This window comes from Schistocerca gregaria, chromosome X (genome assembly GCF_023897955.1).
Source record: "Schistocerca gregaria isolate iqSchGreg1 chromosome X, iqSchGreg1.2, whole genome shotgun sequence".
Lineage (NCBI taxonomy): Eukaryota > Metazoa > Arthropoda > Insecta > Orthoptera > Acrididae > Schistocerca > Schistocerca gregaria.
In genome coordinates, this window is record NC_064931.1 from 806,199,337 (window position 1) to 806,444,604 (window position 245,268).

General features: G+C 40.0%; 1 protein-coding gene across 4 annotated transcripts; it reads left to right on the top strand.

The window, feature by feature from the left end:
- Positions 1–74,301: 74,301 nt before the first annotated feature.
- Positions 74,302–230,487, top strand: LOC126298014 (carnitine O-palmitoyltransferase 2, mitochondrial). 4 transcript variants are annotated; one of them, XM_049989336.1, is made up of 13 exons: positions 74,302–74,411; positions 75,616–75,673; positions 75,913–75,959; positions 78,677–79,087; positions 129,932–130,073; positions 130,160–130,316; positions 148,515–148,785; positions 151,830–152,026; positions 166,002–166,171; positions 186,372–186,485; positions 205,906–206,017; positions 218,954–219,143; positions 230,084–230,487. In XM_049989336.1, exons 2-13 carry the CDS (start codon positions 75,641–75,643, stop codon positions 230,217–230,219), a joined length of 1,980 nt encoding a protein of 659 aa, XP_049845293.1. In that variant the 5' UTR covers positions 74,302–74,411; positions 75,616–75,640; the 3' UTR covers positions 230,220–230,487. The 4 variants fall into 4 exon arrangements, with proteins under 4 accessions (XP_049845293.1, XP_049845291.1, XP_049845294.1 ...); XM_049989334.1 differs by lacking the exon at positions 74,302–74,411 and adding an exon at positions 74,550–74,915; XM_049989337.1 differs by lacking the exon at positions 74,302–74,411 and adding an exon at positions 74,561–75,191.
- Positions 230,488–245,268: the final 14,781 nt, after the last annotated feature.

Here is a 245,268-nt window from a genome sequence, read left to right on the forward strand (position 1 = left end):
TTTACCTCTTCTACATATTAACAAACGAAACTTATCAAAAAACTGACACACACACACACACACACACACACACACACACACACACACACACACACACTGTGTAGTAGGATAAATGGAAAAACCTCGAATGCCTGTTTACAAATAACCCAAATCAGACTTATTAAACCTCTGCGATACAGTGAGTGTTCATTATACAATAGTTACGAATTTTCTGAACACACTAAAATGGTAAAAAGCTGAACTACTCTACCTGGATGGGTAAGGAAAGTTAACAGCTTCAGTGAACGTTACCTCTGTTCTGGAGAGTTTTATTTTAATACTTTACATTTAAGTAAAATAAAATTTGTCTCAGACATAGATTATACCCACTACAGACATGGATTTGTAAATACTGCAAAATAGTTTTTCAGGGGACTAACCAATAAGTAGAATGTATACAAAATTCTTTTTAACACCACAATATCTTAAGTAATTTGAAAGAGCTTCCATCAGCATTTACATACTGCATACACATTCAATACCAACACTCTAGTCACACTTAACAATATATTCTTTCTATGTAAGTAAATTTAAGCCATTCTTTGCTTTTTCTAGTTCATGAAGAAATGCATAAAACTTCGGTAATGTCATTTCCACATATAGATTCCTTGTTTTCCCATTTCCACAGTCCGTTACAATCTTCAGCTGCAAGTAAGTTGTTCCTGCAGCAGTTTCGTCCCCACTAGCAGCTGCAGTAACTGCACAAACAAGAAAAAAAATAAAACACACTCCAATATAATCACTTACTTAACATTAACAATATAATAGTAAATTTAAAGCTGATAGCAAATTTAAAAAAGTTTAAAAAAATCACGACTTATTAGTTGAGGAACAGAAACCCTTCTCTCTCCTTTTCCCCAGCCATCAAACTGTGATCTGCAATTGACAAGTTGTTCTTGTTGCATGCCTTGAGGAGGAACAAAAGACAGAAGTTGTCATCAAACAAAGAACATTGAACAGCACAGTTAACTGTCAATGTTATACTATTAATAGCTATGACAATCACAAGTCACACTCAAACCACTACACTGAGACACCATTCTATTCATCAAAGCATTCAGAGAGGACATCAACTATCTAAAATAGCATGGCAAGAGGGAAGAACATATAAGGGCATTAAGGTATCCCCAAAACCTCTGTTCATGGAGCTGCTTCAGGATATTCCAATTAGTATCACATGCATTCCTTACTCTCAAAAAACACACCCATTACGTGATCCCAGCACAGGAAAACCTGTTGCATAACAGCTTCTAGTACGATAAGGTTACCAAAGGTGGTGCGATATATCCTGAACCCACAAGGAAGTGATTAAGGTGCTGTCTAGATTAAGATCCAGACAAGGCAGTAATTGACCATCCAAGGTCTTTCCTACACAGCTAGTGAGGGCAACATCGCAATAACTACTTAGGCACATCACAATAACTACTTAGGCGCATGCAGTCCTTTCCATGCTTTAAAAACGGAATTAAAATTGTCTCTCGCCACAGGTCTGGAAAGTGTCCTGATGCCCAAATGAGTTTAAGAAAGGCAAGGATGACTTCTTTTCTTCACCCTGTGAGGTGCCATACCACACTTTAATGGACCCTATCATGACTAGGTGATGTGTCAGGAGCTGCAGATATACACAATTCAGCTTCCATATTGAGAAGTGGCAGTTGTATTCTTCACCAGTAGTGGAACTGAAGTCCCAACTGCCCTTAGCAATAACTCTGTAGCTGAAACCCAAATGGCAGCTGCAGTAACTGTGCCAAATAGACCATCAGGATAGGCAATGCCTCGTGGGTTGGTCTGGAGATTTCCATTCTCCATTACAGGGCAACTGGGCATGTTCCTTCTCTCCCAGAGATACTCTTTATGGAACCCCATACAAGTGGGCTTTTAGTGGAACCGTTTACAGTGGTCAGGAACTGTTGCCGAGATCTCTTTTTGCTATTTGTAATACTGCAGAGAAATTTCACCCTAACTATGGAAAAAGGTGTGAGGTTCTCTGCAGTTGGCCATCACTTCAACTTATGCAGAGCTAGTCTGCCTGGTTCTGATTGCACAGCAGCATTCGTTGCTCCACCAAGGGAAAGACTGCCTTTCCAGCTGGCCCAAGAACTGTGAAACGATAATATTATCCACCCATTCCTGGATGCTGTCATGATGGTCAAACACAGCAAGTTGCCTGTAGTGTCTCCTGTCTGCCCCAATGAGCATCTTTCATCAGGCAGCACTGTCTGGTAGGTGAATCCTGATTTGAAAGTGATAACCTGAGTTCATGTCATCTATCACTTTCCATCATAGAATGTGTGTGTGTGTGTGTGTGTGTGTGTGTGTGTGTGTGTGTGTGTGTGTGTGTGTGTGTGTGTTTTAAAGTCACCACCGAGTGAGTTCACTGAGAGCCTCTTCATCTAGAATCTCATGTGGGGGCAGGTAGAGAACCTACTGTCAACCTATGACACACATGGGCTGACAGTGAATGCTTGTAGTCTGGTTGTGAGGAAGAGAAGTGAGGAGTGGCAAGCATTTACGAAAATAGCCACACCTCTTCTAGTGTCTCTCCACTAAGCTTGACATTTTTATGTAGAGTGTAACCAAGTAACTCAGGGGAGTCAGTACATTTAAAATTTGTCTTCTGCAGACAGATGCACATTGGTCTACCCTGAGCTAATCAAATCAAATGTGTGTGAAATCTTATGGGACTTAACTGCTAAGGTCATCACACTACTTAACCTCCCTGCCGCTGTTGGATAAGCAGCTGCCAGCAGCAAGTCTTATACTCCTAGCTTACTTATTTGTTACATAATTTAATACTTAATTTCTTTGCGGGTTGCACCACCATGAAACCATGGTCACAGCAGAGAGTGATACAACTGGGTCTCATCAGCAGCAGTTACCACAGGTTCGAGAACGGGGTGCATCTGTCACCACTAGCACCATAATGCCAGAGCACCGTTTACCTGCCAAGTGCTGCCACCAGCACCAAGTTCCCTCCCAGGGACTTGGTGCCATAGCCTTCGTGCCTTTCCAGCACTATGTTCTGCAGCCACCATTACTCCCCAGTGGTAGGGATGCTTGGTTGTTGAACTAGCAGTGCAGACTTGCAGCTGCATTAACAGGTACAGTTTAATGTTATCTGCTCAACTGTGAAAGTCCAGGTGCCAAAACCATTCTTCTGTACATACTGGTTCAACCTTGAGGCAAATGACTTCACAAAAGTGGGTGGCTGCCTGGCCTTAAAACACCTTTGTTGGGCAAGTTCAATGCCATTTTCTTATTTTCTGCAAAGACAGGAAATTAGTTGCTCCAAACTGGATGGGCTTTGGAGCAACTAACACACATGGATGGTACATTTAGCAGACCATCTTCCATATGTAGCCCAATCATTGCAAACCATGGTGCTGCAGCCAAAAGGTTGAAACTTGCAGCAGAGCATACGGTTACATACAAGTGGGGCTTCTTTTGGGCAGAGAAAGCCAGACAATATTCATCTGACTCTGGTAAACTGAATATCACGATAAATGATGACTTCCAGAGCTCACCATCAATCATTTTTCATGAAATTCTGAATTTCAGTGACATATTTGCTTTCTCCATTCCCACTGGAGTTCTTTGGTATCTACACTATGTGATCAGAAGTATCCGGACACCCTATAAAACATACATTTTTCATATTAGGTGCATTCTGCTGCTACCTACTGCCAGGTACTCCATATCAGCGACCTCAGTAGTCAGACATCACGGGAGAGCAGAATGAGGCACTGCGTGGAACTCGTGGACTTCAAACATGGTTAAGTGATTGGGTGTCACTTGTGTCACCCCTTAGGGAAATAGCGGAAAGGTCGGGGAAGAAGGTCAGTGTTCACTCTGTCTGCTTGCCGGGGGGTCTCATCCGAGATATGGAGGAGGCCCTACCGGCGGCGCACCCGACTGCAAATTGTTGCTCATGTCGGCACCAATGACTCCTGCCGTCTGGGTTCAGAGGTCACCCTCAGTTCGTACAGGTGGTTGGTGGAGTTGGTGAAGGCGGAAAGCCTCGCTCGCGGGGTGGACTCAGAGCTAACTATTTGCAGTATCGTTCCCAGAACCGATCGCGGTCCTCTGGTTTGGAAGCGAGTGGAAGGCTTAAACCAAAGGCTCAGACTATTCTGCGGAGAGCTGGGGTGCAAATTCCTCGACCTCCACTATCGGGTGGAGAAACGTAGGGTCCCCCTGAATAGGCCAGGCGTGCACTACACGCCGGAAGCGGCTACGAGGGTAGCGGAGTACGTGTGGAGTGCACATGGGGTTTTTTTAGGTTAGAGGATTCCCTCCCTAGGCCTGACAAGACACCTCCTGAGATGCGGCAAGGCAGGAGTAGGCAAAATGCAACAGGGAATAACAATATTAATAGTAAACTGCAGGAGCATCTATAGAAAGGTCCCAGAACTGCTCTCATTAATAAACGGTCACAACGCCCATATAGTACTAGGGACAGAAAGTTGGCTGAAACCACATGTAAACAGTAATGAAATCCTAAACTCGAGTTGGAATGTATACCGCAGAGACAGGCTGGACAGTGAAGGGGGAGGCGTGTTTATAGCGATAAGAAGTGCAATAGTATCGAAGGAAATTGACGGAGATTCGAATTGTGAAATGATTTGGGTGAAGGTCACACTTAAAGCAGGCTCAGACATGGTAACTGGATGTCTCTATAGGCCCCCGGGCTCAGCAGCTGTTGTGGCTCAGCACCTGAAGAATAATTTGGAAAATATTTCGAGTAGATTTCCCCACCATGTTATAGTTCTGGGTGGAGATTTTAATTTGCCAAATATAGACTGGGAGACTCAAACGTTCATAACGGGTGGCAGGGACAAAGAATCCAGTGAAATATTTTTAAGTGCTTTATCTGAAAACTACCTTGAGCAGTTAAACAGAGAACCGACTCGTGGCGATAACATATTAGACCTTCTGGTGACAAACAGACCCGAACTATTTGAATCAGTTAATGCAGAACAGGGAATCAGTGATCATAAAGCGGTTACAGCATTGGTGATTTCAGCCATAAATGGAAATACTAAGAAAGGTAGGAAAATTTTTCTGTTTAGCAAAAGTGACAAAAAGCAGATTACAGAGTACCTGACGGCTCAACACAAAAGTTTTGTCTGAAGTACAGATAGTGTTGAGGATCATTGGACAAAGTTCAAAACCATCGTACAATATGCGCTAGATGAGTATGTGCCAAGTAAGATCGTAAGAGATGGGAAAGAGCCACCATGGTACAACAACCGAGTTAGAAAACTGCTGCAGAAGCAAAGGGAACTTCACAGCAAACATAAACATAGCCAAAGCCTTGCAGACAAACAAAAATTACGCGAAGCGAAATTTAGTGTGAGGAGGGCTATGCGAGAGGCTTTCAATGAATTCGAAAGTAAAGTTCTATGTACTGACTTGGCAGAAAATCCTAAGAAATTTTGGTCCTATGTCAAAGCGGTAGGTGGATCAAAACAAAATGTCCTGACACTCTGTGACCAAAATGGTACTGAAACAGAGGATGACAGACTAAAGGCTGAAATTCTAAATGTCTTCTTCCAAAGCTGTTTCACAGAGGAAGACTGCACTGGGCTTCCTTCTCTAGATTGTCGCACAGTTGACAAAATGGTAGATATCAAAATAGACAACAGAGGGATAGAGAAACAATTAAAATCACTCAAAAGAGGAAAGGCGGCTGGTCCTGATGGGATACCAGTTCGATTTTACACAGAGTACGCGAAGGAACTTGCCCCCCTTCTTGCAGCGGTGTACCATAGGTCTCTAGAAGAGCGAAGCGTTCCAAAGGATTGGAAAAGGGCACAGGTCATCCCCGTTTTCAAGAAGGGACGTCGAACAGATGTGCAGAACTATAGACCTATATCTCTAACGTCTATCAGTTGTAGAATTTTGGAACACGTATTATGTTCGGGTATAATGTCTTTTCTGGAGACTAGAAATCTACTCTGTAGGAATCAGCATAGGTTTCGAAAAAGACGGTCGTGTGAAACCCAGCTCGCGCTATTCTTCCACGAGACTCAGAGGGCCATGGACACGGGTTCACAGGTACATGCCGTGTTTCTTGACTTCCGCAAGGCGTTTGACAGTTCCCCACAGTCGTTTAATGAACAAAGTAAGAGCATATGGACTATCAGATCAATTGTGTGATTGGATTGAGGAGTTCCTAGATAACAGAACACAGCATGTCATTCTCAATGGAGAGAAGTCTTCCGAAGTAAGAGTGATTTCAGGTGTGCCGCAGGGGAGTGTCATGGGACCATTGCTGTTCACAATATACATAAATGACCTGGTGGATGACATCGGAAGTTCACTGGGGCTTTTTGCGGATGATGCTGTAGTGTATCGAGAGGTTGCAACAATGGAAAATTGCACTGAAATGCAGGAGGATCTGCAGCGAATTGACGATGGTGCACGGAATGGCAATTGAATCTCAATGTAGACAAGTGTAATGTGATGCGAATACATAGAAAGATAGGTCCCTTATCATTTAGCTACAAAATAGCAGGTCAGCAACTGGAAGCAGTTAATTCCATAAATTATCTGGGAGTACGCATTAGGAGTGATTTAATATGGAATGATCATATACAGTTGATCGTCGGTAAAGCAGATGCCAGACTGAGATTCATTGGAAGAATCCTAAGGAAATCCAATCCGACAACAAAGGAAGTAGGTTACAGTACGCTTGTTCGCCCACTGCTTGAATACTGCTCAGCAGTGTGGGATCCGCACCAGATAGGGTTGATAGAAGAGATAGAGAAGATTCAACGGAGAGCAGCGCGCTTCGTTACAGGATCATTTAGTAATCGCGAAAGCGTTACGGAGATGATATATAAACTCCAGTAGAAGACTCTGCAGGAGAGACGCTCAGTAGCTCGGTACGGGCTTTTGTTGAAGTTTCGAGAACATACCTTCACCGATGAGTCAAGCAGTATATTGCTCCCTCCTATGTATATCTCGCGAAGAGACCACGAGGATAAAATGAGAGAGATTAGAACCCACACAGAAGCATACCGACAATCCTCCTTTCCACGTACAATACGAGACTGGAATAGAAGGGAGAACCGATAGAGGTACTCAGGGTACCCTCCGCCACACACCGTCAGGTGGCTTGCGGAGTATGGATGTAGATGTAGATGTAGATGTCATATGTCTGTACGTGAGATTTCAACACTGTCAAACATCCCTAGGTCCACTGTTTCCGATGTGATGGTGGAGTTGAAAAGTGAAGGGACACATACAGCACAAAAGCGTACAGACCGACCTCATCTGTTGAATGACAGACTGCCAACAGTTGAAGAGCGTCGTAATAGGCAGACATCTATCCAGACCATCACACAGGAATTCCAAAATGCATCAGGATCCACTGCAAGTACTATTACAGTTAGGTGGGAAATGAGAAAACTTGGATTTCATGGTCGAGCGGCTGCTCATAAGCCACACATCACACTGGTAAATGCCAAACGACACCTCGCTTGGTGTAAGTAGCATAATCATTGAGCAATTGAACAGTCGACAAATGTTGTGAAGTGACAAATCACTGTATACAATGTGGCAATCCAATGGCAGGGTGTGGATATGACGAAGGCCCTGTGAACGTCATCTGCCAGAGTGTTTAGTGTAGTGACAACAGTAAAATTTGGAGGTGGTGGTTTTCTGGTGTGGTCATTTTTCATGGAGGGGAATTGCCTCCCTTGTTGTTTTGCAAAGCACTATCACAGCACAGGCCTACATTTATGTTTTACGCACCTTCTTGCTTCCCACTGTTGAACAGCAATTCGGAGATGGCATTGCATCTTTCAACAAGATCGAGCACCTGTTCATAATGCATGGCCTGTGGTGGAGTGGTTACATGACAGTAACATCCCTGTAATGGACTGGCCTGCACAGAATCCTGACCTGAATCCTACAGAGCACCTTTGACACGTTTTGGAACGTCCATTCTGTGCCGGGCCTCACAAATTGAAATCTATACCTCTCCTCAGTTCAGCACTCTAAGAAGAATGGGCTGCCATTCCCAAGAAACCTTCCAGCACCTGACTGAATGTATGCCTGTGAGAGTGGAAGCTGTCATCAATGCTAAGGGTGGGCTAACACCAAATTTAATTCCAGCATTACCGATTGAGGGCGGCACAAACTTTTAAGTCATTTTCAGCCAAGTGTCCAGATATTTTTGGTCATATAGTATATATCCATGATTTCTTGACATGTTACAACTCCTTTACAAGAAATGAGCCCAGTGTGAAGTTCACTGTTAATGGCATACTCTCCATGTAGCTTGGAATTTAAAAACCTGTTTACTTGGGTAGTTTTCTGTGTATCAGGAGTGTACCACTGGCCAACCTCTTGATAGATTTACGTTGTATGCACATTTAGAGTTTAATGGATGTAGAAGTGTAATTTTTTTTTCACACGAACCTCCTACACATTTCACAACAAAGACATTTACCACAGGATGTCTTCTGTTACAATTACTGCTTTCACCCACATTCACAGGCATCTCAGGTGAACTAGCCACATAAGGGGTTTTTATGGTTCGGATGCTCAACATTCTACCCGAACCTCTAGCAGTGTATTAGAGGTTTAGGCTTTATAGAATTCCCACGAATTGCTAGCGAAGTAAGTATCCACACAGACAGAGCCCTGCTTGCCTGTTTAAGCCTAATATAACTGAACTGGAGTTTAACTACAGATTAAATGTGTGCATAATGTATGAAACAAAATAGACAATTATCAGAATGACAATTACGCTCGTTTGTCTAGAGAAAGGGACCTGATAAAAATTAGAAAGCAACTTCACAATGTCACTCTGACAAGGATACATGAGTAAAATGAGAAAAACACCTTAAAGTATTGAAAAACAATAAATGAAATTATCTTGCCATACACAACTTGATTTCAATTTGTATATACACTGAAAAGCCAAAGAAACTGGTACACCTGCCCAACAGTGTGTAGGGCCCTCACAAGCACATTGAAGTGCCACAACATGACATGGATTTGACTTAACTAATGTCTGTAGTAGTGCTGAAGGAAACTGACCCTATGAATCCTGCAAGGTTGTCCATAAATCTAAGATTATGAGGGGGTGGAGATCTCTTCTGAACAGCACGTTGCAAGGCATCCCAGATATGCTCAACAATATTCCTGTCTGGGGATTTTGGTGGCCAGAGCCAGTGTTTGAATTCAGAGGAGTGCTCCTGGAGCCACTCTGCAGCAATTCTGAACATGAGGGGTGTCACATTGTCCTGCTGGGCTTCCCTAATCACTCTGACACAATGAACACTAATGGATGCAGATTATGAGACAGGATGCTTACGTATGTGTCACCTGTCAGAGTCATATATAGATGTATCAGAGGTCCCATATCACTCCAACTGGGCACACCCCACATCATTACAGAGCCTCCACCAGCTTTAATAGCCCACTGCTGACATGCAGGGTCCATGGATTCATGAGATTGTCTCCATACCCATACACGACCATCCGTTCGATACAATTGAAACAATACTCGGTTCGACCAGGTAACATGTTTCCAGTCATCAACAGTTCAATGTGTGTTGACAGGCCCAGGCGAGATGTGAAGCTCTGTCGAGCAGTCATCAAGAGTACATGAGTGGGCCTTCGGTTCGCAAAGCCCATACCAATGATATTTCACTGAATGGATTGCACACTAACAATAGTTGATGGCCCAGTACTGAAATCTGCAGCAATTTAAGGAAGTGTTGCACTTCTGTCATACTGAACGACTCTCTGCACTCGTCATTGGTCACGTTCCTGCAGGATTTTTTCCAGCCATGGCAATGTCAGAGACTTGATGTTCTACAAGATTCCCAATATTCACAGTACATTCGTGAAATGGTCATACAGAAAAATCTCCACTTCATTGGTACATCTGAGATTCTGTGTCCCATCGCTCACGCACCGACTGTAAGACCATGTTCAAACTCCCTCAATTCTTTATAACCTGCCACTGTAGCAGCAGTCACCAATCTAACAACTGCGCAAGACACTTGTTGTCTTATATAGCTCTGTATTTGAATACGCATGCCTGTACCAGTTTAGCACTTCAGTCTATATTCATTCTTGAAAAAAAAAATATGGTGGTAACTAGTAACAAAACATGTTCCAAACACAAAAAGTCAATGAAACTACAATTTCAGTTATGTGAAATGCTGGAAAAGTAAAAAGCTACAACAGAATGTTAATCAGATCAATGTCAAAAGAACTTTGTTCCCGCATCAACAAGTATAAAATAAATTTTACGTTGAATGCTACATTTTCTTCTTGGTACTGGTGTAAACATAGAGAAAAGGCAGTAGTATCAGGTAAGTAAAACAACAATACCCACAAATTTAAAGCATTCACCCTCACTAAAAAAGGCTGCAAGCCACAAAATATCATGCAGAAAACAAAGCCACTAATATTAAAGTGCAAGTACTGCCTAAACACCACAAACTCATTTCTGATTCCACTACATAAATGACTCAATACAAAAAGCAAGAACACACAAATTTGTGTGGAAAATTCTTATTTAAAAGCGAATCTAAACAGTTTAAAATCATACAACTGAAGTAGAACAGCCACAAACTTTGACACAGTCTTCCAAATGTGAAATTCACATATCACAGCTTAAGTTTTAAGAGAAAACAAGAGTGCAATAGACTTTGTTGGTTAATAAGAGCATAGGTATCAAATGTATGCCTATAGATATTGAAAAACCTATCCCATCAGATGAATGCTTAATAGAAAGACTAACAGTAGAGAAAGTAGTTAAACAATAGCAACATCACCTAGACTTCAATGTATGCAACCAAGTGTATTATGATTAGAAAATCTTTGCAGAAAAATGACATTACTCTCTAATTCAGTGAGCCAAAAGGCCAGAAAGTCTGGAAACAAGGAGTCAATGACTGGAAACACTGACGTGGATTAGTATGTAAGCTAAAGAAATGTGTTTCCATGATTCAATGAAACCCACCTTCCCTCACAACTTTGGCTGACTGCTACTACAGAGTTAATTTCATGTTCAATGGATCATTTTGCATGATAGATCATAATGATGTGGAATGAGTCTTTTGCATGCACATTGTAAATTAATTTGTAGATATAGCTACATGCTGAACATTTGTAAGTTTATCAAAATATTCAAATGCTAGTTCATAATTCCTACCCAACACTTTTAAAATAGAAATTTTTCTACAGAATAGGAGTCGTCTAGGAGAAACTATCAATTTGTTATCAAAATTTTGTTTGCTATCCGTCAGACATTTTACATTCCCAGATAAATGAACAAAAATTTTTGCTGCAGCACTGTGCACCCATTTTTAGGCTCAGTAGAACCTTCACGTGGAGTAACTAATATCAGTTTTGCTTCTAGTAGCGTAATTCTGTACATCATTGTTCCTTTTGAGCTGCAGTGGATTATTAATACTAATTCATGAGGGAACAAATATATCCTCTTAAGCAGAAGTCAGACTGCACACAAAGTTTTGCATCACCCCGGTTCCCAGAACTTGGGAAGATAGATGTTGACTGTGGGTCTTGTATCACAGACACAGTCAGTCTGACTGTTCTGAGGTGTCACTAAACCCGCCCAAAGATGTAAACAACCACGCATGAGCTGTGCCTATTAGATCGAGGGGGTCCGACAGCCGATCAGTTCTAGTCATTCCACCAGGAAGGAGGTACACGGCTCGTGTTGTCTGCAGTTAAACCTGTAGTGCCTAGACAGTCAGTACCACAGTTCAGTTGCATCCACACTGTTACTTTGTGCCAGGAAGGACTCTCAACAAGGAAGTGTCCAGGCATCTCCGAGTGAACCAAAACGATGTTGTTCGAACATGGAGGAGATGCAGAGAGACAGGAACTGTCTATGACATGCCTCGCTCAGGCCGCCAAAGGCCTACTACTGCAGTGGATGACCGCTACATACAGATTATGGCTCTGAGGATGGGAGGAACCCTGACAGCAACGGCACCATTTTGAATAATGCTTTTCGTGCAGACTCAGGACATTATGTTATGATTCAAACTATGTGCAATAGGCTGCATAATGCGCAACTTCACTTCCAATGTCCATGGCGAGGTCCATTTTTGCAACCACAACACCATGTAGCGTGGTACAGATGGGCCCAACAACATGGACCACTCAAGATTGGCATCACATTCTTTTCACCGATGAGTGTCTCGTATGCCTTCAACCAGACAATCTTAGACACACTGTCTACGCCGCAGACACACTGTCCAGCAAGGACAGCAAGGTGCAGTTCCCTGCTGTTTCGGGATGGCATTACAGTGCTCATAATTACTTTTTATGCTTACCTCCAATTAAGGCAGAATTTATAGTTTCCACTATTTTTTTGGAGTTATACACAAATAATATACTTTTACTGATTTGTAACAAGATAATCAGGAAATAAACAGTATATCCACTAATGTCCTCAAGAAAATTCTATATGAAATTGCTGAACCATTAACTATAGTAATTAATAAGTGTTTCACTGCTGGTGGATCTCACCACTTCCTGAAATTTGCACACAGAGTGCCAGTTTATAAGAAGGGTGACCCAGCATGGTAGCAGGCTTCAGACCAATCTCATTATTCCCAATCTTCACTTAAGTTATTGAGACTGCAATGAAATTACTTTGAAATTAATGAGCTCTTCAGACACACACACATCATGGTTTCCAGAAAGACGAAACAACAACAGCATCAGCACTAGGTCTGGTTACAAGGGTAAAGCACAGTTTTGAGAAAAAAATCTGTAACACTGACACTTTGTGATCTTAGTGAGGCACTTGACTGCATTCCTCATAAGTGACTGCTAAACAAGCTCAGTATATATGGAGTTGGAAGCACTTTTCTGGCAACCCTCAAATCTCATTTTAAAAATATAAGGCAGATTGTATCAGTCCAAGAAGCACTATCACATGAACAGAAGTTGGAATACGGCACACCACAGGGATCAGTAATGTGAACCCTCTAATTCCTAATTTTTGTAGATTACTTAGCTCTCGTGGACACCACTTGCAATTTGCAGATGACAACTCTGTACTCAGAAAGCATTGATGTTGGCAAGGCTCAAGAAGTAGATGCTTTGTTCAATACTACAAAGGAATGGCTTGTAATAAACAAAATGAAAATATATGTAGAAAAAAATGCAAAAATTGGTAAGTAGTCGTTGTGACAAAGGACACAGCAGGGCAGGAAATGAAGCTTCTGAGCTTCATGGTGGATAGTTAACTCATTTGGCAAGAATACACTGCACATGTGTGTGACAAACTGTCATACTACTACTACTACTACTACCACCACCACCACCACCACCACCAAAAAGCAGTAAGGATCATAACCTCGGGTAGAACACTGGACCCTGCAAACCCATCTTCAATATGACTAGGAGCGAATTTTCAGTCAATATTTCTTCACCTGTCTCATGTATGTGGAAGAAAATCATGAAACTTTCAGCAACAAGAGTTATGACCACAATTATAACACACGCAACAAGGAAAACAGACATCTCAAGTTATTTACTCTCCATGACATGGAACTGTTTTCCCCAACAGCAGCTATTAAAATTTTCAACCACCTAAATACCAAAATGCAGTCCTTGGAATTGTTGAAATTTCAATGAAAGACGTCAAAATCTATGCCAAAAGGCACTGTGCAGTGTAAATAAGTTCTTTGACAATGAAACAGCAAACTGGACTGTAAATGGTGCAATACCATATGAAGTGAACATGTACTTGTTAAAAAGTTCTCACTCTATACTTCATTAAGCATTATGCTATACTTCTGCAAATTCATTCTTGTATTATTATGCATACTTATGTTAATTTGTTCTTGTATTATAATGACTGTAGTCTTAACTTTTTATCACTGATGCAGTCTGCTCATTCTTGACTGGCAAACGATGTAACTATGGTAATAAATGGTAAAGATCTACGATCTTACCATGTATCTCCTATATTTCAGTATTTGAAAACACACCCTGAGTCTTGTCACTCTCGTTATTGTAGCCACCATTATTCCACACAATGTGTGTGCTGAATCTTCATGTATATTTTAATCTATTTAGCTGCTTGAGATGTGTGTTAGGTTATTGATGTCATTACTAAACATCTGCTGTGTAAAGAAATATAACATCTGAACAAGTATTTAACATCAGCCGCTCATCTTTGTGGTTACACAGTATAAAATGTCTGGGATTGAAATAAATTCTTACGGGGTGTGAAAGGTTTCTTAAGAAGAGATTTAATGAAAAAACATTCACAAATTGAATGCACATGCTATTAATGAGAAAATAAAGTCCAGGGAGGAAATGTGTGAACAGAATGAAGAGATGAACGGTTGCCTAAGAAAAACATGAACTAGGACTGTGTGTGTGTGTGTGTGTGTGTGTGTGTGTGAGAGAGAGAGAGTGAGAGAGTGAGAGAGAGAGAGAGAGAGAGAGAGAGAGAGAGAGAGAGAGAGAGAGAGAGAGATATACAACAGGAACACTCCCACCAAATTAACCCTTACCCCACGAGGTGTCTCTCAGACCAAGCAAAAACTTTTGAACTCTCCTCCCCCCCCCCCCCCACCCAGATTAAATTAGTACTTGTTCCATAGATCATGAATACAGCACTTTGTAATGATGTAGAAAGTGTCAGGTTAATAAATGGTGTCTATACATGGTATTACATTACACTAAATATTATATTTTTAATTTTTTTGTGGGCGTTGGAGAAATTACCCACTTACTATATCCAAAAATTCATCTAACGAGTAGAAGGAGTTGCCATTAAGAAATTCTTGTAATTTCTTTTTAAATGCTATATGGCTATCTGTCAGACTTCTGATGCTGTTAGGTAAGTGACCGAAGACTTTTGTGGCAGCATCTTTCTGAGCCAAAGTTAGATTTAACCTTGAGTAGCAAAGATCATACTTTCTCGTTGTGTTGTAGCCATGTACACTGCTATTACTTTTGAATTCATTCAGATTGTTAATAACAAATTTCATAAGTGTGTGTATATATATATATATATATTGTGAGGCTACAGTGAAGACCTCTAGCTCTTTAAATAAGTGTCTGCAGGATGATCTTTGACGAGCTCTACCAATTATTCTGATTACACACTTTTCTGCAGTGAAAACTTTTACTCAATGAGTTGCCCAAGAATATGATGCCATACAAAAGCAGAGAATGAAAATAGGCATGGTAAGCAAATTTACTCAGATGCGCATCGCCAAAATTTGCAATGACCTTAATAGCATAAGTAGCTGAACTCAATCGTTTCAGCACATCCTCCATGTGTGTGTCCCCCCCCCCCCTCCCCCCCCCAGTTCAACCCTTCATCAATGCACACACCTAGAAAATTTGAATATTCTACATTAGCTACCAATATCTGATCAAAGTCTATATTTATTAATGGTGTCATTCCATTTACTGTGTGGAACTGTATATACTGTGTTTTATCAAAGTTTAATGAGAGCCCATTTGCAGAGAACCACTTAATGATTTTCTAAAAAAAACATCATTTACAATTTCACCAGTTAATTCTTGTCTTTTGGGTGTGATAGCTATACTTTTATCATCAGCGAAAAGTACCAGCTCTGCATCTTCGTGAATATAAAGTGGCAAGTCATTAATATATATAAAGAACAGCACAGAGGACTCAAGACCCAACCTTGCGGCACCCCATTCTTGATTGTTCCCCAGTTTGAGAAATCACCAGTTTTTCACATATTATGTGAACTGCTCATTTCAACTTTCTGCAGGTAAGATTTAAACCATTTGAGCACTGTCCCATTCATGCCACAGTACTTGAGCTTCTCTAGAAGTATTCCATGATTTACACAATCGAAAGCCTTTGAGAGATCACAAAAAATCCCAATAGGTGACTTCCGGTTACTCAGAGCATTTAATATTTCATTAGTGAAAGTATATATAGCATTTACCATTGAAAACCCCTTCTGGAAACCAAACTGACATTTCGTCAAAAATTTTTTTCTACAAAGGTGTGAAGCTACTCTACAATACATTACTTTTTCAAGAATTTTGGATAAGGCAGTCAGAAGAGAGATTGGGTGGTAGTTGTTGACATCAGAGGTATTCCCTTTTTTACGCAGTGGTTTAACAATGGCATACTTCAGTCTATCTGGGAAAATACCATGCTTCAGAGAGTTATTACTTATGTGGCTAAGAATCCCACTTATTTCTTGGGAACAAGCTTTTATTATCCTGCTGGAAATGCCATCAATTCCATGTGAGCTTTTATTCTTGAGAGAGTTTATTATCTTCCTAATTTCAGAAGGAGAGGTGGGTGGAATTTCAATCATATCAAATTGTGTGGGTAAGGCCTCTTCCATTAACTGCCTTGCTTCTTCTAATGAACATTTAGATGCTATTTTCTCTACAACATTTAAAAAATGATTATTCAAAATGTTTTCGACTTCTGGCTTGTTGTTTGTCAAGTTTCCATTCACTTTTATGGTAATGCCGTCATCCTGTTCTTGGTTGCCCTGTCTCCCTTGTAATAATATTCCAAATTGATTTGATTTTGTTATCAGGGGTATTAGCCTCAGACATGATGCACATGGTTCTGGACTTTTTAATAACCTTTCTTAATGTAGCACAGTAGTTTTTTATAATATTTGGCTGTTTCTGGGTCATTACTCTTCTTTCTTATAAGATACAGTTCCCTTATGTGGTTACAAGATATTTTTATTCCTTTAGTAAGCCAAGGTTTTTTTGCATGGTTTCTTATAATTAGATTTAACTACATCCTTGGGGAAACAGTTTTCAAATTCTCTTATAAACGTATCATGAAATAAGTTCTATTTCAAATTGGCATTGGGTTCTTTGTACACCTCATCCCAGTCTAACTGCTGAAGATTTTCTCTGAAATTTCTAATGATTAAGTCATTAATTGAACACACAACTTTGGAGGGTAGTTTTGAATTACTGAATGGAGCTATGTCATATACTATAACTAGCTGAGCACCATGATCAAAAAGGCCTTTCTCAACAGGACAAGAACTTACGTTTTTAAACCTATCTTGGTCTAGAAAAGTGTTATCTATTAATGTGCTGCTGTCCTTTACTACCCGAGTAGGAAAATTAATAACAGATGTCAAATTTAAAGAACCAAGCAAGACTTCCAGGTCATTCTTCCTATTACACTCTTTCAGTGAATCAACACTGAAGTCCTCACAAATAATAAATTGCTTTCCCCTATGTGACAGATAGCACAACAAGACATCCAAGTTTTCCAGGAATAAATGAAAGTTTCCCCCAATATACTGTGAGAATTATAAAAGAGCCCTCCATCAGTGTAAGTTGACAGCCACACGCTTCTATACGTTGCTCTACACAAAACTTTTTTGTATCTAAGCTTTTTACACAATGGTAACTGACATATATGGCAACTCCTCCTCTCACCTTATTCTCTCTACTCATATGTGCAGCTTGTTTATAACCACTGTTATTTACCTTTTCCATATCAAACACAATGTGATGCTCAGACAGGCATAGTATATCTATTACATTATCACATTCAATGTCATCTAAACAAACCAGGAGCTCATCTACTTTATTCTTCGATCCCAGAACATTTTGGTGAAAAATGGTAACATTATTTTTTTTTACTTTACATTTGTTAGAATTACTTTTTTCTTTAGTCCACCAATATTTTGGTTAAATATGGTAACAGTATTATTTACTTTTCTGTTGTGAGTTTTTGGACCTCTTTAGTACTGCCTGCCTGAACTTCTCACTGGTCACTGATATTAGTCTAAAAAAGAGGTACATCCATGAGTACTAGTGTCCCCCCTTACGGGTTTCGCTAACAACCCTGCCAGTTTACCCTTCCCTTTCCTTTCGTTTCCTATTGACGTATAGACAATGCCTTGTGAAATCTCCCCTATCAATAGCCTCAACAGGAACCAACCCAATGTCTCACAAAGTGACCACCCTACGCAACTGATCCAACTCCATATTTACCCTCCTGACAGAGCGGTTCAACTGGGGCTGCTCACACCACATGAAAGTGGGCACTAGCCCAACATTGGTATGGGTCGTTGCCGAGGCTGTTTTCACCAGGTCACACTCAATACTGTAGCCCTGATCCCTATCAATACTGTTTCCACTCCACCCACTATCATCACATGATCCTGCTTTGTGAAACCCTTGCACAAGGATCCTCTACAACCTGGCTAAGACATGCACTTTGCTTGAAAAAGTTTGTGACCTGGTACCCGTCACCTAATTTTTCCTGCAAAATCTGGCCCACACCTCTTCCATGGCTGCTACCCCCAACAGAACTTTCCTCTTACTTTTTTTGAAACAGTTGGTTTCCTAGTGAGATTGTGTTGCATCTTTACTACATCTACTTCTACTGAAGCCTCTTCCTTACTTAACTAGGCAAATCTACTGGTTGTGCCAATTGGGAAACTGTCAGACACTGTCCTCTTTCTATGGCCCCTGTTCCCAGCTACCACTTCCCACCGCTGTTTATCCTCCTCCCCCCTTAACCTCTTCAGTTCCTCCCTCGCTCTGTCAAAATCAGCCCAAAGGGCTCTAATTTTCTCCTCCCGTTCAGCTATAATCCTATCTCTTGAGCAAACCCTGCAAAAGAGTGGAAGAGTCTCGTTTGCTTCCCCAATTCCCATGCCGCTACAATTTCCCCAATGAAACCACCTGCCACAACAGTTACACAAAACCCCTGAACCAACTTTCCTACTGCAGCTCACATACTTAGTATCCATGGTAGTTTGGAAATTAGTTAAGAGATTTACTAAGTGATAATGATAATATATTAAATACAGATGCAAAATTCCACCAGATGTGGTGAAATGCTTCTACACTCCCCGTACCCTCATTAAATTGCCAAGACTACGATGTTTTGTTGTTGCTCGCATTATCACCTTCTGTGTTTGTTGTTAACATGTGTTATTCATACAGTTTGAAGTCTGCTGGACCACCTCATGAACTAGGTACCTGTTTTCTTCAGTAGGGTACCCGATGGTCTGTGGAGGAAGGTGTCAGTGACATGGATGAAGAAATAAACAAAAAGACGACAATTTTACATTAGCCAGTGATCACAGTTCTGCTATGAAACAAGAGTATCATTCAGAGGAAGAACTTCAGGAAAGTTGTATTGGGGATCTGTCTCCTTCTGCCATGAAATACTTAAAGTGTCTGTTAAACTCCAATGTGTTCCGAGTGGTAATAAGAAAATTGCAGTTCCCAGCAATGAATGTCAACTTTACAGACTTACTTTTTGTACCTATCAAGTGGAATTTTTATGCACAAATTTAAACCCCGGACTTTAAATTTATTTGCTACAGAGATTATATAATTCTTCAGAATGTAAAATTCGGTACTCTAACAGTCAATTTACATGTCCTATTTGAAAGAACCACACAAAATTATGAGCTTTTGTGTGATAAATAGTAAAATACTGCAGGCTTTGTTGACTGCAATAAAATAAACTAGAAACATTTAAACAACACTTACATAACTGTACACACAAATGTTACATAGCATAAATTAAAAATTTCATATGATTTTTACCTTAAACCTCAGTTTAAACATAGGGATCCCAAAGACCCCACTTCGTATACGTTACAGAAAAGTCACCTCGCAAGTTATGGGCTAAGTACTCTCAGGATGCAAAAAGAGTGCTATCAGAATCACTACTGCCCAGGAAGAGCATTAGAAATTCACGTTAGCCTTTATTTTAGATAATTAAACATTTCAATATAGCCATATTCAGAATTAGCCCCATTCGTCAAGAAATGTGAAATCAGTGAAAGATATAGGAAAATTTTTCACAATTGTTATATAAGAAAGCTAATTAAGATGCATGTTATGTTTACAGACACCATCAGATGTCAAAAGAAACATATCACATGGGGATAAAACTGATTATGATTATGTTTGTTTAACATTGCTCAAAGGCATGGCTATCAGCACCTGCACTGAATATGAATGTATGGATTTCAGACCCTATCTCCTTGGAGGGAAAAAAAAAAAAAAAAATTCTGCACACGCCTACTAAATAGACAGTATTGTCAGCACATTGAGCTTCAGGGAGAGAACTACAAGTGACTAGCAGTTGGCCTCTGTGACTACTTGCTAAAACATCATTTGCAGTTATTTTAATTGGAATAAAACAATTAAAGTCTGTCTGGCCATGACAGAGAAGAAGGGAAGCCGTCTCATTTGGGGACAGACCTTCAGGGATACAACTAGGTATCAAACTCCCAGGTACTACAAGATCTATCACAGATATATGGTAAATAATTTTGCGAGACAAGTAATATATCTAAAACACCACTCCTATTCAATAAGATATTTTGATGACATGTAATAATACACACCTACAAGTATATTTTACTTCCCAATTGATTAATTAATCATTCAACTTGTAAAAGTTTTGTAGTTTTATACCTAAATCTCTAAACTCAAACTGAAAAAAATATGCAAATGTAAATAATTACAGGGTAACATAATGTTCAAGATTTGTAATGTGAAAGTACACTGCCGAACCTAATTTATATAATCCAATGAGCATATAATATATTAACTGAGAGATACCTCCAAACTTCCATTCAATGTGCTTCACTGGAGCTGCCATTGTGCTTCACTTCAGCATTGTATTCTTCATTCACAGGTATTATGACTGCAATCACTTGACTGACACTACACCATCTCTACAGAAAAAAATACATGGAATATATTACATCTCAACAATGTAGAAGGTGATGGAGCATAATGAAACTGCTCCAGAACATAAGAGTCCACCCCCCTCAAATATCTCACTGACCTATGCTGACAACAGTTAAAGAGGTTCTGCAAATACTAATCAGCATGCAACAGCAGTGTTACACAGGAAGATGAATGAACTTTAAAGTAAGAAGTTTGACTAAGAATCTTACAGAACAATCTAGATTTGTTTTGATCTGTACAGACCTAGTGCTTCCGTTTATTATAGATGGGGAGCGGAGGGACGTCTTACCGAATAATTCCGTCTTTTTGTACAAATCACGATGACAACAGGAGTTTCGTTTCGATATGCCCATGGCATATTCACGTGTTGGGATGGGTCCGTAGATTGTGGGTTTTGGGAAATATTTATTACACGTCAAGAGCACGACATTATAGGCTTTTATTTTAATATAACGAAGCACAAGTTAATAGTCAGCTAATATTCACGCAATCTATTTTCTACTCTAGCGCTTTACCTACTCTCCAATTCCGTATGTCATATTGTACAAACTAAAATGATACTAAATATTAACTGGCCAACAGTACCTAAGCGAGAGAATGAATCTCGGAACGAAAGCAAAATAAATTTTCAGTTCCCTAGAAGTAGTTTCGATAACCACGAAGCTCACATTCGACACTAACAAAACAATACCCCAAACTTGTACACTTCGCCAAACTTTCGCGGCACTTCTCCGCTCAAAACATTCCTCTCTCTCAGAAAGTCAGAAAAGTTTCCTCGACTGACAAAAGCAACAATACGTGTCTCTGTAGTCACAGTATCTTTAACTGCGATAGCCAGCCTAGCAGACGAACGACAGCGATACCTCATTAGTTACTTAGCAACTTATTTTCGTGTTCTATGGCTCTGAGCACTATGGGACTTAACTGCTTTGGTCATCAGTCCCCATGTTCTATGGATCATAAATTTTCATGATGTGGAACGAGTCATTTTACATTCAAATTGCAAATTAATTTGTACATCTATCTGTACTCTAAACATCACCATATAATTACTTTTTCAGAAATGAAAACAAGATATACAGACTGAGTTAGCAATTCCTACCCACCACATTTTAAGGCCCATCCACAAGCAACGACCTGTCTGCGCACATCACATCTGCGCAGACAAATCGTTGCCTGTAGACAGAAGATTTGCACCAACCTGAGGTGTGTGCAAACCTGTAAGTTGGAGTTGGAGGTTTGAGCGAAACCTCTCAAATAGTAATGGGCTAAACTGCGATTTTCCGATATCAGTTATTTCTGTGAATGCTACTTTTCAGTATCTGCTATTCTTAACTGTGATTTGTCGCAGTTAAGAGTCGCAGTTTAGGAACGTAGGTCGCGTATCCCTCCGCCACTGCTACTTCCGCGATTTCTGTGACTTCTGCGATTTTTGTGACTTCTGCGATTTCTCCTACTTCTGCGATTTCTGTGAATTCTGCTACTTCTGCGATTTCTGTGACTTCGGCGATTTCTGCGACTTACCACCGTATGAAAAAGTTACATCTGCCTACACAGAAAATTGCATCTCAACAAATCAGTCATTGGTAAGTAAGTTTTACGTTTGTTCTTCCGTTGGCTTTAATTATGTATTAAAGGAACAACTGTGAAAATATTAATAGTGTAATTAATATGTAAGTAGCCATAAAGTAGCGTAATAGTTCGTGTTTAGAAAATGAATTCTAACATGTTATGTTCACAGGTGCCTGAAATACATTTCAGTCACTCAGTAAATTGATAACTCAAAATATCATTGTCAAGGTTAGTTTCTAAGTGTTTCGATGGACTTAATTACTTCAGTGAGGTCGTTCTAGCAAATGTGAAATATACCCCATTGAGTGGCTTTCATTACAGCAAATATTAGCAATCTACTCTGTCAATTATATTTCTTGTAATTAGTGACAGCAAAAATTGTTTAATAATCCTTGTGATTTTGCAGACACAGTTCTGACTCTTGATTACTGGTTGCTGTATGTATCTATCCACATCAAGGCTATTGAGAGAGACTCGTGAAGATTCAAGTCAGCTCTTAGAGGATTTGCAGTTTAAAAGTGACATAATTGTGAAATAAGTGTGCAGATGAGTGATTAAACTGTGTTTTATTGAAGTTGTTATGCGATTTTAAAGGAATAATAAATGTTAAATACAGTGATTGAATAATGAAAATCTCATTTTCCACATGTTTAAGCCGTCCTATACCCGTAATTTTACGCCACATATTTACTGGTAAACACTAGTTGAAGAGTGACATGCCGCCGCCCCCCCCCCCCCCTCCACAATCTTGGTGTGACACTGACCTGTAACATAGCCCAAGGTATAGAATATGTAACACAGGAAACTCTTATTTATGTAGGTGGTTGTAGTGTCGGCAAAAAGTTCGTGTGTGTGAAGTTGCCATGTAGAACACCAGGGGCAAAACTTTTATCCCGAGTCTTGAACTGTGCCGGAATAAAAGTGAGGCATTCATATGACTCAATAATGCTGTTTTCATTTCATTACACTTACACAGATGTCTGAGTTCTGCTGTGTTAACATTGCAAAGTCCTGTAGACATGTGGAGTATTAACCAAAATTGTCATATTGGAAGCAGAATCACATTTGTTACATTACTTGATATTTTCAGGAGAAAAAGGCAATGTTGCTTCTTATTAATATAATACATTCAGAGTCACAGCTGTGTTTGACCAATCATAACTGATGCTGAATGTGCATGTCGTCATATAATGTGAAGGGCTTATTTCAATAGTGGTACAAGTCCATTACCTCCACTTTTCTGTCTATAATGCTTCTGAAATTAATGATCCAAACAAACATTAATAAAGGTTCATTTCTAGCAAGAAGCCATATGCTTGAATATTTCTGGTATCTCAACTGTAGATTTTTCAGCGCTCATTTAACTTTATGATTCCGCATCTCAAAATGAACAAAATTGGACTTGTACCACTAATGAAATAAGTTCTTCATACGCACACACAGCACACCGATCTCGTGAGGCACAAGGCTCTTATAACGAAGTACGTAAGTCGTTCAACAGATGGCACTAGGAAGAGAATGTTAACTGCGCTTTTTAGTTGCTACTTGTGACTCTTAGTTGCGATTTGTCACGGAATTTGCAGTTTGTCTCGGTAGCGAATAGCATAGTATGAGCTTTCCTCAACAGATGGCACTGCTAACTGCGCTTTTTAGTTGCTACTTGCGACTCTTAGTTGCGATTTGTCACTGAAATCGCAGAGAGCAGTATGGAATTCAGCCAACAGATGGCTCACGGCGTTTATTGTGAAATGCTACTTGCGACTGCTAACTGTGACTGAAATCGCAGTTAGATTTTGTGAAGTTGTTACTGTGATATCTGTGACTTCTCAGTCACTGTGATTTCTAACAGATACGCAATTTCCTGCCCACCAGTACTCTCAAAGGATGAGTCGGTGTTGGTTCAAACCACATCTGCGCAGACAAGTTGGAGCGTGTGGACAGGAGATTGCCGGAAATCTGGAACGAAACAACTGTTGACCCTGTCTAGTGTTTGTATTTGTGCACGCAGGGCATCAAAATGGCTGATCCTTGTCAGTGTTCTCGAGAGTTTATTAGTGAATTCATTGAATTATATAGAAACCACCCATGTTTGTGGAAGATAAAAAGTAAAGAATGTAGTGACAGAGACAAAAAGGCAGCAAGATACAATTCTCTAATTGTAAAATTGCGGGCAGTTGACGCCTTGGCAAACCGAGAAACAATAATTTAAAAAAAATTCGTTGCGAACTGTTCACCAGAAAGAGTTGTCGAAAGTGCAGAAATCTAGAAGATCTGGTGTAGGAGTAAATTAAGTATACCAGCCAACGCTGTGGTATTTTGATCTGCTTGGCTTTCTTAGTGATCAAGAAACGCCAAGACCAAGCAGGAGTACAATTTAAGATGAAATTGGAGTGTCAATGAGCGAGGAAATGGAACATGAGGTAATGTAAAACAATATATTTCACATACGTTTATCAAAAGTTTATTCAAAAGAATATATTTGTGTGCAAACATAATAGAAAATTAACAGCTGTTATAAACAGAAACATGAATATACTTGACTACTTGTCCATGTTTTGTAAAACAAAGTTTATTACGATACAAATCCATCCTGCTATGGAACAGCTCCAGTAGTACTGGAATAATGTTTATATTTATTTCTAACAGTTTTTGCGCTTTCAAAAATTTGTCCACTTCTTCCACGTTGCAGGATGTGCATAATTTCTTCGTTACATCTTTCGCCCACTTCAAGAGAACATTTGTTGATATTTTCGCGATCCAGTGACTCATATGGTGTGTAAAATTGCGGGTTTCTTCTGCGCAAAAAGTTGTGTAAAACACGGCAAGTTAATACCACAGTGTCAATATTCTCCAGGTTCAAGTTTATGGTTGTATGGAAAATACGGAACCTTATTGCCAATATTCCAAATGTATTTTCAACAACTCTGCGTGCCCCAGAGAGGCAATAATTAAAGATTCTTCCTTCCTTTGATAATTTTTCTTGACGATATGGCTTCATTAAATCTTTGCGAATTGCGAAGGCATCATCACCAACAAAAACATACTCCATTAGGCCTATTTCCTGCGAATTTGCAATTCGTTGAGGTTGTGAAATTTTTAAACTATTATTAACAAGAAGTTCGTAAAATTTAGTGTTCTGCAGAACCCTCTCCATCGGATACTCTCCCATTTGTTCCCACATCACAGTACACAAATTCATAATTTGCATTAGCTACAATCATTAAGACAACACTATTTGTTTTCTTACAATTGAAGAAAAACGATCCACTTTCTTTAGGAGCTACAATTCTGATGTGTTTCCCATCAATAGCTCCTAAACAGTGAGGGAACTGCCTTTTGTTTTCAGAATTACTTGCAATACTCAGCCAGTTTTCTTCACATTTTGGGAACTGCAATGAAAAAAGAATTAAAATAAATTTGTGTAAAGTGTCTGTTAACAGTAACATTCAGCTAATTATTAATGTACATGATCACAACAATAACAGAAAAATGAAACTCTATGGAGTTGTTCTTTGTCTGAAAGTGTTTTAGTTCAGTATTCATTCTACTCCTGTCTCAGAATTTTACGTGGATAAAGATTTAGTTGCTCAGTGCAGTGTGTGTTTCATAAGCATTCCTGTTTTCGTTTTAAGATATGAGATTATGGAACTCTATAAGGCCTTTTATTAACAATTTCTCGGTTTTTATTAGCTAGACATATTTGTTAAGTTTTTCATTACACCATGTCAAATCATATACCACCACAATACTTACAGCTTGGCTCGTATCACAATGTATCAGTTTTGTACATTCCAATATGCATACTTTTTAGAAAAAATATTCATAAGCTCTATAAATATATAAGAAACATAATCCAAAGCAATAATCACTAACACACAGTCTTTCTTATTTCTTCAGTGTGAAGGAGAGAATGACATAGAAAATGTAGCCTTTGAAGATACTGACTCGAATCCAGTGACACCAGTAACTGGAGAGTCAACTCCAATGACACCAGTTACTCCGAGATCATCAAACTCCAATAACAGCTTGAGTAACTCTTCTCATGGGAAGCGGAAACGTCCAATGTAGGATAAAACAGATGAAATACTGTCACTGGTGGGCAAAAAATTGAACACAATGCAGCCACCAGATCCATTCGACACATTCGGCCAGCATATGGCGAACAAGCTACGTGCACTCACCCCCCAACAGAATATCACTGCTCAAAAATTAATCAATGATGTGCTATTTGAAGGTGACATGGAATCTTTAAACAGATACTTTAAGGTTGTTGAGGTTCAGACACTTTCAAACATGGAAAGCCAAAACCTGACAGTTTTTTAAAGGTTTTCAATAATGCAAAATGTTTCCATATGTTGTTTTTAATGTCACATTATAAGTGCAAGTGATGCATACTGTGAACAGTTAATAGCCAATAAAGTTATATTTCAAAACATGTTTTGTTGCCTCAAATCTTTTGTGCCTTGCCTGTTATTATTGTACCACATATTTTCTAGAATACTCAATTATGGTAGGGTCTTGTGTAAACTTAGGTGTACAGCTGTTGCCTTATATATGAAGTATCTGGGGAGAGAATAATTTCATTTCTTTTATTGTATCATTGAAACCTGACTGTGTCCCTTATAGGGCTATAAATTTTAATAATTGTTCCTTAGAGTATTTGAGAATTTAACAGAAAGATATTCTATAATGGAGGTCATATAATAATTAGTTAATCAGGAAATGATCTGAAGAAATCGTCAGATCTTTCAAGTTCTGGCAACAAATAATTCATTCAGCATAGGCAGTGATTCCACTGAAGATGGATCATAGGAAACAGTTTAAGATTTCTCTTGTAGATAACACTGTTACTTGACTTTTGCTACTATTCTCTTCTCTACAAGATAGAAGACATACAAGTCTTAACTGGGTGAGTTTGCTGCAGATATTAACTGGTACACCTAGGTCGTATTGACCTGAGCGAAACTCTTTTATTAATTTTTATTTTTGTAATGCCACAATCTCCACCCCCCCCCCCCCGGAACTTCCTCAGCAGTCAGTTGGCTACCAGCTCAACCTTGTTGCAGGTGTGCCTTTGCTAGTCTGACTTTTGTTAAGTTCATAGGGTCCCAACGAGCCTGGTGTCCCGTAAGTGAGAGGTTTTTTCCCAGTATCCTATTAAATATTTTGGATTAATGCTAACATACTTATGAAAAATGAAAGAGGAAGATATTATGGGTACTCTAAACAACCCAAGAGACTGTTATTGATGACATAAACTTCTATGACTAAGTCAAAGAGGAGAAAGACTAGATGTTGAGCACTGTTGTGTTTGGAATGTTCCATTGTTTTGTGTTCTAAAAGTGTATGTAGTATGTGTGAATTAAAAGTACTAGAATGAACTGAATGAGCAAAAACTGAGATTTTACAGCAATTTATACTGCTGTGTACTGTTTTCATAAATTATGTAGTCATTCAGCTGAAAACGTTGCAATAAAATCACCCCATAAGTTATCCCTGAAGAAATGTATACACTGAATTTGCACTCTCCTTTTGGTATACTGCTTTGAAGATTATTCTATTTTGTGTTTAAATGTGTTCAGTGTAGCTTATTGTTTGTAGCTGATGAGTTGGACTTTGGAAAAGTAGGCCATATTTTTCACATTATATATTTTATGTACTTCACTGCCTTTTTTAAATATCATCTATAAGATATGACCAGAAATAATTAATGTAGTTTTAAAAGGATAGCAATAATCCTTATTAAATGATTAAATTTCATCCAATTGTTTTCTTTTTTACCAAGGCATACTCAAAACTAAAAGTAGGCACTGAGGATCCAGGTGTACCTTATGCATCAAAATTTTTAGGTGGGACCACAATTTGGGTAACTTAAACAAAATTGTAAGATTTGCTTGCTTTGCCCTTTGAAATATTTTTCATAATGTTTACCTGCAACAGGGATTGTTAGCACACTTCCACTCAGTACTGTCCTATGCCGTAATCTTATGTGACATTGTAGCAATATGAAAAAGCATGCCCTATCTGTTATGAAGAAAGTGCAGTCAGAAGATTGTGTTAAGCTAATATTGGAAGGTCTTGCAACTGTGTGTTCTGGGCAGAAGGATTATTACACTTGTTTTACTAACTAGCATGTGGTTTATAACAATAGTAACTTAGAGATTAACTATAGTATTCACCATCACAGTACTACAAATAAAACTCTGTCTAGAATTCAGAGTGGAGTTTTGTATCCTGGAACAAAAGTTTGTAACAGGTTACTTCTACGCTGAAAATGCCTACTCAGAAACAAAGTAAACCGTAGCTCATTGGCCATGTAGGTCTATAATCTCCAATATTATAGGCCTACTGTGTTTCAAACACGCCTACAACACAAAAAGTATTATCTGTAACTTGACAGACTTAATTTACTTGACTAGCCTTCATGAACTCATCCTTCAGGACAGCGTAAATAGCTTCACGTGTTTGGTATTATTTCACTCAATGCTTGTTTCAAATCTGCAGTTGAAAATTCCAAATCCTTGTAGCTCCTCCCTGTTGCTAGGAATCTTAATGTTACCGCCAGCCGTTCATGAGGAGAAATTGCACTTCTCATACAAGCATTTTTTCTCAGAATATGAGGGGTTACAAGCTTTAAGAGATAATTGTATGTGTCGACAACCATCGGCAAATAATTTCGCCTGTCGTTAGGTTCGCCCTGCAACTCTTCCAGCAAATTTACGTGAGAAAACTGCTTTCGCTTTAGCAGCCACTGTCTACACCATTTTGACCGCTTTCTCTGTTTCCTGCGGTTGGTCTGAATGTTTTTTGCAACACAAGTTGCGAACACAGACCACAACAGAACTTCCTCCATTTCTATATTCCAGAAAAACTGAATTAAATTTTTTGACGCTTACGGGGAGCGTAGTCGCTTGCCACTGATATTTCTTTTCTACACCGACAGATGGTGGGCGAATAGTAGATTGGGGTTTGTGTCGTGTGAACACACCACATTTGCAGCAATCTTTTGCATGTACAGACATCTGCGCCGATGTCTGCGCAGACAGATCATTGCGTGTGGACCGGGCTTTACACATTACAAACATAGAAATTGTTCTACGGAATAGAAGGAGTTGTCAAGGAGAAACTTTTTCAATTTATTTTCTATTTTTACCTTGCTGTATGTTATACATATTATATAACTGGGTAAGTGGTCAGGAATTTTTGTTGCAGCGTTGTGCACTCCTTTCTGTACGAAAGACAACCTTAATGTTAAGAAATTAATGTCATTTTTTCTTCTAGTATTGTAATTATGTAAAACATACTTCTTTATGAACTTTAGTGGATTATTTACAACAAACTTCGTAGGGGAGTAAATATACTGTGAAGCAGAAGCCAGAAGCCGACTCCTTATACAGATGTCTACAAGATGATCAAGGGTGATCACCACATATTATTCTTACAGCACGTTTATGGACAATGAAAACCTTCTATCTTAAAGATGAGCTAACCAGAACATTATTCCATATGACATTACTGAATTAAAATAAACAAAATATGTCAACTTACTGATTTCTCTCTCCCCAAAATTTGTTATGACTCTAAGTGAAAATGTGGCTGAACTATGTTGTTTTATGAGTCCCAACATTTGTCTTTCCAATTTAAATTCTCATCAATATGGACACTTAAGAATTTTGCAGTTTCCACCCTGTGTATTACTTCATCACCATGTGTGACACGTATCACTGGTGCAGTACCCCTAGAGGTGCAGAACTCAATATCATATGTCTTTGTGAAAATCAGGGTGACAACATTCGCAAAAAATCAGTCGATGATTCTTTTGAGAACTTTGTTTACCATTTCTTCCATTCCTGTATGTGTACTGTTAGTGATTACAATATTGGCGTCGTCCACACAAAGAACTAATTCTACTTGTTGTACATTATTAGATGGTAGATCATTTACATATATGAGAAATAGTAGTGGACCAAAGATTGAGACTTGGGGAAGCCAGTTATACTAATTGGTACATTCACTGCATTTTGGAAGGTATACTTTGAAAGTAACAATCCACCAACTTTATACTCATCACTTACAGATGTGTTAGGAAAAGTTACATTAAGCTCAGCCAGTGTTATTATTTCGTTAATGTAACAGTAATGTATAAACTAGTTGTAATGTGGATCTCCCAGTTAAATGTATCTCCTCTGAATGATAAGCTCCCATGCCCAAACCTCCTCTAACATTCGTTTTCTTCTTTATGTAAAAAATGCAAAGCTGCATCATGATCCATGTTAAACTCAGTATTATTCAAGTGAGTGATATATTTCGAACGATCGACATTTTTCAGTGTTCGACATTTTTAGAGATATCGATTTATCCTTGCCTAGGGAATATTCCAACATTGCATCTCCGGGTGGGGAATACACAAGAGGACGTCATTATCAGGAGAAAGAAAACTGGCATTCTGCGGATCGGAGGGTGGAATGTCAGATCCCTTAATCGGGCAGGTAGGTTAGAAAATTTAAAAAGGGAAATGGATAGGTTAAAGTTAGATATAGTGGGAATTAGTGACGGTCAGTGGCAGGAGGAACAAGACTTTTGGTCAGGTGAATTCAGGGTTATAAATACAAAATCAAATAGGGGTAATGCAGGAGTAGGTTTAATAATGAATAAAAAATAGGAATGCGGGAAAGCTACTACAAACAGCATAGTGAACACATTATTGTGGCCTAGATATACATGAAGCCCACACCTACTACAGTAGTACAAGTTTATATACCAACTAGCTCTGCAGATGATGAAGAAATTGAAGAAATGTATGATGAGATAAAAGAACTTATTCAGGTAGTGAAGGGAGACGAAAATTTAATAGTCATGGGTGACTGGAATTCGAGAGTAGGAAAAGGGAGAGAAGGAAATGTAGTAGGTGAATATGGATTGGGGGGAAGAAATGAAAGAGGAAGCTGCCTGGTAGAATTTTGCACAGAGCATAACTTAAACATAGCTAACACTTGGTTCAAGAATCATAAAAGAAAGCTGTACACATGGAAGAATCCTGGAGATACTAGAAGGTATCAGATAGATTATATAATGGTAAGACAGAGATTTAGGAACCAGCTATTAAGTTGTAAGACATTTCCAGGGGCAGATGTGGATTCTGACCACAATGTATTGGTTATGAGCTGTAGATTAAAACTGAAGAAACTGCAAATATGTAGGAATTTAAGGAGGTGAGACCTGGATAAACTGACTAAGCAAGAGACTGTACAGAGTTCCAGGGAAAACATAAGGGAACAATTGTCACAAGTGGGGGAAAGAAATACAGTAGAAGAAGAATGTGTAGGTCTGAGGATGAAGTAGTGAAGGCAGCAGAGGATCAAATAGGTAAAAATACGAGGGCTAGTAGAAATCCTTGGGTAACAGAAGAAATATTGAATTTAATTGATCAAAGGAAAAAATATAAAAATGCAGTAAATGAAGCAGGCAAAAAGGAATACAAACGTCTCAAAAATGAGATCGATAGGAAGTGCGAAATGGCTAAGCAGGGATGGCTAGAGGACAAATGTAAGGATGTAGATGCTTATCTCACTAGGTGTAAGATAAATACTGCCTGTAGGAAAATTAAAGAGAAATTTGGGGAGATTAGAACCACTTGTATGAATATCAAGAGCTCAGATGGAAACCCAGTTCTAAGCAAAGAAGGGAAAGCAGAAAGTTGGAAGGAGTATATAGAAGGTCTATACAAGGGCGATGTACTTGAGGACAATATTCTGGAAATGGAAGATAATATAGATGAAGACGAGATGGGAGATACTTGAGTCGAAACAAGGCCCCGGGAGTAGACAACATTCCATTAGAAATACTGACGACCGTGGGAGAGCCAGTCCTGTCAAAACTCTACCATCTGGTGAGCAAGATGTATGAGACAGGCGAAATACCCTCAGACTTCAAGAAGAATATAATAATTCCAATCCCAAAGAAAGCAGGTGTTTACAGATGTGAAAATTACCGAACTATCAGTTTAATAAGTCACAGCTGCAAAATACTAACGCGAATTCTTTACAGACGAATGGAAAAACTGGTAGACGGCGACCTTGGGGAAGATCAGTTTGGATTCCGTAGAATCGTTGGAACACATGAGGCAATACTGACCTTGCGACTCATCTTAGAAGAAAGATTAAGGAAAGGCAAACCTACGTTTCTAGCATTTGTAGACTTAGAGAAAGCTTTTGACAGTGTTGACTGGAATACTTCTTTTAAATTGTAAAGGTGGCAGGGGTAAAATACAGGGAGTGAAAGGCTATTTACAATTTGTACAGAAACCAGATGGCAGTTATAAGAGTCGAAGGACATGATAGGGAAGCAGTGGTTGGGAAGGGAGTGAGACAGGGTTGTAGTCTCTCCCCAATGTTATTCAATCTGTATATTGAGCAAGCGTAGATTAAAACTGAAGAAACTGAAGAAACTGAAGAAACTGCAAAAAATGTGAGAAATTAAGGAGATGGGACCTGGATAAACTGAAAGAACCAGAGGTTGTACAGAGTTTCAGAGAGAGCATAAGGGAACAATTGACAGGAATAGGGGAAAGAAATACAGTAGAAGAAGAATGGGTAGCTCTGAGGGATGTAGTAGTGAAGGCAGCAGAGGATAAAGTAGGTAAAAAGACGAGGGCTGCTAGAAATCCTTGGGTAACAGAAGAAATATTGAATTTAATTGATGAAAGGAGAAAATATAAAAATGCAGTAAATGAAGCAGGCAAAAAGGAATACAAACGTCTCAAAAATGAGATCGACAGGAAGTGCAAAATGGCTAAACAGGGATGGCTAGAGGACAAATGTAAGGATGTAGAAGCTTATCTCACTAGGGGTAAGATAGATACTGCCTACAGGAAAATTAAAGAGACCTTTGGAGAGAAGAGAACCACGTGTATGAATATCAAGAGCTCAGATGGCAGCCCAGTTCTAAGCAAAGAAGGGAAGGCAGAAAGGTGGAAGGAGTATATAGAAGGCTTATACAAGGGCGATGTACTTGAGGACAATATTATGGAAATAGAAGAGGATGTAGATGAAGACGAAATGGGAGATACGATACTGCGTGAAGAGTTTGACAGAGCACTGAAAGACCTGAGTCGAAACAAGGCCCCCGGAGTAGACAACATTCCATTAGAACTACTGACGGCCTTGGGAGAGCCAGTCATGACAAAACTCTACCAGCTGGTGAGCAAGATGTATGAGACAGGCGAAATACCCTCAGACTTCAAGAAGAATATAATAATTCCAATCCCAAAGAAAGCAGGTGCTGACAGATGTGAAAATTACCGAACTATCAGTCTAATAAGTCACAGCTGCAAAATACTAACGCGAATTCTTTACAGACGAATGGAAAAACTGGTAGATGCAGACCTCGGGGAGGATCAGTTTGGATTCCGTCGAAATGTTGGAACACGTGAGGCAATACTGACCTTACGACTTATCTTAGAAGAAAGATTAAGAAAAGGCAAACCTACGTTTCTAGCATTTGTAGACTTAGAGAAAGCTTTTGACAATGTTGACTGGAATACTCTTTTTCATATTCTAAAGGTGGCAGGGGTAAAATACAGGGAGCGAAAGGCTATTTATAAGTTGTACAGAAACCAGATGGCAGTAATAAGAGTCGAGGGGCATGAAAGGGAAGCAGTGGTTGGGAAAGGAGTGAGACAGGGTTGTAGCCTCTCCCCGATGTTATTCAATCTGTATATTGAGCAAGCAGTAAAGGAAACAAAAGAAAAATTTGGAGTAGGTATTAAAATTCATGGAGACGAAGTAAAAACTTTGAGGTTCGCCGATGACATTGTAATTCTGTCAGAGACGGCAAAGGACTTGGAAGAGCAGTTGAACGGAATGGACAGTGTCTTGAAAGGAGGATATAAGATGAACATTAACAAAAGCAAAACGAGGATAATGGAATGTAGTCAAATTAAATCGGGTGATGCTGAGGGAATTAGATTAGGAAATGAGACACTTAAAGTAGTAAAGGAGTTTTGCTATTTAGGAAGTAAAATAACTGATGATGGTCGAAGTAGAGAGGATATAAAATGTAGACTGGCAATGGCAAGGAAAGCGTTTCTGAAGAAGAGAAATTTGTTAACATCGAATATAGATTTATGTATCAGGAAGTCGTTTCTGAAAGTATTTGTTTGGAGTGTAGCCATGTATGGAAGTGAAACATGGACGATAACTAGTTTGGACAAGAAGAGAATAGAAGCTTTCAAAATGTGGTGCTACAGAAGAATACTGAAGATAAGGTGGATAGATCACGTAACTAATGAGGAGGTATTGAATAGGATTGGGGAGAAGAGAAGTTTGTGGCACAACTTGACTAGAAGAAGGGATCGGTTGGTAGGACATGTTTTGAGGCATCAAGGGATCACAAATTTAGCATTGGAGGGCAGCGTGGAGGGTAAAAATCGTAGAGGGAGACCGAGAGATGAGTACACTAAGCAAATTCAGAAGGATGTAGGTTGCAGTAGGTACTGGGAGATGAAGCAGCTTGCACAGGATAGAGTAGCATGGAGAGCTGCATCAAACCAGTCTCAGGACTGAAGACAACAACAACAACATTGAGCAAGCAGGAAAGGAAACAAAAGAAAAGTTAGGAGTAGGTATTAAAATCCAAGGAGAAGAAATAAAAACTTTGAGGTTCGCCGATGACATTGTAATTCTGTCAGAGAGAGCAAAGGACTTGCAAGAGCAGTTGAACGGATGGACAGTGTCTTAAAAGGAGGATATAAGATGAACATCAACAAAAGCAAAACGAGGATAATGGAATGTAGTCGAATTAAGTCGGGTGATGCTTCAGGAATTAGATTAGGAGATGAGACACTTAAAGCAGTAAAGGAGTTTTGCTATTTGGGGAGCAAAATAACTGATGATGGTAGAAGTAGAGAAAATGTAAAATGTAGACTGGCAATGGAAGGAAAGCGTTTCTAAAGAAGAGAAATTTTTTAACATCGAGTATAGATATAAGTGTCAGGAAGTCGTTTCTGAATGTATTTGTATGGAGTGTAACTCTGTATGGAAGTGAAACATGGACGATAAACACTTTGGACAAGGAGAGAATAGAAACTTTCGAAATGTGGTGCTACAAAAGAATGCTGAAGATTAAATGGGTAGATCACATAACTAATGAGGAGGCATTGAACAGAATTTGGGAGAAGAGGAGTTTGTGTCACAACTTGACAAGAAGTAGGTACCGTTGGTCGGACATATTCTGAGGCATCAAGGGATCACAAATTTAGCATTGGAGGTCAGCGTGGAGGGTAAAAATCGTAGAGGGACACCAAGAGATGAATACACTAAGCAGATTCAGAATGATGTAGACTGCAGTAAGTACTGCGAGATGAAGACGCTTGCACAGAATAGAGTAGCATAGAGAGCTGCATCAAACCAGTCTCAGGACTGAAGACCACAACAACAACAACAACAACGATAGATTCGACATATCAATTATTTTTGAAAAATTTAAATTTTTAGGCAGACGAAATCTTTGAGAGATCGATATTAGCCGATGAAGTGATATCTTCCGAAATACCTATATCGTTTGATAGACCGAAAGTACTCGAGTGATCGCAACATTCTGGTAGACCATTGCTTTTAGAGGAATCGATATACATGTGAAGATGGTTGAGCCAGAGACATCGATATTAATCGAGAAAGTTTTGTATTTCTAGACATGGATATATTCGATGGGTCGGGACAACGGGGCGATTTGAGTTATTCGACCGAACTATAGTACTCATGGACTGAATAATTTCGAAATATCGGTATTAATCAGACTACATATAGGTTTAGAGATATGGATCTTTACCGAGGGGTACACATTTTGCGAGATGTCGAATACTCGATTTGTCGACGCATTTCATAATATCCACTATTCTTGATATATCGATATTCTTCGACAGATAGGTACTTGGAATAGATCAATATTTTGCGATACATATATGATTCACAAGATTTTAGTATCTTCTGATATCCATATTCCGATATCGATATCGAGGACACATCGGTGTTTTTCGAGATTATTGTCTTTAGGAAGATCGTTTTTTTCACTTCTCTGACGTTTCTCCCTATATCGACATTTTTCGAAATATATTTATTTACGATAATCAACATATTCCTATATAACGTGATTTCCAACCGATCGATATATTTTCATTTTGTAGATATCTGTCAGCAGAATGACGTCATACAGTGATATCGAAATTTTTCGAGAACGGACGTTCTACGAAATACCGATATTATTCGAGAGACAGATATTCTTTGGCAGATTCCTCAAGAGATAGATATTCTTCGAGAGATGGATTGTCTGTGAGACATAGATTTTTTTTCGTAATATCGATATTTTGTGAGATATATTTTCTTCAACTGATAGATATTTCTGAAGAGGCATAGGTTCATCGAAGTATCGAAAATCTTCGAGATATCGGCAGTCCTTCAAGAGACAGATTTTCTTCAGGAGATTGAAATTATTCGAGAGATAGAAATTCTTCGAGAGATAGATATACGTCGTTAAGCGGCTTTAGCTCGATATATGGATAATTTACGAGGGGAACACATTTTATAGATATCGACATTTGTCGAGTTATCTGTTTTCTTTCCATAGTACAAACTTTTTCATTTGTTTCGATAGATAGATAATAACGATAAATTAATACTATTCCAAATATCGTTATTTAACTTAATATCTATATTTTTTGAGATAGCAATTTTATTTGGGACTTAGATTTTTCAGATACCGCTATGCATCGAGAGAGCCATATTTGTTCGACATACCAATATTAATCGTAATACCGATATTCCTTGAGATACCAATATGCTACTAGATTCCGATTATCTTCGAGATACCGATATTCTTCGATTAAGTCAGCATTCGATAGATACTTTTCGAGTGATGGATACCCCATGTTTTCAATTTTCTTCGATGTGTACCGATCTTTCGGTAAAACTATATTACTGATATATCGCTATTTAGAAACGTATCGATGCATTTATAGGTACACATATTTTTCGATGGATCGATTTTTTACTAGTCCTCTTACGTTTCCGGAATACTGATTCTTTCTAAACATAGATATTTTACCAAACAATCGATACCGTCAGTGATATAGATATTTCTCCATTTATCGATGCTCATCGTTACGACATTGCTGTTCAATACATTAATATATTCTGTTGTTACGTAATTTTTCTCGGTTAACGATTTTTCGTTCAAATTTATATATCGATTGACCGATATCTTTCCATGTACTGTTACTTTTGTTGAAATAGACATTCTTCGAGATTTCTACCGCTATCGCTATCGACATCTTTAGCTATGTCGATTTTTGCTGTGGTGTCGAAACCCTTAGGAGAAAGCGAGAGTTTTCGAGATGCTAATATTTAACTAGATATCGGTTTGAAGCGTGTTATTTATTCCCTTGGGGTATCGATAATTTTCATGATGTACACATATTTCTTAATATCGATATCTTCCGACCGAGATCTGCCGAGGTAACAATACTTTTTAATCAATTTTTATCGATGGATGGATATTTATCGATACAGCATAATAGGTGTATGTTTATTTATAGATCGGCATTATTCAGAACATTGATTTTATTCGAGATATCGATTTTTATCGATGTTATTACTTCATTCTAGGCATCTAAATTTTCGGGATGTCAGTGTTTCTCGGTTGATTAACGTATTTCGAGTTGTCTATGTTTTTGAATGGATCAATATTTTTCGTGCCATCAATATTTTTCTAGATACCAACATTTTTTGAGTTGTTGATATTCTTTCAAGTGATAAAAATATTGTCTAGTGTTCGAATTTTCGGAGCTATCGATGTGCTCCGATAGTGCAATGTTTTTCAATAAACTGATATTTTTCGATAGACCAACATGTTACAATACCTATATTTTTCGACTGTTTGATGTTATCTGTGGGAGCAATAGTATTGCGATATCGTAACTATCGATAAATCAGTATTTTAGACTCGCTACATTGTTAATTATAGATCGATCTTTTCCAACGGATTCATCTAAAATTTTTGTTTCGTTTCTCATATCGACCTTTAACCAAATATTACTGTATTTCGAGGAATCGATATTTTGTTGTATGCCTATATACTTGAGCGAGTGATATTTGCAGAAATTCAACTTAGATTATGTAAATTTTTGGAAACGAATCAATGTTTCTCTTCTTTTGATAATAGAAATAAAAAGAATCTAATAAAATTTTGTGATTCTTGAGTTTCTCCCGGCGTATTTGATAATCAAAATATCCACGGGTGTACTGCCGGTCTATAGTGTCCAACGGGCACAATATTTCAGCGATCAAACATGTCGCCATCATCAGGTGAACTGACGGACTGAGCTCCTGTGAACGTGCCGGCACGGAGATCCGTACGCTATGTCTGCTCAGGGGGAACTGGGTTCGGTCGCGGCGGCGGCCGATTTAAATACCCTCCGATCGCGGCGCGCTCCCTCCGCCGTCCCCGCCCCGCGCCACGGTAGCGCGGTGGAACAGATTGCGATGGCGTCTGAGATGACGTCGGTGTGATGGCTCTGTCCACCGTGGTCTTAACGAGAGCTGATTATACAATTCACAGATCTATTCAACAATGAACTTAGATTTAATAATAAGCAAGTGTATATGATTATTGTTGAAAAGGTCAGTCATTGGTTTTGCACTAATCAAGTTGCTGATCTTTTGGCATTTGAATGGCCTGGGGAAGCTATATTAAATCTAGTGTTACACTAAAATGTTGGAAAATATATAAAAATTTCAGGCAGAATGAAAGAGTCTCACATACATATATCCAAAATTTAAAAAAATTAATCAATAAACCTTGTAAATAATCTTCAGTTATTATATCCAAATTATCTATTGCTGAAACATAAATAACATTTAAAAAGAAATAAAAGAGATACGTAAAAGTCAAATAATTCAATCAGTAAATTTAATTCCAATAAAAAGATCACATTCAAAATTTAAATGGACTACTTTTTAGAGTAACAGAAAGTTTACATGAAAGAAGGGAAGAAACGAATACATTATTAATACATGTTGTTGTTCAAAGAGTCAATTAAAATTTACAACCAACTTCTGTTCTTTTAAAATTGTTTGATAATGATTGTGAATCTACTTCTTACGCAACGAAAATGTTTCTATGACAATTGTTCATAATTGAAGGTAGACATCCAAATTGTGAAGATATGTTAAGGCTTAATTACAATCTAAATTCAGTAAATTTATGCCTAATCATATAGGTGGAGGAAATTAGGATTATATTTCGTTGGTAACGTTTCTACATAATGTACAAATAACTTTTCTTTTAAACCATTCATTAACGCATTCTGTATGAAAAATATGATTGCAGTTTGTTTTTTCAAGTTTATTTTCATTACTTTAACATGTAGAATGATCATTATTTTCAGATTGTTCTATTCTTTCATATGTTATATATATATTTGTATAATTGATTCAGATAGATTTTGATATTCTACGATATGCTCCCAATTTAATTTATGTAGAAATTCACTAATAAAATCTGTGGAGAATTTTTGACTATCTCAAATATCTTCCCAAAGTAATCTGTCTTGACATTCTCTCATAAAATATCCAGGTAATTGTTTGACATGCTGACATATATTCCCAATTTACTTTATCTTTAAATTCTCTAATAAAATCTTCAGACAATTTTTGGTGACTTGGTATTTCATTTAGATCCTAAATTAATTTACCTTAAAATTCTCGTATTAAATTTTCATAGAAATTTGACTACATTGATACTGCAATCCGGTTTACATTATCTTGGAATTCTCTTATGAAATTTTCATATAAATTTTGAAATAACGATATATATAATCGAAATTTACATTATCTTGATACTCTCGAATAAAAGCTTGAGGTAATACTTGTTCACCTGATGTTTTACCCTAGTATAATCGGTCTTAAATATTCTAATAAATTTTGCAGATAATTTCTGCCAGTTTGACATTGTGTCCCAATTTACATTACTCTCATATTCTCTTATAGTATTTTCAGATATGTGTATTTGGTATACGAGTCCAATGTAATTTCTCTTATGATTGTCTCATGAAATTGGTATTTACTTTATGATGTGATATTACATTCCAATTCAATTTATCCTGGAACTCTCTTTTAAAATTTTCAGATAACGTTTTATACCTTGGCAAAAGACTCCAATCCAAATTATCTTGCATTTCTTTAATAAAATTCTCAGTAAAATTTCGTTCTAGTGTTAATATAGTTTTCCAAACTAATTTATCTTGACTTTCTTCAATAAAGTCAAGACTCGAGTAGGCTGGTTGGCCTAGGATAGTGTAACAAACACTGGTAGTAGTTACTCCTGTAAAATATCTGGGAGTATGTGTGTGGAACGATTTGAAGTGGAATGATCGTATAAAATTAACTGTTGGTAAGGGGAGTGCAAGGTTGAGATTCATTGGGCGAGCCCTTAGAAAATGTAGTCCATCAACAAAGGAGGTGGCTTACAAAACACTTCTTCTACCTGTACTTGAGTATTGCTCATCAGTGTGGGATCTGTACCAGGTCGGGTTGACAGAGGAGATAGAGAAGATCCAAAGAAGGGTGGCGCGTTTCGTCACAGGATTATTTGGTAAGTGTGATAGCGTTACCGAGATGTTTAGCAAAACTCAAATGGCAGACTCTGCAAGAGAGGCGCTCTGCATCGTGGTGTAGCTTGCTGTCCAAGTTTCGAGAGGGTGCGTTTTTGGATGAGGTACTGAATATATTGCTTCCCCGTACTTATACCCCGTGATGAGATCACAAATGTAAAATTGGAGAGATTCAAGCGCGCACGGAAGCTTTCCAGCAGCTGTTCTTCCTGTGAACCATATGCGACTGGAACAAGAAAGAGAGGTAATGTCAAGTGCCCTCCGTAACACACTGTTGTGTGGCTTGGGGAGTATATATGTAGATGTAGATGTACACTCCTGGAAATGGAAAAAAGAACACATTGACACCGGTGTTTCAGACCCACCATACTTGCTCCGGACACTGCGAGAGGGCTGTACAAGCAATGATCACACGCACGGCACAGCGGACATACCAGGAACCGTGGTGTTGGCCGTCGAATGGCGCTAGCTGCGCAGCATTTGTGCACCGCCGCCGTCAGTGTCAGCCAGTTTGCCGTGGCATACGGAGCTCCATCGCAGTCTTTAACACTGGTAGCATGCCGCGACAGCGTGGACGTGAACTGTATGTGGAGTTGACGGACTTTGAGCGAGGGCGTATAGTGGGCATGCGGGAGGCCGGGTGGACATACCGCCGAATTGCTCAACACGTGGGGCGTGAGGTCTCCACAGTACATCGATGTCGCCAGTGGTCGGCGGAAGGTGCACGTGCCCGTCGACCTGGGACCGGACCGCAGTGACGCACGGATGCACGCCAAGACCATAGGATCCTAAGCAGTGCCGTAGGGGACCGCACCGCCACTTCCCAGCAAATTAGGGCACTGTTGCTCCTGGGGTATCGGCGAGGACCATTCGCAACCGTCTCCATGAAGCTGGGCTACGGTCCCGCACACCGTTAGGCCGTCTTCCGCTCACGCCCCAACATCGTGCAGCCCGCCTCCAGTGGTGTCGCGACAGGCGTGAATGGAGGGACGAATGGAGACGTGTCGTCTTCAGCGATGAGAGTCGCTTCTGCCTTGATGCCAATGATGGTCGTATGCATGTTTGGCGCCGTGCAGGTGAGCGCCACAATCAGGACTGCATACGACCGAGGCACACAGGGCCAACACCCGGCATCATGGTGTGGGGAGCGATCTCCTACACTGGCCGTACACCTCTGGTGATCGTCGAGGGGACACTGAATAGTGCACGGTACATCCAAACCGTCATCGAACCCATCGTTCTACCATTCCTAGACCGGAAAGGGAACTTGCTATTCCAACAGGACAATGCACGTCCGCATGTATCCCGTGCCACCCAACGTGCTCTAGAAGGTGTAAGTCAACTACCCTGGCCAGCAAGATCTCCAGATCTGTCCCCCATTGAGCATGTTTGGGACTGGATGAAGCGTCGTCTCACGCGGTCTGCACGTCCAGCACGAACGCTGGTCCAACTGAGGCGCCAGGTGGAAATGGCTTGGCAAGCCGTTCCACAGGACTACATCCAGCATCTCTACGATCGTCTCCATGGGAGAATAGCAGCGTGCATTGCTGCGAAAGGTGGATATACACTGTACTAGTGCCGACATTGTGCATGCTCTGTTGCCTGTGTCTATGTGCCTGTGGTTCTGTCAGTGTGATCATGTGATGTATCTGACCCCAGGAATGTGTCAATAAAGTTTCCCCTTCCTGGGACAATGAATTCACGGTGTTCTTATTTCAATTTCCAGGAGTGTATAGTTCCATCCTCGAAATGGATAATTATTTTTAATATACTCAACGATTTTAATTTCATATATTTTAATGCTTCTCAAATACAATTCATACTATTTATAAATATATATATTTTGAAGATTATAATTAATCTACGTAATAAGTTTCTGTTCTTCCATTATAAAATGTTCTTTAAACCCTGTTGTTTTTGCTTTAATTTCTAGGTTTCTAGAGTACCACTTTTCACTTCGTTGTTGTTATTCACCTCATTGTTAAGATTGTGGTTATTAATAAGGTCAATAAGCTGCTGTTTTCTAAGTCCAATTCCTTTGCCATATCTTTTAATTCACTGACTTTTAGACTACTTATACCTGCCATTTATTAAGAAATTATTTTTATTAAATATGGTAATTCATTATGACCTATGGGGGACACTAATTTTATAAAATTAAATAAAATCAAGGTTTATTTTATAAGATCTTTTAAGAGAGGCTTTGAAAGACAATGTTAAAATTTAATATATAAAAACATAAAAAGAACTAGGGTGAAGCCAACAGTTACAAATTTCGAACATTTATTAATAATACAACGACACAACGGTATTGAATTTAATATATTAAAAATTAGAAAAAATCTAAAAATTGTTTTCTATTAAATGGAGCCTGTTCCAAGTATATCCACTTCAGCTATAACACTATTTATAACTATATTTCATAATAACAATAGGTTTGTATATAACAATATGGAAGTTTTTTTACAATTTATAAAGGGAATAATGTGTGGTTTGAAGCAAACAATATGTATCATAATTTGGAATATGTTAATGTGGGAGGTTACATGAATGATAATGTGAAAAATAAATATATAAAAAAATGTAATGAATTGAAGTGTAGCCAGCAGTTACACTTCCATTTACATACTAATTTTATAAATGAACCTGGCTTATTTTCGCTAATCATCGAGTCAAAACTGAAAGAAACAAGACAATCCCAAGATTGAGATTGTGACGAAGTTTTACCATCAATCAGGAAACATGGTGTGTACAAATTACAATCAAGAATGGAAAATTTACAAGAACGAATTGAAGATTTACAGACTGATAAAAAAATGGCTATGTGAGTTTTCAAGGAAACGAGAGAAGAAATTAAAAACTATAGAGTACACATTAATGAGAAAGCTGAAATAATTAGAATAGCACACCAACATGTTGTCATACCAACTAATACTACTGATTTGAGATGTATGTTTGCTCTTCTAAAACTAATTGATGAATATTGTGAATATGATTATTGCGTCATTAGAATACTAAGAAAAAATTACAATGATATTTACATGGATATCCAAACTGTGAAGAATTGTTAAGACATCAGTGCAATCCTAACTCGATAAATTTATACCAAAGAATGAAAGAAAATTTGGGGACTGTGGCCATCTGAAGTACTTTAATATTATGAATTACTATAAAGAAGAAGATCTGATTACTGGTGTAATAAATCTTCATCTGACTGAGCTGCTATAAAATTACATTACTTTTATTTACCTAACTGTCGTGTGCCTTATTAAGTCCTAACCATTTAAAATATACTTTATCTCCTTTCATTCTCAAAATTTATTGAACAAGTTATATGTTAGGTTATGTTGTTTCTTGTAATACATACCCACAAAAATTTCCTTTTACTTCTTCATCTTTAAAATCTCCCAACTTGTAAGTTATTGGATTAGAAGGAACAACTAACTTAATTTCAAAAACTTCTGTTGACCAATTGGCAGTACGTCCTGTTTTAAAAAGTCCTTTAAGTTTACTAATTTTATCTCCTTTTTTACAGGTCGCTGTTTGATTAGACATAGTAGTAGTTGGTTTGTAATTCTTTTCATTAACTTCTATTTCATTTATTTTTATAGTTGTATGTTTTGTGTTATTATATTCATGAACTAATTGTGCGAGTAGGTCAGTCCATTTATAATTTCCTTCTAAGGAAAATTTTTTCCACACTTTTTCTTTAAGTGTTCTATTAAACCCTTTAACAACAGTACCATTCATTCAGTAAAAGTTGATTAATGATTAATGTTGTATTTTTCGACAATTTTTCAAAATATGTATTATAAAATACTTAACCATTATCTTGTGTAAATTTTTCGAATTACTTCAGATTAAATTGTTTTCAACATCATCACTTACAGTCTTACCTGTTTTATCTTTAACTGGAATAGCTCAAGGAAATTTTGAAAAAACGTCAATAACAATTAATAAGTATTTAAATCCTTTATTTATTTTTTAAATTCCTTTCAAATAACCTGAATTCATTTCAAACTAAATCTGCTCGCCATAGATCATCAGTACCTAGAGGAATTAGAATTCGCCTTTTAAAATTTTTTTCATTGGTTTATGTAATTCATTTATAATTTCTTTGCAACTATTTGAAGGGGGCGTTTCAGAAAACACCACTCCACCTATAAATTTTCTTCAGCAAACTTACCATTTTTTGTGTTACATACTGTACAATAATCTTAGATATTTTGTCTTACATTTTTAGCTGTTGCTCTGTGAGTATTGTGTGTTTCAGAATTGTTTTACATCTAAAATGGTAAATGTGCTTGTCCAATTACACAGATGAAAAATTTGATAAGATTTCAATTATTTCTCCATATACAATTATCTTTAAATCTACTAGAACCGTTTCCACTTCTTTCTTTAATCTTTCTCTTATACAGTTTTATATATATATATATATATATATATATATATATATATATATATATATATATATATATATATTATTCTTATTGAATGGTTAGCATTAGTTCTTTTGTACTGATCATAAAACGAAATATCGAAAATGATAAACCATTTTCTATGTGTTTGCGTATGACAATAACTTTTTAAAGGGATATATGTACTCAAAATGATGTATCCATCATTCACTCCCTGTTATAAACGTAAAATCAAATATTTGTTACCTTATAAACAAATGTTGAGATTACGTAACTCGTTTAATTATGGTGTTACATCTGTTTTGGAGAAATAATCTGCAAAACCTTCTTGAATTTCGTTTTTTTGCAAAGTAATTAGTAGATTTGTTTTATTAAGTTCATTAATCTTTCCACTTAAATCATCTCTATTGATAAGATTTTTTAATTATTCTTTATTCAAATAATTATTCAATTGTGTGAAAATAGTTATATGCTTAGCTTTCATAACAATAGTTTTTAATTCTTATACTAGGTATTGTTTATTTACTACATCATTTTTATCGACTGAATTCCTCACACTTACTATTCATTTACCATTGAAACTAACGTAACTCTTATTAACTCCAAACATTCTTACAGTTAACTACAAACTTGCTTGAATATACCATTTACTTTTGGAACTACCGACAATTTCAGTTCTAGAATTGTTATGTAACTCAAGCCTTCAGAAATTTAAGTTTTTTCCAAAAAAAAGGGATTAATAATTTTCTAAATATTACTAAATTTATAGTTATTTGAACATGGTTTAAAACAAACAGACATAAATGACCACAAATTACTTCATCCTAGTTTTATATTCTCTCACTATTGCAGATAGATCTTTTTTCAGATTGTGAACTAATTGTTTTGGTATAATACCACCAAATAAATCATAAACCACTTCTAGACCTTTATTGCTATTTAACAAATCCAGTGAGTATCAGGATTATCTGAAGTATCTAAATTTATTACTCCTAATTAAAAATTTTTTGGTTCATTTGGTAACCAAGCAAACCTATATATTCCACGAAATAGTTTAATTTTTAATTGTTTAGCAAGTTTTTTCTATATCAAAATTATTTAATGAATTACGATACGTCTGGATTACCCTTTGCAATTCTTTTTTACTTCACTTCCTCTATTTTACATTGCTAAATTATGTCTCATTTATTGTTGTAATTCTTTACCAGCTTTTTTCTTGTTTATTACTGCATTTGCGATTGCTGTAGATCCACCAGCAAGTGAACCAATAGTTGCTAGATATGGTAATGATAACCCATTTTCATGTTTTGTAATTCCAGCACCTACTTTTTTGTTAGATATTAAGTACTTTCTTTCACAACAGGAATACCTAGTGTAAGGAGTAAATTACTGCCACTTTCTGCTCTCCCTTTCATTTCTGTGGGTCAGTTAAAAATCGAACAATACTAGGTAACTGATTTTATTTAGCTTTATTTCATTTGATTTCGGTTTAGTCATGCCACTAGGCAGGAAAGTATAATCAATACTAAAGTTACTCATTGAAATAGATAAAAATTTATATAGAGCTTAATATTTTTTTGAGTTATAGTCCTCATTGATTATCATCTAACTCAAACCCCAAAAGTAATTTATTTCTGCAAACGTTATTCCTCTAACTGAAGCTGTATCTATTTTTTCTCCTAATGAAGTATTGGAAGCATACATTATCCTTTTGTAGCCAACTGAAGTTCTTTTCAGCTAGATGTCTGGATTCTGAATCTGTATGATCACAATTACGTGATGTCATGTTGTTTGCATGCTTCGACTAATTTATTTATTCCAGAATCACCACATGATGGTCTTTCTTCTAGCTCAGTAAACGGTTTCTGGTGAATAATTTAAAGCTCGATTTATTAAACTTTTTCCATATTTTTCACTTTTAAAAAAGGTATGTGGTAAATTATTTATAAATCTCATTAAATAGAGTATACCTTTTGGATTGTTAATGTGAAGTCAAAAAATTTATTTGTTAACAATTTTGTTATATCAACTGTTTCATTATGATAATTTTTATATCCAACTATTCATTCTCCACAAAATGCAGCTAACCTATCGATTCATCAGCTATCATTCATCCAACTCGTTTTTCTGTATATTTCTTTGTTAAACGTTTACCCTTTTTCTCAGGTGCATTATTTCTAAATAACCTATAGTTGATCTTCTTAAGTTTGGGAAATAGTCAGCAACAATTTTTTCATCAAATAGCTATATTTATTACCTCTAATCTATTTCATTTTATTTGGGTTACTATCAGAATATAATTTTTATGAATGATATAATATATCTGTATAATTTGATAAATCCACTCAAGTTTATCAGCCATATCATCCATAGTAATCTGTTACCCAGTTAAAACATTGATTAATCCATCTGTTCCTTCATATTTCTTTTCGCCAATAACTAATTTATCTCCATTGAATTCAACTAGTAAATTACCTATATATTGAAATATATCAACAGGTCTTAATCCAAAAACTTTATCTTCACTATGATTGATATACTTTAACATTCTGACACTAACATTTATTTTTGTAGCATCACTAACCATTATTTTTTTAACAGTGCGTGTCTTGTTTTTACTTCTAGTCTCATCTGCATATTTCCTCAAAACATTCTCTATTTATCATTCGCTTGATCTAAAGTCACATTATGGACGTCCAGAAAATTTAATTTCTGGTACATCTCCAAAATCTTCTGTATGATGACGATAGGGACTACTTTGCTTTTCAGATCTCTATTTTTTTCAATAGCTTTCAGAATATTCTTACCTAATCCTTTGACTCCTGGTTTAACTTGTTCTACAGCATCGATAACTGGTTGATCTTCTGTTTTATATTTTTCGTATTCTGTTCTTGGTTGTTTTTTCCAAAGCTTAAATTGTTCTTTTATTTCTTCAGCTTTCTTTAAATTTCGTATAGGTTTTTTAACAACTTCTGGAACATATTTTACAAACATTTATTAGAGATGAAAAAACCATTATTAAACAATTTCAACATTTAAGGTTCACATTTAACATTCTTGTTTAACGTTTATGTTATGTTTAATGTTTATGTTTGATGCTTACGTTATTATGAAATTCTGTATTTTATTTCTTAATTTATCATCATTTGATTTTCTTGTCACATCTATCATAAGAAATCCAAATTGATCATTCCAAATTTGCTACACATTTCTTTCAAATCATCAAATTGCAAATCACTTCCAACAAACACTTGACAAGTATGATTTAATATGTGCCATCTTGTCTGAAAATATTTTAAAAAGTGCTGAATTATCTTGAGATTGATCTAATGCAATAATTTCAACATTATTTTTAAGAAATGTAGAAATTTTTCGTTATGATTATCTTCAATTATTTTACACCTTTTTACAAATTCCTAGTATTTTGGTTGATTCAAACTTTTTGGATAAACATACAAATACTGAATTTTATTCGAATTCAACCATCCTGGAGCTAGAATATAATTATCAAAATGGCTCTAAATACTATGGGACTTAACGTCTGAGGTCATCAGTCCCCTAGAACGTAGAACTACTTAAACCTAAGTAAGCTAAGGACATCACACACATCCATGCCCTAGGTGGATTTGAACCTGCGACCTTATTGGTCATTTGGTTCCAGACTGTAACCCCTAGAACCGTTCGGCCAATCCAGCAGGCATATAATTATTAATCATTAATGGTGTTCTTTCTATGACCACTTCGTTCTATCATTGCACATTGAATAGAGCATAGTAAAAGTTTACGATGTTCAATTTTGATTTCTTTTATGGAATTCGTATTTTTGGTAACCAATCTGTTATTTATTTAAATAAATTATTAGTATTTTAAGTGGTTCCCCTATTTCAGTTAAGTGATAAATCATCTGTTCTTAAAAAAGATAAACTGTTCCAGTAAGAGAAACTTTTAAAAATGATACATTAGTTGGTTTTTATACAACTTCTTAACTCCAAATATGTCAGAGAATAATAAACTATATTGCTATGGAGAAACGATAGAGATTCCTGTAGGTCAGTATATTTAACAACTTTAAAGAAATACTATTAGTTGAAAAAAAACATTCACGTTAAAGCTGATGAAATTTTAAATAGATTTAGTACTGAGAATAATGTTAAGTTGTATATCGATATAAAAGATGATAATATTGAAAGTATGCTAGGATTTGATAATCAAATTATTATCTTTTTATTTTTATTATTAGAATTAATGTACACAAGTATGTATAGGTTACATAAATTCTGCTTTTTGTTACCGCACCTCATTCATCACATTTCAGTGTTCACATTGTTTATTACTTACATAGCTCTACCAGTGATTTCACTCATTTTTCATAGCTGGTCTCATAGCTGGGCACAGGATTGGTCACACAATTCACACACAGTTGCTGCTGCGCTCGTGGAAACTCTTGCTCTTGCTTATTTTATGGTTGTATCCATGTAGTGTTATTGAGTTCACCAGGTGCCAGGATTCCTGATTTATGTTGGTCTAGGATCTGTTTGTCATGACTTCCATTGTATAAAAGTCTAGAAAAATTTCCCTTCTCTTCTTCTCTCTTTCATGTGAGAGTTTATTCGAGTTTTTAATAGATGGGAGCCTCATATGCAATTCCTTAATGAAAAAGGGTTCCCTGGCGAGTTCATACACTAATGTGTTTTGAAGGACCTTGGGTGGCTTTCAAAAAGCTTGATTTAGCTGCTTCAAGAGTCATTAGGTCCTTTAGACTCACCTTTTCCCAAATGAGATCTATTCCACAGGTTGCAATGGGAACTATTTTCGCATCGAACATGGCCATGGCTGTTTTCAGTGACAGTCTGGATATTGCCTTGGTGTCAAACATGGCTTTTGTGGCAGCTTCTGCTCGAGATTTTAAATCTATTTGGAATGATCTGGCAGTGGTTTGCAGAGTCAGTCTCAGATATATGAACATATTGCCTGTCATAATAGTCCATCCGTCATCTTTACAGTTTTTCTCATGTTAATTTCCATTTTGTTCTCCTGCACCCACTTCTCGAGTTGGTTAGTTGCTCTTTGTGAGCTGATTCTGGAGTTCGATCTGATGACAGTGTCGTCTTCTTATCACTTGTACAACATCGAATGTGGCAAATCGTTTTCGACGTGCTTACATCATCTGAATGAAGTTGGCCATCAGCATGTTATCGATCAACACCATAAGTTTATCTTTCCCTGTTATTGATTCTATTTTTGAGATTAGTATGCGTCTGTTTAGTTTATCGAAGGTCTTGGTATAATCTACGAAGACTGCATAGAATTTTTCTTTGGCGTGTCTTAATGCGTCCTCTATATCATGTGTTAGGTTGCTAATGGTGTATAGTGTGCTCCTGCCTTTTCATAATCTGAATTGTTCTTCTCGGATCTTTTGGTCTTTTTATTCAGAAATTCACTTTATGATAACACTTTCTCATGTCTTCAATGAGCATTTTTCCAGGGCAATTCCTCTGTAGGAGTTCAGATCCATTTGATTGCCTTTCCCCTTAAGTAGTTCTTAATTGTCGATGTCCTCCTTATTTCTGGTATGTTGCCCTCTTGTACATATAAGTTTAATTTATATGTTATTTTTTGGAGAAGTAGGATAGTTGAACCTTTGATATGTTCATCACATATTCTGTCAGGGCCTGGAGCCTTGTTGTGTTTCCTTAGAGATGTTATTATCTCGTGTTCCTCTTCTGTCATGAGAAGTCTGTCTCCACAGTGATCGGTTCATATGCAGTGTTGGTTTTATCTATGTTGAGAATGTTGCTAAAATCTTCTTCCAAAACCGTTATATCTATTTGTCGACTGCTCTGAGCTTTTCGTGCCCTCTATGCTAAGTATGGGTCCTTTCTGGCTTCCTCCACCGTATTGATTGCTTCCTGTTCTGTGTATTTCTTTCATTTAGTCTTCAGAAGACTTTTTAATTCTTTTCTGATTTGGCTTTAGGATCTTACATATTCTGGGCTCTGGCTGGACTATGCCACATGTAGTGCCTGGAGGGTGAACTTTCTTTTTCCATAACATTCTTCGTCAAACCATTTCTGCACTCTCCCTTCTTCTGACATCTCCTGCCTTCTGTCTTAGTACATGGCTATTCAGCTGCTGTGAAGCTTTAGTTGCTGTAGCTTTCACTCTGCTCTCCTCGTTTGGGAAGCTTAAATTGGCCACAACTGGGCAGTGCTTCTTTAGGGGTGTTTCACCTGCTGAGTACCATACTTTATAATTATTTAGTGTAATGTTGGATCCTTTGAAGAATATTAAGTGTATGGTGCTACATCCTGAGTGTGCAGAGTATATTCATTCAGTTGCCTTGCTGGGCGGCCTTGCTCTTTCATCATGTCTAGCAGCCCATTTGTTCTATGACTAATGACATCTAATATGCGGTTGAGATCTCTGGCTACCATGATGTTTCGTCCTGGCGTCACGGGTCTTAAGGCAGTCATAACGGCTGGTATTATGTCTTCTATTGGCGATAGTGGTTCTACGTGCATGGCTATTACTGAGAGGTTTTCGAAATTCATCACCAGTGTGTCATAATCCTGGTGTGTGCTTAGTAATTTTCTCATATTTGGCTGGAAGAAGTAGGATATTCCTCGTTTCGGCCGTTCTCTTGGTCCTATTCTTGCTGGTAGCTGTTGTGAGTAGAATCCGTTTATTTCTAAGGCTTTAATTTTCAGAGTTTCTACTAGGATTATTATGTCATGTGAGTGCAGAAAATTGTTGTTTCTTAGTGCTAGGGCGCTCTTTAGCCCTTTCACATTCCATAGAAGCAGGGGGGCGTGAGTTGTGCTTAGGTAGCTCAGTTAGTAGAGCACTTGCCTGCAAAAGGCAAAGGATCCGAGTTTGAGTCTTGGTCCAGCACACAGTTTTAATCTGCCAGGAAGTTTCATATCAGCGCACACTCCGCTGCAGAGTGAAAATATCTTTCTGGAGGTTTCGTCAGTGCTTGCGTCAAATAAAATAAGATAACTCTGCCTACTGGCTGTACACTGCATTTTTCTGTTTTCTCCATCTCGCTTACAAGTTCTATCTGCACCATTCACTAAGTAGTTCATAATTTCATTCAGAGATGGCGCTGAAGCAGTCGGCATTTACAACAGTACGGGAATATACGGCATTTTTAACATACAATATTCTTTTTAAATTTTGTTTTGAGTGTTCAAAAGGGATTTTAAATGTTATTTACGTTTCATCTCTTCAAACAAAATACGAAATAAGAAGAAAATAATTTATTTAGATCTGAAATAAACTGATGAAAGTAGCAGTTTTAGAATGTACTTTGTCATTCAGGTTCCAACTGTATACCCACAAACTGTGATCGAAAGCGTTTGCTCCCAGAGCTCCCCAGGCTGCAAATGGGTTGGGGATCTTATATCATTAAGTCACTGCTGTCCATGCTCTGTCATCCTCAATTAAAAACAATGGGACAAGACGCAAGAAGGTCAGCTTCGAGATAGACTTCGAAAAAGCCCAGAGAGGGAAATGAAATAAAGAAAGTAACATCAAGAAGAAGCCTTCCAAGTAGGTTTCCTTCAGATGGCACCAAAGATATCTAGACTTTTTGAGAAAGAATATTTTTATTTTAATTAATTCCAGTTGCCCAGTTAAATAATAAAATACATTGAACTGGAGAGCTAGTAAAATTTTAATATGAATTATTCTTTGTGAGAAGGAATTAAATTTTTTTCTTATATCCACCTTCTCATCATCATCATCATCATCATCATCACTTATTGTATTAACACGCCTATAGAAACAGAACAATAGGAAAAAAACATTACAAACACAAAAACCCCAATAAAAGAAATGTCTGTCAATCACAAGACAGGAGGTATTTGCTGCAGATGGCACTCCACCCTTCCAGTCTCTAGCATCATCCTCCACAGCCGCTGGTTCCACTTCTTGAAGCGCCTTGTACAGATGGACTTTGTCCTTTTGAGATACCAGACAAGATTTTCTATGGAAAAAATATATTTTGTAATAAGTTAATGTGATAAGAAAAATATTCATTTTTATTAATTTTCTAATTAATTTTTAGTTAAATATACGTTTTAATTAAATTAAGTGCGTTAGATCTGGAACACTGGACCATAGTAGGATGTTTGTGTAGGTTCCAGGTAACTTGGCGAAGTGGGATAGAACCTACCGAACAAATCTACTAATAATCTTCCGAGAAACGAAAAGCAAGGTTTAGTGGTCACGTTTAAAAGAAGACTATGTCATCAAAGAAGAACTAACGCCATCATCACATTTTCAGAGCTACATCGTTACAACCTGGGGGAAAGGTCTTGCGTAAACAAAGAAGTAAAAAGTGCAAACAGTGAGATAAAAATATATGCAGGCGAATTGAGAATGTGACTTGTGTAGATGTAAATAAATGGCTACCATCTAAACAGATTAGGATAAAACTTTGTAATAACAAATATTTTAGAAATTGCAAATACGAAAACAAAAGTAAGTTGTGGCGTTTCAAATATCATTCCCTCTTGGACGAGAATGATGCATTATTTGGAAAATCTTGTGTCCAGTCTGCTGACAATGATGCATTACCGCTACAGGACAAATTATGAAATGGTCTGTCAAAACAATACGACACACCAAATGTTAGCAGTTCGCAAGGGAGCACAACAGTAGTGGCAGAACCAACAGATGAAGTATCTGTAACAGCAGCACCATCTATATGAACAACGACAACAACAACAACAACACAAATAGTGGCATTAAAAACATTAGCAGTAGCACCAACAGCAATAAGAACAAACCTACCATAGCCCAGTGAACAACTCCTCAGGCAAAGAAAACTTGTCCTTCTCATGGATTTTTGGTAACTTTTGGGCCATGGGAAGCAATATGAGATCACAAAACGTAAATACGACCATAAACAGTTCTCATCCTAGTCACCTTCAGATTTTGAACTTAAACACTGAATGCCTCAAATATAAATCGTTAGAACTTGAGGTAGAAATGAATGGTGCAAACATTTCCTGCATGTACATTATGGAGCATTGGTGCAGAAGTATTGAACCAAGCAGTATTAAAATTAACCTATAGAAGTTGGTAACTCAATATTTTAGAAAAAATGTAAAAAATGGAGGTGTGAATATCTTTAGCAAATCAAGTATCTGGTATAAAAGAAGGTGTGAAACCACTTCACTGAGTGTGGAAAATCATTTTGAAGAAGCATCTGTACAATTGCATGAAATACTGGGAAAAATGTTGTTACAGCAATATACAGACCATGAAAGAGCTACAGTAAATAACATCAACAAAAACTTTTTTAATGCAAGTAGGCTAAAAGATCAATTCTTACATTTATTATATAGTTTCAAAATATTTTCACACATACATAAACACACAACAATCACATATAATAAAAATAGTTTTATAGATAATGAGATTTCAGATGCAGGATCTACTAAAGTAGAAGTGACAAATCTGGTTTGGGATCAGAAAACAATGCTCTTGTCCTAATAATTCCTTCAATGTCATTGAAAGAAAGAAGCCATACTTAGTGTATACTAGAAACTTTTTTACACAAAACTGCGTAGAATTTATAGAGCTCTGTCCAGAAGTACCATCTCTAATGGATACGAATGATGCATATAACTCATTTTCTTCAGTTTTCATGGGATATTTTGAAATGCACTTTCCAAAGAAGATATCAAGAATCAGATCACATGACAATGCAAAGGCAGGTTCTTGGATACTACTGGCATCAAGCTCCTTCTGGAACTCTAAAGAGACTTATTCTATAAATGAAAATGTCCATAGACCTACAGTTCATATAATATGTTAGGAATTACTAGACACTGTACTGAAAACAATTGCTGAGACAAAATTCATGACTAATGTTAGCTTAATATGACAGTCTGAAAACAAATGAAAAACTGTATGGTGTTCTATGAAGATTCACTCTCAAAACCATAGAAATTTCCAATATTAAAAACAAGATCTGCAAAATTATAAACAATTATTTCGTAATTGGGGCAACTTCGTCAAGCTCTAAATTTACAAACCAAGAAAAACCAGAATTTTCAAAAGTTACTTTTAGCATGATGGTAGAGCCAACAAAAGATCACAAAATATTAAAAGTGATAAATAGCTTGAAACCTAAAAGCCAACACGAGCAGATGAGATGCCAGTGTCTATTACAACAATGACAGCTCCACAAATTGCAAGGCCTTTGGCATACATAGTCAACTTGTCATTAGTGAAGGAGTGTTTCCAGAAAGGCTGAAAATCTCAAAAGTGAAGCCAGTATTTAAAAACAGCGACAAGTATAAGGTAGTAAACCATCTGCCAATATTAGTCCTTCCAGCATCTTCCAAAATATTAGAAAAACTTATGAAGCACAGAATCTAAATGGCCATAAGTCGCTAAACAGAAATCAGCATATGTCTCAGGCAGATCAAAATACAAAAACAACACTAACATGCTGCACCAAACAAATAACTACAAATCTACAAAAAGGCAATAGCATAGTAGGAGTAAATTTATATGTCACCAAAGCATTTGATACTGTGAATTATGATATTCATTTAGAAAAATTGGATGTACTGGGTATTCATGGGACAGGAAAAATGTGATTCGAATTACACCTACAAAATACTGATGTCAATCACAAACTAAATTTAGTATCAGTTGCAAAGATGATGAAAATAGGAGTATCACAAGACAGTACTCCAGACTACATATTGATTCTTGTATATATATATATATATATATATATATATATATATATATATATATATATATATATATATATATGGCATCCACACATCAGATGGTGCAGCCAATACCACACTATTCACAGACGACACTAGTGTGACGTGAAGTGCACCTAAGCAATTGCTGCGAAGAGCTACTAATAATAACACGTTTCTTGGAGCCAAATAGCCACACAGATTCGAAGTGCAATTATAATAACAAGTGAAATTATGAATTTTACATATGGTGGTTTTTGTAGATACTTATTGACCATGTTCTTTTGGTACAGAATCCTATAAACTAATGTCTACATATTTGATGACCCAGTTTACACTCACACATTGCGTGTGTCATGTGATACGACATGTTGTTGCAAATAAGGTGGTGGAAACCATGGACTGCGATTCTAATGATCATGTGTCTGATATGGAAGTTTTCCTGTGTCCATGTTTAGTCAATCATGGCAAGTGTGTTCTAAGATTCTAGAGGTATATCTTCCCTTTTTTCCTTCAATATTTTTAGTACACTGGTGTTGATTAGCATCAGGCTTGTCTGTAGATCTTCAGTGAGGGAGGATTCCCTCACCAGCAGGTACCTGAGTCTGTATCGTGTTGTTTTGGACACTCCAATCGCTTTCTTTATATAGCTCGCCTTTACTCTTTCTAGTGTCGTTAGATTTTTCACTGTGAGATGTCGCACGATGATTTCTATGCCATATGTCAGTACTGGCGGGGTTTTGGCTATGAATAGTGCCATTGCTGTCCCTAACCTGAGGATCCAATGTATTTTATTTCAAGGATAGCCGTTATTGCTTGGATTGCTTTCTCTCTTACATGTTTTGTGAAACATTTTGCGCTTGTTTGTGTCGTGACCCTAAGTGCTTGGAGTGTGGTATGACTTTACGTTTTCTATCCCATATGTACATCTCAGCCAATTCTGGTGCTCTTTCTCCATTACCGATCATCATCATGTCGGTTTTTGCAACATTTATTTCGGAGTAGTGTTCGATGCACTGATCTTCCATATTCTTTATTGTTTCTTGTAGCTTTTCAGTGTCATATGAGGCTATTACAATACCGTCTCCATGTGCATATGACATTTCACCCTCATTTTTAACTGAAAACTTGCAAATATCCGGAATTTGGTGCACTCATCTACAAATAAAACAAGGAAACAGAGGAAGACCCATGAGGGCAGTAATTGTCCTCATAAAACTGGAACTAACACAATAACCACAACTCTCAAATAGAAACAGACATTCCTGACAGAAACGAAACACATTACAATAATATCATCATACTTCTAACTGAACAAAACAGCCAATGATACAACAGATGAAGCTGATCAGCTAATCACTCAGAGCAAATACACTCCTGGTAATGGAAAAAAGAACACATTGACACCGGTGTGTCAGACCCACCATACTTGCTCCGGACACTGCGAGAGGGCTGTACAAGCAATGATCACGCGCACGGCACAGCGGACACACCAGGAACCGCGGTGTTGGCCGTCGAATGGCGCTAGCTGCGCAGCATTTGTGCACCGCCGCCGTCAGTGTCAGCCAGTTTGCCGTGTCATACGGAGCTCCATCGCAATCTTTGACACTGGTAGCATGCGCGACAGCGTGGACGTGAACCGTATGTGCAGTTGACGGACTTTGAGCGAGGGCGTATAGTGGGCATGCGGGAGGCCGGGTGGACGTACCGCCGAATTGCTCAACACGTGGGGCGTGAGGTCGCCACAGTACATCGATGTTGTCGCCAGTGGTCGGCGGAAGGTGCACGTGCCCGTCGACCTGGGACCGGACCGCAGCGACGCACGGATGCACGCCAAGACCGTAGGATCCTACGCAGTGCCATAGGGGACCGCACCGCCACTTCCCAGCAAATTAGGGACACTGTTGCTCCTGGGGTATCGGCGAGGACCATTAGCAACCGTTTCCATGAAGCTGGGCTACGGTCCCCCACACCGTTAGGCCGTCTTCCGCTCACGCCCCAACATCGTGCAGCCCGCCTCCCGTGGTGTCGCGACAGGCGTGAATGGAGGGACGAATGGAGACGTGTCGTCTTCAGCGATGAGAGTCGCTTCTGCCTTGATGCCAATGATGGTCGTATGCGTGTTTGGCGCCGTGCAGGTGAGCGCCACAATCAGGTCTGCATACGACCGAGGCACACAGGGCCAACACCCGGCATCATGGTGTGGGGAGCGATCTCCTACACTGGCCGTACACCTCTGGTGATCGTCGAGGGGACACTGAATAGTGCACGGTACATCCAATCCGTCATCGAACCCATCGTTGTACCATTCCTAGACCGGCAAGGGAACTTGCTGTTCCAACAGGACAATGCACGTCCGCATGTATCCCGTGCCACCCAACGTGCTCTAGAAGGTGTAAGTCAACTACCCTGGCCAGCAAGATCTCCGGATCTGTCCCCCATTGAGCATGTTTGGGACTGGATGAAGCGTCGTCTCACGCGGTCTGCACGTCCAGCACGAACGCTGGTCCAACTGAGGCGCCAGGTGGAAATGGCATGGCAAGCCGTTCCACAGGACTACATCCAGCATCTCTACGATCGTCTCTATGGGAGAATAGCAGCCTGCATTGCTGCGAAAGGTGGATATACACTGTACTAGTGCCGACATTGTGCATGCTCTGTTGCCTGTGTCTATGTGCCTGTGGTTCTGTCAGTGTGATCATGTGATGTATCTGACCCCAGGAATGTGTCAATAAAGTTTCCCCTTCCTGGGACAATGAATTCACGGTGTTCTTATTTCAATTTCCAGGAGTGTATGTTAAACCACTAATTACTGCCAGAGACTGCAGAATATATATACAAAAGTACAAATCAATGTAATAGTGAAAAAGTTGCAGAAAGAAGGAGTTATCCTATTAAACAATTCCATCGTACCTACATATATTTCCCACAGAGGGAAAAACACGAAAGGCATTTTCATTGGATTCATAAGAGGATCAACTAGGGGAAATACAAAACCTCTCAGGACTGCAAAGCACACACCATTTCGGAAACGCACCCCTCTGGAAATTCGTATCCAAGGAGAATAGTAAAAAGTGCAAGACAAAGGAAAACAGACGCTTTTGGAAACAATAGACACTGGGAAAGTGGAAGTTAAATTAGATGTTACAAAAGAAACTGAAATGCTAATAGACAGTGCGCGACAAGTAGCAGCAACAGAAGCGTTATGAGAAATCCTAAGACAAGCCGCCAACCCCAGGAACAAAAGAACAAAGATAAATGTTTCGACACAGAGGGTTACAGGCTAAGAAAAGACGTATTAGAAAGCCTACACCACCTAAAACGCTGCACAGGGAAGGCCACACTCCTCAGGATTTACGCCTAAAAACGATATATCTATAAGTAAATAAGACAACGCCCTGGGGAAGATAAGGAAAGAAACTAGTTGAGGAGGCCACAGTAGACCCACATACTGCACTATGCCCCGTAAAACGAGCCAAAACACATTACATCAATATCAAATAATGACAGGTGCCGTTTGATAACATTCTGAACAAGAAGGGACTAAAAGGCAGACCAGAGAGCAAACAGGGGAAATTGTCACAAACAACTATAGAATGTGTCCCATTGACCACAGACAAGGTCAAAGGTGACATTAACAGCACCAAGAACAAAAAAGCTGCTGGCCCTGAGAGACTGTATAGCGAATATTTAAAAGGCACAACACAAATACTGACGGAAATATGGACAAGACTCTACAATAAGTGTACAGACACTGCCTCCATTCTAGAACAGTGGAGACAATCAATAATAAAAATGCTATAACTCCACTATTACCAGTTCCAAGCATAGAGCCCCAGCAAGCAAATGACAGTGAAGGAGGAGGGGGAGGTGTAACAATCTACTTAAAAACCTGGGTCCATCTGGCTTTGGATGGTAGCTACCTGTGAGGGCTCCTGCCTACGATTACAGGTGGAACGTGGCCAACAGTCTTAAAGGCAAAGGAGGAAGTCTACTTTAATTCCCACTGGTGGAGAGAATGGAAGAAGAGCCTAGTGGAGTGAACCATGAACAGAAAATCGAATTTCGAACTAACAATCTGATCTTATCTTGTTATCTAATTCCTTACTTTGTATGTAATACAATTTCAATTGAAGTATGAAAAGTCCACAAAATGAATGCACTAACTAGAGATAGAAATCCACCACTTAGTTATGCAGTGCATTGGGACCAGGGATTCTAGGGAGTGCCAACAACTGGAATCAAAAGATTGAATTGGAGCAACCTTGGAAGCCTACTAAAATAAATTTCAAAAAGAAAATCTTTCTAGACACTACAAATGTAAATTCTCTATTCAAGACTGGTAAACAAAAAGAACTAGAAATATTTTTAGAAGAAAACAAAATTCAAATTTTTCCAGTTCAAGACACAAGTTCCTAAATGAAAATGTAGTAAATACTCGCAACTGCAGCATCTTCAAAGACAAATCAGCAATAAAAATTATGAATCAGATGCCATTGTTGGGTACAGCTTTCTATGTTCATAAACGTATAATACGAAATATGACTAATTTAAATCCAGATCAGAGAGAATACCTTTCCTATCAGTTAACTGTGAAAACAAAATATACAAACTTGTTGATTGAATTGCACCCATAAATGAAGGCAACAGGAAAAATCCACAAAAACAGAGGAATTCTGGAATCTTTTAGAAACTGAAATACTCATAATTCCAAAGTTGAACAACATGTTACTATTGGGCAATGTCAATGCATGAAAAGGCAGAAAAAATAAATTGGAAATGTAGTACATCAATACCCAGCTTATAGAATAACCACTGCAAATGGTATGAGGCTAATTAATTTGTGTCAAGGCTCTCACCTGAAACTAATGTCAACCTTCTTTAGGAAACTTCCAAGAAAGCTAAAATCTGGATATCCCCCAACCCAATGTTAGGAGGATTTTAGTTAGATAATGTGGCTAAATCGCAAAATAGTAAAATGAAAATCATGAACATGAAAGTAGAAATAAATGGTGAATTTGGCTCTAATCATTAATTCTCGAAAATTAAAGTCAAGCTCCTACCTAATAAAGAACAAGGAAACTCACAAAGGCTAATAAAGCATAATTCAGACAGATTTACTATATCAAAAGAATCATTTAAAAACCATCAAGACGAAATTAAAGTGAATAAACGTCACAAGTGAGAAAAAATATAAAAAAACAATTAATAATGCTGCACAGAAAAATTTTGTGTCAGTAAAAATATGGTGGGACGATATATGTAAACAAAAACCATAGCAGAGAGGAGTAAAAAATCCTAAATGGAAACGCTCAAAGAAAGTGGAAGATTATGATCAACTTAAGCGACAAAAAAAAGGAAGCAGCCAGGTTAGTCAGAAATACCGAACGAGCCTTTGAAAAGGAGAAACTTTTGCAAATAAACAAAAACTTTATAAAAATAATACACATCACTTTTATCAGAACATATACATCTACATCTACATCCATACTCCGTGAGCCACCTGACGGTGCATGGCGGAGGGCACACGGATTACCTCTATCGATTCTCCCCTCTATTCCAGTCTTGTATTGTTCGTGGAAAGAAGGATTCTTGGTATGCTTCTGTGTGGGCTGTAAACTCTCTGATTTTATCCTCATGGTCTCTTTGCGAGATATACGTAGGAGGGAGCAGTATACTTCTTGACTCTTTGGTGAAGGTATGTTCTCAAAACTTCAACAAAAGCCCGTACTGAGCTACTGAGCGTCTCTCTTGCAGTCTTCCACTGGAGTTTATCTGTCATCTCCATAACGCTTTCACGATTACTAAACGATCCTGCAAAAAAACATGTTGCTCACTGTTGGATCTTCTCTATCTCTTCTATCAACCCTATCTGGTATGGATCCCACACTGCTGAGCACTATTCAAGCAGTGGGCGGATTGCATTTCCTTAGGACTCTTCCAATGAATCTCAGTCTGGCATCTGCTTTACCTATGATCAACTTTATATGATCATTCCATTTTAAATCAATCGTAATGCGTACTCCCAGATACTTTATGGAATTAACTGCTTCCAGTTGCTGACCTGCTATACTGTAGCTAAATGATATGAGATCTATCTTTCTATGTATTAGCAGCAAATTACACTTGTCTACATTGAGATTCAATTGCCATTCCCTGCACTATGCGTCAATTCACTGCAGATCCTCTGGCATTTCAGTACAATTTTCCATTGTTACAACCTCTCGATACACCACAGCATTATCTGCAAAAAGCCTCAGTGAACTTCCGATGTCACCCACAAGGTCATTTATGTATATTGTGAATAGCAATGGTCCTATGACACTCCCCTGCGGCACACCTGAATTCACTCTTACTTCGGAAGACTTCTCTCCATTGAGAATGACATGCTACCTTCTGCTATCTAGGAATTCTTCAATCCAATCACAAAATTGGTCTGATAGTCCATATTATCTTACGTTGTTCATTAAACGACTGTGGGGAACTGTATCAAACGGCTTGCGGAAGTCAAGGAACACGGCATCTACCTGTGAACCCGTGTCTAAGGCCGTCTGAGTCTCGTGGACGAATAGCGCGAGCTGGGTTTCACACGACCGTCTTTTTCGAAACCCATACTGATTCCTACAGACTAGATTCCTAGTCTCCAGAAAAGTCATTATACTCGAACATAATACGTGTTCCAAAATTCTACAACTGATCGATGTTAGAGATATAGGTCTATAGTTCTGCACATCTGTTCGACATCCCTTCTTGAAAACAGGGATGACCTGTGCCCTTTTCCAATCCTTTGGAACGCTACGCCCTTCTAGAGACCTACGGTACACCGCTGCAAGAAGGGGGGCCAGTGCCATCGCGTACTCTGTGTAAAATCGAACTGGTATCCCATCAGGTCCAGCAGCCTTTCCTCTTTTGAGCGATTTTAATTGTTTCTCTATCCCTCTGTCATCTATTTCGATATCTACCATTTTGTCATCTGTACGACAATCTAGAGAAGGAACTACAGTGGAGTCTTCCTCTGTGAAACAGCTTTGGAAGAGGACAATTAGTATTTCGGCCTTTAGTCTGTCATCCTCTGTTTCGGTACCATTTTGGTCACAGAGTGTCTGGACATTTTTTTTTGATCCACCTACCGCTTTGACATAAGACCAAAATTACTTATGATTTCCTGCCAAGTCAGTACATAGAATTTTACTTTCGAATTCATTGAAAGCCTCTCGCATAGCCCTCCTCACACTACATTTCGCTTCGCGTAATTTTTGTTTGTCTGCAAGGCTTTGGCTAAGTTTATGTTTGCTGTGAAGTTCCCTTTGCTTCCGCAGCTGTTTTCTATTTCGGTTGTTGTATCACAGTGGCTCTTTTCCATCTCTTACGATCTTGCTTGGTACATACTCATCTAACGCCTATTGTACGATTAAAGGGGTACCAAACTCCAAATGTCTATTTGAAAAATAAAAGCGGTAGAATTGGGTTAAGTAATTCTGGAAATTGTGAAATACTAGTAAGAATTTTCATCAGCTTGTCAGCTGTCCTGAACCAACTAATAAATTGGAATTCTCAGAATTTAATGAAAATTTGGAAGAACATTTATCAACAACTATAGAGAAAATGAAGAAATAATTAAAATCCTCAAAAACAGCAATGGTAGTGGAGAAGATTCTATTACAGTTCGACTTTTGAAGCGGTCCTTGCCAAATATAGCAAATGAGCTAAATTTTCTCTATGAAGGAATGTGGAAAACAGAAAAAATCCCGGAGGAATGGACAGTTGCCTTGATACATCAACTCTACAAAAAAGGTATTAAATAGGATGCAAACAACTATAGAGTAATCTCTTTGCTGCCTCTAGTGTATAAACTATCTACCATGATTTTATTAATGATAATAGGAACAACGCTAGACAGTCATTTAGATGAATATGATGGTGGTTTTCAGAAGGGAAGGCCATGCTTAGAACACATATGTAGTGCCAAGTCAGCAATTCGCCACATATTACTCACTTCAGAGCACAGTATAATGATCTTTTGTGTATTTCAAAATGTCTTTTGATTCTATTGACAGGGAAACTAAAGATAAAATAATTCGAGAATTTGGCGTAAAGTCTAAACTGGATAAACTAATCCATGAAACAGTCTGTAAAGTAAATTTTATGAGAGAATTTTCACAGCTCTTCAAAATAAAAACATGTGTACAACAAGGTGACAACCTATCCCCAATTCTGTTTAATAGTGTGTTACAGAAAACAGTGAGAATTTGGAATGAAAAACGTATTAATAAAGGTAATAAATAGCTTTACAGGTGCTTGACAATGATGCTTACTCGAAATTAGCTAACTGCAAAATTAAATAAACATCATATTACATCCTACTATGGACCATGTTTACATTTATTAAGCATCTGGAGGCTGTGGGCTGTGGAACCGCATAAATACAAATATTTTTTTAAAAAAACTTACTGCAATCAACATTTTACTGATAAGGTCAAGGAGAAGAAGTAAAAACATCAAAATCAACTGGCTTGCATTTATAGAGATTTTGCTATACTTTCAGAAATGTGGCATCTATTATAACATAAATAAATATTCTGTAAGAAATAGACAGCAGAACTGGCTTAAGAATTTCTGCAGAAGAACAAAACTTTTAACAATTGTTAAGGGGGCTTCAAAATCCCTGAAAACAGATATTGACCAAATAGAGAAGATAAAAAAATTCAAATACCTAGGGAAAATAGTCCAAGAAAATGTTCTGGAAAAATCTGCAACAGAGGAAAGTTTGTGTGAAATGGGGAGAGCACATTGTATCGCAAAAACCTCTCCCATAGAAAGTGTCCATCCAAAAATGCAAAGATAAGGCATTACAGCACAATAGTGAAGCTAGAATGCCTACATGTAGGCGAATGCCTGACATGAAACTATAATTTAGATAAATTAGAACTGCTAGAAAGGAGAAGTATAACTAAAATATTAGGACCACAAAATACATCTGATGGTTGGAACTTAATAAGTAATACTGAAACATTCCAAAATTTATAAAATATGTCATATGTAATGAGAGAAAGAAGACCCACGTTTTTTGGATATTTATTTCGAATACTAGACAGTACATTGACTAATACGATTTTCAAATATTTGTGAGGTAAGAAGGCCACAACCAGCTAGGTCAACAAAGTAAAAAATGGTTTAGAAAGAAACAGTATAAAAACAGAAGATATAAACAACAGAGAAGCCTTCTTGGAGAAACTGAAATTGGAAGGATTCCAAGGCAACTTGTGTGTCAGTGACAATCAGATAATGATGAGGACAACACAACATCCAGTCCAAGAGCGGAGAAAATCTCCAATCCAGCCAGGAATTGAACCCGGGCCTGGTGCTATAGTACCATGCAGCTAAGCAGGTGGACAAGGACCATAGTACATACAGACACAGCGCTATAAAAATGACCTTACAAAATAGTTACAAAAATTGAAACGGAAAAAATAAAGGCAACAATTGATTAACACCTCCCCGAAAGCCAAATGAGATTCAGGAAAGGAAGATCAAATGTGACCGCAATAGTGCTCCTGCTGAAGACCATATGGTGAGCCTTTTAAGAGAAAACTTGAGAGGCGCCCACATGCCTTGCTCATACTTTGACATCAAGCAGTCAGGCCTGGAAGATGGGTGGTCTGCCAAGTGAGTGGATTTATTCTTATTTCTCGAGTAACATCAATGACTGATTATGAGGCCTAGTACCCACAATTAAGCTACAAATTATTCTCCTGTTTGAATATTACACAACGGAAACGGATAACGCATTATTAGGAATTTACACAACTCTGATTGTTCACTACACTCTGGCAATAGCACATTTTCTTTCTTACTCAACGGCTTTGATAAACAAGTGGTAATCACACTGAATATGAATGGCGCACGCATTATAAATTCTGGATATCATGACTACACACTAATCAAAGAAAAAGGCAACCAATCTTTTTCTTTTCACTATTTTTTTATTCTGATAAATTCTGTTATGATTCAAAGATAGCCTAATCACACCATTACATTTTATACAACAATTACACATGAGAAACTACGCCCAGTGGGCATGGCTTTACATTTGTGATAATCTTATGGTCTCGTCATTATCTAACGCTACAGTGCACTTTCTGTATAGGATGGTGGATCTTTTGCTGTATCTCACACTTCGTCTCTCACACCTATCGTCACGAAAATTTACTCCAGACGGAGCGGTACAAAAAGGAACATGCATAACCCACTGCCTCTGAACCTATCTTGCTATTCCCCACGCAAAACACACATACTTAAATTACATGAAATACATCAGACTGGCAACACAGAATACATCACATAGAATATTCACAACGTTAGAATCACTTCACTTTCAGCTTTCCCACTTCAATTAGTATTCATCCCAGTTTCACACGACACTGCCCCACTTCGTAACTTTTCTTTCCTACTACGAACTCTGCAATGCAAGCCAAGTGGCGTTGCTGGATAGACGGCTGACTCACCTTGCTTATCTCTCAGAGTATTAGAGTTTGAATCTAGCGTCACACGGAAACATAACACCCAAAATAATATTAAGATCATACTTGTCACACATGCGAGTCCTCAACTGATACCTTGGACGAGTACTTCTCTTTATCCTTTGTCTCATACACAGATTGAGACTCACGCAGTAATCACCACGTGGAAGTGCTCGTCTCTAATATCAACTCCTGCACACGACATTTCTTAAATATTTCCAATTTATAGTACACACACCAGTAATTCAGCTTAACTTTAGCACTCGGAAGTATTTCAGCTTAGTACTAGCACTCACAAGTATTTGAACTTAGTACTAGCACTTGCAAGTAATTCAGCTTATTGCTACATGTGGTTTCATTGTGACCGTTGGTCACTTCCGAAGATTACTACAATCCCCTTAATATTACCTGTCTGTCATTTGATCCCCCCCCCCCCAAAAAGTTCCTGAAATAGAGAAATAATTATTCCAAACTACTCTTAAGTATTTCACATGCATTCCACGCTCTCCCCTCTTTTGTCTTTATGGAGCACACCTAAGACAGGTCTTACCAACACAAGATCCAACTCCAGAGTGCTGAAACATGGCCATTCTTCAGGTAATGTCGCACCTCCACCAAGGTGGGGGAGCACCATGTTACTGTATTGGTCAGCCACATTTCAGGTGCTCAAAGCTCAGGTAAATTTCATCTCTTTGGTTCCACCAAGGTGACCAAAAGACTGTCTCAAAGATGATCATATATTGCACATTCACTATCTATGGTTTGCAGACGACCATACATTCATTCATTTCACAGATCTCACCAAATTGGATGTAGGGATTTATTTTGTGGGAGTGCACATGTGATCAGTTAAATAAATAAATTGTCCGTCTTGGCTACACTCGTATCCAGCTTAGGTGTATTAAGTGAAATTGAGTTGTTATTACAAAAAATGTTGTTCTGACAAGAATAACGAAGAATGTTGTTCCTATTTTCAATGTCAGGCGGTACTGTACCCTTTCAAAGTATTGTGTGATATTTATAGACTTCACAAGAGCCTTTGACTTTACAAACAGTAAGACTGGAACACAAAACTAGACGAAGTCCTAAGCGACAAAACGTATAGACACAAATCATAAGTTCTATATTCTAATTGGACCAAATAAGGATATCAGAAAAACCAAATAAGGATCTTAGCCACTTCTCCAAACAACTACTGATCATGTCCTAAAGAATGTCCACTCTCCGTTCAATGCAAACAGATTGACATTAAATGCAGGTGAAACAAATTATATGGAGTTTGGGAAAATAAGGCAAAATGTGAATCTTTATTTCATGTTTGGCGAAAAATGCATAGGCAGAGTGACATCTACAATGTTTCTGGGAATTCATTATGACGAAAACTTAAATTTTAAGGATCATGTAACGAAACTTTTATCGAAATTTAATTCAGCCTGTTTTGCTCTTAGAATTATTACAAATGTTTGAGCTCAGAGGGTGCCAGGATGGCATAGTATTGATATTTACAGTTTCTTGTAATATACAGAATAATATTTTGAGGTTCCACCACTTGCCACCTAAAACAAATTTTACTGTGGCAGAAGAGAACACTACGGAGAGTAACACACAGTTATCCACAGAGACACTGCAAACATATATTCATCAAATTTAAAATGCGAGCACACAGAAGTGTCACAACACGATGTGGCAGGGATTCGACTAATGTCTGAAGTAGTGCTGGAGGGACCTGATGCCATGAATCCTGCAGGGCTGTCCATAAATCCGTAAAAGTAGGAAGGGGTGGATATCTCCTCTGAACAACATGTTGCAAGACATCGCAGATATGTTAAATAATGTTCGTGTCTGGGGAGTTTGGTGGCCAGAGCAAGTGTTTAAACTCAGAAGAGTGTACCTAGAGCTACTCTATAGCATTTGCGGACATGTGGCGTCACATTGTCCTGCTGGAATTGTACAAATCCACCAGAATGCGCAATGGACATGATTGGCTGCAGGTGATTAGACAGGATGCTTGCATATGTGTCACCTGTCAGAGTCGTATCTAGACATATCAGGGGTCCCATATCACTCAAACTGCACATACCCCACACCATTACAGAGCCTCCACGAGATTGAACAGTCCCTGCTGACATGCAAGGTTCATGGATTCATGAGGTTTTCTCCATACCTGTAATCCCTCATCAATTCGATGCAATTTGCAATGAGAATCATCCGATCAGGCAGCATGTTTCCAGTCATCAATAGTCCAATGTTGGTGTTGATGGACCTAGGCGAGTCGTAGAGCTTTGTGTTTTGCAGTCATCAAGTGGGCCTTTGGCTCTGGAAGCCCATATCGATGATGTTTCATTGAATGATTCACACACATACTTGTTGATAGCCCAGCATTGAAATCTGCAGCAATTTGCAGAAGGGTTGCACTTTTGTCACATTGAACGATTCTCTTCAGTCGAATTGGTCTCGTTCTTGCAAGATCTTTTTCTGACTGCAGTGATGTCGGAGATATGATATTTTACCATATTCCTGATATTCACAGCATACTCTAAAGTGGTCGTATGTGGAAACCCCTACTTCATCGCTACCTCGGAGACACTGTGTCCCATCATTCATGCGCCGACTATAGCACCACATACAAACCCAATTTAATATTGATAAACTGTTATTTTAGCAGCAGTAACCTATCTAACAACTGTGCCAGATGCTTGTTGTTTTATACAGGCGTTGCTGAGTGCAGCGCCATATTCTGTCTGTCTATATACCTATGTATCTCTGTATTTGAATACACTTGCATTACTTGTTTCTTTGATGATTATATATATATATATATATATATATATATATATATATATATATATATATATATATATATATATATATAACCCTATATATAATAACCCTATATATATAACCCTATATATATATATATATGTGTGTGTGTGTGTGTCTGTGTGTGTATTTATAGATATATACACAAATGTGTTTCATATGTCAGTACCCACATTGCAGATTTTCGAACAAATGCTGACTTCCATAGCTACAGTACCCGAAATAGCACAGCACTCTATATCAGCTACAAAAAGAACAAACACTCAAAGAAATGTGATCCATGTTGGTATAAATCTTTATTACAGACTGCCAGTCAACGTCAGAATGCTAGAAGATAAAAACAAATGTAATGCATAATTTAAAAAAATGTACTAGAACGATGCTTTTACACAGTAAATGACTATGTAGGTCAATAAACATTTTCTGGTAATACTTAGATTAAGGCAAAACTGGAAATACTGTATTTCACCCCTTAACTTATTGTTATATTTTCATATCTAATGGACAGCTGTAGTGTGACGCAAAATCTCTACTTAATTACTCTAGTATAAGGACTTGCTGTCCAGAAAGGACAAAAGTAAAGCCCTGTGAAAAACAGACTTTGCAGTAGTAATACCACAAGCATAAATGTACTAGTAAATAACGTTATACTTCTATGTATTTGAGGATAATCTACATCTACATCTACATCTACATTTATACTCCGCAGGTCACCCAACTGTGTGTGGCGGAGGGCACTTTACATGCCACTGTCATTACCTCCCTTTTCTGTTCCAGTTGCGTATGGTTTGCGGAAAGAACGACTGTCTGAAAGCCTCCGTGCGCGCTCGAATCTCTCTAATTTTACATTCGTGATCTCCTCAGGAGGTATAAGTAGGGAGAAGTAATATATTCGATACCTCATCCAGAAACGCACCCTCTCGAAACCTGGCGAGCAAGCTACATCGTGATGCAGAGCGGCTCTCTTGCAGAGTCTGCCAATTGAGTTTGCTAAACATCTCCGTAACGCTATCATGGTTACCAAATAACCCTGTGACGAAACGCGCCGCTCTTCTTTGGATCTTCTTCTATCTCCACCATCAACCTGATCTGGTACGGATCCCACACTGATGAGCAATACTCAAGTATAGGTAGAACAAGTGTTTTGTAAGCCACCTCCTTTGTTGGTGGACTACATTTTCTAAGGACTCTCCCAATGATTCTCAACTTGGTACCTGACTTACCAACAATTAATTTTATATGATCATTCCACTTCAAATCGTTCTGCACGCATACTCCCAGATGTTTTACAGAAGTAACTGCTACCAGTGTTTGTTCCACAATCTATAATCATACAATAAAGGGTCCTTCTTTCTATGTATTCGCAATACATTACATTTGTCTATGTTAAGGGTCAGTTGCCACTCCCTGCACCAAGTGCCTATCCGCTGCAGATCTTCCTGCATTTCGCTACAATTTTCTAATGCTGCAACTTCTCTGTATACTACAGCATCGTCCGCAAAAAGTCGCATGGAACTTCCGACACTATGTACTAAGTCATTTATATATATAGTGAAAAGCAATGGTCCCATAACACTCCCCTGTGGTACGCCAGAGGTTACTTAACGTCTGTAGACGTCTCTCCATTGATAGCAACATGCTGTGTTCTGTTTGCTAGAAACTCTTCAATCCAGCCACACAGCTGGTCTGATATTCCGTAGGCTCTTACTTTATCAGGCGACAGTGCGGAACTGTACCGAACGCCTTCCGGAAGTCAAGGAAAATAGCATCTACCTGGGAGCCTGTATCTAATATTTTCTGGGTCTCATGAACAAATAAAGCGAGTTGGGTCTCACACGATCGCTGTTTCCGGAATCCATGTTGATTCCTACAGAGTAGATTCTGGGTTTCCAAAAACGACATGATAGTCGCGCAAAAAACATGTTCTAAAATTCTACAACAGAACGACGTCAGAGATATAGGTCTATAGTTTTGCGCATCTGCTCGACGACCCTGTGCTCTTTTCCAATCATTTGGAACCTTTCGTTCCTCTAGAGACTTGCGGCACACGGCTGTTAGAAGGGGGGCAAGGTCTTTCGCGTACTGTGTGTAGAAACGAATTAGAATCCCGTCAGGTCCAGTGGACTTTCCTCTGTTGAGTGATTTCAGTTGCGTTGCCATTTTTCGTTTGTGTGAGGATTTAGAGAAGGAACTGCAGTGCGGTCTTCCTCTGTGAAACAGCTTTGGAAAAAGATGTTTAGTATTTCAGCTTTATGTGTGTCATCCTCTGTTTCAATCCCATCATCATCCCGGAGTATCTGGATTTGCTGTTTCGAGCCACTTACTGATTTAACGCAAAACCAGAACTTCCTAGGATTTTCTGTCAAGTCGGTAAATAGAATTTTACTTTCTAATTCACTGAACGTTTCACGCATAGCCCTCCTTACGCCAACTTTGACATCGTTTAGGTTTTGTTTGTCTGAGAGGTTTTGACTGCGTTTAAACTTGGAGTGAAGCTCTCTTTGCTTTCACATTAGTTTCCTAACTTTGTTGTTGAACCACGGTGGGTTTTTCCCGTCCCTCACAGTTTTACTCGGCACGTACCTGTCTGAAACGCATTTTACAGTTGCCTTAAACTGTTTCCATAAACACTCAGCATTGTCAGTGTCGGAACGGAAATTTTCGTTTTGATCTGTTAGATAGTCTGAAATCTGCCTTCTGTTACTCTCGCTAAACAGATAAACCTTCCTCCCTTTTTTTATATTCCTATTAAGTTCCATATTCAGGGATGCTGCATCAGCCTTATGATCACTGATTCCCTGTTTTGCACTTACAGAGTCGAAAAGTTGGGGTCTGTTTGTTATCAGTAGGTCCAAGATGTTATCTCCACGAGTCGGTTCTCTGTTTAATTGCTCGAGGTAATTTTCGGATGTACACTTAATATAATGTCACTTGATGCTCTGTCCCTACCACCCGTCCTAAACATCTGAGTGTCCCAGTCTATATCTGGTAAATTGAAATCTCCACCTAAGACTATAATGTGCTGATAAAATTTATGTGAAATGTATTCCAAATTTTCTCTCAGTTGTTCTGCCACTAATGCTGCTGAGTCGGAAGGTCGGTAAAAGGAGTCAATTATTAACCTAGCTCGGTTGTTGAGTGTAACCTCCACCCATAATATTTCACAGGAACTATCCACTTCTACTTCACTACAGGATAAACTACTACTAACAGCGACAAACACGCCACCACCGGTTGCATGCAATCTATCCTTTCTAAACACCGTCTGTGCCTTTGTAAAAATTTCGGCTGAATTTATCTCTGGCTTCAGCCAGCTTTCTGTACCTATAACGATTTCAGCTTCGGTGCTTTCTATCAGCGCTTGAAGTTCCAGTACTTTACCAATGCAGCTTCGATAGTTTACAATTACAATACCGATTGCTGCTTGGTCCCCGCATGTCCTGACTTTGCCCCGCACCCTTTGAGGCTGTTGCCCTTTCTGTACTTCCCCGAGGCCATGTAACCTAAAAAAAAACGCCCAGTCCACGCCACACAACCCCTGCTACCCGTGTAGCCGCTTGCTGCGTGTAGTGGACTGCTGACCTATCCATCGGAACCCGAAACCCCCTTGCCCGCATCTCGTGGTCGTGCGGTAGCGTTCTCGCTTCCCACGCCCGGGTTCCCGGGTTCGATTCCCGGCGGGGTCAGGGATTTTCTCTGCCTCGTGATGGCTGGGTGTTGTGTGTTGTCCTTAGGTTAGTTAGGTTTAAGTAGTTCTAAGTTCTAGGGGACTGATGACCATAGATGTTACGTCCCATAGTGCTCAGAGCCATTTTTGAACCCGAAACCCCACCACCCTATGGCGCAAGTCGAGGAATCTGCAGCCCACACGGTCGCAGAACCGTCTCAGCCTCTGATTCAGACCCTCCACTCGGCTCTGTACCAAATGTCCGCAGTCAGTCCTGTCGACGATGCTGCAGATGGTGAGCTCTGCTTTCATCGCGCTAGCGAGACTGGCAGTCTTGATCAAATCAGATAGCCGCCGGAAGCCAGAGAGGATTTCCTCCGATCCATAGCGACACACATCATTGGTGCCGACATGAGCGACCACCTGCAGATGGGTGCACCCTGTACCCCTCATGGCATCCGGAAGGACCCTTTCCACATCTGGAATGACTCCCCCCGGTACGCACAGGGGGTGCGCATTGGTTTTCTTCCCCTCTCTTGCTGTGTTGTTCTATGCGACTATTGTTGTGTGACCTTTTCTTATTTTGTATGTATTTTTTAAATTTACATATTTGAATTCCCTCAAATTTTACATTTACATTTGGACAACATGCATACAATATTTATTGTTTATGGAGGGATAAATGAAACAAGCATATAATCTGACTGTCCTTCAAACAAATTATAACAAGAGTTATGAGAATTAGTAGTGCTGATGTTGGCAACATCTCTATAGACGTATCGAGATTGTAAATAAGTTGTGTAGCTGCTTTCAGTTATGCTATTAGACTACAGAATAGAAAAAGTAATTGAGGACTATTTAAGCTATTAGACTATAAAGTAAAAAAAGGAATTGAGGACTAATAAAAGGAAAACGAATTGTATTAGCATAATGAAAATATGTATACAACCGACTTGACGTCAGTGAAGAATGTAATATATTTTGTAAAGTAATTTAAAGTTCCTAAGAAAAGCGTTTCAAAACAAGTTTAATAAATTAAAATTTTCATTTATTTTAAATTCATTTTTACACGTATTCGAAGGAACACGGATATTAACTGCAACTGTTGCCAAATATAGTTTCTATGGCAAAACCACTCGACACAGTGTCGTTCGTCATTGGTGAACAAATCGCTCGTGTTTGTGGGTGTCCAGGCGAGTGGCGGATTGCAGTGATCCGTCGCCCGCGTATCGGTGTATGGATACTGCAACGGTAATATTCCGTCTTCAAAGCATTGCTACTTCTGTTTACTTGGCCTGTGCGAAATTGGCTACAGTTGTATGGTGGAGAGACCGAAAACCAATAAAGAACCAATATAAAAAATAAAACAGATGATATTCATGTACACACAATTGTCTCTGGTTAGCGTCTCGAGATGTCGATTCGCTTTTAGTCATTAAAGGGCGCGTAATTTTTGTTGTTTAATTTATAGCTTCAAACATATTTGTATTAGTTTGGAGTTGATAATACATTAGCGCAAACATTTGCGTCGTAGTCCAAAGGTTACGTTGAGGAGCATTTTATTCATGGATTCTTTCTATGTACAGATTCATATGTGTTTAGCGAACAAAGTCTGAAGTTCAGATTCAGTTTCTCCCAGGCGCATTCCGACGGTAGTGTACTATTACTGTCTGCGGTTGACGTAGCGTGTCGTCTGCTACCTAATCGCTACGGTAACTTCGGAAAAATCAACGTAATTGGTCTATAGTATGAAAGGTATTGTCATTATACTGATATCCAATTCTGACCTGTGAACACTATTAATCAACGTAAGATACTTCAATCTCCGGCGCTATTATCAGAGCGTAAGCTGAATTTTTAAGTTAAAGTTATCGTTAGAGAGGTTCCTTGTATAAATTATTGGAAAAATAAGAGTGTTTGTATCTTCTGGAAATAATAATTTTGCCGCCCACTGCCGACTCGCCGAAAGGTTTCCTTCCAGTGTTTAACGTGTTTAGTATCCGTTGTTTCCACAGTGAGCGACGTGCAATGGTAATTTGGGACCGCATGCTAAACATATTCATAGTAGCGTTAGTAAATTTGAATTCAGAGGTATATATGGATATACATAAGAAAACAAATATTTGGTTTTCGTATAGGCTAATATCTTATCGGCTGTAGAGAAATCTCTTGCCTTGTTGACATTAGTTGTATCAAACTGAGTGCAATGCGTTGCCTTTTATTATAAAGTAGTAGAGGAATAGAAGTGTGTTTCTTATTGCTGGGAACTCGCATATGTGGAAACTCAGTTTTTTTTAAAAAAAAATATTTGTTTATTGTTGACCTTTCGGTAAAAATATTGTTCAAAATGTAATTACCATCGTTCTGTTTTGTGTGTGTTGTTTTATAAAGGATAATACAGTTTTATTTTCAGGTCGTTTCTCATTTTTGTTTATCTTCTTTCTTTTGTTTTCAGGCATTGAACTCATTCTGTAATTAAAATGGCACAAAAACAACTTTATGTCAGATGCAAGGTAAGGAAACCCATGCTCTAAAACTTACAACACCCATAGATTCTATTGCATGCAGCGAAAAATTCGCAATATGTTATTAACGTATAGTTTGTTTTGTTAGTTTTGTGTCTCTGTGTGTGCATAAAAAGCTTAAATTTTGTAAGTTACCAGATATATGTGCACAAGGCATGTATGCAAATATCTTGCTTCTAAGTAAAAATATTTTCGTACACTACACAATATCTTCCTTATTGTTTCAGCTGAAAATTCCACCAGCACCACACCGAGTAAACGTGAGGTTCAAAAGGTATGAATATTACTTCATTTGATGTGTGCTTGGTGATACTTTACATTGCATGTCAAATATGATGTTGCCTACTTTTCTTCCTATTTGTCTCCTCTTCAGCTGTGTGTGTCTCCTTTTGCCAGCTACTTAGTGCACAGAAATTTTCTTATGGCAAATATTTTGCATTTCTAAAGTGACTTTAAATTGCTCCAGCTATAGTCACCTTGACAGGAGATAGTGTCAGCTAATAAAAAATTGTTGTTGCTGGGAATACTTTGGTAGGTAGATGTTGTAGCCAGTTATATTAACTATGATACGCTCATTCAAAAATTAAAATATAATGGAATAGTTGACACATCATGCTTGTGGTTCCGTCTGCATGATGGAAAACATCATGCACTTCCTCTACATCCATCACATAGCAGTAGGGAGACTGTATGGTATGAAATGAGTCAAACTGAACCATGGGATGATAAGTGTGAGAATAAAAACTATTGCTAGTAGTGTTACTAGAAAGGAAACTACTGCAATATTTTGAATGTATCAGCAGATTTATTGTTGTTAAATTATGACTATACTCAGAGCATACAGTTACATATTCTTCAGAGAATGCTGGAAACTATAGCTGTCACTAACTGATTCAAACAGTGAATGCAATAAATTGGTTTGTCTCTCTTCTATTTTGTTGAAGTATTGTAAAGGAAAGTAGATTCAGTAAAAGAAGTGATCTGTCAAAACAGGCAGCTCAAATTTTTATTTAAAAGGAACACATACAGATCCAATACTTACTTTCTTTCTTTCAAACCATTGTGTAGAACTGTAAACCACATTTGTGAAAATCAGTTTTCAGCAGAATTTTGGAACACATTTTGTGTGTGAATATGAGAACTTCAGTGAAGTGAATCAGCTTGTCTGTTGAAGCTAATGTTGCTTTCAGAAGTGACAATCATTTGAATTGCTGCAAGACTTTTTCCCTTTTTCAGATACGGAATTGTGCATATAGTGTTGGTCAGGATGTCGTACGTCTTAACCTTTTTAAGGCTTCTTATACACTACCTTATGATAGTTTTTCAGTACAGTTTTCAGTTGATTAGGTGCTGCTGCTGAGTTGAGAATATTTTGTCATGCAGAACCGAGGGTTAATATTGTGAATGAGCATGCCTGGTGGAAATTTTGAACAAGAGTGGTTCAGGGAAGTGTTATGCAACTGATACTGTTCATCATTGTCTAATTCATTAGCATTTATACGAAGGAAAAAAAAAAAAGAGTAGTAACCTCACAGACTTGTGGGCAAACATGAGCTGTCAGCATTTAGAGAATGTCTCTCCATGAAGCACACCTTTTTTGTAGTGTCACCTTCCTGCCCCAAGTAGTATGTTAAGGAATTGAGGAATTCTGTGCTGCATTTGTTCTGACTAAACAAGCTTGTGAAAAACTGCATAGTTCCAAGAACCGATAATCAGAATTTTTTTATGGGACATCTTTCGTGAATAAATTGAACTGTCAAATTTACATGGTGAACAAATACTCATTACAAAAGGTGTTTATGATCCCATGATGCTTTTATTTTGTCAGTATCACATTAACACACTGTGTTCAGTTTACTAGGAAGTCCTTAGTCTAACTGCAAATTATGTTGTTATGTAAGAGTGTGAAGATGCATTATTAAAGGCTTTCAGAAGTTAAGAAAGAAGACATTAACCTGAGACCATTGACCATAGCTTTCTGGATTTTGCAGATGAGAGGAAGCTTCATTTCACAGATTAGGTTCAATTAGAATTGATTTGATTCCTTGTGAGATGTTTGGAGTCCAGAAAAGTAAACATAAAAGAGCACATATGTTCCATAATTCTACACGAAATTGTTGTTAGTGAGCTATGGTTGTAGTTAAGACACATTTGTCTTTCGACTTTTAGATTGCAACAAACTGACTTTTTCCAGTCATACGGGACACATTTGTTTCAGTGAACTATTTTAAACATTGCTGTAGATTAACCCACTGTGCTTAAACTGGTGCTGCTTTAAAGACACCAAAGTAATTGGTACTGTTCATCTGTCTTCTTCCTAACATTTAATTTGTAGCTGAGCATGAATCCTGTATAGCTGCCTTTTCTGTATTGAGTGGCTTCAAGCCATCCTTTCTTTTAACTTATTGATTCATACTTCTCAGGACAGTTACAGTTTCCAATTTGTGAGGTATTGAAAATAACTAAGTAGTTTAGCTTTTAGTGAATGAGCATAAAGATATCTGTATTTAACCCACTGTGCTTAAACTGATGCTGCCTGAAAGACACACAGTAATTGGTACTGTTCATCATTCTTCTTCTATCTGCCTCTCCGAAGCTGATGTCTTTTCTAGTTGAATTTTTCTAATGGCAGAAATGTGGATCCTGAGAGAGAGACCATTTTATTGATCAAATATAATTTATTGCATTTGCGAAACTTTCAAATGTGACAAATTTATTTCAGAAATCTGAGCTACACGGCTCTACTGTAATTCTGATAATTGTCATAGACACAATAAAGTATAAGATAGTCCCCAGACTGTGTTCCATTAAGTGCAATAATCTTTGAGAAAAGAAAAGCTTGTTGTGATTTACTGTTGTAATTAAGTGTAGACTTAAGAGCTAGATCTATACTCTTTATGAATACATAATCACAGTGATTGTACAGTGATGTATTATACAATAGTGTTTCACTATTGAGTTTTGTAGATAATTTGTTTTTTACAATTTCAGGTTTCTGGCCTCAGATACGGAATATCAGTTTCTACAACAGAGTAAAATTCCTACTTATCACTTTCAACCTTCACTACCGAGACTTCCAGTTCCTAAACTTGAAGATACTTGTGCTCGATACTTGGCTGCTCAGCAGCCGTTATTGCTACAGAATGAGTTTGAAATGACAAAAAAGTATGTCAGTGATTTTGCTGCAAAAGAAGGCAAACAACTGCATGAAGAACTAAAAGAAACAGACAATAGAAACAAACATACAAGTTACATATCTGAACCTTGGTCTGATATGTATTTGAAGGACAGAGTTCCGTTGCCCATAAATTACAATCCATTAATTGTATATGTGAATGAAGAAAACAGTGAATACAACACACAAGTTATAAGAGCTTCTAACCTACTTATCTCTTCATTGAGGTAAGATTGAAATTTAATTTTATTTCATTTCTAATATTGGTAGTGATTTTAGGTGGTTGAGTGTAGAGTAAAGGATAAAAGAGCACCAATGGGCAATCAAATTTGAATCACTGCTGTGTTAGAATGCACTTGGGTTGCTTGCTTAGGTGCAGTAGTTCACTCTGATGCATAACCACAGCTTGTCAGACTTTTTACCAGCTGTTTGAGTGAGAGTTACACACAGATTCGGCAAGACATTATCTCTTACAGCATCATGTTGATGTCGGTTGTATAGAGTGATCCACGCATTGAGTAATCGGTGAGTTTTCTATTAGATGTCTGAATGGTGTATCAGAAATGCTGTATTTTGGGGTAAATTACTGTTGCCAAGTGTGGTCAACAAAATGCACGTGGTAGGTCTGCTTCTAACTTCCTTGGATTGTAATAGCATATACCTTAACCATGGGGCAGGTTGAATACCAGATCAGTGCTGGGAACAACAACATATTCACAGCAAGACCATCAACGCAGCCATCTCATTTAGCTAGGGAGTGCAGATATGTGTTTTCCAAACAATTACTTTTGCTAGTTGTGTGCCATAGAGTATAGTATTTAGCATGTGTAGGGACCACACCAGTAGGCAATTGAAATGTCAAAGATTACTTGAACTGACATATCATGGTTCACATCAGTCTATAATGATTGAAAATGGGCACTTCAGGAGACAGATAGTGAACAGTTCCTTGTTGCCAGCAGTTTGATATCCTAATGCTGCCCACAGCTCTTCTTGGATCTGCGAAAGGTTATCAGCTTTTATTAAGTGTGGTTATTTGTGACATTCCATGTCCAGTTGGTAAAAGTTACATAGGACAAATGATACATGATGTACAAGAATGGTGCAACAAACACTAGTTGGACACCCATCTTCTACAGCCCTGCAAATCTGTAGTGGCAGAGCATCGTATTTCCACTTACCATTTCATGGATTGTGTATAAGTCAAGATACTGGCTATAGCCTCATCGTATCCTGATTTTCTAGTCAAAGAATCTGTGGAATTGCAACTAATATAAAATCTTCTCAACCAAGACAAATGTTTCCAGCTCTACAAATCGTGGAAACCACTCATTTCACACCTGTGCTCTCTGGGGCAATATTGCTTTGCCAGGCATTCCAGCACAAGACATCCATTTTAATAATTAACCAAATAAATTGCAAGCTCTGTTGGTTTGTTGGCTTTGCACTTGCTTCTTAGTTACATTAAGCTTCATCTATGACTGACACTCAGGTTGCAAACAGTCTTATCTATGATTCATGTACATTAATTCCACAGTATTATGTCAAGGGGTTTTCATTCTGTCACCACCTCACCTTCAAAATTATAGTATGATTATCAGCTGCAATGTGGGAAGAAGAAATAATACTATCCCAGATGCATGCCTGAAAGATTATGGAATATTCTGTCTACCAAGAAAACTTCAATGAACACAGACATGGATAATGTATTGTTTGAAATATGATGCATACAAACGAAATGTTGGTCCTAGGAAGAGACTTTTTCATCCTAAGTGCGAGAGCAAAGTAGAGATATTTCTTCTGGATTGAGATTTTTTTATAAAGTGGAAGATGGAGGTCAATTGATTGTTGCATAAACAATGACCAGATGAAATTACACTGGGGATTGTGGTTCCTGGTAGATGAAAAGTGAGAGATTTTGTGGTGAATCCATGTTATGAAAATATCAGCTGTGAATTTGAACCAGATGAGGAATTTAATGTGTTCTTTGCATAGGACAGATTTTTCTAAGTAGCTGGTAAACAGATTATTGAGCGAAATGGCCCAGTGCTTCAGGCATTGGCCTCAGATTTGGAGGATACAGTGCTCAAATCCCATTTGGTGATTTAGGTTTGTGCTTTCTATGAATTCTTTGGTTTACTGAAAGCAAATGTTGTGATGGTGGATTCAAAAATGGCTTTAGAACTTCCATTGTTCAGTTTTGCACACCACTATATTATATATTGCTGTGTTGCCACTTTCTGGTATTTTTGTTATCAAAATCACAGTTCTGAAAATCACTCTACATCTACATTTATACTACGCAAGCCACCCAACAGTGTGTGGCGGAGGGCACTTTACATGCCACTGTCATTACCTCCCTTTTCTGTTCCAGTTGCGTATGGTTTGCGGAAAGAACGACTGTCTGAAAGCCTCCGTGCGTGTTCGAATCTCTATAATTTTACATTAGTGATCTCCTCGGGAGGTATAAGTAGGGGGAAGCAATATATTCGATACCTCATCCAGAAACGCACCCTCTCGAAACCTGGCGAGCAAGCTACACCATGATGCAGAGCGCCTCTTGCAGAGTCTGCCACTTGAGTTTGGTAAACATCTCCGTAACGCTATCACGGTTACCAAATAACCCTGTGACGAAACGCGCCGGTCTTCTTTGGATCTTCTTCTATCTCCACCATCAACCCGATCTGGTACGGATCCCACACTGATGAGCAATACTCAAGTATAGGTCGAACGAGTGTTTTGTAAGCCACCTCCTTTGTTGATGGACTACATTTTCTAAGGACTCTCCCAATTAATGTCAACCTGGTACCCGGCTTACCAACAATTAATTTTATGTGATCATTCCACTTCAAATCGTTCTGCACGCATACTCCCAGGTATTTTACAGAAGTAACTGCTACCAGTGTTTGTTCCGCAATCTATAATCATACAATAAAGGATCCTTCTTTCTATGTATTCGTAATACATTACATTTGTCTATGTTAAGGATCAGTTGCCACTCCCTGCACCAAGTGCATATCCGCTGCAGATCTTCCTGCATTTCGCTACAATTTTCTAATGCTGCAACTTCTCTGTATACTACAGCATCGTCCGCAAAAAGTCGCATGGAACTTCCGACACTATGTACTAAGTCATTTATATATATAGTGAAAAGCAATGGTCCCATAACACTCCCCTGTGGTACGCCAGAGGTTACTTAACGTCTGTAGACGTCTCTCCATTGATAGCAACATGCTGTGTTCTGTTTGCTAGAAACTCTTCAATCCAGCCACACAGCTGGTCTGATATTCCATAGGCTCTTACTTTATCAGGCGACAGTGCGGAACTGTATCGAACGCCTTCCGGAAGTCAAGGAAAATAGCGTTTACCTGGGAGCCTGTATCTAATATTTTCTGGGTCTCATGGACAAATGAAGCGAGTTGGGTCTCACACGATCGCTGTTTCCGGAATCCATGTTGATTCCTACAGAGTAGATTCTGGGTTTCCAAAAACGATATGATACTCTGATGGTAAGAGGTATTTCTTAGACATTCAGTGAAGTCAAAGTTCCTATAAAGGATAGCTGTCACACTCAAGACATAGATGTTTTATACAGTCCTTAAACAACATTTATCTCCTTGCCCATGGCTGGTCCTACAACCATGTTTCAAGAACTGTCTCCTCTTATTTTACTGAGCGGCTTTGGATGAAGTACATATTTACATTGTCGGTTTTACAATATGATGATCTCACATACTATTTAAATATAACAGTTATATCATTTTAAATGCAATAACACCAAATATAAATTTTACACATTTTGCATCTACAGTACAATCTACCTGTACACAGTTTAATTCTATTATACCATACTTAAGTATCCTTTTTGAATCTACTGCCATTCTGCCTATACACATTTTAATTCTATTACACTGTGAGCCCATTTCCAATGCCAGTCTCAACTTATAGAAAATAATACAGCACATTGGACCAATGTGTCATGATTTCTTTCAAAAGGCTACATCCATGTTATTCAACCCCTTAATATCAGTAGCAGTGTTCAGAGTGTAATGACACTGCTGCCAATGAAAAGTAAACTGTATCATTTATATCATACGGTGTTACAGATACTCATTTCTAAAAACCACAGGTACCTCAGTCCTCATATGATTCACATATGCCCTAAGTACTAAATTTTATAGGGTGGTGCCAGTAAGCAAAACAGTTTTCAATGCAGAGAGAGAGAGAGAGAGAGAGAGAGAGAGAGAGAGAGAGAGAGAGAGAGAGAGAGAGAGAGAGAACTTTCATATCACAGCCACTGCTAAATATCCTAAATGCAGTGGATGATATAGAAATCTGGGCACAATGCACTTCTTTCGTAAAGTAACTGTGATTGAAGTGCTATTTCTAATAAGAATAGGTTGAGACAGATTTATGACCTATAAGTTGCATTATCAGCTATGTCTTTACCCACACTGTCCCTCTGAAAGTGACATTTGAGCAAATCTGGTGCTCAACTGGACAGTCATGTTTGAAAAAGAAAGAAAGGGTAGAAGGAAATCGAAGTAAACATGCCTTCAGTGACAGCTTATATTATTAAAGTATCATGTTTGACAGTGCTCCTGAGTGCATTATGGGTTACTACCACTCACCATATGAGGGTACATCCAGCATTGTCAAACATGATTGTTTTGGTAGTCCAGCTGTTAAAGTGTGGGGAGGCATGATATTGCATGGACGTACTCATCTGCGTATGGTACACTCACCGGTCGTTGTTATTGTGACACTGTACTCCTCCCCCATCTGCATCTTTTCAGGACTGCATTTGGCTCAGACATAACTTTTCTGGATGGCAGTGTGTGACCACATCAAACAAGGTAGGCAGAAGAGTTCATGGAGCAAGATAATATTTGGTGAATGGACTGATCTCTCTCACCCCCTGACTTAAGTCCTTTTGAGCACATGTCGGAACTGTTGGGGAGACATAAGCAACATATCCACATGCAACAGCGACCATTAAGCAGTTGTTAACTATGCAATTGTAGAAATGGAACACCTTACCACAATGACCTTTTAGCCAGCATGGGAGCATGTTGCAGAGCATGTATTGCCATCTGTAGTGGTCTCACATAGTTTTAAGAACCGTGTTCTGCTCGTTTTAAATGTCCAGGGGACCAGGATGAATTGTGGTGACTTTAATGTAATTATTGCCTTTCAATAAAAGTGTCATATGCATGTGTCTCCTTGCGTACTTCTTTCAGTTACTTTCTGTGCTTACTGCAGCTGTTCTTTCTGTATATGGTCCTAGTTTCATTGAACTGTTACTTGGTGGTGACACACTGAGTGAAAGTTACTTTTGTCCTTAAGTGCCGCACACTAGTGTGTTATCAGTGGTATTTCATATGTAGAGACATTCAATTTAGGAGCTCTTACTAGTCAGTTATCTGTCTGTGATGCACTGATATTAATGTTAGGAGGTATTCAGAAGCAAATTGGTACCACACAGATAAACAAGAAATTTTTGAGTCTGTAATTTAGTTGAAGGAAACTTATTTATTCACTTCTGAAAGTACAATCTGGTGAGATATCTACAGTGTACACAGCTTGGATGATGATTTAGACTTTTGTTACATTTTATGAAAGCTTCTTTACATTGAGGCAAATAAGGCAAAATCCCAGTGGTGACAGGCAACCAGTATGGATAATACAAGGCCGCGTAATCTCATTTCATAAAAAAGGAAAATAATCTGGAAGTGTATCAAAACTTAGAGCACAATAATGATCTGTGTGTAGCTACTCCTCACAGAAGATACTTCAGTGTCTTGTGAAATGTTGTTATATAGGTTGCAAGTAGGATATATAAATCTCAGAATGAAATAAAGTGATACAGTGAGGGCAAGTCAACAAAGGCAGTAGAAGCATTATGAAATAGAAGAATAAATTATTATCTGATTTAGGTAAACTTGATAAATATTCTTTGACACCAGGTACGTAGATTCCTTACATATCATATTTTTTGAGGAAACATGAAATGGGTCTACTGGAGACTAATAGAAAGAGAATTGAAGCAATAGTAAGTATCTGAAGTGTGGTGATTTTATGGTTATAATTTAATCCCAAGTGAGATGGTGAAGATTTGTGCACCATACATTAGCAGAATACTTTAACCTGTGTAACAAATTTTCCAAGATACTTAAGTTGTGTGGCTTCTACACAAGAAAGAGGAAAATATGATGTTACCAATGGTAGTGCAGTATCATTGCTACCTGTATTATCAACAATAGATTTAGGGACTCTTACCAGAAGTTTGCAGTGCCCCTCTTTTTGCATTGGTGAGGACACATTATGGCATAGACTCCGAGACACTTCTTTGGGAAACCACCTAGATCCATAACTGCTTGGCTGCTATCCACAACTTGTGGAGATTGGTCAGAGCTGGGTGCCAGGTGTGCCCTGTAGGATTAATGTCATAGCATTGGGGGGAGGGGAGAGGACACAACAAAAGCACCCTCATAACTTAAGTTTTCCTCGAACTATACAGGCCCAGTTTGGGAGTGACAACTTTGATGAATTGTCTGTCTGAAGGTACAGGTCACCTGAGGGTTGTTGGTGTCAAACAAATGGGTACACATAATCAGACAAAAGATTTCTATATTGTTTCCAATTGAGAGAAATTGGCTAATGTCTTAGGGTCCCATGTTGTCCCATGCAAACATTACCCACTGGGAAATAACTTCTCCACCTGTCTGAAAAGTGCCGTGTTGGCAAGCAGGTTGAGTTGTCTCATATAGTTTTTGAAATAATCATATCCTGATGTTTGTGTGTACTGCCCTGTTGTCATGCAAACTTACTCCGGGCTTTTGGCATGTGATGGTGGTGTTCCATCCTAATTTCTGTGCTATGCAATGGTTCTGTGAGCAGAGACATGTGGAGTGTGGTTCCTGTACCTTGTAATGGTGTGCTTCTGGATGATTTAAGCATTCACTGGCTTTTTGTTATTATCATCCACCATTGAAGTGCAGAGTGCTGTATTGCATTGTAGCCCATTTATTCACTGTTACAGTGTATAATACTTACCACAGACACATTTCATACATACTTTGTTGACTGCAGCAACTGACTGTGGTAGCACTAGTTTCCCTGATACCAAGGTACTTGTGGTACACTCTTAACATAGTGTCATATATTGATGACTTGTTGACTTACTCATTTTTATGCTTGGGGCTGTTAGATGCCAGCGAGAGCACTTCGAGAGGAAACTGAAGACCTAATACAGGTGGCAGGCACGGTTTGTAGTCTTTAGGTTACATAAAGAGAACAGTAACAGAAGCAGCATGTGAATTGTAGATTGTCTGTACAGCTGTCCAAGGTAGAAGTTTCAGTTCAGAGAATTAGCTGGTAATTCCTTGCTGTTGTAAGGAGCCACAGTAGACTGCAGTTACAAACAGGCATGTTATAGCACATGCAACAAGTATGATATTAGCTCCTGTGAACTGTAAAGTCAGTGGGTGGGACAGGTTAGAGTGAGATGGAAAATGCATAAAACTGTTGAGATAATGGTCCCCACTGGCAAGATAGAAGTCTGCACCCACAAGGGGGAGCAAAGTGACGTAAAGCACTGTTCTTGCTCACTATACAAAGAAGAGCAGTGATGTTTAGCTTTCAGCTCGATGCTCTTCCTGCCAAACAAGAAGTTTGTTAGTGCAAAGACCAGGGACACCCCCACCTAAAGAATAAGAGAAGAGGAAAGACTTGAATGCGGTTGGTTGGGGGCAGAGCTGCACTTCAGACTGGGCGAAACCTGTAAAGTGCTTGCAGTATTATTGAGCTGACTGCAGAGATGGAGAAGCAGTGTCCTGCCAGGACCTTGTAAAAACTGTGGACTTTAGCATTCAAAGTAGTCTAGTCAGAACATTCGGGCACACCTTCCGCAATGCTTAGTGCCAGCCTCAGGTAACGTGGAAGTTGCAGGAGTGGCCGAGCAACGAGGCAGAGGAGCAGTCTCAGTCTTAAGAAGACTGTCAGGGCAATGAGCTCAAGGATGGCAGAAACAGAGCAAGTACAGTCCACAGGCGGAGAACGTGAGGTGGCTGTGTGAATTTCAGTGGCAGGCTGCGGGCAGTGAGTGGTGGCTCAGCTGACAGACAGATCTGGCACAGCACAGCTGTAGGCAACTAGACACATGAAGTAAAGTGGATTCAGCCGTTGCGTGTCTCAACTTGTCTGTGCACAGCTCTTCGGTAAAAAGTAAGACGTGACCACAACAACTACATTGCAGTTGCTGGGAGTGAAGCAGCAACTAGCATCAATATTAGTGATGCTGTTAAACTCGTACTACAGGCTTTCGATGGTACAAAGTCCACATTAAATTTATAAATAATGTAGGCACAGCTTTTGCATTAGTGCATGATGCAGAACAGCTGATACTGTTAAAATATGCAAAAACTCTTCGTACAGGAGTTATCTTCCACATGGGAGAAGTAAAAAATATTTTGTTAGAAAATTATACGTGTAAGTGTACTTTAGATTTTTAAGCTTGTAAGATGTTCTCTAACTGGCAGTCAAAAGGTGAATAGATTGCAGACTGGGTAAGTAAAGTAGATTCTCTTCAGGCAATGCCAGATTCTGAGCTTGTAGGATCTTTTTCATTAGTGGGAAAATTGAGTAGAGCAGTTTTCATTTGTGGAATTTATGATGCTCTCATACAGATGATTGTGCATGCATGATGCAAAAACATTAATGCCATTGAGATAACTATAATGGAAGACTCAGCAATTATGTTTACCAAAGAATAAGAATTCAGGAATAGAAATCATCAAGGGAAAAGTTACCATTAAGTGTTTTTCTCACTTGGACGTGTAGGGCATACATGTAGATATTGCAGAAGTAATACTGGTTGCAAAGCATGGAAAATCAGGGCATTTAGTATGAGTTTGCCAATTTGGTAAAAGAATCTGTAAAGAATAATATGCTCAAGTGTGTCCAGGCCTGAAAGAACTGAACAAGGGAAATAGAGACGAGACTTTCCCGTGGCAATACCAGAGAATCAGAGACACCAAAGCCAATAAGATTCGAAGGTTTCAATTTATTGAGAAGTAGAGGTCCCTGTCTGAAAGTGCAGCCAGTAGTGTATTTCATATGTCACAGGCCAGGGCATACGCCTAGATTGTGCACTGTGAACACATGGCTGTCTTTGAAAAATAAGAGGTTGGTTGGTTGGTTTGTGGGGGTTGAAGGGACCAGACGACAAAGGCCATCGGTTGAAAAATAAGAAGTAGGGAAACAGAAAAGCGTAAGATTGCATTCACCTTATCTTGAATTGGGAAAAGTGTTTAAAGTAGAGTATGAAAATAAAAATTTGTTTGTAAAATTGAATTGTCCACAGAGTAGAGCGAGTCTGTCAAAATTGCTTCTAGACAATGGAGCACAAATTAGCTTGTTTATATGAAGAAAATATTAAAATTACAGGTATTATAACAACAGTCATACATATCTATTGGATGGCAGTTTCAGATCTTGGAATAGAGTGATTTAATAGTGAAACATAATTTTCATCTTGCAGGAAGGTAATTGGATGGTCCCTGTATCGATTTAATTGGTACAGGCTTCTTTACAAAGGAGGATATAGTGATAGATTACACAGAGGGAACCCTGCAGATCAGGGGCAGGCCTGTGAAGTTGTGTATTGAGATAGAAGTGCAAGTTGCAAGTACACAGATTCTGAAACTGCAAAGTGTGAATGCAGTAGAGTCTGTATTACTCTTAGCCTCTCGGAGAAGTCACTAAACAAAAGTAACCTGAATAATTGGTGAAAGAAACAAAGTAACAGTAGACAGCCAAGTCACTGATGAGAAAAGAAAGCTACAGAGCTTAAGGCAGGCCATGTGGCAAAAATAGTTAAGTTTCTGTGGGGAGAGAAGCTTAATGATAAAGCCTGCACATACTAGCTTAAGAGAAGACATTACTGAGAGAAAAGAGTTGCAGGAAAGCATGTACCTACCAGAGGCGCTGTTGAGAGTATGAAAACACTCCTCACAAGAGGTGGTGGTCTCTATTGAGGTGCCTCATAGTAAAGTGGAAGAAATTCTGCAAATTAAAGTCCGAAGCAGTCTGTGTATAAGTTGGATACAGGCTTGAGCAAGGATAAAATTGAATAACTTTATTAAAACAGAATTTACAGCTGGATCATTTAAATGCCATAGAAAAACAGTCTATTATGGAGGTGTGTTCTGCTTATAATGATAAATTTCAGTTGCCAGGAGATAAGTTGACTCATACAGATACAATTCAGCATGAAATAAAACTGATAGCCAAATATGAGTGTTCTGCACTTGTACATACAGAATACCAGTACAGATGGAGCATTATAGCAGGAGATAAATCTGATTTTAGAGGCTGATATAATACTACTTTCAACAAGCTCTTGGAATTTTCCTGTTATAATGGTTCCAAAAAATATTGACACATCTGGTAAAAAGAAATGGTGAGTGGTAGCTGATTATAGAAAGCTAAAAGACTTTAATGTCAACTGGCTTTCTACTACCACATATTGATTAAATTCTGGATGGTTTAGGCATGTCAAAATATTTTTCAACACTTGATTTGGCTATAGGGTACTACCAGGCATTGCTAGATGAAAAGGACCCAGAACTTGCAGCTTGTAGAACATTGTAAGCCCATTTTATGTATAAAAGAATACCAGTGGGAGTGCATTCCTTGCCCTCAACAATCCAGAAGTTGATGAAAGCAGTAATAATGAACTTAGAGTGAAAAAAATATTTTTTTTATTTAAACAGCGTAGTAATTTTCAGTACATCTCTGGAAGAGCACAATGCCCATTTGGGAGAGGTTTTTAACAGATTAAGGCAACACAGTTTGAAGCTGTGGATAGATAAATGTGAGTTTTTAAGAAAAGGGCTGACATATCTGAGACAGTTACTAATTGAAGATGTGTTAAAGCGAGATCCATACAGGCTAAAGGCAGTAACAAAATAACCCCATCCCACTACAGCAAAAGCACTGAACAGCTTTGTTGGGTTAATTGGGTATTATAGATAATTCATTATTGACTTGAGGGAAGTGGCAAAACCACTACAGGAGGTGGGAAAAAAAGTGTTAAGTGTGAATGGGGCATCAAACAAGAGAATACATTCCAGCTGCTAAAAGAGAATCTAGTTGAAGTGCATTTATAATTAGTTGCAAATTCGTGTGTGTGTGGCTCACTGGAGGGGATGTGACACCATTGCCCGGGTAACACCAGTGGTGAGCCAGCATTCCCTACCGTGCTACCAGTGATTCAATTGGTAAAGCACCACTGTTACCATGCTGTGGATAAACAGTAGCATGTGGTGTCGTACTTAAGATGTATCTTTGTTCATCAGTTCTAGTTGTAAAGTTGTATTTTCTGACATTGAAATTTCTGCAATTGTCAGGTATTGTGAAGAAATGTTTTTGTGTTGGTGTTGGATCAATAACAACAGTGCAGAAAGTCTGAATACAGGATTTGCAATAAAAGTGGTCATCCAAGAAGACGTTCACCAGCTGTGAAGATAATGTTCTGCTATAAAATATTCATCCGAATTCAAAAACTCTAATGGCCAATGTGCCATACCACTCGGTTGTGATAGATAAAGCTCCAACAGTGCAGTGGAGGAAAGTGGATATGTTGCTGTGAATACAAAGAAATGTTCCATTAGATAAAGCTGAACCTAGAATGTATAAGGTGGAGTTAAAGGAACTTTTAGTGGTTTAAAAGCCAAGAATTCCATGCTACCAAATCGAGAAACTGGCTAACACTAAAGGGTATAGTTTAATTAAGTTTCCTCCATATTATGCTCATTTAAATCAACTGCAAATATGTGAGCCTAGGTGAAAAATAATGTGGCAAAAAACAACAAGCTTACACTCATTGAGGCTGAAATACTAACAAAAGAAGTCACTGCAAATGATACAACACAGGACTGGTCTCAAATTGTTGGCCATACCAAGAAGGTAGTTGAAGAGACATGGATTCATGGAGGACTGTGAGGAGTCTTGAGTAATATGTAACTTCTCGTGTTACCATGTTAAAATCTACTTCTTTTGCCAAAACAATGGAAAATTTTCAAATATTCATCTCACTAACATTCTATTGAAGTTGAAATTGTGGCAGAATCTTGAAACAGTTTAATAATAAACTGATAATTGAGGGCAAGACAGGTCAGTAGTTTATGAAAACACCCAATCTCAGTATAAAAATAGTCATGTAACTTCTACACTTATATTTTTGTAAAATATATTCTTGTTTCACCAGCTGTTGGGGTCCTTAAAAAAATTACTGTACTCTGTTGGAAAAAATCTGTAGTTGCTTAAAACCATGGTAGATTTGGAAGTTTTCCATGTTAATGTGCAGCAAAGTGCTCTCCTCTTTGTGTGCTATCATTTTCCAAAATCTTGTTTCAGTATCTCAAACCATTTGAGGTACATGGTATTTATGAATATTTCATTATGGCTATTTTACTGGTGTGAACTTTCAGAACAGAGCACTTTACGTATGTTTTGTTTCCTCAAGATTGGAGACAGATAGCGATATCCCTACATGTTTAAAGAGTAATTCAATATGTTATTGAAATTTTATATGCAGCAATATATGATCTAACATGCATCAAACACAAGTTCAAAGTGACCCGTATTTTTCACTGGAAACTTTAATAATTTCTTGCAGTAGTTCAGCTAATACTGAAATAAAACAGTAACTATGACCATTAATGAAATGTTAGGCAGTTCGTCATGAAGCTGACAAATTAAACTAAAAGATATGCGAGAATCAGCATTTATTGAAAGTTTTTTAAAAATTACTTGAGAAAGATTGCGTAACTTGCTGTTCATGCAATCAAGTTAGTCTACAAGGTTCTGCACCATGTAGGCCTGATATTATCATTACCTACTGACATGCTCACCACATGCTGGCAACTACACTTCACTCCACTCTCCACTAAACTGTCAAAAGTTGCAACTAATTTTAAATGCACTATAATAATTCTATAATATAGTACTCAGATTTTTCTATAAAGGTTATAACAACAACTGACACTAGTCAAGAAGCAATAAGAGCTGTACTTAGCCAAAGTAGATAAAGACCTTCCAGTCGCATACATGTCCAGACCTCTGAACAATCCAGAGCGAAATTATAGAGTCCAGGGTGGCAGAGGTCAGGATGCCAATAATTGATTACTCGGGGAGGGATAGCAGTGGAACGGTGAGAGGATGGCTGGAAGTTTCCCAGTGTATCATGATGATGCTTAGAGAAGCCAGCACTCAAAGGACATAAGCTGTAAACAGCTTGTGAAGAGGAGTGGTTATTAGCAAGCGGACCAGCAGCTTGCAGCAACTCAGTACGAGTGATTAAGGCAACAACTTGGTAAGAACACTAACCACAGCATCCGGTGGAAGTCCCCAATGCAGGCTAGAGGCAACCTACATGTTCAGGAAGGGGTGCATCAAGGTGTGCAGAGTCATACCATGAACCTGGCATGGATGCGATGGTTAGCAGCAGCAGCACTATCTGCCCACAAGAACAGAGGCAGGGAGCAGGAAATTGGCATGTACAAGCTATGGTGGCTGAGTGACTGCTTAGCATTGAGCTTGAACTGTAGATCACCTGGACAGAAGATCAGCTGAGGTCGGCCTGCAGGTGGCCCATCAGTTGGTAGGCGCTATGTCGGCAGCATTTGACTGAGCATGAACCGCAGAGCTGCAACTAGGAGAGTTTGATCCATGTAGACTTGTAGACAGTCATGGGTACCTCCTCAGAACTGGTGGCTGCTAGACTACAATACCCATGTCTAGATATGTGAGGATTACTTATACGGGCTTGAGCCATCCTAGTTTTGCTAAAGCATTCATTCCCGCCCTGTAAGCCACAACAAAGCCATGGCTCAGACATGAAACAGTTGGGTCACTGGCAACAGTAGCTCAGTTTTTCTGCTGTGTCAGTGCCATTATACTTCTGGTCCACCTGCTTGGCTGTAGCGTGTGGTAACTTCCTCGATACCTACCATATCAGCAGGTAGCATCTGATGTAACTTTGCCTGGGCAGCCTGAACTGACTCGCTTCCACAGCCTCTTGCATTAGCTGTGGACGATGTCTCAGATTTATCCCCCTGTGGGTTCGGGGGTAAGAATAGGCCCACGGTATTCCTGCCTGTCGTAAGAGGCGACTAAAAGGAGTCTCGAACGTTTTGGCCTTGTGAGATGGTCCCCTAACGGGTTTGACCTCCATCCTTCTAAATTTTCCGAAGAGCGAGCCGATTGGGGAAGGGCGCCTTACAAGGAGCGGTGTGTCCATCATGCATTACCATCTCTAGCCAGGTTTGTCGTCATCGCTTAGCAGTCCCGCTCACCTACCATCTCTTGGGCGTGGATTTGTTCTTGGGTGCAGTTTATTGCAGTCTGCTATGCTGTGTCGCTTTATGCGACAATGACGATATTGGACTACATCACCTGAAATCCAGCACGGTAGCCAGTCCGTTGTGGTGGGGCCGCCATGTACCCTGTTGGTTGTAGCCCCCTGACTACACAGGGATCGCTCTGCTGATGCCAGCGCCGTTAACTCCCCACGTATGCCAAGGAGTAGATGCCTATCTCCTTGGGGCATTGGGACTCCCGGCAATGGCCATCCTGCCAGGTGGTCGTTGCTGAGGCTGGGTGGCGCCCGTGGGGAGGGCCCTTGGTCAGAGTAGGTGGCATCAGGGCGGATGACCCGCAATGAAGCGTGGTACATCATCTCTTGCTGGCGGCCAGCCGCCAGCAGTCTCTAAGCGTTCCAGGGCTCAATACAAAGGCAACTACATACGACCCCAAATCGTTCCCCTCCCTGGCTACACCATGGGAGGAACGAAAGACTAAGGATGCCAGCGAAACATACTCGCCCCGCTACCTGGTGTGTACGAGAGCTGATGGTGAATCCCTTATATCCATGAAGCCTCAGTTCTTCGTCGAGCACTTAGAGGACAAGTTCGGAGAGGTGGAGGGCTTGTCCAAAATGCGCTCGGGCTCGGTTTTGATCAAATCGGCGTCTTCCGCCCAGTCCCGCCGGTTACTTGATTGTAACAAGCTGGGGGATGTTCCGGTTACAATCACGCCCCATAAGAGTCTTAATATGGTCCAGGGCATAATATTCTATCGGGACCTTCTATTGCAGTCCGATATCGAGCTTCGCGCCAATTTAGAGCGGCGAGGTGTTCACTTCGTCCGGCGCGTACATCGTGGTCCAAGGGATAAGCAGGTTGCCACCGGTGCCTTCATCTTGGCCTTCGAGGGTGATACTTTACCTGAGAAGGTCAAGGTGATGGTCTCTCGTTGTGACGTCAAGCCATATATCCCTCCCCCGATGCGGTGCTGTAAGTGCTGGAAGTTCGGGCATAAGCAGGTTGCCACCGGTGCCTTCATCTTGGCCTTCGAGGGTGATACTTTACCTGAGAAGGTCAAGGTGATGGTCTCTCGTTGTGACGTCAAGCCATATATCCCTCCCCCAATGCGGTGCTTTAAGTGCTGGAAGTTCGGGCATATGTCTTCCCGCTGTACTTCCAGCCTCACATGTCGAGATTGTGGACGCACGATTGCGGACCGGTTAGCAGCGCATTTTGCTCAGTGTTCCGCATCTTCGAATTACCCACTGGCCTTCCGCTCCCGAAAAGAGCGGTTGGAAAGTTGGAGACTTTCCTTTCACACGCGCCACGCGGAGTCGTACAATGCTCCTTTCAGCGACTGGGAATTCCAGAGTGCACTATCTGCTTGCCCTGATACGGCTCCTGGGCCAGACCGCATCCATAGCCAGATGCTGAAACACCTCTCTGTGAATTGCCAGCGACGCCTCCTTCCGCGTGCAAGTTGCTGCGTCCCATAGTTCCTCCCGGGTCCAGGAGAACGGGGTCCCACAGGGGTCTGTCCTCAGTGTCTCCCTGTTTTTAATTGCGATCAATGGGCTCGCTGAGGCGGTGGGATCGTCCGTCGCAGCTTCGTTGTATGCAGACGACTTCTGCCTCTACTACAGCTCCGCTGGCATTGAAGTTGCTGAGCGCCAGCTGCAGGGCACTATCCGCAAGGCGCAGTCGTGGGCTGTAGCGCACGGCTTCCAGTTTTCGGCCGCTAAGACCTGCGTTATGCATTTCTGCCGGCGTCGCACGGTTCGCCCTGAGCCACGCCTTTACCTTGACGGTGAACCTCTTGCTGTGGTAGAGACGCATCGGGTCTTGGGACTGGTATTTGATGCCCGGTTGACTTGGCTGCCTCATATTAGGCAGCTTAAACAAACATGCTGGTGGCATTTAAACGCTGTCCGGTGCCTTAGCCACACCGGATGGGGTGCCGATCGGTCCACCCTTCTCCGGCTGTATCAAGCGCTGATCCAGTCCCGCCTTGATTATGGGTGTGTGGCTTATGGTTCGGCATCGCCATCAGCATTGCAATTGCTGGATCCCATCCATCACTGCGGGATCCGACTCGCCACAGGAGGATTTCCGACAAGCCCTGTTGACAGCTTACTTGTGGAGGCTGGTGTTCCTCCATTGCGGATCTGGCGCGACCGACTTCTGGCCGCTTATGCTGCCCACGTTTGTAGTCTGCCAGGGCATCCCAACTACCGTCTCCTGTTCCCGCACTCGATCGTCCATCTTCCAGACAGGCGGCCCCGGTCAGGGTGTACGATCGTGGTTTGCATCCGGGCTCTACTGTGTGGGATTAAGTTTTTTCCTTTCCCGCCTGTTTTCCGGGCCAATCTCCATCTGCCCTCTTGGTGTGTGCGCCGACCATGCATTCGGCTGGATTTGGCACAGGGTCCGAAAGACTCGGTCCCTCCTCCGGCCCTCCGCCGCCGCTTTGTTTCTCTCCTTGCCGAGTTTCCCGGATCTGCCGTGGCCTATACCGACGGTTTGATGGTCTCTGGTCGCACTGGTTACGCTCTTACTCTAGAGGATCATTGTGAGCAACGGTCGCTGGCACCCGGGAACAGTGTATACACTGCCGAGTTGGTTGCCATCTATCGCGCTCTAGAGTATATCCGCTCCCGCTCAGGTGAGTCCTTTGTCATCTGTAGTGACTCCCTGAGTGGGTTACGAGCTCTTGACCAGTGCTTTCCTCGTTCCTGTCTGGTGATGGCCATCCACGAGTCGCTCCATGCTCTTGCCCATTGCGGCCGCTCCGTGGTCTTTGTTTGGACCCCAGGTCATGTCGGCATCCCGGGCAATGAGCGGGTTGACACGCTGGCTAAACAGGCAGTGAGTTCACCGGCTCTGGAACTCGGCCTTATGGAGTGTGATCTCCTGTTGCTTTTGCGCCAGAAAGTGCTTGGTGCCTGGGGTGACGAGTGGCGCACCCTGCCCACGCCCAACAAACTTCGGGCGGTGAAGGAGACGACCGGTGTGTGGTGCTCCTCCATGCGGGCCTCTCGGAAGGACTCTGTTGTCCTCTGCCGGCTGCGCGTTGGCCACACGTGGCTGACGCACGGCCATTTGTTGCGCCGGGAGGACCCACTGCTATGTCGCTGCGGTTCAGCTCTGACGATGGTCCACATTTTGGTGGACTGCCCGCTTTTAACAGGACTCAGGCAGACGTTTGCGCTGCCTGACACCCTCCCTGCCCTTTTATGTGATGACGTTGCTATGGCGGACCTCGTGTTGAGCTTTATTCGGGCAGGGGGTTTTTATCGTATGATTTGAGTGTTTGTCCTTTTATTTCCTGTATTGACTTGGGCCTTTGGCCTGTGGTTTTAAACTGTGGGTTTTAATGTCATTTGGTGGTTGGCCTTTCCTTATTTTCATGGTCGGCCAACCACCTTCACACTCGGTGTGATTTTAGTTCTGTTTGTCTGGTCTTTGTCTGCCTTTCTTGTATTGTGTCGTCCCTTGTCTCAGTTCTCCGTTTTTAACGACTGACAGTTTTTATTTCGTGTGATTTTATCGTGGAACAAGGGACCGATGACCTTAGCAGTCTGGTCCCTTCAATCCCACACCCAACCAACTGTCTCAGATTTACCCAGATGTGCCAAGTAAATTCACTGCAGTGCAACAGTACAATTGAGAGTTATTCGACATAATTCGGGTGGTCAGATATTTCAGACCATATGCATTTGGTCATAGCTGACCATTTGTACAGATCATAAACCATTACAGTATGTTGGAAATATTAGTGACACGGCCTAATATTGAATGAAGTTCAGATTGAAATTAGAGGAGTATGATTGCGAAATTGTGTGCAAAAAGGGCAAGAATAAAGGAAGGACAGTCAGTTGATACTGATAGCAGGGCAAGTGAAAGCAAAGAAAAGCAGACGGTCAAGGACGACAAGCAGCAAAAGAGAACTGCTGAAGAAAAAGTGGAAATTTTGCGACAGTTTTGTAACACCCATAGATGGTCATCAATGGAACATGAGGACATAAAAGTGAATTAGGAAGTACCGAATAATGGCTGGTATGAAGAAAGATATTGAGAACTATATCAGAAAAAGTGTTAGTTGTTCAAACAAACAAGATAACCCAAAATAAGACACAAATGTCATTGATTACAACACCATTGGTAGGTGTGATACAGATAGTATCAGTCTGTTGACACTGATAGGTAGAAATAGTACGTACATATAAAATGTTCCAGGAGGTTCTAACAAAGTTTATTATAGCAGAACCAATAGAAAAGTAGGCCATAGATACTGTGGTGCTGCACTAGTATTAGTTGTAGGAAAGAGGAATTTTGTTAAAAATTCAGTAAAGGCGCATTTGAGCGACAGTTTGTGGTAAGTCGGCAGCCAGTAGGTCAGGCAAGGTAAAGATGGCATGGAGCTGCAACAGCGTATTACACGTACGGTTTATTTGGAGTGGAGCAACAGCGAGGCAGGGAACTGCAGCGTTGATTCAAGTTATTGCGATGTATGAGGTGAGGCAGTAGGCCAGAGCCGGGAGTGGAGATGTGTAAGTGGCTGACGTATGGGAATTTACCACTGCCATAGTTTCTCTCTCTCTCTCTCTGACACTACGTCAGAAGCAAGAAGAAAAGTAGTATAAATGGTCAGGCACTTTTAGCTTGAGGTTTGTGGCAGGTCAGGCAAGACTGGACGGACCTGTGCTGGTCTACGCTTACAGGGCCAGCCTGGCAGTGATGATATAAATATCTTGTGTAAACCTGTACTTTGTTTCTATGTACTTTTTTGGGCTGTATTCCGCCTCCGGGACACAACACCGGGACAGGACAGAACAGCAGCCGGTACTTGGAGATTGCACGGTCTGCCTTTAGGAGGGCAGTGACAGCAGTCTGCAGTGGCTCCTTGATGGACCATGTTCGCTTCCCACCTGGTGTACTGGGGTCAGGGTGAGGCGAACACTGTGGTAGGCACAGCAGTGCTGAAACAGCATTAGGGACAGCGGTGGGTGTTGCCATCTGGCAAGCACCACTAGCGGCAAGTTGCGACATGCCATCCAAGAGGATGTGGGTTCGAGTCCGGTCTTTTCCTGGGAGCAGCAGTGGCCAAGGGCCATGGGTGACCAGTACAACCATCTTCGTTCCATGGCCGGACAGAGCAGGCCAGGCGGTGTAGAGGGCGGTGGGGACCAAGGACTGTAACAGTCTCTGGAATTGCAGGCAGTAGAGCGGCGCAGTTGCTACGCATCGGTGGGCAGCGACCAGGCGAGCACAGCTGTCTTTAATCATCGGGCGGCCTTGATGATCGCAGCAGCAGTGTCAGCAGTCCAGGAGTGCTGAGATGACCGGACTCGTGGAACAGCACGTGGGTGGCATGCTGATGTTATGCTTCTGTAAACTAGCTGAATAAAGGAATACTTCCGAATACTGCTGTGTCACTCTGCACTGCCTCTTGACGCTATTGAACTTGCTTGGCCCCCTGACAAGAAACAGTGTGGTGGGCCCCGGCTTCAGCTCTGCCAACTGGAGTCCCGTGTTTGACCATTGACGGGCCACAACAGTGTCAATTAGGATGGACGTTTTTAAGGTGTATTTTGTAAGGTCAGAGGAGCCTGTAGATTTATCTGAATTCAGGGGAAATGGGAGACATGACTACATAGTGCCTAAGCCATGTAATTTTTGTAACCTGTCAGGTCATGGATTGTACAGAATGTAGATGGGTGATGGTTCGCCTTAAGAACTAAGTTTAGGTCTAGCAGAGTGGAATTAATACTAACAGTAGAGATATAAGCAGGAATGGTGGAAACGCGGCAAGCAGCGGAGGCTGCAGCAATGACTACAGCGGAAGCTGTAACCGCTGTAACTGAGCAAATTCGGGTATTGTTGGAGACAAGGATAAAGGACAAAGAAAAATATGAAGAATTAGCAGGGAGATTTCAGGCATTGCAGGTAGGGGAAGGGACGTCGAATGAAAGTAAATTACAGGCCGTGGAGTGTCATAGACCATTAGAATCGGCAATCGCGGCATTGATTAACTCCTTTTCAGGTAAAGCAACGGAGGACATGTTGGTATTCCTTAATGACATTATCACAATAGCTGAGGTCAATGGGTGGTCGGATGTTGTAATGTTAAGAGTGGCAAAGTTACACCTGATAGGGATCCCAAGTAATACGTACTGTACCATGAAATGTTGAACAATGTAGGGACATTTGCAGAGCTTGAGGCTTGGTTACGCCAGAGGGCCCAAAAACAAAATAGTACCAGGTTTTTTCGGGAAAACTTAAGTGTGTTAGTTATGAGAAGAAATGATACTGTGGAGGTTTTCTCAGACAGGATCTGAAAGCTGAATGCACAAATGTTCTGTCACTGAACGAGGAGACGAGTAGTGCTGTTACAGGAGACCGAGAACAGGGAGTTAGATGTGTTTTGCAGGGAGTACTGCCGGAGACGTCACTTTGGGTGAGAATGAAAACACCCCCCCCCCCCCCCCCCCCCAACACACTTTTCTACTCCGACTTTTGATGTTGCACATGGATTAAGAAGAAATGCGAACTGACTCTAATCGACTCTGCAAGTAGAGTAGGAGTAGAAAAGAGTTTAATTTGGTAGAACTTAATTTGATAAATAGGTTTCATTAATGTGGTGAGAAATGAAAGGATTGCTCTACTGATCTACAGAATGAAAATTCTATCCAAAATAACAATTTGATTTATGCTGACTAAACTCAAAATAATAAACACAACACATGAAACATTTACAATACGTCAAATCGGATACTCAAATAAATGCTGTGAAGGTGAAGTTGTCCATAAACTAGCTTGTGACATTTATGACAAAGTGCTATGTGGAGTCCATTCCTTGCAACTCAGATCTTAAGAGAAACACCCAGCCAACCCAACATTAATTGCTGTTACCGTCGTGAGAACTCTGACAATGAACACCCAAGACAGAACCACATGAGAAAAGACGGGAACAGGCGTGCTCTGCTGAGCTCTGATTATCACAGAGCTAGATTCCCTAATCTGCCGGTGCTGCGGACATACATTACCGAGCTGTCTTCTTAACTGCAAGTACAAAATCTGGCATACCAGAAACGATGGCTGGTTGCTTCGACGTCTGGTCGTGGTGATGATAATGCCGCGAGTATAGCCCGAAACAAATGATCCTGGTGTGGTTGTTCCAGACTAAAGACTTCCTATCAATACAAATGCGCCTCTGAGGGAGACGAAGAAGGCTCGCCACACAATTACTGACGATACAGTGGTTGATTTTGACAAGCGAAGTCACACAGTAACTCTGATACAGTCAACTTTAGCCTAAACTGCTCAAGACGGACAACATAGGTCGCTTGTACGCAGAACGCGCAATTGCCAACTGTGCTTGGAAAGTTATGTTGAAGTCGAAACTTCAGCAACTTCATCAAGCAGTTACAAGTAAATGAAAGTATATTAGACAGGCAATGGAAGGCAGGCTGTCCAGAGGAGTGAGAGCTCAGTCTTGTAACCTACTCCAACTAATAGGCTAGAGCCGAACACAGTACATTCCTGCCCCCACGACAGTGGCCGTGGTTAAACGTTCCAATAAGCAACTCAAAAACCAGTGGAAAATTCCACTCCATTGCCGACACACTACTATTCCACCAATGGAGATACTTGGCGCCAATTTCTGCGCCGCTTATGCTACATCAATCAGCTGTCCCCTGAGCAAGCCAATCACAGTTATGATTTTGCTGAAAATGCGAGAATTTCCCACCAAGACTACCTGGGAGCACAAGTCATTCCCACACCTCGCTGGTAGCCCGCCAGAAAGTGTTTTCACTAAGTTTCTGCGAAGTAACTGAATCTCTAGCCCAGCCGCTCTGTCAGATCCCTGTGGGCGTGTCGTCCCCGCTCTTATGACAATGTTGGCATCTGGAAAGCATCCACTTGACTCCCTCACACCTGTTGGCTTAACCCTTTGAAGATCAGAATAACCTGCCTGTCACCGGACCACCCGGGTGACAAGAGACGCTGCGTGGGAAGTCCGCGTGTGAAGGAATAGCAACTTTTCACCGCATGCAATTAGAGAGGAAAATCGAATTACTCAAAGTAAGATAGTAATATGAGAGGGGGCTCTTTAGGAGCAAGGTAGTGAGTCAATCGCCCAAGAACAATCTTGCAAACTGACTCCATATACCTCACTATTATAAAAAAAATATCAGTGCAACAGAAAATGCGGCTCATAGAGGGAGCATTATTTATGATGTGGCCAACTTCACCTTCTTAATATGGAAATATAACACTCACACACCGAGCGAGGTGGCGCAGTGGTTAGCACACTGGACTCGTATTCGGGAGGACGACGGTTCAATCCCGTCTCCGGCCATCCTGATTTAGGTTTTCCGTGATTTCCCTAAATCGTTTCAGGCAAATGCCGAGATGGTTCCTGTGAAAGGGCACGGCCAATTTCCTTCCCAATCCTTCCCTATCTCGAGCTTGCGCTCCGTCTCTAATGACCTCGTTGTCGATGGGACGTTAAACACTAACCACCACCACCTATAACACTCACATCACACATCTATACCCAGGGAGCCCCTTCCAAACACCGATTCACACAGACATTCACGCTCTAACTATGGCCCGGGCATGTGAGCCAAATATGGAGCAGTTTATTGTTTACAATCAGAGTTGGAGTGCTCCACAATTAAATGCCCAAGATGTTACAACAATTTCAATCATTAAACTAACCTGAACTCAATCACACATGATACTATTTAAGTTTACAATCTCTTTGCGAGCTTTCAGAATCTAATTACAACCCCCGATTCATTCTGTCTCCCTGCAGCAAGAACAACCTTTACAAAAATGTTCCCTGAACTAATGGTCCATTCACAATAACTGTGGTGGTATGTGCTTCAGTTTATGGGGACTTCAGGCACACTGTTTGCATACACATAACAATAAATACAGAATTAAAAAAATGGTGTAGAGAAAAATACAGTAATTTGTGTGCCCTACTTTCACTTACATAAGAATTACAGTGCAAAACAAAAACACATACAAGGTATAACATACATTACAAAAACAACACTAGAGAAAGAAATTTAAGAAAAAAACAAGGTTCATGGGTTGTCAAGTTGTGCTTGCACAATGTTCATGACTGTGCTGAGAATGAGGCACTAAATCACATTGTTAGAAATATTCGAACCACTTCACAATTTTGTTGGTTTCTCTGAGGGGGTTGGCCTAGTGAGGCATATGCATTGATGCACGTAGTTCCATATCCTGAGCATCGGAGGTTCTTTTTGGGATGGGGCCACTGTACTGACATCACATAGTGCTAAATGTCTGATTTTGTTGCTACGTTGTTGCCACAGCAATAGGGTGTGCTGGAACATCTGCAGTACACTGTTGAGATTGCAGCAAGACCCACGCATATGATCACGGCAGTACGGTAGGAAGACATAGCTATAGGCTCTCCTCACGTCGATTAATTGTCTCCGAGGTCTACTAGTTGGGATGCATCACTAGGCCAGATCTCTTCTCTCCCTGGAGAGTACTTTACGTTTCCCAGTATTGCAGATCGACGAGGGATGATGGCACATGGAGTGACTTCACAAGTGTGCAAGGTCGTCCATACAGGATCAAACAAGGAGCGACGATTACTACAACTCCTCTCTAAGTGAGAGGAGAAGTTAGAAATGATAAAATTCATTTGTTAGAGTTTGTGGCACGATACGGCTTTGTGAATGCAGATCGGCCAATGCTAGTGAGTTGCAAAAACTCAAACAGGTGAGTATATAGCGTTCCTTTCTGTCCTGAGGCACATGAGGTGCAGGTTCTGACACAGTACGTGATCTTCTTCGTGTACTCATGAAAACACGGTCTGCTGCTGGGAATCCCTCCAAACGGCTGCCGCGTCAGGAGAGCCATCTGGCTATTGCATGTTGGTCGCGTGTCAGTGTCAACGGCCAGCCTCACTTTCGCTTGTGGCCTGGTGAGGGTTGTGCCCAGCCTAATCCCTCAGGTATACGGCGCGGTGACTGTCAGCTTGTAGGACCGGACACTCCCGCGCCCTTCTCGTCAGGTGGCGTGCTGACGCTCCCCTTCTTGCAGATAGCCGATGACCTCTTGCTTTTGCTCTGGCTGGCCTCTGCATTGCCACGATTCCCGACAACTGCATAATTCTGACAAAAATCTTATGCCCAACTTTTTCCCATGACCTTCTATGTTATAATAAATTTACATAACGATACATTGATGGTCTGTCATTTCAGACACTCTTATTTTAATTTTATAGTTATCAATCTATGGCTGTCATTATAACAAAATCTTGGTGTATCTAATCTAGACATGGAAATAATTTATCTTGATATTTGTGTAGAGACTGATCTCACTACTGTACATGGTGTGTGACGCTATATTGGATTAACAACTAAATGTGCGGGCCCGCACTAATATTACTATTACTTATATAGAGTGACAGTAGACATGCTCAAGAGTTAACTACCATTTGCCAATGGTCTACGTTCTATGTCTTTTGAATAAATTACGTTATTATGCAGGTTGAAGTTTTACTGAGCTATAAAGAACATGCAACTATTCTACGTTCACTCGCCCGTCTTCCCTCCATCTCGGGGTCTGTGGTTTGGTGACCTGAAAAATAGCATCCCAACAGGCGCACGCCAAACATTCTTAATTGTAGTAGAGAACCCCCACAATATTAAGGATCTAGTTATTGCTAAATCCTAAAGTTTAACTTATCCTAGTATATGGTATTCCCTTTTTTTAACCATATACAATATGGTTACACTGAGGTGTCTCGCTGCTATTGACGACGTCAGTGATGTGCGCACCATACGACACAGCCTCAGAGTTCTCACTACGCCTCACTGAAACTCCAGAGACTGGGTTAGAAAACAATAAATTTATAGTTGCAACTTCTTTTTCTATGTGATGCGGTTTTCGCGATCAAAGTGCACCTTTCCAGAGGCAATGTAATATGACCAAGCAAGGACTGGTTCCTGTTGAGAATTCAGTCGCCCACCACACTCCAGCTACACAGTATGTCGCGAATCTCCAAGTATAATTACTTGGTTATTCATCTGTGACAGTTACAAGCAGCACGCTAAATCCCCAACCAGCACATTGGCATGGTAGGCTTTATGCCTGCATTTCTACCGTCTGGTGCACCTTTAGAGTCAAACGTTCACTGGTTCAGCCCGACTTGCAAGACAACGATGCTGGCGCACCACTGTAAAATCAATACTGCCCATATTCATCCTCGAAATCATGCAATATACCACAATCTTGCAGTGCACTGATGCGTGCTTGCAAGCATTGTTATGAACGTCTCGCGAACTGTTTGTGGCTGCTATGGAGCGTGTCACAACTTCCCAGAACGCTTTTAGGAGCACATTCTTGTCTGGCTGTTTGTCCGACCTCTCCTCACTCATCATTATCTCTCAACATAGACACCAGACAGGAAAGGGCAAAAAAAAAACAAAAAAAAAAAAACAAACATTGCTCATGGAATGGTAGTGCCCCTACTCCGTCGACATTGTAAGTCATGAACATAAACCAAAAAGGATAGCAGCAGTAAATTTTTATGCAAGACAATGCAGTTTGTTGATACTTTAACAATCTTAATCTATTAATACAACGATTATTGTTCCCCAAGAAAGGTTCATATATTTGCCTATTCTACTATGTACACCACTTAAACTATTATTATTCCATGAACTTCTTTGTGTGAGGGATGTGGTGAGTCCTATGGACTAGCACCAGTCCCTTGTTAGACTCCCCCTCCTCTGACGTGCATTAGGATTTGAAGGTCTAATTTCAACCTCCTGATTCTCCTGTTGTCCTTGATTTCACTCTGTTCAATTACGGTCGCTTTGCCATTCTTTATTCCTCCTGTCCCTGCTTCCTTGTCTAGCATGATCCGACCCTGTTCCCTGATGTTCTGGTTTCCGAAACCTTGGTTAGCGTAATCTTGATTTCCGTAACCCTGGTTTCCTAAATGACCAGTGCGATTATGCCATCTGTTGTCGTCCTCCCTTGCTAGTCGTTGGTATTTGTTACTCTGCCCCTTCTTCCTGTCCTTTGCGTCTTGTTTGTTGACAACTTCGAGTTCACACAGTAGACTCTTGAATGCTTCTATGTCAGATCCACACTTCCCGACAAGTGTCTGTTGGTACCTAACTGGCAATTTGGAAAAACAAAATTTGATGATTTCTCCCTTGCTATATGGAGTATCTAAAAATTGATTCTTCTTGAGTAAATCATCAAAAAATTTGGTTGCACTCCTTTGCCCAGACACTTCCAGTTCAGGACAAAATATTATTTCCTCTTTAATTCTGTCTTGCGTTTCCTTTGACCAGTAGATCCGCAGGAACGCAGCAACAAATTCCTGATAAGTCTGACACGTCGCTGTCACACCCCCCATCTTTTCTGCGGCTTCGTCTTCGATGTGTCCACACATGAATTCTAATTTTGCCAGGGTTGGCCATGACGACTGTAATGAATTTGTAAACTGCATCACCCAGCTCTTGGGATGCATCGACCCTCCATCGTCTCTGAAGTTTTGGAATTTTAATATCGACAGGAAGCAATTGTGATGATGAAAATTCTGTCCGATCCTCGCACTGTTGTTGTCACTCGTTTCAGATACTTGTACATCTGTTGAGGGTCCATATCTATTTTGCTGATAACTGTAATATGCTACCTCTGTATCACAGTAGAAGTGCATTCAGCATTCACTCTTCTAAGTGGGCTGCAATTATTGGAGCTATTACTTGCTGTTTCTGCGTAGGCATCGTTAGTTCCGCATTCTGTCACTGGGCCAGAGCACGGCGAGCTTTTCCTTTGAGACACAATTTTGTGTACTCCATCATTGGTATCCGAACGCGCAGTGCTTGTGTGCCCGTTTTGCTATCCGACTCTGTACTTCTTTCATTTGTTTCATGATGTTCGTAACCATGATATTACCTTGAGTTTTTAAGAACACTAGGGATTTTGAGTGGGCTTGTCACACTTTGCAAGCGCCCTGCCAGTTGAGAAGTTACTTTTGCTTTCATTGCCCCTGTTGCTGCCGTTTTGGCTAGGCCTGTTACTTTTTGTGCTACCATTGACATTTGTTTTGCTTCTCCACATTCTTTCTTTAATGTTAGTAATTCCCCACAAATTTCCCCTATATGTGAAATTATTGCCTCAGTGTCCTTCTTATGCTGTTCGTCAGCTTCTTCCTTTTCCTTCTTATGCTGTTCGTCAGTTTCTTCCTTCTCCTTCTTGTGCTGTTTCTAATCTCCTTCCTTCTCCGTCTTGCGCTGTTTCTCATCTCCTTCCTTCTCCGTCTTGCGCTGTTTCTCATCTCCTTCCTTCTCCGTCTTGCGCTGTTTCTCATCTCCTTCCTTCTCCGTCTTGCGCTGTTCGTCAGCTTCTTCTTTCATTGATCGTAGGAAACTTAGTGTTGGGTTAATGTCATCTTTTTGATCCTCGTCACACATGGGCGATGTAACTCCTGACATCTGGGTGCTAGAGCTCTGACATGACCGAGCTGGCCTCTGTCTGCACTCATTTGTTTGACTATAAACTTCAGCTACTGTCTCGACCTGTATTCCTGTCTCTGTTTCATTCTCTACCTCACTATCATAATCACGGTCATGACGTTGCTCTAATATCATGTCCAAATCACCTTCCTCAGCAATGACCCTGTCGTCCTGACCTGCTAAAAATGTGCCCATCTCTTCTCCGAACCTATCCCAGTCAGTAACCTGCCCCTTATCCATTATGCTATCCTCTTTTGTTTTAACTTTGCTCGATAATAGTCATGCCTTACTTCTCGTGATCACTCATGAAAAACAAATTTATCTAAAATGTACAATAAAAATAATCTACTCCCAATATTTTTACACATAAACATAAAATTTCAACAACATCGTTCCAACACTGTAATTACATGCACGATTTGTTGTGGTACAGAAATCGCACACAAACCCGACAAAGTGTGATGTGTTATGGACACCACATAAAAGAAACACAAAAAACAATGAAAAAACAAGAAAATATATACACTTAAAACAAAAACTGCAATCATGCGCCGCTACTTAAAAACTAAATGCGGAACTACCAGAAAAAAACTTGGGTATTGATCATTAAAAAAATTAAGTAAAAAATTTTGAATGTTCGTACTGAGAATACTGCTTGCTTATCAGCGATTAACAGGAAAGGTCGGAGGCTAAGGGTCGCCATTTTATGCGAGGTGCTGGGTTAGCAGTGTATTTAAGGCTAAATTCTTCTAGAATCTTCATATGGAAATGATGCTCTAAGGCCTCCCTTTTCTAACTCCAACTTTTGCTGTTGCACATGGATTAAGAAGAAAGGCGAACTGACTCTAATCGACCCTGCAAGTAAAGTAAGAGTAGAAAAGAGTTTAATTTGGTAGAAATTAATTTGATAAATGAGTTTCATTAATGTGGCGAGAAATGAAAGGATTGCTCTACTGATCTACAGAATGAAAGTTCTGTCCAAAATAACAATTTGATTTATGCTGACTAAACTCAAAATAATAAACACAACACATGAAACATTTACAATACGTCAAATCGGATACTCAAATAAATGCTGTGAAGGTGAAGTTGTCCATAAACTAGCTTGTGACGTTTATGACAAAGTGCTATGTGGAGTCCATTCCTTGCAACTCAGATCTTAAGAGAAACACCCAGCCAACCCAACATTAATTGCTGTTACCATCGTGAGAACTCTGACAATGAACACCCAAGACAGAACCACATGAGAAAAGACGGGAACAGGCATGCTCTGCTGAGCTCTGATTATCACAGAGCTAGATTCCCTAATCTGCCGGTGCTGCGGACATACATTACCGAGCTGTCTTCTTAACTGCAAGTACACAATCTGGCATACCAGAAACGATGGCTGGTTGCTTCGACGTCAGGTCGTGGTGATGATAATGCCGCGAGTATAGCCCGAAACAAATGATCCTGGTGTGGTTGTTCCAGACTAAAGACTTCCTATCAATACAAATGCGCCTCTGAGGGAGACGAAGAAGGCTCGCCACACAATTACTGACGATACAGTGGTTGATTTTGACAAGCGAAGTCACACAGTAACTCTGATACAGTCAACTTTAGCCTAAACTGCTCAAGACGGACAACATAGGTCGCTTGTACGCAGAACGCGCAATTGCCAACTGTGCTTGGAAAGTTATGTTGAAGTCGAAACTTCAGCAACTTCATCAAGCAGTTACAAGTAAATGAAAGTATATTAGACAGGCAATGGAAGGCAGGCTGTCCAGAGGAGTGAGAGCTCAGTCTTGTAACCTACTCCAACTAATAGGCTAGAGCCGAACACAGTACATTCCTGCCCCCACGACAGCGGCCGTGGTTAAACGTTCCAATAAGCAACTCAAAAACCAGTGGAAAATTCCACTCCATTGCCGACACACTACTATTCCACCAATGGAGATACTTGGCACCAATTTCTGCGCCGCTTATGCTACATCAATCAGCTGTCCCCTGAGCAAGCCAATCACAGTTATGATTTTGCTGAAAATGCGAGAATTTCCCACCAAGACTACCTGGGAGCACAAGTCATTCCCACACCTCGCTGGTAGCCCGCCAGAAAGTGTTTTCACTAAGTTTCTGCGAAGTAACGGAATCTCTAGCCCAGCCGCTCCATCAGACCCCTGTGGGCGTGTCGTCCCCGCTCTTATGACACTGTTGGCGTCTGGAAAGTATCCACTTGACTCCCTCACACCTGTTGGCTTAACCCTTTGAAGATCAGAATAACCTGCCTGTCACGGGACCACACGGGTGATGAGAGACGCTGCGTGGGAAGTCCGTGTGTGAAGGGATAGCAACTTTTCACCGCATGCAATTAGAGAGGAAAATTGAATTACTCAGAGTAAGATAGAAATATGAGAGGTGGCTCTTGCTACCTCTGAAGTTCTGGCAGTGGAAATTAAGTATTTTGGTTCTGTCCAGGTAGTGAATTATTAGGAGGCACTGTCAGCATCAGTCGTGGTGTTACTCATGTGGGGAAAATGGGTCACCGGGCAGTGAATGGCAGGAGTAAAAGTTGGGGGGGAACGTCAGCCATTAAACGAGAACGGGACTGTGTCAACCGTCAGTGGGTGGTCCTAGTGAAATTAGGTAATGCGCTTGTAGGTGCACAGACGGAGTATTGCTTTTTAGGCTTGGTGATGGAAGGACACAGAGGTTACTGGTTGACACGGGGCAGACGTGTCTGTTATTAGTCTAGACCTGGTTAGCAGGAGAAGGCTTGAGCCACCACGTTATGGGTTAGCTGGGGTAGGGGATAACAAAGTGGATTGATTGTGTGCAACTGTACTTCAATTTGTGGTCACAGGAACTAAGTTTACTGAGCAGGTAGAGGTGTTACCATGTATGGGTGATGGTATTCGGTGATTCTTGGACTGGAATTTCTTGACAAACATCGTGCGAAGATAGATATATGGCAACAAACAGTGGAAGAATGTTTTGCTTGGGATAAACTGTTGCAAATGGACGAATGTCGCAAGGCACACTTAACGCAAGGGTGACACCAGCTAAACTGCGAACGGATTTATTAAAGGTCGATCAGCAGGATAACATACAGGCAGGTATAGGGAAGGTAGTTTGGGTTTCGATAAATATGGACTTACCAAAGGAGACGTTGTACATGGTGGAGCTACTCTCGAGGAGTTGGATAATGCAAACTGTTTTTTGCAGAGGAGTTTATCTCATGCACATTATGTGGAAAGAGATTATAGGATTCCTGTAAGTATAGATAACTTTGGCAGAACGATTTTAGCTTGTCAAAAGGGTTGTTATTGGCCATGTTGGGGGTTTTGATGAAGCTTACCTCAATAGGGGGGATTTAGAGGTGAGGCATAAGCAAAACATAGACATAGTGCAATTGAGGGGAAAATTACAGCACTTGCAGGGAGACAACAGGATCGCATTGTAGGAATTGTTATTGGCATTTAGCGATTTATTCGGAACTGAGGGTAGGCTACCAAAGCATCACATACCAATGGAGGATAATATACCAGTGTTTAGGAAATCATATAGGGTAGCACGTCATATGCAACCACTACTAGAGGAGTTTATAGAACAACTATTATGGAATGGAATCGTAGAGCATAGCGATAGTCTATATTCAAGCAATGTAGTTTTTGTACCTAAGCAGTCCGTGGATGGTACAACAAAATATGGGTTTTGTTATGATTATAGTTTTCTGAATGCGAAAACCATTTCGGATGCATATTTGATTCCGAATATCATGATGATGGGTTTACAGAGCAGACACCACCAGTTTGAGGTAGTGCAAGAGGATAGGGCAAAGACAGCTTTTACTGATCCTGGGGGACACTATCAGTATATATGTATGCCGTTCGGGTTGAAGAATGCACCGGCCACTTTTCAGCAATTATTAGATGGGATTTTAAGGGGATTGAAACCAAAGACATGTATGGTTTACCTATATGACATTATAGTATTTTCGAAGGATATACCAGAATGTGTATCGCATTTAAGGGAAGTTCTTAGAAGATTGCGGTTGGGACGGTTAACATTAAGTTTAGAAAAATGTAATTTTACGTAGACGCAGCTCAAATATTTAGCTCATGTAATCAGTGAACAAGGGGTTCAAACTGATCCTCGGTTGACAGAGGCAGGTCAAAATATTTCGACACCACATGCAACAAAACAATTACAATCGTATATTGGGTTCTGTTCATATTATCGTAAATTTGTAAAGGATTTTCCTAAACTATCAGAGCCGTTAACAAAGCTGGTAAAGAAAGGGGTTAAATTTCAATGGACGCAAGAATTCCAGCGAGCTTTCAATGAATTAAAAATGAGATTAGTTTCTGGTCCAGTGTTGGTGTTTCCAAATTTTGAAGAAGACTTCATCTTATTATGTGACGCTTCAAACAGCACAGTAGGATGTGTTCTGGGGCAAATGGTAAAGGGACAGGAGCATCCGGTGGTGTATGCTTCCAGACAGTTAAATTGGGCAGAGCAGAATTATTCCACAACAGAAAAGGAGATCTTGGCTGTAATACGTGGAGTAATGTATTTTCGTTGTTACCTTTATGGTAGGAAGTTTAATGCCGTGATGGATCATGCAGCGTTGAGATGGTTATTGGGACTCAAGGATCCTTCTAGTTGGGTAACATGGTGGGCTCTAAACTTGAGTGAGTTTGACTTGGAAGTAATTCATAAGTCAGGGAAGAAATGTGGGAATGCAGATATGCATTAAATCGCAAGTTAGAAACATTAGAAGTAGTGTGTAAGAGTATTGCATAATGGCAAAGGGCACAAGCAGAGGATGAGTGCCAGGGCCGTAGAACTTAACCACATTTCATTATGGAGGGAAATTTGTTGTGTAGAGTTACCATGTGTGGACTACGGGTAGTGGTACCAAAGAGTTTGAGAGAGGAAGTCTTAAAGCAGGCCTATGATCATGTGCTTTCAGGGCATAGGCGTCGTTGAGCAATGGAAGGATGAATAGCAGAATGATTTTGGTGGCTCACTGGGAGAAGGGATGTGGAACAATACATAGCGAACTGTTTACCATGGGTGCGGCGAGCCAAAGTGATGTGCACAAGAATTCCATTGCAACAGTTACCAGAGGCAAAGGGCACAAGCGGAGAATGATGAGTTTATTGGGCTAGATATCTGCGGGCCATACAACGAAATACCAGCAGGGAATCTCTACGTTTGAACTACAATTGATCACTTTGAGGTTTCTGGCCATGGTAGCAATACCAGAACAACAGGCAAGTACGATAGCACAAGCTTTAGTCAATAATTGGTTATTGAAGTTTGGGGTGCCTGATACCATAATTATGGATCAGGGAACAAACTTCATGTCCAAATTAATGTCACAGTTGTGTCGGTTATCGACTATTAAAAAATGACGGACCAGACCATTTCATCTGCAGGAATGGGAGAACAGAGCGAGTACATAAGACAATTTCAAAAATGCCAAGTTGTTATGTGAATGAAAACCATGATAACTGGGACGTTTATCTTCCGTACATGGTATCGAGTTATAACACCAAAATACATTCTGGAGTCAGAATGTCACCGTTCAAGGTGGTCTATGGAAGAAAGATGCCTTCACCATTTGATTCTATGTCCCAAATTGAGAGCTAAAGGGAACGCAGTAAGGAAATTTGTACGGACAATACGGGAAGTCTGGAAGAGGATGCAGAAGGCCAATACGAAAGCATTGGAAAGGCAGGAAGAACAGAATGAGCAGTCGGGACCTTTACCATAGTACCGGGTAGGTCAATGGGTACTGATCACAAATCCATACACACCTAAGGGAAATATGATAAAATTCTTGACGAAGCACCACAGACCATACCAGATCGTGGAGATGACTGCTTGTAAATGTTAAAGTGCAGCTGCCAACAAAAACATTCGTTATCCATGTAAGTAGAGTAGAGCCTTTTAAAGGCACTGTGGACAGATTACCTCAATTACAAGGAAGTGAGCCAACTGCAGAGGCTAGGCAATGCAAACTGAAGGAGGAGGTTGCGGCAGAGGGACAACAGCGGTCACATAACGTTTCTTATGCATTACAGTCACGGAGGGAGTAAATTATTATATGTGTAATATTGTATGGCATGTTTACATTTTGTGTTTTTGTATCAAGCGGTAGGTTTTTGTGGATTTTTTCTCTTTTTTTTTTCTCGTGTTTTGGTGGGTCCGATAATAGTTGTATTTTTCTTGTTTGTTTTAGTTTTTTGTCATTGTATGGGGAGACTATTTTTTTTTGTTTGTTAAGAGAATTTGATAGAGGTAACGTGAACTATCAGGAATTTTTGAGGATGTCGTACGATGTTGTAGTAACTTGTAGTGGAAAGGGGTGGTACAGGCATGTTTCGTTCCTTTTCTTCTCAGGGACAAGTGATGATTCGCCCTAATCAACCAGTTTTTTTGGATAGTAGTACATGTAAAGATGGATTGTTACTGGGGATTACAAATGGCTCAGATTGTGAGAAAGAGGTGTTATCGACACATTCCTAATTCCAGAAGATAGGTAGGAATTGGTTATATTCAGTATTTACGCCAGTATGGATGATGGTCACTTGTTATACCAATCAGAGAGCGGGTAAAATAAGGAGGTTGCAACTGCGAGAGAGTGGAATAATTATAAATGGTACAGTTTGTGAGGTTGTGGGGGAGGATTTCCGTCTTCCAACATCACGTACGGGTGAAACAGCTTTAACTTTGTCACAGGGAATGCTGTTTTATCTGGAAGGGGTTCTGGAGATATAACCAAAGCAGAATCTGACATATTTAACCCATTTAGTGCCAGACGTTTTCTCAAAAGATCATGTTAAAAGTGCTATGCAATTTTACAGTAAAATGCAGACCTCTGCCATACTTGCAATAAAATCTAAACTGCTAAACTGTTGCATAAAGGAATGTATTCTTTTTTGTAATTTTTAGGCAGTGCTGCTGGTTACAGTAGTATGTGCAATACACATTGTCAAAGAACATATTTTCAGAGAAAAAATTAAAACTTTGATTTCAGTTTATTCTGAGACCCATCAAATGATGATATACTCAAAAATTTCAGGTATATATGCTATCTCTGTAATTTCCTTAACAAAAACATCATAATTGAATACAAATTTTTTTATTACACTAAGGAAAAAATTGAAAAGAACATAAAATAAAGAAAAAAATTGTTTTGCTCTGAACGTGTTATCTGTTCTTCAGTAATATATCGCTGACAAATGTGAGGTTTCAGTTAGGACAACTTGCTGCACACATGCTGACCAAGACATGAAGGATGCAGTTCTTTCTTGCAACACGCACATACTGTTTGTGAACGCCGCTTCTTATCCTTCGTAGAATAAACACTGCAGTAGCATTCCTTTCCGTCTGGAAGTGTGTGTACACCAAATACTGTTGCAGCAGGTACATTTGTCAGTTGCACTTGTGGTTGCAGCCCTTGCCTTAAACCACTGTTGCAAATGACTGTGCTGTTAAACTTAAGCCGTGTCAGTAGTTTGTCATTGGGGTTTAGTCTTTCCTTATACAAAACATATGCATTCAGCAACATCCTGGCAATTATGCTGAACACTACCTTCTTCCACATCTTGACAGTCCTCCTCTCATCTAAATAGCAATATGTCATCATATCAAATGAGTCAGTGCCACCCATATACTTATTATATTCAAAAATTAAATCTTGTTTCTTGACCGACTGTCTATTGTGAATTGTTTTTTCTGATGATGTAGCAGAGGGTGATGTATTCACTAGATTTACTGTGTTTCTCTGTGACTTCTTCTGTCTGAAGTCATGTGGTAGGAATTTTCTGTTTCTTCTAATTGTTCCAGTTAGATAAGTGCCAACTGAATACAGCTTTTCTGCCAGAGGAATAGATGTAAGAAAGTGATCACAAAACACATGGTAACCTTTTTGCATGTAGCTCCCAAGAGCTAGTAGTTTCATGATGACTACATATCCTAGGCCATTCTCTTTTATTTCGTTTTTGTCATCAGTTTTTGCACCACACTATACATAAAACCCTAGGCAGTAATTTACTACTGAATCACACAGCATCCAAAATTTGACTCCCCACCTGTTATGATGTTTATTGGGGCGGTTCTGGATGAGCTGTGAGTGCGCCTTTGTCCCAACAAGACTTTCAACAACATTCAGTTGCTGGTGTGGAGTGTAGTGGTGACGGAAAACACTGTTGGCAATATCCACCAACACTTGAAATTTGGCTGGTGGATCATTTAACGGGTGAACAGGAGGGTGAAGTTTAGAATTGTCTACAAAATGTAAGAACCACAGCAACAACTGAAACCTGTTGCATGAAAACATTTGTGAAAACCATGGTGTCAGATGGTTTGCATCAGTTGACCAATAACTACAAAAGGTCAGTTTTTTTTAATCAGTCCCATATTTAAAATCACTGCTATAAAAGCCCTCATTTCTGCTACAGTTGTCGGTTGCCACTGTTCGTTTCTCGAATTTTGTGATAAATGTATTGACTGAATCACATGGTGAGTGTCTCTGTTAGTCTGTCACCATATCCATAAGAAGCTGCTGCGAAAAGAACAAATTGAAAAAATCAATTGATGTTTAGGGGCTGGTAGTTCTGCATAAAGAAAGCTTGGAGGGGGTGGATTGTCTGATGCCTCATCCCCTATTTCAACAAACGTATTTGCACTGCAATTCAGTTGTTTGGTTGTCATCGTTATTTGCTGACGCACAATTGTAACTTGCAGAAGAAAATGACGAGTCCTCTTTTCCATCTGGCATATCATAATCCGATTCACTTTCTGCAAATCCTGCAAATTCATCTTCACTTTCACTACTGACCGTATTATTGCCTAAATCACTCGTATCGAACTGCAACTTCTTACTTGATGATTCCATGCTGCCGCGAAACACTCGGTAAATAAGCTACACCAGAAAAGTTTATTTTAATTGACACATTGTACTGACAATCGAAAAGAAGATCGATATGTAATGCCTTCTTTTGCTACCTAGGCACCAAAATAACCCATGATGGATAGAGCAAGGAGGACATAAGAAGCAGACTAGCACTGGCAAAAAGGACATTCCTGGCCATGAGAAGTCTACCAGTATCTAACATAGGCATTAATTTGAGGAAGAAATTTCTGAGAATTAGAGGGTGCAAATTGTAGAGGAAGGCAGAGGATGGAATACATCCAGCAGATAATTGAGGATGTAGGTTGTATTTGCTACTCTGAGGTGAAAATATTGACACAGGAGAGGGATCCATGGCAGGCCACATCAAACCAGTCTGCAGGAAAAAAAAAAAAAAAAAAAAAAAAAAAAAAAGCACCCGGAGAGCATATTTCATAAAGCAGTTATTAGTAAAGAAAGAGGCATAGAGTTTCCTTGAGTCTTCATCAACAGCATTAGCTATGCTAATTATATAGTAATGATTGCTGATAATTTAAATGATCTCCAGCAACTTGTCAGCATAACAGGAGATTACAGCAGTAATCTAGGTCTGAATATCAACACCAAAAATATGTATTTTTTTTATTGTTATGATGCTGTGACTCCTTTCCAAATGCAAATTCGAGATTCATCAACTCTTTAAAACAAAGAGAAGACAAGTTTAAGTACCTTGGAATGTGGCTCTGTGAAGATTGGAGATCAGACATTGTGATAAAATGTTACATTGAGAATTCCTGTTACACTTATAAAATTAAAGAAATTTCTCTTAGGTGAAGATATAGACCGAAACCTTAGAACTCAATTTGTAAGATGCTACATATGATCTGTACTTCAGTACGATTCTGAAGAACAGACCCTAAATATGACAACAGCAAAGAAGATTGAAGCCTTTGAAATGGACTGATTTCATTTAAAATCACCCAAAATAAAGAAATCTTGTTGCTGTCACATCACTAATGTTTGTGGAAAATTGGTGTAAGAAAGTATGTGATGAAAGAAGGTTAAAATATTTTTTCCTGAATTTTTGGATCAAAATTAAGGTTAAGATGTAATTTTAAAATTTGGTTCATTTTCACAAAGTGGTGTCGGTTAAGAAATGTGGGTTAAAAGTATTTAACCACTATAACTTTGTTATTTATGAATCAGTTTTATTCAGTTTTGCATCATCAGAAAGTTACAGGGATCAACTATGATATAAAATTAGTAAAATGGTAGAATTAAGCATACAAATTTACAGATCTGTAATGAAAGTAGAGTGCCATATTAATTTTTGTTTCACTTAATGCATATTACCATACTACCCAAAATAAAAAATAAGTAAATCAGAAAGCTGGTTGTTCTGTTTAACGACTTGAAACTGAAAGAGTATTAATAAAAATATTCATTTCATTCTGTGGATCTTAGCTAGTGTACAGCAAATACCTTTGATTCATGTAAAATACATCCATAACATTCTAAAAAGTGTTCATTCTTTTGAACAAGTTACCAGTGGAGATTTGGTCTGGTCTAAAAATATGTAAGTGATGGGTGGTTGTGCTTGCACAGTTAGTGGGCCAAGTCATTTTCATAAGGGATCCAGCAAAAATCAGCATGAAGTGAGCACAAATTGAGGAAGGTCTTCTTGGTCTCACGAATTTGACTGCATCTCTCTGTCCATCACTGATATCCAAAATTTTTCCGAACGACTATTGTTTATCATAGATCGCTACAATGAACGTTTTTCGTCTTTAATAGTGACAGATGCCTTGTTTTGAAGCCCAAAATGAAGTTTCACGAATTAGGTGGTGAAACATGCTTTATCAGGAAACTGTTTTCATTCAGTGGCTTGAAAAAATTAATAACTGTTGCCAAGGAATGGTAGAACAAGTTTCATTTTGTTGTTGTAACATGTACACACATTTTGTCACCTGTGTCATAACATAAAATGTTTGTATTTCTGGAATGTGGATGTTGGCAAATGTAAACAGATCTTTTGGGCCTAAAACTTGATTGTCATGTAGACACACTAAATTTTTTCTTGTGTCTATATGTTTAATAGTACCACCAACTGCATCAAATGCATTTTTGCCATGACTAGTGCTAAAAAAAACCATTTTGCAGTTATCCCATGATTTTTCTTGCAATAGCACAAATCACTGAAGTAAATGACATATTGAATGTTTGGTATTTATTCCAGTAGGTAGGTGAGAGAGGTTTCCTGGTAAACATAGTATGGGTTTGTATTATGTTGCAAACAACCACTTAAATGATACAATAACATTGACTTAATGCAATCTTCTGTTTGATAGTACACAATAAAAGTATGAAGGATAACTTGAATGACCTGTCTGTGAAATCCTTGGGCAGCATCCTGAATCAAACAAGTATTGTTTTGTGCAAAATCCACTATAATGATGCAAGAAGTAACCAGGAGTGTTTCCTTGCTTGATTTTATGTAGTGAGTCTGAAATTTTGATTTCTAATGATGTCAGGTTTTAATGTTTTTGCATGAGATACTCAACAAATTCATCAACTGCCTTCATTAATGTATTCATTGTAGACCAGTCAGTTTGAATTTATTGCTTCAAAATAATATCTTCAGAATCTTGCAAGGATTTCAACTGCAGTAAAAATAACACAGTTCATATTCTTCAGTATACTGAGATCAGCTATGCAGCATGCACCCCTCATTTTGCAGATTGCAAATAAATTTTTGTAGAAGTTCAGTGCATGGTTCTGTTATATGTGCAGTATGCATCATCAGTTTTACATTTTGGTGTTAAATGCATATACATAACAATTTTATGCGTTCTCTAACTGTTTACAGAACCAAATTCTTTTGATCAAAATTAAAAGAACTTGGTAAAATCAATTTTATAAGGAGGATACTTTTCTTTGAAAGTAAAATACATGTTTTTCAAATTATACAAATTGAATACTTTGCCTCATACACTCTTCTGTTATTTTCTGAAGAGAGAGGTAGACAATCTTTTCTATTAGCAGGAATTCGACTTGCACATTTTCCACTGGAACGTATACCACTCCTGATGCTGTTCGCTGAAATTTTAATGCTAAGCAATTAGATGTGGATTTAATTATTATGGGCACCTGTTGTCTGTTCTTGTGTTGACCTTAAATGTGAAATTTCTCATAATTCACAATTTTCATTATGTATTCAAGGGCTGTAGACAGATTTGTTGTATATTCTGGATCTTCTACTTCATTCAGCCAGTCTTGCCAAGCTATACTCTTATAATGTTGGAGATAAAGTGGCCTTGCAGGATGTTATACAAAGATTAGTATGTGGAATAAGTCCAAGATTTTTATATTTCATTGTCATGGTCAAAGAACAACTTTCAAAGACTTCGAGAAAGTATGGCATCTAGCAAAAATGGAAAAAACTTTCTTTTTTATGTTGAAAAGAATCATAATAAGCATATTGTGAAACAAAAATTAAAATGGTGAAATTTGTGATGTTTGTGAAAAAAACCTTAAATTTGCAAAAGAAAAAAATCTTTAGAAATAACTTTCACTACAGATTTGTAAATATTTGTGTGCACAATTCCAGAATTTTAGTAATTTTACATCATAGTTGAGTCTTGTGTTTTCAATGATACCAAGTTGAATAAAATTGGTCAATAAATATGTTATAGTGCTTACAAATTATAAACCGCTTGTCTCATGGTGCCAGTTTGTGAAGATGATCCACATTTCAAAATGTACTAACCGTAGTTCTGATTTAAAAAAATAAAATTCTAAAAAAATAGTGTAGTCCACTTTCATTATGTACTTTCATCCAACAGATTGTCACTACTATCTGTCATATGTTGGCAGTGGCCACTGACAGATTTCGTGTGAAATAGGTCACCATGGATTCACCACAGAATGTTTAAAATACTGCGTACAGTGAGAATAACTAAGACTGAAGTATTATGATGAATACATAAACAGTGAAAAATCTTAACAACATTTTAAAAACCAAAACTGTATGTATAGGACATATCTTAGGGTACACCAAAAACATTGGTGCACAGAACTTAAGAATGAAAGTAAATTTCTCAAGATGTGCCACTGCCAAGTAACGTAACTTGATGAAACTGCTACAGTATAGTGCAGAAGGAAACTGAAAGAAATGAGCAATTAGAGGAACAGAAATGACAAATTTATTCAAAGGTAATAATTACACTGAAGTCGATGTGATTTATGATGGTGTCCTGGACATTACAAATGATGGGGAGTGGTTGTTAATAGGGTGTGACGCCATCACAGATAACTGCATGCTCCGCACATGGGGAAGGAGTACAGTGTCACAGTAATGTTGACTGGTGAGTGTACCGTGTTGAAAGGTTTGGAGGTCAGTACACCCAGGCAACATTATACCTCCTTGTATCATAACACCTGGATCACTAAAACTATCACATTCAGTGGTGCTCCTGGGTGCATTGTGTGTTCGCACCTCTTGCGATATGAGGCTACATCCAGAATCACTGCTCACACCGAATCTGTTGTCATCCGGGACGAGCATGAGACCTCACTCCTCGTTAGACCAACCGCTACGCTCCTTGCATCATCGCAAACGGTGCCACCACTGTGCGGGTGTCAGCAGCACAAAGGGTATTGGTTGTCGGGCAAAAAAACCATGCTCGTGCAATCGCTGTGCCACTGTGGTGCATGAGATTGCATTTGTAACAGTCCTGGTAAATGTGGTTGCAATTGGACCCACTGTTTGATGTGGGTTGCTTCTTGCCTGTTGTCTAAAGTAGCAATCATCTGCTGCTGTAGTTGACTGTGGTTGACCAACTCCTCTCTTTCAGGCAGCAGTGCCTGTGGTTTGGAATAATTCCTGTTCGTGAGAAACAATGCTGTGAACAATATCAAACTCCTGGACTACACTCATCACACTTTGAAGGGGAAGATAGAGGGTAAAAGAAGAAATGGCAAGGAAAAGATATCCGGGTCGGATAACTTTTAGCAGTAGACAGGACTACAAAGTGTAGGTCAAGTATTGCATACTGTGCCTTATAGACTAAAGATGTATTGTGTAGTCACCAACATCGATTAATGAACAGGCAGAATTATAAGATAATTACTTCTAGAGTAATAAAACGGGAGAAGTAACAAAGAATAAAGCCACACTATTCAGACGCTGTTTTATCTAATAAATGAAATGAAGCATTTGTGTAACTTTATGCAGAACATTATCAGCTGTCCATATACTGGCAGAGTTAAAACCAATTTAATATGGATGTTAGAGTTGAGTGTAATCTACATTCATGAGTCCATATGTTCTAATAAATTATAGATGTGGCTAATAAAGTATTCTGTAACTACACTATGTGATCAAGAGTATCTGGACACCTGGTCGAAAATGACTTAAAAGTCTGGGGCTGTCTGTCAGTAATGCTGGAATTCAGTATGGTGTTGGGCCCCCCTTAGCCTTGATGACAGCTTCTACTCTCACAGGCATATGTTCAATCAGGTGCTGGAAGGTGTCTTGGGGAATGGCAGCGCATTCTTCATGGTGTGTTCCATTGAGGAGAGGTATTGATGTCGGTCAGTGAGGCCTGGCATGAAGTCAGCATTCCAAAACATCCCAAAGGTGTTATATAGGGTTCAGGTTAGGACTCTGTGCAGGCCAGTCCATCACAGGGTTGTTATTGTTGTGTAACCACTCTGCCACAGGCCGTGCATTATGAACAGGCGCTTGATCATGTTGAAAGATACAGTCGCCATCACCAAATTGCTCTTCAACAGTTGGAAGCAGGAAGGTGCTTAAAACATTTATTTATTTGTTCCATGTGATCTGATGGTACACAGTGTGTTACAGATGCCGGAAAATATCAGTTAACATATAGTGTCCAACTGTATTATATTTCAAAGATTGGTTAAGATTACTGTTCTAGGTATTCATTTAAAGAGTAAAAACAGTGAGACAACAAATATGACTTCATGGATTTGCTAAATTTTGTTATCTTTGATTGACTTAATACTAGTGGGAAGATTGTTGAACAGTTGGAGGCCCATGTGGAAAGTTCCCTTTTTTCAGTTGAGTGTTTGTACGTAAAACATGCAGATTTAAGTTTTTCCTGGTGTGTGTATGTATTTCATTATTTTTTATGACTCTGGAGTCAGTTGGCACTATGTGGTTTCTGAAAAATTTTAGTGTCTCGAATGTTTAGGCAACTTTCTGAAGATGGGTTTGCAGGAGTCTCTTGGTTTGCTACTAATAATAATCCTCATTTCTCTCTTCTGGATTTTCAATGTGCTCAGGGCAGTTGGAGAATTTCCCCAGAATATCACACCATATTTTAGGTGGGCTTGTATGTAAGCGTAGTACGCGCTGGTTAATGTTTTCAGGCTAGCACATGATTTTAGTACACGCAATGCATAACGGCCAGTACTAATTCTGGCATTTACCTTTCCTGTGTGTGTCTGTGTGTCTGTGTGTTCCATTTCAGGTTATCTTGAAACCATAGACCCAGGAATTTGAAAACAGTGTGAGTATCTATTGGCGGTTATTTACAGTGACAAGTGGCTGAAAAGAATTTGCATTTTGTGTTGTGTGAAAGTTCACGAGAGCTGTCTTTTTGGTGTTGACAGTTACTGTTGATTTTAGCGCAGTTGCTGAGTTGTTCAGTGGCCAAGTTCACAGCTTTTTGCACAGCCTCGGCATTCTCCCCTTTGAGAAGTACAGTTGTCATCAGCAAATGTTTGTGTGCATCTACATTCAGGCTGAAGTCATTAATAAACAGGGGGAAAAGTAGAGGTCCGAATACTGAGCCCTGTGGTACACCTTGCTTTACAGTTATATTACTCAATAGGATTTCGGTTATTGAGTTGGTTTGTCTATTAGTGTATGTCATGCTGACTCTCTGCATCCAATTGGTTAGGAATGAAGCAATCCAATTGTTTGCATTTCCTCTGATACCACAGTGTTCTATTTTTTTCCAGCAATATTTTGTGGTCAACAGTGTCGAAAGCCTATGACAGATGCAGAAATATGCCTGTTATAGGTTGTTTTTTATCTAACAGATCTAATAGTGTATTTATGCAATAATATACTGCAGTTTTAGTAGATTTGTTGCTTCTGAACCCATGTTGAGCTAAACTTAGTAAATCTTTTTTTTCCCCCCATATCTTTATCATCACCCTTTTTTTAGACAGGAATTACTTTAGAAAGTTTCAGAGCTTCAGGGAAAGTACCTGCCGGGAAAGAACATTCACAGAGCTGAGTTAGTGGTTTAGAAATTGCGTGTTCACAATTTTTGATGACAGCTGCTGCGATACCATCAATTCCAGCTGAATGTGAATTTTTTAACTCTGAGGGCTTTTGCAACATCATTTTCAGTGACTTTAGTAATGAAAATTGACTCTGCACATGTGTGATATTTTTGGTTTGCTGGTTGGTAGTTTGTGTTAGGATTATTTTTGACCAATTTTTCAGTTATGCTCATAAAGAATTTGTTAAGAGTTCACTACAACTTTGGGATTAGATATAGATTCATTGTTGAGTATAATATTCCAGATTGCTTTTACTTTATTGCTGGATTTGTCAATGTACTCATCATTTTGCGTCCTTTTTGCCTGTCTTTATAACTCTTCTTAGAATACATGTGTAGTTTTTATAGTGTTTTGTTAGTTGGGGGAGTCACTACTTTGTTTACATAACATGTGGAGTATTCTTTTATGTTCGCAAGAGATTTTTATAGCTGGTGTAATCCAAGTCTATTTATTCTTACTGGGTTTTGTGGAAAAGCCTTTCCAAAGTGGTGGATCATTGTGTCAAGAAATATGTTGAATTTCACGTTGACATCATCGGCTGTGTACAGCTCTGTCCACTTAGTAAGGAGGGCATTTAGCTTGTTCAAGTTATCTTTAAGTGAAAAACCTTTGCAAAGATTTAGGTGGGACTGGGCTTGAGGTATCTTTACTAACATCGACCTTTAGAATGACAGCTTGGTGGTCGCTGAATCCTGCATTGTATACTTCTAGTGTTGGATTAAGTTTATTTCTATTTGTAAAAATTTTATCTAGAGCTGTCTTGGATGTGGGTGTTATTCTAGTGGGCTCATTTACAAGGTCATGCAGATTGTAAGTTATTGCAGTGTTAATCAATGTCTCCCTGTTTCTGTTGTGGGTGAGAAAGTCTATATTAAAGTCATCACATATAATTACATCCTGTTTCCACTGACTTATTTTGGATAGAAACAAGTCCATTTGTAAGAGAAAATCATTAATACTACTGGAGGGGGGACGGTAAATTGTAACTACAATTAGATGTAGATCAGTAAGCTTTATGGCTGCATATTCAAAGATCTTGTCTTTCTTATTTCTTTTAGAGTAGGAAGTGGGCTATATTCAATGTGTTGTTTTATGAAGATGGCAACTCCACCATGTACACAATTTTATCTGGAGTAGTGTTCACACAATTTGAAATTTGGTAGTGAGATTAACTTAACTACATCAGTGCAGAGCCAGTGCTCTGCTAGGCATGCTACCTAGATATCACTTGAGTTCACTGGTCAACAAAATGCTTAAGTCATTTATTTAATTAATTTATTTATTTAGCCATCCGTGGACATTTTAAAATGTATCGATGTTGTCAGTTGCGTTCATTCATATATTTATACAGTTTGTTGTTACATGTAGTTAAACATTGTGACATACAAGTTATTTACAATCATTTTTGCTCCTTATCAAAATATTGTGAAACAAAAGATATTTACAATCATTTTATACTAAGGAATTCACGTATAGTGTGAAAGCAGTGTTCCTGCAAAAACAGTTTGATTTTTCCTAAAGTAGTACATGTTATCTGCTTCTTTTATTTTCTGCGGCAGTTTATTATACAGTTTTACACCTTCATACAAGAAGCTAATCTGAGTCTTATGTTTATTCTTCCTGTCTAGGTGAAGACAGTGACTTGTTCTTGTACTGTAGTTATGAAAACTGCTATTTGTGCTATAATTTTCTATATTTTTCTTGATGTACACTATGGTTTTGAATATAAATTCACAAGGAACAGTTAGAATGTCTAACATTTTGAAAAGTTCTCTGCAGTGGGGCCCCAATATTGATATAATGTGGATCAGATATATGTTTCTCAATGTACTTTGATCCACTGGAGATATGTGTGATCTCTACTGACTGTACTCTGTTCTCTAGATATGAACGAAACCATTAGAGAACCACTCCCTTTACGCCTAGTGCCTTTAATTTATGCGACAGCTTCTGGTGGTCAACTGTACCAAATGCCTTAGACGGGTCTAGGAAAAGGCCAGTTTCATAGCTGTTCTCATCTAGTGCCTCTAAAACTGTTTTTGTAAATTGTGCTATTGCAGATTCTGTACCTCTACCATGCCTGAAACCATGCTGGTCATTGCAGAGGAGGTTGAATTTCCTTAGATGGGTCAAAAGCCTGTTTTTCATTATTGTTTCTATCACTTTGGAAAAGCATGACAATAGGGCTATTGGTCTGTAGTTCTCAATGTTTTCTACGTCACCTTTCTTGTGAACTGGTAACATTTTGGCATGCTTCAGATAGTCAGGGAAGCAACCAGTTTTGTTGCTTAAGCATTGGACATTGTTATAATAGATTTTCAGGTCTGAGTGGGGTTTACTCAGGGGGCTCGAAGTCATATTTACTGTGTCACTGACCTTAAGTTTAAATTGTGCTGTATTCCAGATATTTTGACTTCTGAGCAGTTGCGCTGGTTCTGTTGGTCGTCCTTTGCAGCCGACTCGTCTTCCAGGTGGTCCTGAAAAACTATCCACATGCACATCACACTGCTGAGGCATCACATTGTCATTTTGGAGGGCTGTATCGATAACATTCACCATCACATTATTGATCCTTTCAGGTTCCTGACCTTTCTGAGTGGTCAGCGGGTTTGTGTTTCGTCTCTGTGACTTCGTGACCCATTTGTCTAGTGTAGTTTGCACTGTATGGCCACTATTACTCTTTTTATTTCTTGTCTTGTTTGTCTTGGTCCAATTGCTTATAAGAATCTGTTTTTGGCTTCTGACTTTTGGTTTCTTATTGTCTCCCATAGTTGTCAGGAATGCTAGTCTATTGCAGATAATCTCCTTGCCACATTTGTTTAGGTGGAAACCATGTGTTGTGAAGTGGTTTCTGACTAGTCTCTATTTCAAAGTTCACAGCAATTCTTTTTTTTGTATGCATGTTTTGCTAAATTCAGTACTTGTATCAGGTGGAGTTTTGCAGTATTAATTTTACTATTTAAATTATGGACGTCATATATCCTGGATATAGGATGGATAATGACATTCATTTTGTGACTTATAGCGAGTATTGGTTCCAATGGTTCTACCACATGTTTCATCATTAGATCAAGAAGTTTGTCTTTAGAACCCCCCATTAAAAACAAAGTATCACATGTACTGAAGCTTCTTGTCAAATTTTCTGCATTTTTTACCACCTCTTTTAGTGGAGCGCCAGGTTTTACTATGCTTTTTACCTGGTATGATGGCCCTAGTTTGTCTTGCAGTATTTGAGCACTCTCTCTTCCATGACTGTCACTTAATATTAGTACTTTCATTTTTTCTGAGATTTTCTTGCTATGTAACATACTGGAATTCCTTTAGTTTTTGTCCTGCACATATATTGGTGCTTGAGGAATTACGTTCACTGGCGGATTACTCATACACTGTGTAGTGGAGTGTTCACTTGGGGTTAATTTTTGCGTAACATCTTGTGCAACATTAGACTGTAAATTGACCTTGCTAGCAACTTGTACTAGGTTGTTACCAGAAGTTACAATTCTGTAATCACTTTCTAAATCCATTTCACGTAGGCCTACCATAATATTAGCTTTGTTTTCCATGGCAGTTGGTTTACATGCAGATTTGACAGGGCTACAATCACATGTGGTACTAGACAATAAACAATTTCTGTTAGGGTTCAGCATTGCATTCTGAGCATGATTTAGAGCTTTACTATTTCTCGTAGTACGCTGTCCCGTCAAATGCCAGTTTTTGTTACCATTATTTATGTTCAGGGTACGGATAACAAGTTCATTGTTGGTGGGTTTATTGTTTACTGACAGTTCTGGTTCATTAGACTTCACTAATAGTTCTTGATACTTCACCAGTAGACTTTCGTGCTTGAGGCTGAGGACCATTATTTCTTGTTTCAATGACTCAGTTATGTGATCCGGCGTTTTTAGAGTATTGCTTACTTTGGATTTCATAGCTAGTATGATGCTTTGGCAGCATTTCCACTGATCTTCACTGTTAAAGTATTTCAGGTTAACTTTGACACATTTTTCGTGGTACAAGTAATTACAGTTACTACACAGAATACCTCGTATAACTCTAATTGAACATATTGTGCACTTATAGTCTAAATTTGTTGGAACTGCAGGATCGGCAATTTGTACACTTTTACCCGGCGCCATCTTGTTAAGCCCCCTCAATGAAAAACATGACCACACCATAACACCACTGCCTCCAAATTTTACTGTTGGCATTACAAACGCTGGCAGATGACATTCACTGGCCATTCGCCAAACCTACAGCCTGGCATCGGATCGCCACATCGTTGTTACTGCTTCTTGCGCCAGTTGCAATCCCATAATTTTTGTGCTAATATAAAATCTGTTGGTTCAGTGAAGTCATACATGACAAGATGCAAGCTTTGAGAATTTCCTCAAGAGTGGGAACCGAGAGGACAGATGGTCACTCATCCACGCAGGATCGTACATCCACATTACATATCTAAAATGAGAAATTAGGATTGTTTGCAGCAAGACGAGTATCCACATGGACGGTGCGACAATATCTGGATCATATGTGAAGTTTTTTTTTTTTAAATTACTGCTACCAGTCACTGGTAGCGGTAATTTAAAAAAAAAAAAACCTTTACATATTTCTTGACAGTCACGGTTGAAAAATAGCCAAAATGGCTTGAAATATCTGGATTGCCTTGGACTGCCAACACAGAGACCATTGTAGTTGCTTCCTTTGACACAGCAGCAGAGAAAAGTGCACAAACAGTTGTGTGCCCTATGGCAACATTGGCCACAGGAGTGGTCCCACATTGTTTGTTGCTGCATACAGCAACATGCTGGATGTATCCACCTACAGATCCTCTGAAGAGAATGAATGTTTCTAGATTGTATTTATCGTCGTCATACGAACCCAGCACGTAGTGTAATTCTATGGGTTGCCATCGGGTACACAATATGATGACTGTTAGTTTGCATAGCCAGTAACGGATAGAAGGTGTCAAGTTCCTGATGTGTTAAGGTCAAGGGTTGTGTTTTATTTTGAGGTCCTCATGGCAATGTCTTTCAGCCTAATGCTGTTCCCTTTACTTTCGTGACCTACCTCAATACAGAGGATGTAATTGTAACACTCTAAAATGAATTCCCCCCCCCCCCCCCCCCCCCCCCCCCCCCCCCAGAGGGCTCACCACTCTTTCGTGGGTTTGTGATTGGTACCATGAGGCCCCATCCTTTACAGCACCTTTTTTCCCTTAAATGCTGCCTGACTGTCCTCCTGCTATTCTTTTTCCCTCCCTTGGGAAACATGTCTGGGGTATTCTTTCTTTCTTTCTTTCTTTCTTTCTTTCTTTTTTTCTTTCTTTCTTTCTTTGTTGTCCATCTCCTGCCCTTCCTTTGCTTCAGTGTTTTAGGTTCCTCTTTGTGTATTCTTCCTCCCTGTGCACTCCTGAAGGCTGGCCCATGTGTCTGATGCATAACAGGTGACTGAGTAACACGTAATTCCCAGCCCCAGGTCAACAGGTAGGGTTCACATGTACCCCCGGGCACAGGCCAGGCTCAGGGAGGGGCTATTGCCTGAACTGTTACCTTACCAAATTGCCAATCAGTCCATCTCTCAGGAGTTTGGGACGTGTGAACAAACACGTAAGGTGGGTGATCCCCACTCTATAGGGGTGGGACAGTTGGCAGAACTCGCCATCGGAGACACTGGCAATCATGTGGGATTTTCTTGTGATGAGCCAATCACCATGTGGGTTCCTGGACACATCAGTCAGACAGGAAATGAGGCTGCTGATGCTCTTGCCAGGCTGCAGTGTTCCTACCTTGTCTTACTAGTTCTTAACACTCCTTCCGATGAACTCCATATTGCCGCCTGTCAGCAGTTGCATCACCCTTGGTCTTCCCTTCAAGGGAACAAGCTGTGGCAAATTAAACCTCTCCCAACTGCTTGGCTGATTTCCTCTTAGCTCTCTTGCCACAAGATCATTTTAGCTAGGTTATGTATTGCGCACTGTCAATTTAGCCATCGCCACTTGTGAAGTGGTGATCTCCCACTACTTTTTGCTCATTGTCATCAACCTCTGACACCAAGTGAGGTCACACATTGGATTGCATTCGGGAGGGTGACGGTTCAACCTGGCAGCCGGCCATCCTGATTTATGTTTTCCATGATTTCCTTAAATCACTTCAGGCAAATGCCAGGATGGTTCCTTTCAAAGGACATGGCTGACTCCTTTCCCTAATCTGATGGGACCGATGACCTTACTGTTTGGTCCCTTCCCCCACATCAACCAACCAACGTACCTTTGATGGTTCACCATTTCCTGACTGTATGCCCTTTTTTTTAAACCACTTACTTTCTAATGTATGTTTGCCGTCTTGAGTTAGCGGCTGTCTTATCAAGTGGTGTGGTCGCCCATGTTTTACTTTTTATCTATCATAGCAAAGTGCCGAAGGACATTTAATCTTTTGTTTGGAACCTGTGTTGCCTCTGCGCCATATTTTGTGAACCTTTCTCAAATAGGAAGTCCTTGTTCTTGGATCTCTTTACTCTCATTGATTGTGATGAACGTGTAGTTGCTTTTAACTCCTTTTTCATATTAGTGTTATAAGGTTCTGACACAGGTGCTTATGATCTTTGTTGTTTTTGCACCCTAAAACAAAACAAAACAAAACAGACATAAAATGAATTTCAAAATATGAGGTTCTGCTCATATTGAGTGTGTTCTGGATTTTTTACCCGATTCAGCCATACTAAAGTTGTGGTGGTGGTGGTGGTGGTGGTGGTGGTGGTGGTGGTGGTGGTGCCTTGTTATGCTGAATTTCATAGTTCAGTAATCTACTAATTTTCTTGTAAAATCTTCTGGGCATCTTATGTCCAGAATAAAATTTATATAAAATGAAGTAAATAAAAAATTGAAATTGAATTTGTGTACAGATATTAGACATTTGAAAGCTTATTAATTCTTATTTTTACAACAAACGTGAACGAGTTTTTGCATTATAATTGTAGGTTTATGAGGTCTTTAAAAACAGAAACTCTTGACCCAGAAGTATTTCACCTAAATCCAAAGAAGAGTGATACAGATCTCTTCCGAAGAGTGTGTCGTCTTCTTCCATCATCAGTGTCTTGGTATGGGGCTTACATGTTTAAGGCAAGTGCATTTGAGTTAAATTTGTCTTTATGTCAGAGGATTTCTACCTTTATTAATATGTTTTGTTTTTCATTTCTTTATTGTAGGCCTACCCATTAGACATGATTCAGTACAGTAGTTTATTCAATTCCACCCGGATACCTGGTACTGGAAAGGACAGCCTCTTCAAAAATGAGGCTGCAAAACACATCTTGGTTATGAAGGGTGGAAATTTTTATACTTTTGACGTACTGGATAGAGATGGTAAGATAATTTTCCTATGAGTAAACTGCTGAAATTTGTTGTGTTAAAAAGAAGTAACATTTAATGGCTAATGAGAATTTTATTTATTCAGATGAACAGAAACGAATATATTCCATCCTGCTAAGACATTTCTACTAATAAATAATCAAAGCAGACAAAACTTCATGGTCAAAATGTTGGTTTCCTGTACAGGTGATGCCCGTATCATTGTGAATTTCTTTGGAGGATAGTGTAGTAGCCAGAGAATGAAATGTCTTTAAACTGTTTCCTTATGTTCATGTATTCTGTTTCCATTATAGAAACTGAAATGTATTGTGTTGTTTATACTGTTTGTCACATAAATGAGTGATGGCATTGTATTAGAGGAAGCTGCATTTCACAAGAGGTAGTAACTCAAAGGGAGTAGAGAAGTAAAATGCTTAACATCTTGTGAATGGACAGATGATCAAAAATTGAATGTTCCTATTCTGTAGTAGTTTGTTTCCTTGTCCCAGTTGTTTGATATAGTGTTTATTACAGAGCAAGGCATACTGTACTAAAAGTTATTGGGCTATATTATTAGCACATTTTAGAGGACAGCATTTTAAATTTCCATCCAGCCATCCTGATTTACGTTTTCTGTGGTTTCCCCAAATCGCTTAAGGCAAATGCTGGGGTAGTTCCTAGGAAAAGGACATGGGCAATTTCCTTCTCCATTCTGAGCTTGTGTTTCATATATAATGTTCTCCTTATTGACGAAATGTAAATCCTTAGTTTTCCTTTTATTCTATTAGCTACAACATAAAAAAGCTGAATTTTTGGCACCTAACTTCTCACAGTAGGACAGCTTGTTAATTCTACTGTGTTTAATACACTGCTTGAATTGCTAAGGAACAGCGACATTGTTGGCAGAAATAATCACAGGCAATTGTGGATGACACGAAACACAGTACATGTATATCATAGGTGGAGCAGTATATTTGTAATGAAAATGATACTGATTCCACCAGATGGGAAAGCATGATAACAGACATAAATAACATCCATGCTCGACACAGGTCAGATTCACAGCATAAAGGTCAGTATTGGACTCTCAGTAAGGAATATGTACTCCTTGGGCACTAATGGACAGTTTTTACCTGTTATTCGTGCTGGTTACCGAACTGTTGAGGAGTCCTTGGGAAATATTTTCCCAGTCCTCTCTCAAGCCAAGTTTTCATTTCTTGTGCTGTTCGGGGAGGGGGTGTTAATTGAGAACACCACTGCCAAGAGCATCTCAGGCATGCTGTACAAGCTTTAGGTCCAGGTAGTATGCAGGCTATTTCACATGTTAAATATTTTCATTTTCCAGTGTGTCCAACACCTCAGTGGTCATGTGTGGGCGGGCATCGTCATCCATAAACAAAGTCGGGCCCTACTGCACCCCTAAACAGACGTACATGATCCAGAAGAATCTTCCTGCAGTACCGTTGTGCTATAAAAGTACCTTGCGCAGAGATGTGGAGCAGTGCTTGGCCATTGTGCATAGTGCCTGGCCATTCCGTAACACACAGGCCATACCAATGATCTTCAGGAACATTCTGTGGTGTGTAATATGTTCTCCTATCGCTCCACACTAAATGGTGGCCAAAGTCACTGGTCACAGTGAATTGAGATTAGTCCGAGAATATCACTCTGGACTGTTGTTGCTGACTGACCCCAACCAGCACGCTCCCTGCACCAATGAACTCTTTCTCAAAGATAGTGTGATTGAAGTGGTATGTATGTAACAGATTTCTGAGCATGCAAACTAGCCAGATTTAATTTTCACAAAATGGTTCTGGTAGACAGAACTGTACTGGAAGCGATTGCAAAATGTGCAGCGATCTGGCTGGAGTGAGATGACTGTTCCTTTTCGCCACTAAGGCTACGTGTCAATCCACATGTAGATGGGTGACTGCCTACAAACACTGGCGTGCTTTTGCATAACATTTCCATCTTTGGCAGCCTTTTTTAAATTGCGAGATTACTTTTGGACACATCCAATTGGTGCAGTTCATGTTTTGCATTCCTACTAACATACAAAATATTTAACCTTAGTGATTTCTGCAGAAACACAGCCTGGTCTAAAGTGACATATAATGTTCCTCAGCTAAGAAAAGCTGTAAAATGTTAGCTGCAATTGAGTGTCAACAGGGTGCATAGATATTTTGACTATATTATAGCCTACTGTTGAACTGGGTTATTTCTAGCTTGTCTGACTATCTACTAAATGAAAAGTAAGTCTTTCCATTAAAATATATGTTCAGTACTGTCATTTTTACTCAGATGTGTTACTGAAAGAACCACACTTTTCATCAGTTAATAAACAGTTTGGAAAAATACATGCCGTTAAATGGTTTTGAATACTCATTCAAATACTTCGCAGATCATCACGGTAGTACACTGAAGTTCATGGTTATGACTGCACAGCATGCCACATGGAATTTATACCCTCAGAAAGAAAGTTTCAGTTCTCAATAACTAATTGAAACTTATGAGAGACATAATATACAATTGATCATAAACCTTTACCGATAAATCAGATTCCCTGTAAAATCACTATTGTTCAGTTGTAACAAAAATGCCTAGAGCTCTGGGCTCTTGTCACAAGAGCTGACCTGAACCCATCTCGACCTACACACAGAATCTCCCAGTGTCAAAGCACGCAGATAATCTCTTCTCTGATTGTCAGAATAACACAGTTGACAATCAGCTTCATCTTCTAATAATTTCCGGGTATGCAGCCAGATCCCGTCGACATTCTGCCACGATATTTCGGCCCAGAGACGTCCGGCCATCATTAGGTGAATACACAACTACTGAAGAGCCCAGGTGCAATCGCGGTATTTATGCCGAATCTTGCGCATGCAAAATGTACTGGCATCCTACAGCGCATGCGTCAGGTGTTGACATGCGTGGCATAGCAGAGTTCTACGTACTGGCCTCGGTGGTGAAAATAAAAGAACTGTCCATGAACGATGTATAGAACATGAAAGGTACACCTGTCTGCGGCAACCATCAAAATCGGCAGTAGCAGAGCACTGTATTTCATTGGGACATTCAATGGAATACAATAGAACAAAAATTTTAGTTCCGGTTTCCGGTTTTTGGGATTCCGTAATCAAGGAATCAGTGGAAATACATCTTGCCGATAATCTTATAAATTGTGACAACGGCTTTCAGCTGGATAAAAATTGGAATCCTGTTATTAAAATTATACAATCACAGCGGAATCGACAATGTCATTCGATACTCAATGACTAGATGATCTTTTATTTTCATCACCGAGGGCAGCATGAACAACTCGGCTATGCCGCGCATGTCAACACCTGACGCATGCGCTGTAGGATGCCAGTACATTTCGCGTGCGCGAGATTCAGCATAAATACTGTGACTACACCTGGGCTCTTCAGTAGTTGTGTACTCACCTGATGATGGCCGGACGTCTCTGGGCTGAAATATCGTGGCAGAATGTCGACGCGATCCGGCTGCATACCCGGAAATTATTAGAAGAAGAAATACGCCGGGAAAATTTCAGAAGTCAAATCAGCTTCATATTTAGATTCACTTAATCCAGTACTCTCCTTCTTTGGAATAATTCTTGTTCAGAAATCAGTTTACAAGGAATTACAAATGCCTCTGTATGAGCCCTAATTTCTCGCATCTTATCCTCATGGTCCTTATGCACAATATATGTTGGCAGTGGTAGAATTGTTCTTTAGTCAGCTTCAAATGCTGGTTCACTAAATGTTCTGAATAGTGTTCCTCAAGGAGAATGTTGCCTTTCCTCCAGAGATTCCCATTGGAGTTCCTCAAGCATCTCCGTAATAATTACATGCTGTTCAAATCTACCAGCCCGCCTCTGAATACCTTCAATGTTTACCTTTATTGTGACCTGGTGTAGATCCCGAAGTCCCTCGCAATTGTCAAGAATGGTCACACTAGCATCCTAAATGTGGTCTCCTTTACAGATGAATCACACTTTTACAAAATTCCCCCAATAAACTGAAATCGACCATTTGCTTTTCCCGCCACAATCCTCACATGCTTGTTTCATTTCATATTGCATTTCAGTGTTACACCCTAATAATGAAATGATACGACTGTATCAAGCAGGATGCTATTATTTCTGTATCTGAATATTTAGTGTTTGTTTTTGCTACTAATCTGCATTAAATGTTTCTATATTTAGACCCAGCTATCATTAATCACACAAACTAGAAATTTTGTGTAAGTTATCTTGTATTATCCTACAGTCACTCACCTCTGACATTTTCCCACACACCACAGCATCATCAGCAAACAACCACTGATTGCTGCCCACCCTGTCTGCCAGATCATTTATGTATATAGAAAATAATATTGGTCCTATCACACTTTCCTGGGGCACTCCACATGATACGCTTGTCTCTGTTGAATGTTTGTTGTTGAGGGCAATATACTGGCTTCTGTTACAGAAGATGTCTTTGGGCCACTCGCATAACAGGGAAGGTATTCCATACGTGTATACCTTTAACAGTCTGCATTGGAGCAATATGTCAAATGCTTTTCAGAAATCTAGGCGTTTAGAATCCGCCTGTTTCCCTTCATCCATAGTTCGCAGTATATCATGTGATAAAAGGGCAAGCTGAGTTCTGCACGAGTAATGTTTCCTGAAGCTATTCTGACTCTTGGACATACGCTTTTAGCCCTCTTGGAAATTTGGTATATTCTAACTCTGCAGCAAACCAGTGTTAAGGATACTGGACTGCAGTTTTGCGGGTTTGATTTTTTACCTGTCTTATGTACGGGAATCACTTGCGCTTTTCTCCAGTCGCTTGGGACTTGACACTGGGTAATAGACTCACAATAAATGCAAGCTAGGTAAGGGGTCACTACCATAGAGTAGTCTTTGTAAAACTGAATTAGGATTCCATCCGGATCTGAAGATTTATTTGTTTCAACTGTTTGTTTTTTCCCAATGCCAGGGATGCTTATTACTACATAATCCATACAGGACTTAGTGTGATGCTCAAAAGACAATGTGTTAGTACAATTCTCCTGTATGAAGGATTTCTTAAACAGAAAATTAAAAACTTCAGTTTTCACTTTGGTATTTCTCATACAATATTTGTGCTATTTCTGTCATGGACCTGGAGTTGTAAGGGAGGGCAGGGGTGCTCCCAGGTTGCAGTCTGCACCAGATACCAGCTCTGTAGGGGTGACAAAAATTCCTAGGTTCTCCGGCATGAGTATTAAAAATATTTTTTTTTTATCATTTCGTTCCTGGTGTTTATGGGAGTGGGCAGAGAATTAGAGAATTTATAAACTGGACCTGATATTCTTGCATGAATAAGCACATTGTACTCCTAAAATAGTGTGTAGACAAAAAAAATTTCACATGTATTGAGACAGTGATAGGAATTTTGTATAAAGAAAAAAGAACCCCTTTTCACCTTCTTATGACTAAGAGAAGAAATAATGATATACAAAATATATATTTGTAAGTAAATCTCTACTTACAATCAAGTAACAAGAGGGAAACCTTAACTGTAAAACCAAATTGTAAGAACAATACCAAGTAACAAGCCATGTTAACAAAAAAACCCTGTATGCAATCCCCCTGCTAGAAAACACAGTGTTGCTGTCTCACATCAACTTGGAGCTAGGGTGAGAAGTGTGTTCATACCTGAAAAGCAAGACCCAACTATAAAAATGGTCCAGCATAAAACCATAGCTAGTTTTTGCCATAACTACCAGTATGGTATGTTCTATTGTACAGTGTAACAATAAAATATTGAAAATTACAATAAGATATAATATGGGTTGATTATTTAATGCAATTGTGATGTCAAATAGTGGTGTCACTTATACTATTTTGTATGTGATTAGGAGACTAATAAATCTCGTCTGTTATTTGCCATTCTTAAATTTCTGACCCTTGTAGGAAAAAAATACATGAAAGCATATAGCTGACTATTCCATTTTGGGGCTGTTGCTCATTTAAGCAGTGTTTGCCTAAAAATCCAAAGAAATTTAAAATAGAAGGTGGTTGCTCTAGTAGAATTTAGAAATTTCTATCTGCACACATGTGAGGTGTGTGCATAAATTATTTGATGCTTCTGTGGGGTTGGTTGTGGTGGGTCAGGGCTTAAAAGTTAAAACCCCACACCATGTGTCAAACTAAATAACTTCTCCGTTGTTTCCAAAGGGACCTAATGATGGAGAGATGAGCTGCGATCACTGCACACACTTATACTCATTCTTTGGACTTTGCCAAGTAGTGTATCAATCTTAGCCTAACTAGAAAATTAGCAGTGGCCTTGGAAAAGAGGTAGAGAAAATTGTTGGGTGACTCAGTATTTTAGACTTGGACATCAGCTGCATTTGTTCACAGTGCTGTGGACAGACCCAAATCCAAATATAATAAAGTAATAGTATGCATCACCTGAACATTTTAGATACTTTTGTTTGTCACCAATACTGCAACTGACTTTTGCAGTGTTACATAGTGGAGAGACTGATCCTGATTTTTTTATTATTTTTTTATTTTTTAATTTTTTTTTAAATTTATGAAGCACGACTGCATTTATCAGGGCACTCAAACTCGCAAAACATTTGTCATTGGAGTGAAGAAAAATCCTTATCAGTTACATCTAGAGCCTCTGCATTATAATTTCTGATAATACAGCAACCTTTTTTCAGATAACTGGTGACTAAAAAGAGATCTGTGATTATTTCATGCAGGAAAAGCTAGAGCATACACCACCAATGCATTTATGATAATATTATGATGTGTTATTGGTAATGGGAAGTATCCTATCACAAGTAACATTTTGTAATACTGCCACAGACACATTTTTCTCTTGCATAAGAAATAATCTATATCAGCACCCCACTTGGCAAATTTAGAGGAGATAGCTTAAGTGTATGCAGCAATCGGCGCCTGCCTTCCTGGTATTGGTTCACATGTGACACTGCACACACCACTTGAATAGTATATGAAACACACTATATTTTACAGATGAATTTAGCTAAAATTTTGTGGTGTTGCAGCTTTTCTATATACCCATTACTTTCGTTCAGTATGGTATTCTTAATCTATATAAATGATTTAGGATATGATCTGTGCAGAATTGTTGGATTGTTTGCAGATGATGCTGTCATTTACCATCCAGTAATTTTGTCAGAAGATCTGTGTGAATTACAAAGTTATTTACATAAGCTATCTGTGGGATGCAAACAGTGAGACATAACAAGTGACTGTGAACTGTAAAAATTGTGAGGTCCTCCAGAGGAGTACTAAAAAAAATACTGCTAAATTTCAGTTACATGATAAATCATACACATTTAAGGTTGCTGGTTCTACTAAATACCTACGGATTGTAATACAAACAACTGAAACTGGAACCAACACACAGTAAATGCTGTGAGGAAGGCAAACCAAAGACTGCTTTATTGACAGAAAACTTGAAGAATCTATGAAAGAGACTGCCTGCACGATGCTTGTCCAACTTCTTGTGGGGTATTGCTGCCAAGTGGAGCCTTACCAATTGGATTGGTGGAAGACATAAAAAAAGAAAAAGTTCAAAGAAGATAGTCAGGCCGCAGTTGGAGTTGACAGTAAGTTGAGTTCATGGTTCAGAGTAGTTTCAGGAATAAGACAAGGCTGCAACCCGTCTCCACTGTTGTTCATATTATTTATGGATCTTATGTTGAAAACAATAGACTGGCTGGGTGAGATTAAGATATGTGAACACAAAATAAGCAGTCTTGCATATGCGGATGACTTAGTTGTGATGGCAGATTCGATTGAAAGTTTGCCAAGTAATATTTCAGAGCTAGATCAGAAATGCAAGGACTATGGTATGAAGATTAGCATCTCCAAAACGAAAGTAATGTCAGTGGGAAAGAAATATAAACAGATTGAGTGCCAAATAGGAGGAACAAAGTTAGAACAGGTGGACGGTTTCAAGTACTTACGATGCATATTTTCACAGGATGGCAACATAGTGAAAGAACTGGAAGCGAGGTGTAGCAAAGCTAATGCAGTGAGTGCTCAGCTACAATCTACTCTCTTCTGCAAGAAGGAAGTCAGTACCAAGACTAAGTTATCTGTGCACCGTCCAATCTTTCGACCAACTTTGTTGTATGGGAGCGAAAGCTGGGTGGATTCAGGTTACATTATCAACATGGTTGAGGTTACGGATATGAAAGTAGCTAGGACGATTGCAGGTACTAGTAGATGGGAACAATGGCAGGAGGGTATCCACAATGAGGAAATCAAAGAAAAACTGGGAATGATCTCTATAGATGTAGCAGTCAGGGCGAACAGGCTTAGATGGTGGGGTCATGTTACACACATGGGAGAAGCAAGGTTACCCAAGAGACTCATGGGTTCAGCAGTAGAGGGTAGGAGGAGTCGGGGCAGACCAAGGAGAAGGTACCTGGATTCGGTTAAGAATGATTTTGAAATAATAGGTTTAACATCAGAAGAGGCACCAATGTTAACACTGAATAGGGGATCACGGAGGAATTTTATAAGGGGGCTGTGCTCCAGACTGAACGCTGAAAGGCATAATCAGTCTTAAATTATGATATGATATATGATATGATGATGATGATGATGATGATCAAAGAAGGGAAGCTTGTTTTGTGTTAGGTTGGTGCATAAGTTTGCAGCATTTTTGTTTTGCATGTTGTATTCCAGTTGCTAGGGGTTTGTTTCTCAATTGTAATTTGTTATTTGTATTTCACTGTCGCTATTTGAGTTTACATATTGTCATTTTGTGATAGTGAGTGGAGCTGTAGACGCTAGAAAATGGAGTGCCAAGTGAAGAAATCTGAACATTTCTAACATATTCTTCTGTTTGGGTTTACTAGAGGGGTGACAGCAGCAGATGCAGTCAGAAACATTTGCACCATGTATAGGGATAATGCCAATGGACAGAGCATGGCAAGAAATGATTTTCTCATTTTAAGGAGGATAATTTTGATGTTGGTGACTCTCCAAATTCAGGAAAACCTTCAGAGTTTGAAAAAATCATTTAAACACATTAATCCAAAATGATCCATATACACTCCTGGAAATGGAAAAAAGAACACATTGACACCGGTGTGTCAGACCCACCCGCTGTACAAGCAATGATCACACGCACTGCACAGCGGACACACCAGGAACCGCGGTGTTGGCCATCGAATGGCGCTAGCTGCGCAGCATTTGTGCACCGCTGCCGTCAGTGTCAGCCAGTTTGCCGTGGCATACGGAGCTCCATCGCAGTCTTTAACACTGGTAGTATGCCGCGACAGCGTGGACGTGAACCGTATGTGCAGTTGACGGACTTTGAGCGAGGGCGTATAGTGGGCATGCGGGAGGCCGGGTGGATGTACCGCCGAATTGCTCAACACGTGGGGCGTGAGGTCTCCACAGTACATCGATGTTGTCGCCAGTAGTCGGCGGAAGGTGCACGTGCCCGTCAACCTGGGACCGGACCGCAGCGACGCACGGATGCACGCCAAGACCGTAGGATCCTACGCAGTGCCGTAGGGGACCGCACCGCCACTTCCCAGCAAATTAGGGACACTGTTGCTCCTGGGGTATTGGCGAGAACCATTCGCAACTGTCTCCATGAGGCTGGGCTATGGTCCCGCACACCGTTAGGCCGTCTTCCGCTCACGCCCCAACATCGTGCAGCCCGCCTCCAGTGGTGTCGCGACAGGTGTGAATGGAGGGACGAATGGAGACGTGTCCTCTTCAGTGATGAGAGTCGCTTCTGCCTTGGTGCCAATGATGGTCGTATGCGTGTTTGGCGCCGTGCAGGTGAGCGCCACAATAAGGACTGCATACGACCGAGGCACACAGGGCCAACTCCCGGCATCATGGTGTGGGGAGCGATCTCCTACAATGGCCGTACACCTCTGGTGATCGTCGAGGGGACACTGAATAGTGCACGGTACATCCAAACCGTCATCGAACCCATCGTTCTACCATTCCTAGACCGGCAAGGGAACTTGCTGTTCCAACAGGACAATGCACGTCGGCATGTATCCTGTGCCACCCAACGTGCTCTAGAAGGTGTAAGTCAACTACCCTGGCCAGCAAGATCTCCGGATTTGTCCCCCATTGAGCATGTTTGGGACTGGATGAAGCGTCGTCTCACGCGGTCTGCACGTCCAGCACGAACGCTGGTCCAACTGAGGCGCCAGGTGGAAATGGCATGGCAAGCTGTTCCACAGGACTACATCCAGCATCTCTACGATCGTCTCCATGGGAGAATAGCAGCCTGCATTGCTGCGAAAGGTGGATATACACTGTACTAGTGCCAACATTGTGCATGCTCTGTTGCCTGTGTCTATGTGCCTGTGGCTCTGTCAGTGTGATCATGTGATGTATCTGACCCCAGGAATGTGTCAATAAAGTATCCCCTTCCTGGGACAATGAATTCACGGTGTTCTTATTTCAATTTCCAGGAGTGTAGTTGTGCTCAAAAACTGGCAAATGTGATGAACAAAACCGTTCCACCATCGTGACATTTGCATTCAATGGGGAAGGTTCAAAAATCAGGTGTATGGGTACCATATGCACTAAGCCAAAATCAGAAAATCAACAGGTTGCTATATGTGCATCTCTTCCTGCTTGTCATCATTTGGCTCATGAACATCATCAACCATTCCAATCCTGTATCATTACTGTGATGAGAGATGGTGTCTTAATGCTGATATAAGGAAAAGAGAGGAATGGTTGAACCCCCAAAGGAGCAACTTTCTGTACAAAGACCTGTGGGCATCTACAAAAGATAATGTTATGCATCTGGTGAAATGAAATGGCTAGGGTGTAGTGTACTGCGAATTGCTTCCCCAACATGTAACCATCATTGCTGATGTTTATTGTCAGCAGCGGAGACATCTTGCAGACGAAGTCATAGAACAATGACAGGAAGACTGCATGAAGTGATGCTACACCATAATAACCGCCGCCCACATTCTGCGAGACTGACAAAAAACACTATATAAGAGTTGGTGAAGTCATTCCTCACCCACCTTATTCACTTTATTTTGTGCTCTCTGATTTTCACCTTTTCTGCTTTCTGTCATACATTCTTCAAGGAACTTCATTTATGGATGAAAATGCACTTCAAACGTGGCTCAATGAGTTCCTTGCCTCAAAACCACGTAATTTCTACATTTGCAGAATCTAAAAGTTACCGCACCACAGGCAGAGTGTTGTAAATAGTGAAGAAGAATATATTATTGATGATTAAAGTCTCTGTTAATATGTATCTGTTTCCCCCCTCCCCAGGTGGCTCATAGTTCTTTAGTGAGTTCGTGCATGGTGCACATGGGGGCCTGAGCTATTGCAGTGAATGCTTCCTGCCCTGTGGGGGCCCGAGCTATTGCAGTGAATGCTTCCTGCCTTGGATGCATTTCCTTCACCATGCCCTCCCTCTCTCTCTTAGCTCCTTCCCCATTGCCCCCTCCTTTCCCTCTCTCAGCATTCTGATTTATGTTGACCTGGCTATCCACCTGGTTTCCTGTATTTATTGCAATTTTGTTCATTTTGCCTGTTGTTTCATCCTTGTTTGGTGTTTAGGTCCTCACTTGACGTTTGACCCCCACTTCAAAATTTCCTGATTTTAGTGTGAACAATTGGGGAAGAACTCCCTCCCTAGCATATATGATGTCGATTCCTCTCCCTCCTTCCTTCTACTCTCCCTTCCACTGTACTAGGTCACCAGCATGTGTAGCCCAGTCTATGTGGTGGGGCTGTTTTGTACCCACGTGGCTGAGCCCCCTGACAACACAGGGATCACTGAGCTGTTACCTCCCCACGTACGCCAAGGAGTGGTTGCTTATCTTCTTGGAGCATCGGAATTCCCAGCAACAGCTGACATGCCAGATGACCCTTACTGTGGCTGGGTGGTGCCCATGGGGAAAGCCCCTGGTCGGAATGGGTGGTATCAGGGCAGATGCTTGGTGCATGAAGAGTATCAAGCTGCAAAAATCTGGCCATTCATTTCCTCCTCCTACCTCTTCCTTACTCCAACCCTGTTCCCCTTCCCACCTGCCCCTCCCCAAGACCTCCCATCCAGGAGACACTCCCCCTCCCCGGCTGAAGAAGTGCTCCCCTGACCGCTGCCATCAGCACGTTCCACTGTTCGCGAACAGTGGCCAGCTCCTCCTGCGTCTGGACACAGCAGTCACACATCCTATCCCTCCCAAGAAATTAACAATTTACTGTAGAGTATTAAGTAATCAACTTTTAAGTAGATTGCTAATTCATTAAAAGGTGACTGATAGCTGTCTAAACTGTGATTACTGGACACTTCTTGTTGGAAATAATGAAAATAAGCACTGACTGTCTCTGGACTGTATTCAAAACAAACGCGAAATCTGTGGAACACTATTACTAGTACTCGAAAATTAAAGCTTCCTAAAAGCAAAAACACACGGAAAAAGAAGTGACAAGTAAGAAAAACACAGTTAATACTTAAATTTATGTAGCTTGCTGCACAGGAGATGTGAAGCACAAGGCAGTTACGATGACACTCACTGTGCCAAGGCTCGTTACCTTATTGAGCGGAGTATAAAGAAATGCTGGGGGGATTGTTTCCTCCCTGGGGACATATGCCTCTTCATCGCAGGTTTGGTCCAAGCTCTGTAGCCTTCTGGGCTGCCAGCAACAGTCAAATGTCCTGGGTTTTAACCTCCAAGGTGCTGTGGACACTGGTGCACTGGTCCATTGGTCCTTGCAGAACACCTCGTGACACACTTTGCAGTGCCATTGTCATCCTCTTCCTACCCGACTACCCTTCTCCACTGCAAATGCAGAGTTGAACAGAGCTCTCTTTTGTTTCATCCCACACCATGCTGAGTGCTATAATGAACCCTTCACTGAATGGGAATTGCTGCCTGCTCTTAGCTCTTCATGAGACACGACCCCGAACTCTGATTCCATTCACAACCAGATGATTTAACACTTTTATGTTCCCCAGACGTAACATCTCCTCAGGGTCTTCAACCGCATTGGGGGAGAATGAGATCCCTCAGGGCTCTGTGCTAAATCTCACACTCACCCTCATTGCCATCAATGGACTTATCCTCTGTTGGGCCTCTGGTTACCCTGTCATTCTACGTCGATGATTTTTGCATCTGGTGCAGCTCCCACTTGGTATCCTCTGCCGAGTGCCAACTCGGAGGCATCATCCGTCAGGCCTCTGCGTGTGCCACCTCCCATGGCTTCCAGGTTTCTCCCTCCAAAACGCAGGTTATGCGTTTTTGTTGTTGATCCACAGTACACCCTGACCCAGCACATTATTTAGGCGACCAGCTCCTCGATGTTGTAGCGCAGTCCTGTTTCTTGGGCTTTATTTTTTATAACACGCTGACATGCTGCCCCACATTCGCCACCTAAAGATTACATGTGTGCAGAAGCTTAATGCTCTTCCCCTCTTGGTCCACACATCTTTGGCTGCAGACCCTTTCACTCTTCTCCATATTTACTGTGCTATGGTCTTGTCCAGACTATATTATGATATCATGTTTATGGCTCAGCAACTGCTTGACCCTGTTCACCATTGTGGGGTGCATCTGGCTATTGGTGCCTTTTGCACTAGTCTTGTTGATAGTCTCCTCACAGAAATGGGGATTCCCCCTCTACACATAGATGGAGCCAACTCCTGGTTTCTTACGCAGTCGCCATTTGCCAGTTCCCTGACCATCCCATGTACCCTGTGCTATCTGCCAATGAGGGATGTCTCCCTCCGGATACCCGCCCAAGGGTGGTATTACCGGTTGGCATGCATCTCACTTCCCCCTGTTGGGATCTCCGTCTCCACTCACTGGAATGCACTCTGTGTCTTCCTTCCCATAAACTGCTCCCCCCTCCCCGCCCCACTTGGATGGTACCTAGACCACTGATTAGGACCAATCTGTTCCAGGGTCCTAAAATCTCTGTTGCTCCTATGGTTTTCCAACGTCTTGTATGTGCCATCGTTGCGGAGTTCCAGGGTGCCACCATCTTTTACACTGATGGTTCTAAGACAGTCGATAAGGTGGGATACACTTTCACTTCTCTTGCTGGCTTAGAACATAGTTTATTGCCGGTATCCGGTAGTGTGTTCACAGCGGAGCTTCTAGCCATTCAGAGCCCTCCTTTTTGTTTCTCACGCCTCCCACCAGGGTGTTTTAATTTGTTCACACTGAATGTTAGCAGCCTGCAGGCTATAGACCGATGCTATTCTTATCACCCTTTGTTCTCTGCTATCCATGACCTTCTCTCTGCCCTTGGCCGTGCCGCTTGTTCCGTTTACTGTCTCTGGGTCCCAAGTCATGTGGGCATCCCAGGAAATGAACTGGTTGATCGTTTGACTAGAGAAGTAGATACTTAACACCCCACCCCCACCCCTGTTTCCTCTCATGATCTCAACTGAGGATATGCAAATCTCTCATTTCCCAAAAATGGAATGACATCAATGTGGTTGTGGAGCCAGACTGATGGTATAAAACATATTGATTTAATGTCCCGTTCATTCGGCCCTTCATGCTAAGTATCGTCTTCCCAAGTCCTTAAATTTAATATTAACAGATGATTCACAGACAATTGAACTGGTCCTCAGTTTCCTCCATGAAAGTGGTTTTTATTTCCAGGTATAAGGTTGTACTTTAGTCTTGGAGGAGCAGGGGCATGTTGGTTGTGGTTGGGCCTTCTCTCGCAGTCTTCTCAGTCTGTTACCACATGACTGCTTCCAGTTTTTGGATTTGGTCCATCCTTTTTATGCCTGTTACTGTGTGTGTTTAATATTTATTATTTTATAATTTGACTCCCTTGTCTTGTTCCATCCACTTATAGTGGACTGTCTTTCTTCTGGGACTAACTTCAGAAACGTGGAACTAATGACCTCACCATTTGGACTCGTAACCTGTCTCCAGTCAATCAATCAATCAATGTGTATCTGTTGTGTTTATTAAACTTACAGAAAATGCTACGAATTTATGCACCAACCTAATATTATCAATGAATTGTGGAGAGGCTGTAACAGATATGGTAAGAAAGTTGGGGGTGACAATAATTAAAACAAAGACATTTTTCTTTGAGGCAAGATGTTTTCATGAAATTTCAGTCACCAACTTTCTCTTCTGAATGCAAAATGTTTGGATGATTCCCACCTATGTAGGGAGAAATGACTATCATTATAAAATAGGAGAAGGCAGAGCTCACACAGAAAGATTTAGGTTTTTGTCTCTCCCATGTGCTATTGGAGACTGAAATAGTCAAGAAATAGTGTGAAAGCGGTTCTATGAACCATCTGTGAAGTACTTAAGTGTGAACTGCGAAGTAGTGATGTAGATGTTGTCATGTACTGATGTAGATGTTGTCATGTACTGATGTATGCTTTTCAACCTATGCTCTGTTAACCTTACATGTATTATGTCAACAAAATGATTGTACTCTCATTTCTGTGTCTGTTTAAGTAATTGCATGTAGTTTTTATAAGGCCTTATGTAATTGAAGAATAATGATTAAGACGCCTAAAATCTTGAACTACAGTATTCTAATACAAAACTATGTACAGTGCACTAACTGGGCAGCACACATTCAGAGCACTGAATGAAGGTACTTGATTACAGTGTTGCCAAACTGTCTTTTTTGACATCAATTTTCTGCCAAAAATATGCATGGGCTGAAATTTTGTCAGAAATTTTTGTGCTGTTCATATGCAAGGAGTCACACAATAGCATCAGAGTGAGCAAATTTTTGTTCAATTTGTATACAGCAGTTCCAGCTGCATAAAATGCTATTATTTTTGTTAAGCTTAAAGAATGGTTTATATTAATCAGTACAAATAGCACAAAATTTATAACACCATGCTACCAATTAATTGTATTAAGTCTGTCCATGTCTCATTTATTCAAATACTGAGTTTCAGTATTGTTCCTCTGAGCTATATCGTGTTTACATTTGACTTTTGTAATTTTTATGATTTTTCATAATTTGTGTGTGTGTTGTAGTTTTGTAGGACTGTATATCTTAATTTAATTGCTACTGCACTGCTTAAATTTCTGTTTGTTTACCGTATTTACTCAAATCTAAGCCTCACTTTTTTTCTGGTTTTTGTAATCCAAAAAACCGCCTGCGGCTTAGAATCGAGTGCAAAGTAAGCGGAAGTTCTGAAAAATGTTGGTAGGTGCTGCCACAACTAACTTCTGCTGTTGAATATATGTAGCGCTACACAGGCATGCTTTGCAGGCAGAAAGATAAATACTGGTGCCAAAACCACTGCATCAGTATAAATAAATTAAAAGAAAAGGTAGAAGAATGAAAACATTATGCCATGTATTCTTTAGTGTTTGCTGCTATCTCATTTAAATCCTGTCTGCCTAATAAACTATGAAACTAGAGTGAGACAACAGCAAACGCAGAACAATATACATATCATGTCATGTTTATATTCGTATTATTCTTATGATGAATAGTGATACAGTCAGAAATAAAGCACGGCAACTGACTAGATTTTTAAATCTAAGATGACTCTAATTTCTGTGCAGAATGTAATGTGCTAAAGAGCCGTTTGCAAATTTTCAAACCGAGAAAAAGTTTAGCTAACCTCTCGTTCAGAACATCTTCTATCATATGCAGTCTATTATTTGGTTCTTGTTGATCATGATCAAAGAAAGCAGCAGTGTAAGTAACAACAAATAGCAGTCTCTTGCCATTGTTTCGCTAATGAGACAATTCCCCCCCCCCCCCCTCTCTCTCTCTCTCTCTCTCTCTCTCTCTCTCTCTCTCTCTCTCTCTCTCTCTCTCTCTCTCTCTCTCTCTCTCTATTTCTCTCTCTCTCTGTGAGCCGTAAACACTCACTATCAGAATGCGACAAAGAATGCATGACACAGTACAATAATGCATTTTCAGCTTAGAAAGACGTAAACACCTATAACAAAGAGAACGGCACTTATCAGATCAAAGCAAAATAAGCAATCGATTCAAACCAGACGAAGCATGTGAAAAAGGAAGGGTACACATATAAATAGGGACAGAGCGCCTGACACATAGCAATGGCTTCTTGGTAAAGCTTAACTGTTAAGCTTATGACTCGAACCAAACTACTGTAGCTTTATCTTCATCCATTCGACCTCAATTGTGTTTCATGTTACAACGGACCAACTTCATTTCGATTTGGAATGTCGGTCTAAAACTTTTCTCTCACCTTGAATTTTGAGTCTCAAATTTCAGGAGCGGCTTAGATTCGGGAATTTCTTTCTTTCTTTTTTCCTTTTTTTTTTATTTTCCTCTTTTTTTCCTTTTTCTTTTCCTCCTCCTCCTTGATTTCGAGTTTCATTTTTCAGGTGCGACTTTGATTCAAGTGAGGATTAGACTCGAGTAAATATAATAGTAACACCACAGTGTAAAAAAAGTCAAAGTTGTAATATACTCTCAGCTAAAAAATAATGTTGTACAGAAACCGCTACAAACTATAATACTAGTGACTTCTTTACTATTCTGTTCTTAAATAACCAGTTGTCCATCATATAGAATTTGACTCCTGGTTTGCTTGTGGCAGTTTTATCCAGCATCATTGTGGTGACTATATAACTAGAATTTTGCATGCATTTCTTTGTTTTTTACCCAATTCTTGATGTATGTGTAATTTTTTTTTTACTTGTGGACACCTGTAAATATTCTCCAGGAATATTTATTTGAAAATGTGTCTTATTTGGTGGCTGTTGCTTTTAATTGTAACTACTGCAGAATATTCATCACAGAAATGGAATGAAGAAGAGTGTTTATTTTAACTAGAGAAAAGCTGCAAGTAATTGACGAATTTTCTGAAGGTGTTTTTGCACATTGGTTTTTATTTATAAGTGATGGAAGAGTTTTTAGTGAAATCAAGATAATGATATTTTCGTAGTGCCTGAATTCTTCTAATTTAATCAAAATTAAGAGCTTGTTTGTTAATAAAACAACTGTGAAACCTATGTCCAGATGATCAATGCTCTAAGTCAGATATGATTCCTCAGTAAGAAAATATAGGCAGTTTGTCAAAAAACAAGCAAACAAATGTAGATAAATGACAGAGGTGATCACATAACTTATTATTGTTTTCATGAACAGTTTATACTAATTGACAGTTGAAATAACATATTTTATATGTTAAAGTATTCAGCTGTAATAAAATATTTGTTCTAAATTGTTTATGTATTTTGTTTCTGTTTTCTTAATAGGGAACATACTAAACCCATCAGATATATTTACATGTGTAAAATATATAGCTGAGCATCAGGCTCCAGCTTCTTCATATCCTGTTGGGATTCTCACAACAGAAAACAGAGATGTTTGGGCCAAAGCAAGAAAACATCTGGAAGCTATAGGGAATGCAGATGTCTTAAAATTAATAGATTCCAGTATTTTTAATTTGGTGTTGGATGATGTTAGTGTTGCTGATGACAAAAAATACATGATGCAGTGTCTTCTACATGGTGATGGTAGGAACAGGTGAGAATTATTTATATAGCTGTTAGACATCTATATTTCCATTATATGTGACACTTCAGACCAATATTTTTTTTATCTAAAGAAAAGAAACCCCAAAATGAATCTACAGACACATCTTATTACCAAATTGTAACAGTCTAATAAACAAAAAAAGACACGCAAAAGCATAACTCTTAGGACTTAGTTCTCTCTCCATTCTGAAAATGAGGAAAGATGCTACGTAATTGGTTATTTGAGGATTAGGCAATGTAGTCATCCTGGACCTTGTGTAAAGAGAAAACGGGATAGGGACACAAATGAACCTGGCGATGCAGTGCCCAAGGCATTGGACACTGATTCACTGATTCGGAATGGTCAGTGTTCAGTTTCCCACCAACCATCCAGATGTTGGTTTTACAGGGTTTTCCTACATTTATTAATGCAGCTAACATAACATTCCCTTTCAAAAGGACACATCAGATTTCTTGCCCTATCAGAGGCTGGGCACCCTGTGCAAGCACCGACATCAAATGCAAACTCTGCAGCAAATTCTGTCAGCTTTTTATGTCAGTATGATCTCCAACCAGATATCCATGAGAATGAATGGCCACCACCAAACCATTGCCAAGAACAAAGTTGACCAGCCAGTGGCACAACATAGAGCTGAACATAACAAGCTCCATCTCAACGCATGCTTTACAACCCAGGCCATCTGGATTCTTCCCTCCACCACCTGCTTCTCCGAACTACACAGATGGGAATTGTCCTTACAAGACTTCCTATACACCCCTAATCGTCCTGACCTCAATCTCCAGTAGCTCTTTGTCACCACACACTCCAAATAATGGTTTTCCCTTCCTGCATCCTGTGACCCCCTCACAAATTCATGTCCCAAAATCACCTTTAGCATGCACCATTCCCCATGGGCTCTGACAACTGTGCGTTACATGCTGAGCCCATGCTCCTGTCACTGCTTCTTCCATCATTACTTGCTGGCAGACTGGCTGCCTCCCACTGGACTTTTAGCCACTCATTCCTCAACACCTCTCTCCCTATACCCATCCCACCAGATGCGACACCCATCCCAGCCTAGCTCACCTGGAACATTTCATGCAATTGGCACCATGTAAATATGTGTGCTTGTCAATGTCTCAAGGCTTCTGCCTTTCACTGAGTGCTATCCTTATCCCAAAAGTATTCCTTCGTTGAAAAAGAGGAAACATACCACACAACTTGAGTTTCACCAGCTATGTTAATGATTGTAATTTTTGTATTAGATGCTAAAGTTTGGAGTTTAGTGACAATAACTTAGCCTTTTGTCCTTCCAAGTTGGAAATTTGATAGCCAAAATATTAATGGAGTTGTTGGCAGTGAGTTTCTCACTATTCATGTTTCTCAGTAAATGGAAGAATGGCCATGAACATGGATGGAGAGGTAGTCATTCCTGCTATATTTGCTAACACTGCCTGTAATATAGCTGTAGTTGGCTCCTGATAAGCCTGTGCTGTTTGCATTAGTAGTTGTAGTTCCTTCGGAGTTGAAAAACCCATGTTGTAGCCTAATTCCAAAATTGTTTGAAGTCTGATTTGTATGCATCACAGATCCCAAGTCATCCCAACTTTTGTAAAAGGGTGATCTAATCGCAGAGACGAACATAAATATACAGCATATTACCAAGCAACAATCCTAGGTATCTTATGCTCGTATTCCCAAGGGAAGCCCAGTCCAAGCTGTATCAGAGTCCACCAGAATAGCACCGTAGCCAGTGCAATAACATTTTTCTCGTCTCTTATCACACAGAGAAGAGTGTTGGACCAGCTCTATGTGCGCTAGTATGTAGGTATTTTCAAAATGTATTCACTGAATTGCAAATTCACTTAGCACCAGCTGTATTGGGTAAATCTATATACTACTCATTGGTGACGTGTGAAAATTTGTGGCAGATCATGCCTCAAACCCAGATTTACCGCTTATTGTGTGGGCTCACCTTACCACTTATACTATCCAAACACCCTCCCCAGACTGACCCAACCTTCCAGTGACATGCTGTCTATATCCTTATGTCATAGACTAATCTGTTTATGCCTTAGTGTTCACAACTTCACTTGTATTCCTGCACCAGGAAGAATAAAACTATGAGGAAGCAAGGCTATTGTTGTTATTGTCATTTTATGCCCTGCCTGAGGCTTGTAATACATATTTTACGTGACGATCCTACAGCCATTGAAATATATTTAGTGAATTATCCAGTACAGCTGATGCTAAAATAATCTACAGTTCAGTGAATATATTTTGAAAAATATATTTATGGGTATGGGATTGTCAAGTAAAATATGTATTACAAACTTCAGGCAGGGCATACGATGATAATGAAAACAATATCCTCAATTCATAATAGTTTAATTCATCCTGGTGTGGGAATACAAGTAAAGTTACAAGTACTAAGAGATGAACAGATTAGACTGTGACATAAGGACGTAGACAGTGTGACATGTGGAAGTTTGGTCAGTCTAGGGAGCGTGCTTGTCTAGCCGAAGTGGTAAGGCGACCTCTCGCGATAAGTGGGAAATCTGGGTTTGAGTCCTAGTGTGGCACAAGTTTTCATGTCCCCAATGGTCAGTATAGCTTTACCCAGTACAGTTGATTCTGAAAGAATTCACAAATCAGCGAATATATTTTGATGGCTGGTTGGATCATTGAGTAAAATGTGTGTTTTATGTTGGAGTCTGGCATGATCCCATCCAAGCACAGGATTGAGGATCAGTGCCATCTGAGTAATTGGGCCACAGCAGTTGATACTAATGCTTCACCAGCTACTCGATGTCCATGGTACTGTCTGGTGGCACCAGGACAAGAGTTACATCTTTTTGTTAGTGCTACTATCCACAGCTGAATGTTTGCTTTTACTAAAATATTTTGGGCTGTTCTTACTAACTTTACGCTTTGAACTAATCATGTGAGTAAGGATAAATGTATTGATTACTGATCACTGAATAAAAATTCTATTTTTCTTGTTTGATATCTGTAAAATGTGTTGATCCGCCAAATTGTTTGATTTATTTCAGATGGTTTGACAAATCATTCTCCCTTCTTTTTTCCAAAGATGGAGTAGCAGCAATAAACTTTGAACACTCTTGGGGAGACGGTGTTGCAGTGCTTCGTTACTTAACCGATGTATTCAAGGACAGTAGTACAAAACCGAGGATTCATCCTGATACTACAGTGTCCAACTGTGAACCAGAGAAAATGGTGAAAATGTTAGGTACATATTGTATTTTCTGGTGTCCAGTGTTCAGGAAAATTGCAGAATTTTTGCATTTTGCCTAAAAACCATGGAAAAGACATGATACCCAGTTTGCTTTGAGGAAGAGACATTTGCTTGTCTTCAGCTTGGTTCAATGCAGTGCTGTGCTCACCATTCATCATTGACTCAGAGTTGTGTGACCAGCCGCTACTGGTGCCTTGTTATCCCCCACCCTTCCCCTTACTCAGTACAACTAACTGATGAGCAGCCCAGCCCGGCCTGTCTGCAGATGGCCAAGCCATGCCAGCTTAGTTGTGCTGATATTTGTTGTTGTGGCTTGCATGTCTCTGGCTGCATCCTGGCTATGCTTCCCTGGGTTATTGTTGTCCTGTGGTTTTGTAGCTTCGTGACATGGTGTGACCAGAAATGAGCAGTGAAGGATATTACATTAACAGCTATACAGAAGTAAGTACTGCTTTGTTTACTAACATGGTGTGATGACAAAGATGTCATTTTACGGGAGTTCACGGCCTATTTGAATCCATTTAGTTTGAACCAGGTACACCGGGGCATGATGATTTTGTACCCATTTCATTGTTTGTTTATATGTACCAAAAAATTACTGTTGTAGCATGCCAGCAGCTATCAATCTAACTGTTCTTGTGTATGACTAAGATTGATTATAGAATTTTAGAGGCAGTCCTAAAATAGTGTCATTAGAGCACAAAAAGCACTGCAATAGCTCTAGCTGAAGGAGATAAAATTTGAAAGGGCAAACTGTTCAGGTATCCACAAACTGCCCTAAAGTGTGTATGGCATTCCAAAGGGGACTGAAAAACATGCTTAAATTCGAGGGTAAACAAGAGGATCCCATACTTTTGGACTGGACTTTTAGGTTGTGTGGCATATGTACAGTGCATGGTACCTTTAAGACAATTAGTATTAGCAGTGGTTGGAACCTTGTTCAGTTTCTAAGAGCTTTATATGATCTGTTCAAAAATATTCCCTCCCACTGACTGATTTCAGCAATATTACAGGCATGTTTGTTACCCTGCAGAAGTTTTGTACCATTTGGTAGCAGCAGTCAGAGCTCAGAAAATATTAACATTGGGTCTGTGAAGGAAGTTAAAGGGTAAAGCACAAACAGGAGGTGGTAAACGCAAAACCTAAGGTCACTATTTGAATTCCTAAGAGTCAAAGCTACCAAGTGGTGCATGAGGGACAAGATGCTGAGAGCTCATCTTGCCTTTCTTGAGACTGTGGCTGCTCAAGTTGAGCTGTTTCTGACTAACTTTGTGAGGTGCCCCCTTAACTGTTTTCCTCTATACTCCCCTCCATTCTGTGGTCAGAGAATTAGTGAGAAAATTTGTCAAACCACAAGTTTTATAGAAGTTAGCTATCTTCGATATAGATCTGAGTGCAACATAACTCTGTAGCGATCTCAGAAAGTGAACACTGGGTATGCCACCAAAGAAAGCACTTGGTCAATGTGACATATCGGAGAAAGATAACTTGGCGTTATGAAGTGAGTGCCTTTTGTTTATGAATATTATGGTATACCAAATTTTGGATAAATCAACTGTGATGTATTCTTTTATCTAGGGCACCATATAATTAGATCCAGAATGTTGATCTTGCAAGGAAACGGACAGGCATAGCATCAACACGTCTTACTGCCTTAAATCACTGTGGTGATCACGAAGCTGTGGATTCCAACATCTTTTAGAAATCATATCAGTAGAGGAATCTGTTATAACCTTTAATCACCAATAATTGCGTGGATATTCAAACACTGTCACTTAGAAACATTAGCTGGTTACATGACAACAACTCAGTATCTCTTATTCGACTGCCATGCCGTGACACGCAGCCGGCGCCGTTCGTAGCTAGGTGGTGCTCCCGCACTCAGCTGAGTTGCGGAGTGCCTCTATCGCCGTTTGCGCGTACTGTTGTGGCGGCACTGTTAAATGTCGTGGCACTGTCACAACAGAATCCTCAAATCATTTAGTGGGCATCGTGATTTCATTCATCAATCCTGGATTGTGGCATTGAGGACTAGAATGGATGTGAAAGTTTGAAGAGATTCATCGTGATTGCTTGCATTATCTTCCATGGCAATGCCAGTTCTGACCTCTCCTCCATTCCTGTCAAAAATTTGACTGAAGCCTGTCTCATAGCCCTTTGTACCTTTTCATGATGTGGCCAAGGACGCATGGGGTGTTGTATCTGTACCCATCGAAAGCAATTAATACACGGCTTTCAAGGTGCACACGGTGGATATGATGGAACAGTAGGAGGGAAAATGACACCTGAGAAGTCCTCAAAAAACGGAGAAAAAGCGGGAAGAGATTAAAGAAAAGCTGAGAGATCTACAAAGTACCATACCAGATTCAGATTGAAGTAGTACTTCTGTTACTAAAAAACTCAACTTGTGACTTTAGTTACTGTTCATGTATGTGTTCTCACCAAAACAGTCTGTTACTGTTGCTTTCAAAACTATTTTGTTCAAATTGTATTTGAATTTTATTGTTAGGTCTCTTTGTGTAAAACAATTTTTTGCTGAAGTAGCAGTGGTTTTTATGCTAGTGTGCCCTCGTAAAAGGCAATTGTTCCTAATGGAAATATATTAATAATGTTTTACTTCTTGTGCAGTCTAGTCTCATTCTGGTTTTCCTGTAATTTTTTGTTCATATTACTTCAAACACTTAATTCTGCTGCCAAATTCTGGTATGTTTATTTCTTGGTTAAGATAAACCATGTTCATTTTAAGTGGGATTTTTCCTTTTAACTCGGAGTAGAGACTCCACTATGTTCCTATACATTGACACTGTTTGTTACTTTTGTCATAGAATCCATCAAAACTAGGTACGAACTAAGTACAGTTCAACCTCGGAAACATACAAAAATTGGCAATTTTATAACTAACAGTATTAGTATGAGGCACTGGAATGATGCACTGCTAATGTTGATATGCCACAAAAATCTGTTACATGGGCAAACACTTTTTTTCTTGTAACAAATGATGAAAATGACTGAAAAATAAATATTGCTTAAAGTTAAGTGTCAAACAGAAATGAGATATAGACACTGTATAGAAGACATGTCACAGTTCCAACTAAATGGATAAAAGAATTCCAAACAGAAAACTTACTTATGTATTTAAATCATTTCTGAAATATAGAAATGAGTCCCATTTTCATGGAGAAGAAATAATATCAGTACAGAATGTGATTATCCTGATTGGCAATACAGCACATACACTTATGTGTGATGCTGTTAAAAATGCTGCTTAGGGGCTGTATAATAAATGTACATAAACAAATCCTGCGGCACAACCACAAGCACCTACATAGCACCCCTTATTTATGCCAAACTTTTTATGAACCATCTAAAGGAAAGCCTCCCAGACCCATTTTCTGCTTCAAGCTCATCAATGATACATTCATGATCTGGTCTCAGGGTCAAACACTCTGTCCTCGTTCCTCCACAACCTCGTAACACCTTCTCTCCCATCCATTTCAACTGGTCCTCCTCAAGCCAACGTGCCACATTCCTGAACATCGACTGCCACCTCTCTGATGGCTCCATCAACACCTCTGTCCATATTAAATGTGATAACCACAACAGTACCTGCATTTTGTCAGCTGTCATCCCTTCCACACCAAAAAATTGCTCCCATAGAGACTAGCCACTCATAGACAGTGGATGTGCTGTGATGAGAACTTCCTTGCGCAGTATGCTGAAAGTCTCACGAGGTTCTTCACATATAGGCACTACCTCACAAGCCTAGTCCTCAAACACATTTCTCATGCCATATCCTCACATACTCGTAATCCTTGCACCACAAACCTGAATCAGCTACCGAGGAGCATCCCCTCTTCACCCAGCATCACCGTGGACCAGAAGAGCTGCAACATATCCTTCACCAGGGCCTTGATTATCTGTCGTGATCGTGCTCAAAGTGGTATTCCATTGCCCACCAGGCCTACACAACATCCTAGTCCATCCATACACTACTCCCACTCCTGACCCCATGTCACAGGGCTAATATCCCTGTGGAAGACCCAAAAGCAAAACCTGTCCGATCTACCCACCCAGCACATCCTACTCCAGCCCTGTTACACACTTATCCTATCCCATCAGTGTCAAGTCCACTGTGTAAGCAGCCATGTCATAGATCAGCTCTGCTGTAAACACTGTACAGGTTTTTGTGTTGGTATGACAACCAATCAGCTGTCCACCAGAATGAATGGCCACCTCAAGAATGACCAAGAAGAAAGTTGACTACCCAGTAGCATAACATGCAACTGAGCACAACATGCTTTGATTTCGATGGCTGCTTCACTATCTGGATCCTTCCTGCCATCACCAGCTTCTCTGAACTATGCAGTTGGAAGTTGTCTTTGCAACACATCCTTCACTCCGGTAATCCTCCTAGCCTCGATCTTCAAGAACTCGCTGTCCCCACACCAGCCACCCAACAGTTTTCACTTCCTCTGTCCTGTCACCCCCTCCCAGTCCATGTTACGTACATCATGGGCTGCACCCCACCGGTTCTGGCACCCAAGCATCACATATCTAGTTTGTGCACCTGTCAGCCCTCCATTGTGCAGTCCTAATACAAAGGGACAGTGGTGGTGGAGGGGGTGTGAGCAAGTTTTCTTTCTCCCATGTATGTGTGTCTGTCGACGACTCCATGCTTGTGCTGTTTAGTGAGTGGTCTCCTTTACTCCTAAATTATTTACATTTTACCAGAACTTTACGCTATATTTTCACTAAAGATCATGATAAACATATCGGAGCTCATTTCATATCATGCAGATAGTTTGTAGTACTCTGCTCCTGCTCCGGCCATCTTGCAGTCTTATGTACAGGCCAAGTGACCAGTTCTCAGTTTCCAGCAGCATATCACTTTCTCTCCCACTTTTTGGAACCCATGTCACATTCACAGTGCATCATCAATATTTATGTCAAAATGCTATTCACTTAACTCAGAAATTAATGAAACAAGATTGAGCACAGTGCTCCTCCATTAGGAAAAATGTGTATTAGAACATAGTATAGAACAGAGAGGAAAACTTGCTCACATGTTGGCGGACTGAATCTAGATACTTACTACCTGTACCCAGTTCAACACAGTATGTTTTTTATGTTGTAATACTTACAAGGATTATTTGATAAGTATACATGTTTAATAATTATTTATATTGTCACGTACAAGGTGGTTTATTCAGCACTTGCTCATACAAGAGTGCGAAGTGAACTACCTCCGGCCAGAACACATACATTATATATTCAACTACAGAACATTCCAGTACAATGATTCTTGACATCTGTGGATATTTCTAGACTGTAGCCAAACCAAATATAGAAATTAATTCTTCTGTGACCCTGCTCCCTCCTTAAGAAAACAGCGTCTCAGTGTTACATCGTCCTAGTCTGGAAATGAGTCATCGGTCCTGCATACTCAAGACTCCCGATGACTGATGCTCGCACTGACGGTGATATTCTTAGCAATTCTTTCGCTGCTACACTCTTAGTCACTTTTCCGCTTGTTGCCTGTCGCTGGAGCTTCAAATTTACCCTGGGTTGCAGGATGTTTCTAGGGTTTCATTCGAAGGATGTGGACTGTATATCTGATCTTTCGTCTTGTGTTGGGGTCGAAATCTTCAACTTCATAAGTAAAGTCAAACAACTGTCTTACAACCTTATAAGGTCCAAAGTAGTGCCTGAGGAACTTCTCAGAGAGACCAACCTTCTGAACAGGAGTGAAGATCCAGGCGAGGTCACCAGGCTGGTAGACAACAGGGCAGTGGCTTGCGTCATACCTTCAGCGATTGTTTTCTTGAGCCTGTAGTGTGCGGAGTCGAGCTAACTGACAGGCTTCCTCAGCTCTGGTTAATAGCTGGCCGATGTAGTCATCGTCCACGTCATCATGATGTAACGGAAACACAGTGTCCATCATCGTAGTTGCCTCACACCCTTGCACCAGGAAAAATGGCATAAATCTTGTGGTGTCTTGTTTAGCCGTGTTGTAGGCAAACGACACAAAAGGTAGCACCTCATCCCAGTTGCTCTGTTCAACATTGGCGAACATTGATAGCACGTTGACCTAGGTCTTATTAAGGTGTTCAGTAAGCCTGTTACTTTGCGGATGGTAGGCAGTCGTCATGTGATGAGTAATGTTACACCGACAGTTTATCTGTGTCACAAGATTAAATTGAGAAATTTTCCCTTGATCCGTAATTAACGACCTTGGGGCACCGTGTTCTAATACAATGTCTTCCATGATGAATTTGGTTACCTCGGATGCTTCGGCTGTTTTCACGGCTTTTGTAATAGAATAGTGTGTCAGATAATCAGTGCAAACAATAATCCATCTATTGCCACTAGCAGACGTTGGCAATCCCAACATGCTGGAAAGGCGTTTTGGCTGGTGGAATTGGTATGAGTCGGCCAGGTGGTTTTTGGGGAACTGCCTTTCTCCTCTGGCACTCTTCACAGTGCGACACATAGTGACAGACACTCCTAAATAAACCTGGCCAGAAAATCACTTGCACATTCTATTGTATGTTTTAATAAGTCCTAAATGTCCGGCTTCAGGTGTGTCATGGAATTTCTGGATAACAACTAAGCTCATGTGTTTAAGAATAACTGGTAGCCACCTCTTTCCAAACAGATCGGAGTTTTTCTTGCAAAGTAATCCATTAATTACCTTAAATTCTCGTTTCACATCCTTTGACCGATTTAAGGCAAGCATAATTTGAGATATCTTGGCGTCCTGCTCAGCAGAGAGATCCTGGAGTGCAGTGAGACAGTCACTGTCTTCATCGAAGTGTTGATGGTCTTGCACAGGGTTTGCTGAGAGACAGTCAACATCTTGGTGTTTTCTTCCGCTTTTGCACACTATGGTAATGTAATACTCTTGAAGACGTAGTGCCCATCTGGCAAGTCATCATGTTGGATCCTTAAGACCTGTCAGCCAACAAAGTGAATAATGGTCTGTAACAACTGTGAATGGCCTTCCATAGAGATATTGTTGAAATTTGCACATGGCCCAGATCACAGCAAGACAATCTATTTCTATATTTGAGTAGTTTCTCTCGGCTTTTGTAAGTGTCCTAGAAGCATAGGCTCTAACCTTCTCTTTTCCAATCGAAATTTGCACCATTCCCATTGGCATCTGTGTGTAGGTCAGTCTGCCTTGTTGGAAACACTTAAGAACGGCCCTCAGTGTTTTTATATGTTCATCATATGTCTCTGAGAACACTATAATGTCATCTAAATAACAAAGACACATCATCCACTTCAGATGACGTAGAAGATTATCGATCATAAGTTCAAAAGTTGCTGGTGCATTACACAAACCAAACGTCATTACTTTAAACTCATACAGGCCCTCAGGGGTGACGAATGCAGTTTTCTCACGATCAGCCTAATCTACTTCAAATTGCCAGTATCCCAAGTACATGTCCATAGTTGAGAAAAACTTTGCCCCATTCAGACAATCTAGTGTATCATCAATTCGTGGAAAGGGGTAAACGTCCTTTTTAGTTATCTTATTAAGCTTCCTGTAATCAACACAAAAGCGCCAACTGCCATCCGTCTTCCTGACGAGATCCACTCGTGATGACAGTGGGCTTTGCGAAGGCTGAATGATGTCGTTCTTCATCATTTTCTCTACCTCTTCGCGTATTATTTCTCGTTCCGTTGTTGACACCCGGTATGCTCTCTGGCTTATCGGTTGATGGTCTTCAGTGCTCTTCCGGTGCTTCACCGACGATTTGTCTAATTTGCCCTTCACCTGTGGATTGAAGCATTTAGAGAACTCTTAAAGAATGTCAAGTAGCTTCTTCTGTTGTTCCTTAGTGAGATCTGGTGATAGTCGAGCTAGAAGATCTTGTCTTGTAGTGGTAGTGCTAATTTCGCCCACAGACTCGGCATGGGAGGTTTCTAGGATGCTCAGCTGTTCTTCAATTAACAGCTCAGCGTTTGCTATGCACGTGAGTCTTGGAAGGATCTGCATTTCTCGGCGACAGTTAACTATCCGCAATTCACCGAATCCGTTCTTAAACAAGACAACAGAGGCTGGGATGCCCAAGTTATTCTTCAGTGGTATGCTTCTCTTACATTCCATTAAAAGATCCACGAGTTGATGTATGGCATGACATGTGACAATTACCTTTGTAATGCTGACTGCAGGAATGATCACTTCATCCATCACACTAAGTCTCCACACACTCGGATGCCCATCTTCCTGTCCACAGTATCTCATCTCGTCTAGCATGATCTTTGAGCGATCACAATCTATAAATGCCTGAGAAGCTTTCAAAAAGTCCCATCCGAGAATGACGTCATGACTATACTCTTGTAAGACGATGAATTCTAAGGGCTGTGTATGGCCACTTATACCCACACGAATGGTACATCTTCCTATAGGTTTTACATATTTCCCATTAGCCACCTTCAGCAGAGATGTTTTGTTGTTGACGAATATGGTTTTCTGCAACTGGCAAATGACTGAATATGATGCTCTAGAGACTATGAGAGCTTGGGCTGGTGAGCCATCCGTGTGGATATCGACGTAGTTTCCTATCATTTTAGTAGTGACCAACAGCGGAGGATTTTTCTCTTCTGCGGCCTCGCCTCCAAGGAAGGTCGCACCCTTTAGTTTTCCAGGCTGCAACGGCTAGGTGATTGGCCGGAGCTTGATCGGCGTGTTGGGGAGTGTCCTCTCCAGCGGCTAGCTTGCGACGATGGTGACCTATGTCATCTTGCACCCACATCTTCTTGTTCATCTTTGTTGTCCCAGAGTTGACGTCGGCTAAGATTGGTCTGCTTTCTTCTGGTGCAGGCGTCATCAAATATCCGCCGCCTTTCTTGACAATAGCACACCACATGGCCCGGTCGTCCGCAGTGGAAACATACTGGTTGGTTATCCTGGGTCCTCTAGATGTCAGTCTTCCTTGGTGCCCAAACTGCCCTTATGATCTCATGAAGCGTCTCGGTTTTTTGCTCACCGTGCAATCCAAGTGCCTTCTGAACTTGCTCTTTCACTATGTGACAAAGAACACTTGTGAAATCAGTTGCTTCCTCCATCACAGACATTGATACGAAATTTGGAATCATTCAAACTTCCTGCATGTAATTCTTTTTTTGATGCATTGTCTCAATGTACTGGCACCATTTTATGAAGTCATCTGCTATCAAAAACTCCTTCAGGATTAGGGCTTCGTACATGTCCTCAGCAACAACCTTCATGAGATGTGCAACCTTATCTTCCTCCTCCATTCTAGGATCCACTATTTTACAAAGCTCAAAGACGTCTTGAATGTAGGATGCTGTAGTTTCTCCTGGACGCTGTGCCCTGCACTTTAATATATCTTCAGCCTTGCACTTCTGTCGTTGTGTGTCGCAGAAATACTTGCGCAGTTTTGCCTGGAATACTTCTCAGCTTGTGAACTTCTCCTCGTTGTTCTCATACCATTGCTTGGCAGTGTCCTCCAAGTAGAAAAATACATTAGCCAAACACATGGTGTCATCCAATTTGTTAAATTTAGCTATACACTCATATACCTTCAGCCACTTGTTTGGGTCTTGGCCATCGTCACCAGAGAACCTGGAAGGGTGTCTCATGTGGTGGCACACAGTTGCTGTCATCGTAACGCCCTTTTCTTCTTCTGCCTCCTGATGGGAGCCACTGTGTCGTCGATAATGTGCGCTATTACAAGTTCCAGTACCAAGTGTATCCACCAGAATTACGTCTCGTAGAAGAAGGTGTAATTCGATGAATGACGAACACTAATTTCAGTTAATGAAGGTTTATTCAGCACTTTCACATACAAGAGTGTGGAGCAAAATGCCTCCGGTGGGAACACTTACAGTGTATATACAGCTACAGAACATTCCAGTACAATGATTCTTGACATTTGTGGATACTTCTAGGTTGTACTTGAACCGAATATGGAAATTAAAATTTTACAGTCCATGTGAGTTTTGAACTTGCGACCCTTCGTGCAACAGTTAAGTATCATAAACACTATACCATGGTGCTACTTGGCTGCTTCTGTGACAATATGTCTATACAAATCTACTCTATAAAGCAGTGACATTTTTGTTTTAAAATCATCTAATAGATGGGGTCACACAATGGTAGCACATATTTGTGTTAGTAGCATCATTTTGTGTTAGCAACAAGATTTGTGTTCAAACGTAGACCAAGTGAGGTGACAAAAGTGTTGAGACATTGAACTTGATTTCTAGAGGATAGTGGGTTAAATTCTTTCTGGCAGTCCACATTTTGGTTTTTGTGGTTTCCATAAACAGCTTAAGGGAAATGCCGGAGACAGTTCTTTTGGAAAAAAGAACGTTCTCTGTTTCCTTCTCCATCCTTCCCCAAGCCAAGCTAGTACTCCATCTTTAATGATGTTGTCAATGTAACATTAAACTTTAATCTTCATTCAGGCACAGTTACTTGGAGTAGCTTTGATACAGATCACTGCCCAATATATACAAATACTCTACTAGAACTGTTTGTGACTTTCTCTCTTTATTAATGGGTACTGCTGTTTTGTCATCAATTGATATAGTAGTTTTAGTTCTTTCTTGTTGATTTTTGACTATCTTCTGTATGTTCCTAAGTGAAAGTGAGAGTTAATAACAAAAACTACAGCTTTCCTGCTCACCTGGTATTAAATATCATTTCAATCTAAGTGCCCAGCACTTGACATTTTTAGACCGCTGCTCTTTGCAACAGAAAGTGCCTGCAGTGCAAGTGAACCTTAGCCAAAAATTTTAACAAGAATCCAAGAAAATTCTGGTCCTGTATAAAATCTCTAAGCTGGTCAAAGGCTTCTATCTAGTCACTCTTTGACCAGTGTGATGTGGCAGTAGAAGACAGAAACAGGAAACCTGACATTTTAAATCTTGTATTTTGGAAATCATTCACACAGGAGGATCCTGCAGACTTGTTGCCGTTTGACTGTCATCTAGGCTTCCGTATGGAGGACATAGTAATAGCCATACCTGACACAGAGAAGCAAGTGAAAGATTTGCCAGGTCTGGATGGAATCAGAGTTTGGTTTTACAGAGAGTAGTGTTTAGCATGAGCCCCTTACTCAGCATGCATTTGTTTCAAACCTCTCACCCAGCACAGAGACCTAAGTGACTGGAGGAAAGTGCAGGTGACTGTTGTCTATAAGAAGGGCAAAAGAATGTAGCCACATAATTACTGACCAGTATCTGTAACATTAATTCGATGCAGAATTCTTGAATATATTCTCAATCTGAATATGATAAATTGTCTTAAGGTGGAAAGGCTTCTGTCCACAAATCAGCATAGATTTAGAAAGCATCACTCATTAAAAAATCAGCTTGTCATTTTCTTGCACAATAACTTGCAGACCATGGATGAAGGGCAACAGGCAGTTTCCATATTCCTAGATTTCCAGAAAGCATTTGACACTGTAGATTGTTAGTGAAGGCCCAAGTGTGTCGTTCGGGTTCATAGATATGTGCATGACTTGAAGAGTTCTTAAGTAATCCAGTATGTTGTCCTCAACAGCAAGTGTCCATCAGATGCAGGGGAATCATCAGGATTGCCCCAGGCAAGTGTGATAGTTGCTCTTTTTCTCTATATACAAGGGATATCGGGGATGTGAGGTTACAAGGCCCGTAGATCTACCAGGGAATTGAGTTTTTCACAGTTTACAACGGTCATCAGTAGCATCTTGACCCACGTTTTGATGACAATAGAAAGTGAGCACTCTCATTCCATCTCCCACTAAGTGCAAAGTATGCGCTGTGATATGCTACCTGAGTGCCAAGGCTATGACCACTGCCAGAATTCTTAAAGAGTTGGTGGGACACATCTACAATGCAGGTGTTAAAAAACTATTTGCCTGGTTGACATAATGCATTGAAGGAAATTGTGATAACATGCAACAGTGCTGTAATATTTATGCTACTGTTTCTGTATGTTTCATTGAAATCTATGCATTTGTGTTTGTGTAAAAAGTCTTGTGACCTTATTTTCCTCATATCATTCATACATAAATGATCTGACAGACAGAGTGAGCAAGTGTAGGAGAATACAAGATGACTTGGACAAAATTTCTAGTTGGTGTGATGAATGGGTGCTTGCTCAAACTGTAGAAAAATGTAAGTTGATGCAGATGAGTAGGTAAAACTATCCCATAATGTTCAAATACAGCATTAGTAGCAAACTGCTTGGCACAGTCATGTTGAATAAATATTTAGGCATAACATTGTGAAGTGATATGAAATGGGACAGGCACTAGAAGGGAAAGTGAATGAGTAGTATTAATTTACTGAGAGAATTTTAGGAAAGTCTTTTTCAGTTTGCAAGGGCACCACATGTAAAACACCCGTGTGGCCAATTACTGTGTATTTGTCAAGTGTCTGGGATCCCAACCAGATCAGATTAAAGGAAGACATTGAAGCAGTTCAGAGGTGGTTTGCTAATTTTTTTACTACTAGTTTGATCGACATGTGAGTATTACGGAGACACTTCGTGAACTGAAATGCGAATCCCTGTAGGGAAGACAGCATTCTTTTTGTGAAACTCTTTTGAGAAAATTTAGAGAACTGGCATGTGAAGTTGACTGCAGAACAATTTTACTGCCACCAGTGAACATTTTGAGTAAGGACCCCAAAGATAAGATAGAAATGAGGATTCGTTCGAAGGCATATAGACACTCATTTTTTCCTAACTCTATTTGTAAGTGGGACTGGAAAGGAAATTAACAGTAATAATACAAGGTACCTTCTATCCTGCAACATACCATGGCTTGCAGAGTGCAGAATATATATGTAGACGTAGGCGTAGAAATATGCGTGCAAATGTGGCATGCTGATGTGCTGTTATAATGCAACTGATAAAGTACAAACTTCAGCATCTTGTTCTATATGTAATGCAACTTTGATACATATTGACACTGTCATTCCTAACACAACTGCGATGTAAACCAACATGGGTTAGGTTGGTACCTGTTATGGAATTACGCCCATCTTCAATAAGACGAATGATAACAGACCAAATGCCCAGTATCATACAGAGGTATATGGGTGGCATGGGAATCCCGAGTCAGTGCAGTGACATAGGTCTCCTGCAGGGTGCTGATGCCTCCTTCTTTCTGGCCTTAAAAATGTCACATGTTACTTTACTGTGAAAGAAAATGCAGTTACACATTGGCATGTGAGCAAGTCAGAACAGGGTAGAATAATTAGTCTCTGGGAAATGAGTTGTTTTCAAACTGTAGCATATTGTCTTGCGTTGTAAATAACTAGGGGCAAGTACATCTCCAGATCGAATTCTCTTGTTTTGAAACTGTAAAAACATCAGATGACAATCAGTCTGTGGACAGAGCCTCTGTAGAGTGCTTAACTGTAGTGTTTTCAGTAGAGTTCCACTTCGATTTGTCCTGCAGTAATAACTATATATGTGTTAGATGCTACCTGTGAGATACAACGTGACAGCCTACGTTGTCAAGTGCCAAATATGAGAGTTTGAAGCACCGTCAGATACTATATGCAAATTACAGTGCCCATTATATCATAAGGTTTTCAGTGCCTGAGGTGTGCCCCCTCACTCAGACAATATTGTGTTTCAGCAGGAACGTGTCCATCCAAAACTGATGGGAAATTCTGAGCAATCTTGAAAGAATGATTAATTACAAAGCTGGACCTCACATGCAATATAAACCACTCTACAGTCTGTCTGTTATAAATACAGTACATAAAAATGAGTGGTTGTAATCAATAGTAAATTTGGAGTAGTCCTGGTTTGTTGAATGATTTGAGATATCAGTTTTAAAAACAGAAGCATGCAAATTAGTCTATGTGGTTAATGTATGTATTCAGAATTGAATGTAGTTTTGAAGTAATCTGGTTTGTTTCAGCTAACAATATTGATAAATGTGTTTTTCTTTTGAGAATAAAAAAAAATTGATTGTGTTCTATTTTCTGTAACCAGATTTCAAACTTGATGACAAAGCAAAACATGACATACAGTCAGCAGCAGAGACATATGAAAAGTTCTACAAATCTTTAAATTTTAATATTCTTGAATTTCCTGGATTTGGGAAGAAGATTTGTAAAGCTCATCGTGTAAGCCCAGATTCAATAATGCAACTTGGATTCCAGGTAAGATTTATTATAAGCAAGATTTTGGGAGTATTATTGATTGGGTACAGTGTACTAAGTGAACTAGCTATAACTAAAGAAGTGAAAATGAAAATGCAGTAATTCACACGTATAATCAGTAGTGTGATTTAATTTTCCTCAAAATGTTTGGAAAAATCAGTGTTTTGCTTTAATAATTAAAAAAATTAATGATTGAGTTGTGATTGAATAGTGATGCAGTCTAGTTGATAGTCATGTTCAGATATAACTCCATTAGGTGAAAACTGTATCTTGTTGTGTAACAGGATGTTTAACATCCAGTCTACATTATTTTCCTTTCTTATAACAAATGTGTAAATAACCCACTCAGATAGCCGTACATGTTAGAGCCCCTACAGTTATGGGGACATGTGTTAACCCAGGATCGAAACTGTCTGGCTGATGAAAGACCAGGGTTGGTGTGCCGGCCAGCCTGGATGTGGTTTTTAGGCAGTTTGCCTCATCCCACTAGGTGAATGCAGTGGTCGCCAAGACTCACCTCACTTACATGATTTGCTAACATTTAGAAATCTGTCACTCATTTCCATATGAATAACGGTACACACAGACAATTCAAGTACACACATTCCATTCAGGGGGGAAGTGAAGGGTTCTTAATCACGCACCAGTGTGGGACAAATGCACAAGAAAAAGAAGAAGAAGAAGAAATATGTAAATAATGCTAGACAGAAGCACAGGAACAGCTACAGTTTTAGCTTCTGGTGGAAACGATGTGAGCATTTCAATAAAATCCTTTCATTACAGAATCACAAATCGTATGACTTTCATGCCTTTATGTGAAAACTGCATTGCACTATTATAAATGCCTTTAGAGTTATTGATTGATTTCATTTTCTCTTAGTTTTGCATCACCCCCTATTTGATATTTGTAAGAGTCAGTTTTTTTGGTGAAGCAGTAAGGATTAAATCAATTCATTCAGCATCTTAAAATTAGGATTTCTCTGGGAATATACACTGCTGGCCATTAAATAGTCACAACAGGAAGGACAGGAAAAAAATGCTTATTGTAAATATACAGTCTAGTTGGAAGTACACAACAGTTAAATTAGTTGGTGATTTGGGGGTGTACAGGGTGCAAAATTTATTGCACAGAGGTGCGCATGTGGCAGCAATAATGGTTCCTATGCACTTCGTGCCAGAAACATTGCTTTCACGTGGTAGAAAGATTATGGCCAGTATTTTGTTGGATGCAAAAGTGATTCAAATTATTCAGTACTTTGCAAAGGATGTAACAGTAACTGGTGAGTACTGCGCATATCTTCAGGACAATTTTGCTGCTAATATAAATGAGGAGGGGGAATAAGAAACCCTGCTTCAAGATGAAAAAGCTCCTGTGTACAAATATGCCTTTGTGATAGGAAAATTGGGGAATTTGAAATACTGGTTGAGGAAAGATTTACACTGCTCACCAGGATTGGCAGCTTGCTAGCTGTCTCTTGTTCCTAAATGTAAAGGAATTTGGGACAATAACACACATTGTGTCCAACAAAGAGGTTATGACAGGCATAAAATAGCATTTTTGGGCTTTTTGGTATCTCACTTCAGAGACTGGATAAGTATTGGACAAAGTTTGTTGGCCTAAAAAGGAGTACTACTAAATAATAAGACCACTTGTGACAAATGGCACAGTTTTCAGACTTGAAATTCTTCCTCCTCCTCCTCCTCCTTGTCAGATAGAATCATCATGAGTGATTGACTCACAGTGAGAGAGAAATACTTGAAGTACAAAAGCTGTGAAACTCAATCTCATCATAATGTGAAGCATGTGCTTTCCCTTTTTAAATGAATACTTGGGAACTTTAGCAAGTGTGTATTACTCTTCCAAGTGAACCATATACTCAGTAGCAGCAGGAACTGACTGGGTCCTGTGATTGGCTACAGCCCTTCTCTGATTAAAATAGAGCATGTTATTACCTGAACAGTGGATGCTTCCTTTTAACAAAATTAAATTTTCTGATGCCGAAAAGAAGAAAGTAGTGACAAAAAAAGCTGACAAAATATTAAGGCCAAGCAAGTTGATGGTGTTGCTATTACGGCAGGAAGGATACAGTGCTGGGATGAATGGAATTGAAGTATTTACTCCAACAGCATCATAACGTAGTATATAAGGTCACAAGTTAGAACACTGAGTGGTTTGGGTTCAATTTTATGACAAAATTATTTCCTCCTCCTCCTCCTCCTCTTCTCCTCCTCCTCCTCCTTCTCTCTCTCCCTCTCCCTCTCCCTCACCCACTCCCCCTCCACTCTCAGCTTATAACCATCTTCATTGTGCTGGTTACAAGACAGATGACAAAGAAATAAAATACAATTAGTTCATAATCAATATACAGCAGGTGCATACAAATTTATTTATAATGTTAGAATTAATCATTTTTAGAGAGATAGTTGGCATAGGAACATTGGTAACATAAATTGTCGTCACACTAAGAACATTGTACAAAGACACTTTGCAACAGTGTCATGTAATTTTCAGTAAAGTTAAGTGGAATCTTATGTAAGCAACATTCTGCAATACTGATTTTCAGCATGTTGATTTTGCAGCCATAAACCAATGACTAACATAGGTTCAGTGGTCTTCTTCTACACTTTGTCATATAAACCAATGCATTTTGACACTCGAAAAATAAAAATAAAAAGAAGAAGAAGAAGAAGAAGAAGAAGAAGAAGAAGAAAAAACTCATATCACTCGCATTGAACTTGCAGTGTAAAGAGTGCCAACATGACAGTATACATGCTGGACAGTGTCACCATACTTAATAGGTGCACTATTGTCATGTGTTGTAACCAAATTAATCTCTCTCAAATACTGAGGATGATAAGTGCTGAACGAAGGCTTACTAGTGTGATTGGTTTTACCGTGAGATGATTGGCAACTTAAGCTACATCACCATTCAGTCCATTTTTTGGTACCCCTCCCAGTCCCCATCCTCTGCCTCGGAGAAAAATTGTTCTCTCTATGAAATGTATTTTTAAAATGTGTAAGATTTTGAGAGAGAGAGAGAGAGAGAGAGAGAGAGAGAGAGAGAGAGAGAGAGAGAGAGAGAGAGAGGGGAGGGGGAGGGGGAGGGGGGCAAACCTCATTCAGTTTTATGCAAATGTATTGATTCATACATATTATTCTGTGAATAAATGCTTAACACATCGCGTCCCAAGCCCGAGCGCAGCTAGTGTGACAGGAACGCTGTGAGCATCCCGTGTCCGAGCTCTGCTAGTCTTCCTGCGTTCACTATATTTTCGTTATGCTTGCATCTAATATTTGGGCTTGGTGTGCTGTGATCTGCCCACTACATGGTGCTGCTGTCATGTGGACATTTCTGAAACTATTTCGGCATTGTCAAGGACAATCCTCAGTTGTTCAAAACCACTGTACTGTCGCGTGGCGCCATAGTTTTTGTATAATTCTTGTTGTGCTTGCAGTGCATTTTGAAAAAAATATGTCAAAGCTTTTGACTAATACTGAGATTGAGAAACTTTTGAACGAGACATTTGAAAATGCCGGTTCTGAAGGGGACGTTTCTGAAAGTGAATACAGTGATTTTGCTTCTGAAGCGGACTTGTACAAAAGCAACATTATTTTTTCTTTCCATTGTTATACATTGTTCTGTGTAATAAGTCTGCTACTTAGGTTACGTGTCCATTGTGTTTTCAGTCGAAATTTCACCTCCGTCGGTATATAATGTACTGCCTAATACTGAAGGCAGTACTTCAAATGTAGTGCCATCTACAGAGTCACCATGTAAGAGAAGGCGTTGTAGTGTTCCAAAATCTTCAGATGTGGAATTAGGGTGGACTGCATTATAGGTGCAACCTTCATTGCCTGAATTCAAAGAGAAAAGTGGATGTGTGGCAGAAGTGGATGACAGCAGTAGTCCTTTTGATATTTTTTTCAGTTTTTATCCCTGAATCAATGGTAAAACACATCAAGCCAGAAACTAACAGGTATGCGAAATCTATTGCAGATAAAATGAGATCATCAGGCAAAATGAAACCCAATAGCATGTGGACTTCATGGACTGGGGTACAGCTTTATGAAATGTATTTGTTCTTTGCTGTCACAATCCACATGTGCCTGTTGAAGAAAAATAGACTGCATGACTACTGGTCTATAAACAGCTTTGTTTCCATGCCTTTTCCAGGTTCAGTTCTACGTATAAATAGATTTTTTGCTATTCTCTCTTGCCTAAATGTAAATGACAATGCCTCATACATTCCAAAAAATGAACCTGGCCATGATCCCATGCACAAAATCAGACCATTCCTAAATCATTTACTCGCACAGTTTCCAGCATTGTTTTCACCTGAGGAAAACCTCACTATAGGTGAAGGTGTCTGTGGATTCAGGGGAAGAGTTATTTTTTGTGTCCATATAAAAAACAAACCTGACAAGTATGGTATCAAACTGTTTACCCTGTGTGATGCAAAGACAGGATATGTGTTACACACTGAAGTTTACACAGGTAAAGGGCAGGAAGACAATTCAGTCGCTGCTCTTTTTCAGAGACTTCTGTCTGGCTACCTCAAAAAGGGACATACTGTTTATATGGACAGATATTACACTTCATCTGCTGTTTTTGATTTCCTGTGAGAGAATAAGACGAAGGCTGTGGGGGCGTGCATGCCTAATTGTAGAGGACTTCCTAAGTGAGGTGTAGTCAGCAAAAAACTGAAAAAAAGAGTGACTGTGTATTTATGAGGAAGGAACATTTGTTGTTCCTGAAATGGAGGGACACGAGAGATGTTCTATGTTTGTCAAGTCTTCACAAGATGACCAAAACAGAAGTAGAAGTACGTAGCAAAACGGGGTTGACAAAGAAAATGAAACCTGATGCCATTCCAGACTACAACCTCAACAAGACAGGTGTAGACAGAAATGACCAACTTATATCTTACTACCCTTACAAGAGAAGGCAAATGAAATGGTGGAAGAAACTGTTTTTCCACCTTTTTATAATGGCAGCAGTGATACATTCATCTTGTACTGTAAAACAAGAAACGATCAGAACAAAGGATGCCATTTGGCAAATTTTCTTCTGCAATTACGTGAAGAATTTTCAAATAAAGGTCCTATACATCAACATACTGCTACTCCTCAAAATGTGTGTAGCAGCAGAGTGCTAGGAAGGCATTTTGTAGACAGGATACCATCCACTGAAAAGATGGCACATCCCACAAGAGTGTGCAAAGTTTGTGCAGAAAAAACAAAACTGTCCAATGAAAAGTCTTTAAGAAAAGAAACAGTATGGTGGTGCCCTGACTGTAAAATTCGACTGTGCATGCCAAAGTGTTTCAAATTGTACCATACAAGGGCAAATTATTGTTAAATGTACAGATGAGAACCTGCGCAGAATTTTTTTGCACTAAATATGTACTGAAATGTAAATAAAATTGGTGTTCTAAATTTGTATTCAAATGAGCTTTATTTTACAAATGGATCAAATAGGAACCTTTCCCTCTAAAAAATGTTTCCATATCTTTAACTAAAGTTATAAGAATGAAATGGTAGTTAAAGAGATGCCAAAAATTCCCGGGATTCTGTTACATGCATGCTCCAAAGGGTTCGGGACTCAAAGTGTTAAAAGTGATGGTGCCTGAAGAGTATTTTCAAACAAAAGTGGCTGTCTACATTTAAGAGTTGTACAATGCATTGACGTGTAGCATGTGACAGCACTCCACTTCTTGGGATACTGAAGTATATGCTGTAACTGCCTCTTCTCCCTGTTACTCAACAGTAAACATGATGGTACTGCCAACCTGACCATTCTTCAGTTCAGTTTTCTGCATAAGAAGTAGTTGTTGTTTTTGCTGTGATGGTGGTCATGTCCTTCAGTTCAAAGAGTGGTTTGACGTAGCTCTCCATGTTAGTCAACCCTGGATGAGTCTCTTCATCCCTGCACAATTACTGCAATTCACATCCACTTAATGTGCTCAAATTTTTGATCAACAAAATAAAAATTCATTCGTCAGCTGACTTTTTATCTTTGTTGAAATATTCTGCAGCTGTTGAACTACAGCTATGAACAAAATCACTATTTATTGATGTCTCAGAATGTGTCCAATCTGGCTATTTCTTCTTTTAGTCCAAATTTCAGTGTGGTAACTCTTCTATTAGTTACTCAGGCTACATATTTCATCTTTGGTGTCCTTCTATATCACCACATTTCAAAAATTTCTATCTCCTCTTGCATGTCGTCATACTATATAAGGTGTTAACTGCTATTTTTTTTAGCTTGCAGATAGTTCCAAGTGTTGTGGACGCAGTAATTGCAGTGAATTTTTCTAGTGTATATTTTGCATTCTTCCTCTACCTGCGAGCTCACACTGGACTATTTTTTGGATGAGCAAACACTCATGCTCACTGAGGTCGTATCAGTAGCAGTATGCACTAGCTGGGCAAACACACAACCTACAATAATTCTGCTTTGAGTATACATAATGGTCAGTTGCTTAATGCTGCCTTTTGTCCCAAATTACAATTAAGCATTGATGTCGTTTAGCATAGCAGTTAGTGAACTATTTACACAGTTAAGCATAGGTTTCAAAACACATTGAAAATTGGATTGATTAACAAAATGAAATGCGGTACTGTAACCTGGAGGCTTGTGAAGTAGTTGATTCACTGGTTTGAATTCAACTTGTAATTTATTACAAGCAAAAGAATAAGAAACTCATACAACAAGTTTGCCATACGATTCTGATGGATTTACTGCAAGTATTTAAATAAATTGATTGCCAGAGGAGAGCAAAGCAAGCAGAGCGACAAACTAAAGTTCCAAATGGTAGCTAATCCCACTTATTGTAGCACACATTCCGCAGTTTGTGATCTGAAATGATCGCAAAAGTTCCACTAAAACTCATTAAAAGATCAAATTAGCTCTGACACTGCTGTCAGTTCTGCTACTCCCTCACATATTACTGTAATGTCCAAATGCGGTCACCTAGAATCGTGCTATCCTGAGCAACCTTAACACTTGCAAAATGATAACCACCCAGTCTTACCAAGTTTATCAACAAAGATCCCACTGGTAGCACCAGACACCTCTGCTTGCTTACTCCAGAGCTGTATCACATTATCAACCATTCAAGTTTAAGATTGGTACTTTTCCTGGGCCATCTTATCAAAATGATGCACATTACATTGATTTGTATACATTATTCACATTTAATGAACATATTCATAAATTTACATGTGTTTAAATCATGTTTCGTATATAAATATCAATGTTTTATCCTTTTAATTTGTTATTTTTGCATTTGTGCTGAGAGGGAGCTGCAGAACCTTACCAGGTGTGTCTGTATTCTGCCAGCTGTTGCAGCACCACTTCACACAAAGCATATTTCTTTATTCATACAAACTTACCAAATGCTATGAGGGGCATCTAATAAGTAACTCAATTTTTTTTTTCAAGGCCAATTTCAGTTGAAAATATGTGGAATGTGTTGCAGGATGTTGTGGAATATTCCTGCATCATCCCTTACAGTTTCATGAAGTTCAGATAGGTAGCAGCACTACTCAAAATGACGTTGGAGAGAGCAGAGAGCTGTCATTGAGTTTCTTTTGCCAGAAAACCAGAGTATTGCAGATATTCATAGGCACTTGCAGAATTTCTACTGAGACTTTGCAGTGAACAAATGCATGGTGAGTCATTGGGCAAAGCATCTGTCATCATCGCAGCAGGATCATGCAAGCTTTCCAATATCCCATGTACAGGACGGCTGCACCCAGCTGTGACTCCTGCAATGTTGGAATGTGTGGACACACTCATTCGAGGTGATCGACAAATCACAAACAAACACCTCGCTGCACAACTGGATGTCTCTGTAGTGTTCACACACTCATCCACCAGTTAGGGTACTCAGTGGTGTGTGCCCTCTGGGTTCCTCACTGCCTAACAAAGACCATAAAGAGCAAAAAAGTATCATTTGTGCAGAATTGCTTGCATGTTGCATGGCTGATAATGACAATTTTTTTCTCGAACATCATCACAGGCAATGAAACATGGGTTCATCGTTTTGAATCGAAAACAAAATGGCAATCCATGGAATGGTGCCACACTGCCTCCCTTCCAAAGCAAACATTCAAAGCCACACCCTCAGCCGGTAAAGCCATAGTCTTCTGGTACTCAGAAGGGGTTATTGTGTTTGGTGCAGTGGTGAACTGTGAAGTGTATTGTGCTGTCATCAGGAAATTGAAGAAATGACCTCAGCATGTTTGTCACCACAAAATTGCAAACTAACTTCTTCTTCTTCTTCTTCTTCTCCATGACAACACAAGGCCTCACAGTAGTCTGCACACCCGAGAGGAGCTCACAAAAACATCATTGGACTGTTTGTCCTCATCCACCCAACAGACTGGATTTTGCATCTTCTGACTTCCATCTGTTTGACCCAATGAAGGATTTTCTTCATGGGAATCAGTATGTTGATGATGGGGAGGTTATGTGTGAAGCAAGGCGTTGGCTCTCATATCGACCAGAAAAGTGGTACCATGTGAGCATACAGACCCTCCCAGCTATGGTTTAATGAAGATTACGTTGAAAGATAATTTTTGTAGCCAAAGGAGCAGGGAGTAATATGGTGTATTGGAATCTTGAATAAAACCAACCTGCTTTCAGAAAAATGTGTGTTCATTACTTACTAGTTGCTTCTTGTCTTTACATAAATTATTACCTTATAGACCGTGCTGCAACGTCAACATGCTGAAGCTAACTGATAGTGTACGTGTGCAGAATTTTTGTTTCATCGCTGCTGAATTAAATATTTATAAATAATTTAGTTTTGTATATATCGTACAATAAAGCTTGCTCATTATGTAGCTGAAATCATTATCTACTCGGAGTGTGTCTTATAAAGCAACATATCTGCAAATGGTTATTACTTTTTTCTAAATAAATGAAGATTTAAACTTTAATAACTTCCAAACAAGACACCATACAGTAGTGTTCAAAAGTCTTTTGTAGAAAGGATTAGTTATAGTTACATAGAGATAGGTGTGTAATAGAAAAAAACTGCCAGGAGATAACTGAAAAGTAAATAAGTATAATCCATTTAGTACAAAACTACATTCAGTTTGAACAAAGGTATCTTACATTAAAACGAAAACAAATCTTGCAGCTTGAAAGTAAGTTGTAGATTTAAGTGTGTAAGAATAAAACAAAACTATTTTGGAATCTGAAGAACAAAACTATTTCGTTGGATACCCGTGGGCTTTGATCACAGCTGCACATTGATTTGTCATTGAATCCACAGGGTTTTGAATGGGTCACCTGGGTGTTTTTACCATTCATTCAATAACGCTGTAACCTAGTTGGTCTTCTAACTAAATATTACCCACCAGCCTGTGAATTCTCAGTACAAAAGTGCCACGAAAATAATACTCTGTGGAAATGATTACCCTTGTAAATAAACCACAGACAAATCTGTTAAAATCTCGATGTATTTTTGAGGCCCAGTGTCCACCAGTTTTGTATGTGTACATTTTGTTACAGCAGTGGCACAAAGTTCCAACTTCTTTGATCAGAATTCATAGCACACTCACAAACCCAACTTTTGCCTCTTGACCTGAAACTACAGATATGAAAGACAAGTTACTTGCATGAGAAGGCACATAATAATATTCAATCGTTCTACTCTCTTTGAAACTGTACCTGTCACACAGGTCCTGATACCTCACTGCGCCAAGATAATATTGGAAATGCTGACACTTTCGCAATGAACATTAAATAACTGAAATTTCTCCGTCTTCAGCGGCAACAATTTCTCAACACGGAGACCAACCAACTTACTTACTTACTTGCATTGTAGCAATGGCATTGTGGCTGGCAAAAGCTTTGCACATTGTCTGACATCATCTAAGTCTCTGAGTATATCACCAAGCAAAAAACACTTACAATCACAAAAAACAAATTCACTTCCTACACAAATTGAAGTTTTCCAATGTTAGTTTTGTAGTACAAGCAATGACAAAGCCTACTTTCTACAGCTGCAGAGCCGCTTGCGACATGTGTGCTGGCTCCAGACCCCATCCGTGTTCTCCTGAACAATGGCCCATTCTCCTGTATCTTGTCCCACCAGGGTGAAATTACATCACACTGACACTTTTAATAATTTTGAATGTTTTTCATACTGGAATACATTCTGTTGACACCTCCAAGTGACACCATTGCAGAATGATATCCGCCAGAATTTTACCTCTCTCATAACCATTTGGAGCCGAGTGGAGGGTCTCAACCAGAGGCTTCGTCGACTGTGTGACGGTCTTGGCTGCAGATTTTTAGACTTGCACTATTGGGTGGGGAATTGTAGGATGCCCATAGACAGGTCAGGGGTGCACTACACACAGGAAGCTGCTACTCGGGTAGCAGAGTACTTGTGGCGTGCGCTTGGGGGTTTTTAGGCTAGGCAGTAGTGCGAGGTGTCTTGATGAACACTCACCAGTCGACATGCAGGCACGGAAATCAGGACGCGCTCAGTGTAAAGACACTTCAGCTATCGAGAGATTAGCAGTAAATTTTCATAGTGTTCGGAATAAAGTTTCTGAATTTACTGCCCTCCGGGAAGCATGTGGCATGCAAATTATTCTTGGCACTGAGACCTGGCTGAGTTCTGAGATAGGAAGTTCTGAAATATTTAGTGAGGGTTGGAACGTGTAACGGACAGACAGATTAGACATCGTAGGAGGTGGTGTCTTCATTGCAGTTGATAAAAAGATTGTGTCTACTGAGGTTGAAGTAGAGTGTGATTGTGAAGTTATCTGGACACATTTAACAGGGTTAGGAGAAATAAAGTCAATTGTTGGGTGTTATTACCAGCCACCAGGTTCCACCATGACAGTTCTAGAATCATTCAAAGGGAGTCAACACTCTGTATCGCAGAAGTATCCAGATCATGCTGTATTAGTCGGAGGTGACTTCAACCTACCTAGTATAGACTGGGATGTCTATGGATTCATTACAGGTGATACAGACAAGCCATCGTGTGAATTACTTTTGAACCCCCTTATTTGAAAACTGTCTTGAGTAGCTAAATCGACAGCCAACGCATAATGGAAATATTATAGATCTGGTAGTAGCCACAAACAGACCAGACCTCATTGAAGGTGTCAGTGTTGAGACAGGAATTAGTGATCATGATGTTGTCATTACGACTATGGTTACGAAAGTTAAAAAGTCGATCAAGAAGGCTAGGAGAGTATTCTTACTAGAAAGAGCAGATAAACTGTTGTTAGCATCCCACTTAGTAAATGAATAGACTTCATTTACTTCCGGTGCGATGGATGTGGAAAAATTATGGGCAAATTTTAAACACATTGTAAATCACACATTGGAGAAGTATGTGCCGAAAAAATGGGTTATGGACAGAAAAGACCCACCGTGGATTAACAGCACAATTTGGAGAATGCTCAGGAAGCAAAGACAGTTGCACTCGCAGTACAAGAAAGATCGGGAGAATGAGGACAGGCAAAAGTTAGTAGAGATCCGTGGTGCTGTAAAAAGAGCAATGCATGAAGCATACAACCACTACCACCATCATACCTTAGCAAAAGATCTTGCTGAAAACCCAGGGAAATTATGGTCTTACGTAAAATTGGTAAGCGGTTGGAAGGCTTCCATCCAGTCACTCACTGATCGGTCTGGCCTGGCAATGGAAGACACCAAAACGAAAGCTGAAATTTTAATTTTAACATTTGAGAAATCTTTAACACAGGAGGATCGTACAAACATACCGCCATTTGAGTCTCGTACAGATTCCCGTATGGAGGACATAGTGATAAACATCTCTGGGGTTGTCAAGCATCTGAATGAGCTGAAAATAAATAAATTGCCAGGTCCTGATGGGATTCCAATTCGGTTTTACAGAGAGTACTCTACTGCATTGGCTCCATATTTAGCTTGCATTTATCACGAATCTCTTACCCAACGTAAAGTCCCGACTGACAGGAAAAAAGCGCAGGTGACACCTGTATATAAGAAGGGTAGAAGGACGGATACTCAAAATTACAGACCAATATCCTTAACATCGGTTTGTTGCAAAATTCTCAAACATATTCTCAGTTTGAATATAGTGAATTTCCTTGAGACAGAGAAGTTGCTGTCCATGCATCAGCACGGCTTTAGAAAGCATCACTCCTGCGAAACACAACTCGCCCTTTTTTCACATGATATCTTGTGAACCATGCATGAAGGGTATCAGACGGATACCATACTCCTTGACTTCCGGAAAGCGTTTGACTCGGTGCCCCATTGCAGACTCGTAACTAAGGTAGAAGCATATGGGATTGTTTCCCAAATACACTCCTGGAAATTGAAATAAGAACACCGTGAATTCATTGTCCCAGGAAGGGGAAACTTTATTGACACATTTCTGGGGTCAGATACATCACATGATCACACTGACAGAACCACAGGCACATAGACACAGGCAACAGAGCATGCACAATGTCCACCTTTCGCAGCAATGCAGGCTGCTATTCTCCCATGGAGACGATCGTAGAGATGCTGGATGTAGTCCTGTGGAACGGCTTGCCATGCCATTTCCACCTGGCGCCTCAGTTGGACCAGCGTTCGTGCTGGACGTGCAGATGGCGTGAGACGACGCTTCATCCAGTCCCAAACATGCTCAATGGGGGACAGATCCGGAGATATTGCTGGCCAGGGTAGTTGACTTACACCTTCTAGAGCACGTTGGGTGGCACGAGATACATGCGGACGTGCATTGTCCTGTTGGAACAGCAAGTTCCCTTGCCAGTCTAGGAATGGTAGAACGATGGGTTTGATGACGGTTTGGATGTACCGTGCACTATTCAGTGGCCCTCTCGACGATCACCAGAGGTGTACGGCCATTGTAGGAGATCGCTCCCCACACCATGATGCTGGGTGTTGGCCCTGTGTGCCTCGGTCGTATGCAGTCCTTATTGTGGCGCTCACCTGCACGGCGCCAAACACGCATACGACCATCATTGGCACCAAGGCAGAAGCGACTCTCATCGCTGAAGACGACACGTCTCCATTCGTCCCTCCATTCACGCCTGTCGCGACACCACTGGAGGCGGGCTGCACGATGTTGGGGCGTGAGCGGAAGACGGCCTAACGGTGTGTGGGACCGTAGCCCAGCTTCATGGAGACGGTTGCGAATGGTCCTCGCTGATACCCCAGGAGCAACAGTGTCCCTAATTTGCTGGGAAGTGGCGGTGCGGTCCCCTACGGCACTGCGTAGGATCCTACGGTCTTGGCGTGCATCCGTGCGTCGCTGCGGTCCGGTCCCAGGTTGACGGGCACGTGCACCTTCCGCCGACCACTGGCGACAACATCGATGTACTGTGGAGACCTCACGCCCCACGTGTTGAGCAATTCGGTGGTACGTCCACCCGGCCTCCCGCATGCCCACTATACGCCCTCGCTCAAAGTCCGTCAACTGCACATACGGTTCACGTCCACGCTGTCGTGGCATGCTACCAGTGTTAAAGATTGCGATGGAGCTCTGTATGCCACGGCAAACTGGCTGACACTGACGGTGGCGGTGCACAAATGCTGCGCAGCTAGCGCCATTCGACGGCCAACACCGCGGTTCCTGGTGTGTCTGCTGTGCCGTGCGTGTGACCATTGCTTGTACAGCCCTCTCGCAGTGTCCGTAGCAAGTATGGTGGGTCTGACACACCGGTGTCAATGTGTTCTTTTTTCCATTTCCAGGAGTGTATGTGAGTGGCTTGAAGACTTCTTAAGTAATAGAACCCAGTACATTGTCCTTGATGGTGAGTGCTCATTGGAGGTGAGGGTATCATCTGGAGTGGCTCAGGGAAGTGTGGTAGGTCTGCTGTTGTTTTCTATCTACATAAATGATTTTTTGGATCGAGTGGATAGCAATGTGCTCCTGTTTGCTGATGATGCTGTCATGTACGGGAAGGTTTCGTTGTTGAGTGACTGTAGGAGGATACAAGATGACTTGGACAGGATTTGTGATTGGTGTAAAGAATGGCAGCAAACTCTAAATATAGATAAATGTAAATTAATGCAGATGAATAGGAAAAAGAATTCCTTAATGTTTGAATACTCCATTAGTAGTGCAGTGCTTGACACAGTCACGTCGATTAAATATTTGGGCGTAACATTGCAGATCGATATGAAGTGGAACAAGCATGTAATGGCAGTTGTGGGGAAGGCAGATAGTTGTCTTCGGTTCATTGGTAGAATTTTGGGAAGATGTATTTCATCTGTAAAAGAGACCGCTTATAGAACACTAATACGACCGATTCTTGAGTACTGTTCGAGCGTCTGTGATCCCTATCAGGTTGGATTGAGGGAGGACATAGAAGCAACTCGGAGGCGGGCTGCTAGATTTGTCACTGGTAGGTTGGATCATCACGAGAGTGTTACGGAAATGCTTCGGGAACTCGGGTGGGAGTCTCTGGAGGAAAGGAGGCGTTCTTTTCGTGAATCACTACTGAGGAAATTTAGAGAACCAGCATTCGAGGCTGACTGCAGTACAATTTTACTGCCGCCAACTTATATTTAGCGGAAAGACCACAAAGATAAGAAAGAGAGATTAGGGCTCGTACAGAGGCAGTCATTTTTCCCTAGTTCTGTTTGGGAGTGGAACAGGGAGAGTAGATGCTAGTTGTGGTACGAGGTACCCTCGGCCACGAACTTTATGGTGGATTACGGATTATGTATGTAGATATAGATGACCAAACCCACACTGAGAGAAACATCTCCACACCATGACACTGCCACCACCGTGCTTAATGGCCAGTACCTGATACTTCTCAATGCCCATTTGGTTTTTTGGTTGACACAAATTTTGTACACCATCAAAAGAAAATACATTAAATTTACTTTCATCGGTCCATAAAACTTTAGACCAATCTGTAGCATTCCAAGTTTGACTTTTCTTTGCAAACTCTATCCCACACTTACTATTTTCTGAATTTTTGAGTGGTTTACATGATGGTCATCTACCATTTAAATCACCAGCTACTATCTGACATTTTATAGTAGACAAATAGGTTCTGTCCACTATGCTACTCCAGATCATCCCTAATTTGTCGAGTTGATTTTCTAGGATCAGGAGCCGACTGCTTACATATCATTCTGGCCTTCCACCTTGTTGCTTTTAGAGGATGATCTGACCTTGGCTTCCTGTTGTTGCTGTCCCTAATTTGTCGAGTTGATTTTCTAGGATCAGGAGCCGACTGCTTACATATCATTCTGGCCTTCCACCTTGTTGCTTTTAGAGGATGATCTGACCTTGGCTTCCTGTTGTTGCTGTCAATTACACATACTTATTAGTTGTCACGACATGCTGTAGTGTCTAGCAACATTAGACTGCGACTTTCCCTTCTTTAAAGCATGTGAATTGGTCTGTCTCACATGAACTGAGTATTCTTTGTATTTTGGCATGCTTCTTGTTGTCTCTACAAATAAACAGATACTGTCAGAATGACTAAGTAACAATAGGCAATGAATACCATACCATTACAGCTAATTACAAAATACTTCTGCCACCGAATGTATCAGGATGACCAAATGTAGCAGGAAGAGGTAGAAGGCACCGTATTAAGACTTGCTCGAGCTTTCCAAGTGATTTATTGCTTCCAAACTACAGTACCATGTTCTCCTCGGTCTGCATCACCAGGTCCGGCAATGCTGAGGACACCAATTCGCTGTCTGTGAAATGGCTTGGTGCAGAATGGCTGGCCTTGTATGCCAGCAGAGTTGCGTCATCGTCAGGATGCCAGCAGTTGGCTCAGTGGTCTATGTCCCTACCGAATTGGCACCGCTCGGTGTAAGCTCCAGGCGGCCAGCTGTGTGTTTCCCGCCAGCGTGGCTGGGATCTGAATCAGCGGCCCTCACCTCAGGATGCCTCCAGCAAGTGTTGGAAGCCAGGACGCCTGCCTGCGGTAGTGAGCCGTGGAGTGACTCACCAATGGCTAGCTACAGATCCTGTGTCAGCTGCAGAGGGTTGAACCAGCAACCTGCCATGGACTGGAATGCTGGCGCCCCATCTGCTGCTGCATGTAGCTGACTGTTTTGCTTCGCGTCACATAGGGTCAACTGCCATTCAGATATTTTTTCTAAACTGCAAAACGATTTACAAAAAATATCTGAATGGTGTAAAAAGTGGCAGTTGACTCTAAATAACGAAATGTGTGAGGTCATCCACATGAGTTCTAAAAGTAACTTGTTAAACTTCAGTTACACGATAAATCAGTCTAATCTAAAGGAGTAAATTCAACTTAATACCTAGGTATTACAATTACGAACAACTTAAATTGGAAAGAACACACAGAAAATGTTGTGTGGAAGGCTAATCAAAGGCTGCGTTTTATTGGTAGGACACTTAGAAAATGTAACAGACCTACTAAGGAGACTGCCTGCACTACGCTCATCCATCCTCTTTTAGAATACTGCTGCGCGGTGTGGGATCCTTACCAAATAGGACTGACGGAGTACATCGAAAAAGTTCAAAGAAAGGCAGCATGTTTTGTATTATCGCGAAATATGGGAGAGTGTGTCACAAAAATGATACAGGATTTGGGCTGGAAATCATTAAAAGAAAGGCGATTTTCGTTGCAACGGAATCTTATCATGAAATTCCAGTAACAAACTTTCTCCTCCGAACATGAAAATATTTTGTTGACACCAACCTACATAGGGAGGAACGATCACCACTATAAAATAAGGGAAATGAGAGCTCCTAGAGAAAGATATAAATGTTCATTCCTTCCGCGCGCTATATGAGATTGGAATAATAGAGAATTGTAAAGGTGGTTCGATGAACCCTCTGCCAGGCACTTAAATGTGATTTGCAGAGTATCGATGTAGATGTAGATATAGATGTACTCATAACACGTTAGGTTGGCCAGTGGGCCCCTTTTGCCTGAGTTTTGCGACATGCAAAACTGCTACGTATATTCTTTCAACAATTTCTACTTCGCAGCTGTTGGTATGCGTAACACATTGCAATCTGGCCCACACCTGGCTGTAACTTGTGCTCAGAATATTGCACAAAACTAACTTTCCCTATCCTAAACATTGGTACCGCTACAGAATATATACTTAAATTGTTATTGTATGACCTTGCTTGTTTACTGGATGTGTAACCACAGCAGCATGAGGCTCTCGATGGAGTGGCACAGTAATGTGTGTTGCTCTGATGTAACTGTATGCAAACAGTACTGACAACATGACACCACAACTGCAAAATACTTCTGTGTACTACTGTACAGCCGGCCGCGGTGGTCTCGTGGTTCTAGGCGCGCAGTCCGGAACCATGCGACTGCTACGGTCGCAGGTTCGAATCCTGCCTCGGGCATGGATGTGTGTGATGTCCTTACGTTAGTTAGGTTTAAGTAGTTCTAAGTTCTAGGGCACTGATAACCACAGCAGTTGAGTCCCATAGTGCTCAGAGCCATTTTACTACTGTACAAATACAGTAACAATTTTATTGGGCTCCCACCAGTTTCGAAGATGTCCTTATATACATTTTCAGGGTGTATACATGGACAAGAAAAAAAAAAATTCCCGCATTTCCCGGTTAAAATTACACTTTCTCCCCGGTGAAAATACACTTTTCCGTGTTAAGTGACAGTATACTTTTCCTCGGAACTGTAAAACTTATCAATTCTTTGAATAGTTATGGTTTTATACACCGGCGTAGAACTTCCCGGACTTTTAGAAATACAAACTCACAATATATTTAATAAAAAACCGTTTTGGAAAGATCTTTGATGTGCAGCAACATGTACGCTGCATATTTTCATATTATGAAAGTGTAAATTTAAATTCCGCCAAACACCGCATGTTACTTTCCAAAGCATTGAAATCAAGATTGCAATGGGCTTTTGTAGCCAGTCATAGCTCGTCACGTGATCTCGCCAGCCGATGACTGCGGATCATCTAGCATAGGATACGTGTTGTAGTCGCCGATAGCCATATCAGAGTAAAGTAGCGCGTACTCACAAATAGGAAAAGTTAATGGTTTAAATTAACATATACAGCGTTACTAAATGAAAAGCAAAGCTTTTTGGTCTCGAAGATTAATAAGCTGCAAGAGAAGATAAGTTTTCACATATAGTGTTGATTTTTGTGCGCGTGTTACGCTTTAAGGTACATGACACAAATGTGACAGTAAAATTCTGAGATCGAATTTTTTCTAAATGTACATCCACAAAGACTTTATTTTTAAATGAGCGTCAAACACTCTGTGAGTTTAGAAATTCATCGTACATTCTCGCACATAATTCATATTCCATAAAAGGAAATTTATTTTGAAAGTAATGCTTTCCAAACAACCATTCGCAATATTTTCCCATGGCCTGTTAGAAATAGGTTCGTTTCAGTAGTTGCCAGAGAGCACCAGAAAAAGACGTCACCGCGCTTGCGCAGCTACGATGATGCAGGAAGCCAGTATGTTCGTAGGTGTAAAACATTAGATCTTACACTATGTCATAAAAGAAACAAGACATCATAGGATACTCCAAGAACATCGGAATTTTGTGAACCATACTTAAATGTGTAATTTGGCTTAAAGTGCACACTTGTATGTCCAGACTTGGATGTAAATTTTCTGTATTATCTTTATTATCTCATGTTTGGTTCTTTATTATGCCATAATGCCATATGTGCTAGAAGATGAAAACATGCACTTTTGAAATGCAGTGAAAAGTTTAAACTAGCCCATAGTATGGAATTAAACACTTCGTTTCCAATAAATTAACTGCCCCAGCGGAAAAGATTAATAAAAGCCAAATTTCTTTAGCAACCCGACAAAAATAACTTCATTGTTCTGCAAGGCGACTAATGCTTGACTGTCAGAAAGGTGGAGATAAAACCTGAAACTAATAACATATTTTAGCCTTCCGTAATTACGCGAACGTATTTTAATTCATTTGATAGCTCACGGCCATAGATATCCGTTTTGTTCTCATTTAATGTGAGAGCAATAAATGAAGAGGAAACAGCAAAATCACTAAACGTAAACACGGGTCACGAGGAGACTTCGCACTAAAACTCAGACTGCTCTGTGGATCAGCCCCGGATCTCCGATATTTCCGAACTGGGGCAGTATTAGATAGTGGCACCCAACCACATGTCTGTAGCCAGAAGTGGGAAAAGGTACTTCTCATACGGCGACTCAACTGCACGTGCACAAGAGCCCGCCCGCAACCGCTCCAACAAATCTAAAGTAAACATTTGTGACGTCATGCACATCGGAGACAATTCGTTGTAAGGAAGCATTGCATAGTCTTCCTAAAGCCTTTGACACACTTTGCAGTTGGCAAACACTTGTATGAGCACTGTGTTTTATTGTTGTATATGGCGTATTTCCGTTGCAACTTAATTTGTTTTTGTTTTTTTCTCTCGTTCATGTTTTGTTGCTGCAGTATTATTCTGCAGAAGCGGGATACAGTAATATCCTTTGTTAGAGTATTGGTTCTTACCCGACAAAATCATAAAAATTTAACTGAAAACTAAAACAATGAAAAATTCCTGGAATTCCGAAAAATTCACGGGTTTATCCCAGTTTTCTCCTGGATGAAAAAATTCCTGGGTTTTTCCAGTATCTCTCGGTTGTCCCGGCTCTTATACACCCTGATATTTTACTTTTTTTAGTAAATATTCAATTCTTTCAGTGCAACTCTTTGTCACCATGCCATCTTAGTATTCACTCCCCTTCTCACCAGTCATGTTGGACTTGGGCTTTTCCCTGTGTCATGCTCTGTCAGCGCACCTGCCGACCTTTGACCACCTCACTTTCATTTTGGCACCGTCCAATCTTTCTGACTCATGTTGCCCAGTCATACACAGCAACAAGCTGGTTCTCTGCTGCTTGCCTCTACACAGTGCTGAGCAGCCTGGCCAAGCCACTCATTCTGTCACATACCTCAGCTTGCTTCTGCAGTGTCAGTCACATAACTCACTAACATACAGAGTTAACATACATTGTAATAATGGTACAATTCTTTTGACATTAGTATTTATAGCCCACAATTTGTGCAAATATGAGTACTTGCTTGACTTGCGAAATTTTAGTGTCTAGAAATTGCTCATTGATGTTGTAAGTGTATAGGAGTTCTGAATAGTTTGTAACAAATGGTTAATGAAGACATATTTCAACAAGCAGGTAACAGTATAGAATTTTGAGATAATTTACTTAAAATTTTCAGGTTGCTTTTCATCGCCAGAACAGTCATTTTGCTGCTACTTACGAGTCTTGCAGTACTGCTGCTTTCAAGCATGGTCGTACGGAGACAGTCAGGCCTTGCACAATGGCCACTAAGGTAAAGAAAAAAAATTCTTGTATTTGTAACTTTGATTACCATAACTGTCTGTTTTGCATATATCCCTCATAATTACTTAAAACTACTATGAATTTTTAAAGAAAGCGAGCTTTTCCAAAGAAAAATCCAAACTTGAAATTCTTAGTTATCATCTTAGTTTGCACTTCTTCAATGTTCATTAGATCTTCTTTGTAAAGGCTGTCTCATTTTGTACTTCCAAGAAACAATATCAGTTGAGGCACAGTCAACATCTCACCCATCTTAGGATTGTTGAGAAATGTTCCACCTTTCCTTATCAGTTAGTCGTGTATAGGGAAGATTTCCTTAGCAACCAAAATTTGTGCAGTAAATGCAAAATACAGGTCAGAATGCACAGTGAGCTGATAGACCTTGACTGACATTTTTAGCTTGGAGCATAAACATCGAGAAGAAATACACTCCTGGAAATTGAAATAAGAACACCGTGAATTCATTGTCCCAGGAAGGGGAAACTTTATTGACACATTCCTGGGGTCAGATACATCACATGATCACACTGACAGAACCACAGGCACATAGACACAGCCAACAGAGCTTGCACAATGTCGGCACTAGTACAGTGTATATCCACCTTTCGCAGCAATGCAGGCTGCTATTCTCCCATGGAGACGATCGTAAAGATGCTGGATATAGTCCTGTGGAACGGCTTGCCATGCCATTTCCACCTGGCGCCTCAGTTGGACCAGCGTTCGTGCTGGACGTGCAGACCGCGTGAGACGACGCTTCATCCAGTCACAAACATGCTCAATGGGGGACAGATCCGGAGATCTTGCTGGCCAGGGTAGTTGACTTACACCTTCTAGAGCACGTTGGGTGGCACGGGATACATGCGGATGTGCATTGTCCTGTTGGAACAGCAAGTTCCCTTGCCGGTCTAGGAATGGTAGTACCATGGGTTCGATGACGGTTTGGATGTACCGTGCACTATTCAGTGTCCCCTCGACGATCACCAGAGGTGTACGGCCAGTGTAGGAGATCGCTCCCCACACCATGATGCCGGGTGTTGCCCCTGTGTGCCTCGGTCGTATGCAGTCCTGATTGTGGCGCTCACCTGCACGGCGCCAAACACGCATACAATCATCATTGGCACCAAGGCAGAAGCGACTCTCATCGCTGAAGACGACACGTCTCCATTCGTCCCTCCATTCACACCTGTCGCGGCACCACTGGAGGCGGGCTGCACGATGTTGGGGCGTGAGCGGAAGACGGCCTAACGGTGTGCGGGACCGTAGCCCAGCTTCATGGAGACGGTTGCGAATGGTCCTCGCCGATACCCCAGGAGCAACAGTGTCCCTAATTTGCTGGGAAGTGGCGGTGCGGTCCCCTACGGCACTGCGTAGGATCCTACGGTCTTGGCGTGCATCCGTGCGTCGCTGCGGTCCGGTCCCAGGTCGACGGGCACGTGCACCTTCCGCCGACCACTGGCGACAACATCGATGTACTGTGGAGACCTCACGCCCCACGTGTTGAGCAATTCGGCGGTACGTCCACCCGGCCTCCCGCATGCCCACTATACGCCCTCGCTCAAAGTACGTCAACTGCACATACGGTTCACGTCCACGCTGTCGCGGCATGCTACCAGTGTAAAGACTGCGATGGAGCTCCGTATGCCACGGCAAACTGGCTGACACTGACGGCGGCGGTGCACAAATGCTGCGCAGCTAGCGCCATTCGACGGCCAACACAGCGGTTCCTGGTGTGTCCGCTGTGCCGTGCGTGTGATCATTGCTTGTACAGCCCTCTCACAGTGTCCGGAGCAAGTATGGTGGGTCTGACACACCGGTGTCAATGTGTTCTTTTTTCCATTTCCAGGAGTGTATATACATGCGTCGGCAAGCACCATTAAGGCAGAGATTTCACAGGGTGCAGTTACTGGCTTATTTTGATTTCGCTTACCAGAATGTATGTTATCTGATTTCTACATGAGAAGTTCTGTGCAGATTGAAGGACTTAATTATTTATGTCAGATGCAACATTTCACTCAAGAATACGGATGTATCAGAACACTATACTGAATAAATATTTTAATGCTGTAAAAGTTTGTTTCAGTTATCAAGGAAATTGCTTTTAATCACATATCTGTACAAATCTACCAATTCAGACTATGATTTTCTTTAGTTAAAGAACACACTATGAGGAAGAATTGTAATAGCCTTTCATATCATCATGCACCAATATTAACACTGAAAGGAATCGAGGATATATCATATCTTATGTTGGTAAACAAAATGTTTATGAATATGAGCTATGCAGTTACTCAAAGCCAATCATACCTGGCAAGAAGTTTACAATACAAATAAATTTAATGACAAGTAAAGGGTAATTCTGTGATGATGTTACAAGCTTTCAGGGATGATGGAGAAGGGTAAATGTATCAACTGGAGGTAAGGTACTCTGGTGTGGAAACAACCAAGCCAAAATTTATGTGAAAGTTGTTCTGATACCTCTAACAGTGGACATCTTCTGCTGCAAGCTTTTTTTTATTTCATATTTTTGAAGAAGGTGCTATGGACCAAAACAAGAAAAGATAGTCCAATAAATGTTTTCTAGCCATTTACTTCTTGTTTTGGTCCATACCGCTTCTCCTCAAAATATGGAAAGCAAAGAGCTTACAGCAGAAGAGGTCCACTGGCAGACACATTGGGACAATTTTCACATATTACTTAAGATTCTGTCATTTCCGGACCAGTGTCCCTCACGTCAAATTGATACATTTACCCTTCTCCATCATCCCCAATAGTTTGTAACATCATCACCGAGTCACCCTGTATAATATATTCCTTCAATAATTTGTCACTCACGTAGATTCAATATCAACTTGCCTAATGAAGATCGGAGCAAAACACATTAGCACTTTACCAAGTTGTTATTGAAGTTTTGCCTTTTTTTGTGCAGTCACTTTCAAGGCAGATTAAAATGTTCATTGGTAGGGCCACTTCATAAAAAGCAGTTTACTATTTTGTTTGTGTGTTGTGTCTGGGGCTGGATGATCAGTTGAGCACAGTAAGTATCTTCTTAAATGTAATGAAATAATTTAAATGTATAGCCTAGAGCATTTTGGAATTTGAAGAAAGTTCACCAATGGGTTAGGCAAGGTTTTGGGATTCTTTGGATGCGTTACAGGTGTACACATTTGAACATCTGAATATAGTGACTTTATTTCTGTACAGAGTACAGTCAAGCACACCTGGAAAATTTTGTCAGGCTTCCATAGCTGTGTCAAAAAGTAACTTTACCGGTTTAGTATCTAGGTCATTTTAAGAGTAGTCAGGAATAAAATATGTCCTAGCTATCTGGGTGCTGTTACAGAGGAGAACACACAATTCCTCAGAGTTCCCTGAACTAAGAACAATGAATCTGCATTCTATGTAATCAGTAGGGAATTAGCAACTGCTGTCGGCAAGTACTCAGAATTCCACATAGTTAAGGTAAGTACTGGCCATTCAGTCTGTCTTATTATAATTTTAGTGCTTTCTTACATGAATTTTCCTTCTGACACACACAAATGATTTAGAAGTGAAGGTAATAGATAAGATGAGCTTGTGGCTTATAAAGAACAAATTGTTACTCAACTGTAACAAAACATGACATACAGTTTATGGCAGAACTCTTCCATATGTGAAATTTTATTATCACTGATAGATGGAATACTCAACAAAGTCGGAAATTTGAAATTTGTGATAGTGAAGCTAAACTGAAAGGTTTCCTGGAAATATTACATTCAGGATCTTGTTCAGAGATTAAGTGTTACTGTTTTCACAAGAAGACTAATTCACTTAATCTGTGAAACAGAAATATTTCTTTTTCTTTGAGCTTTTACCTTCTGTAGCATCATATTTTTGGAACATGTGTGCATTTGCAATGAATGTTGTTAGCCAGAAAAGAATGGTCAGAATACTGTAGTGTCTATTCACAAACTTTGTGCACACTGGTGCTATAGTGAGTCACAGTTAAATGTGTTATTTCTGTACAATACCCCTTGATAAGGCTGATCTACAAATTACTCTGCAGTTCATAAGCAAGTGCCTCGTGTAGAGTTCATGGAATCACCTTCCCTTTTGCTCTCAAAAAGTGCATCGGAAAAATGAACACACTAGTCCTTCCTTGCAAGCTCCGGTTTCTCTTATTTTATTATGATGATCATTTCTCCCTGTGTAAGTGGGTGCTACTAAAATATTTTCACATTTGGAAGAGAAAGCGGGTGACGTAAATTTCATAGTGCTGCAGTGAGAAACTCCTTTGTTTTTAATGATTGCCATCCCATTTTGCATATCATATCCGTGGCACTCTGTGCCCTGTCTTGCAATAACATAAAATGAGCTGCCTACCTTTGAACTTCTTTCACATCCTCTGCCAATCCTATCTGATGCCACTCAGTAAAACTCTGTAAGAGGACAGACAAGTGTGATGTAGGCAGTCTCTTTAGTCGACCTGTTGCATCTCCTAAGTCTTCTACCATAAATCACAGACTTCGGTTCACTATTCCCACAACATTATGTATGTGATCATTCAAGTTTAAGTTATTCATTATTGTAATCCCTAAGTAATTAATTGAATTGATAGCCTTTAGATTTATGTGATTTATCATGGACCAAAATTTAGCAGATTCCTTTCCATACTCATGTTGATGACTTCATGCTTTTCATTATTTAGAGTCAATTGTCACTTTTTCACCATACAGATATCTTGTATGAATCATTTTCCAGTTGGTTTCGATCATCTGATTACTTTATAAGATGGTAAATTACAGTGTCATCTGCAAACAGTCTAACTTGGCAGCTCAAATCGTCTGCTAGATCCTTCACATAGATCAGGTAAAGCTGAGGGCCTATTACACTTCCTTGGGTGATGCCAGATATTACTTATGAGAATGGAAACTCCAGGATGGCATAATGGCAATATTATGAAAAGGATAGGTTGCTACTCACCATATAGCCAAGATGTTGAGAGAGAGAGAGAGAGAGAGAGAGAGAGAGAGAGAGAGAGAGAGAGAGAGAGATGATATGCAAATGCAAGTCGCACACACGACTACAGTCTCTGGCTGCTGGGCTAGACTCTGTCAGATATTACTTCTGTTTTACTCAATGACTTCATGTCAGTTTCTGCGAACTGTAACTTTTCTGAGAGGAAACCACAAATCCAGTCACACAACTGAGATAATACTCCATAGGCATGGAATTTGATCAGGAGTCACTTGTGGGGTATGGTGTCAAAAACCTTATGGAAGTCTAAATATGAACTTAATTTGAGATCCCTCCCTGTCAATAGCACTCATTACTTCATGAGAATAATGAGTTAGTTGCGTTTCACGAGAATGATATTTTCTAAATCTGTGTTCGCTATTTGTCAATAAATCATTTTCTTCAAGGTAATTCATGATGTTTGAATACAGTGTATGTTCCAAAGTCCTACTACAAATCAGTGACAGTGATGTGGGCCTATAATTCTACAGATTACTGCTATATCCTTTGTAGGGTATTGGTGTGGCCTATGCAACACAGTTGCCTGCACATACAGTTCATGCACCAAACAGTGCTGATAGGGCTATCTGTTAGTTGTTCCTGTTGCTGCTGCTGCTGTAATAGCTATCAGCTCAGCTGCTACACATGGCCTATCAAAGAGGGAAAAACTGAGACAGGCGTTATAAAAGTCGGTGAAATAAAAATTGATGATTTCATGATGAATGACAGTGCTTGTGGCTACTATTTCCTTATCAGTTCTCGTGGACTATTTGGAATTAAAAGGAAGCAGTGGTAAAACTTACATTGTGGCAATAAAAAGAGAATGAGAAACATTTTGAGCAGTTGTTCACATATGTATCACTGAACTGTATCTGTACATAAATCTCACAGGCTCAGTCTCAGTAAGTTCCTCATCTGTGCAGGAGACATTATTGTTGCTACTGTCAGATTCACCAGTACCAGTGTTAATTTTGTCTGTTGCGAGTTCGACAGTGCTGTCATGTCTCCAATAATCATCTTCCTGTCACTGGGCCTGCCTGCAGCACCCTTACCAATCGTGAGGAGTTACTGACAGAAGGAAATCAGTTTCAATAATGTAATGTAGAAGAAGATGTAATTAGATAATGACGAACACTAACTTCGCTTAACAAAGGTTTATTCAGCACTTGCACATACAATAGTGCGGAGCGAATTGCCTCCGGCCAGAACACATACGGCATAGATACAGTTACAGAACGTTCCAGTACAATGATTCTTGACAATTGTGGATACTTCTACAATGTACTCGAACAGAATACAGAAATTAAAATTTTACAGTTCAGCTGAGTTTGTAACTCACGACCCTCCATGCAGCAGTCCAGTATCATAACCACTACACCACGGTGACTTTGCTACTCAGCTTCTTCTGCGTCAGTATTAAACAAACTGTCTTTGGACATGTCCCCTGAAATGATGCATTCGCTAAGCAACCATTTTACTTTTGGCTATGCTGGTTCTGCCGACCTTGTCGTCAACGGGACGTTGAACACAAATCTCTACTGAACTCTACTAACAATTATACGGTTGCAATTAGAGAACAGTGTGGCCTTTCTCTTTTGCCATTTTATTAACCGCACATATTTTTTCCAGGTTTATGTTCTGGAATTAAAGCAAACAGAGCCTGCTTCATCATGCTCTCATTACAGACAATGCATCTCTTTTTCAGCCATTTCAGGATCCTCACTTTTGTGTCATTCCATGTGGGTGTTTTGTTGTGCTGTGTGTTATGGTATGGAGCCTTGTAGCTCACAGTGACTGACCTTGGAAGAAGATTTAGGGAAACCATATTTTCATATCAGTTTTAAAAGTTTCCAGAATTCATTTAACCATGGTAATCACCTTTTGTGGGTTTAGCCCAGAATTTTAGTTGGTCTCCCTGACAAAGCCATTCCTCGGTCAAACACTTCTGGTAGTAAGTCTTTTAGAGGAGATTACCTGCACCATAATGCTGAGAATCTGATCCTCCTGCCAACATTTACCAACTATCATATTACTGTCTGTCAAAGTTCAATCCAGAGGGAATGTTTGTGTGGCTGCTTTCCTAATGTGTTTAATTTTTGCAATTGAAATGTGACCACTAGTCAAAAATGTCTCCACGTTTTAGCAATAAATACCTCATATTCTGCATTTTTTCCCATGTGTATCCCATGGACAACAAAATACTATGCAGAGATGTAATACTCCAACTCCAGATGATCTTTTCCTGGATTATTGGTTGAAATCTCCGCAGATTGGGAGCAGTCCTCTGCACCACGTACAGGTCTTAGATTGTTTCTTTGAAGACACCCTTGTTGATTTTAACCAACTGAATTTTCCCAATAGATCTTGACCTAAGTGAAAGAAAATGTGAAAAAATGTCAGGAAGTAGAATTCAATTTTATGCAGATTGTAAAGTTACAAGTAACAAGAAGAGTTCCCAAATGGAAGGATGTACTTTTTGAAACCACGTATAAAGTAGTGTAGATTATGGTCCCATGTATCACACGATGCAGTCACAAATAATTGACTAAAAATAAAGATAGCAGCCATTTTTATCACAAATGATTATGTAGTCAAGGCCACCACAGCTGCAAAAATGCATCTTGGAAAATAAAAGATCACTTCAGCTGTATACCCTTTTTTATTGGACTCAGGATAAAAGTCCAATAAAAATAGGGTTTTCATACAGCTGAAATAATGTTCTATTTTCAAAGATTCATTTCTATTGCTCAGTATTATTTGTTGCTAAGAGATAAAGTATGTTTTTACAACCATCTACAATTTGAGTGGGCTCCTGGACTAAATGTTGAAAATAATTTTCTGAGAAAGCATTCAGTATGATTTTGGTTGATGTTTTATATCTACCTGCTTTGAAAAGGTATTTTCGCCACTATTTCAAGGGTAAATAGAAGTCGCTACCAACTATAATTATGTGAGTGGGGTAGCTATTCGAAATAGACTCAAGTTTTCTGTGAACTGTTCAGCAACTTATCATCTGAGCTGGGGAGGCGTTCAATAAGAGGAACCAATTATCAATTTATTATAGCAGTCAAGTATAACTTCTACTGATACTAAACCGTAGGAACTATCTACTTCAATTCTACAACAAGGTAAATTGCTTCTGATAGGAATAAACATTCCATCACCAACTTTATTTAATCTATCCTTTCTGAACGTGGTTAGGTCCTTTGCAAAAATTTTAGTTGAATTTATCTCTGGTTTTAGCCAGCTTTCCATACCTGTAACAATTTGGGCTTCGGTGCTGCCTGTTAGCGCTTGGGGCTGTGTTCCTTCCCAACACAGCTATGAAAATTCACAATTACAATACTGTTTGTCACTAAGTCAATCCTCGTCCTGTGTTTGCCTTGCATCCCTGTATTTTCTCAAGATCCCATGAGACCCTCTAATGTAAAAAAATAAAAAAATAAAATCGCCACCCAGTCCTCTCCACACAGGTCCCACTTCATGTGTAGCAACTTCTAGTGTGTAGTGGACCCCTGACCTATGAAGCAAAACCTGAAATCCCATCACCATACGATGCAAGTTGAGGACTCAACAGACTACACAGTCGCAGAACCATCTGAGCCTCTGATTCCCATCCTCCACTCCACTCTGTACCAAAGGTTCACAGTCTGTGCTGTTGACGATGCTCCAGATGGTGAAGCAAGATGGCAGTCTTTACCACTTCACCTAGACACCTGAAATAAGAGAAAATCTCTTCTGATCCAAACCAAAACACATTGTTAGTACTAACATGAGCCGTTACCTGCAGTTGGATGCACAAAGTGTACTTAATGGTATCCGAAATCACCTATTCCACATCTGGACGGACTGCTGCTGGCATACATACAGAGTGCACGCTGTATTCCTTCCCTTTCTTGGCAGCCATATACCTAAACTCCCAGCTACCAGTAATCTCACCCTCTCTGACAGCTCATAGTTTGCAGGTTGAGAGGCTTCACCTGAAACAAGGCAAGCGACTGCATCTGGCTCACGATGTTTATCAGTCACGGTCATTGTGTGAAACCTGTTTTGTCAGATGAACCAGGAAGGCCCTCCAGTTGGCCTCCCAGGAAGTCTTTTGCTTCCTGCCACACTTTGGAATGACCTCCCACTCAACCATGGGCGAGGGGTAAACCTCAGTGCGGGCACTACTTGGCCTAGCCACAGCATTAGACCAGTCGGGTCGTGTGTGATGTGCTGTACATTCCTCAGATGTGAAGGGTCACCAATTGAGCTTGCTTCTGAGCACATCAAAGAAAGTTCTTATATATACCAAAGATATCAGAAATATATTCTAGGGTGGTGTTAAAATATGGAACTGTGCCTGATACATATACAAAACGGTACCACCGCCACTATCGTGGTGCATATGGTCTGAACGTGGTCGCTGTTTGACTAAAACTAGTCGCTATTTTTAATAAATATTCTACTGCAATCAAAATTATTTTAATTTTAAAATACTGTGTCATTTGTCGAGATGAGTGATACCCAAACGAAAACTGTAACCCCATGCCATGAAATGGCATTTTTCATCCATCAAAACAATGCAGTATTGTTGTAATTCCCTTAAGATTTCTCAGTTAGTTGTACCACCTGCCTGAAATGATGATTAAAAAATTTTGTGTTATTGTCATTCCCAGAAGCAGCTTGAAGACAGTGGGCCATACTTTCTTATTGGGGAATGTATCGAAGGTTAATTATTTGGGATTTCCAGTTTTCAGATGTAACCTTTTCTTCTTAATTGCTCTCTTTCTCTCTCTCTCTCTCTCTCACACACACACACACACACACTCACACACTCACTACCAGTAAATTTGCAAAAGGCTTGTCGCGTCCCAAGCGTGGGTTTTGCGAGGGATTGAGCGACACGGTTCGTAAACGGGAATTAGCCGGTTCACCTAATTGAGAGGGAGACTTTTGATCTGGCTAAGATGTTAAATTCCCTGGTGTGAATGTACAAGGCTAGGATGTTGGTAGAAGTAAACTCGTATGGACGTTATAAAAGTTCTAATTTATTCATAAAGAATACAGATCACCCTAACTGCGTAGTGATTGTACCTACAGAATAGCCAAGCCCATTACAGAGACGGTGACTGACTTCCACCGTTCTTGCTGCCTGATAGAACTTTCCAGCACTTTGCTGCCCACACTAGCACCCTACGTCAGAGTCCCGCGGTCGCTGCCTAAACGCTCATCGGCGACTATCTCCAACTGTCTGCCTGCAGCCCGCCCTCAGCCCAAGTCGGCTGCTACTCACGCTGACTACCGTCGCTGCCTAAACCCGAGAGAGAGAGATCCCCGGAGCGGCGTGCCTCCGAGTTTTGTTAGCTCTTCCCCTTCGACCCCGCCAGCGCTTGGCATGACGTAGCGTCGAGTGCAACTTTTCCTTATTAGGGATTGTTTTAGTATTAACTTCAGTACTTTTCTTCAGAAGCTGGGTGGAGGGGTAGAGGGGCCTCTCCCTATATGGTCACGCACTGCGTCCTGAGCCCTTCATTGGCTCCTCATGACGTAGTGCAGTCCCCACCTAGGGCCCTCTTTCTTTCTCTCTCCACTCCCAGACTTCTCCCTCTAGCCAAGAGTGTTGATACTGTAAGTTATTGCTTATTAAGGGACCTGCCCAGAGCGCCCTTTTTATCTTAATAGCTGAGTCTGCTTCCTTGCTTATCACGCGCAGCTGCCTGGCCGCTTGGACCGCCGCCTCGGCTATCTGGCTGCGTCGTTATCTTTTGTGACCCCTCTGACACGCCTGGCGTACCCTGTTAACTCTGTCTCCCCGTATGATTTCTGGTGTATCGTCTGAGAACAACTGCATTTAGACTTGGCTTTTCTGCGGTTACAACACCTCCCCCGCCAGGGAAATTGGCGTTACTCCTCAGAGTAGCGTCAATTGTGACTCTTTTTTTTCCATTACATGCTTTACAGATTTGTTTATTACATTAGCATCTGATATGTTATATTTTTCATTTTCATTTAGTAAAGTCAAATTCATTAAACACACAATAATACAATTACATTATACATGCCTAACATTCAGTTATGTCAAAAGCATTTGCATTAAAATCAAAAGACACTTTCATTGATACATACATTCACATTTCAATTAGAATTACATTTCAAATACAGTTACATTTCAATTACACATCTCAAATACAGTTACATTTCAATTACATATTTCAAATACAGTTACATTTCAATTACACATTTCAAATACAGTTATTTAACGTCTGTTTCTGAAAGCGACCGTATCACCTTGGTCTTTTCCACATCTTTCATAAATTACTATCTCTTCAGTTTCTTTATTACTGTGTCTTCTAGCTGAACTAGTCTCTGGGTATTGGTTCACTATGGTATTTCTTATACATACTTTTCCACAACAATCACTGTCTTCAAAATATTTCCATATACTTTTAAAACAGTCTTTACAACATTTACAGTTTTTACAACAGCATGTTATTATGATTAGAATAACTATTGATATGGCTACATACGTAGTTATGGAGTAATGTGTGAAGTACCTGGAGTACTTCATTTCCTCCTCTTGTCTCTCTACCATCTTCTGGACATCATCCAGTCTTTTTCCTGCGACTTTCAAGTCGTCTAACTGTGTTATTACCTGGTCCAATGGCAAATCTAATGCTAACGTTGAGACATTCCTTTTTTCCTTGTTTACCACGCAACAATCGAATTCTAGATTGATCTGCGGAACTATGTCTTTCTTCGTCACATTACTCTGAATCACTCTATCTGTTTGTATGAACACTCTAGTGCCATACCCCTCACATTTACTGTAAAAACTAATTTTTCCTACCCCTTTTATTACTAGGTCCTTTGGTGGTTCCCTTCCACACAATACTGTTAAGCCTTCTTCCTTCAGTGCTACATATAGCCATTCGTTACTGTTTAGATGAGTCCAAAGGCTCTGATTCAGTGCGACTATTTTTCGCACACAATCTTCCGGAATTTCTCTTACCGGTTGCAACAATTTGGCTTCGCACTCTTTGTGGTCGAATGTTGACAGCAAGGCGAATGCTTGTTTGCACAGTCTCCTATTTTTACTTAGCTCCTTGCATTTTAGTTCCTCCGCAGAAAGTTTCGCGTACTGCCTTTTGGATTCATCTATTAGTAAGAATTCTTCCTCTGGCTGTATGTACACATATTTACCTTTCATGTTTGGAATTTCTTTTGGTAGTGGGAGTACTCTATACAAATTGAAATTGTTATTATTTATTAATGGAATATTAATTACATATCCTAGTATGCTACCCGAGATGAAAACATCTAAATCAGTTATTCTTAACAATAGATAACCTGAGGACTCCGTAAGAGGAACAGGAAACTTTACATCTTTTAGTTCTTCCCGTATTAAACTTAGGTATTTTACAATTTGGACTGGATTAATTATATGAGGCTGTAGTATTCCCTTCTGAGCATTTACGATGGCATTTATCATTTGTTCGTATTCCTCTTCGATCTGACCAAACACTGCCGACAGTTGTAATACTCGCTCTGTTACTGTGGCGAAGGACGCTACACGTTTAAACCCTATATCGGTTTCCTTCACGTATTCCTTCGTGAATCATTCTAGTCTTTGCATACCTGTCTTCAGAACGTGCTCATTTGACTCTAGTGTATATACCGTCCTGTTTACTCCCGCCAATGTGGCTCTTACCACTGCCACCTGTTCCTTTGTTAGCCTCAACAACCCTTCTGAGTTTTTCTCCATAGCGTCTATTCTTTCCTTATAGTATGCTGCATCTGCTTCGTCCAACATCCCGAACACTATTTTACTTACCTGCCCGACGAAGTTGAATACTCCTCTCTTTCTTCTGGTCTCGTGTTTCGTTAGCTGCTGTACTAAAAGTTGCAATCCTGTGATTTTTTCCACATGATGGGTTACTTGTTGGTCTAGTACCCTGCATTCTATTAATCCTACATTTAATTGTGTTAGTGTTTCTCGGCACCTTTGTACCGCTGCCCTACCATACCTCTCTGCATTCTGAAACCTTTCTGTTATTATATCTAGATTTACGTATGTGACTATTCTCCATGTGGTACTGTATATTTCTACCTGTCCTCTATTATCGTAATATAGTCCTGATGAACTCGGAAATGGCGTCACTTGGTTCTCATTTGTTGCATGCTCTGATGCAGTGATGTAGTATGCTGTTATCACTATGACGAATTTCACGACCTGCCACTTGAGTGCCATACCTGAAATTTAAAATAATTGTTTCAGCCTGTTGGCATGTACTTTTGTTTCCTTATTTCTTTTAACTTTTATTACTACGTTAGGACCTTCCACTTTTACTACTTCAAATGGACCTCTCCATTGTGAATCTAATTTCCGAGATCTACCCCATCTCACCGACTCATCGTGCAGTAATACTTTATCTCCTACCTTGAAGTTTTTTGGATTTTGTTTCATGTCATACTGTTCCTTACTGATTTTCTTACTTCTTATAATCGAGTTTCTGGCCACTCTGTGGGCTTCCTGCATTCTCGCTCTTAGTTTATTTACATACATTTCATAATTGTAACTTACCTGCTGTGTTTCTTGCTGCAGTACTCCTGGTATGTTAACCTTTCTTCCGTATAGTAATTCAAATGGTGTGTATCCTGTGCTGCTGTGTGGTGTAGTGTTGAACACAAAAATTGCATACGGTACCCATTTGTCCCAAGAACTTTGATCTCCTGTTACAAAGTGTCTGAGATACTCTACAATAGTTCTATGACTTCTTTCTAGTGCACCATTTGATTCAGGGTGGTACGCTGTAGTATTTATACGCTTTACCTTCAACAATTTACATACACTTTTAAATACAACACTCAGAAAGTTAGACCCTTGATCTGTTAATAATACTGATGGAATTCCATACCTTAATACTACGTTTTCCACAAATGCCTCAGCTACTGTTTCGGCATCTTGTTTGTCAATTGGGATTGCTAAGGTAAATTTACTCAGATCGTCTTGGAATGTTAACATGTACCTTTTTCCTGTATTAGATACATCTAGTGGACCCACTATATCCATCGCACACTTTCCGAATACTGTTTCTGCTGTGTCTGTAATTTCTAAGGGCATCCTAGTTTTCATTTGCGTGTTTTTATTCTTTTGACACGATGGGCATTTCCTAATGTAATTTTCAATGTCACGCTTCATTCCGTGCCACTGCTTGTATGCTTTAATTCTTTCGAGTGTCCTGTGCATTCCTTGGTGACCTCCCAAGGGATTGTCATGCATTTCCTTTAGTATATTTTCTTTTTCTTCGGGACTAATTTCCTCACCACTATCCGTTTCCTGTTCTATTTCACTCGACACTTGTGCTTGCCGCACGTTTACGGAACTTTCTTCCCCATTTGCTTTTGCTGCCGAGATCTCTGTCTCCACCTTCTGCTTCGCATCTATCTCTTCCTTCCCTTCATGCCTTATTCTACTCAGCGCATCCGCATTACTATTTAACTTTCCTGGCTTGTATATTACTTCATAATCATACTCCTCGAGTTTCAGTCTCCACTTCAGGAGTCTCGAACTCGGATCTTTGACACTAAATATCCACGTTAGTGGCTTATGGTCTGTCACTACAGTGAACTTTCTGCCATATACATATGGTCTGAACTGTTTTACTGCGTAAACTATAGCCAACAACTCTTTTTCCGTTGTGCTATAATTTAGTTCGGCTTTGTTCAATGCTCTGGATGCATATGCGATGGGCAAGTCTTCGCCAATCTTCTTACCTTGCGATAACACTGCACCCAAGGCTGCGTTACTCGCATCCGTTGTAATGATGAACGGTTTCGTAAAGTCAGGGTACTGAAGTAACGGAGGGTTTATTAATTTCTCTTTTAGTTCTTCGAACGCATTGTTCTGACATTCGCTCCATCGGTACTCCACTCCCTTTTTTAAGAGCTCATGGAGAGGTTTCGCAATCTTGCTGAAGTTAGCAATGAAACGGCGGTAGTAACCTATCAATCCGAGAAACCCTTTTAATTCCTTAGTTGTCTTTGGCTGTGGGAAGAACTTCACCTTCTCCACCTTCGCCATATCTGGTGATATTCCTTTGTCAGGGATGCAATGACCTAGGAAGATTACTTCCTTCCTCAGGAATTCACACTTGTCTGGTTGCAGCTTCAAATTGTGCTCTCGCAACCTGTCAAATATTTCCCGGAGCTTTTCGTTATGCTCCTGCAGGTTTTTCCCATAGCATACTATGTCGTCTAGATATACAAAGCATTTCACTCCTTGTAAACCTGCCAAGACTGTATTCATCAGTCTCTGAAAACATCCTGGGGCTCCCTTCAGTCCCATCGGCATTCGTTTGTATTCGTAATGCTGATAGTTTGAGCTAAATGCCGTTTTCTCTCTGTCCTTCTCGTCCGTCAATATTTGATGGTACCCGCTTGCGAGGTCAAGCGTCGAGAAGTACTTAGCTTGCCCTAACTGATCCAGTATCTCGGAGATATTCGGTAGTGGAAATGCATCGCCTACAGTGATATCATTTAATCGTCTGTAGTCCACTACGATTCTCCATTTCTGTTTGCCACTAGCGTCTAGCTTCTTTGGAACTAACAGTAACGGTGCGTTCCAAGCGCTCTTACTCTCGACAATTATGTCATCTCTTAGCATCTGCTCTATTTGCTCCCTTAGCACTTCCTTTTGCGCTTCCGGGATCCTGTACGGTCTAGTGTTTACTACCTTTCCCGCGTGTTCCGGTGCAATCGGTATTCTGTGCTTCACTGCGGAAGTATAGGACAGGTTGTCCCCTGGTAGATGAAATACATCTCCGTATTCCGCGCAAACCTCTGCTAGAGCGCTTTTCTCTTCAGTGTTCAAATGATCCATTCTTAATTGCCTTCGCAACACACTAGTACGACTTTCTGTCTTTCCTATGACATTAGTACAACATTTTACTTCGCGTATTTTCCCTACTTTTTCTAATTCTTCCGTCATTAACCTGACGTTTCCTAACTGCACTCTGTCTTCTGACAAGTTTACTGCACTTACTATGCATTTCCCATTTCGCACTTTTACTAACGCTTCAGGTACATGTACCCCTTGTGCAATCTCCTGCCTAGGAATAATCATTTCCTTTTCGATTCCCCTTTTTACATTTCCTTCCACCTTTAATAACATTATTTTTTCCTCTCGGGGCCCTATTTCCCCGCCTACTTCTGAATCTTGTTCGTTCTCATGTCCCTTTGGCTCTTCCTCTACTACTAAGGGTATATCTCGCCCTTTTAGTCTCACTATTTTACCTGCATAGTCTAACTTAACTCTATGCTCTGTCAAGAAATTTCTGCCTATCAGTCCGTTGTACGGAATATCTAATCCTCTCCCGTACACGTGAAATTTTTGCCCTACTTGCTCAGAACCGTCCACACTTAAGTGTACCTGTACCGTACCTATTGTGCTGACGGCCTCACTGGTTACACCTTTTAGCCGAAGCCTTTCCGCTTCATTAATTGCAAGTGTACTATTTATCGGAATACTCGTTCTCTTGAGCAGACACAACTGTGCTCCAGTGTCTATTAGCAACTTCAAATATCTTTTTAATTCTATGCAGTATAAAACCAAAACGTCATTTTCTGTTGCACAGTCGATTACCCTAACTGAGGGTTTACCTATCGCAACAAGGCCCGACTGTGCGGCCTTGCCGCCTCTTAGTTTCCCTGCACCACTTTACCGGTTTTGCTCGATACTGGCACCCTGCCTTTTCTCCATGCGTGCCAGGGCCCTGCGTGACAATCTTTCGCGTAATGTCCCAGCCGCTTACACTTGAAACAAGCAACGTCTTTTACCCTCGTACACGGAACTCCACAGTTCCCTGGTAGATTACATTGTGGGCACCTCCACTCTCGTAACCCTCCATCAGCTTCCCTATGATTTCCTCTAAAGTCTCTTGTATCTGTCGGCTGAATTTTTCTTAATCTTACCCGGCATTCCGTGTCTGTATGTCCTGGCTTGTCGCACCCGTAACAAAAATTCGTAAACTCTTTGCCCGTCATTATCCGTACTCTTCCCTCTGGCCTATTCTTTCTACACTTGCTTGCCATGTGCCCTCTCAATCCACAATTGAAACATTTCAAATCTCTAATATCTCTGGTATTCTTCACCGTTTCCTTTCCCCGGTTGAAAGTTACTCTTGGGGCTAGTCCCCGCTCTTTCATTGACAGTATTGCACTTTCTTCTTGCAATGCTAGTTCCACGGCCGCTGCTAGCGTGATTTCATCGCCTCTACTTCTTACTATCGTCTGTATTCTATCATTGCTTAACCCTTGTATAAAGCATGCTCTTCCTAGTGAATCAACCAGTTCTATTGCGCCCTTTAAGTTCTCCCTAGCCGTAACTCTGCTTACTGCTTCCCTGAAATCCCTTTGCATTTCATCTATTCGGCTTGCCCATGTCGCAATTGGCTCTACTTGTCCCTGTCTCGATTGAAATATCTTGCACGCGTAGTAGTCAATGGTACGCTTACTCGCATAATTTTCCTCTAGAACATGTTTTACTTCCTGCCATGTCCCCGTGCGTTCCCTTACTTGCAGCCTCGATCTGGCCTCTCCGGTTATTTTGGCTTTAACAAACTTCAGTAACGTTTCGTGTTCCTCCGGTTTCACAAGTTCAAATGCAGCGTCTACATTTTCAATAAACTCCCTAAGATCTCTCTTATTTCCTTCGAACACTTTTGGAACTATACACAAGGCTTCTTTCACTGATATCTTACCGCTACTGGAGGATGACGGAACTTCGTTAGTTTGGGCCATCTTACCAACTTAACTATGTTAGCACTTTACAATACAAGATACAAAATTCTTAATATAATTTTATATGTACCGCTTCTCTTGTGGTGCGCCGTCTGTTCCGCTGATCCGCGTTGTCCCGCGTTGTGCCGCGCTGTCTCTGTGCTCTCTATGCCCGCGCTGTTCCGCGCTGCCGCGATGCGTCAGCCGCCGCTCTGCTGGGCTGTGCCGACCCCGTCGCTCGCCTCGGCTGCCGCTGCTACGGCTGCTGCCGCTGCTCGGCCCGGACCCCCGGTCTCGAACGCTGGCTGCTTAGGCACCTCTGTGCCTCGTCGCTCCGCGTCGTGCTGCCGCTATCCTGCGTTGCCCTGCACCCGCGAGGACTACTTCTCTGGACTCTGTCGTAGTGGGGCTACTAATGCTGAAAGTTGCGAGTCGCCACAACTTCCTGCTAATTGCCACAGTCGCTGTAGCAAAATCTACTGGCTCCTATCTCCTTTTTGCCTATATGCCTTTGTGGTACCCCACACCTGGCACCAAAACTTTTATTTATGTCGCGTCCCAAGCGTGGGTTTTGCGAGGGATTGAGCGACACGGTTCGTAAACGGGAATTAGCCGGTTCACCTAATTGAGAGGGAGACTTTTGATCTGGCTAAGATGTTAAATTCCCTGGTGTGAAGGTACAAGGCTAGGATGTTGGTAGAAGTAAACTCGTATGGATGTTATAAAAGTTCTAATTTATTCATAAAGAATACAGATCACCCTAACTGCGTAGTGATTGTACCTACAGAATAGCCAAGCCCATTACAGAGACGGTGACTGACTTCCACCGTTCTGGCTGCCTGATAGAACTTTCCAGCACTTTGCTGCCCACACTAGCACCCTACGTCAGAGTCCCGCGGTCGCTGCCTAAACGCTCATCGGCGACTATCTCCAACTGTCTGCCTGCAGCCCGCCCTCAGCCCAAGTCGGCTGCTACTCACGCTGACTACCGTCGCTGCCTAAACCCGAGAGAGAGAGAGCTCCCCGGAGCGGCGTGCCTCCGAGTTTTGTTAGCTCTTCCCCTTCGACCCCGCCAGCGCTTGGCATGACGTAGCGTCGAGTGCAACTTTTCCTTATTAGGGATTGTTTTAGTATTAACTTCAGTACTTTTCTTCAGAAGCTGGGTGGAGGGGTAGAGGGGCCTCTCCCTATATGGTCACGCACTGCGTCCTGAGCCCTTCATTGGCTCCTCATGACGTAGTGCGGTCCCCACCTAGGGCCCTCTTTCTTTCTCTCTCCACTCCCAGACTTCTCCCTCTAGCCAAGAGTGTTGATACTGTAAGTTATTGCTTATTAAGGGACCTGCCCAGAGCGCCCTTTTTATCTTAATAGCTGAGTCTGCTTCCTTGCTTATCACACGCAGCTGCCTGGCCGCTTGGACCGCCGCCTCGGCTATCTGGCTGCGTCGTTATCTTTTGTGACCCCTCTGACACGCCTGGCGTACCCTGTTAACTCTATCTCCCCGTATGATTTCTGGTGTATCGTCTGAGAACAACTGCATTTAGACTTGGCTTTTCTGCGGTTACAACAGGCTGGTAAATTGCCTTTTGGTTCTCCAACTTTAAAAATTCTTGAATTTGTCGTTTACAGTAACTTATAAATCATATGATTGTTTTCAGGCATTCTGTGAGGCTATTAACAATCAACAGAGGCCAAATAATTCTGAACTGAGGTCACTTATCGAAAAATGTTCCGAAGTACATGGGAAACTTACAAGAGAAGCAGCTATGGGTAAGTACTTGTTTGTATGTTTTAAGAGAGGGGAGTTACAGAAAGTTATGCTGTAACAACAAATACTATTACTTATTTGAACCAGTAATACTGACTTTGAATTGAGGAAACCTTGTCTAAGTGCACTATTTCATATTTAGTGCAGAATGTTTTTGGGGTAGGGGTAAGTAATGTAGGCAATCTGTTTACTAAACATGTTACATCTCCCAAGTGTTCTGCAAATAAATCCTAGTCTGTGTTTAGCTTTCACCACATTATCTATGTGATCGTTCCAATTTAAATTATTTGTAATTGTAATCCCTAAGCATTTTGTTGAATTGACAGCCTATAGATTTTTATGATTTATCATGTAACTGAAATTTAGCAGATTCCTTTCTGTACTGATGTCAGTGACTACACACTTTTCATTACTTAGTCAGTTGCCACTTTTTGCGCCATTTAGATATATTTTCACAGCATCATCTGCAAACACTCTAAGAGGGCTGCTCATATTGTCCCCATATTGTTTTTATAAATTAGGAATAACAGGGGGCTATAACACTTCCTTGGGAAATGCCAGATATCGCTTCTGTTTTACTCTGACATTTCATCAGTTACTACGAACTGTGACCTTTCTGACAGGAAATCACGAATTCAATCGCACAGATGAAATGATACTTCACAGCGACATGATTTGATTGGAAATTGCTTGTGGGGAACAGTGTCAAAAACCTTCTAGAAATCTAGAAATATGGAATCAGTTAGAGATCCCCCATTGATACCACTAATTAATTCATGTGAATAAAGAGCTAGTTGTATTTCACAAGAACTATGTATTATGAATCCATGCTGACTGTTTATCAATTGATCGTTTTCTTTGAGGTAATTCATCGTATTTGAACAGTTTGTGTTCCAAAATCATACCACAACTTGATGTGAGTGATAGATTCCTTTAATTCAGTAGATAACTCTTATTTCCTTTATAATTGCTGAGTATGGAGATGTTGTATCAACATACCCTGAAAGGAATCTGATTGGCATACAATCTGGATCAGAAGACTTGCCTTTATTAAGTGATTTAAGGTGCTTCGCTACTCGGAGGATATCTGTTTCTAAGTTATTCATGTTACCAGCTATTTCTAATTTGAATTCTGGAACTTTCTCATTTTCTGTAATGTTTAATGTTTCTTGCAGATTCAAATATTTTCTTGCTTCTGTCTTGCTTTTCCATATACAGTGATTTCTTGACTTATTTAACCAGTTGCTCATCCATTTGTGCTTTCACATTTTATGTTTTACTTCTTTTATAAAGTTGTTGATCTAATTATTCTTCTGCCTCACATATCAGAAGTATTATTTTCACTTTTCACAGTTTGTTTGAGCTTATCAACCAATTGAATATTTATTTATTTGTTTGTCCTGGCTCTCCATGAAACCACGTTGCCTTGTTTTTCAAGTTATAAGTTAGCCTCTTTTTAGTGTACCTTGATTGAAGTAGTACAGAAAGTTTTTTTTTTTTTTTTTTTTTTTTTTTTTTTTTTTTTTTTTTTTTAAGTGCTCATATAAGAAAAGTATATCATCAGATTCACTTCAAACTAATCGTGAAACATGAAAGCAGGCCATTATTTTTTGATTCAGATGTTTTTATAGCAATAGTATATTAAAATATTATGTTAGGGAAAAATATTTTTGGTATTAAATTGAAAGTTAACACGGTAAATGTTTTGATTGTGAGTCAGTTTGTTTCTCAGAAACAACAGCAAAATTCATGTAATCTCTTTTGAATGGTTAGTGTGAAAATGGTTGGATGTAGAGTTTAACTGAAGTGAAACAATGTTTCCTGGATTCTCATGTGAAATAGTGTGAAGGGTCTCCACTTCTTGATGTTACAAAATGTGCCGTGTGTGTATAATGCTGCTTCTTTCTGTTATTTTGTATATTGGCATTACATAAGCCACGTATCCATGTGTTCACTATCACAAAAAGGTACCAGATGTAGGAACATGACTTTGCATGAGCAGACCTCTTAATATTGTAATAGTCTACATAAACTGTGGTGTTGAAAAGCAAACAACGGATCAGGCAATAACTGTGTTTCTATTCCTGTAAAATTAGTGTATTGTTCATATTCCCATTGGTCAGTAAGAGTTATGGCTGGAAGGAGCGCTGCATCGGAGGCAGTGACAATCATGGGAGATTTTCTTGCAATGAGCTAATCACCATCTCAGTCTACATCTGCTAAATGTAAACAGAATAAGACTAATGATTCCAAGGCTTAACCAGCTGCACCTCGGTTCCTCATGGTATCACATACTGAAGGAAGCCAGTCCTTTGCTATGGTTAAATGTTTAATCTGTCTATAATTCAGAAAGATGTTGACTTCAATTGCTGGCCTTGTGAAATCCTGCTCTCATTTACGCAATGGCACTTTGGTTTTGGAGACAAATTGTTATTCTCAAGCCAAACAGCTTCTTACAGCTTCACTCCTCCATGACTACCCTGTTCATGTTGAGACCCATTGAATGCCGAATTCTTAACATGGTGTTATTTACACTAGGCTGATCGAGGGAGAAATATAAACTTACCTCTCAGATCAGGGTGTCAGTGCAGTCCATCAGGTCATGAAAAAGGTTGATTCAATGTTAGCACCTACACACACTCTTTTTCTCACATTTGATAGAGCTGTGCTTCCGCCAAAGATCAAAGCAGGCTGTGAAGACATGATAGTGTGACCATACATTCCAAAGTTGATGCACTGCTACCAGTGTCAACATTAAAACCACACTTGAGTGTCCTGCTGAAACCAGGCAAATGTGGTCCTTGCAGTAGGGATGCTCACGAGGGCAATTGCCTGCCTCCTCCTTCCTGCTGTATCAATTGCAATGGTGACCATGCAGACTCATCCTGAGAATGTCCAGTTTATGTCGATGAGCCAGCTATCCAGTATATCTGGGTGAAAGAAAAAGTGCCTTACCCCGTCACTCACAAATTGTTTGCTACTCGAAAGCCCTGTGTTTTACCTCCTCCAGCTGTGCAAAAAGCCGCATCATCTCCTCTGGTGGTGAAATCACCTGATACAGAACCAGCAGCCCGGAAGGGACAAAAGAAATACTCCTGCAAAGGCTTTTTAAGTCCATCCAGCCAACGAGCATCTTGAGTCTCCATCTGGCAACCGCAAAGGCTCCAAGAAATCAAACAACGGCAAACAATCTTCTCCTTCGCCGACTCAGAGATCCTCTTCAGTGGTGTTGCCACATGATACCATCACCCAGCCCACCTCTGTTTCACTAGTGTGCACCACAAATCATTTAGAAACCCTGGAATCTACAGGCTGACCCAGTGAGAATGCCGATGCCTCTGTAAATCTCACAGTGCAGGATCCCACAGCCTCTGCACCCTGCAGCAGTGAATCTTCGAAGGCTAGCACATTTGTGGCATTAGCTTCAACAAGGAGCTGATCTTGGAATCACAGTGTCCACTTATTTTCTGCCTCCAGGAAATAAAATTGTGTTTTCACAACCGCTTTGACCTCTAGCATTTCTTTCCAGTCCACTTTGACCTTCTCCCCTGAGGATGGATTCCATCTTATGGGGGAGTTATGCTGCTGATCTGGGATAAAGTTCATAGTCAAACCATCTCACTGAACACCTGGCTGAAAGCTGTTGCAGTCCACATTTTACTTCCTCGCTTCACATTTTTTCTTTGTACAGTTTAAATCCCTCTGTCATTTGGTGTCACTAGGGCAGACTTCCTCCAGCCTATTGGCAAACTCCCTCACCCCTTTTTGCTGCTTGGTTACTGTAACCTCACCGACCCCTTTGGAGCTCTTCCAGAACCTGTCAGAGAAGTGCCCTCTGTCGGCGAAGTGCCCTCTTGGCTGACCATCTCAATCAATTCAATCTCATCTGCCTTAACATTGGAGCTCTCATATTCCTTTCAGACTCCACGCCCATCTGCTCCCATTTGGATTTCTTGTTCTCCACTGCCCAGTTTGCCTGTAGTCTCGAGTGGTCTGTTCTCTCTGACACATACTTGAGCAACCATTTCCCGTGTGCTATCTGTTTGCTGACTCCTATCCCACTTATGTGTAAACCCGATTACCAGCATGACCCTAGCAAATGATGTCATCATAGGTCCCACTGCTATCTCCAATACCTTGGGCTGCTATTTTGCGTAGATCACCCTGGTTTCCTCCACTAGAAACGCATGGAGGATTCTCAGGTGATATCCTTCTCCTCTCAGAATCACGAGCTACAGTGCCATCTTTACTATGCGGGAGACAGATCTTGCTCTCCCTTTGTAACGTCCTACCAGTTAGTGAGTAGTTAAAAATAGTTTAAATACATTTGAATATCTTGCCCTCGGTGTCCCTCGACGACAGCATGCATGAGCTAAAATAAATATGCTTGTTCAATAACTACAGGATACCAAAATGGATTTCACTACATTGATGTAGGCCACAACTGAAGTAAAGTAAGTATGTAGATTTATTCGTTTCAAAACCTGTATCGTGAGCTCATGATCAATCTTCGGTGTAATAAGCCTCGTTGTTACTACTACAGCTAACCGATGTTAGCACATACTACACTGGCGATATTAAATAGTCCAGGTGCAGTAATTTGATAGAAATGCATGTGTAAAGTCTGTTGCATTGTTTAACACTGATACTCAACAAAGTGTGAACATAAAGTTGTATCATTCAGCCTCTTGTGATATTAAATCAAACTGTTTAACACTCCATCACTGCACTGTTCTAATATGCTGTTTTAGGCCATGTCCAACACACGAGTTGCTCTATTATAAATCCAAACCTGAAACATGCACCAAGAACTTATCTAAACTGTATGCACAGATCTGTCCTCTAGTGGGTCCAACATTTATCTGCCCTAACAATACTCGAGGCAGGGTATTTATACTCTTCCTACAATGTACTACTGGTTATAATAATGCAAAACATAATTTATAATATGAAATAGTTTAACAATATTATCAAACACTCTATAATATTCCCTACTTTGCTAGAACAAGTTCAAGACATCGTCTAAACACATACAAATCACATTAATATTGAAATTGCAGAAATAACATTCTAACAATGCTAAACAATCAATTATCTATATTTTGTTAATTAGGCTCGAGATTCAATTCCTACGATTTACAGAGGATGAGAATGAAATACATTATTATTTTATCTAAACTTTTCCATATGTTAATTTTCAGAATCTGATTTTGATTGTTTATGGTACAAAGGGTATTGCAACTACTATTGTTTGGTATTGCTATTATTCTTGTAAAAGCCTTTTTCGTATTATCGAAAAGTAATTGAATTTAATTATAGCTGGAGATAAAAGAGTATTGATCTAGTAACACGTAATGCAGGGGCGGAAACCATAAGCCTGAAATGTTAAAATTCCACACCAGGACCAGATTATGTTCACATTCATTTGTTGCTACATCTTTCTCATGCAAGCCCTTTCTCCTTCATATGTACAATTGCATCTAAGTGATGGCAAGTTTCCCAGATGCTGGGATGAAGCCACTGTCATACCCATACCTCAGCAAAGGGCAAACACCTTCCTTCTAGCTACTGCCCTATTTCCCTCACCAACTTTGCTTGCTTCATGATGGAATATATGATTCATGCCTGGCGGGTATGTGGCCAGAGTCTCACAGTTTATTAACCACTGCACAATGTGGACTTCAAGCGCACCATTCTGCAGTTCACCATCTCGTTACTTTGTCAAACCATGTCGTGAATACCAGAATGAGATTTTCACTCTGCAGCGGAGTGTGCGCTGATATGAAACTTCCTGGCAGATTAAAACTGTGTGCCCGACCGAGACTCGAACTCGGGACCTTTGCCTTTCGCGGGCAAGTGCTCTACCAACTGAGCTACCAAAGCACGACTCACGTCCGGTACTCACAGCTTTACTTCTGCCACTATCCGTCTCCTACCTTCCAAACTTTACAGAAGCTCTGGTTCGCAGAAGAGTTTCTGTAAAGTTTGGAAGGTAGGAGACGGATACTGGCAGAAGTAAAGCTGTGAGTACCGGACGTGAGTCGTGCTTTGGTAGCTCAGTTGGTAGAGCACTTGCCCGCGAAAGGCAAAGGTCCCGAGTTCGAGTCTCGGTCGGGCACACAGTTTTAATCTGCCAGGAAGTTTCATGTCATGAATAGTTTCGTGCGAAAATACCAGACACTGGCTGTGTTTTTGTATTTGGAGAAAGCCTACGATACCTGCTGGAGGACTGGATCCTCCATATTCTCTACTCATGGGGCTTCTGAGGCCACCTGCCCCATTTCCTTTGGAAATGCTTAAAAGACAGAGTTTTTACGGTACGTGAGGGTCCTGCCTTGTCGGACACTTTCACCCAGGAAAATGGGGAACCTCAGAGTTCTGTCCTGAGTGTTATCCTTTTTGCTGTATCCATTAAGCCTATTATGGCCTGTTTCTTGGTGGTCATCTCTGGCTTGCTTTTTGTTGATTTTGTGGGATATTGCAGATCTCCATGGACTTGTCTCCTTAAGTGGCATCTTCAGCAGTGTCTCAATTGTCTTTACTCATGTAGCATTGACATTGGCTTTTGCTTTTCCACTGACAAAACCGTTTGTATGAATTTCTGGCGGCACAATGGGTTTCTTCCACTGTCTTTACATTTTGGGCCTGTTGCTCTTCCATTTGCTGAAACTACAAAATTCCTAGGGCTCGTGCCTGATAGGAAACTTTCTTGGTCCTCCCACATGTCTTACCTGGCCGCCCACTGGAACCAGCTTCTGTGTGTTCTCAGTGGTACTTCCTGGAGAGTGAATCGGACCGCCCTCCTGCGTTTGTGCCGATCCCTTGTCTGTTCAAAACTAGACTATGGGTGTTTCGTTTATGCATCTGAACATCCATCTATCTTACATAGTCTAAATACAGTCCACCTTCATGGCATGGAATCCGTTTGGCCACTGGTGCCTTCTACTCTAGCGTGGGTGAAAGCCTCTATGCAGAAGCTGCTGAACTACTGCTGTCATACCTGTGGGAGCCGCTGTGATGTTTATGTGGTTCCCTGTTCATGTCAGTCTGATGGGAAACGATGCCGCTGACACTGCTGCCAAGGCTGCAGTTGCAGTCCTCCAACCTGGGCTTGCTAATTCTTATATTGCTACTGATGATCTGTATTGCCGTCTCTGAGCAGGTGGTGTCACTTCGGCATCACCGCTGGTCTTCCCTTCATGGGAACAAGCTTCAGGGAATTAAACCTCTTCCGGTTGCTTGGCTAACCACCTCTTGGCCCTATCGCCATGAGGAGATCATTTTAGCTAGGTTGCGTATTGGGCACTATCGTTATAGCCATCTCCATTTGTTAAGTGGTGATCCCTTACCACTTTGTGTTCATTGTCGTGAACCTTTGACAGTTCACCATTTCCTGACCAAATGCTCTTTTTTTTAACCAATTATGGTCTAAGATATGTTTGTCATCTGAGTTATCAGCCGTATTAGTGAACAATGTTCGGGCTGTCGACTGAATGAAGGACATTTAATCTGTAGTTCAGGACCTCCGATGTCTCTTTGGTGTATTTTGTGGACCTTCCTCCAAATTGAAGTCCTCGTTTTTAGCTTTCTTTCCTTCCACTGATTGGGCTTAACACATAGTCACTTTTAACTTTTTTTTTTAAATTATGTATTAGTGTTCTAATGTCCTGACGTGGGCCCATATGACCTTAGTTGTTTTTGTGCCCTGAAACAAAAGAAAGACAAAGTGGTAACAATAGTGGACATGGGACCATCAGGATTTGACCGTCGATCAATGGAAACATGTAATGTCTGTGGGTGACTCACATTTTTGCTGCAGCAGGTCGATGTTTTTTTCCCCAAACGCCATTATTGAGGTGAATGGTGGCTCGAAACTTGCAGCATGCTGCAGAAACAGTCTGGCGGGAGCAGTATTATGCTATGGACACATTCTCCTGGGCTTGCATGGGACCTGTAGTAGTAATCAAAGACACATTGACAGCTGTGCCCCACCCGCAGCCCCCCTTCATACTTGATGTCTTCCCTGACACCTATGTCATCTTTCAGTAGTATAATTGTCCATGTCTTGGAGCCAGAACCATGCTACAGTGGTTGGAGGAACATTATAGTGAACTGAAGTTGATGTCTTGATGACCAAATTCACCTGTCACTATTGGGTGCCGTCACCACATATGCAGATCAGCAGCTTGTTATTTACCCAAATTGCATGACCTGTGTGTGGACATCTAATGTCACATACCTCCACCAACATACCAACAAACTGTCAGGTCCCTGATAGCAGAATCAGTGATGTATTTTGTCCCAGTGAAGGACAAACAAGCTATTAAGTAGATGGTCCTAATATTTTTGTCATTATTGTAGCTACACTATAAATTTCTCTTTACGTTCTGTATAATTTTCCTTGGTTTAACCCTTTGAATGTAAAGGTAATGTTTTATTGTAACTCTCTAGTGTTACCAGCACTGTCAGAGTCCTGATTCATTGGTACTGTTAAGTCTCATATAACTTTCAAAATTCACCGCTAGATGTTGCTAGCATGATTGGTATTGATGATGCTCAGCATTTTGATTTTGATTTATGTTGATAGTTATCAACTTCTCAGCATCATTGCAGTGAAATATCAGTGATCAATAACTGTGCTACTGCATTGTTTGTTTGTTGACATTGTGCTTTGATACTTGTTTATATTATAACACTTTGGTGTTGTTTTTGAGCAGTATTGTTATTTAATATTGTTTCTGTGCTATTTTTCTTTAAGGTAGTGGTTGCAGTTTGTTTATTTCATCAGCTTTTGTGATTTTTTTAACAATTTAGTTTGACATTTGTCCTAAGTAGAGGACTTATTGATGATAAAATTCCTGAGTAATTGGAAAATGCCACTGATACAGAGTATTTTAGTGAACGTAGCAGTGGTTCAGAAAGTGGCCATTATGTTCTTGCTAATATATTGAATGGAAGTGAAGACGTAATGGAAGGTGTGGAGTACACTGGAGTGACTGCACTTGAAACACCAAAGCAGCTGCCATATCCATTTCATGAGCTGCATGGATCAAAACTTATGAGCCAGTGGGTTCTTCTTCAGTTAAATATTTTCATTTATTTTTCACTGTAGTGTTATTTCAACTGACTGTTACTGAAACTAATTGCTCAGCTAAGCAGTTTATATCTAAATGTGCTGCTACTTAGTCCAGCCCATATAAAACTTGGAAGAATGTCACATTAGCTGAGGTAAGATGTTTTATAGCATGCTTACTGAATATGGGACTTAACAAAAGACCTACAGTGCTTTCATACTGGAACGCAAAACCTTCTTGGGCATTTCCATGGTTTGACAAAATGTTTTCTGCTCACCAGTCTAGCCATCTAATGACATTATTTTATATTGATCAGAGTGGGAAATGCCCAGCACCAAGCCATCCTGATTCTGATCTATGTATCACACACGAGCCATTGGCTGATCAATACCAGTAATATATTTTGGCATCATTACAAACCACATGAGTGGCTTAGCATTAATGGAAGTCTAGTTGGTACGAAATGTCATACTAACCTGTTACAATATTTACCAAACAAATAGCACCACTGCTAGGGAGTTAAATTCAGGAAGCTCTGTGACTCCACACTGCACTGTTGTGTTGGGTTTTATATTTACAAATTTGCCAAGAACCAAGTAGATAAGAGTGCATTTCAGGACATGGTTTAGGATACTGTGGTGCTGCTCGTAAGTATGAATTTAGGTAATTATTTGAACAAACTGCCTATTGGCTTCGGTCTCGGGTTCTTTGGCCAATGTTCATCTAATGATTTTTCTGACGTTTCGCCAGCACGAGTGGCTGGCATTGTTAAAGCTTCAACCTCCATTGCCAGTGGTGAACTGGAGCCGAGCTCGTGGCCGCAGACTATATGTACGTTGCGCGCCAACGTCTGAGGGCTTCTCTGCGGTCATTTCCGGTGCGGTTCTCCTCTTGCTACCTGCGACGGTACCTGCAGTACGGGAAGCCAGGATCCGTTTACCTTAAGGCTTCCCTCTTTCTTGTTCAAACTGTTGGTGTGTTTTTGTATTTCTACAGCTTCTCTGAACAAGCGCGTGTGATAGTGCTTCTCTACAGCCAGAACTTCCGTGTCGGCGAATTTTATTATGTGGTCGGTGTCTTTCAGTGCGTGCTCTGCCACGGCCAATTTCTCCACCTGCCCCAACCTGCAATGTCGCTTGTGCTCTTTGATCCTGGTGTTAATTGATCGCAACATTGCAGGTTGGGGCAGGTGGAGAAATCGGCTGTGGCAGAGCATGCACTGAATGAGACCGGCCATGTAATAAAATTTGCTGACACGCAAGTTCTGGCTGTAGAGAAGCACTATCACACGCACTTGTTCAGAGAAGCTGTAGAAATACAGAAACACGCGAACAGTTTGAACAAGAAAGAGGAAAGCCTTAAGGTAAACGGATCCTGGCTTCCCGTACTGCAGCGAACGACCGTCGCAGGTAGCAACAGGAGAACCGCACCGGAAATGACTGTGGAGAAACCCTTGGACGTTGGCATGCCAGGTACATACAGTCTGTGGCCGCGAGCTCGACTCCAGTTCACCACCGGCAATGGAGGGTGAAGCTTTGAAAATGCCAGCCACTCGTGCTGGCGAAACTTCAGAAAAATCATTAGATGAACGTTGGCCAAAGAATCCGAGACAGAAGCCAATAGGCAGTTTGTCAACAAGTGGCCACGAAAGCCTTAACAATTTTGTATTTGAACAAAGGTTGTCCCTTTTTGAGATAACTTTCTATGTCTCTACCATCTGTAAAATGCTTTTTCAAATTAGATATCTGCATTAATAGAGCTATAAGAAAAAACAGAAATGTTTTACCAGACCAGTTTAAAAACAAATTTGGAGTGGGAGAAAATATGTACTGTAAGTCAGTCCCAGTACTAGCTTGTGCATACTGAGAGAAAAAAATCTCATCGAACCCCTGTCCTTTTCTTGTCTAGTAAAGTAGGTGCTGGTGATATTGAAGTCCTGCATAAAAACAAAATAGGGAAGAAGTAAGAAATAATATACCAATACGTGGCTGGAATACACACATCTGACCTGATGATGTATGCCTATTTGGATGAGAAAAGACTCTCCATAACTGGAAGAAAATAGCATTTGAAACTACGTCAAGAAAAGAACACAATAAATGAAGAATTATTGATTACAGTTACCTATTTACAGTAATGGTAATTACAGCTTTGTCATTTGAAAGGTTACAAGAAAAAATGCAGATGATAGTCCCAGTGATTCTCCAGGTATGAGAAAACTTCCAGACAAGAAAGAATCGAGATGCTGTGTATGTATTAGTGAAGAAACAAAAAGGTCAAGCAATGTTCATACAATGTGTAACAAGGGGTTACATGTTGAATGCTTTCCTAAACACAAGTGTTGGGTGATAAGGCCACATACATTGGACAGATTTTCTCTCTTAAATAATATTAATAATTTCATTTTTCATGTGTATTTTACACAGAAATTCGTATGGGTTTTATAGACATCAACAAGTTTTCTATAAATCAGATGTAGTGTACATTATTATTATTATTATTATTTTTATTATTATTTTTTATTATTATTATTATTATAGTTTTATTCCCCTAAAATCCTCTTACGTATTCACTGTGTTTCTTCTACCTCACTTCTTTCCTGTTTTCGTCTCTTTGAGCATTTGCTGAAATTTTCTTTTTTCTTATATTTTTTCTGTATGTTTTTTCCCTGTGTGTCATTTCTTTTGTGGAGATGTTCAGTTTCTTGAAGTCTTCCATTGGTTTCTTTACCTAGTTGGTTTTCACAGTATTAGTTGTCAAAAGTATTATAGCTCAATCTATTTTCATTCATCCTATGCATGTGTCCGTAGAACTTAACTCTTGTTTTCCTGATGTTATTTGTAATCGCCTAGCCGCATCTAGTGGCCGTGCAGTTTGAGACGCCATGTCACGGACTGCACGGCCCCTCCCGCCGGAGGTTCGAGTCCTCCCTCGGGCATGGGTGTGTGTGTTGTTCATGGCATAGGTTAGTTTAATTTAGTTTAAGTAGTGTGCAAGTCTAGGGATTGATGACCTCAGCAGTTTGGTCCGTTAGCAAAACACACACACACACACACACACACACACACACACACACACACACACACACACACACACACACACATATTTTGTAATACCTATGCCTGTTTGTAGAGTTCTCTTGTCAGTCTCTTCATCCAGATCCCCTCATCCTGAACCAGAACGTAGATCTTTAGTATTTTCCTCTCATTTTTTCATCTCCTTGATTTTCATTCTTTCCTTCATTGCTGCTGTTTCTGAGGCCTCTTGTAAGACTACTGTACAATAGTGTCTTAATTTGGCATTGATAGAAATACTTCTTTTATTGTAATGGTTTGATGTAAAGCAGTTTGATTTTCATAGTTCTGTTATCCTTTCTTCATTGGACGTCAAGTTCAGTCCAGTTTTCTGTAGAATCTCTTCCAGGTATTTGGAATTTTCTGCTTGTTATCTTTCTATACTTTGTTACCAGTGTGTTGTTTGTCTGTAGATTTTGTTTTTATGTGATGCGTTTTTTCATATGAGATTTGCTGTCTTGTTTTGGCTGAGATTGTTTATAGAGCTTCATTATATGCAAACAAAATTAAATTTGTATTATTTTTTGAAAAAAAAAAACTTTTTATTTGGTCACTAATAAACAGTTTAAAGTGAAGAAGTATGACAATCTGGATATGCCTTAATAAACTTCATACTTTTGTGGGTAAGTATTATGTGTTTTTTTACATTGAATACCACGTGATATATGGCAATTAAAGTAGAACATTGCATGTCAAGATAAAAATGTATGACACTTTTAGCAATCACCACTCAAAATGGCAGACTGAAAAAGGGTTAAAATTAATTTGTTTGTGTCCTTTTCTTTCTCAGGGCAGGGATTTGACAGACATCTATTTGCATTACGCAGACTTGCAGAAAACAAAGGACATGTACCATCAGTATTTGCTGATGAAGCATATCAGAAAATCAATAAAAATATCCTTTCCACGTCTACGCTTTCATCAGATATTGTTATGGCTGGTGCTTTTGGACCTGTGGTTAAAAATGGATATGGAATTGGGTAAGTACATTATTTAAAATTTATTGAAATTTTGGAGTATAAACATTGAATGAATGAAAGTTGATAACTGTTACAAAACAAAGGCTGATGCAGTGATATATCGAAGGCTGTGGGGATGCTTATTTGGGATCTAGGTACCTTAATTTTTCATCCGATTCTGTGATTGAATAAGAAATGACTTCATTTGATGTGTACATTTGTGTGATAAACTTGGCAGTGCTATTATCACTATAATTTTGTTTCATGAAACTTTATTTCTTTCAGTACTGTTTTCAATAGGTTAAAAATAATTACCATGCTCAACTACATCTATAAAAGTTAATGGTTAGATCCACTTGCCTCCCAGACTAACAAGGAATCTCTTGAGTGCAAGTTCACGAGTTCAGTCTTTAGTAAGGCTGATTTGAAAGTGTTGTGTTAACAGTTATGATGTGAAAAACATTTGCTGCTAATGACTAAGCACACGCATCAGGAGGGTGACAGAAAATGATTGTCAAGAATGAGTGTCAGGGAGGTGCAGAGATCAACCTTCTACGGGATGTGTGTATTACACTTCACAAAATGGACATCGACATTAAAGAAATGCTCAAAACAAACCATTAACTTGCACCATGAACACCAAATGAAAAATAGCATGTCACAGTGATCACAAAGGTTTGCACCATCAAGATCAAAGGTAAACTCCTTAGGAGTTAAGAAACCTTGCAAGCTGTTCAGCTATTTATCCACTCTTAATGAATGTATATAAATTCATATTGGTGTAACAGGGTGGTGAGAAGCTATGGTATATGATGGCATGCAACCAAATGTGAAACAGTCTGTTGTGGAGCTTATCATGAAACTGGCTATCTTTTAAGGTGTAGCTGCAGATTGTTAGATTATATGTTTTATAGTCGTGGAAAGAAACAAATATACAGAGGCTGAATTTGTCCAGTGGTTCCAAGTGGTATGAATTGCAATGTCACATTTTTTCTAGAGTGATACGTTTGCTCTAAAGGAGTATGATTTTTATACACAGACCAGGAAACGAGCAAAAGGAAGTTATTTTGACCAGTTACTGACCAAAAGCAATACTCGTACACCCATTTATCCACTCTCATTATCTGTGAGATAAATATTCCCTAGTGCCCATGCAAGATCATGCATGTGAGGAAGGATTGATCACAATTGAGAACAAAATTCTTTACTGAACAATAGGATAAGTTTGTTTATCTCTTCAGAAAATTTTAGAGCCGATTCTGCAGTTTGCTGTGCATCATCAAGTTGACAGTTTCATTGAAATTTCATTATCTTACATTCCAATTCTGTAGCACTGTCTGAAGTTATGCAACCATCCACTGCTTCTGTTAAAATCACTGAAATGTAAATCACATGCAATCTGACGTGCATAACATGTGCATCCTGTAACCCGTATGGAACATCCTTGAAATGCACAAATACCAATTTTGTAACACATGCATCTTGTCCTCCATTGAATTTTCATAGTTTTTCTTATGCACTACAGGGTCGTATTGCTGTGGACTTATTCAAAATCTGCTCTCTTCCATGTACGTAATTGTGTTTAGTACCTTCTCTTGAACAACAATTGTCCTTCACTATGTTTCACTGGAGACAAGATTTGTGGCTCCCAGTCCAACGAGGATGATGAACTACATGGTTAGATACCTGTTTCACTTGCTAAGCACATATAATCATCGTTGACTCATCATGTACGTTGTCAACTGTTGTAGACATAATGCAATGTTTGCTTTGTTTATCTTTGTGGTTTCTCTGTTTTGTATCAACACCACTAGCACTCTTGTGAGTTACTCATCAACTAAGCAGTTCAACTATGCTCCGTAGCGTCATGCTGTGCTCACCATTGGATAACTCCAGTCCCACTCCCTGTTGCCATTAGCAGCCGATATTGTGGTCACATCGTAGACAATATGTGGGGCGTTGAACGCCGTAAATATCATTGCACTCAAGGGCTTCCTTGTAAGTCTGAGTTATTCGCTTAAAGCAGTAATATAACCAGCCACTCCTCAGAATTCCAAGTCTGGCCATCTGCATGATTTGAGAACATAGTATCTAAAGGAAGTGTATTCTACCATTCGAGCTGTTGTGGTGCTGTATCTGCGCATGGCCTAGTGTTAAACGTCACACACTGTAAATGCAAAACCACAAGTTTGTGTCCACTCCTTCATTTGTTTATTTTTTTAACTCATTTCATTTGCCTCCTAAAAGCATGTCTGGAACCTCAAAGACAATTCGTTTCCAATTTCTAATCCATAACTAATATCAAAACCATCTGAAAACATTTCCACAAAAGTGCTTGTTACTACCTCAAGATCAGAACAATGAGCTCAAGAGTTTCCTTGCCATACAGTAGTCATCAACCACCCACTACCAGTCACTGCCCCATCTGATGCCAGTTGGCAACCAGGCAAGTGATTGTGATGCAGCACATCTTGAGCACCTTCCTGCTCTCACATTGATGAGCATAAAACTGTTTACTATTGTAGTTTGTTCTTCTGTGCTAAATAACTTCGATAAACCAAGTGAACAATGTGCAGTAGCATATTGGTGTGTCCATTACTGTCACATCATATGATGTGAGGAATATTAAAATATTAAACATTACGTAAAACCAAATTGGGTTGGTGCCTAAGCTCAAAACATCGGTGTTTGGTGAGTTGGCTAGTAGGTTTCTACAACTGTATTAATCAATTTCATTTTGTACTTGAAGTTTTAGCATTTGCCTTGTAATTAGGTATTGGTTTTGGCATACTTGAATCTTTTGGATGTTATTTAAGTGTTACAAGGTAGTTTCAAATAGGAGGAGGTCTGAAATATGTGACACGTTGTTGACTTTGGATTTAATAGAGTGCTGAAAGCAGTGGAGTCTGCTCAGAAGATTTGTGCCGTGTGTGGGGTGACTGTTATCAGTGAAATCATATCAGAAAATGTTATTCTCTATTCAAGAACAATCTTTCTGACATGACTGATTTTGCACATTCAGGTCCCAATAATTGGTAAATGAGATAAATACTATCATTTAACCTCTGTGCAACATTCGCATTCAATGGGTAAGGCACAGAAGTCCCGTGGAAGAGTACTGCATGCTCTGGTTTAAAACAGCAGAACTCAAAGGATCGACTATATCTGCATTTTTGCTTGAACATCTTCAGTTCACTCATCAAGCAATATTGTTACTAGTGACAAGTTATCGTGCTTTCATATTAACTTCATAAGAAGAAATTAATGGCTGATCACTAGCAAAAGATACCTCCTCAAGCAAAGACCAATGTCAATTGAGAAAATTTTACTATTGGTGTCACAAAAAAAAAAGATGTTGTGTACTTCAAACTGTACCCCAGGGGTGTGTCCATCACAGCTGGCATTTGTTGCCTATAAATGAGATGCCTTTTGATCACTTTGGAAGGAAAAAAATAAGAAAACTCTATTGAATGTTGGTACTGCACAATATAACCTGCGTGCACTTGGCTGCTTTAACAGAAGAAGTTATAAAGAAAATTCCTTTCCAGATAAAAATGCTCTTTGAACCTGTCTTGACAACATTGTTACCTTCTTACAAGTACGTTGCTACAAATGTGTTAATCTGAGCATTGTCAGACTGCTTTAAATAATCTGAGAGAATATATTTTTTTCGTGTCTAATTTCTGTCTTGTGTTTGCTGTTGTGTGCAATAATCTAATGGAAACCCAATATAAAAATATGCACTGAAGTAATATGGTGAATTACAGCTTAGCATGATAACCATCAGACAAGTCTATTTTAACAAAACATACTGGGAAAGGGGGGGGTAATTGCATTATGAGACATATAGTATCATAAATTTTGCACCCTTATATATACCGCAGGGTGCTGAAAGCAGTGAAAAGGTTCTTGATGTAAAACTTTTGATCTGGCCGCCCGTAGCTCCCGCACATGAGGTAAAAGGTTGTCTCCATCAAGATTGGAAATGAGAGCTAAAATGCAGCCTTTGTTTTACTGTGTGAACATGTTACCATGCAGCTAGCAACCAACTGTCTTATTTATCTCATTATCATTATAGATTTGAAAAAGATTTTCTTAAGAATTCTGTCTTTGGCACTACCCCTAAAGCGGAACAACACAAATGGAAAGATGACAACACAGTATTGACTGCAAAGTGTGAACAGTCGCAGAGCATTTTTGTAAGGTACAAATAATGTACAATTTTGAAACTAACAAAGGAATGGTCCAATCAGAGATGTTGAAACCTGCCCTGAAATATTTTGTACAGGTAGAATAACACCAAAAGAAACTCAGTGTCAAAAATTTTAGCTGCTAAGCCACACTGAAAGTACTTTTTTAAAAAAAAGTTGAAAATTGCCAAATTCATAGCTTGCCAGACAGCTGGAGAAACGTACACTCCTAATGAAGAGCTATAGAAGACAGGATATGCGCAACAGAGCAGGCACAGATTGGTAAACAGTAGAGATGGGTTGTTCGCGATCTAATGGCTTCAAAGGAATGGTTCACCAAGATGAATGTAAGGAGCGAGAAACTAATTCTAAGGAACGGTCTTTCATAGTTCACTTCAATCGCAGCTTTTCACTTATAGTTACTTGGAACAGGAAACGGTTGGTCTCGTTCCGGCAACGGCATGTCGGCCAGTCTCCTTCCAGTCTCGTTCGTATCTGTCTCCATCTCCGTCTCGGCCTCAGTCTCCCTTGGCTGGACTCATCCTCCTTCACGTGGCCACTCGTCACAATTCCACTGCCGACTGCTCCTAGTTAATTCAGTATTGAGTTGATGTTTGTTTCAGTCACTGCACACGCCCATTATAGATCTGTTTCAAACCTTTTTTTGAACTCTGAACTTCCAGTTCTATTCGTATTCTATTCAGCGACCGGTAATTAACATGTATTTTATAATTACGTAAATTACATAAAAATTACATGGTATGTAATACATACATCTTTTCAGGTAACATAATAAGGGCATATCAGCTTACTTCACTATTTCAATAAAGAGAAGAAGACATACTTATAAAATGGCAAATTTTTGTTATTACACTTGCAAAGGTACGGCACACATGAGTGGCCATTTTCCGTCTTTTTTTAATCCAAGGTAAAACAGCATGTCCATTGTTATGGAAGGCAGACAGGCTTACAACTGAATGAAGCCCGCACTCCATAATCGAGTGTCTGGTGTCACATTTTGGAAAGAGAACACGATAACCTCTACAATATTATTTCAGTGGTACAGGGTGGTGCACAAAAAATCAGTCCTGAGTACTAGCTCCTCATTGCTGCCCACCAGTCGTCATCTATTGTTCTCGAAGTTGTTGTTTGCATTAGCATATTTGTTATTTCTTTACTGCCTAATTATTATATGTTTATCTATTCTGCTTGCAGTGGTCAACAAATCATGCGTAACTGGTGAGCAGTCTGCACTTGGGGCCGGATTTTTGTGTGCCATCTTATATTATTTCAGTGCGAACAGCCACATAATGCTACAGTTGGCTAAACAAGAGGTTTTGTAGAATCACAAAAATTACTTCTAAAAGTGTGTGAGAATTCTGTAATGAATAAAAACTCTGTACTCCAGAGGGGAGGCAAGTGGCCCCTGTTGGCGCCTTCCATCTTCATTCACCTATGCTACTAATTTTCAATTTTTCATAAGAACTATATACCATGCACAAATGAACGGTGAATGACTAAAAACGAGCGGTTCCCAAAAATGAACAATCACCAGTGAACTAGTTCCCAAGGATGAACGAATTTTCCCACCTCTAGTGAACAGGTAACATGGCACAACATGATCATAATTTGTAAAACGAATTTCAGTTTCCATTGATAGTTTCTCTGACACCACTGTTCGCAGATACTATTCACTTGAATTTCTAAGTTGTTTAATATCTGTAATGCCTTTGTGATATCACTAAGTATTAACAGAGATGATAAAAATTAATTAATTTTCTTTGTGTTTTCTTTGTGTCTGCTTATTAATTGTATCTGCCTTTATGTAGGTTCCAGAGATTCTCAGTGATGTGGAATCCAGTTAATGCTTACAACCTCGGAAACGTGATATATGGAGAACATGGCATGCAATCAGAATCGCCTACTTCCCCCAAAAACCTACAAATGTGTTTCTAATTAGTTAATTTCTTGGACATTCATTTGAATGAATTCGACATTTTATTAGAAATTGTGGAAACATTAGACAAAATGGGATGTAACTCATGATTCTGTGTATTGTGATTTGAATAATGATCCTTATGCTACTTACTCCAGAGCAAAAATCAGTACCTTCATAGTTCAAAGAAAACATTGAGAAGTATTAGCTTTCAGTGGCAAAGAAAACGCTGTAATTTTTTTTTATGAAATGAAGGGGGAGAAAATGCTTAATGTTAAGCTGTCTCCAAAGCTGGTTTCATTTAATGAAATCTGAACATGATAATGTGTAAAAGGAAGAAATACTTGCACATAATATGAAATACATGCCAAAATGAAGCTTGCAAAAGTGTGAAAGACAAGATAGGCTTGTTCGACCTGGTTATACAGGAAGTTATATGGTAAAGGAAGTTGCAAAATTATGAAGTTCACATCAAGTAAACATATACAAGAGATGTCATTAATAGCTAATACTACAGAGAGATTTGTAACTGATGTAAAGTCAAAGCCTCTTGTTATGCCGTAAAATGCTGTGTATAAAGTCTATTAGTCACGTTTTGTGCAAGAACTGTGTGCAAACCACGCTTTATCATTTCAAGCGAAAAAAACACAAAGCTGCTTTTGCAGTCAAAGAATGCTATGACACATTCATACGCAACTATGCCAGTGGTAATTATTGTTGTATTACTGTTTCCACAGTTTTATATTTCTCTTCAGGCAAAGTTAGACCACAATTAAAAAAAAAAATGGCATTTTGGTTCTAAAAATCTTGTAGTCAGGTAGAAAAATCTGGAAAAATGGGAGAGAGTAATTTTCAGTGTTGCATCTGAAAAATTTCTTACCCAGTTACAGAAAATAATTCATTACTTTTGTTGGATTCTTGGACTGGACATAACATCATCTCTTCAGGACAACAACACTAAGACTGTTAATATAATTCAGATACCAAATGTAACAAACGAGTGATTCAGCCTCTCCATAAATTAATTTTTCAACAGTATAAAGCATTTTTCAGAAAACTATCTGACAGCTCTTCCTCATTTCAGGTTTATCAGCGAACAATATTGTTAAATTTGAGTCCTTTTTATATTGTCAGTTTGCATCACCACATGTTACGAATTTGATCATGCATGTGTGGTACACGGTACAATATGGAGAACAATGGCCACCATCATTTGTAACCCCATTCCAGTTCTATCTACATAAAACTATTAATTACAGTGAAGATATTGAATGCATTCATATTTCATTTAACAGGTGTGCCTTGTGTAAGGAAAATTTTTGTTCTCATTATCCGATAGACACTTCACATTTTTGTGATGACTACAGGGAATAAAGAAGGAACTGTTTTATTGTTAGTAAAACATACATTACTAAAAAATTATCATAGGAAATGTGCTACAGGAATTTTTATAAAGTATCTCATGTCAACAAATTAAAGTTCCGATTGATGGAAGTTGTCTGCAGTGCAACATCGTGTAGGCCTTGATTTTCTTTTTTCTGCTTATCACTTGGGTAACAATTACATATGGACCAATGTAGCTGTTAATATGAAGTGAAAGTTTTCCAAAGTTAATGATATGAAATATCATTGGCATGGTTTAAGTGCTTAAAATTTGCGTGCATGCGCTTCGGACTTCACATTATATGGCGCTACTTTTATTGTTGTGGCTGCATCTGCTTTTTCGCCAATTCATGCACCAGGAAGGAAAGGATATATGAACCACAGTTCTAAGCAGTTCGTCATGTAGCAAAAATGAGTAACTTTTAACATTAAAAAATAATAATACTTACAGTGTGCCTTTAGCAGCTAAGATTTTGACAGTGAATATCTTTCAGTGTGTCCTTCCTGTGTGAAACATTTTAGGGTAGATTTCGACGTGTCAGATTGGACCATTCAGTTCCTTGTAAGAAAGGTTTGTGTATGAGGAAATAATTTGCACCAACTGAAAGAGTGGCCTCAAAAAAAAGTCTGAAAATTAAACTACCAAATGTGTACAGTGAATATTTGAATTCAGCTTCTGCTAACATGAAAAGATAAGCATTTTTCATCAGAACATATAAAGATGAACACAAAAAATGCTGACAGAAATGTATAGAATACATTATCCTTAAGGATAGTCTGATTCAATCTATGAAAAACAGGAACACGAAAAATATCAACTACTCAAATAATCCCAATATTGTAACTGATAGTGCTTTGTAAGCATGTAAAGTGTCTAATGAATGAATATTATGACAGGAAGAAACCAAAATAACAGTAAGAGGGTCACCAAGTAAGTTAGCACATTGCAGTAACAACATTACAGTTAAAATTTACCTAAACAAATAGGTTGTTGTATAAATTTGTAATGTTTGTTTGTTGTGTTGATGAGTATGTTTTTATGAAAGTATCTGCCAACTGTCATTTTTTTATTTGAAGTTCTAGTATTTTTCTTGTCATTTTGTATTGAATTTTGCATTTCTGAATCATACAAGTATTGTCTAAGTCTAATGAAACAGTGTCACACACACTAAGGTCAGGAATTGTTGGTGACACCTACACAGGACCAATCATCTTTACCCAGTGTCTCACAGGTGGAGCAACTCACACTTTCTGCAGGTTACACTGCCTCCCAGGCTAGAAGATGTGCTTTTGGTGATATGAAGTGTAATGTGACTACCACATGAGGTGTACCAGCTCATTTCTGCATTTCAGTGCAGAGCCATCTCGATAACAGCTACACTGACCACAGATTGAGGCTGAACTGATGCTGATGGCCTGCTACCTTGAAACCACTAAAACACTAGTACAGGCAGAACATTCCCACTTGCCTAGTGTGTTCTTGAACACAAGATTTACTTTTCAGAGAGAGAATAAATTGACATACCTTTCTTCAGGAAACTGTTGAGTGAAAAATGGTTTTTTCTTTTACTGAAACTCCTCCACTTTGCTAACTATACCTTATATGATCCACTAGGCACTTCCAGCAGTAAACTATTCACAATTCACCTGATTATGGAGCATCTTTGGCATGAATTCAATTCAGTATACATCCTAGAAAGGAACATTACTGTTGATGAATCATTGTTACTCTGGAAAGGACGGCTTTGATGGAGGCAGTTTATTCCATTAAAGTGCAACATATTTGGCATAAAATTTTATGAAGCCTGTGAAAGCTGCTCCAGGTATGTATGGGACTTTATTGTTTACACTGGAAAGGACACTAATTGTGGTAGCCACTATCCAGAGGAACAATAAGCTCTTGAATTGTTTAGAGCATGCACATGATCTACTCAGGAAAGGCCACTGCATTTATCTTAACTGGTAAACAAGTCTAGATTTGGTGGGCTAACTTAGCAGCAGTAATACCATCATTGTCAGTACAATGTGGAAAGACATGAAGGGGTTTCGTGCCTTTCCAAGAAAGAAAAAACTGCAGAAATGAGTGTACATACCAGGGTACAGAGGCAAGCAGATGGTAATGAAACGGAAGGACAAAAGAGTCATTGTTGTGGCCAGCACCTTCATGATGATAGATTTTTAGATGTAAACTCAAAGAAGGGAATCATTCAAAAGCCACATGCTGGTTTTGGTTACAACACGGAAATGGGAGGTGTGGATTGGTGTATTTCTCTGTTGCTGAGTTACCAGATGGCCAGGAGTCGACTGAAAAAGAAGAAGAAGAAGAAGAAGAAGAAGAAGAAGAAGAAGAAGAAGAAGATCAGAAGCTGTATTGCCACTTGTTGAACATTGCATGCTTCAGGGCATACATTGTGTACAAGAAGAATGGTGGTGAACAAAGTAGAATGAGCTTCATGATTAGTCTTTGTGAACAGTTGGCCATATCTTAATCACAACAAGGATTATCTGTAGGATGTTCAGTTTGAACACAGAAAGTAACACACCTTGCAGCACAACGAAGGAAAGACCAATAAGTAGCTGTATGGTGTGCATGAGAAGACACATTCACAAAGAAACTTCGTACTGGTGTGGAGGGCGCAAGGTTTCCCTGTGTGCAGCACCTTGCTTTAAAATATGACACACTGAAAATACTTGTAATGTCATGGAAATAATTTTTGTTAACTTCTGCAGCTTTTTTTTTATTCATTCCCAACCAATACCAGTTTACATTTAAAAACGAAAATATGAAGGAGAGCTTTTATGTGTGAGAAAAGTACACACCACCACCACCACCACCACCACCACCACCACCACCACCACCACCAGGATGCACTGGCAGATGGAAGAAGAGGTGTGCGTGCATGAACTACCCACTTAACAGGTTAAAGGGCCATATTTATATTTGTTTGTTCAACATTCCACGTCATAATGTTTATCATGAATATGACTATGGGACATTTAACTGACTAATTAATGAACTAACTACATGAAAAGGTCTTTTATCAATGCTGTGGACCAGAACCTAAGGAAAGTTACAGAAGGATTAGGGAACACAGTAAAAGTGTATCATGTTGTCATGACTGGTACAGTAATACTAATTTAGAGTATGGACCACTGTCCCTGGCCACTGAGTTCGGCCTCAGTGACCAGAGAGAGAGAGGTCACACGCGTGCGTGGGCACGGGCGTGGGCGTCCGCGTGTGTTTTGTCTACTTTAGGAAAGGGCCTTTTGGCCAAAAGCTTGATAAGTATGGCAGTCCTGTTGTTGTGCCTACTTGTGACTCAACATCATCTCTATATGGGAAGCAGCGGTCTTCCCTTTTCTTAATATTGTCATTATTCCATCTTGGATTTTTCATTGTTTGATACATTTATTTTTGTGTTCTAATGACTTCATTAAATTGATCTTTGCAGGTATAGCATTTCTGATGATCGTCTTGGAAGTGTTGTAACTACATATGCTCAAGAGAGAGACGGCTCAGACTTTGTTTCTTGCCTGAAGACAGCATTTGAAGACATTTATAGTGTTCTTGTTAAGAGTAAACAATAGTTGCCTACCAGTTCAATATCTGTTTAATAACTTCTGCAGTAAGATATTTTTCATTGTACAATTTATAATTTTTATGTGTTAATGTATTGAGAAGGAATTCTTTATTTTTTAATTTATTTGTTTTTTAGTTTGTGTAGTTGGTTTTGTCTGATTAGAGGATAGAAAATATTCATGAATGCTTTTATTAGGTATTTTCTGTCTGTTTTGTTACCCTTGATTTGTTAGTTCCATCATATTATTTGAATAAAAACGATGAAATTTCATAATATGTGAGAACTGGTGATTTAATGTAAGAGTAAAATGTCCACAAAAGTGGCACCATATACAGCAGTGATTGTGGAAGTCCAGTCAGTGTGGAAACAATGTAATATCGTGTAAACTTTCACATAATCATGAACAGTATTTTGTCATTGTGAGAGGTTACTAATTTGGATGAACAAAGCGCGCGCGCGCTCACACACACACACACACACACACACACACACACACACACACACACACACACACACACAGAGAGAGAGAGAGAGAGAGAGAGAGAGAGAGAGAGAGAGAGAGAGAGATGTTAGAAACCTTTATTACAATGTATGTGATAAAAAATTTACCAGTAGCTAAATAAACTGGGTTCTGACTGTGTCTGGCTCATCTGATTCTGTTAAGTGTGCAAAAACGGCAAGAAACACAGTTTTTGTATTTATTTATGACTGTTTGACATATTTTTCACAGACACTGATTTTTTTGGAAGTGGGACTTAACAAAAACATTGATTAACATGCCCATATTTTCCACTCTGTGGATCTGGAGACTGATAAGGACTTTCACTGTATTTTTAATGGAATAATAAAAGTTTTATTTGAATGGTTCTATAAATTTTGACGGCTTTGACTCATTATCAGTTGACCTTTTATGAAAAATACAATTGCATTATGATTGTTAAGGTCTCTCTCTCTCTCTCTCTGGAATCAACAATGAGGCTATTGGTTTATCTATTTCATAATGATGGAATCTTATGATGTCAGCTATCAGCTATGCACAGAAGCAATCTCCTCCTAAAATTGCACTGTGTGGTACATGGCTCAAATAGGATGAAGAGAACAACAGCTTGTAAAGAGACATTTGTAATTATAATATATTTAAAAAGCACCATGAAGGAGTAGAAGCATGCACAACTGGGGTTTTCAATATTGTCTGTGCCACACAATATGACCATGCACAGATGGCTGGACCACAGGGAGTGGATCCTGAGGGTATGAAAAGAAAGCAGCTTCCACAACAGCTCAATACATCAGTGTCACCTAATGATGTCAGTGAGGTAGGTCAACAAAATATTGCGTCAGTGATACAGGCTGATCCTGATGAAAATCCTGGAAGATTTTCAATGTTTCATGACCCATATGAGCCATTATAATATGCTACAGCCAATAGTACCTCTATCGTCAACATGTTATTGAACACACCATTGTACTCCGCTGATTTTTCTCCATATCGACGTACTTGCAGTGCATTCTTGACATGGTAATACTGTAAAGACTGACCTCAGAGATGGAGTACCAAGTGTTCAGCTGCCAATAAACTTGCCATAATCAAATGCACTAATACTCAACATCTTCTCCATGTGCACTCAGCTGTTGGCCAATTCTGTATTTCCAGGGTAGAAGAGTGAGTGAGTGAGTGAGTGAGAGAGAGAGAGAGAGAGAGAGAGACACAGTGTGTGTGTGTGTGTGTGTGTGTGTGTGTGTGTGTGTGTCAAATGTGGGAGTGAAGTAACTTTATACACAAGTGATTCTACATTGTCCACTCACCAGTGAAAAAGCCTGAACAACCACCTTTTGCTTTGCGGGCTGCTGCTAGATTTGCAGGAAGAGAATCAGAGAGGTTCTGGAAGTTAGCAACAAGAATGTGGAGTTGTGCTGACTCCAGTGCCGTGGCTAGCTGCACAAGGTTTCTCAGCTGAGGATCCAGGGTACGAACACCCTGATCAAGGTGGTCTCACAGAATCACAATTTGGTTTAAATCCAGCGAGTTTGGTGGCCAGAGGAGTACGAGAAACTCATTTTGGTTCTCTTCGAACCACACATACACTGTGAGTAGTGTGACACATTGGATTGTCCTTCTGTTAGATACCATTGTGCTGGGACAAAACAGACTGCCTATAATGATAGACATGCCCCCCAAGGACAGATCCATACTTACGTTGATCAATATGTCTTCCAGAATGACGATATTACTCAGGGAATGCCTTGAAAACATTCCTCGAGACTACAGTGTTCCCTCCTCTGGCCTGGATCCTTCCAACAATTATTGCAGTGTGTTTAGGTTTGTAACATCACACTCCATTATCTGGAGAACATACAATGGATTAACCAATAAGAGTACACCATGGAAAAGAAGACAAAGAGCACGAGAACACTATAAGAGTGAGTTCAGTTCAGATACAGACTGAGAAAAGAACACTTGGCATACACAGGTCCATTCTGTTGTAGTCTTAAAGAAATCAAGATGCCTGACTAGCACTTGGTGCTTCGAGGTGGTGGCCCTGTTGACATGTGGAACAGCCGTCTTGTCAACACTATGCTCTTGACAGCTTTGTGGGCTCTCCCATCCTGATGATCTGAGATATGAGAACGCAACAACACATGAGCTGTTCCAGTCCCTGCTGATGAATCACTCTCAGTTGAGGACGACATTATCCTTTGCTTTCCATAAGCCGTATCTCATCATAAACAAGAACTTGTAATCTTGTGTGTGTTGTTGTTATTGTTGTTGTTTTTACTTCTACCAGTTCTTACAGATCAAGTTGTATGTAGGTGGTGATCCTTTATTGCTAGAAATGCATGTGACAGTAAAAACACTGTTTGGTTTTAATACTCCTTTGTTGCCAACCCAAGCTGCTATTGTGATTGCTTGCAGCCAGATCTTTGGGTTACATGAAGTTTACAGCAGAGTCCTACATACATCAGTGAGCCTGGGTGTGCAAAATGAAATTGAGATTAGTAACAGTTAACTATTTCATCTCAATAGTTGTTCACCACCTCAGAATATCTCAAGTTGATGGCAATTTATTCTCTCTTATTGACTGTTTAACTGTCCTTAAATCTGCACAAATAAGCCAGTAACTGCACCCTGTGAAATCTCTGCCTTAATGGTGCTTGCCGACGCATGTATATACACTCCTGGAAATGGAAAAAAGAACACATTGACACTGGTGTGTCAGACCCACCATACTTGCTCCGGACACTGCGAGAGGGCTGTACAAGCAATGATCACACGCACGGCACAGCGGAAACACCAGGAACCGCGGTGTTGCCCATCGAATGGCGCTAGCTGCGCAGCATTTGTGCACCGCTGCCGTCAGTGTCAGCCAGTTTGCCGTGGCATACGGAACTCCATCGCAGTCTTTAACACTGGTAGCATGCCGCGACAGTGTGGACGTGAACCGTATGTGCAGTTGACGGACTTTGAGCGAGGGCGTATAGTGGGCATGCGGGAGGCCGGGTGGTCGTACCGCCGAATTGCTCAACACGTGGGGCGTGAGGTCTCCACAGTACATCGATGTTGTCGCCAGTGGTCGGCGGAAGGTGCACGTGCCCATCGACCTGGGACCGAACCGCAGCGACGCACGGATGCACGCCAAGACCGTAGGATCCTACGCAGTGCCAAAGGGGACCGCACCGCCACTTCCCAGCAAATTAGGGACACTGTTGCTCCTGGGGTATCGGCAAGGACCATTCGCAACCGTCTCCATGAAGCTGGGCTACGGTCCCGCACACCGTTAGGCCGTCTTCTGCTCACGCCCCAACATCGTGCAGCCCGCCTCCAGTGGTGTTGCGACAGGCGTGAATGGAGGGACGAATGGAGACGTGTCGTCTTCAGCGATGAGTCGCTTCTGCCTTGGTGCCAATGATGGTCGTATGTGTGTTTGGCGCCATGCAGGTGAGCGCCACAATCAGGACTGCATACGACCGAGGCACACAGGGCCAACACCCGGCATCATGGTGTGGGGAGCGATCTCCTACACTGGCCGTACACCTCTGGTGATTGTCGAGGGGACACTGAATAGTGCACGGTACATCCAAACCGTCATCAAACCCATCGTTTTACCATTCCTAGACTGGCAAGGGAACTTGCTGTTCCAACAGGACAATGCACGTCTGCATTTATCCCATGCCACCCAACGTGCTCTAGAAGGTGTAAGTCAACTACCCTGGCCAGCAAGATCTCCGGATCTGTCCCCCGTTGAGCATGTTTGGGACTGGATGAAGCGTCGTCTCACGCGGTCTGCACGTCCAGCACGAACGCTGGTCCAACTGAGGCGCCAGGTGGAAATGGCATGGCAAGCCGTTCCACAGGACTACATCCAGCATCTCTACGATCGTCTCCATGGGAGAATAGCAGCCTGCATTGCTGCAAAAGGTGGATATACACTGTACTAGTGCCAACATTGTGCATGCTCTGTTGCCTGTGTCAATGTGCCTGTGGTTCTGTCAGTGTGATCATGTGATGTATCTGACCCCAGGAATGTGTCAATAAAGTTTCCCCTTCCTGGGACAATGAATTCACGGTGTTCTTATTTCAATTTCCAGGAGTGTAGTTAATGGTAGCAGGCTAATGATGTTGGCAAGCCCATTGTTCACCAAACCCCAATGCTGCCTTGGCTCCCTGAGGTGTGTTACACTGAAACACAAGAAAGATTATAAAAAAAGCATTCTGGAAATAATACCACTTGTGAATAGTTTAATCTTGCCAAATAATTTTTTTTTCCATTTATATTTCAGCTGTACATGATTAAGTATACTGTGAGTATACCACATTCATTTATTTTGGCTTTTCCTTTCAATGTAATTAGTTTTGCTGTAGATCATTTTAATTAAAAAGTTACTAGCAAGTGAAAACATTACTATTATACAAGACAGGAAATTTAGACTGAGTTCATATATGGAATCTGATGTAGAAAGCACTCATTCCACTCTTCATGGGAACTTGTTTTGATTTGCTGGAAACTAATTAACTTAAGAGATACTCATAATTGAAGTTTGGGACCAGCCATAACACTTGTTTGATTCTCAAGTTTATTATTATACTTTCATAAGCCTAATTTTTCTGGACTCTATGATAGGCTTCATTGAGCAACTAATAAAAAACTTGACAAAATTAATATAAAGGATTATAAATGCTTGAATACGGCTGCCATACTTAACAGTTAGGGAATTCCCAATTTGGGTGTATAATCTGGTTCCATGAGCTTTCATACACTGCTCAAAAGAATTAGGAGAACATGAATTGAGAACTGGATATGTTACCAAATCATACCTTTATTTTTCACAAACTAAGTAAACAACAAAACATTACATCTCATTGATTTACATAACAAGAACTGAAATGTCTGGGAGGTGTCAAAAAAAAAGTGAGGTCATATGGGATAGTGTGTTGCCACGGTTCGCACGGCTGCACTCCTCGGAGATTAGCGTCCTCCCTCTGGCACGTGTGTGTGTGTGTGTGTGTTTAAGATTAAGTAGTTAAGTAGTGTGTAAGCTTAGGGACTGATGACCTCAGCAGTTTGGTTCCATAGGAACTTTCCACAAATTTACAATAAAGCCATTACTCGTCGATTTTATTGCTATAATAGTTACGTTGTGGATTTTGTTTATGAATGTTTTGTGTGTTTTCCCTCTTTTGGAAACATTAGACATGACAGTGTACCACTTATTGAAAGAAAAGCTCCACAAACAGTAAAACGCGTTGGAAGAAATAAAGTGGGCGTGAATGATGCGTGTAAAGACACCATACCTGAAGATGAAGATGATGGAGAGGTGGTGGATGCTGAAATGAACTTTTTATGCAATGAAAACAACCCACAATTGAATAACCCGTGTGACAACATAATGGTGACACCTAAAGAATCCATTAAATGGGAGTTTTCTGCAAAGCAGTATGTCAAGGTGAATCAAAGTCTTCATGTGAGAAGAGTGGAATACTGCATGATTTCCTTTTGTGTCAAGGTGCTACAATTGAACTAAATAACACATACTGTCAAAAAATTTGATTACTTTCTGCTGTTGTTTTAGAATTTTCTGTTCCACTCTCAAAAAGGTAAAGGTCATAAATTATACTTTGACAACTTCTTTTCACCTTATCTGTTTCAAGTTCTGAAATCTCAAGGCATCAATGCAGCAGGTACTGTCTGTCAAAACAGATTAGGAAAGAACTTGCCTTTTTCATATGATAAAACAATGATGAAACAAACCAGAGGTTACTGTGAAGAAATCACCAGTGCTGATGACATTACAATGTGTAAATGGTTAGACTATAGGCCAGTTGTATTGTGTTCAAACTTTGTTGCTAAATGCTCAGTGGATGAAGTTGAGTGTTAGGCCAAAAAACACCATAAATGTGTGAAAGTAGAAAGACCTGAAATAGTGAGAAGATATAATCATACAATGGATGGTATGGAACAATTTGATCAATTGATAAGCTACTACAGAGTTTTCATCAGATCTCGAAAATGGCCTTACTGTATGATTTTTCATACTGTTGACTTTTCCATCATGCTAAGTTGGTTGGCATACAGACAAGATGCAGACAATCTGTCTATCCCAAAGCAGAAGCAAATGAACCTTCTTTCTTTTCATATCAGGGTAGCAGATGGATTGATACTGTGCCAGAAGAAAGTAGCTGAAAAGAAGAGGGGGTGTCTGTCTGATGAAGGACTGGCTTCAGACACGAGTCATACCAAGAAAAAGAGGAGAATTATGACCAAATACAGAGATGCAGTTTGATTCCATTGACCATTTGCCTTTGCATGATGTAGGAGTTCCAAGTCGCTGCAAATTTCCAAAATGTACAGGGCGTTCTAGAATTCAGCACAGAAAATGTAAAGTCCATTTATGTCTCCAAAAGGACAGAATTTTTTTTTTTTTTTTTTTTTTTTTTTTTTTGCAGTTTCATATGAAACCTTAAAATTAGTGTTTTGACCATTGTTATTTAAATAAGAACTGTAATTTGGAATTATTTTTATTGTTTCTTCTGTTTTAAAGTGAAATAAAGAGTGGCATACTTGATCCATAGTGTTAACCTCCGTAATGTATGACATGAAGCTCTAGACCTGATGAACACAACTGTGTACATTAAATATCTAGAAAACTAGAGATCGTATGAAATTTTTTCTTAGAAAAATGTTGTCAGGAAACTCACCTGAATGTAAAAATGATGTCTGATATATTTTTTAAATAAGTATATAAAAATCAGGTCTGAAAGGGTTAAGGCAAAAAGGACTTACAGACCTTGACTGCAAGCAGGCATTGATTGAAATCAATGAGAAGAGTTGAAAATTAGTGCCATACTGGGATTCAAACCCAGGTCTCCTGCTTTACAGGTTGTTACCAAGGCATGAAAAAAGCTCTGGGAAGCAAAAACTACTTAGAATGGAAAACTCTTCAAACTTTATTGAGAGGACATGATTGTGAAGCAACAACATGGAGAGCTATTACTCAAAGAATTCTGGACACAAATTTGTTCTTAAGTATAAGAGGTTTAGCTTACTAAGAGCAAAAAAGGTTAGACTGGTGAGGTTCACAACAGAAATTTTTGGAGAGTATTGGAATTGATTGGAAATTCTGACGGAGTAACTTATGAACATCTGGCCAGAGTACAAGAAAACTAGCAGATCAATAGACCAAGCTCACTATCTATATTGGTATTTGTAGATTGAATGTATTTATTTACATGGAAACACTATTGAAAACCATTTTACATCAGAGAGAAGAGTCTGTCATCTATGGAATTATTGTTGATGCAATTCCTGGCATTTCCCCACCACGAGCAGACTGTACACATAATGAATTATGTATTTCAAAATATAGAAAAAAAGTCATTCAAAGTTTGTGAAAGATTTATTGAATTTGTGAATATTAGTGGGAAAACAGGTGAGACCATGACTGATGAAATACTGTCCACATTAAAAGCTCATGGATTACCACTTGCAGATTGTCATGCTCAGAGGTCTGACAACGGCTCCAATGTGTGAGACACATTAGTGTGTCCAATCGAGAATACTTGCAAAATCAAGTCTGCCATTTTTTATCCCTGCAGAGCACACTCTCTGAACAGATTTGGTGTCAATGCTACTGAATTGAATTATGATGATTTGAAAATTTTTTCAGAAGGGTTGACAGTTTTTATTCTTTGTTCTCTAGCAGCTGTGTTCGATTTTGAAGCACTATGCTTTGAATCTCAAAGTTTTAGACCTGTCCCTTCTGGATAATGTACCCACATTAACTCCACCAGCAAGAAATACCGTTTTGGGACTCTAGAAGTACTTTGGATCTTTGAAAGGCCTCCTGATGTCGTCATTTTGACAAGACCTTGATTTCTATTGATCATAAAATTGTCATTATACAGAGCAAAGGAATTTCCCTCAAAGTAGGTGACTTAATGAGATGCAGGTCCTACAAGATTCACGGAAAACTATTTTGAATGAAGCAGAAGTAGTTGCCAGGGCAGTCGGCATTTCACCAGGGTTTGTTATCAAAACAAAACCCAATGCAGATGAAAAGATGCCAGAGCCTCTTTAGCTGGCAGCATCAAATGAATTGAAATCTTCAGTTTTCCTTCCTGTTTTGGATTTTGTCATTGCAGATTTGACAACACTATTTGGCTGAGCAGTGAACACATTTGTGGTCTGTTTTCACCAGTTTTGTATTTCATGGACATGGAAAATTATGAACTGAAAGTTAAACCCACCGATCTTGTCTCTTTCTTATCCTTCAGACGTAGCAGATTCATACAGTTTAGTTGACAAAATTCTACACATGAAGAGCATCTATAGTACAGTCTCCCAATTGTAAAAGGACCATATGAAACTTCCCAACTCCAAATACAAGAAAAACCGTCAAGCAATTTTTTTGAATCTGTGTACTGCAATTCGACTTTTTAGCACAATTCCAAGAAAATGCCTATGGCTGAAAGGTCTTTTAGTAAACTGCCGAACTCATAATAAAGGAGCATAGCACGTCAATGTTGTCTGAACCATTTAGCAATTGAGAATAAATTGGCCAAGAATTCACTTTTCCAATGTATTCGATCATTTTAGTAAGAAGAAAGCTCAGAAGACTATTATTAAGAAGTCTTATTTTGTAGCCATTGTCTATGACTGACGTAGATACTGATTTTAGTTTTTTTGTAGCTGTTTTCATTTTAATCTTATTGTGTTGGATATATTTCATGCACCGATTTTTAAATAAAATAATTTTATAAATTCATTTTAGTTTTGACTTATAAAATAGTTACCGTAATTATACCCTGTACTTTCAGGTTACATTATATTCTTAAAAAAAGCATGGGTAAGAAATGACAATGCACTTATAATGTAACACACTATTGTCAAATGGGGGGGGGGGGGGGGGTGGTAGGAGTAGGAGTAGGAGTAGGGTGTCAGACTCTGACCCAGGGTCCAGGGCCTGTAATTGATTGTGGGGCCATGGCCTTCCTACACTATCACAGAACCCTGATCGAATCTGTCAGTTTCCTGGCAGGTACTGTTCACCCTAGCATCTCCACACATGAACACGACCATCACCTTGTGTCATGCCTGACATTGACTGGCAAAGTTGTTGGATGATCTTCTGAGCAATATTGTGTCAAATTCTGTCCAATTCACCCTTTAGATTGTCAAAATGCCAACCAGGTTGATGGGCCCTGCCCATAACACTCTAAACGTTCTCAATTGGGGAGAGATCTTGTGACCTTGCTGGCCAAGGTAGGGTTTGGTAAGCAAGGAGATAAGCTGTAGAAACTCTTGTGAACATTGTCTAGCTGAAATGTAAGCCCAGGATGGCTTCCCTTGAAGGGCAACAAAAAGGAGTGTAGAATATCGCCAACATTACCCTGTGGTGTAAGGGTGCCACAGATGACAATAAAAGGGGTCCTGCTATGAAATTAAATGGCACCCCAGACCAGCGCTTCTGGTTGTTGGGCTGTATGGCAGGTGACACGCAGGTTGGTACCCCACTGTTGCTTGGGGCACCTGCAGCGATGTCGCTGACCATCAGGGCTCAGTTCAAAGTAAGACTCATCACTGAAGACAGTTTTACTCTAGTCAATGAGATTCCAGGCTAAATGTACCATACACGACTGCAAATGGGCTTGTTGATGTACAGAGGACAGTTGTAGTCAGTGCAAGGGGCACCGTGGGCTCATCCCCCTCTGCAGGTGTCACGTATTAACAGCCCTTGTGGTCACTGAAGCACCAGTTGCATCTCAGATCGATGATAGTGATGAATCCAGGGCTGCGAGCACCTCTCTGATGACTGCTCAGATCTCAGTTTCTGTCATCTCTCTAGGTCGACCACTTTTTTCTTGCCTGGTGGTGTGGCTGAGCGGTTCTAGGTGCTTCAGTCTGGAACTGCTACAGTCGCAGGTTCAAATCCTGCCTCGGGCATGGATGTTTGGGATGTCCTTAGGTTAGTTAGGTTTAAGTAGTTCTAAGTTCTAGGGGACTGATGACCTCAGATGTTAAGTCCCATAGTGCCTAGAGCCACTTCTTTCTTGATGCTGTATATGGCCATCGTTCACCCATTCCTGCCAACATTGTTGAAGAGTGGCATTGCTCCCATTTAGTTATTGAGTGATTTTCCAAATACTCCAACTGGCTTGTTTCACGACAACTACACGTCTTCTCACAAATGCTGATATTGGCATATATTGTTCATGTGCCTCTCTGCATGGCATAGTTACTGTCCAATTGAGTACTTGGAATGAAATTCGTAAAGACTTTATGCCCTGATGTTGACAAGTCCCCTGTTTATTACCCTTGTCATCTGCAAGAGAAATTGGACTGCAGCATCACACATTCATCCATCGGCTGCCAAAATGTATAATTTTGCATTTTCCATGCATACCTGTTTGGAATTTCGATTTGTTATTGATCAGCAGATAGAAGACAGGCATAATTTTGCTGCTTAGTTAATGCAGGGGGGAAACAGAAGGATCCCTGCACAACGCCTGGTTCTCTGATGATGCTTGATTGGTAAACAAACAAAATATAAGATTTTGGGCCACTGACCATGACAATGAAAGAGACAATTGCAGTCAAGAAGCTGTGTTACCCAGTCTTTTACTTTCACTGTTTACACAACCCCAAGTAATACACAGTCATATATGACTGTCTTCTGACAAAAAATCGGGTCCTTATATGTTGTTGTCTTCAGTCCTGAGACTGGTTTGATGCAGCTCTCCATGCTACTCTATCCTGTGCAAGCTGCTTCATCTCCCAGTACCTACTGCAACCTACATCCTTCTGAATCTGCTTAGTGTACTCATCTCTCGGTCTCCCTCTACGATTTTTACCCTCCACGCTGCCCTCCAATGCTAAATTTGTGATCCCTTGATGCCTCAAAACATGTCCTACCAACCGATCCCTTCTTCTAGTCAAGTTGTGCCACAAACTTCTCTTCTCCCCAATCCTATTCAATACCTCCTCATTAGTTACGTGATCTATCCACCTTATCTTCAGTATTCTTCTGTAGCACCACATTTCGAAAGCTTCTATTCTCTTCTTGTCCAAACTAGTTATCGTCCATGTTTCACTTCCATACATGGCTACACTCCAAACAAATACTTTCAGAAACGACTTCCTGATACATAGATCTATATTCGATGTTAACAAATTTCTCTTCTTCAGAAACGCTTTCCTTGCCATTGCCAGTCTACATTTTATATCCTCTCTACTTCGACCATCATCAGTTATTTTACTTCCTAAATAGCAAAACTCCTTTACTACTTTAAGTGTCTCATTTCCTAATCTAATTCCCTCAGCATCACCCGATTTAATTTGACTACATTCCATTATCCTCGTTTTGCTTTTGTTAATGTTCATCTTATATCCTCCTTTCAAGACACTGTCCATTCCGTTCAACTGCTCTTCCAAGTCCTTTGCCGTCTCTGACAGAATTACAATGTCATCGGCGAACCTCAAAGTTTTTACTTCGTCTCCATGAATTTTAATACCTACTCCAAATTTTTCTTTTGTTTCCTTTACTGCTTGCTCAATATACAGATTGAATAACATCGGGGAGAGGCTACAACCCTGTCTCACTCCTTTCCCAACCACTGCTTCCCTCTCATGCCCCTCGACTCTTATTACTGCCATCTGGTTTCTGTACAAATTAAAAATAGCCTTTCGCTCCCTGTATTTTACCCCTGCCACCTTTAGAATTTGAAAAAGAGTATTCCAGTCAACATTGTCAAAAGCTTTCTCTAAGTCTACAAATGCTAGAAACGTAGGTTTGCCTTTTCTTAATCTTTCTTCTAAAATAAGTCGTAAGGTCAGTATTGCCTCACGTGTTCCAACATTTCGACGGAATCCAAACTGATCCTCCCCGAGGTCTGCATCTACCAGTTTTTCCATTCGTCTGTAAAGAATTCGCGTTAGTATTTTGCAGACGTGGCTTATTAAACTGATAGTTCGGTAATTTCCACATCTGTCAGCACCTGCTTTCTTTTGGATTGGAATTATTATATTCTTCTTGAAGTCTGAGGGTATTTCGCCTGTCTCATACATCTTGCTCACCAGCTGGTAGAGTTTTGTCATGACTGGCTCTCCCAAGGCCGTCAGTAGTTCTAATGGAATGTTGTCTACTCCGGGGGCCTTGTTTCGACTCAGGTCTTTCAGTGCTCTGTCAAACTCTTCACGCAGTATCGTATCTCCCATTTCGTCTTCATCTACATCCTCTTCTATTTCCATAATATTGTCCTCAAGTACATCGCCCTTGTATAAACCTTCTATATACTCCTTCCACCTTTCTACCTTCCCTTCTTTGCTTAGAACTGGGCTGCCATCTGAGCTCTTGATATTCATACACGTGGTTCTCTTCTCTCCAAAGGTCTCTTTAATTTTCCTGTAGGCAGTATCTATCTTACCCCTAGTCCTCTAGCCATCCCTGTTTAGCCATTTTGCACTTCCTGTCGATCTCATTTTTGAGACGTCTGTATTCCTTTTTGCCTGCTTCATTTACTGCATTTTTATATTTTCTCCTTTCATCAATTAAATTCAATATTTCTTCTGTTACCCAAGGATTTCTAGCAGCCCTCGTCTTTGTACCTACTTTATCCTCTGCTGCCTTCACTACTACATCCCTCAGAGCTACCCATTCTTCTTCTACTGTATTTCTTTCCCCTATTCCTGTCAATTGTTCCCTTATGCTCTCTCTGAAACTCTGTACAACCTCTGGTTCTTTCAGTTTATCCAGGTCCCATCTCCTTAATTTCCCACATTTTTGCAGTTTCTTCAGTTTTAATCTACAGGTCATAACCAATAGATTGTGGTCAGAGTCCACATCTGCCCCTGGAAATGTCTTACAGCTTAAAACCTGGTTCCTAAATCTCTGTCTTACCATTATATAATCTATCTGATACCTTTTAGTATCTCCAGGGTTCTTCCATGTATACAACCTTCTTTCATGATTCTTAAACCAAGTGTTAGCTATGATTAAGTTGTGCTCTGTGCTAAATTCTACTAGGCGGCTTCCTCTTTCATTTCTTAGCCGCAATCCATATTCACCTACTATATTTCCTTCTCTCCCTTTTCCTACACTCGAATTCCAGTCACCCATTACTATTAAATTTTCGTCTCCCTTCACTATCTGAATAATTTCTTTTATTTCATCGTACATTTCTTCAATTTCTTCATCATCTGCAGAGCTAGTTGGCATATAAACTTGTACTACTGTAGTAGGTGTGGGCTTCGTATCTATCTTGGCCACAATAATGCGTTCACTATGCTGTCTGTAGTAGCTTACCCGCATTCCTATTTTCCTATTCGTTATTAAACCTACTCCTGCATTACCCCTATTTGATTTTGTGTTTATAACCCTGTAGTCACCTGACCAGAAGTCTTGTTCCTCCTGCCACCGAACTTCACTAATTCCCACTATATCTAACTTTAACCTATCCATTTCCCTTTTTAAATTTTCTAACCTACCTGCCCGATTAAGGGATCTGACATTCCACGCTCCGATCCGTAGAACGCCAGTTTTCTTTCTCCTGATAACGACATCCTCCTGAGTAGTCCCCGCCCGGAGATCCGAATGGGGGACTATTTTACCTCCGGAATATTTTACCCAAGAGGATGCCATCATCATTTAATCATACAGTAAAGCTGCATGTCCTCGGGAAAAATTACGGCTGTAGTTTCCCCTTGCTTTCAGCCGTTCGCAGTACCAGCACAGCAAGGCCGTTTTGGTTAATGTTGCAAGGCCAGATCAGTCAATCATCCAGACTGTTGCCCCTGCAACTACTGAAAAGGCTGCTGCCCCTCTTCAGGAACCACACGTTTGTCTGGCCTCTCAACAGATACCCCTCCGTTATGGTTGCACCTACGGTACGGCCATCTGTATCGCTGAGGCACGCAAGCCTCCCCACCAACGGCAAGGTCCATGGTTCATGGGGGGAGGGGGTCCTTATATATCATCACAATAATAGGTGCTGAAACTACACATTGTTCGAAGTTAAATTTACAGAAATTACAATCAAAACTTAACTCATTAAGTTAACTGACTACATCGAAAAATGGATTTTTTTAACAGTTTCTTCTACCACAAGAGTTAGGCTGAATTATTTGTTTAAATCATGAAATTAACAAGTGTAGTTACGCAAACAATACTTTTGACAAAACTGTTAATTACTATAGAATTAATGAAGGACTGGCTTTGGTAACATGTTTAGCATAGAGCTAAATAGATTACTAGCAGTTTGTCTTCCAAATGTTTATAATTAGTACAGAATTTATATTTGTTTATACATCAACAGTAGAACTTGAGTTATGAAACAATTGCTGATTTCACCCTATAACGAAAGATACTAACTAGGAATATTTGAAATAAATTAGAAAATCAATTACGTACGTAAAACTAAGCACAAAATTAGATGTCTTGTTATATTCTTTAAAACTGAGGGCCAACCTCTCTTATATAAAAATGCAGATTATACTCACGTATATTAATGTTTGTTAAGTCAAAATGAATTTTTGTAGCCTGAGGGCAAAACAAGAGGGGAATTA

Excerpts from the sequence above, each read along its gene's own strand:
- LOC126298014 (XM_049989336.1), top strand. The coding sequence starts at position 75,641 with ATGGCACAAAAACAACTTTATGTCAGATGCAAG. Across the intron at positions 75,674-75,912 it reads AACTTTATGTCAGATGCAAG|CTGAAAATTCCACCAGCACC; the intron begins GTAAGGAAACCC and ends TTATTGTTTCAG. Across the intron at positions 79,088-129,931 it reads CTACTTATCTCTTCATTGAG|GTTTATGAGGTCTTTAAAAA; the intron begins GTAAGATTGAAA and ends TTATAATTGTAG.